The 288,358-nt window shown below is 39.7% G+C and overlaps 4 protein-coding genes across 6 annotated transcripts; 1 reads left to right on the top strand and 3 right to left on the bottom strand.

The window, feature by feature from the left end:
- Window positions 1-72,239: 72,239 nt before the first annotated feature.
- On the bottom strand, window positions 72,240-145,906 carry stim2b (stromal interaction molecule 2b). Of its 3 annotated transcripts, none has more exons than XM_041779316.1 (12): window positions 144,848-145,906; window positions 108,046-108,176; window positions 87,302-87,413; window positions 82,011-82,122; window positions 80,754-80,869; window positions 80,474-80,651; window positions 80,164-80,341; window positions 79,898-80,059; window positions 78,418-78,518; window positions 77,780-78,018; window positions 77,153-77,393; window positions 72,240-75,684 (listed from the first exon to the last, which is right to left on the bottom strand). In XM_041779316.1, the coding sequence occupies exons 1-12, from the start codon at window positions 144,978-144,980 to the stop codon at window positions 75,066-75,068; spliced, it is 2,322 nt and encodes a 773-aa protein (XP_041635250.1). In that variant the 5' UTR covers window positions 144,981-145,906; the 3' UTR covers window positions 72,240-75,065. The 3 variants fall into 3 exon arrangements, with proteins under 3 accessions (XP_041635250.1, XP_041635251.1, XP_041635252.1); XM_041779317.1 differs by having other exon boundaries at window positions 77,207-77,393; XM_041779318.1 differs by having other exon boundaries at window positions 145,566-145,906.
- Window positions 145,907-151,675: 5,769 nt separating this feature from the next.
- Window positions 151,676-174,044, bottom strand: tbc1d19 (TBC1 domain family, member 19). The gene is made up of 21 exons (XM_041778760.1): window positions 173,854-174,044; window positions 173,593-173,665; window positions 173,069-173,114; window positions 171,843-171,918; window positions 171,632-171,706; window positions 171,358-171,421; window positions 169,866-169,912; window positions 169,332-169,442; window positions 168,581-168,653; window positions 167,906-167,944; window positions 161,863-161,975; window positions 160,837-160,911; window positions 160,549-160,611; window positions 157,427-157,511; window positions 157,213-157,257; window positions 155,764-155,796; window positions 155,552-155,661; window positions 155,375-155,466; window positions 153,839-153,954; window positions 153,658-153,728; window positions 151,676-152,654 (listed from the first exon to the last, which is right to left on the bottom strand). The coding sequence occupies exons 1-21, from the start codon at window positions 173,947-173,949 to the stop codon at window positions 152,580-152,582; spliced, it is 1,578 nt and encodes a 525-aa protein (XP_041634694.1). The 5' UTR covers window positions 173,950-174,044; the 3' UTR covers window positions 151,676-152,579.
- Window positions 174,045-177,980: 3,936 nt separating this feature from the next.
- cckar (cholecystokinin A receptor) lies at window positions 177,981-189,849 on the top strand. The gene is made up of 6 exons (XM_041778761.1): window positions 177,981-178,040; window positions 178,187-178,316; window positions 178,831-179,082; window positions 185,611-185,872; window positions 186,219-186,346; window positions 187,391-189,849. Exons 2-6 carry the CDS (start codon window positions 178,193-178,195, stop codon window positions 187,981-187,983), a joined length of 1,359 nt encoding a protein of 452 aa, XP_041634695.1. The 5' UTR covers window positions 177,981-178,040; window positions 178,187-178,192; the 3' UTR covers window positions 187,984-189,849.
- A 3,387-nt stretch (window positions 189,850-193,236) lies between these two features.
- On the bottom strand, window positions 193,237-273,560 carry rbpjb (recombination signal binding protein for immunoglobulin kappa J region b). Its single transcript, XM_041779336.1, has 11 exons — window positions 273,404-273,560; window positions 223,155-223,193; window positions 209,087-209,182; window positions 200,458-200,623; window positions 200,071-200,245; window positions 199,558-199,695; window positions 199,232-199,344; window positions 198,890-199,030; window positions 198,478-198,633; window positions 198,286-198,389; window positions 193,237-197,356 (listed from the first exon to the last, which is right to left on the bottom strand). The coding sequence occupies exons 1-11, from the start codon at window positions 273,421-273,423 to the stop codon at window positions 197,029-197,031; spliced, it is 1,476 nt and encodes a 491-aa protein (XP_041635270.1). The 5' UTR covers window positions 273,424-273,560; the 3' UTR covers window positions 193,237-197,028.
- Window positions 273,561-288,358: the final 14,798 nt, after the last annotated feature.

The following is a 288,358-nucleotide window of genomic DNA, read 5'->3' as shown; positions in this document are numbered from 1 at the left end:
AAGACAACAAGGTGAATGTCCTGGAGTGGCCCACTTAAAGCCAAGACCTCAATTCAATAGAGAATTTCTGGCTGGACTTGAAAAAGGCTCAATTCCTTTGCAACCTGACAGAGCTTGAGCAGTTTTGCAAAGAAGAATGGAGTAAAATTGCAGTATCCAGGATGAGTCAACCTCATTAAGACCTGTCCAAACAGAGTCAGTTTTTAATGACATTACTTTGTAGAAACGTGTTTTCACTGTTGAAGAGTTTTTATCTGTATTTTTTGTCAAACAAGCCAAATTATACTGAACATGGTTGTTTCATAAAATCAATATAGGGGGTGGATACTTTTTATAGTGCAAGTGTATAATTGCCAGACAGGGAAAATACAGGATAGACATGAGGTTCAATGGCCTTGACCTTTGACCTCCAAAACTGAATCAGTTTGAGCCGGGGTGGACATTTGTGCAAAGTTTGAATACAATCCTTCAAAGTGCCCTTGAGATAATGTGCTCCCAAGAGAGGAACTTTCTTAGACAATCAGAGGAATGTTATTCAACCACAGAACAAACTTTTATCTCTAGGTGAGTCTGGCCCTTTAATTCGTCTCTTATTTTGTTAGATTCTTACCTCTACTCAGACACCCAAAAAGTGCATCCCAGCGACTAATTTTCTCTCTTTTTATTTCTACCACGCCTTGTTTCCCTGCTCTCTGACAGCAGCTATTGGAAGTAAACATCGGCGTGTCAGCTACCCCTCTATTTTGCCCTACGTTTCTGTGGTCTAATTATATGTATCAGTTTCTGGGCAGAGAAATAACTACACAGCACTCCTCAGAATATTGTGACAGTGCTACCTCCTTCCTGGACTGGAGGGTCTATGGGGGTTTGTGGATGTGAACATACAGAGAACTGCTGATTTATGTTGGGAGGGGACATGTGCTGCGTTAGTGACAGGCCTCTGAGGTGTCAGCAGTGCTTCAAGTGGACAGGAGCACTCTGTGTGCGTGTCAGGGATGAATCTATCCTTGTGGATACAACTATTTTTGTGACATTTAATCAATTTCCACCTTTTTTGTCTTGCCAGCACTACATTTTGCTTTTCTCCCATGTTTCTAAATAGATAACGTTACTACTGCCACTGCTGTAACATAAATACACCTTTCTTTACGTTTCATCTATATCTCACACTTCTTATCATCTCACTTGGTGTTTCTGCAGTTGTTAGGCTACAATGGCTACATGCCAAAGAGCCCCTGAGGTGGCAGGGGTGTGTCCATCAGCACAAGTAAGTAAAATCCAGACATTTTTTTTAGCTCCGACTTCCCAAATCTAATCATTTTATCCATGTGTCATGGCAGATGTTTGCACAAAGTTCAATGAAAATTCCTCAGAGCCATAAAATCTCACTTTAATAGGCAAGGGATGAACGTAAAGCTCAGTGACATGGACGTCGACTTCCAATGGCCTTAAACAACCTTAAAACAGAGAAGATACTGTGCCCTTGAAAAAGTGTTTAACCCCTGGGATGTTGAACCCTTTTATTAATTTTATAAATCAATAATTTGTGGGGCAGTTGACAAAAAATGGCAAAAAAAAAAAAAAACTTAAGTGAAAGTGAAAACAGATATCAACAAGGTAATGTCAAACAAAAGTATGTAAGGTGAAATCAGTGATTTCAGAAATATTCACCTCCTTCAAGTCATTATTTAGTAGATGAACCTTTGGCTCAATCAGGCTTACACATCTGATTACTGCAATTTTACTCCATTCTTCTTTGCAAAACTGCTCAGGCTCTGTCAGGTTGCACTGGGTAAGGGTGTGAACGTCCCTCTTCAAGTTCAGCCACAAACTCTCTATTAGATTGAGGTCTAAGCTTTGACTTGGCCACTCCAGAACAATCACCTCGTCTTTAAACCATTTCTGTGTAGCTTTCGCTGTATGCTTCGGGTCATTTCCTTGCTGGAAAATAAAGGGCCGGCTGTCGAGAAGCATCCCCACAGCATGATGCTGCCAACACCATGCTTTACAGTGGTGTTGATGTGTTTGCAGTGATGTGCAGTGTCTTGTCTAATGGCTAACAGGCACTATTTTGGTCTTACTGGACCAAAGAACTTTCTTTCACTTGACCATGGAGTCTCCCACATGCCTTTTGGCGAACTCTAGTCAAGATTTAATGAGTTTTCTTAAACGGTGGCTTTCTCTTTGCCACTCTCTCATAAAGCTTTGACTGTTGAAGAACCCGGCCAACAGCTGTTGTATGCAGAGTGTCTACACCTCACTTGTGGAGGCTTGTAACTCCTTATCTTACTAGTCTCCTTCATGCACTGTCTCAGTTTGTGAGGTTGGCCTGAGCTGGGCAGATTCACAAATGTGCCATATTCCTTCCATTTCTTGATGATGGATTTAACTGAACTCTGGGAGATGTTAAGTGCTTTGGAAAATGTTTGTATCCATCCCCTCACTTATACTGTTCAACAACCTTGTCTCTGAGTTGCTTGGAGTGTTCTGTTGTCCTTCATGGTGTCATGGTAGCCAGGAATACTGATCAGCCGGGGACTGGACCTTCCAGACACAGGTGTCTTTATACTACAGTCACTTGAGGCACATTTACTGCATTTTAGCTCCAATAAGCTGTTTTCACTTTGACATTAAAGGTTTTTTTTTTTCAGGCTAATGTTGAAGACAGTCCCTAAAAGCATTTTTGAGATTTTGTGTTCAAAGTTAATGGAAGAACATGAAGCCTGATGACACTGAACCTATGAAAATCTTATCAATTTATCCTTGAGCTGTGGCAGCAAATGTTTGAGTAAAATCCTTCAAAGCATCACTGATGTACCATGTTCACATACAAAGGATGAATGGGATGCCTCACCACCTTGACCTCTGGCCTATGGCCTTCAAAATCTAACCAAATTAACCTTGGGTCATAGTGGGTATTTGTGCAAAGTTTGAAGAAAATCCTCAAAAGTATTCCTGAGATATTACACTCACAAGAAGGGCCAGGATAGACTGGCAGAGAGCCAACCTGAAAACATAATGCCTCCAGCTTTGCTATCACCAACGTGGATGCATAATGAAATAAGTTTAAGTACTCTACGGGTTGCCCTTAATGAACCCAATTTTATGCTTACACTACATGAAAGACCATTTGTTCTGCAGAAGTTCTGATAAAGTTTAGGCTAGATATTTATTCCAAAGTGAATTCTTCTTTTTTCATACTTTGATTCAGATTTTTCAAAACAACCAGCAAATCAGGTTATCAAGAGAAAATGTCACTCAATGTGGAAAAACGTCCGAAAAATCCCTCTCCACATACTGTACATTGCGACAGGAACATTTTTCATTTTTCTCCTCTGTCAGTGAGCCTAAAATAACAGCTGCTCCAATGTGCAGCCTCTGATATGAAAACAATCAATTTGCCTACAATGAAATAAAAATAAAAGAGAAGTTTGAACAAAAGCAAACATACTGTGATAGATTACCCAGCTCAGGAATTTTCAGAGCTGTTGTAGTAGCTGCATGAAACAGCATCAAGCCGTTTCTTTTGAGGAAAAAAAAACAGATTTCTTTCAACTATGCTGACAGCACAAAGAAAGGCTAGAAATAAAAACGGCTCAATATTATCCTCGTTATCCTTTCGTGGCGTTACAATTGATTGACACAACCAAGCAGCAGAGCGACCTTCACGATGACGGACTGGGATGCTAAAACATGCCACTTTGTCTCATGTTGTTGCTAATATAAAGCCCATGAGAGTATATCAGGCGCTGTCGTCACCCAAAAAAGAAATACGTACAGTCGAACTATGTAGAGCACATTCGCACAATTCAGGCTCATTTCATGGCAGAGCTGAGGCCCATCTGTGTGGCACAGCCGGCTGCTGCCGAGGTGAACAGCGGCAGGATGGATGGCGGGGCCGTAACGGTCGCATTGTGCTCCATTGAAGGAGGAATTGATTATGTTCAGTTGGATGGTTTTTCGCTGGAGCAGTGGTAGACGTTTGATGGAGTCAGGCGATAGGGATGAGCTGGCACTGAAGAGATTTGTGCTGGGAGGATAGAGAGGGTGCTCCAGGGACAGATGGGTGCAGATTGATAGATAGATATGATTGATGAAGTCTAAATTATGTCTTTCTTATGCCTTGTAATGTTCCTCAGGGGCATTTTCTCTATAGATCTTTTTGTGTTACTTTCTTCCAAGAATACTGAAAAGATTTTATAATTCTATTGAAAGTCAAGGCCACGTCCCTTCCCTCCAGAGTGTTTGTTTAGAAAAATTCATTATCACTTCACTTTATTTCACCACAAAATTCCATGATAATTTGAATTCTGTAAATCATCGCAAACGTGTGACCTTAGTTCAACTTTGGTAAACTCTCCAGAAATTAGCATTTCTTTTCACACAGTCCTGGAGCCTGAAATAGAGGCCTTAGCATTTCTTGTTGTGGGAACATTGCAGAGTTTCTTCTATACTTTCTTTGTCCCCGGCCAAAATGGCCGACAGTCCTCAAGAATTCTGGCCATTTAGAACAACTACCAGACGTTTGCTTTAGATACTTGTATGTTACCGTTAACCTGCATTTAACAGCAATAACACATATAAAAACAGAATCACTGTGGTAAAGCTTCATGTCTGCTAGACTGTGGACACATTTTTCTTTCTCGAACCTGACCCAAGATTAAGACAGAAGAAACAGAGTTGACAGTTAACCCTATTAATTGTAGCCCTAGTATTAAAGTTTGCTCGTTTACACACGTTACACATGTAGAAGCACTTGGCCCAAATATAGTGGTATATAAGTGGCATTCATGACATGGCAGAACATATGAGGGCCAAGTCATAACCAAGTGTGTTTTGCCCCACCCTCAAAACTGAAGGGCAGCAACAGTTTAGGACAGTGATCATCAACTGGCTGCCAGGGGGCCACATCAGGCCCCCCATATCTTCCTATCCAGCCCCTAGGACAGGTGCAGAGAAAAAAAACATATGTTGATGTATTTATAACTACATAGCATGTTAGCGTCAAATTCAGTGCTAGAAAACATGACAGAAAATATTAAGCTGAAATATCTCAATCGTCTCCTTGTGGCTGACTGCAATAAAGGGACTAATATCACTGTTAGATCCTGAAAATTACATACAATTGAAATAACAATAATTAAACAAGAATATGTTAAGTAGACCTTTTCAAACATTTATTTAGTTTGTTTGAAAGTTTGGCCCCCAAAGTGCCGGTTTAGGAGGAAGCTGGCCCTTGTACAAATGATGACCCCTGGATTTGGATATGGTATGTGAAAGAGAAAAGACATTATGAGATATTTTCAGAACATACAAAACAAAACTTTTGGTTGTGTTTTGGCTGTCTGTCTACACGAGAACAGCATTTTGGGTGCCTAATAATGGAACGATTTGAAATCAGGCTCAAAAGTTTTCAAAACATCCCCGTCACCATGTAGATGCTCTAGGGTTGCAGACAAGGATTAAAAAACCAGAAACTACTAGAACACATTTTTAGTTTTAAATATTTTTTGGGAATTTACTGATAATACTTGACCATCATCCCATAATCTACAGTTTTCCCAGAATGCCTTTGGGCATTACACACTTTTGCACTACGACTGAAGTCACTGAGTCAGTTAGAGAAGCCCCCCTGTTGGGCGCAAGCACACTAGACAGAGGTTGGTGTGCTGTACATGATTGATGAGGAGTCACTGGGAGCACCATTGACCTCACAGTCTCAATTTGGCTGCTGTTGTTAAGTTTTTTTCTCAGTCTCTGGATTAAGTTCTTCTTTTGTACAGTTGAGCAACACATGCTTTACATTTTGACAGATATGACAGATTTTGAATGTGAAACGAAAACTAAATTACATTTTAGTGTAGTTTAAGTCATCTTGATAAAACTAAACTTAGTTTATGTCAGTTTATGTCATCAAAGTCCTATTTTTGGCTAGTCTTAATCTAGTTTTTGTCATGGAAAAAATACTCTGGATGAACAATTTTAGTCATACTATAGTCGACGAAATTTACACCGCTACCTAAAATGGCATCAATGATGAAGATTAAAGTGTGTGATAGAAATAAGGGGAAACTGCAGTAGATGAAAAACATGTAGCTTTATGAAAAGTACTTAAACATGTAGTTTTAAGTTGGATTTAAAGACAGTTTCCACAGTGACACGCATTAAATTTAAGTTGTTTAAAAAAACATTTTTATTTGAAGAAATCAAAGTAATGAAAACATTGAACTCATAGGAACTGTGTCCTTGTTTATTTGAGTTGGGGAAACTAATTCAGTTGTGTACCACTTGAAGCAATTTTTTGAAGTTTATCCAACAAGTCTCTTTTTTTCAGTGTAGCAAAGATGTGTACACCATTGTCATGAAGGGATGAACATGATCAGTTACAGTGCTATGGCTAAATGATGCTTAGTTGGAATTAAGGGGCCCAAGAAAATATCCCCTGCACTGTTGTACCAACGGAAATCTGAGACATTGATAGAAGCCAGATCGAGTCAGGTTTTCGTGGCGTTTACACAAAGCTCTGAACTTAACATTTGAAGTTGCAACGGAAATTTTGACTCATCGGACTAGGCGATGCCCCAATCTTCTTATTCAATTACAGTGAGCCTGTGTGCACTGTAGCTTCAGTTTCCTGTTCTTAGCTGGCAGTAGTGGTACCTGGTGTGTTCTTCTGAAGCATACCTCAGCTTTGACAAGTGCTTATTTGAGTTGCCTTTCTATCAGCTCCAACCGGTCTGGTAATTCTCTTCTTTCTTCTCCATTTTGAAGCTCTGTTTGAACCACAGAACATAGTTCTGACCTCTGCATGACTATAAGTAATAGTCACTGCCATATGATTGGCTGATTAAATATTCCAGCGTATCAGGGCACTTGTACAAGTGTACCTAATAAAGTGGCCAGTCTAAAACCAGATTTTTTTTAACTGTAAATTGCTGATTTTTATTTTTCAATTTATTCCAGAACAAAATATCATGTGATACTCTAATTAAGAGTATATATATATATTGTGCCTCAGTTGTCTAAGCTTCCCTCATGCATGGCAGGCAAACATTATTTGAGTGTAATGCTGTTTTTGTTCGACTATTTTCAACACATTCTTCTTCTTGAATAATATTCAGTGTTCTCTGTCACTTTACTTTTTGCTACTGCATCGACCCATTTTCCCGACAGGGATCATTAAAGTTTCATCTAATCTTAATAAATTGTTTCTCGTAATAGAAAGATGAGGATTGTGGATGGAAAAATGGAGCAACTACTCACAAAACGTCTGCAGAGAATCCTTGAACTGAAGTCAAGAAGCTCCCCTGTCTACAGGCTGTGCATAGTGAATGGAGAATGGATTTCCATCTCTGACTTTATCCTTTCTACTGTCTGCTTTTTGTGCCGTTTGATTGAAGGTAGCATAGTTTCAGGGCTGAAAGAAAGAGACGGCTGCCACTGTGTCACAGACGCCTCTACTCCCAGCGCGTTCGTGGAGCGAAAGAAGAGTTTTAATAAACATACAGGGAGAGATGAAGAAGGTTCAGCTCTCTTTTTTCTTTTCTCATTTTTACTTTAATCCATCTGTCAGCACCTCCCTTAACCTCAGCATGGGCGAGAGTCTGTACTAACAAGAAAAATAGGATTTCTTAGAAATAGCACACATGCTATACCAACCAAAGTTCCAAAGGTGTATCAGCTTTTCACGTTTTTAACAAAAAATTCAGACATTAATAAAATATTCTGTTAATTTTAGGTGTCATGAGCATCATAACTTCTTGATAGAGGATATTGTTCTTGGTTCCAGACCGTTTTTACATGTGTCTGGATGTCTGTCAGAAAAGAAAGGTTTGTGACAAAAATGCAGAAGCCTTTCAGGGCTGAGTGTCAGGCTTAGGGGGAGACAAAGAGGGTCATTGTGCGTGACAAAAAGCAATGGAGCACAGCCTGTCTGCTGAGAATGGAGAAGATAGCACACAGACACCTGTGGGATCATCACTTATCTTCATGGCATTTGTGTTATTGCCATTTCAAACATGTCTGATTACTTCTGCAGAGCGCTAAATGCAAATAAAGTCTTGCAAATTGCCTCTAAGTGATTCTATAAATGTCTGCATAGTTCTGGGAATGTTTTTAGGGAATTTGCAGGACAGAACTCGTAACGTTTGTATTTGCATGTACAATCTATCACATGAAAATAACAGCCTAAGAGCTCACTGTTATTCACACACATTAATGAAAAGAAATCTTTAAAATCATTATGCTAAAGAACCCAAAGAACTGCCTTTACATCAAAATTAATCTGCCAGTTTAAATGCCTTTCACAGTCTTTAAATCAAGCCTGAACATCCTGTGTTGAAAAATGGCATCAATGTGGAAGGACAAAATCCTGCAGTTCCTGAAGTGTCCACTTGAGGCTTGCTGTAAAAGCCCATGAAGCTCCATTAACACCCATGTTAAAATAACAATTTTAACAGCAGAAATAAACATGTTAACAGCCTCGTATGAAAAATAAATTAAATCTGAAAAGTTTATGTCTTTATCGACACACACTGTAAGGTGTGGGATTTTTTCTTATATCTCAAATATTTTGATTTTATGAAGGTCAAACATTTTTCATGATAAGGTGCATGGCTGATCTGACTGATGGGCCATTGTGTTTGAGCAGTTTGTCAGAAGAATCAAGGCTAGAGGGATTTCAATTTCTTTCAGATGGATCATCTTAGCTGATTAACTTGATGCTAACATACAGTATAATGGAAAATAGGCTACCTCAAATATTGCTGTAGTTGTGACTGAGGAAACAACTGTTTTCTATCTAACCAACTTTTCATCAGTGTTTAAAGATGTATGTGTATTTATATATTAAATAGATGTTTTAAATTTCATTCAGTGACCTAAAGGTCTGTCATTCTCCTTGTGAAGAGTGATGGATCAGTGCTGTGCTGCCCTCTATTGACCAGACATCACTGGTCTACGGTGTGGTCTACTTTGGAGATTTTCACAAATAATATACTGTACAAATCCAAGCAAACACAAAAACTAACCAAACAAAATAATACATTTTTTTCTGTTGGAAAAAAAACCCAGAAGGCACTGGCCACATAAAAGAGTTTGACTAATGTCACTGCGAGTCATGTCGCCCATCTTTCCCTGAAGCGTTATAAAAACTAGAGACAGTCGAGGTGTACAGACGCAGCTATTTGCTGATCCGGGGAGCAAATGTAATAAAGCTGCTAATTTACTGGAGACTCTGTGTTGCTCAGTGCTTGGAAATAGCAGAGAAACAACATGTTTGGCACGTGGATTTCTCAGTCTCAGCTTTATTTCTTCTTTGTCTTTGATCACAGTATAACAAATATACACTGTCTATGTGCTCAGTGTGTTTGTGATTTAATTTGAGGGTACCTTTATTTTGGGCATCCAAGTCAAACAAGATGAGAAAGTAATAAAGTCAGAGCACCTGAGAAACTTCAGCTGACTTCAGCTGCCTCCCTGTTGTAAGGATCTACAAAGATGTATGGCTTCATAAAGTTTCTGTGTCATTTAGTGAAGATTGCATTCACAATAGTCAGACTGCAGACATTTCCCATAGATTCCATGATAAAAGTTAAGAAAGTCAAGAGCTAATATGTTTTACTTTTATGTTCTGGGATCTGGGAACATACATTTATTGCTAGCTGACTCAACCAGCATACTATATAATAACTGCAGCAGTAATAGTAAATAATCCTGGCATAATGTAGTACAGTATGTGGTGTGAAATGAATTTATGCATTTTAGTTAATTAAGTTGAAAACACTAGTTCCTACAGTAACTCTGTCAAATTAAGTGTGTCAAAAAGGAAGAAAATTTGCAACACTGAAAGAGGCATTTCTCCAAATACACCGGCAGTATTTTTCAAACATGCAAAAGCCTTAATATCTATGTAGCTGTCCTTGAGAATACCTGTGACTAGCTTAAAATAGGCTCATCAGAGATGTAAGAAAACTACACAATGTAGTAGCACCAGCATCTCATTATGGTAAAAGTCACCAGTAAACAGGGTCACATAATTATTTAGTCCTTTATCGACCTCTGAGGGTCACTGGACTCCAATTTTATAAGTTTTTAAATGAACCTTAAAATAAACAATAAAATAAACCCCAGCTTGGAGTCTTATGATCATAAAATAAACACTTTAAATCCAAAACAGAGCCATGACTCACCAAGTTCACTTTTTCATGGATCTTTCTTCAGGTTTCATGGTGGACAAGTCCTGTTGGAAAAAGGAAATCAGTATCTCTATAAAGCTACTCTGCCGATGGAAGCGTGGAGGTCTCTAAAATCTCCTGGTGAACTGCTGACAGCGCTGACTCTGGACTTGATAAAGACCAATGGACAAAGACCAGCAGAAGACATGGCACAAGTGGTGTAAAGATAAACCAGTACGGATCCAATATGGATCCATAAACCGATATTGGATCGGTTAACCTTTCTTAATGTCAAAATCCGAGTGCAGCAGTCCGTAGAGCCCTGGATCGGGAAAAATGAAGCATGAATCGGTCTTTGGACCGGTTTAAATGTTAGGGATCCGTTCACTGAGCCTTTGCTGCTTGTTATCATAGCTCGACCTGCCACACTTTGGCTAGGGGGTCCGTTCACACGGAGATGAAAATGATATATTGCCATTTCATTTTGAAAAAGTTTTCTGTAAAGACAGAATTGTTTCAGGAACTATCCGCGTAAGCACGGAACCACTGAAAACGCTGTAGTGCATATGACCAGCCGGTACGTGGTGCTGTAACGCTGCCATGGAAATGCACCAAAAGAGAGAAGAAGAATAGTTGGATTTAAGAACATCTGGTGTATGCGTTTCACAGCGGTGGTAAAGGAGCATTAGATTTTGCTAGAAAAGCCATAACAAGCTCAGTAGTAGGCCCACACAGGTGTTTTAGGAGAGCTACGCTAAGTGTGATGTAATCGTTTCAAGAAAGATGCAATTGGCTATCCACAAGGAGGCAAAATGGTAGTCGTTTACGGGTTTGTGCACACTTGTGAAAAGTATCGTTTACAGTCACCCAAAACGCCGTTTCTGTGTGGATGAAATGCCGCTACGACAGAAAACTTGCTTATACTCCTGAGTTTGTCTCTGTGTGGATGGGGTCTTAATCTTGCCCGACCATGGTGACTTTTTACCTTGAAACGAGTTACCTGTAGCCGTAGGTGCTCTCTAGGTAGCTGGATATGTTTCACCAGTATTCACTGAAACATCACTCAGTTACAGTTCTGCACCTCAGAAATCAAGTCACATGGACTTAATAAGACAGATGGATAACTTTAGAAATGTTTGCCAGTCTGTACGCTTCAGAGCGATTACGGCAGCTCTTAAATCTCACATGTTAAGACGGTGAAGTGAAGGTTTAGCTACGATGCTAACATCTAATGTAGCACAGACCAGAAAACAAACATTTCTAAGTTAAAACTTGGGGGAGTCCCCAGTTATCACCATAACAACAGCCTGTTTGATTCACAGCAAAAAATTATTTTGATTCCATGATCAAATTGGACCGAACCAAATTGTGCTGTATTTTAATGAATCATCAGTGATTTGAATTGTAGCCTGTGAATCGAGATTCAAATCAAATCATCTTGAGAAGGAGGGATTCACACCCCTACATGGCACCTCAAACGACTGACTTTGGAGACTGAAAACTTCAAGCCCCTTGGATTCTGTACCTCTCTGATCTTCCTCCAGACTCTGGAAACTTTATTACCAATGAATTTCAAATTTACTTTAATCTGGAAACAGGACTTGGGACCACTGAGCAGTGGCCAGTTTTTTTTTTTCTTCTTAGCACAGGTGAGACGCTTATAATATGTTGTTCAGGAGGAGCTCAACACTAAGAACACGACACTTATAGTCCATCTGTCTGTGTGTGGTGGCTTTTGATGCACTGACTACAGACTCAGTCCACTCCTTGTGAAGCTCCCCTAAGTTCTTGAATCTGCTTTGTTTGAGTTTTCCACAATATTCTAAAATTCTGAGATAGTGGATATTAGATTTTTGTGAGCTTTAAGCCGTGATCATCAAGATTAAAACAAAAAAGGTTACCCTGTAAGAGATTAATCTGGAATTTATAAAAGTTTAACTTGTTGAAGTAAATCAGGAACAAAAGAACATTTTCTGACATTCTAGTTGTTTTAGATGCACTTAGCATTTATGTTTCTACACCTACAATGATTATTATCTGCTTAAAACAGTACGTATTGTTCTGCCCAGTATAAGTCTAAGCCATCTTCCTTGTGTCTTTGCATGCATCCACCTCGCTTGTTTATTATCGCCTCCTCCTTTGTTCTTTCTCCGTGTTCCCTAAAGTGAGTTTGAAAATGATTTCAGCACATTCAGCAAGAACACCAAGAGCAGAATGTAAATACATAAAGCAATATCAAGTTGTTCAGACAGCGTATGTGGTTAAAAATAAGCAGCTGTAAATAGTGTCATATCTACAGCAAATGTATAATCTGTTATCTGTCTACTGTATGTCTTTTTCCTTTCCCACACACACTATTTTTCTTCCACAGAGCCAGAGAGAGAAACTGAGCCCTCCTAAGTAAATTCTCGGTGTCAGGTGTACGCTGGCTGCAATAAATCCAGTTGGGCCGGGCATGGGTGGGAGGAAAAGGGGAGCCTGGAGGTAATTTGTGGCCAAAAAATGGGGCATTTTTCCCAGCCGCTCATAAACCAAGACGCCCAGCACCGGCACACTAATCCGTAGACCGCCAAACTCTCTCCTTACCCAGGCGACAGGCTGACATCGCCTTCGATCATGTGTAAACCATTGCGAAAGGAAGCGCTGTCGTTTATTTCCCATGATCCCGTGGGAGGCTGGAGGAAGGGAGGGCAAAGATACGAAGGCGGGATCACACCGAATATTACGACCTTCTTCTCACACCTCGTCTTTCTTCTGCTTTGAAAGGTGAGCCAGAGCACACGGGTTTATTTTGTGTTTGCTTGTGTGTGTGCGTGAGCTGCACACAGGAAGAAAAAGAGAAGAAGAAGAAGAAGAGCTTTGATTATGGGCAGTGTGTGTGAGAATGTGTGGGAGGGATGTTAGTTTGGAGGCAGTTTTTTTCATGAATCTTTAAGACATTCAAAAACAACCAAATATTTATTGTATATCTAGACAAATGAGACACCTCCCCTTCAAAGTAAAAGCCCCCTATCTTCCTGATGTTTGAAGAATGGAAAAATAAACCTAACAGAGGAAATTTACAGCAGGTCAAAAAGAAAACATTAGGAAAAAAATATTGATTGGACTTCCAAAATTCCTTAAATTAAATAGAATATGGCCCTTAATAGAGCATGAAGCTTGTGCTAGACTGTATTATTCTTCTTAGTCTCAGCACAAGGCAGTGCTACCATGCTAACATTGTAAACAAACATTTTGAGTCTTTATGCTGTTTTCTTTTTTCAGGACTAAACTGAGAAAACACTATATTAGTGTACACATTGGCAGCCTAAAATAATAAAGATATCTTCGTTTATAACACCCTAATGGATTACAGCAGCAAATAGCAGCACCAATGATGTTCCAGGGGCGGAGCCAGAGCCGATTGGGGCCCTGAAATCTGATTGGCCTGCCCAAAATCCGTAAAATGATTGGCCATTTTCCTTGTCAGCCATCAACTAGCCATTTGAGCATGCCCAATCACTGAGCAGATCTTAACCCACATTAGATTGGCTTCACTTTAATATCAAGGTGAAATAGATAGAAATTGGCCCCACCATCCTTAGATATTTCTGTATGTGGCCCCCAATGGAAAACGTTTGGGCACCTCTGTTATAGACTGTTAGAAAGCAAAGAATATAAAGATTATTCAGAAAGTAGCCCTTTAGTGTGAGGAAATCACGGGAAAAAAAATCAAGCTCACAGTGTGTCCTGCCTGCCTTCTTTGTCATATAGAAAATCTGGTATCAGATGAAGTTAAGGGTCCAACAAACAAAACCATCAACTTCATTAAGTCCCCAAAAACTGGCTAACTTGAACAATCATTTTAAAAAACACCACAAAAAATGCCCGACCATAGAGTGTGTTTGGCTTTCTGTTTGTCATGTTTGACAGGAGTGGTGCATTTAAGAAAGTTTCTCGGTGTCTCAGAGGCTCTAAGGTACAAAACAAGCGCATCCACATGATCCTGTGGCCTGTTTTTGCTGAGTAATGTTGGCAAATTTCTTAGAGGTTTTATTTGGTAACCAATGACCAAAAAGAAAATAAAATGTAAGTTGTCTTTTTTAGATGAAATAAACACACAAACTTTGTTTTCATAGTTCTGATGTCATTTGGTTACCAGATGTACATTTAGAGTCTCCAGATAGACATTTTGAAATCTGCCTGGATATTTCTAAAAAATAAAATATGGCTCAAAAGTAATTTTTGGTTCATGTTGCATCAGAATTTAAGCCCCCATGTGACAAAGCATGGCAATAGCCTGTTAAGTTTCTAAGCTAAAATATCACAGCCATGACAAATAACATTTTACAGAGTTAAAATTTAATACTATAGCATCGGAAGACTGCAAAAAAAAATTTAAAATGATCTATGTTAGACCAGTGGTTCTTACATGGTGTGCCTTAAGCCAAGTCTAGGTGTGCCTCGGGAATTTGTCTAACCATGCATCACTACTACAACTATACAGCAGCTAAATATTCTATAACCCTTGTCCTACCTGCATGCAAGTGTCAGACATCTCATTGGATCATGCAGCACTGCATGCTCACTGTCCATCTGTTATTTGTTAAATATGCAACTCTCTGCCCTGTATATTGACTGTTTTACTCCATGTAAGAATATACCATCTTGTGCTTTTACTTTGGAAGTAAAAATGGAGAATTGGAGGCATGGTGCCTTTTATTGACTGGACTCTTAACAGCTGTGAGCCACATATTTTTGTCTTCATGTTAGCAAAAGTCAGACCATAACATTCATGCATCACTCTCTCCAATTTGTAAAATAAGCAAACAGGTTTGGTGAGTGAGGAAAGTCGAACAAAATTAGGAATATCTTCTAGTAGGACACTCCTGGTTCCTTGTCATCCTCTGTGGTCTTTCCTTGTTATTTGTCCATGACAATACAAGCGACAGAGAGGAAAATAAGAAAAGGATGACGGGGGAAAAGTCTTTTGGCATTGAGCTGCATTGCTCATAGGCTGTCAGGATACCATAAAAGATATTTCAGCTTGATTCTCAGTGTGCCTAGAACGAACAAAGTTTGAAAACCACTATTAACCTAGCTAGCCACTCACAGACAGTGTTTGGGAGAGGGCAGAGCCTTTGAAAAAAAACTCGGAGAGTAATTGGATGAACGTTCTCTCTGTCACATCTTTACGGGCCAATCAGAGCAAAAAAAGACATGACGTACCGAGCTGCCCCCCTACCGAAGGAGTAAACTCCATATAGAACTACATAACACAAACCATGGCAACTATAGACATGTCAGTACACAACTTCTGTCATTTTTGAAAAGAAAACAATTCACTGCTGTTCTTTGTTCTTTTTTTAACGAATGTCGTCAAGTTCTGATAAAACTGGTGCTTTAGCAGCATCCACGCTAATCTCTTCCGCCATAATTGCACCAGCCTCTTGTTGCTGCTTGCTTACGTCATGACTCCGCCACGCCCAAAAGTACTGCCCCTTGATGCTGATTGGTCCTGTCACTTTCTAACCGAGCCCAAACGGTTCAGAGGGGAGCCTTGCAAGATGGATTCGCCAGTGAGAAACACGGAAATGGGATAATCCATCTGCTTTGCAAGGTTATCAGACTACAAGGTCAGGAGAAATACAGAAAGTTACATTTTTACAGTTTCTATCGAGACTCCATGTGTTTTACTGTTTTATGTTTGTTTTTTTATATACAGCCCCAGACATCCGTACATCATTGCTATATGAAGACTGATCAAAAAGCTTTAAGTCGCTCTTTCTTTGATAAGTATGAATTTAAAAAAAGGGTAGAACAAAGGATGTGGAGGGCGAACATGCCTGTGTTCACCTTAGGCCCCAAAATTCTTGAATATTCAATATCAGCTGAATCAGCAGATTATAATGAGTCTGTTGGCATCAAACATGTAACCTTAATACTGCTAAAAAGTGGCGTGTTTTACAATGAGGTAATATATGTAAGATAAAATGCCATGAGTTTGTACCTATGATGATGAGTTATTTATGATTACAATATTTTATGCGCAACATAATATCTGAATTCTTGGCAATCTAAATTGTTATTAATTCAAACAGTGTCAGCAGTGATTGCTTTTCTTTTTTAGAATAACTTTTAAAAACAGCATTTTTCTCTCAGGGTGCTTCTCTTTCTCTCTTTTCCCTTTTCTTTTTGATATTCTGATTTTTCTCTTCTTTGTTCTCAGACAGTTCAGGTACTCCTCACTCACTGTCAGAAACAAGCGCTTCCACACAACTAAACTATTTCATGGAAATAGGGTGGGGAGGCTTCAGCAATACAGAGAAAAAAAACTTTAAAAAAAATAATACTTTGCACAATGCAGTGTAAAGAAAGTCTCCTTTCTATCCTGATTAGACATGTCTTTATTTTTCAGGATCCCTGTCAGTCATTGGCCTGTATCGTCCTCCTAACTTTCCTCCCCCATGCGGCGTTCTTCATTGATGCAACCCCTTAGCTAGGCTTAAGTTGCCCTGAAATACTGAATTCTGGCTTCAGCCATTGTTAAATAAACTAGCATCTGTCCTTAGAGGCGTATTTTATTTATTAGACAGTAAGTTCCAGTCGCTTCTGAGTTGAGGTGTACATGATAGCAACGCTAAAACAACAAGAAGAGTCATCATACTCCTTTTTTAAGTAGGCGCACTAAGGTAGAGGTGATCACCAACCATTTTAATGGATACATGCATCCAGCTAGGTCAACCTCCACATCAGGAACTCCAGGACTCCCATCCTGGATAATTGCACTGTTTAGAGTCTACATGGATCTAGATTGTACGCTCCCTGATATATTAGTGCTGTATCTGTCATGTAGAGAGTGATGGATGATGGGAAGAGGGGATAAATGGCTTTACATTGTGATGCTGGTGTCACTGAGTCAAAGCGAAGGCAGGCAGTAATAGCAGCACATGTTTATGCATGCAGGTTGCACTTCCACCCGTGTTAAAGGCTACGAATACAAACATCCTGTGCTGAGGTTCTTTGTATGTAGACATATGCACCTCTTTGGTCACTGCTATTACCACCTAATAGCTGGCTGGCTGTGGATTTATAGTCATGTGCTCCTGTGTCTGTGCAGCCTGTCCCTTCATGGATCAATGCATCAAAGCCCGCTGCTTTGAATACCAAACAAGGCTTTGGCTTGCACCTCCAGCACCGCTGTGCAGAGCAGATTGCACATGGTCACTCTCACACAGAAATGCCTTCTCCCCCCACCTATGAGCAGCCCCAAGAAGCTCTGTGTTGCTGTTTAATAGCAGCCCCAGCCGTCCTCTCCTGGCGCAGCATGCAGCAGCATTCCCCGCGCTCCCACATGCAAAATTTATGACTGCAGCGAAAAAACACAAAAGAAGGAGAGCGGGGATCCAGTTCTGTCTCGCAGAGCAGATATAGGTTTTCAAATCCCACACTCCTATACCCCGAGACATTGTTCAGCTGTGTGACAGAGGCAGAAGGAGAGAGAGGAAAAAGATTAAAGTGAGCCTGTCTAGCACGTGTCTATTTTCATCCCGCTCTACAGAGTATAAGAGTTTCTTTCTTATTACAGTTAGAAGAGGGAGCACACTTCGAGCACAACTGGGCTGGCGGTGAAACCCCAGAGAAGGCTCCCTGATCGTCGCACCTGCGGGTACATGAGGAGGTGGCGCCCATGTTTCTGGAACTATGTGTTCTCTGCATGGAGAAGAAAATCTGAATATTACTCTCTGCATGTTTATTATCGCTGCATAAAGTTACAACACTGCACAGAAACCTGCTAATAGAGCACAAAAACAGACTTAACCCTTTATAAGGCACTCATTGAAATACTTGGAAAAATTTAAACCTAGGATATTAATGGAGGACATACCATGACTTTTTTTGCTTTTGTCACTTCCCATATTTTTAAAGATCATGCATTTGTGGGATGAGCAGCAGAGATGAGTATGTGGGTTGCACCCATGAAAAACTGACCCTATGATCCAACTACCATTGGCAGAATCTGAACTCACCAGTTCAGTCAGGCCTGATGGTGAGGGGCATTCATGACAGGCCTCCTGGCAGCCCTATAAGACCGTAGATTGGCTGCGTGCAGTCCGTTCCTCATTGCCTGGGCAAAGAGCCATAGGCCATATCGTCCTGCAAAACCTGACTGTGAATCTGTAGAAGACAGAGACAAGACAAAGTTCCGTAGGGCTGACAGGGTCAGGAAACTTCTTCTTGGGACTCCCACTTTGTGGCCTGTCTTTAATAACCCTCGTTACATGTACTTGGCCTTCAGTTTGGAGATGGTACTGGGGCTCACTCCAGGTAATGCACATATCAGTCAAATGTGGCATGCCCATTCTTGTAGCAGGGCCCATGCTCACTGGTGCTGACAATCAGGTGCCAGTCAGTTGGAAACTACCGACATTGTGTCCGGCAGACTAAAGAGGACAGGGACCATCCAGCTTTTTATCAGTGCACGGTGCAAAAGCCTGCTTCACTGATGGTATGAGGTTGCATTAGTGCCTATGGTATGGGCAGCTTACACGTCTGGAAAGGCACTATCAATGCTGAAAAGCATATTAAGGTTTTAGAGCAGCATATTCTCCCTTTAGGGAAGGCCTTGCATATGTCAGCAACGCAATGCTAAACCACATAATGCATCTATCTGGCTTCACAGTAGAAGAGTCTGGGTGCTGAACTGGCCTGCCTGCAGTCCAAATCTCCCACCAATGAAAAACATTTTTCAAATCATAAAATGAAAAATACAGCAAAGATTATCCACAAGTGTTGAGCAGCTAGAATCCTACATCGGACAAGAATGGGACAACATTCCTCTACCAAAACTGTTGTTAAAAGAAGAGGGGATGCTACACAATGGTGAACACGGCCCTATCCCTACTTCTTTTAGCTGCCATCAAATTCAAATTGAGCAAATGTTTTTCATGGGATAGTAAAATGTCTTAGTTACAACATCTGATCTTTTGTTTATGTTGTATTGTGAATAAAATATGGTTTTATGAGAATTGCAAATCGTTGCATTCGTTTTTTTTACATTTGACACAGCGTCCCAACTTTTTTGCATTTGGAATGTATGTTATCTACCTTGTTTTGAGAAAATCCTGGTTCATTTGCAATCTCTGGTAAAAAAAAAAAGAAAAAAAAAAAAAGAACTACACTACCCAGAATCCTTAAGTATCAGAGTGCCGTCTTGATTGACGGAGCTCACCATTACCTGTAAATTTGGGCTACTACTGAAGTGAACAGTTGAACAGTTGCAGTGTGCAGATTTAAACATGGATCTTCAGCTAAATGAGTGGTCAGAGAGTTTAGTTACTCTTTAAGATAAAAGCAATGTTAGTTATATAGTATTGGTAAATCATAAATGAAAATCTCTCCTGATGATAAACATCTGGTAGATGGTAAACAAAACTAAGGGTTTTTAAAGAAACAGTAGGCTGGAATCACCAACTCTCAAACACACAAACACTAATTTACCTCGGCTGTGTTTAAGGTCAGTCATTACATGCTTCATCTCAGCAAGCGTCTGCACTTCTTCCCACACTCTTGTGCTCATTAATCTCAAATGCCATTTGATATTTTCCCTATATTTGTACCTGCTGGATTTAGTGACAGTCCAGATAACATGGGTGGATGAAGAGGTAATAGCTCACCAGAGATTGTGGTGTGGTACCTTTGACACTTTTGATTGGCCTCAGTGCTATTTTCACTGGTAACGAGCTGAGATACAGCGAGTAAATCAAACACAGATACTGAGGCCAGAGTCCAGTTACATCTGTTATTTAAACATTTTGATGTGTGCATTTACCAGGTTTATACTGGTGGTATAATTACCTAATTTATTTCCTGCTCTTCCTTGCCTACCTCAGTAATGTCTGGTAGACTAATGTGTTAAATTATGCAGCTCGAACAGTCGATGAAGCCTATGAGTCAAGGCCTCTTCTCTCAGAGGAAAAAAGAGGTGCCACACTACAGGATTTGATCATAATTCTCCAGAATTGAAGGTACAAAATGTCACATATTTCCATTAAAACATCTACATTGATGGAGAAATGACTGCCCTTATAATGGGTTGAGGTTTTACATTTCCTCTGATGTTTCTCTAAGCTTTGACTGGTGAGTAACGCAGGCAGCAGTTGTATGCAGAGTCTCTCCCATCTCAGCTGTTGAAGCTTGTAACTCCTTCAGAGTAGGTGAACACTCTCACTAGTCTCCTTTTTGCAAGGTCACTGCGTTTGTGAGGACGGCCTATAGGCAGATTTACACACGTGCCATATTCCCTCCAGTTCTTAATTTCTTTTCAACAACCTTTTCTCTGAGCTACTTGGAGTGTTCTTTTGTCTTCATGGTGTGATTGTAGTCATGAATACTGATTAACCAAAGACTGGACCGTCCAGACACAGGTGTCTTTATACTTGAGACGTATTCACTGCACTCAGGTGACCTCTATTTCACTAATCGTGAGACTACTGCCACCAGTTGGCTGGACCTCTGTTGAATTAGGTCAGTCACTTTAAAGGGGGTGAATATTTATGCAGTCAATTATTTTACCCTTTGTATTTTTGGTTAATTGACAAGAAATCTGTTTTAACATTGCCATTAAAAAGATTGTTTTTTGTATGAAAAAGTGTCAAAAAAGCTAAATTATTTTGGCCATGGTTGATTTATAAAATTGAGAAAAGGGTCAAACATCCAAGGGGATGACTATTTTTATTATTTTCATTATTAATTGTGCCTTCACGTATAAGGAAGTCACCCATGCCATGGCCACTAATACACGCCCAGATCCTGGCTTTTAAACGTTGCATTGATAAAATCCAGATTTTTACTTTTCTTTTGCTCAGAGGACTCACTGGCCATTATTTACTAAACTATTTGAATGTGGACACCTCAGACTAGAGCACACTTTTCCACATTAGGTTGGTCCATCCCGGATGTGTTCAGGCCCAGATAAGTCAGTCTTGCTTCTGGTTCAGAGTAAATTTACCAGAGTAAATTTTAGTCAAATTGAATAAAATTTTACTCCAGAAAATATAACATTTGGCCTGCATCTATTTGGAGTGAAATTTTCATTGCTTGCAGAGTAATGTTTTCAGAGTACTTTTTACTCTAAATAGTGTTTTAATTTGATTCTAAATGATGATTATGTACTCCATGATGAATAAAATAAAATAAAAATGTAGTAATTAAACTTAAAAGAGAGTAATACAGAACACAGTTTAAATATTATTATTATTATTATTATTATTAACTGATATCATGGATGATAGATGGGGAAGTCTCTGCATTCCTACCTATTGCACATTGAGGAACACTGAAAATGTCTGACTATTTGCACTTCCGTTGCCTTAAATTTGAGCAAACACTGAACTTAAATTTATCAGGTGGAAGAAAATAAAGCTAACGTTTCTCTGCTTGATGTCTGAGTAACTGTTTAATAATAATTAATTAAATAATTAAAAAGTCATACATGGGTTTTTTTGGGGGGTCCCATGAATCAAACCAATCAGATTGTAAGCACCCATTCCCTTTAAGAGCCAGGTGCACCTACCAGCTCGCACATTGGTATTTACACTGCGTTTTTTTTCTTTTTCTCATTTGAAATGGGGGGACGGGCATTCAATAACTTTCCAAGTCTTTTCATGTTCTTGTCCAAACTTTTTTGGGAGATGTTTTTGGCACCAGATTCTGAATGTATGTGTATCTGAAAAGGAGTATGAACATTAAATTTATTGACTTTAAGCTAAATTATATAAACTAAAGGCATTGCAAGTCACAGTTGTTTGTATTTATTTATATTTATACAATGTCCCAATGTTTTAGAGAACTGGAGCTAGTATATAAAACAGAAAGTATATGGAGCTATGAGCATGACTCTAGATAATATTCTGAGGGGTTTTTATTTTATATGCTGCAAGCTGCATCCCTCCAGTATTACACGAATGAACACACAACAGAAAATGCAGAGAGCTTTGCCCTTTCTCCAAAGTTTTACCCAAAATCTATTAATTACCAGCATCTGTGACATTCTCTTTTCTATTTTAAATGCATTCCACCAAAAAAATCTTCATAGTTTCTGGCAGGCTCCCTAAAATGCCCATTAATCTTAATTCTGGAGTTATCCAAGTCTCGCTTTCTTTTCAGAGTGATAGTTCGCATTTCCACTGGCGGGGAAAATAGCTTTTTAAGATTGCCGTGATGTGGCAACAAATCACGTTGTGACATCACAGAAAAGAGGTCAAAATCAATCAGCTGCCCAGTGGCCTTTGACATTCAATAAACGTCAGCGGGTATTTATATGCGTCCCTTAACTGCTGGCTGAAATAACAGGCCACAGATGACAAAATATGATAACAATTAGACAGGGACCGGGTGTGGAGGCCCTTCACATCTGCATGGATCACTGGCTAAAGCACAGACATGGTGAGAAACAGAAAGAAAGGGAGTGCAGCAAGGGAGGAAGAGGAGGAGGAGAGAGAGGAATCATCACATTAATGTGGTCATTTACCAGAAAGCATCACTCGGCCCACACAAACCCAAATGCCACCATCTAAATCCAGCCTTAATTAGGCCCGGCGCTGAACGGAGCGGACAGCAGGCTGAGGGGACTAACAATATCGGTTGTTTACAATAACATCAAGCGTCTTGTTATGGCGAATGTGTGACAGGGTGATAAGGTCACACATGGGACTCCATTATAGCAAAATAGATTCAGCTTTATCTGGTAAAATTGATCCCACAAACCTTCAGTGTTCGGTGTTTTTTTCCACAGTGGAGAAGCGTGAAGGTATTTCATAAAGCCTCGTTTAAAATCCATTGTGAGTCAATGCTGTGTTGCTTATTGGTTCCATATGAGGAAGTAAATATGACAATAAATCTCATAAGCTTCGTCTAGCGTAGCATTCTGCATTGAGATATTGCTCATAATTCATGTCCCAGTAAGTGGAAACTGCATTGACATTAAAGACAACAGCTAGTACATTATGTCCCAGTTGGTAGCAGATAATGGCCAGTGTCCAGTATGTTTGACTGCATTCATATTCAGTTTTCCCACCCTCCTTTCCACAGGTTCAGAAATAACAACCCCAAGAATGTCTTAATGGGCAGTCTCAGCACACGCTGCCTGCTTTTTTCCCCCCTTGCTTTTGATTGATGGTTTTAATTTAAAAATAACCCCAGTTATCTGCTTATTTTTGTCGTGTTTATTGCACTGAAAGGGCTTCTGCCAGGTCGCGGGATTCCAATTTCCAGAGTTGCTCACCACCAAAATAATGTCGAATGAGTATAATAATGGCCTTTTGCTCTATCAGCCTCTTCCTTGCCTCCCATGACACCGTTTTTTAAATTCATTTTACCTTTTGCTCCTGCAGTCAGTCAGTCATTCTTCAGAGCGAGGAGATAGGTCAAATAGACAGACATTTGGCATTTCATGTGGAGAAATGTGCAGGAATCAAAAGATTAAGTTGGCCATTCAACTGTCTACATTCAGGTAGAGAAATGTATTCGATCGTGCAAATGCAGGCTATTAGATCAGTCGGGGCTTCCTCCAAGTTGGCTGGTTTTGTAAATGGGAGTGTATAATATGGTCAAAGCCAACATTTGACATTAAAGATGCTCTAATCAGGGAGTTCAGCTGGTTCTCCAATGTCATCAACTTTCAGTGCCCCATAAAGATGCACAACGTATCTTTCAATGTCTGCATGAGACCTGCTTTGATTTCAACAAGAAGACACTTCAAGGAACTGTGTTCAGTATTATAATAGTTACATTTAGGTCTGGATGGTGGTTGGGTAAGATGGGTGAACTAAACGTTGCATATTAAGATGGATATAGCAACAGCTGCCAGGGAGTGAGGCCAAAATAATTGATGTGTGGAACTTTTTTACATGCCTTCGCTTGTTTTCTAGCTTAGTGCTGGAGTTTGATTCAGTTCCATTGCTCTCAAAGCTTAACACCAAGTGCAATTACCATTTTCATTAAAAAAGAAAAGAAAAAAGAAAATGCTAACCCTGTGCCCAACAAGGTTAGCGGCTAAGTGGTAAGCATACAAAGAAGTTATCATCCTGTAAGTAAAGCAAAAGTAATACAGGCCCGGCGCTGAACATCCATTTATTTGGTGGGACAAAAATCCATGAAAATGGCCAAAAAATCCAAAGCAAATATTCTCCAATCTTCCAATAACTCTCTCCCAAAAACCACAAAAATATCCCCAAAATTTGCATTAAAATACTTGAAAATTTCAAAGCAAATTTCAGGAAAAATTTGCAAATGCATTTCCTAAAATTCTTTGAAAATTTCATTAAAATTCTTCTAACATTATTGAAATTTCAAAGGGCACCCCTACAAAACAGGCCTAATAAAAATCCCCAAAAATTAACATAGATTTCCCCAATTTCTATGAAAATACCTAAATATTTTAAAGCAAATGCTTCCCCCCAAAATAAAAAAAAAATACAATTAAATCACAATACATTTCCCAAATTTTAATGACCCAGAAATTTCCCAAAAATGTTCAAGTAATTTTCTCCAAACATCCAGACAATTTTCCATGAAAATGCCCAAAAAATCCAGAGCAAATTTCCCTCTTATCTTCCAAAAAAAACTCTCGAAAAACTAACAACATATCCCCAAAGTTACCATGTAAATATTTGAAATTTTAAATCAAGGGGAAGAAAAATTCAAGTTTTTAAATGCTCAGTGTAAAAATTAAAACTGAAATAGGTGGAAAATAGACAGACGCCTATACTGTTTACCCAAACCGTGTAGGATAGAAGCTTTAGTGTCCTCAGTGTAAATACTACTGATCTGTCAGTCCGGTTTGTATCACTCTTGCCACCTTCATAATGATTAAAAAGCAATAAGATAAGTTTTACAAGTTAACTTCTGATGGCCTGAAATCTCTTTTAATTGGTTTAACAATACACTGATTTTGAACTCAGTACATGACATTTGCATCAACTCCAAAGCACTTATTTCCATCCTGCACTTATTCCATGTATGTTGAATGTTGTAATTCCGACATTTTCTCGCCCTGCAATCATTACCAGCGGCCAGGTAAATAGTCTCAGGGACCTTAAGAAATGTAATTTCCAGTAGACGCCCCTGGAGTCAGGGCTAGCTTATGGGAATTGGTAAACACACAGAACAGGCTGAGTCCCCGAGGCCCTGCGGCACCTAAAAGAAAGGGTAAGTGAGTGTGGATAACACTGCTATCAAACACTGAGACAGCACGGTGGGCCAAAAAGGGACTTAAAGTCATTACAGGAAAGCTGGGCCCACATGTTGGGTTATAGTTATCTACTTATCGCTGAGAAAATTTCACATTCGGTGCTCTCAGTGTTAACTGTAATCCTGCAGTATATTAGGGGCATTGCTTTGAACCTTGTAGTGCTTGTATTAGATTGTGATGTTGTTTAGTGCAGCTGGCATTTCCAATGAAACAAGAATTAGTCTCAGAGTACACGGTGCATTTCCAGTTAAGCTGCGATACTTCATTTATTTTATCTATCAAATCCATTTATCTCTTTAATAACAGATGCAGATGAAGGGGAGAAGATTAAAGGACATTTCAATCTAAAAAGCAGGGGTGTTTAAGCCTTGAGCCAATAAAGGGTGCATTAAAGGGTCTGCAAGTCAATATCAGTGAGGTGATTTTACATTGTGTGGACTATACATTCTGTATGTTTCCGCTCACCAAAGGATTTTCAATTTCCCCAGGTTCAAAGATCACAAAATAAGATTTGAAACCAATTTACAGAGTTTCCACCTGTTCTTTAAAAATAGGTCAGGAGCACTGTGAGAGGCAAATGAAAGCAATCTAAAATCCTTTATTAAAGCAGAAATATATGCGCTAATTGGCAACTTTCAAAAGACTTCAGAGGTGCTTGCATTTTAATGAACGTACAGAATACTAATTTAATGCTAATGAGAGATGAAGAAAGTGAAATCTCATTCAGATCAGTGAGACGCTTTGTATCTCAGACATCACAGCTGCACGTTTTAGCATTACAAGGTCGACTGAAGCTTCATTTAGCAAATTGCTGGATATAAAAAAGCAAAGTTTTTAAAAACTAATCATTGTCAAAATAGCACACACAACCTCATATACAGAGGTGTATCAACATTTCAATTTACACTTAACAAATAATAGACGCAGGTGTTTTTAGGTGCATGTTTTATCATTTTCAGTTCAATTTACTTTTTCTGAATATTAAGCTAAAATTCCTGGCTGTATAATGTTAATATCTTGTTTTCTCTCTATTTGTTGGAGCCTAATTTCAGTGAATTTATTATTCTGTTGCTTTATTTGGTTGATAACTGACTGTCGTAGCCTTGGAATATCCCAGTCTGGGCTGGATTGATTGTTTAATAAAGCAAGTCCAAAATCCATCCATCCATCCATCCCTTTAGCCATCCAGTCTATCTGCCATTTTGTCCTCTATCCATCCATCCATCTAGCCAACCAGCCATTCAGCCACCCCTTCAGCTTCCCATTCATCCATTCTTCCATACATCCAGCTTTCCTTCAATCATCCAGTGAGCCAGCCATTCAACCAGCCATTCATCTCCTCAGCCTTCCATCCATTTTTCCATCCAACTAGCCATTTAGTCAGCTATTCAGCCATCCATTCATCATTCCATCCAGCCAGCCAGTTAAATAACCAGCCATCCATGCAGGCATCCAGCCATTCCTTTAGCCACCCAGTCATCCATCCATCTCTTCAGCTGGCCATCGATCCGTTCTTCGATCTCTCCATCCAGCTATCCTTCAATACATCATCCAGCCAGCAATCCTGCCATCCATCCATCATCCATCCATCCATCCATCCAACTAGCAAGACAGACAGTGATTTAGCTATCCTGCCAGTCATCCATCTATCCATCTCTTTAGCTTTCCATCCACCAGTTTATTTAACCAGTCACCCAATCAGTCATCCATCCATCCATCCATCCATTCATACATCCAGCTAGCCAGCCAGTCATTTAGCTATTCTGCCACCCATCCATCTATCTCCTTAGCTTTCCCTCCATCCACTCTCTTATCCAACCAGTCATTATATTTCAAGTTATTTGGAGGAAAACCAGTAAAACAGTAAAGTAATAGCAAATGGACTTGAGCTGTTCCCGCCCCAGTCACACGAGCACATTCGCACTGATGGCAAGTGCTGCTATATAGAGCGGCCATCAGATTTAACTAATCCCATCCATGCACATTCGTTGCCTCCACTCTTGAGGCAAATTTCCTTGAAAGATATTTTTTGCTATGAATGATAAATAAAGAATGAAATTAAATTAAATGATTCACTTTGGCTCTGATTTCATCACATCACTGCAATTTTCATCAAACTTACCTGAAATCAATCATATTACTAAATAATTTATCACTCAATTTTTCAATTAAAGTGCATTTTTATCACTCCATTGATTTTAAATCACATGAGCTCATCTTTTATCATTTAATTTCCTTTCTACTTTCAGGCTTAATGTATTATTGGTGCATGCTTTAATCACTGGGTTTTCTGCTTTAGGTGCATGGTAACAAAGACTTTAGCATGTGTCTAACTGAATTTTTATCAACTCCTCTACTTTGTTCCTGGCTTAAGCAGCTGAATAGTCAAAGGTTAGACTTCACAGAGTTTTAAGTAAGTGTAGAAAAATGTAACCTTAAAAGTCAGGTCTACAAAATACAGAACATTTCTCCCGCCACCATCCCCTGAGGAGATTTCCCCTCATGTTTGTATAGTACGCTAACACAGACACAGAACAAATGTAACCCAGGGCCCTTGGGTCTTAGCCCATGCATTTATTTCAACTGTGACCATTTCCTTTGAGTTTTAACTCAGAGGAAGCGCTGGTGCTCCTTAAATGAGCTCCCTGTGGCCATGTGTCAAAGTAAAGACAATGAGACCAGTGAACATAAAGGGAGAAAATAAAAATAACACATCTCAGCATTTCTCACTCATATTATGCCTCGGCATTTAATAAAAACCTTTTCTTACCACCAGAGGCCTTCAAGAGTATGAAAGGTCATGTGCATAAGCCTTCTTTTCTCCCCAGAAATATGATCCTTGTTACACTGTGAAGCGATCTCTGATTGAACTGTTTGGGTCTGGCGTTCTGTGCAATGGGCTCGAAATAAAACTTCAAAGTAGGTCACCAGAGCCAGGTTGGTTCCCTTCAGACACAACAGGAAGGACAGTCTGTTTTCTGGGGGTTTAAAATCAAAACATATTTGGGGAAATACTGATTTAAAATGTGCCATTCTGTATTCACACCATATTCAGTCTAACCTCAGAAAAATTATTACTTTTTAATGGCACACACTATTCAAGGATTTCATGATTAAGGCCCAAGAACCAGTGATGCAGAGGCCCTGTTGTTTTTTGTTTGGAAAAAGTTTTGGACAAATGAATTGCATTTTTAAGGGTCTAACCATGCTCAAAAACTCATGAATCTTGGCACAAGTATGGTGTTGCCAAACCCCCCATGGTGCCCCATGCATTATTTGCAGGGGCACCTAAGAATTTATTCATGAATTTGGTAACCATATGTAACCTGTCAAGAGCTACAAAACTGCCAATGTGCCCAAACTCTTAACCCAACAGCAAGTCCAACATTTTTGTTTGAAGTTTAAGTTTTGGATTTATTTTTGCCCATTTCACAAGGATCATACATCAACCGAATCAACCTAGAGGAAAGTCAGATCAATTTCAAAATGTTTGTACAGCTAAAGGAGAGCTGACCTATGAAGATTTATCAAAATCTTTGTTGTGGTTCAAATGGCATGGCCATGGCAAAATTGCATGTTTCGCCATGAAACAGGAAGTGGTTTAAAAGCCTGGGGTAGATGCTCCATTTTACCAAAACTACATGTATGTATTTTGAGGGCCCCAGCCTGAACATAATCATATAAAAATACTCTTTAATTATTATTAAACCACCCTCTAGCAATGAGAAATATCATAGCGTACTCTACAAGCTAATGCTTCAAGATGGTCAAACATACCATGCCAATAAAAAGTATTCAACCCCTTGGATGCTTTACCCTTTTGTTTATTTTTGAAAACAATCAACCATTACACCATGAAGTCAAAAGAACACTCCAAGCAACTCAGACAAAAAATATCATTAACAAGTAGAAGTCAGTGGATGGAAACAAACACTATGTTTGGAAGACAACAAACATACATAAATCAACATAAATCCCAACAAGATTTTGCCAAAAATCATGTGGGAGACTCCACTGTAAACTGGAAGAAGGTTCTTTGGTCTAATGAGACCAAAATGTTGCATTTTGGCCATAAGACAAGACGCTATCTATGGCAGACACCAAATACTGCGGAATCCACAAACACACCATCCCCACGGTGAAGCATGGTGGTGGCAGCATCATGCTGGGGGGATGCTTCTCAACAGCCAGCTCTGGATGGCAAAGGTAGAGGGTAAAATTAAGGTGGCAAAATATAGGATAACCCTGGAGGACAATCTTATTCAGTCTGCAAGAGAATTACAGCTTAGGAGAAGACTTATTTAACAGCAAAACAATGACCCGAAGCATATAGAGAAAGCTACACAGAACTGTTTTAAAGACAACAAAGTGATTGTTCTGGAGTGGCCGAGTCAAATAATATGCAGAAGTTAACAAACGCGCTACTCCAAGCGTTTTTCGAATTAAGAACACAAAGAAATACCTCAAAGGTGTTTCAAGGCGCCTCCTAAGTAGCAGACGCTGTAGGATCAGTCACTTACATCCTCAGGATTCCTTTCAGCAAGCTTCTTGATAAATGTCAACCACTCTTCATTTGAAAGCCACGCTGTACAAGGTTGAATGGTCCTCTATTCGTCTCTCTGTGTTTCATTTGCGCCTCAGAATGATATATGTATCTCTTGCACTTGCACACTTACAATCTCATCCCTCCTTTTCTCTCTCTAGTGGACAAACTTTGTTCTTTCACTTCTGCTGCAATCTTTCTTTGTCACCAGACCCCCCCCACCCCCACCGTACTCTCTTTATCTCTGCTTCTTCTTAATCTTTTCTTTGCTCTCCATCTACCACTAAGTCCATCTTTTTCTCATGCTGCTTGGTTCTTCCACTTATTCTATTCATTTTAACCCATTTAATTTCTCAGTGTCTCTTCAGTCTGGTTTGTCTTCTAGTTTTTTCAGCTGGTTGGTTTAGTTTCAGCTTGACTTACATAACATGCTAGATGCATTTTGCTGTCACGCCACGTCTTACATCTTACCAAGGCTAATTTTGCTATGCCTTAATGAAAACAGTGCTTGGCGTTTTAAAAACAGCTGATTTGAAGATATTGTCACTTTACTGAGTGCATCATGTTATCTGATTTAAAACATGAGAAATGCAAACTTTTGGTAAAGTTATCCGCAGCAGGTTCCTTTTTAATTACATAATGTGACCAATATCAGATGAAACTCAGCTGTGTTTTGTGTTATCTGCTAATTAGCAAATGTTAGCATGATTTCAGGGTTGGCTGCTGTAGTCAAAATGTCTTCCAGCCAAACATCTGCAGTTTCAACCATGTTTCTGTCCATTGTAAGACCGTGCAACAAGCATGGCTGTCTTCTAATCCATTCAAACTCATAATGGCCTAAACTGAGTATGTTAAGTAAGGAATCCCCCCCTTCCAACCCCAGTCAGCAAAGATCAGAATATCTAATGGTTGTAAATATGATCTCCCCTGATTTTCCTGTGTTGTTGGTGTGATAAGAGTTATTTTTTTATTCGATCTTCTCTGAAGATGCTAGAGCCACTCCGACTTGCAAATGTAAATACTAAGGAGCAGATCAACTAGGAATTTTTGCTCTGCCCTAATAGTGTCAACAATAGTGAGTGATTTGCGCCCTCTAATAGCTCCTCTGTTGCAACTAACCCACAAAAGACTTGCTGATTGTACATAGAAGAAAAAAAAACAAAGTTCAGACATGCAGAGGGAACTACAAGAAGAGCCGCTGCTCCTTCGCATCGAAAGGAGCCAGTTGAGGTAGTTCTGGCATCTGATCAAGATGCCTCCCTTTGGAGGTCCTCCGGGCATGTCCAGCTAAGAGGAGACCTCAAGGAAGACCCAGCATGTCCTGCAGTTCTGGGAATGCCACAGGATCCTCCATAAGGAGTTGGATGTGGTACATGTGGTCAAATAATGTACAAATAACTAGCAGCTATATAACTACTGAACACATGTAATTGGTGCTGTTTGTATAAGGTTTGGTGGTCATTTTGGCTTGGTGCTAGCTTATTCAACATACACTATATTTCCAAAAGTATTCGCTCACCTGCCCTGACTCATATATGAACTTAAGTGGCATCCTGTTCTTAATCCATGGGGTTTAATATGATATTGGTCCACCCTTTGCAGCTATAACAGCTTCAACTCTCCTGGGAAGGCTTTCCACAAGGTTTAGGAGTGTGTTTATGGGAACATTCTTCCAGAAGCGCATTTGTGAGGTAACACACTGATGTTGGATGAGAAGGCCTGGCTCTCAGTCTCCGCTCTAATTCCTCCCAAAGGTGTTCTCTCGGGTTGAGGTCAGGACTCTGTGCAGGCCAGTCAAGTTCATCCACACCAAACTCTCTCATCCATGTCTCTATGGACCTTGCTTTGTGAACTGGTGCACAGTCATGTTAGAACAGGAAGGGGCCATCCCCAAACTGTTCCCACAAAGTTGAGAGCATGGAATTGTCCAAAATCTCTTGGTATGCTGAAGCATTCAGAGTTCCTTTCACTGGAACTAAGGGGCCAAGCCCAGCTCCTGAAAAACAACCCCACACCATAATCCCCCCTCCACCAAACTTTACACTTGGCACAATGCAGACAGACAAGTACTGTTCTCCTGGCAACTGCCAAACCCAGACTCGTCCATCAGATTGCCAGATGGAGAAGCATGATTTGTCACTGCAGAGAACATATCTCTACTGCTCTAGAGTCCAGTGGCGGTGTGCTTTACACCACTGCATCCGACGCTTTGCATTGCACTTGGTGATGTGTGGCTTGGATGCAGCTGCTCGGCCATGGAAACCCATTCCATGCAGCTCTCTATGCACTGTTCTTGAGCTAATCTGAAGGTCTGAAGTTTGGAGGTCTGCAGCGATTGACTCTGGCGACCTCTGCGCACTGTGCTCCTCAGCATCCGTTGACCCCGCTCCATCATTTTACGTGGCCTACCACCTTGTGGCTGAGTTGCTGTCATTCCCAATCGCTTCCACTTTGTTATAATACCACTGACAGTTGACTGTGGAATATTTAGGAGTGAGGAAATTTCACCACTGGACTTGTTGCACAGGTGGCATCATATCACAGTACCACGCTGGAATTCACTGAGCTCCTGAGAGCGACCCATTCTTCCACAAATGTTTGTATAAACAGCCTGCATGCCTAGGTGCTTAATTTTATACACTTGTGGCCATGGAAGTGACTGGAACACATGATTTCAATTATTTGGATGGGTGAGTGAATACTTTTGGCAATATAGTGTAGCTCAGACAGTGACACATGATTTATGGAGTTTTGTAATGCTGACAGGAGAAGTAATGGTCTTAACAGCATACTAACTGTCAGGTTAGTGAAGTTAGCTGACATTCTCATCCAAGTATGTAAAAGGCTGTTTATAGCGTGGGTCAGCTTTGGTAGCTGATGGTTAACATGCAATGCTTTGTTAGCTAACATTAGAGCCTTCAACCCAGAACACACAAGGGATAAACTCTATTTTTATTAGAAGTAGAGTGGGAATAATCTCAACAATATTCTGGTTTTGGTTCTTCTTGTAAAGACAATATTTGATAGGGAACAAATAAGTTATTTTACTAGCATTGTTAACCTTGTGATTGCTAACATGCTAACCAATGTGAAAACTCGGCTCTGTCCCAAAAGTGCAAGCTAGTAGAGCTTCTAACTTGTGTAGTTTTTGTCTTCTTTTTTAAATAAATATAAATGGGAACTATGAATATTGTATGTCGTTTTGGGAGAGATTTGAAGTTAACTGCTTCTGCCAAAAATGTCTGATAGTCATTTTTGTAGGTGGCCCACTTTTGCCTCCATCATTCGTCTTTGCCGTTCTCTACAGGGTGAATTACTGACATTGATGAGCCATAATCTAAAACAGCCCTTTTCACATTTCTCCCACTCCTGAGCAGAACTCAGTGACAAATCTCTGTGTTTCTGAATAGACGACAGAAGTTTTTTAAGGTCATGCCTCCTGAAAAGCAGTGTTTGAGAGTTATGAGGGTGCAATGGATCATTTTGTGTCCTCCACACTGTAATTTGTCTTGGCCTGCCTTGTGCCATTGCACAGCTACTGTACCCTGCTGTGACCTGGGTTTTCTGTGTTTGCCATTTCTTAGTTTTGCATCTTTTTCTGCATAATGATTAAATACAAAACTGTTGAATCGCAGTGTGTAAAAATATGATATCAAAACATGAGATGCCTCCTAAGTAGTTCAATTTCTGTTCTGTTTTATTTCATATCATGACAGAAAAGCAGGAAAGAAGCAGGTTGAACAGGGTCAGAAGACAAATGTGGCTGGTACAGGACAAAGCCAGCAGGAACTAAACTATACTAACAACAAGAAATCAGCTTAATCCCCGGACTGGATCCACACTGATCATGTCAGCTCCAGAACATTAATGTCAAGGTCCAGATCATCACTATAATGGTCCAGTTCATCAGTGGTCCAGATCATCACTATAATGGTCCAGTTTATCAGTGGTCCAGATCATCAGTGTCCAGGTTCAGATCATCAGTTCCTGGTCCAGATCATCAGTGGTCCAGCTCATTAGTCTGCAGGTCCAGACCATCAGTCCCTGGTCCAGATCTTAGAGGTCCAGAACATTAGCCTACAGGTCCAGATCATCATTGTAGGGGTGCAGATCATCAGTCTACAGGTACAGATTGCAGTCCAGGTAATAAGTCAAGGGTCCACGTCATCAATAAACAGGTCTGAAAAATCAATCTGCAGGTCCAGATCTTAAGGGTTTGGGTCCAGATTATCAGTGCTGTTCCCATTCATCAGTCTAAAAGTTCTATAAGTGTCCTGTTACAGATCATTAGTTTTCAGGCTCAGATTATCAGTCCCTGGTCCAGATCATTAATATCAAGGTCCAGATCATCACTACAATAGTCCAGGTCATCAGTGGTCCAGATCATCAGTGTCCAGGTTCAGATCATCAGTCCCTGGTCCGGATCATTTGTCTGCAGATCCAGGTTTGAATCATCAGTGCTGGCATGGGACATGAGTCTTCAGTTCCAGATCACCAGTCAGTAGGTCTAAGTCTTCAGGGTTTGGGTCCATACCATCAGTGTACACATGCGGATCATCATTGTGGTCCAGACCATTTGAATGGTAGCAGTCATTGTCTTGAGCCCCTTTTTGCCCGACCCCCCCCCCCCAGGTCTGCACTAGTCATGTGACTGACAGCTAGAGTATGAATTGGGAGCCAGATGTTTGGGGTAAGGAGCCAAAAGGCATCCCTCAGAGCCACTCCAAAGCCATAGTGTTGGTATAGCCATTGTTTAATTTCAGTACCTTTATCTACACAACCTTTTATTGGATATCCTTTATAGTAAAGGCATTTATTTATTTGTAAAACATTTTTATGGTTGCTTTATATGGATGCTAAATGCCTCACCAGCTTTTTTCACCAGCTTTTCTTGCTTCATCTGTTTGTTGCTATGCTGTAAAAATATGGGCCATAAAACAGTGTCTGCTTGAGCAGTTTAAGGTTCTGCCAACCTCTGCTCTTTAAAACATTTTATTACATGGCTGCATGAGCTGAAATACTTCTGGGAGGGATATAAGCAAGCTTTGCTCTCTTGACCCCTTCCTTCTTATGTCTCTCCTTTTACATTTCCCTGCTGTTAACCTGCTTTTAATATGAAGACAGTCTGATCTTAGACCTTTTCTCTCTGCTATTCACCTTTTACACTTCACACTCCTTCAGTTTAATTCTGACAAAGGCTTTTTACTCAAAAGGGTAATTTGACTTTTACAATGGTTTCTCCAAAAGACCATTCTTCATCTTTGTCTCATCATTCATTCACCCTGTCTTTAACTCATAGTCGAGTTTTATAAGTTCTTTTCTCACTTTATTCATCAGCTTACTTTTAGAAACACCACTGCTCAACCTCATCGCCCCCTACATTTTCTCCTCCTGCTCAACTCCTCACCTTTTATGATTTTTTTTGTCCTCCTCCTTCTGTCTCTGTTGAAAGTAAAAGAATTAAAAGGCATACTTGGCAGAACTTAAGGTGTTTGTTTTACCCTGAACAAGCCTGGCTCTGCCTTATTCTTTGAAAAAAATCAACTGTTCGGTGGCAGAGCGCCTCTATTTACTTCCAAAAAAACAGCTGTAGAGGTGAATGTCAGTGTTAAATATTTAATGCACGGCAACATTTTTCTTCCCTTTTTCTGCTTTTCAACTTTTTATGTATAAACTGCAGCATGCTGCTGAGGAGATGTTGTGAAGGAGGTTAGAGGAAGGGGCAGGAAGATGCCAACAGGGAGGATGTTACGGTGGACAGAGGGAATGCAGAGACAAACAGTCCACAGGGAATGTGGGTACTTGGCATTGGAATTACAGACCATCTCTGGCAGTGGTTATAATGAAAGAACCCCATTTCAACTAGGACCCTGCTGTGTGTATTAGAAGAGGAGAGGTGTGTTTGTAATGCAAATTTTAAGATTATGGTTATCAATGCAGCAGTGTTTTGTACACTTATAGCCATCTTTGATTGAAGAGCTACTGGACGAGTGCACAACCTCCACCATAAATGCAGGTTATAAGGTGCAGTGAAGTCATACAGGTATGCCATTATCTTTTACTGTACTTCTGCTTTTTCCATTTTCTGTTTAATTGATTAATCAATTTTTGGTTTGCCATCACTGTTCTCTAATTAGTGCCCCGATCTCTTCATCTCTTCCGAGTTACACCCAAGCCGCCCTCTCTGGTGTCTTACAGCATTTCAAAGATCCCATGTCTGACCTACTTTTAAGAAAGTGATTGCAATTGCTTTAAAAAGTGACTTACTAACCTTGGCGTGGGTTTGCAAGAATTTATAAATGCATTATTTCACTCATATTTTTACTGTTTTGTCTTTTGTTGAACTGCTGCAGGGCTCGACTGAGTCTCCCTGCTAAACTAAAGGATAAATAGAAATGAATCTCTTTTTCTGTTTTTATTTCCTAATATTGTTTGCATAGTTGCATTTTAATCTTTATTGCTTTTACTTTGTACATCTTCATTCTAATACCTTAGCCTATTTTTATTCTTTTATCTCCTTAATTGTTTTCATGCCATCTTATTGATTTACTCTTTTTTTTATCCCTTTCTGTTGCCCTTCCCTAGCTGCGTTTCCATTATCCTTTTAAAATGTGCAAAACACCTGGAAACACCTGAATTTCTTAAAACCTCTCAAATAGTGCTCAAAAGTTTTACACCTTCATGAGGAGGTTTTTCAGATGTTTCAATATGTAAATATATTGCAAAAGTGCAATGGAAACACTTTTTCTGCATTTACACGTCACAGAACGTGACGTACAGTGTCACATGACCAGTTTACTCCAAGACAAAATGGTGCGGTACGTGTTGACAGAAGAGGATACAGAGACTTTCCTTAACATCATACTTAAACCCTAATATGTGGCTTTTGATGTACATACGAACTTTGCCTCTGAACTGTCATCCGTTGCCTTTGTCTTTTGTCCAAAATGATCAAGGCAACTGCTGTAGATGTAACCATAACCATAACAACACGCAACAGGTTTTGAGTGTCCGGCTTCTTTGCAGCGGGGTAACACGAGATGAGATTTCAGGTGAATTACGAGGCTCGTGCCCAAAACACCCTTCAATGGAAACACATTCAATGTGCTGGTGCGGTAGGAAACAGGAAGGGCTCAAACTTAAACCTTTCTATATTTTAAATTAGACTTTGTGAAAAAGAATGACATTTTTAAAAAAAAAAAACATCGTGGTTGTGGGGGAAAAAGAAACAAAACTGAAGAGAAAATTAATTAGTTAATTCTAAAAAAAGAAAAAAAATGAATTGCATCTGCATGGTTAGCATTCATGGAATTATGTTACGCATACTGGCATAGATCTGTGGGTATATACAGTGCCAAAAAATAATTTATCCCGTTGGATGTTATACCCTTTGTAGATTCTTGTAGATTCTTATTGTAAGTCATTCATGGTCAATAGCATTTTTTTTTTTTTTTTTTTTTTTTTTTTACAAAAAAACTCTTAAACAAAGTAACTGACCTAATTCACATTTAGTGAAATGAGGATCACCTGAGTGCAGTGAATGTGTCTCAAGTGATTCCTGTATAAAGACACCTGTGTCTGGAAGGTCCAGTCACAGGTAAACACTACTCCTGGCTACCATTACACCATGAAGACAAAAGAACACTTAAAGCAACTCAGAGAAAATGTTATTGAAAAGTGCAAGACAGAGGATGGATACAAAAAAATCAGAGGCACTGAACATCCCCCAGAGTTCAGTAAAATCCATCATCAAGAAACTGAAGGAAGGTGCAAGTAGGAGACCAGTGAGAGAAGCCACCAAGACTGACTACTCTGAGGGAGTAACACAGTATTAAATCACAACTAGAGTTCGTTAAAAGGCATGTCAGAAACTCCGCGGTCAAGTGGGAGAAAGTTATTATTAATATTATTATTATTATTATTATTATTATTATTATTATTACAGAGAACAATCGTATCAGTCATAGAGGACATGTGTGAAACAGAAAGCAACTGCTTGAACACTGTAAAGATGTGATTAGATATCAGTGAGTCATTTTGTACATGCACTCCTGCATACTTGATCATGTATATCAGTGTTATCTTTTCAGAAATATAGCCCTTTGAAGTCATTTCCCACCTGACCTAACATGGATTTTTGATCCCACTGGCAGAGCAATACAGCACTAATATAAAAAATAAATGTAAAAGTCGAGATGAAGCTCATGTCTTTGCATCAGTTAAATTTGAAAATCAAGACACAGGTAGGAATATCTACCAACTATTCATTTTGAATCTAATCTGTTTTGAAAGGTAATATAATTTATTTTCAACCTGCAATTGCAATTGATTTCATACACTCGAAACTATTAAAAATTAGCTGACAACCCTGGTGCAAAAAAACAAGCATTTTCAGGGATGATAGAAATTAACCAGATTGGGTGCATGGCATATGCTACAATCAAAAAAAACAAAACTGGTTAAATCCAGGAGATTCTCTACATAATTAACTGGTATCATTGGGTCTAACTGTTTCTTTTCACATCCTCAGCCTAGTCACTGTGGAGTGCAGAAAGAAGCAGGATGTTGAAAAATCCTGGGTGGGTCGATGCATGAGCCCCTAAATTACCTCAATAGAGCTCATTTTTGAAATTGAATGGGCTTCCTGAATGATTTAAGAGCAGGCTTTAAGGGAATAATGGTGCGTGAGTGCTGTAACACAGTGCGAACAGGGTAACAAGCTGAAAACAATAAACTCAGTCGGAGACAAACATAATAGCGGAACTTATAAATGGATGCCCACGCAAAGGCAAGTGAATAGAGACATGAGAGCTGAATGAACTGGGTATGCACACAGTAAATCACACGTAGAACATCTTATGAATGAATGTTCAGGCACTTTTAAACACTGATGTGCATTTCTATGTGAATTCACTTCAGGAGCATGGCATTGAAGAATCCTGTGACTTCTTCTACATTCACATCTGAAACCATCTCCTGTGTAGGCTTTTGTGGTGCAGAGACTGTAGGACAGGCTCTTCTTATGGAGGCAGAGACATTTTACCAGGGGTGCAGATAATTCAACAAGATGCCCACGTTAAAAGACTCTTCAAACTTTAATCTATCCATCACTTTGGAAAAGGTTTATCTTTGTCTCATCAGTCTGTAAAACTTTGTTTCAGAATTTTTAAGGCTGTCTCTGTACTTTCTGGCAAATTCCAGCCTTCCTTTTCTTCCAGCTAATGACTGGTTTGCATCTTCTGATGTAGCCTCTGTACCTCTGTTCATAAAGTCTTCTGTGCCCTCTGGAGGCTGTTGCTGATGCCATTAACAATAGATGGTGAGACCTTCACTCCTGTCCTCTGGATGTTGATCTACCCATTTGACATCTGTTACTTAGTACACCAGTAGTTTCTTTCTTCTTCAGGAAATTCCAAAGGGTTGTACAGGCACTGGCCAATGTTTGTTCAATGGTTGCTGATTGATTTCTCATCTTCTCTAAGCTTCACGACTGTTTGTTTTTCACCCAAAGACCTCTAACTATGCAGTCTGCACAGGCAAAACCTACATCTGAAGAGCGTAGATGTTTAGCACTTTATGTTTGAATATTAAGTTTAAAAGAGCACACCTGGGCAACAAAACACACCTGTTTGTCACATGTTCCAAACTTTTGTTCACATGAAAAATGGGTGGGTTCAAACAAAAGGGCTGTCTTCTAAGTTGTGTATCAGATCCAGATGTTAATCCCTGGAAATAAGAGCTGTAATGTTGATCTATTGTCTCATATTCGTCTTTTAATGTCAAACCTAAATGTTTCCAGTCTACAGCAAAAATAAGGGGACTGGCATCACTGTTCCAATACTTTTGAAAGGGGGGTATATATTTGAAATAACACAGCTGTGTACTGTTTTTAGGCTTTAATGTCACCATATCAGCCTACATCGCCCAACTGTGTTTTTTAAGTTTGTTGAGTTTAGTAAATCAGCATGATAGTTGCATTTTTTTCATTTAAAATAGATTGGAAATGAATATTTTGTTATGAACACCTGTCCCAACTATAATAAGAATTATGGTCCTGTAATAAGATCAACAATCATTCTGTATTTAGCTTAGTAATATCAGTAACTTTGTCTCTTTTTCAGAGTTTTACCTTTATGCAGATGACACCATTGTCTTTACTCCCGTCTTATGTTGAGATAGAAGCTGCTGTGAATGTTCCAAGAGGAGTCTTTGTACTTCATGATTCTTACTGAAAGCTGGCCAATTACTGAAAGTAACTCTGCATAGTTAACTGTCTGATTTATTCTGTTTTTACTCTTCCTCTAAACCTAAGAGAAAGTGTAGCACTTTAGCTGCCAATTACCTCTCTGTGTTCCCTAGTTAGCCGGTAATTTTACATGTCTGCTGTTTATTTTTATACAGGTAGCGTAGTGGCTTTAATGAGAGTTTTTTGGGGGTTTTTTCCACCAAAAACAGCTGCATTCTGTTCCTGGAAATAAAACTATGAGAGGCTGACAGAAAACCCAAAACACATATTTTGCAGGCCATAAAACAGTGCCAGCTAAAGTGGTTTAAAGTGGCGCCGACCGGTGCTTTCCCCTCTGCTCCTGGAAGCACTTCATCACAGAGGAGAGCGAACAAACATGGCTGCCTTTACTCGCACCGACACAACAGAGGAAGATATAAAGTATTGTCAGCTCTGTGTGTATGGAGATCCTTGAGGGAGCTATTCAAGCTCGCTCTGCTCTTTTGACTTCTTTCTAATTGTAAATTTTCATGCACTTAACCTGTTTTTAACATAATGACTGTCTGATCTTCTGCCACTTGTTCTCAGCTATTCATCCTCTTTAATTGAACTTAAATTCTGACATAGGCTCTTAGCTCAGACGAACGGGAATTTGACATTTGCAACAGTTTCTATTAAGGTCAGTCTTTCTCCAAAGAGCATTTTTTTGTCTTCTTTCACACCCTATACCAAAAAAATGTAGATCTAGGCTCAGTCCTACACTCCTTGTCTCTAACACTTCGGCTGGAGGTATTCTTTTTTGAAGTAATCCCTAAAGCCCATAATATTGGCAAAAACTGCAGAAAAAGTGGCAAAAACTGGTTCAAAAGGGACACGAAATAGGGAGAAAGTAGCAAAAATAGGTTACCAGAGGCAAAAATGAAAAAAATGACCGAAAAACTGGTGAATAAGGTGGAAAAATTATGTAAAAAGGGCCAAATTGGGTCAAAAAAATAAAAATAAAAAAAATAAATATGGTACAAATAAATATATTCAACATCATCAATAACAGCTTGAAACACCTTTTAGCTCCAAAATGAAGTAGCCAGGATAGCTAGTGACAGTGCTACTGATCAAACACACATGGATATCGTCAATAAATTACAGCTGGGGAGGGGCATAATCTGGGGGCCACCCAAATCTACGGGCGGGCCTTATTCCAGCTGTGAATTACATGGGATGGCAAATGAGGGCACAAGTGAAAAATTAGATTCTCCTGATCATGGAGCTGTTTGAACCACATTTCTACGAAGTAAAATGACAAAAATTTTAATAAAAACATAGCAAACATGCACCGACGAGTGCAATGACCTCAGAGCGTTAATACTTGCTGAGCTCCGAAAGGGATGAGTGATGTGGAAAATGGATGGACGGATGGACTGGCTGAGTTAGCAACATTACAAAACCCAGGACACTTGGGGGAATGAGTGAGGATGCACTGGACCTTATGGGTTAGAAAGGAACCCATCCAATCCAGGATTGGTCCAAGACAGTCTCAGGTATTTAACACTGATATCTTTGGGAACACTGTTAGAGAGATGGACTTTAGTGCCCTGATTAGGATTTTTACCACCTGGAAAGGTAAGAATCCACACAAACAGTACTCTTTTTTGTTGTTGTTGTTGTTGTGTGTTTGTTTGTTTGTTTTTGCAATATTCTTGTGGTTACTCAGTTTTGTGTGGTATCATTTTTGTTTTGGCCATTGATACACACAGAAATGTCTATTAACACTGTAAGACCCAAATATAGAAAAAAATGAGCAAAAACATTTTTGACCACTCAGATATTGTTTTAGGAGGCCTCTGATGTAAGAATTGAAGATTTTTCAATTTTTTTAAGTTTTAATAAGTTTTTACGGAAATGTGATATTGCAACATTGGGCCAAAGTGGGAGCAGAATTTCTGTGTTCGTACTCCCTTTGTCTGAACAGATACACAGAACATTTAAGCATTCATTTGCAGGGTTGATTGCTTACTTAGCCCCATAACAGTATATATCATGAATAATAACCACACAACAATCATAGTTTTATGAATATGGATTTATTAACAAAATATTGGAAAAAAATGTATTTACAAAATCTTTTTCTTTGATCACTTTCAAAGTGGTCTGTGGTTACAAGTTTACAAGTCTGTGTTTACTTGAAGTGATAGTCTCTAAGACAGTTCTTTTTCCATTTCACCTGCATCTTCCCTCTCTGAGTCACTTGTATCAGTGTCATCTGAGTCCATTTCGAAATCACTTTCTCCATTTTGGACTGCAGCAATCACATCCTGCACACTGAACAGATTACTTTTCTGAGTTGATGGCATTCTGTAACAGAAAAGGTAAAAAATAAAATTAAATATGTGAATAATACATATAGGTCTTGTATTGTAGTAGATGAACTGAAGCAATAGACAGGGTGGTAGACCATGTGTTGAGGGTAGAGATCTAAGTGTCATCCATCCAAGTATTATCATTTCAATGCAAATGCAAATTTCACAAATTCCACTACATTCAAACAATACTGTCTGTGTATGGAGCTATTATTGTTGCAAAAGTATTTGCAAATGCATACAAAGATCTGCACACAAATCCACAAATGCGTGTACAGATCTGCAGATCCATGTAAAGATCTGCAAATGTGTGCAAAGTTTTGCAAATTTGTACAAAGATCCACAAATGTGTGCACTAATCTGCAAATATGTAGACCAATTTGTAATTGTGGACTTAGTTCATTCTGGTTAAGAATCTGCCTCTCAGTTGGCTGTCATACAAACGTGACTTTTGCAACACTTGTACCGCGCACGATTTGTACTCAGATCCGTAAGCGTGTACTTAGATCTGTAAGCGTAATGGCTGGGTGTCTTGCCCTCAGCGCAGGCTCACAGGCCTGCCTTTCTCATCACACAGTAGGCAGCAGTTAACACTTAGTAACGGCTCTACATAAAGTCAATGTGAAAGGAGAAATGTTATTGTATTATACTGCTATTGTTATCATTCATATTTTCATTGAAAGACTGAATAAAATAATGACTTCCTTATCTCCAAATCGTATCGCAGGGGTGGTTGAATTGCCATCTCTACAAGACAGGGGTTCATTTTGTATTTAACAGAAATCTCCATTATGATGCTGTATGAGCCGAGTGATGTTAGCAGTAAGATCGATAAAGTGGTCTGTAACATTTATATCTATATAAATAACAGGGGAAGAGAAAGATTGTCGGTTTTGCACAGAGCTAAATGGCACAGACCACTGTTGACATTTAAATCATATTACTCCGCTAACAGTGGATGTGTGGATCAAGTGGCTGACTGGACTTTCAGTCACGTAGGCTGGGGTTCGATTCTTGCAAAGCTAGCAAATATCTAGCTGGATTTCTTTTTCCATTTCCTCTGAAAACTTGGGCTAAAGCATCCATTTTGCAGCTCACACTCGGTACCCAAAGCTAGACCTGGACCCACATCGTACTGCAATAATATAAAGACTAACCCTGAGAACTATGCAGTGTCATAATGTCATGATGCAAGGCACAGTTTGAGCTACAATACAATCTGGATATGCTAACATCATTGCTCTAGTGGAGGATTACTGTCGTTCCTGATTTAAAGGCTATTATTGATCCTATGAGCGAGCGAGAAAAGGCCCTCCTGCATTTCCTTTTTGCAATTTAAGCCCCGCCTCTGTTGATATGTACATTAGATGGCTAGACTGCATTAGATTGTTAGCGTACGTGTCGTAATGTGTGTTTTTGTATTCGTCCTGGCATATCTATGTCTGCGTGTGCAGGTACGTACTAATGCATGTGTGAGTGTGCTCGTCCATGTTTGTATGAGAGCGTGGCTGATTGTGAGAGAGATTAAAACCCGCCATGAGCCATTCTAGTTGATATCCAGCGCACATTCATGTCTGGGGCCAGAGGGACCACAAAGGCTTGTGTTTATATTCTGTCAGTGTGTAAAAGATGAACAATTTCAAATAAAAAGAGTCCTAATTTGTTAATGCTGTGTGGTTTGTGTAGTTCAGTGTGCTATCACATGTGGTCATGATGCTGCGTGCTGCTGAAAGCTTCAAGAAAACATCAAAGAGCATTTTTACACCTTTAAAATTACAGCAGGATGTGAAAGTTGATGTCAAAGGATGTTGCTTCTTCTACTTTTATCAATATTTAAAGCTTAAAAATACATACAATTCAAAATCAGAACACAGAAGCTGAACTTTCCATGTATATTGCTTGGGACATCCACAGCATGACTACGGGCTCATGGCAGCCCTGCTACCCACCGGCACAGAACCCTAGGTTTATGTCAATCCTCCATCCCACCCGATGGTAGGCCTGCCCATGGAGTTGGCTGGGCCCCTGAAAACCCCAGAGAATGGGCCCTCCCAGGTTGTTTTGTATTTACAATATCCATGCATGTGTGCGTTAGACTAGTAGCATTGCTGTTAGCATCCTGGCTAACAATTTCCTCATTTTAGAGCTTAAAAGCTATCGATCTTTTATTAGTTCTGATATTGAAATCATGCCACATTTTAGCATCTTTTCATCCCTTTCTCACCTGGTTCTGCCACTCATTCCCATTTTTGCCATTTTTCCCCACTTTTAACCCATTTTCAACACGTTTGCCACTATTATTGCCACTGATGATCCATTTGCAACTTTTAACCCTTTTCACCACATTCAACCCATTTTGCCACTCTCTGCCACATTAAATGTTTTTTATCACTTAAATGCATTTTACCTATTTTCACCTCTTTGTTTTGCCACTTTAACATGTCTCTGCTTTTTTTAAATCAACTTTAACCCATTTAAGCCACTTTATCACAATTTAAACCCATTTAACTACTTTTTTCCCCCTTTAAACCAAATTTTGCCTGATCTTACCACTTTTGACCCAAATCTGCCACTTTTTATGTAATGATCAGCCCGTTTTTGCACATGTTCACTCTTTCAACTCCTTTTTTCCACTTTTATCCTACTTTTACTACTTTTGCCACTTTTAACCTGATCTTGCAGCTTTTTTCTGCCAATACTCACCCATATTTTATCTATTTTGACAATTTTTAGCCATGTTAAACAATTAACACCACTTTTTGGCCTTTTAACCCAGTTTGCTGCTTTATTGCCAGTTTGAATGTGTTCTGACCAAGTTTTTTGCAACATTTTTATCCAGTTTCTGCACTTTTGCCACTAAGCCCATTGTTCTCCTTTTTAAGTGACTCCAGACGTCTTTTTGCCACTTTTCAATCTTCACCACTTTCTGCCATGTTTAGCCCATTTTAACCACTTTTTATAGCCTCTGATAAGCAGTTTCAGCCACTTTGTTGCTTTTGGCCATTTTCAACCAATTTTTGCCCCTTGCCAGTTTTTCCTTTATTCTTTCACTATTTATGTCAGTTTTATGCCACTTTTAACCACCTTTGCTCTTTTTTGCCATTTTCAACCCATTTTGCAGCTTTTCTGTCACTATTTTCAGCAAATTTGAATCAATTTCTGTCACTTTAAATCCATGTTCACCACTTTCTGCAACTTTTTTCCTTCCACTATTGGCGCATTTTCTCCCCTTTTCCTCTTTACACCTTATGGCTACTTTCTATCAACAGACCAAATTTTGAATTTTCCCCATAATTCCCATAATTAGCCCATTTTTGTCACTTTTTTACAACATTTTTGCTCTTTCAACCTCTTTTTATGTCACCTTTAACCAATTTTAGCAACTTTTTCTTCCACTTTTGGCATTTTTTGCCTCTTACAACACCTTTTACTACATTTTACAAACTTTAAACCCATTTTCACCTCTTTTATTTTAAGCAACTTTTAACACACTTTTTGACCCTTTAAACACATTTCACTACTTTTTTGCCACTTCAAACCAAGTTTTCCTCTTTTTTCCCACTTTAACTCATTACCACCACTTATCACTCACTCACTTTTGCATCATTTTGCAAATATTTGATTATTTTTCCACTAAAGATGTCAAAATGTCTTCCACTTTGTGTCTGGCATCCTGACGTCTGGCATTACTTTCCAAAAGGTTGAGCTCAATGTGCCCGCCCATGTTGTTATCATTATATATATATAAAAAAAAGTAATTCCAAATCAAGTAAAGAGGTTTACTTTTTGAAAATGGCTTCATACTACAGCACAAATAAATACTAATTTTGGTGCATTGAGTGATTATTATTTAGGTTAAAATAAAATAAGGTTATCACAGCTTGACTTTATAATGAATCATGATTTTCTGACCTTCATGAACCCCCGTTTAGCAGGGCCCTGGAAGCTCTCCCCTTTATTCCCCCTGATTTGCTGGCCTTGCCTGATGGTGCACTCAGGTGGGTTTACCTGCCACACCTATGACTTACTTCAGCCTCAGTTTTTGACACAAACACGCCCAAAAGTTCTGCACAGTACTACATTTTAAAATGGACCATTCTTAATAAAGCATGTCTGACATCTTTATCCAAACATTTCTGAAAACAGCACACGCTTCATAATAATTTTCATGCAAATTTAAACTCAGATTTATGTTTATGAGTCTTTATTGAGCAACTTAACATACTGCACAGACATCTGTGTGCACATACTGCATCAGTAACTTTCATTTAATATGTAAATGTTTTTATTCTCAAAATGATGTTTAAAGAATCATGCTTTTAAAGCTGATTTTGTTTTTTTATTTTTTATTTTTGTATCATATATAGTCACCTGTTAAGCTGCTGTCATGTTTTTAGTGTTTGGGAGGAAGCCAGAGCACCCGGAGAGAACCCACGCATGCACGATAGATGATGATAACTCCACAGAGAAAGGCTCCTGTCCAACAGGGAGTCGAACCAGAAACCTTCCTCTTATGAGGCGTTCACCACCGTCCCACCATGCAGCCCTTCTTTTGTTCTATTTTCATGACAGACAGTTAACAGGTGACAGGGAGGAGGGGGGAGTCAGGAGTCAGAGGTTGAGGCTCCTGAATGTCTTCTAAAACAGCTCAGAAACCCTCCCCTCTTCTTCTCCTTTTTCTTCTTCTGCTCCTCCAGCTGGAGCTCCAGTCGGTCCATCCTCTGCTGCAGACTTTCTGACGTCCTGGCTCTCTCGTCCTCGCTCTCCTTCAGAGTCTGCGTGAGGACAGCCACAGACTCCAGAAGAGAGGCTTTTTCCCTCAGCCAGTCCAGCTTCTCTGTCTCCATCTGTTGCAGAGAGTCTTTCAGGCCAGCACTTTCTCTGAGGAGTCCTGATCTTTCCTCCTCCCAGTCAGATTTCTGGTCGACCAGATCCTTCGTTGCTTTTGCCAGTTCCTCCTCCAGCTTTGTCGTTTTCTGACTTTGTTCACCGAGGAGCCTTGAGATTTCTTCCTCCCACTGGCCTTCCACTCTTGCCTGGTCCTCTCTGGCCTTACACAGAGCAGCCTTCATCCTTACAGAGTCCTCCTCATGTTCTGCCAGGAGACGGGATCGCTCCTCATCAAACTGGCTTCTAAGGTTTTCTAACCTGTCTCGGACCTGGTCTATCTCTGCTTTGGCTTTGGCCCTTTCATCCATCTGAGAGATAAGGAACTCAAATTGTTGTTTCTCCCATGAGCTCTTTCCATTTTTGAGCTCATTTTGGGCATCTATGAGTTCCCTCTCTAGCCTGCAGACAGCTTCCTGGTGGCTTGTGATGAGGCGAGATCGTTCCTCCTTCCACACCAGACGTTGCTTTTTCTGGTCTGCTTTCGCCTGCTCCATGGAGGCCTTAATCCTGGAGGTCTCCTCCTCCCATTGGCGGTTTTTCTTCGCCAGGTCTTCTTTGGCCTGGCTGAGGGCCGCCTTAAGGGTGGTGTTTTCTCTGGAGACCTCGTCCTTCCTCAGGTGTTCCTGATTTGGAGCAGCCGTGTCGATCTCTGCCAGGAGGTGCATTTTTTCCTTTTGTGCCAGGTCTTCTTTGGCCTGGCTGAGTTCCCCCTTCAGTTTGGAGTTTTCTGCACAGTTCTCCATCCGACGGGACCTCTCCTCCTCTAATTCCCTCCTCATCTTCTCCAGGTCTTCATGGGCCTGCTTGAGCTCACTCTTTAGAGCACAGTTCTCGTTGCCCAACCTCTCATTTTCTGCCAACTGTCTCCTCAGGTCCTCGTTCTCGACGTTTGCCTGGTGGTTTGCAGCAGTCAGTGCTTCTATTTTTCCCACCAGCCTCGTCTTATTTCGCTCCCACCTCTGGCGTTGGCTCTGCAGGGCCATGTTAGCCCGGGACAGCGAACCCTTCAGTCCAAGGTTCTCGTTTCTGATCTTGGCAAGGCAGTCCTCCGTCCCCTCCTTCACCCCTTCTGCCCCTGCTGTGGGCTGTTTTGTCAGGACCTCAGCATGGAGCAGACGCGGGTCTGAGGAAACTTTGGCTGCCTGCCCCTCTGGCTGCTGCTCACGCTCCTTGGTCCCAATTTTTACCACGTCTGCCCATGCTTTGGCCGTTTTTTTCGGGACCTCAGCATGGAGCTGATGCAGGTCTGAGGAGTCAGGGAGTTGAACCGGGGCCTGGTTGGACTCCTGATACTTGTTGTCTGCAGCCGCAGACTGAGTATCTTTAGGAGTCTCTCCAGAGGGTTTTTTCTCTCCGGGCTCTTCTCTACTAACCTGCTGAGCAGGGACAGACTCCCCAAGCTGCAGCATTACTGGACGTGTTCGTGAAAACCTGAATCCTGGATCCTGGGGGTCTTCACAGTCAAGTTCAGTTTCCAAACCTGAAGGAAACCCATAGCTGCACTGGATCTGTTTCATGGGGTCGTCTTCCTCCTCCTCCTCGTATTTGAGTGTCTTCTTCTTCTTCTTCTTCTTCTTTTTCGCTGGCTCTGGCTTCTTGACACTCAAAACAAATGACTCATTTTCGTCATTTGACCATGATTCCTCATGGGTTTCTTCAGATGTCTGCGACACCATTGTTTCAGGCATCATTTCGGCTGAAAATCTACCAAAACGCTCAGTCGTTGGTACACTTCTTGGCATTTCTGTTCGGTTGTTCAACCCAAAAACCATTGAAATGGTTAAATATCTCGCTGTGATAGCTCGATACAAACAAGTGCTGTCAGACTCGTGTTACTAACAGGACTAAGGAGGTCTGCTGGTTTGCAGCCTATTTAAGGGTTTCTGGGAATGTTCTGTGCTGTCATAAGGGATCAGTCCCATTGGATCAAAGGACACGGAATGCTCCCAACATTCCAAAAAAAAAAAAAAAGAGTGTGCCCAACATTCCGCCAGACAGGAAGTATCCATGTAGATTTTCAAATTAAAATGCAGTAAATAACGGAAATGTTCCAGTAGGTTGTTTTGCAACCCTGAATGTCCACTGGGGGTCAGGAAGTGACGGACAGCCTTAGGAATGAATGGGAACGTAGGAAAGTTAGCACTTTAAAGCTCTAAGTAGAGCTGTACTCTACAATTACCATCAGGAAATGTCTACAAGGTTAAAATAGTTTGGGGTTTTTTCATTAGTTTTTGTTTCTATTTTGTTTTTACCATTATAGTTTAAATTAGTTTTTCCTGCTGGATTGCTGGTTTAGTTTCCTTTTTATTTTGCAGAAATGCTTCATTTTAGTTCAGTTTTTATTAGTTTTAGTGTTAGTTTTAGTTTTTTGGCAATATCAGAAACCTGTCAGGGGCGACACCCTAGACAGGGTCCTAGACTTAAGACAAAAATGACCATTGTGTGAAGTCTCCAATCAAATCAGGGGATTTAACTCTCTCCAGGCTTGGATGTACATGTCAGTCAGTCTGCTGCTGTCAAGGAATTAAACTAAAGAGATCTGTCTTTAATCTTATTTCATTTAGTTAATTTCTTAGTACAGAATTTAGTTTGAGTAAGTTGTTGTTTGTTTTAAAAGCTTCATTTTTATTTAGTTTCAGTTAACTAAAATTATTTTTGTATTTTAGTTTTAGTTAGTTTTAGTTAACTATAATAATCTTGGTCTACATACACTGAATACGACCCCTGCTGTGATTTATTTTCAAAGCAAAACAGATTTACCTGGCGGTGAGGAAATCAATATCACAATTTACTCAGGCCTTCAGACCTCCTGGTTAGGGGTGTAACTATCCAGTTATCCAATCAGATCAACAGAAAGTCAAAAAATTGATTTAAACTGTCACCTTTATGCTTTTATTTTGAAATTCCACCTGTAGCATATCTGTAGACAGTTTCTGATCTGATGGCACGAGGAAATAAAAATGTTTGGTACTTAAATTGTTTGCTGTTATGAAATCAGCATTTTTTCCTACAAATATCCTACAATGAAAATATGCATAATAACAATAGCAGTATAATACCATAACATTTCTCCTTTCACACTGACGTTATTATTATGTTAGCTGTTACTAAGTGTTAACTGCTGCCTCCTGTGTGATGAGAAAGGCAGCCTTACCTGTGAGCCTGCACTGAGGGCAAGAGACCCAGCCTTTACGCTTACAGATCTAAGTACACGCTTACGGATCTGAGTACAAATCGTGCGCGGTACAAGTGTTGCAAAAGTCGCGTTTGTATGACAGCCAATTAAGAGGCAGATTCTGAACCAAAATAAACTTTTGGATCTTCGTACAAATTTGCAAAACTTTGCACACATTTGCAAATCTTTACATGGATTTGCAGATCTGTACACGCATTTGTGGATTTGTGCGCAGATCTTTGTGCACATTTGCAAATACTTTTGCAACAATAATAGCTCCACATCTGACTGGCCTATTATGATCTCTACTCATCATACTAAAAGGAGCACATACATCCCCGCAGAGCACTTACAGGTTCACATTCAATGATGTAGGTAACCAATCACACCTGTCCCTGAACAATGCAACAGCCCCCCCACTACTTGGGAAACTTTCATGAAAAATCTCAGGATCATTTAGAAGTTAAAAACAAACAAAAACTACAAAGTTACAGAGAGTTTCAGATACTCCTATAGATGATAACATACCATTTATTGCTGTGTTTAATTATGGTCTAAGCTAAAGTAAGTAAAAATGTAATAGAAAAGCACATTTAGAACTTAGTTACAATGAATCATCTAACACTTCAAGTTTCTATTACAGTTTTTTTCCAATTTGTGACCATTTGAGAAGTGTCCTTATGTAGTGTGTAAGGTAAAACAGGCTATTTTGACTACCACTCTGACCCAATGTTGTAAAATTACATTATAGACACAACAAGCTCTAAATCAAATGTGATGAATGTTTTCCAAAATAACTAAATATGTATGTGTTCTAGACATTGTAATAAACACCAAAAAAAATATTTGAGGAATTTTAGTTACTTGACTCTTGATGAATCCAGTCATTCAATGAAAGGAGACGAGCTTGACACAAAATTCTCAAATAGAGTCAGTTCATGGCCAGATAAGCGGACCTATAAACACTTCTTCTATCCAATACCATAGTGGGGACAGACAATAGGACCCATTAATTATGTAAATGTGGTTTAGAGGGAAAAAAACATTTGCAGGGATTTTATAGGAATTCTTAAAAGTGATGTTGTAATTCTGCAACAGTGGGCTTTTCAGGGTTAACACTGTTGCATCTTTTTACGTACGTAAACGCCGTTGACTAACGTGAAGGGTCATCCTGTTCAAGGGGAAGATTTCATCACAAACTCTGTTTGACTGGGAAAAGGAGGCACTTAAATACAAAAGGAAAGGGTAAATAAGAAATGGGACTGAGCCCTTGTCATTCCTTCTTTTTCAGAGCTTTTACTTTTCAGACACATTGCTGCTTCGCCATATCTTCTCCTCCACCGTCTTTAGTCTCTAGCACCTTACTCTTACATTCTGTGATTTTTTTTGTTGCCCTTCTTACTTTGTCTCCTCTGAAGGCTGAAAGACTGGACCACATTGCAACAGCACTTTTGACAGCTAATAGGGCTGATATTTCACCTTGAACAAGGACTAAAGCTGCATTACACCTACATTCATGTTCTGTTGCTGCATAAGTCGAGACATTGACATCAATCCTTGAAAGTCTCCCATGTTTTACTGCTGTTTCACTGGAGATTAGCATTTAATACTCATGCTATTTGCTGGCTGCTTTATCACTTTCTGGCGTGCATTCGGTTTTATCATGCTCGGCCACGAAAGGCATCAAAGCGCTAACCATGCTAGTGTTACTGTCACGCTTTACCAACCGAGCTGTACTGAAAGCTTCCTCCTCGTGTGAGATTATTCAAAAATATTCTGCAGCACCGGGCCCAATGCGAACATGAATCCCTCAACTGCCTTACTAGTTCATGAGTTCATGTAAAGCGGAGCACTTTCCCCATTTTTCACACAGCCTTCGAGTGAGCTGCAGTCTTTTGGTGCAAGCGGAGCCCAATCACAGCGCGGTCAAAAGGAATGTTAAACTAGATGACTGGTCTGGAGAGGGGCGTTTTCAGCAGGACAGCGTTTCACTTTGTGAGAGGTAAAGATTGACAGGTGTGTACCGTGAAAAATACGGGTGTGTACTGACATGAACAGGCACACAAGGAGGTGGTAAATGGACAAATATAGAGTTGAATAGTAAACACAGACCCTATGAAAGTCAGTGCTAGAGTTGGAGGTAAAAGTTATTCTAATGTTAGACTTTTAAAGGGAAATTCCACTAAAAATACAGCAGGAGTACAGCTCACCCAGCAGTGCCACTATCACTTTCAAATTGTACCATTACTGAACAAGATAATGTTTTAAACTGCTTTGCAAAAATCCGTTAGAGGCAAACTTGCTTCTAAATCTGATTAAAGTTGCTGGGATTTCCAATTACTGCCAATAATGGAGATTAAAATATCTCCAGGCAGATGAATGACGTTTTGAATGAGTGTTCTTTTAAACAAACTAGTGATTTTTGGTCAATAGTTGCTATGGAAAAATGCTAAGAAAATTAGTGGTGCAGGAGTTAAAAGAAACAACAAGGAATGGTTGTTGACAAGTTATTATAATATTAATGATCTTATAATCCTCCACATGGAATGGAAGCCAAGACTTAGTTTTACATAAGATGCTTAATGTGGCCCATATGTGACAGTAAAATATGTTTCAATGCATCTAGGGGTGTCAGGATTAATTGAGTTAACTGTGATTAATCAAGATCAACAATTAGTGCATTGATTTATTTCTAATTATAATTTATCTCATGCTTTCTTGTCCCTTTTAATGCACTTAGTTAAGGCATGTTAGCGTCTCCCTGCAGCCACAGTGATGTAAAATCAGTCCTCCACTGCTTCTTAATGTCTCATTTTACTTTCAAAATTTCACAGACAGCTCAGTGGACGAGTCAGAATCATCTGAACCTTTTTAATGTCCCCTGATTTATTTTCAATCCATAACAAGTTCCTTTTTTTTCGCTGTTAAGTTCATGTTAAAATCTTTGATCTACCATCTAAACAGGAAGTCAATTACCCCAGTTTAAAGCAGCAGAAACATTAAAAATGAAACAGAAACAGTTTTAAAAAGCAAAATAAAGGAATTTTGCTATGTGCTAAAAGGGTGTGATTTATCGGGATTAACTACAAAAATTTTGAGATTAATTGCAATTATATAGTTTAATCTTTGACAGACGAACGATGTCATAACTGCTCTGGACATGGATGCCATGATGAGTAGCATCTGCACATGGTTGGAGAACACGGTGACATTTGATAAATCTCATGCTGTTAATAACACCCTGCACATCGAGATCGTCCCAAAGTCTGACACTAAGGAGGAGGTGACTCATAAGCTTATTGTGGAGGGCTTTCTGCTTTACACCACAAACCTTTGATCAGCGTGCTGAGCCAAAGTTACTTTCTTTCCATCCCGTACCAAGAATGCAAAAAGAGGACGTGCACTAGGAACTACACAGTACCAGATCCACCAGGCCTGTTCTCTGGTCACATCTGGCCCATGTATTAGAAATACAAGAACATCAGATGTGTTGTAGCTAGACTGCACCATTCAGCTGGACTACTGTCCTCGTTGCAGAAGAAGAATCCATTACTGATTGCTTTACAGGAAGACAAGCTATGATTTTTGGCTATAGTTTACTCTTTTGAGCCCATTTGACCCATTTTCAACCCCTTATTGATCACCTATTAATCCCTCACTGACCTGTTATTGTGCCCTTTTTGACCCCTAATTGACCTAATTTTTCTTTATTGACCACTAAATAACCCCTCATTGACCCATCAACTTCTTATTCCCCACATGTTGACTTCTAATTAACCCCTAAAAACTCCTTTTTCCTCACATATAGACTCCTTATAGACCTCTAATTGACTGCCTATAAACCCTTATTGAACATTATTGACCACTTACTGTTCTGTTATTGAGCCCTTATTGACTCTTTCTTTACCAGATGTTAACTACTGATTGGTGCCTGATAAACACCTTATTGGTCCCTTATGGGCCACTTTTTGGCCGCCTTTTTATCACTTCTTTCAATCAGGAGAGACTTAATATGTGGCAATTAGGAGTCTAGACCCCCGTGGTGGTGTTGATGAGGGATGTAGGATCAAATCAGAAGTAGACTTCTAAGAAGCTGGCCCAGGAACCAATGAGATGTCTTGGAGTAGGAGACTGGTGTATGCAGTATGAGATGCTGATGAGATAATGTGTAACTGATTGGAAGTGGCTGGGGTGGAGGAGGGTTGTAGAGTCCACACTGTGACGACTGACTGGCTGACTGTGAGAGAGACAGATTTAAAATATGACAGGTGTATGATGATTGGTCAAACAAGGCTGTGGCAGAATCTGATTAGCTGAGTACTTAAGAGAGTGGGAAGAGAGAAAGAATGGAAGAAGGGAGAGATATGAACATGTGGTGACTAACGGATAAGTAAAAACAGTCTTATGGACGTCAGGAATTTTTTCAACCAGACTGATTTGACACCCTTTGTAGATTGATGTTGCCTCTTAGTAACTGTAGATGACTCTTCACTGACCCTAGACCAGGTCATTGGACACAGCCAAAAGCCCGTCACGCACTGATCACATCAGTAAAATGACTCCTGTCACCAGTCACAGCCCTGTGCACCAGTTACATACAGAATCAAAATCCTTGATATAAACTTCATCCACCAATGGTTTTGTTTGGTTGTGTAGCAGAGCACAAGCATGGATAAAACTATAAATAAACCAACCAAAGAAAGAAAAGGCTTTTCGCTCTAACAAGCAATAGGAAGCAAAGAAGACGTGGGTTAAGTCTGTCAGCGGGGACAGTATGAAAGCCCTCTGCACTTTGTACCCTCTGGAGTTTCCACTGAGTCACGGAGGTGAACACGACTGAACACAGAGTACTGCAACAGAGATTCACAAGAAAGACCATGCTTGTTAAAGGTGTAAGCACTAGCGAATCTTTAGACAAAAGCCTGTTTGAAGCTGTCAAGGGCAGTGGGAAATATGCATAAAAAGGGAAACTTTGTGAGTCATGCCTCTCTTTCAGATCTTAAATCCAATTTTTTAGCTATTGTTGTTGTAAGCCTCCAACCTTTGATTTTTCTTAACATTTACTCTAAACTTTATCAGAGTGATTCTCAAAGCGGAGTCCAGGGACTTTCAGAGGTTGATAATGGTGCTTTTTCATACCTATGCGACTCAGCTAGACTCCTCGCTTTCCATTATGGTATATACTTTGATAGTACCTCCTCAGTGTTGCTGGTGGAAAGTCAATAAAACAAAGTACAGTTGAGTAAAGCTGTTGCTTATAGTAGAAAAGCACGGTAACCAGTTTGCAAAGGGTCCTAAGTTGGGTTGAAATAATTCATTCTCAACATAAAGGTGTAATTATATCTTTAGGAAACACAATGACAGAATGAAAATAGACTTGAGCTTGTGAAGCACTTTTCCTGACACAACTTAAAGTGCTTAAGTTCACACTCACTCAACAATCCCTGATGGCAAAGGCTGCTATGTAGAGCAGCCAGCACTATTCTAGAGGACACAAGAGAGAGCTCAATCTGTAAACAATTACCTGATGTGTGGGATGTAAACTGAAGATATGAAGACCATTAGGTTACTATAGCATTGATTCTGAGATCAGAACTGACATTATATTGACATCAGTGATCAATAGTAACATCAGATCAGCTCTGACTGATGACTGGTGGTTAGAAAACAAAGTCTGGACATAACACTTCCAGCGTAACAGTTTAATTAGTGACTATGTTAGCTGGTGCCATCAGCTGACTGCATTTGTAGATAGAGCAGCTGATGAAAACAGAGAGTTTGAATTGTTTTGCCAAACTATCATTAGATATATTAAATAAAAAAAACTAACCTTAAACAGATTTAGCTCTAATGCACTCAGAAAAAAAGAGACCAGTTTGCACGGTCACCAGTTGAATTGAAACACCGATCTTTTTTTCATTATTTTAACACAGTTGCTGTTTCTCAAAGCCCAGGATCCTTCCCCTCTAGGAAAGATTCCTCTGGGTCGGGTCCTACGGAGGAGAGTCAAGAGTCCCCCTGGTAGCATAAATGAGGAACAAGCTAACAAGTCTGTGTGATTACGTCATTTGAATTGTCACACCCATTTACACAGCGGCGGCAGAATTCAGACTTGGGACGGTATGAACAACAGAGCTGTTCAACTTTTACCCCAGTACTGTCTAATTATATCATCGTATTATGTAGTATACATAATAATATAACCATTTTCATCATATAACATGATAAAATCATATTCAATGGCACTGTTTTTACCCGTCCAGCTTTTCTTTGATGCTGTAAAATTATGTACTTTTTATTTGAAAGTGTATTGAGTGGTTGAGATCCTGTGTTTTTTAAAGAAGGAAAAATAGTGCTCATTGGATTGTGGGTAATTCCTGTGAGCGGAGGACACATTTGCATCTCTTTTTGAAGAACTCAGTCCTTTGACAAATTCTGAAGATCCTCGACATTGAAGCAGCTCTCAGTCGATGACGTAGTATCCTTCAAAAAAGCGGTCATGCCACGATCCTTCCAATGCATTATCTCAAGACACTTTACAAAGAGGCCAATCTGTACTTTCTGTTGTGGCCCGTTATGATAGACCAGTGTTAATCATTCATGTTATAATGAAGACTATACCCTATTATAATAAAGACCAGCATTAATCACCATGAGCACAGCATTAGCAGTATTTAGCCCCGTTACAATGGCCACAGAAGCCTTCCCTTAAGGGAACCATCCACTGAAGCTGCACTGGAGTTGAAAAGGGAGAAGGGTTAGGGGTGGCAGAAAAGCAGGGGGAGGAGAGGGACAAGAGAAACAACAAAACAACAAATGAAAGACAAATTCATGGCAGTTGTGACCATAAAGTTATCCTCGATTTTGGAAATTGCTTTAACTTTACTGCTGACGGTAGGAGTAACAGCTTTGATTGATAGAAAACAGAATAAAAAAATCAGATGTGTTTGAAGGTTTGAACCGTTTAATGTGAAATCTTGAAGCATGTTTAGAATCTACTTAGTTTACTTTTTGACACATTTTTTGCTAGGCACCAGTGTTGGGGGTAACGCGTTACAAAGAAATCCCTTAGAGTACTCAGATTACTTTTTTGTTGTAACAAGTAATGTAACACATTAGTTTTACAAGTCAAGTAATCCCGTTATTAGTTACATTTTCATAAAAGTAATCTGTTACTAAAAGAAAAATCCCAAATTTCCTCTCTCTTCTGTGGCTTCAAAAAGACAGAAAGAAAAAAAGGAAGCTCCTTGAAGCATCTGCTCTGTTTGTCCTTCTCTCTTCCTGTAGTTACGTTGGCACATAGTGCCATGCCAGCAGAACGTAAACATTCTGTGCCATTACGTGTGCACTGTTAGCTTGTTGAACCAGTGAGGTGACTAAGAGGACAGCAGACCACTGTGGAATTATCCCCATTATGATACATTTTTGGATATGAGGGACAAGAACAGCATTTTGGTAAAACATAAGTTTAAAAGCTCTGTTTGCTTTCACTGAATTAGTTGTGCAGCTGTTCCAGTTAGGGATGGGTACCTTTCGCCTCTGAAATGGTACGGTACCGATTCCAGGTACCTGTGAACCGATACCGGTACACAACAGTACCCATTTTCAGTACTTTTGAGTGTGAATAATATGAAATAAGCCCTGCGATCGACTGGCAACCAGTCCAGGGTGTACCCCGCCTCTCGCCCAATGACAGCTGGGATAGGCTCCAGCCCCCCCCCCCACCCCACCCCCACCCTACCCGGAACGGAATAAGGGGTATAGAAAATGGATGGCTGGATGGATAATATGCAATAATCAATGCTATATAACCTCAAAACTTATGAATTTTCAATATCAATACACTATCAAATATCATTGTTTAAAAAAAGTGTTTTTAAAAAATGACTCCAACATGGAAAACCTCTTAGAAAAATGTGTGCTGGGATCCATGGAGGGAGAATAAGTTTAAAACAAATGAACAATAGAGTATAGAATCAAATAACAAAATTAATAAGAGGTTTAAAATTTTACTGATTAAAGTATTACAAATGAAAATAAACTAACTACTTCCTCTACCATGAACTACATGTACTGCACATCTTATTTCCTCATGCAGTTCTTTTTCCAACAAAACTAAGATGTCATCTTTACCTGGTAAGAGCAGAGTCTGCTCCTCACTCATCAATCAATCATGTGACCGTCCACGCAAAAGCATAAACATCACACACACAGGGTCCGTTACGTTATATTTGTATACTGCAAAAAGTTAACAGAAAGTGGCAAATTGATTCATTCTGCAAAGAATAAGCAGCGAGGACGAGCCTGTGGCTCTGTCACTCCTTCAAAATCACTCTGAATCCTTCCTGACACAGTGCTTTATATGGCAACAGCTGCACCAAGTTAGAGAGATGGAGGGCAACTTTTAGGATGCAGTCACACTAGGCCGTCCTCACCGTTCTGTCTCTGTGAGGGGACTGAGCGAACAAACGTATTCCTTTATCTTCTGTATTTCCGTGGTTGATAGCCACATGATAAACGGACAAATCATGGTGTTTAAAGTGAGGATTCGCTATGAGAGAGCGAGAGGAAGGGAGGCGAACAAGCAGGAAACAGTCGGAGCCGATCAGCTATGCTTGTTTTGTTGATTCCGTGCGCTGCTACCGATGTCATTACTCACGTGCGCGCAATGCTGCGTTCGCATCTGGTATGGAAAATTGACTACTCTTCCACTCTCTTGCAGTCACAAGGATGCGTTTAGGTACCGAAACATGGTACTGTTTGATTTTATGTGAATCGGTACTCTGTAGTACCGACGGAATTTGGTCGGTGCCTATAAAAGTACCAAATTAGGTACCCATCCCTAGTTCCAGTTACGCGCTATTACGCACAGCGTTCGAGTAATTCTGTCTGCCTCTGCTCAGCTTGTTGTCAGATTGTGAGTGTTAAAGAGCTGTGGATGTTTTCCTGTCTGTCAGGGGTGTTCTCAGGCTGCAGAGATGCAGATTATTATCTGTAAATTAGGCTGTACATTGGCATTAGAGTCCACACATTCAAATGCAGACATGCGGTCATTATCTGTCATTTTTACAAGTGGAACAAGTAACTAAAGGTTTTTTATATTTAGTAATGCAAAAGTACTCTAACGTGTTAGTTTTAGAAGTAAGTAATGCAGTAACGTAACAAATTACTTTTCTCAGTATGTAATGCAGTAATCTAACAAGTAAGTTTCCCAAGTAACACCACCCAACAATGATAGGCACACACTGACACTCACTTTTGGATCCTGATTCACCAGTTTAGGACAAATGTTCTAAACACCCACTTCTAAAACAGAAATCATCGTCACCAGCTAGTTCGACAGGCATGCTCTCTGTGCATTGACAATTAGATATGGACGATTGGAGGCTTGCTTGACCAGTTTGTCTTTAAGACTTTCAGACATTGTTTTTGCTGCTGTGTTGACTGTCACATCTCCTCTGCCTCATCCAACCATATACTAGTATATACTGAATCACTTCCATGCACATTCATTTCTAAGGATGGGTACAAACCAGCATAGTGCAGTCATGATGAATCTGTAGTTCACAGGAAGTATATCTCCAGCCATATGCATGCAGACTCTTTAATTGCCACTGATGCAGCAGTGGGAGCAATTTGAAGTAAGCTGTTTAACCCAAGGATGTATGTGACTGCAGCAACTGGGGATCAAACCCCCAGCCTTCTAGTTTAGAGAGGACTCTGCCTACTTAGCCACAGTCATCCCAAAATGACTCTTTTGGTCATGGTTTAATTCACTTCCTTTAATAACAGTATTGTTAAATATCCTCAAACTGTGCTATATGGTACAGTTTGTCAGCTTAAGGGTCCTTATGAAGGTGGAGGACAGCATGACTTAACACAATAACTTACATAATGATACTGTTTTTGTTCTGCATATCAAAGAGATGCTTCCTGCTTATATAAACTACAGTCACAAACCATTCTGCTATGGTGCAGAGCACCAAACAAAATATTTTATCACCTATTTGGTGCCAAGTTGGCCATCCTAGTTTTCTGTCCAAATATAAGAAACCCATCAGAACCCAGAGCTGACCTTTTCTGCCAATTAAAGTTTAAATCAAACTATTCCCCTGAGGAAAAACCAGGATGATTTCAAACTTGTAGGACCGTGTTCAGCATTAAACATGTTGTGTCTCCTCCACTCTCTGTAATAATCACAACGCTAAAATAATCCCCTCTTTCCTCATTCTTTCTCTGTTTTCTCTCCTGGATGCAGACCCACATGTATATGTGCTGTTCATGGTAGTCAGACAAAGCAGATCTGTGAATAATGTTGAGTGGAGTGGGTCAGAAAGCAGCACAGGACAAGCCTGCCATCTACTGGCAGAAGGAGGGTAGTTTCAGCAACATCTGTAAGGCATACAGGCCATGTGTTCATGCAGGGATTCATCTTTATCCTGTCTGGTGTGATTTAATGCAGCTGTTCTTCTACTAATGATTGCTAAGTAGATTTTTTTACAGGCAAACTGTTGATATAATCATTAGGCATCTCTTAGCAATGCTGTGTGAGTCTGTTTTGTGATTGTGTAAGCAAAAATGAAGGAATTTGTGATGGCTTTAAAAGGACACCAAAGAGACATTTTCTTTGCTGTTTTATGAAATACAATACCAACACAAAATAAAAGTTCTGAATGAAACATTGGTGATATTTGCAATTTTCATGGTGTACATCCTGATGGCATTTAACAATAGAGCACTAAACAGTGCTACAATAAACATTTACAAAGACTTTTTCACTAATAACATATTTTAATGGTTTTTGCTGAAACAGACACAAAAATGGGCTTTATAGCAGTAGTTCCAGCCTTTTTCCAATAGCCCCCTCTTGTTTCACTCAAAATCCGAGCCATCCCAAATCTAAAGCCTGATTTATGCTTCTGCGTCACGTTGACGGCGTAGCTAAGCGTAGCCCTCTGCGTCGACGCGGACCCTTACGCCGTAGCCTGACGTACACTTCCAAAAAATCCTAACTACGCGTCACGGCGACGCGGACTGCAAGGGTTGTGATTGGTCCGCTCAAAACGTCATTTCCCTCAGTGGGTGAACCAGTGTGGTAAATTCACCCGTTCTCAGCCTCGACTCGTTTAGTGGTTGTAAAGACCACCTCCGCAAAGGTCTTCCCTGTCGCCTGCGCTTCAACTTTTGCGACAAAAGAATTTGTTCGTCGATATTGATGAGCTCCAACTCCAAACACACCCGCTCCACCTCAGTCACCATTGTTTACTGTGACCGGCAGATATACAAGGGTTCAGATGCGACCCCTCTGAAACCACACACACACACACAGCCACACCCCTCTAGTGGCATGGTGGTGAATTGCAGAGCGATGCATTCCCTCGACGCAGAACTTCGAATGGTCAACAATGGCGTCGCTTTGACAGCATACGCAGAAGCATAAATCAGGCTTAAGACCAAGGCAAAAACAGTACCCCCTTTGCTGTCAAGAATTGAAATAAATCCTGAATATTGTTGATAATATCCCAGCAGAAACAAAAACCTTGAGTGAAACATCCAGTAAGTGTGTTACTACTGTTCTGGTATGCTAATAGGTCAGTGTATTTTACGGCCAACGGATTTTTGATTTGAGTTTTTAAAAAATCCATAATCAAGAAATAAGCTATTTCCCAATTACTGTTCAAAAGCAGGAAAACATAAACACAGAAAAAACTGCCCTCTAACCCAGGCAGTACATATTAAAGTGAGAATCAAAAACCCATCCATCCATTTTGTACATTGCCTGTCCTGCTGAGGGTCACAGGGAATCAAAAATGGAAACAAAAACTTAACCTGTTTTTTTTTTTTTTCTGTTTCTCTTTGTTCGTTTGTTTGCCTTAAAAAATGAATAACTGAAAATCATTAATCATTTTGGTGCTCTGCTCAAAAAAAGGAAGAATAAAGAAGAAAACACTGATGATGTAACATTATTTTTTTCATGTATGTGTGATCCACTGCATGTTTGGGGAAAAAAAATGAAGATCTAAAGACTAAGACAAAATTTTTAAAAAGCTGCCAAAGTTACACTGTCTAAGACTTTATGTTGAAAATACGAGGCAATCCGTGAAACATTTAGAGGGGCCTGACTCCAGACTGCTCATCTCTTTCAGAACAGAATTACACACTAAACATTCTAAATAAAACCAGATTAAACTTCTGTTTAAGGTTAGGGTACAGTTAGGATACCAGAGGTTAAAAACCTGCAAAACCTGTTTACAAATTGTTTTTTCAATAAAGCTGACTAAACTGCTTACAGGATATACGTTTTTCCTCCTTGAAAACACATTCTGGATAGCAACGTAAACACGTAGCTAATGGGTGCTAAAGCCAAGCTCACAAAATAGCTTTGTAATCTGAGTAGCTACAAACTGAGTTACATTGGCTTATGTAGTAATGTTAATTATTAAGCCAGCGAAGCTATGCCAATGTAGCTAAAGTGAGCCACCATACATGTAACTACTTCTACATCGTAGTTTTTCTTTTGCGAATGCTGACTAGAGGCTCTTTAGGCTCCCTTTACAATTAAAATAGATCTGTGCTTATTGAATTAAACACTGTCACTACCCATGTACTCGTGAATGTCTGTTACAGGTGGCCATTAAAAAAATCCACTAGGATTGCTGTCTCCTGTGGACCTCCACACCTCAAATTTCATAAATAAAACAAAACAAAAAAAAGGTTTCAGGTTCAATCTGAGATTAAATTATTTATAGACCTGTTTTAGAAGTAGTTAAACCCAAAGTGCTAACATTTGCCTATGTAGATACGCCAGCTTGTAATTTTTGGCAATGTGAGCTTTAGCTAATGCTTAGCATGTTTATGTAGCTATGTTTGCTATGTAGGAAATAAATCTAAGTAGCTATGTTAACTTTAGCAAATGTAGCAAGGGCTAACATCGCTAACATGGCTTTGTTAGCTTTTGCTTCATTAGCAATGTAGCTATTTTACCTGAATAAATTATGGGTTTTTGAGATTCACAAAAGTGTAAAAAGGTACAACGTTTTCAGCTACAATATCTACGTAGTTAACATAGCTTTGTTAGCTTTAGCCTTAGCTAGCTGTGTCAAGCCAGGCGTTATCGGTGCAAATTTTATCTTATTCAGCCACAAATTTTCAGTTGCACGACTTGGAAGTCAAGCAGACTTTCAGTCAGTTCGTGCATCGTTTGTCATGCTGTGCACAGGGGGGCACATCAGCCGACCACGACCCAACAAGCTGGTTAACTCCCGACTAATTGGATGAATTACTGACACATTTGATAATTGTGAACTGTCAGACAGCATCTTAAATCCCCATGACAACAGTAGGAATTACTTTATAATGCCCCCCACACTTTCGTTATAATAAGCAGGATTGTCAACCAGACTGTCTTGCAATATTCAGCAATATTTCCTCATGAACTTTAAGGAAAGTTCCACCATTTTCCAATTTTTCTTCTTTGTTGTGTTTTGCTGCTCTAGATTGAACTGTTGGCTACAATGATCAACACTGCCCCCATGGTTGGGGTTGGTGTTGCAACATTTCAATAGAATCTAAGATTTGAGAGAACGTGCAGAAATACATACAGACTGAGCAGAAGTAAAAGAAAGAAGGCTCTATTTGTATCTTTATAGATTTCTAGAGCATAAAAACGTCTTCAAAGTTACACAATATGGCAGTTTAGTCCCAGAAATTTGACTCTGGTGGGACAAAAAACAAAGGCATGTTAAGTTGCTGTGTTTTTTGTGCATTTCCTACTCCTTCATTTGAGTTGAACCACCTACATGTGCAGCAGGCATGTACAGAGAGTGAAAAAATGTTTGAATAAATCTTCGTGGGTGTGCTTTATGAATTTCTTGACCCAAAGCGGTTCTTTCCATCTTTGAGTGATTACTTTAAGGAAAAGTAAATCCCATTTCAGTAACTAATTTGACCCTCGGCAGCTTCCAGCGCACTAAAATATGTATAAAAGTCACACACAGTCACTAATCACAGCAATCCTGTGAGTAAAACTGTGGATTAAAGAAGAATATATGTATTGTACATCTCCCACACAGGATTCTTAATCCTTATATATCCAGTTTTTGCACATTTTCAGGGACTTTACAAGTTGAACATGGCAGAAGAGATGGAATCAGAGATCAGCTTTGTGGTTTGAGTGTTTTATTCATCAAAAACTGATCAGAAGTCGACCTCCATCTTGTCCGTGTGCTGCACATAGGCTACCTGTATATATCTGCGTCGGTGCGGTTATCTTTTTGGCTGAAGATATACAGCAGAACCTTCATCTTCTCTGTCTCATCCTGCACAGGGGTTCCTGCGCTGTGTCACCGCCGAGCTCAAAGGAGGGAGAATCTGAGACTCGATAAGTCCGGGTAACATCAAGGAGAGGCAATGTTTTATTCATCGGCACAAAGCTCCTGAATTCACTCAAATCAAATTCGCCCGCCTTTGTTTGAGAGATCAAGCCCGGGGTTTGACACATATCGAAATGATTGGATTTCTACGACTTTTAAAGGGCAAGAGAAAGTTACGAGTTCAGGAGAGGACAGAATGATGTTTTTAGGTTTAGTCTGATGAAAATAGAAACATTTTTCAATACATGAGAATTTATTCTCTGCTCACAAAAGTGTGATCTCGATTGCCAGAATCCTGCATTTTATTCTCTTTTTTCACTCCAGCATTGTCTCCTGACAAGTCAGCCGCTCGCACATTCGTGTGACCTTGGCACCCCGCTGATTCACTTGTTTTGTTGCGATTCTTTCATCCATTTTTATTTTCTCTGCTCTCAGATTTTCCCATCCCTCCTCCATCCAGCTCTGATCTCCTGCTGTCAAAGAAATTCAAATACTTTTTCAGTATCTAAAGTTCATTGTGACTTGCAAAAATTCGAGGAATTGCTCTGCTTTCAGATTGGACAGCCCAGTAATTGCCAGAAAGGTCTCTCCACTTGATAAGTGCTCAATAAACTCTGAGTTGAGCCTTGCACGAATTCCAAATGATTATGGGAATGAATTTTTATTAAGCACGTTTGGGTTTTTATCTCATTTGCTCATTTTTCTTTTTTTTTTTGTACTTTCTTTTGCCATCGTTTTATCTTCTGGCGTGTTTCGTTGTGTCTCATCAACTAAAGTAAATTGAACTAAACCCCAAGACTCATTCCTCATACCACGGCAGAGACTTTCAGCGTCAGCTCATAATGTGATCCAGGTCACTGCAGCAATGTCACAGAGTCACGGAGCTGCTGAGTTTTGAACTCAAGCTAAACCTTATAGAAGTTGAACTCCTGTGCCAACCAGGGATTGACTGAAACTGAAGCTACACTAACAAAAGTATTATGCTAAGACACCTTTTGAAATGTAAGACAGAATCCTTTGCTTTTTATGCCAGCTGCCAAATATAAAGATGGTTGGATTTCTTTTTCTTAATTTCTGCTCATCACACGGGTATGTAAGTTGTCAAAAAACATTTTCAACAGCAAAACTACTAACTTTGATAACTCTTTGAGAAATTACCAGGACTACTGCCAGGCGGTTACATGCCTTCATAGGGTAGACTATTGCCAACAGAAGGGGTTCAAGGAGAAGGGCTGGGGTTGTTTCTGTGCAACAAGCAAGGATAACTGTGAGGTCCTATGACACAGATGTTTGAACTCCAAAATGTAGTCAGATCATCCTTGAGTGGACATGTGTGCAAAGTTTCAAGAAAATCCCTCGAAGTATTCCAGAGATATTGCATTTACAGGCAAGAGATGAATATGAGGCCCAATATATCTAAACTTTGACCTATGAATTACTACTACCAGTAGATCATCAGTAAGTTAATGATTACCATTGTGCTAAATTCAAAGAAAATATCTGAAAGCATCATTATGTTGTGTCTAAAAAGCAAGGAATGAACATGAGGCCCCTTGACCCAAACTTTGTCTGTCTGCCTCTAAAATCTTGTAAGTCAATCAGTGAGTCAGAGTGGAATTTTTTTGTTTCGTTTGAAAAATATCCCTCAAAGCATTCTTGAGATATCACATTTACATGCAAGGGATGAACATGAGGCCCAGTAACTCTTCTGTGTTCATATTTCAAATCTTTGACATATGAATTGCATATCCAGTAGCTTATTGACATTTGTGCTAAATTCAAAGAAAATCTTTCAAAGTATTTGTGATATACTGTGTTCTAAATTTGAGGAAAATCCCTCAAGCATTCTGTAGTTATCACATTTAAAGGCAAGGGATGAAGATGAGGCCCAGTATGTCATCAAAAAATTAGAGTGGAAATCTGTGCTAAATTCAAAGAAAATCTCTCAATGAATGTTGATATATTGTGTTTTAAAGCAAGGGATGAACAAAAGGCCCAATGACCAAGACCTTTGACTGACTGCCTCCAAATCTAATCGTGTCATATTGGATCTTTGTTCTTAGTTTGACGAATATCACTCAAAGCATTCTTGAGATAGAGCATTTTCAGGTAGGGGATGAGCAAAGAATACTGATATTTTGTGTTTGAAAAGCAAGAGGAACATGAGGCCCATTGAACCAGACCTTTGACATTCTGCCTCCAAAATCTAGATCATCGAGGAAATCTATTGGGTTAGAGTGGATATTTGCTCCAAGTTTGAAGGAAATCCCTCAAAGCATTTGCAGTATATTCCATTTACAGGTAAGGGGTGAACATGAGGACCTATGACCCAGACCTTTGACTTATGAAATACAATATTCAATTGATCATTTTTGTGCTAAATTAAAAGAAAATCTCTCAAAGCATTGTTGATATGTTGTGTTTAAAAAGCAAGGTATGAACATGAGGCCCACCGACCCAGATCTTTGACTGTCTGCCTCCAGAATTGAGTAAGTTAGTCGGTGAGAAAACTTTAAGACAATCCCTTAAACATTCTTGAAATATGCGTTTACAGATGTGAGATGAACTTGAGGCCCAACGGCCCAGATCTTTTTCTGCCTCCAAATCTAATAAACTACCCCCAAGGGGCCTGCCACCAAGGAGCTTTTGACCACCTCAGCGACTTCAGTCCCATAAATTTGGAGAACCCACACCCAAGCACCCAGACTCTGCTTCCTCATCGGAAGACGTGTTGATAGGATTGAGGAGGTCTTCGAAGTATCCATTCCACCGACCCACAACATCCCGAGTCACGGTCAACAGCGCATCATCCCCACCATACAAGGTGTCGACAGTGCACTGCTTCCCCCTCCTGAGATGCCGAATGGTGGACCAGAATCTCCTTGAAGCTGTGCAGAAGTCGTTCCCCATGGCCTCTCCAAACTTCTCCCACGTCCAAGTTTTTGCCTTAGCAACCTCTGACGCTGCAAACTGTTTGGCCTGCCAGTACCTGTCAGCTGCCTCTGGAGTCCCACAGGCCAAATAGGCCCAATAAGACTGCTTCTTCAGCTTGACAGCATCCCTCATGTCCACCAGTGGTTTCGGGGGTTACCACCGCCACAGGCATCGACCACCTTATGGCCACAGCTCCTATCAGCTGCCTCAACAATAGAGGTACAGAACATGGCCCACTCAGACCAAGTGTCCCCCGCGTTCCCCTGAACATGGTTGAAGCTCTGTTGTTGAAGTGCCTTCTGACAGGGGCCTCCACCAGAGGTTCCCAGCAGACCCTTACAATATATTTGGGCCTGCCAGGTCTGATCGGCATCCTCCCCCACCAGCGGAGCCAACTCACCACCAGGTGGTGATCAGTTGACTGCTCCACCCCTCTCTTTGCCCGAGTGTCCAGGACATGTGGCTGCAAGTCCAATGATAAGAATACAAGTCAATCATTGAACTGCGACCCAGGGTGTCCTAGCACCCTTATGCCTGAACATGGTGTTTGTTATGGACAGTCCATGACTGTCATTGCCCATGTGAGTACTGAAGTCCCTCAGCAGAAGAGGGAGTCCCGAGAAGGAGTGCTCTCCAGCACCCCCTCCAATGACTCTAAAAAGGGTGGGTACTCTGAGCTACTGTTTGGTGCATAAGCACATTCAACAGTCAGGACCCGTCCCCCCACCCCAAGGCAGAGGGAGGCTACCCTCTCATCCACTGGGGTAAACCCCAATGTACAGGCTGTGAGGTGGGGGGCGATCAGCATACCCACACCTACTCGGCGCCTCTCACCAAGGGCAACTCCAGAGTGGAAGAGAGTCCAACTCCTCTCAAGAAGATCTAGCTGGTACCTCTCAACCTCCCGCAACAGCTCAGGCTCCTTCTCCACCAGAGAGGTAACGTTCCAGGTCCCTAGAGCCAGCTTCTGAAGCTGAGGATCGGACCCCCTAGGTCCCTGCCTTCGGCTGCCACCCAGCTCACAATGCACCTGACCTCTATGGCCCCTCCCACAGGTGGTGAGCCCATGGGAGGGGGGATCCACGTTGCCTCTTCGGGCTGTGTCCGGCCAGGCTCCACACTTTGTCTGGTCCCTCACCTAGAACCTGTTTGCCTTGGGAGACCTTACTAGGGGCATAAAGCCCACGACAACTTAGCTCCTTCCTAGGATCATCAAGACACAAAAACTCCTCCACTGCGATAAGGTGGCAGCTCAAGGAGGAAGCTCAAGGAGGGGCCAAACACTGTCTCTCAGGTGAAGTCTTCCCTCAGTAAACTTTATGCTGGGCTCCATTGTTACAGCTTGGTCCTGACTAAAATAGCTTCATCACTGAACCTCTGCCTCTGAGTCTCCCTGGCAGAGTTTTGGAGCAGAAACATTCATTTCCACACAGCACTTCTGGTGTAAAAGCTGACTTTTTTTTTTTTCCCCTTTTTTTTTTTTTTGTAATCCGTCCTAGTCTGGGGAAACACGGACTGTTTGGGAATCCAACTCTCTGCAGTGATTTGTTGCAATTGTCTCCATTTTCATCAGTCTGTCCTTTGTTATTCCTTTGTTTCTGCTATCTTTAGGTTTAATTCTGGTCCTAAAATGCTCCCTTTGTAATGCTGCCTTTTATAATTCATTCCTGCACTGCTTCCCTTTTGAAAACAGTCCACCTTCTCTTTTTTTATTGCACATGAAAAAGGTAGACGGCAGGCCCCAGTAGGTCACAGTGCATTAACCACACTAATAAAGCCATTACGCTGCACTGGAATGGGATCCAAACGAGAGAGGCAGCGGGTGCAGAGTGAACGGGATAAAGAAAGCATGGAGGCTGGTTTTTGGCAGAGAAGAAGAGGAAACTGAAGACTGAAGCACAGTGGCAGTCTTGGTAAAAGCCTCAGTGATGCAAACTCACTTTACATATATATGTCCCTCTACCTATTCATTATCTCACCGAGCAGCAGTCATTAAGGAGACGATCTGCTATCTTCTTGCATCACTTTCTGTTCTTCTTTCTGAGCATTAGCACCATTGTGGGGCCAATTACTACACTGCAGTGCCATTCCAGGGGCCATAAATACCCATGACGTGTCCCCAACCTGCAGCCTACCCCTGTGAGGAAAGAGAGATGGAAGAGAATGTGGGACAGAGGAGCAGCTGGATGCTGTCTTCAATGTGCTGCTTTTAGAAACACATCATATTAGTAGTGAGCAGTTCAACCTCAAAGCAGATTAATACTCAAAAATAGTTCTGCTACGCAAGTGAAGGAAAAATGTAAGTGTATGAACAAAGTTCACATGTACAAGGGGATTTACGCAGCCCAGTCCTAAAAAAGTTGGAACACTGAATTTGATGCCTGCAACATGCTCCAAAAGCTGTGATGGACTGAAGTAGAATAGTGTGCTGTGGTCTGATGAGTCCACATTTCAATATTTTTAGAAGAAATATCAGTGGACTTAGTTTGTGGTCTTTCTCGTGTAAATTTGGCCGTGTTAATCAGACCTCCTTGGACTGTAAGTACAGCTATGAAACATAATCAGTTGTCATGATATGCCTTGGCAACTTTGATATTTTTTTACCACATTGCTGATCTGCTGAAATTTAAGGTCTTAATTTCCTTTTAAGGTAAGACAAAGGGGAGGGAGGTGGAGTTTAGCTTGTTCATTCCTAACTGAATGCCTGTGGTAGCTAAAGCCCAGTTTCATCTTGTTTCTTGATTATTTCTATTAACATACTGATTCAACTGAGGATCTGTGATGATGGTGTTGAAAACACAACGATGTTCTTAGTTTCAGCTGAAATAAAGCCAATTTTCTTCTCACTCCCTACTGATTCCTGTCACCGGCTCGTGCTTTCTGCCACTCAGCGGCAGAGACTCACCACACCTGTGACGTTTCATACCATCTACAGTCCACCCTCAAAGTGAGGGTACGAGTGTCATACCAATACCAAACAGTACTCACTAACTGGACCACCTGATGGAAATGCAGATTTGGCATGCATGTAGGGTAAGCCTTCCTCTAACCCAGGGTTTGTAGAACTCATAGCACATCTTAACACTTTTCATTAGGGAAAACAGGACAGACTGAGTGTTAGCCACAGCCATGAATACGTTACCAACACTGCTTATGCTAAAAACACAGCTAATGAGCCTCACACCTGCATGTGTACACCAAGGTGGGGAGGATGCACAGAGGAAAATACCAACAGTAGGCTTGCTGTGCTCAGACTGGCTGCTGCTAAAAATTTATTTGAGATTAAATAATAGTGTTTGGAAAATATTTAGATTTTTAGAGATTTTGAATCAGTTCAGAATTGTAGAAATAAAAAGTTGTGATTCCAGCACCTCTATGAAACAGTCTATTATCTATCTTCTAACCACCGCTTGGATCACTGTGATTGCTGCTACAGAGGAGACTGCCATATGTAATATTGTTACATTTTTACAATGCAATGATAATAAACGACTATCTGCTGTGTGAGGTAACATGCACACGTCACAGACAAGAATAATCCATGTGCATGCTCACCATCAGTCTCCAATTAAAGCCAGGTGTATTATAAATGCACTTCTATAAACTTGTCATAGTCGGAGCAGTGGTTACATAACCTTTAAAAAGAGCCACATCTTAAACATTAGTGTGCACACATGGCACATGAATCATTGGTGAAATCTGGTTCTGATAAAAGTAGCTCTGCACCTTTGCTCTTTCTGAAGATAACCCTTGAAAAAGCATGAATAAACATAAACATTATTTTTTATACTGTACTTGGAAAACAAAGCGAGATCCACCAGAGATCCTCTGGCTCTGGAGGTTTCTCTGCGGCTGCTGTGCCTGTTTCCTCTGATGCTTTGCTGACACCATGTGGCTATGACAGAAACTGCAACTGTAAGATGGGCCCCCTATGAGAGACTGGGATTTGTTGCTGTGTACAGTAGAGCCCAAACAACACATTCATCACAGGCAGACGTCCTCGCTCCTCTCCCAGTGTGCCGAATTGATGAGCCATCAACAAAACTTTCATCACGTTCACTTTATATTGATAAAGCAATCATGCATGCTTTTCTTCTGTGCATCACGCTTTTCCCTGCTCTGAAGACAAATGGGGCGTCAGAATGATGCCTTTCTCCACACTTCTGTGCTCTGCAGTGAGACGGATGTGCTCCAAGCAGAAGGTCTGCACTGTTTCTGAAAGAGATGAGTCAGAGCTCAGCTGTATGTAAAGAACATTTTGATGAAATATCTATAAATGCAGTTCACAAACCAAAGAAAGCAGGAAACATTCCAGCAAATACGACTTCAAAACTTGTCCAATGCCTCAATTTTTTTTATTAATTCTTCTACAGTATACAAATATTCACGCACAAAATGTCTTCAAAAAACCCCTAATGTCTCGTAAACATTCATTTTCTCCTCGTCTTACAGTTCTGTCTTCTATTTCCTTCACTGTGTGCTGTATTGCCACAACCTCCTTAAATGTTTATATTCATATTAAAAATCGAGACTACTGGATTCTTTTTGTGATTTCTGTCATACATGACATTTTTGCGTTGCAGTGACAAATGATGGGGGTAGAAGGCAGATATCACAGTGTGAAGCAGGAGTCTTGACATCAGTGCGCTCGGTGCAAACCCAAAGGTGAGGAAGAGGAACAAGGGCCGTATTGCATGGGTCCACTCGAGCTTAATGTGGGAGTAAGGGAGGGTGAAGAATCTTCAGTCAGATCTGGATCAGAAAGCTCCTTCTCTTTAGCGTTTTCCGAAATTCTGGAAACTATAATGAAAGAGATCACATCATCGGCATAGAGGAGAGCTGCTAAAAAAATAAAGGTTCCTGCAACTTTTTCAGACTTTCTACACTTAAATCTGGCGTCAATATGGCACAAGAAGAATTTGCACAGTCAGTACATTTACATGCAGTAAAAAAAAGAGTCAAATTATTGTGTAGGTCTGACCACAACTGGACCTTCAAAATACATGTAAAAAACTGAGTCCAAAAGAGAAGATAAAATAAAGTCTCAAAGTCAGACAAACACACCAAGTAACGTAACTGGGGTCAGTTAAGTCTTAGCTAAGCGTTCCACGCATGCTCAACAGAGTATTTTCTTTCCTGAACATATTTAATTATTTGATAGAATATAGAGAATAGGTCCATGTTTTTAAGGCTGTTTGCTGTATTATAGCATACATGCTCATCTAAACAGATTTTTTCTGTTATTGAGTCAACATAGAGTGTAGTTTAACAGCAAACTTATATAAATGCCAGGCTTGAACTGAGCTTATTCTATAGATAAAGTTAATGGGACAGGATGGAAAATGCCAGTACTAGAGCATTTGTGCACAGGCTTAGGTAGGGTTTGTCTGGACTTTTTCAGGCCCAATCTAAGCTCTACTCTTCAGTGTCTACACTGAGCTTTGACCTGGATGGTAAACAGCATAAATGCTAAGCATAGCAAAAGTTGTACTGTTGTCTGCCCTTGGATATTACCATAAACTACATGGGCAGCTTGTATGGTAGTTGTACCAAATGTAAAGCATAGAGTATGTGCTATATTTACAGAACTGTAAAGTTGTTTGTGTGTTCTCAACTAACCGTAAAATCTGGTGTATGAGCTGCACTTTGAATACCTACTGCAGCTTATTTAGCACTTCCTTATATAGCAACTGCAACTGTAAGACAATGCATGATGCTCAACACAACTCCTCATCATAGATAACAAGACCGGACCACCAGTTTGTGGCACTTTTTAACCACTTTTCTCCCCCACTAGCTCATAAATAAGCATGTAAAGAAAACAGGGAGTATACCATTTAGTAAATTAACCTTGTGGAGCACCTGTTTGACTGATAACACTCTCAGTAAAGACAACAAGTGACAGGCAGAGAAGGGCAGAGCTGTGCAGGCCGAGAGCTTAACTACCGTATTGTAGCTAGTAGATGTGGATGCTTCATACAATGAAAACAGAGGGTACAAAAAGGGAAATACATCTGCATGTTGTGGACTTTTCTCCTTTGGGAAATTCTAATTAACAGACTTCAGGTTATGTACCAGGGAACTTGTAGTCCAGATTTTACGGTAACTGTGCATGTAAATGTACTGAGTGTGAACATAATGTGGTAGTGATAAAAAACACTCAGGTTGTTTAAGACGAAAAAGGAAATGGGATGTTTTTATGGCTACAGCTAACACACATTATCAAGTAATAAGGGACAGTACAGTGGGGTTAAATCTGCATATTCAATAAACTTTCTTCAGTAAATATCAGTTCATAGGAGCCCCCACCAATATAAATCTATTTCAAAACATCTATAATGTGAAAACAAAGTATACATATATATATATTTATATATATCGAGACATCTATAAGTAGTAACAGTGAAGATGCATCATCAGATCATTTTTGGCTCTAGTTTTCTGTGCTGCGTCTTCACTGCTGCTGCCCATGTATACCTCTCATCTCTATATCTTTATTTAATATGTACTCCGCCAGCAGCGGCTCTTTCCGGAAATACCAGGAAAGCAGTAGTGCAACAAACTTTTAGCAGGATTTTCTTTTTGTTTCAGAGGAAGTTCATCAAGTAGTTTTGACTTTGTGAGATGCAATCCACAATATGAGCAGGGAGAAGTAGTTTAGGAAGCAGTATTTGTTTTGCTGCTGTCACAACTGAAGATGTGATTGAATACCTTCAGTAGGAAGAGCAGACTTTCATCTGTGTGCTTCAGAATAAATATATGGACTGCACCTTTAGAACCTACACATAGTGGCTTTTTTTTCAAACCAAAACAGACAGAAGACAGTGAGGAGGTCATGTGTTCGTTTTTTTGCAGTCTGGATGACAACTATCATGACCTTTGACCTTTCATTGACATTTTCCTTGACCTTTTTGCAGGCTTCCCTGTGAGGCTATGAGTGAACTAAATAAAAAGGCATTATTGAAAAATAAGGCTACCAGTCTGAGGTGTTTTTTAAAAGGCACCCAAGACTGAGCTACATTCCATCTTTGACGACAAAAAAAAAAAAAATTAAGAGAGAAAATGAAGTGTTTTAGCTTACAATGATGTCCATTTTTTAGTATAAGGGCTAAAACAACTCTCCTTATTATATTTCTCTCAAATTATCTCACTCTGCAAGTTTTTATTTCTTCTTCTTAAATAAGCTTTTGATTTTGGATGAGGAGCGCTTGATTTTCTCTCCATTGTCGCTGGAGTCCTGGGAGGAGGTGCTCTGGAGCTTGTGCTCCCTTCCTAAGCTCCGGCCCTCCGAGTCCAGGGAGGTGAGGGACGGGTAGCGCCCCACGTTGGGGAGCATGCTGGCGGGAAGCTGGCCGAAGCTGTACGACTTCTCCAGGATGCCGTTGTACACGCCTTTGCCTGTTGGAGAGGTGGCGCTCCCCTGCGAGAAGGTGGCGCTCTGGGACTCGGGGATTATGCGGGTGAGGTCGGGAGAGCCTCTGTGTGCAAACGGGTGATGCTCCAGTGCTGGGGAAGGGGAGGTGGATGGTGGGCCGGAAGGCGTGGTGGCAGGGGTGGGAGGCAGAGGAGGAGGCGTGGAGTCCCTGAGACTGCTGCTGCTGCTGCTGCTGGTGTGGGTGGAGCTGGCAGGTGTGGAGGCGGGAGGCTCAGAGGTTTGGCTTAACAGCAGCAGCTCCTCACGGGAAATCTTACGGTACGGGGCATCCGTGTTGTGTAGCTGCTTTCGGCCCATGGAGGAGCTGAGGGAGTCAGTGTCAGAGCTGCCATCCTGAATTGAATCCCTGAGAAGAAAGGAGAAAAAGCAAAGTCACAACTCAAGCACAAACAAAGGAAATGAGCTTTCTTTATAAATAATGTGCTGAATTTTTTTTCCAAGAAAATACTTTTAGGATATTTATTTCACAACATAGGCCAGTGGCTGTTGTGTATCTTTTACACCTGACTATGTGGCTACTTGTAAGACATACTTCTAAATTCCAAAGTCAACATTACACACTAATGCAAGCATTTTAAAGACATAATCAAGAGGATTTGACTCTCATTAATGTCCCTGGGAAAGGAATTTAGAAGTATTATAGATGTATCTATATTTCTTAGTTGTGTTTAGATGCTGATTGCTCATGTTCCTATTGGCTTACTATTGTTTTCGATGTGAGACTAATTTGCAACTTGAGTGAAGTTAACCACTGAGTCACAGTTTGACTTTGTGTTAATGTTAATGCTGGGCAAGTAAGGCGAATTACAATTACATACACATCTTGTTTATCTCTTTTTACGAAGCAGTCACTTTGTTGATGCACCACAGGAGGGTAGCAAATGTTAGCTAACATCACCAGCATTAGACATTTGTTATAGTTTATATTGTTGTAACAAGTTTTAAGAGATTTGGAGTTATCCCTATACACTCTGCTTTATCTTTGTTATTTTTTCACTGAGGCTACATTTTAAAATGGGTTAAAACAATTTGATTATAATGAAAATAAGTACAATTGCAGAATATTTTCAGTTGTTTCAAATGGAAAGGAGCCAGTAGCAAAGGAAGGCAGAGCCTGAATCTTCTGAAACATGTTTGTTGTTTTAATATATAGCAAATTAATCTGATATAAATGGAGAATTCAAGAGCTTACTTGTGGTCTGTAGATAGTGCACGGGGGGCAGTGGGTATGTGGGTGGAGGCTGGTTGTCAACAAAGGGCCAAAACCAATCATGTAAATCAGCTAACTGACAAACAATGGTTTAACCCAAATCAGGAAACTGTTCAGATTGCACTGTGTAATATTAATGGCTTCAAGCAATGTTTTTAAATAGAAAACATTAACTACACCAAGCAGCTTGGGCTTTAATTTATAAGGGTTTTTTTTTCTCATTACAATGAAAACTTCCCTCAGTGGCCTCTGAGCTGCTTAATTCACCAAAATGACATACTCTGCACTGTAGACTACTTTTGGTTTTATTTGCCACCATTTGTCAAGCATTTCACTCGAAATTAACCACAGTTAATGAGCACATTTGGGGGAAATTGTGGTAATAAAGTGACTACCAAAGCCTGACAGTAATTATATTTTATGTTCGGTTTTTCTAGGTTATAATATCGAAGAATGCTTGGGATAATCTTGCTTGTTTATTAAGTCGTTTATTAACTAACACTCTCGCACCACATGAAGGTAAATACATGCATCTGTCACCCACCAGAAGGCACCACTTAACCCCCAAGGTGAAATCATCAGTGTGAATTTTTGGATAAAACACCTGTGAGTCCAAACTGTAAAACCATTCCGCGGCGTTCCGGCCACCGCTACATACCCCCTCCTATCCGAGCTGAACATGACATGTTCGTCGTCGGCCTCGGGGCGATAGGAGAGGGAAGAGCTGGCCATGGAGAGCAGGTCAGGGTCTGGGGACATGAGTGAAGACTGTGGGCTGAGCAGGCTCCGGCGAGAACGGCACAGGCTGCTGTTGCGGGTGAGCGGGGGCCGGATCAAGGTGGCTGCTGTGGGATAGAAGGAAATGAAAATGCATCAGTTATTTGCACCATTATCTGGATGCATATATTTCCCCTTTGTTTCAGTCTAAAAGATGTAAGGCTTTGCTTCCATGTTCATGTTTGTTGGTTTGGTAGTTCTGTATGCTAATTGAAGAAAACAATGTGTGAAAACTACCAAAAAAAAAACAATCTGAACCAACCATTACAAATACTTTTTCATTAACAAGGTCTGTTGTTGTATTATGAATGATTACAGTGTACGCAGATGATGCCATTTTAATCTCAAATAGAGGTTTTAAAACCGCCGCACTGAAGCAGATGTATCTAATATGAGTGTTTTTCTTCATATGTTTTCAATATTTGTATGTTCGACAAGAACTAACTTAACTCACTTGTAAACTGGGGAATGATGGGAGGCGTGTCCTCATCCAGATCATCCACTCCCCCCGCGATGGGGTATGGAGGTACCGAGACCCGTGGCATGACCACCCAGCTGTGGTCTGAATAAAGACTTGCAGTCAAGCTTGGCAACCCCGAGTTGTTGACTACAGGAAAGTTGCAAAGCTTCTCGATCTGCTGCCAGCGATGAAGCCGCTCCCTCAGGCATGCCGTCACTTCTGACAGAGCTTTTCTAAAATGAAAACATGAATTTATTCGCGGTGGTGATTCTACTCCTGATGCTAAAGTAAGACACTGAATTACAGAAGCGGTATAAAATAAGTTTTATTTCTAGGAAGTACAACAGCAAGTTCAGTATCTGTGAGACTGTTTTAACTGGACAAGTGCACAAACAGCAGTACTCACAGAGTTTGTATCTATATGAATATACATGAGAACAACAGCCTTTGAGCAAAACTTGAGCCGTATTTTTTCTAATAGAAGATTTCCATATTGGTTTCCAATGTGGCATGAGAACCTCTCTTGCTTTATATCCTATCATGAAACATCAAGGACAATGTCTAGGTGCACACATGCATATTTCTTATTGCTAAAGCACTGGACACATGTGTGGGTTTAGTTGTTTCCTTACTTTGCTTCTAGTATCTTGTGGTCCACCTCGTCCAGTGATGAACTGTGGGCTACATGAAGAGTTCCAAACACAGAACTTCTTTTCTTTTTTATTTTCTCCGCCTGAGATATAAAAAAAAACAGAGTTGACACTCATTCACTATCTTTAAAATTTGTCATTCCAACATTTAAAAGATGTTGTCACTGCTCTGAAAGTTCTTTAGTATGACCTATAAATTGTTAACAGCTTGGCTTGAATAATGTCTGGCAATTTATCAACAAAGAAGCAATGTTAGTAATTCAAGCTTGACAAGATTAAAGATACAAACTCAGCAATACGGTACTGTGCAGAACTTTTAAGGCAAGTCTGGGCCAAAAATTGATGCTAAATTAAGGCGTGTTATAGCGAGTAAGCATGCCTAAGGGCACCATTAGTCGGGAAGGAGGATTGACCCAACCCCAGTCATGCTCCGGATGTCCTTGCATATTACCAGCAGCATGGGAAAATAATCTGTTGGAAAACTAAAGTGCCTTTAAGGTGGCATGAGTGGTGGATATGGTGAGTAAGCATGGCCTATGGTTCTGCCTGGGCCGGTAGCATCACCAGGGGTGAAAAGACCCGGACAAAATAAATGTCATCAAGCTTGACCTTGGCTGCTGAATCGCACACATACATGTCTACATGAGTCATGTCTGGCCACCCTTCCTCCCCCCTCTCCAGCTCTGGGCCATGACAGATTGGGCCCTATGATGAATCCTTACTGCCATACATGCCCTTAACGTATGCACAAGACCGTGTTTCGGAAAGTTAGTACATATGTGTAAATAAATATTAACAATTTGGTAAGAAAGGTATTTCAATACATAGGACATGCTGACTAAAGTGACACAGAAAGTGTTGGAATATTAAAATTTGCTTCTACAACTAGGTGTGGGCACACCTCACTACATACTGAAGATGATTTGATATTTAATAGCTCTGCATGCGCTAGGAGCTTCATCCCAGGAATAGTTTGGCAGTGCAGATGCTAAAAGTACTGGCAAACATTAAAGACTGACCAGTCAACTAATGTAATCTGTGGTAGTCTGCCAGTAAGAATAAGGTGTGGTTTATTTATATCTGTCTAGCTTCGCCCATAGTGATGAGAATTCTGAGATTATTTTGGGGATTTTTTGCTTTGATTCTGATAGAACAGCTGAAGAGAGAGAAAATGCAGAGAGAGAGTGAGGGAAGACATGCACCAAACAGCTCCCACTGAAGAACCCCAACAACCTAAACATCTGCTCTAAAACCAATCCAGTGATGTATTTCCTGCAGAAACACGACCTTCAGAAAATTTGTGAACGTAGTTTTTGGTCAATGGTGACTTATTCCTGTTTAAAGACAAGACTGAGCTTTTAAACCTATCTGGTTTTACTGATCCCAAAATAGTGGAAGAAACTAGAAATGCAAACTAAAGTCCAAGGTCTGAGGAGGTTAAGTAAGTAAGTCATGATTTTACCTCCTCTTTGGCGACGCAGAGTTGAAACTCCGCGCTCTGTTTCTTAATGTTGTAGTACTGAACCTCCACCTCATGTGTGAGCTGGAGCCACTTCTGAAGAGCTTCAGGCACCGACCGCTCTGACTGCATCTCCTTCTCCGCTCGCTTCAGAGCCTTTCGTACCTACACAGTTTGGGTTTTTTAACAGGAGTTAAAATGTATTCACTGATGATCCATCCACTGATTATTAGCGTATCATAAAGTGGCAGGCCAATGGGGGAACATACCTGCACAAGCTCCTCCTCTGCATATTTAAGGCGGCTGAGTTCACATTCAGCTCCTTCTCGCAGTTCTCGGAGCCTGTGAGCCTCTGTTTTGGCCTCGTTGATCTCGTCCCTCATCTTTTCCTCCAGGTTTTGCTTTTCTACAGCCACTGTCCGGTTCTCCTCCTGAGCCTTCTCCAGCCTGGAAGGAGAGGAGAGAAAAGATAATGTGGAGAACTGAGTCTGGAATAGTCTTGATTTCTATACGCTGGGTAATCGTCATAAGATCAGAGCACAGGAAGTAAAAATCTAAGTTTCATCTCCTGAATCGTACCGGCTCTGCAGGTCTAGAAGGCTCTGCTCAGCATGTTGCAGGCTCTCCAGGTCCTTCATCATCTGAGAGATGTGCACCTTGCTGGACTTGTTCTGCACGTAGGCAAACCAGCAGCCCCCGACACCGATGACGATGGAGACCATCAGGACAAAGTCTTTCATCCAGTTATGCTGTGGACCTGCAGAGGGAGAAAAGCTTTAAGGTTCCTTAGTTTTCTGGCTATGGAAATAAAGGAATGTGCAAAAAGTGTGTTTCTGAGTAAAATGTCTGCATTACTTACGTAGTGGAGGTCCAAAAAGCACTGCGTCTAGTGCCTTTAGGTTTAATTTTTGTTTATGTCGCTGATCTAGTATCTTCAGCTGCATTGACATAAATGACGGTTCATTTGCTGCTATTCTGAAATATAAAAAAAAAAACAACATCATAGTCTACGTATATTGAAGGAGGTAGATTTAACGTCAAGTATGCATTGACTTTTCAGTGTTTACAGCAGAGTATTCATGCTTGTTTTTTTTTAGCATTTTTAAGCATATTTATCACATAGAAATAGGCATTTTTAATTGATGTAGACATTTTAGTGAAAATATTTTTTCTTTTGTACCCTCAAAATCGTCTTATGCCAATGTGGATAAAATCTGTGATTAAATTAGTTTAACATTAACATTTCTTAGAAACATTTTTAATACAGCAGCTTAAATCAATATACAGTATTATCTTCTCTGTGATCAAAATTAAGTTTATTTTCAAGCAAGTGTTGGTCAAATATGCAAAGAGAAACTGGTTTGGCTTCTTGTTTTTAAATTAACCTCCATCTTAAAGGGCTCAGACAACATGGCAGCCTGGGGAAACTATAACTGCCTTCGCTGTGACATCATTTCATGAGTCAGCGCTCATCAGACCTGAAGGGTAACATGAGACCCCTCAATAATCCCCCCGTTCAACCCCATCTCTATACACCCCGCCCCTCTGTCCACTCATGCCGTACATGCAGTTTGCAGCGCGTCACATTCCACAAGTGTCCCTCCTTCTGTAACGTTGTCACTCGTTCTGTTTTATTAACATCTTGTCTGCACTGTAGGAGGGAATTCAGGGAATATTTTGCGCTTGAAAAATAGTGATTAATTATACCACAGGGTACACTGCAGTAAATAAGGGGGGAATAAGGCTTTTGTATGATGCCAATGGAGACACATTAAGGCAATGAAGCTACCTGTTTCTGAAGCATGTTTTTCCACCTGTGTTACCTTTTATGGCCAGCAGTGGGCAGCATCAAACAGAGCAATGAAACCTAAAGCTGCCTTTGTGTATTGTAACACAGACCATAATAGTTTGACTGCTCATAAACACACTCCACTGCTCAGGAAAGACGATAAAAACCAGGAACGTCTTGATTAGAGGCCATTACATCTGCTGTGAAAGTGCAGAACAAAAATAATGAAGTGTTGTCGTATTAAACATTTATAAGACAAAGGGGATGCGCTATGTGAATGCACAGATGTGAAGAGAGGATGATAGTGTATAGGTGAGATGCACTAACCGAGGTAAAGTGTTTCCTGTGACCCTGAAGTCTCGGAAATTCTTCTCGTACTGCGGCAGCTCCACCGACTCCTTCAGCCACTGCACCGTGTGGTCCACTGTCCAGTTGTGGACTAGATGAGGAGAAAGAGGAGGAGAAGAGAACAAAAATGGTCATTATTACAGTAAAAAATAAATAAATAAATAAAAATGAAAGAGCATATATGTGGTAAAAAATATGAGAACAACTCTTTCTTGCTCACCACTTACAAGTCAATGCTACATGCAAAAAGGCCAAACTTAGTTGCAAATCTTCACACCCAAATGCTTTTTAAAGGAAAAAAGTTTCCAAGGTTTTAAAACAAAAGTACCCTTTAAACAGAGAACTGCTCATTAACACAAAAAATAGTATGGCAGCAATCAAAACATTTATGCATGCAGACCTGGTCAAGACAATCTGCTGAGGTTCAAACCGGATATCAGGATGGAGAAGAAAGGTGACTATTGGTGCCAGACAGGCACCAGAAAATATCTGTTGAGCAGTAGTTCTCCAGGCCAAAATGCCTTGTTGATTACCAAGGTCAGATAATGATCAGGCTAATATAACCTCTTGTTATAATTGAGACAGTTACAGAATAGCACAACTTTGAAGCAGATGAGCTCCAGCAGCAGAAGACCACACCACTCCTGTCTGTAAGAACAGGAAACTGAAGCTACAGTCCACTCAGGCTACCCAACATGGGACAATAAGAGATTGAAAAAAAGATGTCTAGTCTGATTAGTCTCAGTGACTGCTGCAACATTTAAATGATAGAGGCAGACTTTGGCGAAAACAACTTAAAAGCCTGCCAGACCACCAACAACCATGGCACGTTCAAAGTCACTTAAACCAGTAGTTTTCACTTTTTTTTATTTGCCAAAGGAACACCTAAGATGAGGCCAAGTTCTCAAGGCACACCATATTCCTTTCCATGCAAAATAGCCTCTTTAACACGTGTTACATAATCTTTAGTACACGCTTGTACAAATGACCCACCTAGACTTGGCTTGGTGTGAGCTTGCTGCCGTATAAATGGCTGATAAGATACTTGTGTTGATGTGCAGTTGAAAAGGTGTACCTAATAAAATGATCAGTGAGTGTATAGATTTGTATTAAACGACTGTTGAGTCGTTTATACTGTGGAAGCGGGGATATCATGATTTCAGAATTTTAAACTTTGATACAACACAAGTAAAAATCAAGCAACTTTATACATGTTTCCATATCACAGCAAAAATAAAGTCAGAGGAACCCAATGTGGGGTGCTTTTTTGTTTTGGATTATCAAAAACAGCAAATTGTCTAAACTGCACAAATATTTAGCCACCACATTTTTGTGCAGAAACACATTGGTGTCATTTAGACCAGGAGCTCCCAACCTTTTATGGGCCTCTCCTACTTAAGAAAAGCTAAGGTCCCCAGGACCTACATGGAAAAAGTACATTAATTAAATTATCATTAATTTACGGATTCTTTTTTCCTTAAGTCAATAAGTTGAGATAATCAGTTTAAAATTTCTAAATCCAACAGTTTGATTTCCTGTAATTTTTGTTTTTTTCCCCCAAATATTTTGCCTTTTTTGCTCAAAAATTAAGAGATTTTCTTATTTATCTTTCATATTGGCCCTGATATGCTGTCATACATTATCATACATTCATTACTTATAATAAAAAAAAACCTACATATTTCAGTTCTTCAGTTTAGAACCACTGATTAGGATGGTTTGCTTAAGATTTTTGCTGGGACTTATTCCTTTTTGAAGCACCTGACTGAATTTAACCTAATCATCAAAATAACATAGAAAGAATCCCTGACAACCACATATGGGGAAAATATAGTTTTAGGTAATTAAATCAAATCTCATTCAACCTAAATGCCTGGCTTTATATCTTAGCCATAAAATAATAAAAGATTAAGCTACACTGTTAAAACTTGCATTCGATTTTTTTCAGGATTCTTACATGTTGTGACCTTCCGAGGGACAACAGAAAAAAAAGAAGCTTTCATAATATTCAGTCAAGTGCATCAAAAGTTACATTTATGTTTATTATTGTCTTTTATTAATAGATGAGGCACTTGTATCTTTAACAACCTTGAACTACTCTTAAAAGAAATGTTCGACCTGTAACAAATCATGGTTTAAAAAGTGACCCCCCCAAAAAAGCATTTAAAAGCTTTTGTTTTGAAAATTTACAAAAATCAAGTTCCTCATTTGAAATGGGGCTAAATAAGTGTATTATTATGTGACTGGCAGGCATCCTGCAAAACCCCACTTCACTAAAACCAGCTCATAAGCATGTATGAGACTTGAATTTAAATGCTTAATGGATTCAATTCTCTAGTTAAAAAGCATTGTATGATTCCACGTGTCACATGTACTGCAAAAAAAAAAAAAACAGGAAAAAAAACCTTTTAAGTCCTAAAATATGTACTTGAAATGATGGCATGTCTTTTTTCAGCCTGTAAAAACACTGCAAACTTGTTCTGAAACCACTTAGCTCCACACATTTTCACAGTCATAAACAAACACATGTAAAGCTGACAGTGACAGATTAAGGTGTGTGTTTGAAGACTGATGTGTTTTTAAAGCAGAGGGGGTCAAAGCTTGTCCATATTTGAAATTCAAATCAGTGAGGAAACATGAAAAGGAAAAAGCTTTTTAATGATTTGCTAATTACAGTAAAAGGTTGAAACCAAACTGTGTAGTGTCATTTACAGGCAATAACTGTGTCAGTAATCATGAAAGAAGAGAACTTGCCTCCAGCAACTTCATAATTGAAATAGTTTCAGAAAATGATAGTCAAAGTTACATCCTTGAGTTTCTGTTTTATCTTTATGATATACATTTACATTTGTCATGGAAAATAGAAAACAGAACCTTTTTTGGGTGGGTATTCCCTCAGTGTACTTCCTTCTGTGTGTCTATAAGTGCCAAACACTTGCAGAAGTTCACTCCATTTGTCGGGAAGTTTTGAAGTCATTTGAGGCACCGACAAAGTTTGTCCAACAGGCTTGTCAGACTGGTACATCAGCCTGTCAAATGAATGTTTTACCACACCTGTGACATGTGATTTAGTGTATTTGTACCAGAAAGTGTGTCACCTGTGCTTTTAAAAGCAAAACAAACTGACATTATTTAGTTTTTAGCTCTGAGTATGGAAGCCCTTAGTGGACATGCATCGACATATCTGATATACTCAATTATGCCTTGACAACAAGTAATTACCTCCACCAAGGAGGTTATGTGATCAGATGGGTTTGTTCGTTTGTTTTTTTGTTCCCTCATTTGTTGGCAACATAACTCAAAAAGTCATGGACGGATTTTCATGAAATTTTCAGGAAATGTTAGAAATAGTACAAGGAAGAACTGATTAGATTTTGAGACTGATCTGGACCACCGTCTGGATCCAGGAATGTTTTAAAGGATTCTGTACTAGTGGGAGATAGGGCTAATGGGGGAGGTCTGCGCTGTTACCACTTTACACCAGGAGATGGCTGACATGAGTAACTTATTCAACATTTTGGAGTTTATAAAGTTTGAAAGACGCATGCCCAGTTGAGGAGACAAGTCGGAGCATAACAGAGAGAAAGACAGTGAATTGTAGCGAGAATACTCACAATACTGGGAGGAATAGAGAAATATTCACCCTCTGACATGACTTCCACATGTAGCGAAGCCAATGCTTTGCCTCACTGTGTCTCCACCCCACCGGGGAGGGAGTAATTGCCGAATTACATTTTGGGAGTGATCCGGATCACCGTCTGGATCCAGGAATGTTTTTAAAGGATTCTTCACTATTGGGAGATAGGGCTAATGGCGGTCTGCGCTCTCTGAGTGCTTTTCTAGTTTATGGTTGTTTTCTTGAGATTGTGATTTATCATCTCCAGATCTCACTTGTTTTCCAGTGAAGTAAGTTAGTTGCAGTCACTTTCTCTGAGTCTTGGATTATTTTCCCGTTATCTATGAAGGGGTGACAAAACTGGTTTTCCTGTCACAACAGATCATCCAGAGACAACAAAGTTTGATGAAGGGTGAAGAGTTGGGAGGGTCATTATCTATCACTACATGACTTAAGATAAGTTACTCCTTTAGTCTATTTGTGCTTTTGCACTTGACACTTGAGTGTGTGGTATGCAGAAGGACTTCAACACAATTTTTGAGATGCATGACTGATTTTGACATCAGGCCAAATTTCAGCATAATTCTGCTGATGATAACTTACATAACAGCCACTAGCAGCAGCGTTTGAATGGGTATGAGTGCTCTAACGTGTAGAAAGCACTTGTGGACCACAAGTTGGACCACAAAAAAAAAAAAAAAAAAAAAAAAAAAAAAACAGCATCCCCCTTCTATCATGGACTTGGTGAATGGTACATGGACTTGAGCTTGTGTGGGGCTTTTTTATTTGTCTGAATACTCTTAGTGCTTTTTATGGTTAAACGGTTAAACTAATCATTAACAATTTTCAGCAGTTGTAAACACTACAAACCTTCCGAGAATTTTTTGAAAAGTCCTGCCCTCCCCAGATGAATGTAAAATATATCCATGCTATGGATATATGAAAGTCTATGTGGTTTGTCAGGTTGTGAAGTTGATTTATAGAATGTATTTATTGACTTTAGACTACTTAGTCAATCACAGTTTTCTTTTTAATTTGAAATAGGAACATCCTTTTTGATTGTGGCAATCAATATAGTATTATGAGTGATCATAAATGATGAACACTATTTGTATGTCGTAAACAAATAAATCAACCTATTGCAAAACCTCAGCCTCCAATGCCATGAGCCAATCACATTTCTTCTTCTTACACAATGCACTCAGACATCTGATTTGAAGACTTCCATAGAAAAGCATTAGAAATGTTTGGGAGCCGAACTCTGCCTTGAAAAAACGTGCAGAAATTCTTTATTATCTTGTGATAATGAAGCAGATTTTCATAGTGCATTGTTCAGCACTCTACTGAAGCCATCATTGCACCTTGAACGATTCATATCAGTTCTGCAAAAGTGTGATCTGGGTGTTCCCATCTATTAGTTCACAATGCATTACAGCTTTGCAGAAGTGTGAGAAAGCATGACACTGTGGGAGCTCCACCGACACACACCTGCACTTCCCCGCTAGCTCTGCTAATCCTGTTCTTGCCTCTGTTATTACCTTTGAGGCACGATGAGGGGGTCACTTTCACCATTAGACCTCTGTGACGTTCATAGTGAAGCAGAAATGCACATATCAAGGCTTGAAACGTCACTATGGCACATTGTTTTGTTTACCTTCAGAGGTCTTCCAGCCCTTCCACAGCTCCTCCACTGTGATGTGCTGGTCTTCACGGTGCAGGTTGTTGTGTTTGTTGGTCTGCTGCTGCTTCATGTCTTCTATTATAAACTAGAAACACAGAGAGACACGTTTAAGAGACCAGAATGACCAGAGCATTGCAGGTTTGAAACATTTTACAAAGCGCCTCTGGGTGGTACAGAAGGTTGTGTCTGTGTATGTCCATGTGTGGTTGTGACAGAGCAGTGGAGAAGTTGGCTTTTCCTAAAAGTCTAGTTTTGGATCACACACACAAAGACACACACACACACACACACACACTTTCTTTTCTCTCTCCTTTCTTCCTTTTAGGGACTTTGAAAAGAGAAAGAGACCCATGGCGGAGGCACCACTTCCACCTGCATGTGCATGTTTGTGTGTGTTTTTAGTTTCCGGCTGTCCTCCTTTGGTAGCTCAGAATTAAATGCCCCTGCGGAGAAAGCTTCAGCAAAGGAACCCACCAAAGGATTGCCAGAAAACCAGCAGCATGAACAACAAAGAGCATGGCTGACAACCAGACACCTCAAAGCATTCATCTTGTAACAACGTGTGTGTGAGGCCTTGGCGGAGAGTTGAAGCATAATTCTTCCTGTCTGATCGCACACCCTACATGCTAATGACAAATCAGCTTTGATATGAATGCACTGCCACTTTGATTGATGATTACCTCTGCTCTATACCATCCTTACTACAAACATGCATAAAATGGCAGCATTGTTCAACGTTATTTTTCTTTTTCATGACAAGATGCTACTAATGAGACTAGTTTAGACTCTAGGTGGAGATTTAACTACATTTTAGTAGACGGTTACATTCTGCCATGCCTTGTTTCCACTTGCACACTGTAATGACTGGTGTCCTGTCAGTACATATAGAGATGATGCCTCCCAGTGTCAGACCTAAGGAAATGTATTTCATTGACGACCAAACTATCTCCGACCACGAGGGAGTGGCAAATTTGTCCAATTTCATCATAAATTAAATTATCATTAAAACAAAACTACAGTGATTTGCAAACCTACATTTAATCAAAAACATCACCAAGATATTGAATGTTAAAGCTGATAAACTAACATTCTCAAGGATCGGGTCAGGTCAGGCATGGGAGCATACACGGGTCAGCATATCCCTGCACAAACCTTGGACCTGTACTGCTCTGGCCTCCTGATGGCCAGCATCCAGGCCCATGCCCTGTCTCTCCATGCATCCTTCCAACTGCCCCCCTCCACGATGCATGCAGTCGCTCTCCAGCATCTGGACCAGCCCACAAGGTTCTTGGCATATGCACCGAGCTGGACTAGGCCCGGGAAAGTGTGCCAGGTTCCGGTAAAAGGGCAACTGCGGTTCCCATATCAGACAGCTGACCCTTCCCATCCCTGCTCTCCTGAGAATGTCGGTATTTAACACGATCTTGCCAATGATACCCAAAGCGAAGTTGTCACAAAGGGGTCCAGTCGGTGCCTTTGGCCATCAGTTAACATCCAGGCCTCACAAGAGTTGGGGTTGGGAGAAAAAATGGATACAGCACAGTATCGTGATATTTTGTCTGGTGATATATCGTATCGTATTGTACACCAAGTATTGATTTTTTAAAAATAATAGCTAATACGAACACAATTCTATGATAATGGGAAAAATAAAACCAATTGTTCGGACAACAGTTTGTCCAGTGAGGCCATAGAGCAGGAGAGAGTTAGTAAAACAAACATGGCAGCACCAGGGGAAGGACATTAGGAATGCAAGCAGGTCATGAATGAGATGGACATGACACATGAGGTTTGCAAGAAGTGCGACATGAAAATAAAACACCACGGAAATACAACAAACATGAGGGCAAGACCAATGCTAAATCGGCTAAACATTGAAAAAATAGTATAGATCGCAATATATCACAATGTATGGTATCGCAATACTCACTGTATTGTAAAATGTTTAAAATCGCAATAATATCGAATCCTAACCCAAGTATAATGACAATAATAATAATAATATCTTGAATTTATATAGTGCCTTTCAAGAAACCCAAGGAAGCTTCAAGAAACCCAAGGACGCTTATTGTATCATGGGGTCACTAAAGATTCCCAGCCCTCACTGTGAGGGCTGGGAATCTTTGGAAGGAACAAGGACTTCAAGACTTTTGTCTGCATGCTCAAGTCTGGGAAAGCCATCAGCAAACTCACTGCCCCATGCGAAAGTCCAAGTCCACAGTAGATCCCAGCCTTGCAGTCAGCATATCGATGGATTACGCTGCCAAGGTAGATGAACTGCTCGACAACTTCCATGCTCTGACCACTCAAAAACACAGATTCAATGTCAGCATCCAAGGCATCCCCAAATACCTGGATCTTTGTTTTGGCCCCGGAGACTTGCATTCCCAGTGCTACAGCCTCTTAACCCAGCGAGTTAAGAGCCCCCACAAGAATATTTATGGTCTACATAAGGATCCCAGCATCATCAACAAAGTCAAGATCAGTGATCTGGACATCGCTAAATGTCACTCCACAGTGCGCTGCCACAAATCCTGATCTGGGCACACACAGTATCCAGTGTCGACCCTCCGGCACAGTCCTCAACACTTGTCTATATCATACTTGTGCATTGTTTGGATAAAAGCATCTGTCTTAAAGGCATATTGGATAACAGAGAGGATATATCTCATAGGGATTAATGGACTCTCTGTTGGCTAGCCTTTGTGCAAACACACAAGTGAAGACATCAGAGTTAGCATTATTTTAACTTTGATTAAAGAGAAACTGTAATTCAAAACAAATATTAATGTGGTTTCATAATTACCTTATTTAACTGGCAAGGCTATCTTGCTAGACAGCTACTAAGCACATAAAAAAGCTACTTCAATAGATGTAGTTTAAGGTTAATGCTCAATAAACTCCTATTAAAATGCAGTTATAATACATAAATCAATGAAGAGAGTGTAATGGTGTACATTTATGCAAATACATTTGTTTTTTAAGATTTTCTCCAAGCATCTTCATGCGTATATCTCATATAGTGTGTAAGAGAAACTGTAAAGTCCGACAGCACATGTCCAATGCCCATATAACACATTCATATTTAACTTTTCAATCACAGGAGGGAAACCTTAACCAGAGTTAGTAACAGTTACGAACATTGACTGTACATTAACATGTCCCTGTCTCCTCCCCTTGTACAAAAGTGAAGCTAAAACACCCCTGTGACAGGCAAAGATGTAATGCTTTGGTGATGAAATATGAAGCTGGCACGTGCCAGCTGGAATAATTAATCCCCAGATTTGCGTCTGTGCCCCATCATCATGATGACAAGACAGAATCAGAGTTTGAGAAAATGTTATTTTACAGGTTATTTTACACTATAGAGTGTGTCCAATTTCCCATTTGTTCACATGGAGGAGGTGGGGTTTATGAGCCTTAAACTTCAGCCAGTCAGCAGGGAATATTTTGGCTTCACTCCCACGCAGCTGTTTATACGTCCATCTTAACATACAGTCTGGGGTTAGTATTAGTTTAACATCAACACCAGAAAAAGGGAACCTACAGCAACAACCTCCAAAGTAAAACTCCAACTTACCTTTCTTTTTAAATTCTTTATACATATGGATTAAACAAAAAAGATAAAATTAGTGAGTGTCCTTGAAATTATTATTGTTTTCATTAACCAGGTTCCTCCTGCCTCTAGTCTTTATGTAGAGCTAGGCTAACACTTCAAAGCTCCTTCTCATTAGCATAGCTGTTGTTTAAATAATTTTGTCTTTTCTTTAAACTAAATTTCATGTCTTTTTTCTGGGGCTCAATCTGATTTGTATGTTTAGCTAGATTAATATTTCCTGATACGGATGGTGTTACTTTTGGCTAAACAATTAAATGCTCACTTTAGTTTGGCACCACCAGAATAACTAGTCATAAAACACATGACAAATGTTACACTGCATCCTCACAGTATGGGGAAACCAGATGGTGTGGTGGATAGCACTTACATGCTCACTGTCCACACTGCCTTGTGAATTTCAGCTATTCCTTGTAAGAAATATGGCATCTAGCATTTTAATCTGAATGCAGAGATACAGAAGTGTGGTGCTTTGTACTGACAAACCTTTGGCAGCTGTAAGCCATATAGTTCTGCCTCTGTGTTAACACAAGTCAGAGCATAACATTTTAGGGATATTATAATTGCACAACTGTCTCCACTTTATAAAACAACCTGAAAAGCTCTGATGAGAGAGGAAAGTGAAAGAAAATCAGTCCTCCTGTCCAGCACTTCTAGTACCTTCTCATCTCCCTCTTCCCTTCTTCCTTGTCTGTGTCAATGCAAGGGAGAAGAAAATAGTATTGCAATGCATTACTAGCAGGCTTTCAGGACCGTGGGAATCAGTAAAATCAAGCTGACGCACTGCTATAATTGTTGACCCTGACTGCCCATCAAATATTATTCGTACAAGAAATAACAGAGTCACCTACCAGGAGACAGGCTGAAGTGCCTGTTCTGTACTTGCTCTACTACCTTGACTTAAACAAGAACAGTGAACAGATAGCAGTATAGGAGCAGGGCATCTTGTATTTTTGACAAGTTGTATGTAGGAGGAGTCCAGTTAAACCTGCCTAATAGAGCAATGGCACTCTCAGCAAGGCATGAGGACGTTAGCCTTCCATGCTAGCATTGCTAATGTTAGCCACACCTGGAAAAATAATCTGATATTGCTCCCAACAGATGCTGTGTGCCTTTAGACTTGTTGAATAAATGTAGCTGTTTACTGACTGTTTCCTGAGAGCTATCTTCACTTTAGTCCGGTTCCTCTTAATTCAATTTGCGATTTATCAGCTTTGAAATGAAAGGAATGGCTACTTCGTGCCACTTGCTACTAACCGTTACACAACAATGGAAATATTCCTGTCATTTTATTTGTGGTGCAAAAAGATGATGTCTAAAGCTAGTCAGTTGATTCTGAGAGACTCAGACCAGTCATACACACAATTTGGATCACAGTAGTTACAGATCAATGACTTTCACATGTGATCTGATAAAGACAGAATCCGACACAGCTTGACTCTGTCATGTGCCTGTGCTGACATCGGGGTTATTTGCAATGCTTGACAAGACAAAATCTTTTGAAAAAGCCCCAAAGTATTGAAAAACAGATCTGTAATTATAACAACAGACATGCATATAGCCAAAGCTGTCATTTTTTAACTACATGGCGTTTCTTATATTGGTCCTACTAATTGAGAATGAAGGATCGACGCTCTTCCTTTGTGATCAGAACATTTCTAAATTTGCTTCTTTGAGACATACACAGTATACTTAAGCATAGATTTATGAGTGAAGATGAGACATTGGACCAAAGTTTAAAATTAAGCGTCTCAAAAAATAATAATGGAGAACCATTGAGACTAAATTGTATGTCAGTGCGATTCATGCCTGGATTATGCTGGAAAAAACAGTCAACCGCCCATGTTTAGAGAAGGATTAATCACGCCAGCCTGTGACAGGAGGGTGTTCCCTCTGGTGATGTAAAGGGGTTGTATCAAAAGTCCACTTAAAGCCAAACACACAAACATTCACACATTCAACCTGCATGTGACTGCATCAGGTTGGTCATGAGGAAACACAGGAGTTAAGGCAACTTATGAACCGCCTAGGTCCTTGTTACCGTGGCAATCTCTTGCTGACTAGATTGCATAACCATATGTGGTTGAGCTTCAATGGCAGATAATAAAATCTGAGACTTCAGTTGAATTAGACTGGAAAATACAAATCCCTAGAAATATTTGCTTGTCTTTTGTCTTGATTTCAAAAATTACAAACAACTAAGACTTTAAACTTAAAGTCTGAAACTGAATGGCTCACATTAACAACATTCACTTACATTGTAGTGTTAATAAATTATATAGAGAATACAACCTTTTTGTTTCACCACTTAGCTTTAACATGTTAGCTTGCTTGGATCAGCCAACTAAGCTAAAAGAAAAGTAGGGTTGAGGCAGAAGGGAATGTCAGGATTAGCTGTATCTGAAGTTAAAAAGCCAGCAATGCAGTTACAGTTTATCCCAAGTACATCTGAATGTGTTTTAGGGCTGCAGTAACCAATTCCTTTTGTAATCGAGTACTCTATCGATTCTCCTGGCAATTAACCGAGTACTCTAATAAGAAATATTGCATTTTTTCAACAGAAGTAGTACTAGACAAATGAGAAAAGAAGCTGGGTCCCTTATATGAACTATTTCTATTCTTAAATTGGTATTAATAGGTTCTCTAAAGAAAATATATTTTACAAAGTGCAATGAATTTCTGATGGTGATTTACATTTATTAGAGTTAAAAGGAAAGGAAGTCAATAATTACATTAGATTATGCCATACTTGGGGTTTTAGGGATCCTCTCCCAGGAAATTTTTGGTGCCAACACTTTATTTCTTCTATTGAAGTTTATTTATATTTTCCAATTTGTCATAAAGTTAAGGGAGCAAGCTTACAGCATGGATGTATATGGATACATGACTGATTTAAGCAAAGCCTCGAGGCAATTAATTCGCCTCAAGGAATTTTTTGAATCGACTTACTCGAATAATTCGAGGAATCGTTTCAGCCCTAACGTGTTTGCTATAGTTCATCACATAGATCTAAAAATCACCACATTTCACCCAAACACAAATGTCAATTACTCGGTAGCACTCATCGAAATATTTGGAAACCAACCAACCAAACACTGTGGGGATACTCCTCAGCAGCCAGCCCTGGAAGGCTTGTAAAGGTATAGGGTAAAATGAATGCAGCAAAATATAGGAAAATCCTAGAGGACAATCGTATTCAGTCTGCAAGAGAACTAGGGCTTAAAAGATGATTTATTTTCCAGCAAGACCAAGACCAGAGTCAAAGCCTAGACCTCAATCCAATAGAGAATCTGTGGCTGGACTTGAAAAGGGATGTTCATACCAGATCCCTGTGCAACCTGACAGAGCTTGAGCAATTCTGCAAAGAATGGAGTATCATTACCTCCGCCAAGGAGGTTATGTGATAGGGTGGGTTTGTTTGTTAGCAACATAACTCAAAAAGTTGCGGATGGATTTTGATTAAATTTTCAGGAAATGTCAGAAATGACATAAAGAAGAACAGATTAAATTTTGGGACTGATCTGGATCACCTTCTGGATCCAGGAATTTTTTAAAGGATTCTGTACTATTGGGAGATAGGGCTAATGGGGTAGGTCTGTGCTGTTACCACTTTACACCAGGAGATGGCTGACATGAGTAACATCAATCCCAGCAGCATTTTGTGTGTGTTTCTATTCAACGTTTTGAAGTTTACAGAGTTTGAAAGACAAACGCCCGGTCAAGGAGACGAGTCGGAGCGTAACAGAGAGAAAGACAGGGAATTGTAGCGAGAATACTCACAATGCTGGGAGGAATAGAGGAATATTCACCCTCTGCAATGACTTCCAGTTGTCCAGTGAGACCATGAGTGAGAGTGTCAGTGCATCTGTTGGCACCAGCAGACAGTGCTTCCACCATGACAGTCCACCCTTAGCGAAGCCAATGCTTTGCCTCACCGTGTCTCCACCCCACTGGGGAGGGAGTAATTGACGAATGCTGTGGTGGGGGGCACATGGGGATGGATCCAGGAATTTTTTTAAAGGATTCTTCACTATTGGAAGATAGGGCTAATGGCGGAGGTCTGCGCTCTCCAAGCGCTTTTCTAGTTTCAGATATGCAAACCTGATTGAGACCCAGTTGCAGCCAAGGGTGCATCTACTAATTTATTAGACATTACTTTGTAGAAATCTGTTTTTACTTTAACATCAAAGATGTTTTTTTCATCAGAAAAAAAGCCAAATTATATTGACCATGATTTATTTTTTTAATCAATAAAAGGGCAAAAAATCCAAGGGGGTGATTATTTCCATAGGCACTGCAGTTTTATTTATGAAAAGAGCTTCATAACAACATAAGTAGTCTTCATAGTAACATAAATAATCCCTCAGAAACTCCTCCTTCGTCCCCATCCTGAAAAGTTACTGAAAAGCTCTTTCAGCACATTCGTAGTGCACAAAATACTCTGGGAAGTCTTTACGCTTTGGCCAGAGAGTTTTCTTCTTTCACCTTCTTTTAACACAATACAAATGCAAATGAGTTTTCTCTGTGACATAACCAACCAGGAACCAAGTAAAGAAACCGGCTGTCCGCTGAGTCACTGCAGAGACCACAATGTGTGTAAGACTAGTCCAAACAAATGCCACACAAAGCCTTTAATGCTTAGCGTGCTTTATGAGGAGATCTGCTGGCAAAGGCGAGAACTAAACACACAATGGACAAGGAAATACAAGTCCAGATGAATGAATAATTAGATTAAATTGCTCTGTGATTTCTCATGTTGAAGTGGGTAAAATGTGCTAGATGCATTTAACGTTATTTGACCTCAGTTTCCTGATTAAACGTATCTTACTATACTGGAAAATGCATTCAATATAAATGATCCAAGTTAAGTATTTATATGTCAGACAAATTAAAGCTTTCTTTCCAAAGCATGAAAGTTAATGTAGCAATTTGGTTTTGCTGACTTGTCCTTGTGGGTGCAGTTTTGCATGTGGTCAAAGACAGCTTTGTGATGTTTTTTTGGAGTCATAGAAAACATGTGGTGATCTGCTTACACAAAGGTAACTTTTGTGGTCTGCCTGTGCTTCTTGTGCTTTGGATTGTGTGACAGCCTTGATAATATAAATAAAAATACTATATTTACATCACGTTTACACCTAGATATGATATTAATATGTCAACTAAAGCACTCTTTTTAACATGTTAGTGAGATAGAGAGCCTGAATCCTGCAGTCAGCTCTAAGCAGATGATAATATGCCCACGTAGCATTACAGACGGAGTCTAGCACAGACAGGGTATGACACACAGCAGCACACAAAGACACTTTTGTTCCTGTTCGAGTCCAGATTAGGGGGGAGCTGGCTCAAGTTCGAGACACTACCCATGGGCCTCTGCTCTCTCCAGCAGTCGGCTGTGACTCCCTTCACCCCTACTGCTATCAGCAGTATTAGTCCATCTGTTCACAGCTGATCATCTCATCTACAGAGAGTTAGAACATGCAGCGCTTATCTTTCATCATGGAACCATAATGACTTTCCTTTTAATTAAAAAGCATCTAAAATGTAATCAAACCCTCCAGTAATGGGAAACTGTAGAAAGGGGGAGCTTAAAATTGATTAATTTTAATCAAGATTTAAAAAAAAACTTGGGTAAAAAGTATAGAAACACAGAATCTTCTGGGGTGATACTTTGTTGATTTTCCTGAGGCTTTTCTTCACTTTTAAGAAAGTCTTCATCATGACATGACTCACCTTACCCAACATCAACATCTTTTTTCCTTAATGCATCAAAACTGCTTTATTGTTGCAAATATGAACAACATTTTTTGGGACTTGGTGAAACTACCCCTCAATTTTATCACGTTAGACAGGAGATCTAGACATGATTACTTCATTCAGTTTTGAAAATTAATTATAGTAAATATTTTATAACCTTTTGAAGTTCTAATTTAGTGACATAACAAACCATTTATTCAGGATTCAAGGCTGGTTTTAAAAAAATTCAAGACAGTTGACCTGGAAAAACAGGGAAAAATGTATGAAAATCTAAAAATAAGCTATAGTATTTCTGAATTATTGACTAAACTTTGTTTTTCCCAAGGAAATTGATAAACCATGTGGTTATTTCTTTATTTTTTCTGTGAAATTATTTCTCTTAATTCTCCGTCAACTTTCTCATCAATCCAGAAAATGCAATGATGCACCATACATCCTGGAGGGTCTGCAGCTGTTGACATTATAAAAAATCGTATCTAACTTGTGTAAATACACCACACTATCATATAGTTCTACTGGTTCCACTGGCCAGGGGGTGCAAGGCTGTCTTCTTTGAGGTTGTTTAAATAAGATTTGAATATGTTGACTAAAATCATGAAGACACACTTCCTGGAAAGTTAATACATTTGTTTGGCAGTTAAAGGTGAATGTAGGCCTCTTTTGCTGTGATTTTTTTAATGAAAACAATCAACACAGACATCAATTTTAGACAAAAATGTGTCGCTTTTATTCCATGTGGGTCCTGGAGAGGACAACTTATTCTGAGATATAAGTAAGTGGGCTCTGAGGAAAAGAGGTCTGGAACCTCTGATATCCTCCTGAGACCCTACATGTGCATCTGAGGACATTGCATTTTGGCTTTCCTGCAACATAGGAATACATTCTGCTATAGTAGGAGAAAAGTCCACACGCACATCCAACTAAGGTGGGCAGGTGCTGAGCCGCAAATGAGACTAAAAATGAACAGAAAAGCGTCTCGCACGCTGCAGGGCTCCAAAAACACAATTATTTATTGCACTAATGTAGTGACGTTTGGTGAGAATTTTTTAGATAAATGTCTGGAATTTACATAGAAGTTTAGGTAAGTTGCTTGGTATGTTGGGAGAATTTGCTTAAAATTTCGGTAATTTTCATGAAATTTTGGGGGGATATGTTTTGATATTTTGGAGTGTTTGATTTGAAGTTTAGCATAAGTTTATTTGGATATCTTTTTAATTTGATTGGATTTTTTTGGGGGGGGGGCGCTAGCCTTTGAAATTCTCCCTGAATTTTCATGAAAATTTTAAGGAAATTTTTGGATGTTTTGGGGTATTTGTTTGGAAATTTTCCATAAATTTTCCATAACTTGCTATGAATTTTGGGGAAATTCATATGTGTTTTTTGTCAATTTTATTGGAAATTTTGGGTGGAATTTGCCTGAAATTTTTCAGGTATATTCATTGAATTTGGGGGGATTTTTAAAAGATTGAAATCTTTAGTATTTTTCTGGAAGTTTTCTTAAACATTTAGGGGATGTTTAAGGACTTTTAAAATCGGATTTTTAAAAAAGTTCAAAAATCTTGACAGACATTTTTGGTAATGCCCTGTAAGTTTTAGGGAATTTGAGAGGATGTCTTGTGTTTTGGAAATCTACAATAATTACAAAGGACCTCAAGAACTTCTAGAAAAAAAGACATATGTTTTGTCAAATGACTTCCTACAGGTAAAGACAATTTTATTTTGTATTGTGCATTGAGATACGTCTATTGTCCTCATATGCAGGCATTTTTTTTATGAAGGGGCTAAGGTTTTGTACTTATCATGTCCTGTTTATCTCAAATAAGTGGGGGAAACTTAGAAAAAAACATTCCAAACCAAAGCACGGATCTTAGGAGGTTAAATCTGATCATTCTTGATTATGTTTATTCAGCATCCCCACTCATTGTTACTGTACCATTAATGCACACAACTTACAAGTATATCAGTTAAATGTGTTATTAGGACTTAGATTTATCTAAGTCTAAATTTTGAATTATATTTTCAGCATTTTTAAAAAATATTTAATGGTTTATTACTGTACATTGAGAGCAATACTAACCAGAGCCAATGCCTAAAGGCATTGGTTTCTGCTATGTGGCTGACTGATTAGATATTCAAATAAAGAGCAGTTGAACAGGTGTACCTAATAAAGTGATCAGTGAGTGTGTATACTTTTGGTTTCTAAATGTCTGGTGTACAGATACAGTGTGTGTAATTCCAGGTATATTTAATGCTAGTTTCATACTTCTGATTTGAGGGGTTTGTTAGCTGCTTTTATTGATACAGCAAGGCTCATCTGACTCATAAGACATAGACTTTATGTATAAGACCTCTAAACCCTCGGCTATCTACATATTATCCTTTTCCTAATCCCCCATTGCTGCAACACGTCTACAATTTCCAAAGTCTCTGAAGAAACAGGTGAAGATTTAACTATTACAATTAGGTAGGTCTCACATCTTTACATCATATACAGTACATCTTTAGGGTAGGGCAGGGATCTGCAAGGACTTAGTGATTTTAAAGCAAGAGCTCCCCACCCAAAGAGCAAATCAAAAGGACTTCCTTTCCTTTCGAACATCTCTGTTCCTCAAGCTAAGCTAATGCTAAGCTAATGGCATTCCTGTCATAATGAATCCAGAGACAAAATAAGAGTTTTGTGAGTAAGTTGTAATAAATGTTGAATTCACAAGCTCCGTATCTCTATTCCAAGCAGTAGGTTGTAAATAAAAAGTCTCTCTTAAATGCTCCCTCCAGAACATTCCCAGACAAGTCAACAAACACCTTCTTGAACCTTCTGAGATTCCTTCATCTAAAGATACGACCGAGACACTCCTCACGCCTCCTCAGATTTCTTCCTTTCATACCCGCCGAAATATTTAAACCTTACAGTATGCTTTCACAGATGTACAACTCCCATGCTGGCCTAATATTTGCAGAAAGTACCCCCAGAAGCAGTGCAATCACCCCTGTCTGTGACGTAGATTTGCTTCTTGTGATTTCAAAGTGATGCAACACGATCTAGCCGAGCGTCTTCTTGGCAGGCAGGCAGTGTACAGCCCAGCACCCTCAGCAGAGGACGTGCACCTGCCATCCCCTGTGACTGTGCTCAGCAACAGACTCCCAGACGTCACTCAAACCCACCCCAGACGACGACACCCGGATTCACAGGGTAATAAGAGACAGGATTACGTTTCACATGATTACAGCTGGAGGTGATTACTAATAAAATTCTTCCATGGTTGTCAAATTACAGGGAGACTGTAAAAAGGTGATTACTTTTAATTTTAAGGCTATAAATATCATGACAAGGTTTGAGTTTGAATTTATTTAGGGCAGATGTAGTCTGAGGCCAACAACAACATCAACATGGAGTTGCTTTGATATTTTATGCAACTTAAAATGTGACCATTTACAATATTTATCCAGCCACTTTCTTCTTGATATCCTCACAGTTTCTAAAGCAGAATCATTATAATAATGTTTCGATGCTATACTTAAGGTTTTCCAATTTGTAAACCAAAAAGAATATGACCGATCGCTTTCATTTCACTGCTGTTCACATTAAAAGAAACTAAAACAAAGGAAAGGAAAATCTTGAGGAAAAGACTGTATTTCAAGCAAAACAACTTAATTACCATCTGTGGATAAGCTACATCACTGACAGCTAAGTCATCGCATTAGCATTGTACTACAATCACATTAGCTTGTTGTTAGCAAATACACTTCAAGCACAACGTTACTATAGACAAGAAAGCAAGCTAACAGTACAGTTAGCTAGAAGAACTGCTAGCTATGAATTTTACACCTTTAATCTATCTACATAAATAAAAGGTACGCAAATTTTAACAAAGGAAAGTAAAAATCTTGAGAACATTAGGCCATATTTCAAGTAACACAAGTGATTAGTTATCTTTGGAAAAGCTAACATCATTGACAGCCAAGTCATAGCATTAGCATTAAACTACCAACAGTCACATTAGCTTGTTGCTAGCCTAAACACCAAAGGAATACATATAGTCACGTGATGTAAAGACAGATTCTAAGTGTGGTGGAACATCAAACTAACCGTTAGCTTAGCATGTTTTAAAAGAAGTATGTGCAATGCATTTTTGGACACAGTGTGATATGTTACCATATATAAGTTAGAAAAGTAGCAGTACAGTTTGCAATGGATTTTACACAATTTAATATCTTAATAAAAGAAGAGTAAAATTCTTCGGGACATCAGACCATATTTAAAGTAAATCTAGTGATTAACTATCTTTGGGCAAGCTAACATCATTGACAGCTAAGTCATAAGCAATAGCATCAAAACTAGCTAGCTCTCTGTCAAGTGTTAGGTTTGCTAGCCAATATTTGCAAATATTGTAGTTGTGTCCAAAATCAAATTTATTCACACCGTTCATACCAAATGTAACATCACATTAAGTATGGAGTATTAGCTGAATCCCTAGTATGCAAAACTCCCCAAATGTTGACAAGGTTGGCGAGGATTTCTTTAGCATTAGCACACCGGTCATGACAGAGCTCCGCACAATGCCTCTTAGCGGAACTCACCTGCTAGCCAACAAGCAGCAATAAAAATTATGTTGAAACATTTTTCAAATGTTAAATAACATAGCTGGGTTGTGACAAAAATATGACTTTATAAATGCATTCAAGGATAACTTTTGTCCGGTTGCCTTTTTTGTCTAAAACAAAATGTAATTATTGTGAATGATCAGGGAACAGACCAAGTCTACACTGTAGCATTGATATAATAACTGAATTTGACAAATAGTTATTGATATGCTGTGTTCTTTAATACTGCTGTGCTCTTGAATATAGCTGAGTAGAACAGCTACTCCTAGCTAACTCACTCTTTCACTGTAATGTTTTGCTAGTCAGTGTTAGAAAATAATGTTACCTTCGTTGCACAAGTTAGCTTGGTAACATTTGATCTTAGCAGGCCCTAATTAAATTAAATTTATAGTAATTATCTAGTAATTTCTCAAGAATAAGATGGTAATTACCTTAATAACCTGGCATTTTATCAAGTAATAACTCAGGAATATGGTATTATTAAGGAAGTGTTTTTCAGGTGATAATGTATTAGTTATGAAGTAACTTATTAGGTGGTTCTTTGCTTATTAGGTGGTATTTTACCTTAACCATAACTCTACACTATCCCTTAAATTTCTTGAAAATTATTCAGAAATGGCACACTTCAATTTAGTGGACTAAAATAAAGAAATTACCAGGGAATTATCAAGTAACTTGTATAAAAAATAATCATCTTAATTCTAAGAAATTACCTGGTAAAAAACTACCTAATAACCTGATTGTTTCCACAATATTATGAGGTTTAGGGTTAGGGTAAGGGTTAGAGGGTTAGGGTAAAATACCGTGTAACTACCAGAGAATTTGCTACAACATTACGAGACATTGCACAGTAATTAATACATTTTAACGGGTAAATCCTAGGTCCTAATATTACTGAGTTATTACTTGTCAAAATGCCTTTGTATTCTTAAAAACATTACTAGATGATTACAAATTATTACTAAAAAATAACTAGGTAATAACTAGGTAATTGTATAAATAAAGTACTTCTGTTAGCTACTGTTGGCATAAACTATAAATTGTTATAAACCCTTTCTTGTGCTAACAAATGGTAAGCTTTAAGGTAACTAGCTAGTCCTGACGCAACCATCGGTGTTTCTCTTGTGTGATCTTAAATCTCATTTGAGTTTTGCTGTCCATTAATGTCAGCTTTAAATAAATCAAAAAGTCATCAGCAAATCTGTCAATCTTTTGCCCAAGACTGACTTCTAAATAGCAACCAAAAATTATATTTCAAGATCAAAACACATCTTAATGTTTCTAGCCAAAGAAAGACAACACTGAAACTTACATGTATTAGCCAGCCTACTTAAACTATGAATGTACACTTGTTGCACAATCTCTAATATTAACGTTGATAGCTGCTCTGTGTCGTGACTTGTCAGTGAAAGCTGAATAGAACTGAGTTACTCGTTGGCCTCGTCACTTCCTTGTTTGCTCTCTCACCTCACCACTTTACATAAAGTGTCAATATGTTTAATCACACATGTTAATGGGTGCTCTTGTTGAACTGAGGTGTTTCATTGCTCTGGATCGTTTTCTGTGGTGTATGGTAAAACTCATTAATGTCTATGTGAACTGTAAATCATCCGTGCGTGAGGATTCAGCTCCTTCTTTTCAATGGCATTTCAAAATACCATTAAAAAGTAGTAAACTTCTTTGTTTGCTGCCAAAATTCATAAGAATAGTCAAATGGTACGTCTCCACAACGTCATAGGTGTGGAAATGAAAACAGTGTCTACGCAAGCAACAAAAGTCCCCAGCTTGTTTTGTCACAAGCTTGTTCAAAACAATCACATATCACACCCTTTACTGTCAAACCTAAACAGGTAAGTCCCAGGTGTCACAGTAACCGTACAGTACATCACCACACATCATTTTAACTGTCAGCTAAAGAATCTCTGACATGAAAGTCACGACAAACTGAATATCCCAACAACCACTAGAATGTAACACATACTGCCATCACCATCTGGGTGGACTAAAGCTTTCTAGTTTGGGGGGAAGGTCAGAGATGGATGGGTGGTTTGGCAGAGACGATAAGTGTCTGTGAGATCTTTGTTGTGTGGGTTTAAGGTTTCAGCCAGGTGGCAAAGAGGGTGAGGGGGTGATGAGGTCTCGTTCTGACCCTGCACTCGTCACCTTTCCTCATAACGCCTTTTGACTCATCACTGCCAAAAGGAGAAGGATGATTTTGTGAAAGTGAAAGTACATGGAGTCTGGCTATGAGGAATAGCGTTAATCTTATATTCTTTTTATATTCTTTTTAAGATGTTTAAAAGTCTAAGAATTTAAATCATTCAGCTGTTTGTGTTTCTGTATCCTTTCATCTTATTTCTGAGTAAGAACCACTTTTCAAGCCTACAGAGGATTATGAATCAGATCCTATGTGACTTTTCTTTGAATGCTTTTGGGTTCAGACGGAAGAAGACAAAAGAATATTTCCCATCATATAATGTGTTTGCTAATGTTATTTTCTATTCCAAAGTCAGTTCTGGAACCGACATGTAGTGATAGCAGAAAAGGTCATTAAAGAGAGACTAAAGTCAGGAGGTGGATCTACCCTTGCATTCCAAAAAACGCCTTTAAAACATTAAAGGGATAAGACACGCCTACTCTCTGCTTCCTACTGTCCCACATCAGCCACAACATCATTCAGTCTGTACTGCATTTCAGATTTTATCAGTAGCTATAATGTCAGAATTATTCTGACTTACCCAAGCTACCTGAGTGCAAAACCATATATGGTCATCAAAGAAGGCACAAATTAATTTGTGAGGTTTGTGAGATTAATTAATTAATCTGAGGAATAATGCGAAACATGGACTATAAACATGTAAGTACTCAACCATTGTTTTTGAAAAGAAAACAACTCACTGCTGTTCTTTGTTCTTCTTTTAGCAAAGAAATGTTGTCAAGTTCTGATAAAACTGGCGCTTTAGCAGCATCCACACTAACCTCTTCCTCCATAACTGCACCAGCTCTTGCTGCTGCTTGTTTACATCACGACTCTGCTGCACCTGAAAGTACTGTCCCTTGTCGCTGATTGGTCCCGTCACTTTCTAACCGGGCCTAAATGGTTCAGATGGGAGCTTTGCAAGATGGATTCACCAGTGAAAAACAAGGAAATGGGCGTATCCATCTGCTTTAAAAGGTTATAACTTTAATACTTTGTGCTTAATTTCAAGATTTTGACCCTAACTGATCAGCAATAACAGTGAATACCCATACATAGGGGTGAGCAATATATCAAGTACACTGGATGTATTACAGCTTTTGCCACGAGATGTATAAAATGACTATCGCAACTACTGAGTATAAAAGACGTGGACGTTTTAAGCTGTCATACATTTTTTCTGGAGTTTTGCTTCTCCCGCTGTCTCCTGATGCCTCTCTTACAGCAGACAGCAAACACCCCCATCCATTTAAAAAACTCTCCTCCATGAAAGTGCGGAAGAGGGAGGGAGGCATGCAAAGAGCAAAAGTGTATTATCATGTTAAGAGACAGAAGTCTGAGATGAAGATGGATGTTTTGGTTCTGAAAAAAACAACACTAGATCTGTCATCTGGCAGTGGTTTAGATTGCAAAATAAAAAAAAAATCAAATGTATTATCTCAAAAATTCTATGTTTTGGTTCATGTACATTTATGACTTTTAAAGTAATTTTTTTTCTTGAAAATAAATAACTGTTAAACCTTGAAAATGTTCCATTTTTTTTCTTGAAAATGATCATATCCTCTTATTTTTGTTTTCTGGAGTGGCCCTGATGCCCCATTGTAATGATGGATAGTTTATACATAAAGCTTTAATCAAGAACAAGCATTTGTGTTGGAATTTTGTCATTGAAAACAATTAAAATTGATGTGTACTTTTCCAAGTGGGTTCTGAGAAGGGATTCGTTTTTCTTAGATACGAATAAGGGGGCCCTAAAGAAAACGGTTGGGAACCACTGTATTAGAGACACTAATGCTAATTTAACAACGTCAACATGTGTTAATATGCAGGCTTCCCTTTAAGTTACATTGGATTGGTAAAGCCCCTAGTTCGTCACTATAATGAAAAATTAGTGATCTTTCTTCTCCTCAACTACAAACTTCTGCTGTTATTGGAAAAAACGTATTTCGGATCCAAAGTATCCCAATTTGTTTTCTTTGAATAAACAATTTATAAGATTCAAGCCAATAGTATCGGAGTAACGTAGGATAACTGACAATAAAAATCCACTTGCTTTAGCAGTGTACATGAAACAAACTGACATACAGTCTCTAATTTGGTGAAAGCATTATGTTATGAAACTCTGCCTTGAGAAAAGCTCCTCAAAAATGAGCGTTGGCCAAAAACAACTGTAGCAGAGAAACAGACACGACTCTTTGCCCTTATAAAGACAAAGGATGAAAACAGTGCCCTGTAACACACACTGATACAGAACAGCACAACACATACAGGAATCAGTGATACATGCAGAGACACATCGCCTTAATCTGGGCTGGGGGCCACATCTAACACTGGAGGGATCTTAAGACAGGACTCATACATGTGAGGCCACCAAAGAGGGCTGCAGGGTATAACTGTTTCTTACACCAGCACTTCTCAGACGGTTAAAAATGACTCCCCACCAGCACACACGGGCAGAATGTGACCATGCTCGTTGATTACTGAGAGACGCAGAGGGCACAGCAGGTCAGGGCGCTCTCAGGTGTCACTTTCAACCCCTCCTTGTCACTCACAGAAACGAGTCCTATCTCTCTCTCCAGATGTGTTACAACGTTCCAAATTCTGACGCCACTGTGTCTCTGTCCCCTCAAAACTAGCTGCTGGTGTTGATCATTAAAATTTTCCCCACTTTACAAACGACAGGAAAACGTGAGCCTACCGCCATAAGGGGTTCCTCATTGTTGGTTTTGTAAACTAAATATTTGCTGGCATGTGGTGATCTGCTTTCAGAGCTGACAGGAAGCTATTCTTGTGGCAACAAGGAAAACATTTACAAGCAGGTTGGGTTTGGTTAACCTAATTACCGACAAAATGCCGGATTTTTGCCAAGATGATTATATAATTCAGCTATCTATTTAGATTTTCTGTCATTTCCTCTTTCAGATTAAGAGCCATGTTTTTTCACCTGCTAAAGTTTAAGCTCTCTGCTCCTCATTTTTTTGCTGGGACACCCTTAGAGATAATGGCAATTACTACTTTTAAAGCCTTAAAAATGGCTACCCTTATATTAAAAATAATTTTCCGTCAAGTGTTAATATTAATCCAAACACTTCCAATAGATTTCAATGCCATAGAAATCCTTTTCTGTAGTGTCAAAAGTTATTCTTGGCATTTTTAGTCTTTTTTGAGAGGGGTTTGGCTGCGGACCTTTCATCTCTGATTGCTACGGACAATCATCTGAAATACTGCATATCTCAGAACAAAAGTGTTGTTTGCTCGTACAATGTATTTCCAGTTATAGATTTTTTTTTAAATAATTAACTTAATTCATAAACAAAGTCTTGCAGTTCCAGTCATGAAATAACCACATTGCAAACATCACGGACTAAACATTCCAAAGAAAAGATGGAGATAAAGGTCAGAGGTCTAATCCAGGATTAAATTATGTATAGAACCGTTTGAGAATTAGTTGCACAAATGGTGGCTTTCTTTAGCTTATTTTATGTTTAGCTAAAGCAAAAATAGCTACACTAGCAACGTAATTAACATAAATACATAAGCCACTGTAGCTAAGTTAGCTTTAGCAATGTGAGCTTTTGTAAACATAGCTAAAGCTAATGTTGCTATGCAGATATCACAGATATCTTACATAGCCGATTTGTAAGCTTCGCTTTAGCAAGGTTAGCTATGTAGCTATGTTAGCAATGTACCTCCACTATCTATAGTTAAGTTAGCTTAAGCAACGTTTGTGTCAGAAAACATAGTTAAAGCTAACATTGCTATGCAAAAAACGGGTATCTTACATAGCTGCTCTGTAAGCTTAGCTTTAGATTGGTTAGCAAGACTGACAACGTAGCTACGTAGCTCCGCTCTCCATAGTTAAGTTAGCTTTAGCAATGTGAGCCTAAGCAAACATATCGAGAGTTAACTAAGATATGTAGATAACATAGACACGAAGCTTACGTAGCTACTTTGTTAGCTTAGCTTTAGTTACATTAGCTATGTAGCTTTGTAGTACGTTATCTACAGAGCCTACAAAGCTAACAAAGCTAGAGAAGCTACGTTTGCTGTGGTAGAATGCTTTCATGGAGAATGAACTTTATTCCTAGAGTGACTGTTTGTTTAACTTTATTAAATGCTTTGTAACCATTTTTAACTTTTACCTTTAGGTGTCCTCACCATTTCCTTAACCCTTACCCTTACTGTAAACTTAAGTTAAATCTTATTTTATTTCAAAAGTTTTAACGTGTATTTCCATTTTGCGATACGTGTCGGGTCTGTGAGAGTGGCCATCAGAGATGAACCGTCTGCAGCCAGACTGTCTTGTCTCTTTTAGTTCATTTTTCAAACACATTAAAGTTGAAAGCATTTGTTTGGCATGTTAAAGCCCTTCTCAAGCAAGGGTTTGTGTATGAAAACATCTTCAATCATCTTAAAAGTTATTTCAATTTCTTTCAGGACCCCTGCAGGAGATCCTGGGTGACCACAAGTTAGGATTTGCCTTCAGTGTTGTGCATCATTGTGTGAGTTATATAAGCAGCTTAATAACTTGTAATCAACAAAGCTCACCTCCACACTCTCGTTGACCTCTATTCCCCCATCATTGTCGTCGTCCAGCTGTTTGTGAATGTGCCGCAGCGCCTCTAGACTGAAGCGGTCAGCCTCACCCATGCATGGCGGCATCACATTAAGACAGGGGTCTGTGGGGGAAAAAAAAAAATCCAGGTCACAGATGAAAGGTCAGGAGAGGTTCATAAAGCACTCATGGGGGTTTACACAATGATCACATGTCCAGTTACTATGTGCTAGAAACAAACAGTGCAGATCTGCATTATTACTCATTGTCATTGTTAGCACACATTAGCTCCAGGGTGAACTACATGCTGTAGGATCAACAGCCAACTTCAGCTTTTACACAAACAGCTAAGATGAAAATTCAAAATACCACGACTTCCAAGAATTTTTGCTGTCTGATTCATCATTCATTGTGCCATCTTTAACAGCATACTTGGGTTCACATGTGCTGGAAGGTTTACATTCCAGACAACATACTCACAGAGTGCAAAAACAAAAACACTGAAGTGAAATGAGATGTTGTTTTGCAAAGCAAGTCTACTTCATGCAAATATTGTGCCATGAGCTCAGCAAATTACTTTATTTCTAGTAAGCAGGTAAGTTAAAATCTTTGACAAACGACCAATAATGGGGTTACTTTTTCCTTGTTTTTCTTTTTTTTTAATAGTGATTTTTTTTTCCAGCTAGAGGGCCAAACATGCAGTGATTCCAGGCTCTTACAGTGGCAGTAAAGACCATTTGAAATCAGATGGATTAGATGTCCTATAGCCCAGACTGCATATGGAATTGGTCTGAGATGCCTTCATAAGGACTGGATCTGGATCTGCACTGGTATGCATTAGAAACAGCCCTGTAATCTGATACAATCTGCGGTATTCTGCTTGTAAACAAAAGCCCGGCTCTATTCATGTCCATCCAGAAACCAGCTCTGAAGCAGGCTCCTAGGAGTTTTTAAAACCAGATCTCTGCAAACAACACATCACAACTCTTTTCTAGCTTCTTGTCTTGAACCGAGCAGTCATTTAAATTTTACCAGTACCCCACACTGGTTATTAGCCGAATACTACACCTCCATTTATGTTACTACTGGAATGTTCCTTTTGTCTTCATGGCGTAATGGTAGCAAGGAATACTGATTAGCCACACTGCTAACCCTGCACGTAGCAATACCAAGCCAAGGTAAAAGAACCATGGACACGGTGAATGTATGGGTTGTTGTTAGCATAAGAGGTTGTCAGTGAGACAGTTAGTGCATGGTGCAGATGCACTACTAAGGTGCAGTCACTGGGCATCAGAATGCCCACCACAGATGTTAATGCATTGTTTAAACAGGCTCAGGAATCTCAGGTGATACTAGCATTTACACTTTCATTTTGCCCAAACATCAAAACCCAAACACTCTCCTCACATGGCTATTGGGATTGGCTAGTGGTAGATAACCCTAATTAACCCTGACTGGTAATGCCATTTGATTGATTGAGGCCTTCCAAATTAAAATAATAATAATGAGAACAAAAAATAAAAACAAAAAAGTTTTTTCATGGGGCGCAAGTGGCTATGTTGTTGTGTCCATGTGCTCCATATCATCAGGGCAGTTGCGTGTCGACCCTGCTCTCTCTCTCTCTCGCTCCCTAGCTCTCCCTCCAGTTTCTAATTCTATCCACTGTCCTGTACCAATGGAGGTATAAAACCGTCCCCCACAAAAATGTAGTGCTTATTGAAAAAAAAATAAGTTGCTGCTTTCGGTGAACTGAATTTGAATAAAAACTGACAGTATTTGAATTCTAGGCTGGAGTCAGAAAAAGGAACTCTTAGTTGCACTGTCATAAATGTAGAGCAGCATTGTATTTCCCAATTTCCTCATGTTTCTTACTGATTAAAAAGGGGATGTTTCACTTTTGCTTGTTCACAGGAACAGTTATTCGATACACAGTATTCATCCATTATTTCTAGCACTTGTTCAGGGTTGCGAAGTGGAAGGAGAGGATCCCAGCTGCCATGGCATGAGAAGTGGGGTACATGTTGGACTGGTCGCCAGTAAATCAGGACTGACAAACATTTACCCTTACACTCACAACTATGAGCAGTGTCCAGTCTCCAATTATCCTAACCAGCCTGTCTTAGGACTTTGGGAGGAGCCTGGTGTACTTGGAGAAAACCCATGCATGCATGGGGAAAACATGCAAACTGCAGCAGCCAACTTCTTGCTGTAAGGCGAAAGCAAATAACCACTTAATCTCAAGTCCAGTCCACTCAACACACCAAAAATTTTCAGATTACACCTACTTTGATGTACTGCTTTTGGAGCTTGTGTGCAAAGACAAGTTCTATATCTATGGCAATGAAGAGGCAACAAAGCTCTTTTAGCTTAGCTTAGCTAAGAGACAGGAAACAGAGAGAACTAGTTAGCCTTGCTACATAGGAGGAAAAAAGAAAGTAGGAACACTCAAAACAATTTATATCATCTTTGTTCAACCCGCAGAGCTTTCAGTGATTTGCTGACAAGTAACAACATATAATAATTTGGATTGTATTTAATTGTAGTGAGCTAAGAGGTATTAATATTAAGATGCTGATTCCTTGCAAGTTATGCATTTTTCCAACAACCGGAGAACACTCAAGGCCTCGTTTTAATCACACACAAGCCCCTTATGGCCAAAATGTTGCTCCAAATGCCACAAGGGAAGTGACCACACCTGCCCTTCAGGCATTTATTAAAAAATGTGCCATTTCCTTGTGTAATTTGGAGTAGGGACAAGTTATTAAATGAGCTTGAAGCTCTCCGTGTTTATACTGGACTCTCTAGTGTGCTTTTGTCATTTCCCGGAGCGTCCCCAGGCATCCCCACTCTTGTTTTTATTCAGTCCCCCTCCCGTCCCACCAGGGAATCGAGCCCATTACTTCTAGCCCTCCAAGCCATGGACAGTTTGAGCTGGACAGGTGCCAAACTGTCTCAGCGGAGCCACAAAACACACAACACAACGCCTGAAACAGACCCACATACACACATAAGACATCAAAATGTCATTTGAAGAGGACAGAAGGCCCAAACATAAATAAAAGACTCAATAAAATGGATATAAAATCACAGAAATTATTTTTTAACCAATAAACGCGTGTTTCATGTCAATCCAAGTACAGCCAAGGCCGTGTCCAAGACCCACAAATAATGATGTTCCCTGTTTGGCAAGAGTTCCAGAGCAAATACTAAGCCAAGGGAGACACAACAACACAACCCAAACAAGTTGGACAGCAACGCACCCAAACACATGCTTCAGGGTTTTAATTGCTGCTTGCAGTGAGCTATCAGAGTGCCTATCAGAAAGAATATCTGGATGACAGGAAAGCACCAGGGAACTACAAAAATACTTACAGGAGACAGATAACTGTTATTTCAGGAACTATTTGTGGATGTGATAAATATTTATAAAAGCATTTTTTGTTATTTTGGTTAGAGGACACAAATTGCCACAAATTCAACATAACTAGAGTTTTGTTCCCTACCAGTAATCAAACTAGAAGTCTCTCTGTTCAACAAATGCTTAGAAACAATAGCTAACGTACATTTCCCAAGTCAATGTGTAACAGTTTTTGTGGAAAAGGCAAATTTCATCTTCTTATCTAGAGTTAGATGAGAAGATCGATACCACTACCATGCTGGTACAGTAAATACAAAGCTGGAGTTGACTAGCTTAGATGAGAATAGCTTAGCTTGGTTTAGCTTAGCACAAAGACTGAAGACAAGGGGGAGCATCTGGCTAAAAAAAAGTCCAGCATTACTTTAAATAGTCAAACATTATATCAGGTTTCTCTAACTTGTAAAATGTATACGTTTTTTTGTACCTTCTAGCCCATTATCTCTATCTTCTTTATGCTAGTATCTATTGACCATTTTCACCAGACTGTTTTTATCATGTTGCCGACTACAACTCTCCTAATGAGCAAGGTTGTATTTGAACAGTCAATCATTAACTAATGAAATCTGAGAAATAGGCTGTTATCTCACAATTGAAGTAAAAATCTAAAAGGACATCAGGCCTTATTGAAAGATAAACAACTTATATGGTAACGTATATCAACTGAATACAAACTTTTGCTAGTTTTTAGCCACTTCTTAGCAGGCATTATTATATAATGATAATATGGAAAAACACAGAATCAAATATTCTAACGCCAAATATCCACACAGAGTCAAATACCTTGCTAACACCAAATACCTAGCTTACAACAAATATCCAGCTAACATGGATGCCATGAGGTCAGGTGGAGAGTGGCTAAATGCTAACATTAGCTCTTTCTTTTTGTTAGTTTGTTTAAGGGACCTTTGGACAGTGCCAGTGTGGCCTGTTATCTGTTTCCTTGGTCTTTGTGGACTAAGCTAATCTGCTTTTGGTTCTAGGTCTTTCCTTAACATACTGATTGAAATTTGATTGAATTTCTTAAAATAACAGTGGCACCTGATAAAAATGATATGAAGATATCTACTTCTCTTTAACACTATTAGGTTGACTGAATTAGCATTCTGGGACCAATGCTGATTATTAGTTGCTCATGAAACCGATAACTGATATTTTAAACCAATATTTATTTATAGCAAAGATGAAAATCTTTCAGTGAAAATTCTGAATTTGAATTGATATAAATAAGTAAAACAGTAAAAACGTTGAGTTTTATGATGACTGTACACTTTGTACAATTCATGTATGTATTAACCAACAAGTGCTCCCAACTCAAGTAAAAGCAGGGAAAACCACTGTGTAAAATGCCCAAATTCAAGTATTAGTAAAAATTTTACGTCTCTGTATTACTGTCAGACAAAATATAATCAATGTGATAAAAGCAAAACAGTACCTTAAAATAATACATTGTACTACTGGATAATAACTTCTGATGCATTAACGTTTTAATCACTTAACCATCATCTTGTTAAAAGATGAACCAGCAAAAGACGTTTCTTAACCCATTCAACATATTATATGAGAAATGTGACGTTAGATAACATTAAAAAACATGATCTCAAACAGATAAGTAATGACACTAACAACATCAGCTGTTGCTCAGTACATCGTTTCAGACCTTATTGATTCACAGTGGAGGCTAACGTTAGCCCTTAACAAAGTTCCCTGTTAGGGTATCTTCTTTGGTGTAACTGTAAAATTGGACAGACTTGTCATCATAGAGACTGTGTGCAGGACTTCGGTGTTTTTAAAATTTCAGTGTGGAGGATCATCATGTTTTTAACTTCAGAAATAACTGCTGTATATTTCCTCGTCAGTGGGGCATGATGGAGACTCTGCTTAGCTCTCAGGCCGTGATGACTGGCTAGAACTCATGGAGGTCTTAGCCATTTAGATAGTGTTGGGGCGGGACATTAGGTGAGGCTGTGAGGGAGAAGATTAATTAATTAATCATATCAGTGATCAGTAGAATATAATACTGATAATCGACAAAATGCCAAATATGGTTGTTTACATCAGAGCAGCAGCCAATTACTAGAGCTACAGATAGAGCATTTGATTGGGATTATGGGCATCAACTGATAAAAATATAAAGGATTAATTTATCCAATTAGGAATTCTGGGGCCTCATACCAAAGGGATCCAATGTGTAATCATCTAGCCAGCCAGTTGTGTGCATGTCTAATTTTGTTAGACTCACTACTGCATTAATGGAGAGATGTCAGGGACTGGCCCCTTTAAGCAGTTAGGAGTTTGGTGCCTTGCCTAAGGGGACATTGGCAATGGTCGAGAAGCGAACTGGCACTTCTCAAACTTCCAAACCCAATCTCCAACTCAAGTCCAGAACCCTGAACTGGCAACCCTGGCTCCCAATCCAGGGTCAGACATATCAACTAAGATACATAACAGGTTATCATTAAGCCTTCACAGTAAATCCTACAGGCAACCATGCAACCCTTTTCCGCGGACTTCTGGTGTTTACTGAAACAAGACTTGACACGTTAGTGATAAAGTTACCATTTGGCAGTCCACAGAAGCAGCAAAAGAAGACATGTGACTGGAGACAGGCCCACTGCTAAGTTTGGCTGAGAGGACACTGGGGAGGATGTCCACATCAAATGAAGATACCAATGCTGGCAAAGGGCTTCACCCTGATACAGTACCAGAGGTTGGATAACAGAGTGGGTGGGTAGAAGTGAGTGAAACCAGAGCGGCCTCTTCAGAATCTCTGTTTGTTATCCCTCTATCACAACTGAGCTGCTTTAACTAAAAAAAAACACATCTTTCTTGTATGACAATATCAATCTTGTATAATAATATCAAAAGGCTACTGACAGTTTTCACAGCTAAAATTCTCAGAACAATGTTGTAATGTGCAAATCAGAGCTTACCTTGACTTAAAATGGGTAGTAAAAATCCAAAGGACAACAGGCCCCATTTATTGGGGAAATTGATACCCTGTCTGAAAGCAACCAGAGCTAGCATTTACCTGCTGTAACTAGCATTACAAAATGATAATGAAAAACAAACCTTAGCATAAAAAAGTTCTAGCTAATTTCATTGACCCACCCAAAATCAAATACCTAGTTAACTTCAAACACCAAGCTAATGTCAAATACCTCGCTAGCATCATATTCCTGAAAAAATGCTAACAGTGATACTTTACCAATGGCTAGAAAGTGAAACTTATTGCAACACTTTCCACGAGGTTAGCTAGTTAGTCGTTTCATGATAATATTTACAGTTCGATAAGAGTAGTCTATGGGTAATCAAATATGTTGATTAGCTTGATATATTACCTGATGTTGCTTATTATTCAAGTTACGAAACAGCAGATTATATAATATCCAATTTCTGCGCATTAGCATCCAAGGGATACCAGGCCCCATCTAATGTTATATATTTGCTAACCCATTAGCTACTGTTTGACACCTGCTACTGTTAACATTCAGCAGCTTCCCAACCAAAAAAACATTTTGATTATATAACCGCAGTATGGAAAGACAATTCTTCTTACTAACGTCAAATACAATAGCTTTATGTACATGGCTGTAGGCAAACTCCTATAAAACACTGATTTCCTTCTACAGTTGCTTAGAATTTTGTTTGTGCTCTAACACTGTACCCTGGGTTAAGCTAGGGAATGCTATCATATGCTGCTATTTTAGCATAGATTATGTGTTAGCAAATATTTGTTCATTAGCTTAATATGTAAGGAAATGTCCCTCAAGATATTAACCCTGAGCCACTTCCTAACTAACATTACAACTGTATGGATAATAGTATGGAAAAGCAGTATTACAGGCAGACCAAGCAATGTTTTCCATACTACCATGGCTAGGAATTAAAACCTTTCAGTAATTCTGTGTTACAACATGTAGCCTGGCTGCTGGTTTAGTAGTCACTACATGCTAACACTGGCTGCTCTAAGAGTAGTTAATTAATTATTGAATATGTTGCTCCAGTTGGATTTCACCCGATTTCACTGGAGATATTCCCTGCTCTACTGGTGACTGAACTGGCCTCTTATCATTCAAGTGCTGCAGAATTGATAACACTTCAACTGATAGCCAGAGGAATAACAGCAATGACAATATTTAGGCTTCTTAGCCTGTTGGTGAGGTAAAAGAAAAAGTGCTGCCAAAAGCAAAGAAAGGTGATACAGTATATTCTCCCAGGATGTATCAAAACAAAAGAGTATCCTAAAATCTTTTCTTACACTCCTACAAGTTTCAGTACCTTTAACAATTAGCCAGTTTAATCAATAGAGATACAGCAACTGTGAAAATAAGGGTCGATACTGATTTTTAAGATGACATTGAAGGCGACTGCTGATACTGATGTTTTTTATTACTTCTATTGGTGTAAGACAGGGGTGTCAAACTCAATCACAGCAGGGGCAGACTTCTGAATTTTGGCCTAACCCTGAGGGCCAAACAGGGTCAACATTCAACCATAAACGGTCCACCTCATTTTCACCAGCAATGAAATATTGGGGGGAACCTTAGCACTGATGATAAATACTTCTGAGATTTGATGAAGTTAAAATAAGAAGTTTAACAGCTCAAAATCTGAGATGAAAAGTCAAACTTATTAGCTCAAAAGGTGAAAACATGGCATATAAAGTCAAAATCATGTTTTTCAATGAAAAAATATATGAGACAGAAGTGGAAATCATTATTTTTAATGGTCAGATCTTGAGATAAAAATTAAAAATCACAGGTTTAAAACATCAAAGTGTATAAAATTTTAAATTTTGAGTTTAAGAGGTCAAAATATGCTTACATTCTAAAATTGAGGATTAAAAAGGTAAAATTCTAAATTAAAAGTCAAAGTAAGGAGCTAACAAGGTCAAAATGGGAGATTAAATTCAAAATCATGAGTTTTTAAGGTCAAAATATTACTTAAAATTTAAAATTGTGAATCTAAAAGGTCAAAAATAAGATGAATATTCAAACTTACGAATTGATAAGGTCAAAATATGGCATAAAAATTCAAAAACATAAATTTGTATCATAACTGCAGAATTGAAAATATGAATAAAAACGTAACTTAAGATCTTCTCCCACATTCCTGACTTTCAATCAAATTATTATAACGTTTTACTTTTTCTAATTTTCATGACTTAACAATGATCATCAGGGTTAAGTTTACATTTTTAAATTGGAGGAAAACTGCAGACCTCAATCAAGAGGGACAGTCATAATAAAAATATGATGTCATGCAGTGGGCCAGGTATAACTGTACCACGGGCCGGATTTGGCCCCCGGGCCTTGAGTTTGACACCCCTGGTGTAAGACATCAAAATTTCTGACATTTGACCACAAAAACAGAACAGAGTTTGTTCAACAGGTCACTTGGTCCGCCTGATAAAGAGCCTCTTCTCTAAATCAGCAGTGAGGTGTACTGGAATCCAGCATGAAACTGAACACATCAGATAAAAATCTGCTCCTGACATCTGTTAATGCCACATGATTTACCGATGTACCAAGGCCTGAAAAACTCTTAGTTATATAAAGTACATACCATACTCTCCTACAGACTGTGTACTAGAAAACTGAAACCTTGTCGACATTTCAATTTTCATAATCTCACTTCACGATAACCACTTAGAAGGAAGCGCATACCCCTCACTGACAGAAAGATTATCACAACAAGGCTCTTTTATAACAGCACTGTGTCCACTCCTAAAACATCTGATGCTGGAGGACTGGTTGCATAATTCATTTGCTTAGCTTCCCAGTGCAGTTTACATAGCCTTTTGTTTGCATAGCACGCATATCTATTTGGCTGTTTGGTAACTTAAACAGGCAAAACTCAAGTACTTTACTTGTGTTTTACATACACATAAACACACAAAGGCCTCATGTCTGTGAATCCCAGTTCCACTGCTTCAGAGAGGCATCAGGATTAATAGCAAACTTTCACAAACAACTTACCTATGATGCTTAACTTCTTTATTTAATTTTTTCTATACTGGTGGCCTAATTCTGTTCTGCATGCCTGCAAAAGCCTTCATGAACCAACTTTTCTTCTTTAGATCACAGAGAAGAAGAAAATTTGAAGATAAAACGTGAGAAATAAATGCTGTCATTCACTGACAGCATTTACGCTGGGCCACCCAGTGTGCAATTCAAAACTATGACAAGCCTTTCCCTCCCTGGTGGCCTATTTTTGAGGATGTTTGAGTATGTTTAGGGACAGTCAAGAGCCTTACAATGAGGGACTATGTGACAGGAACTGGCTATCGTGACCTCGAGCGTTCCAGGGGGACGCGCGCAAAATCAAAACAGCCGGGAGACGCGGTTCCAAAAGATGACAAAATTGGAAAGCGCTGGGTTATTTTTAACCTCATCAGGCTCCCGGTTGTCAGGATGTAAAAGCCCAACAATGGCAGAGGTCTCCCTTGCTTATAAAACACACATGAGCAGATGTTGAGCGCGCACACACACACACACACACCCCCCCACACACACACACTCACACACACACAGCAGGCAAACACAACCAGGGAAAGCAGTTTCACTATAATTCAATTTGCCATAACTCACGAGCTGTCACAGAGGGCGACAAGTTTGGATCAAAAGACTCTGATAACAAAAGCGTTCAGCTGTCAGCTGCCGCCTTTAAAGTGAATCCCAATGCTTCTTTTTGTTTTAGTGCGATATATGCATGTGATTAAGATGTTTCTATCTTAAGTTCCACACAAAGCTGTTCAGAAGGTGACAGCAGACGCAGACAGCCAGGAGTTTGCGTCTGATGTACTCACGGCGACTTTTTGGGGACTTCCTTGAACCTGGTCCCTCGAGACATGCAGATGTCTTCAAGTTTATGAAAATGAAATCAGTTTGGCGGACCCAGCATCCTAGCCCCAGTGCATTCTGGGGGTGATCAAATGTAAGACAGCGCATCTTCACTAAGTGTCAGATAAACATTTTCTCAAGCATGTTTGATGTGTTAATTTGACAGAGGTGACAGCTCAGGAGTAAAATTGGTTTCTCTGCTTGCTTTTTTCTCGTATGAGCTTTTTAAGATCAGAAATATGGCACAAATGTACTTTCCAGGAGAAACTTTAAAGTAAAGATCTGATTGTAATCTAAAGGAAACGGTACCATACAATATATTACCATAGAAAACAGTACATTATAGCCATATGAAGCAACATATGATTTTTTCCTTCCCGATAGGATTCTGATATTAAGGTGTTGGGTATCGGCCGATACCGAGGACTGATCTGATACCAGTGTGAACTTTCAGGACTGACTGTACAGACTAGAAAAATATTTTAGACCCATATTTGACTCAGAACATGGCTCAGCAAATAGAATCATAATGTACAGCATCTCTGTGACCCTAAAGTTGTTTTCCTGCTGATTATTTTTAACTCCTAAATATTAAAATAACAATAATACAGGGGGCTGCATCACAGGCTCTCTCTATCTCTCTCTCCATTATGCTCTATTCTGCCAGCATCACCTGATTTTGGAACAGCCCAACAGTGACGGACAGACCCTCACAAAGGGTAAATGATGTGGCAGTTAGCATTTGAGTTAGCATTCCAGCTAGCAGTAATAAATAATCGTAATTCCATTAAAATGGATAAAAAAGATGTTCAATATCAGATTTAGTTTCAGGCTCGCTGAAAATGCTGCCCTCAGGATTCAAAGGCATCAATAGCGTCAATGGGACGACACAACGGCAAGAGGAAAAACAAGTAAGAGGCAACGATTTATGGTTCAAAAGTTATTTAACTTTTAGTAAACTGTGTCACTTCTTCTTGTGTATGACAGCACCGGTCTGGAAAGCATTTTAACGATCACATTCAGAGAAAAACTGTCCAGCAGCCACCATTCTTTGCTGCTGCAGTGGGTCCTTTGGTTCTTCTTCGCTGCTCTAAAAACAGTAGCCTGTGCATGCAGTGCTTTCCGGCAGTAAAGAAGAATTGATTTCTGGTTTATAGCGCTAAGAGCAAAATATAAAGCTAAACCAAATGGTTTCAGACTGGTGTACTCGCCAATACTGTATCAGAATCGGAACAACTCTACACAATATCATACAATACAATACCATACAACACAATACTGTGCAACATGATAATGTACAACACAATACCATAAAATATGATACAATAGGATAGAATACGATAGGGTCAAATACAATTGAATACAATATGATGTGTTACACATAGGATACAATACGACATGGTACAAGACAGATTTGATTTTGTGCATGTACAGTCCACAATCCCAAATTCAGAGCACTTCTCATCAGCTTTTACTGTTAAAAACTTTCAAAGTTGAATATAAGGTCTCTTTTACATAGTTTTTCATGCTTAATATTTCCCCTTTTCAAAGATATGTCACCAAGAAAATACAAAATCTATGTAAATGAATCCCTTCCTGTCATTTGCAGAAGCTGCAGACCTGGAAATTAAACGCTCCAAAAGATAAGCCAGACCAGTTTCTGCACCATCATTGTTATTGACAAAACCAGTATTTGAAGTCCTGCACCTTCTTGATTTTGATTTGGAAGTACAAGTGATGAGCACAGGGCTGCTCCAAAAGTTAAACTGCTTTTAACTGAGAGTGCTACGTGGGGAGCAACAAGAAACATCTGGTTGCATTTTTGCAACCACGATGCTAAGCTCCAAACACTAGACTACACTGACGTTGTGTTGAAAATGAGCATTTCCAGCACAAAAAATGACAGCTGTGGACACAAGCCCAGTGCCCAACTTCCTTGTGCTTGACAATTAAAAATACTACATACATGACAAATTTTAAAAGTCTGACTTTTTTTTTTTTTTTTTTTTGTTTAAGATCAGGCTTTTGAGTGAAGAACAAACAATTCATCGTTTTTACAATTAAAAGATTAAATAGAAAAAATAAGTAATCCAGGTAGGTAGTAGTGGAGTATCTTTAGTCCATAAGGAATGCTTTGACAGCAATAAGACATATCAGAGTCTGATATATCCTCAAGGTTTCTCTTATCACAAGAGAATTCTGGACATATTTTCACAAAGAAAGATAGTGACTCTTTCTTCCAGCTTCAAAGGTTTGGGTATAACTTTTTGCAGCACTCAGTAAGAAAGACAACGACTCCTTCTCTCAGTATGGTGGCAGCCTGCAAACACAAAGCAATGAGCTGTTTGTTCCCACGGATAAATCCGTCTCAAAGCTCCAGCAGCAGAGGCTCCTTGTCAGCACCTTAAACCCACAGATTGAGCCCTCCACCAGGGACGACTAAGATTCACATCCTCTCTACCCCCACCACGCTCCAAACCTGATCTTGGATGATGTGCCAGATTCAGTGTAAGAGTATCTGCACAGAGGGAGGGGAGCAGATGGGTGTGGGCACAGGCGACACTGAATTAAGATAGCAGGATGTGATGGGTTTGACATGCAACTCAAGGGAGCCGAGTGGCCTCTTCTTACCCACAAAACTGCTTGAGATTTCTCTGTGTCCTTGGCTATTACCTGCTCTTGCGTTGCCTTTATCTCCCTCTTGAGTGGAGACACAAAAGTAGACATATCAAAGACACCGAGGCAGATGTACAGAACCTATTCAAACACCGACAACATGATCACCGGCAGACTGGAGGAGCAGACCAGGACAAAGGCGTGCCAAAGCAGATTAGAAAACATGTCAGCAAACAGGCTGCACCCTAAAGAAGTTTCACCTCGTTACATTTCAGCCTCCTGACAGTGAACACATCTCAGAAACTCCCTGGAAAGCTGCAAGTTGATTTAATTAGGTCAGGTTTAGCACTGGAAATCAACTTAATACAAGACTATTGAAGGAAAATGCTTTTAAAAAGACATGAGTGAGAAGTCGCTTTCTTCTAAATTGGACTTTGCTGGGAGTAATTCCCTAATTTACATTTAATGTCACCTGTTTTCAATGAGTGTTTGAATTCAATGCAAGAAATTGCATTTTCAGAAACAGTCTAGAGATACTGGGTTCGCAAGCAAGTGATGAACATAGAGGCCAAAAACCTTAACCTATGACCCAAGACCTCCAAAACATAATCAGTTCATCCTTGGGTCAGAGTGGACCAAAAAAAAAAAAAAAACTCAAAGCATTCTTGACATGTTGGGTTCCCAAACAAGAGAAGAACATCGGCCTTGATCATTGATCTTTAATTGCAAAATGTAATCATTTTAACTTGTTTCAAAGTGGACATTTGTCCAGAGCCTGAAGAAAATCCCTCAAAGCATTTTTGAGACAATGTCTCCAGTTCTTGTTTAACAGATTTACCTAGCGCAGAGACAAGTAATATCGCAAACTGGCCTGCAGGCCTCCTAGCGTTGTAGTAAGATGAAGGGAGATAAAGGTCTTGAGGAGTCTTGCACTAAGCTCACAGGCCGTTCAGGAACGTGTCTTTGCAACGGAATGGCTTTTTTACGTTCGCCATGTCAGCTCGCTCAAACGGGTTTGAGTGCCAGTTTTCTTTCCTCCCTCCTTTACCGTGGTTAAGCCACATTAAAAAGCCGAACTGGTACCAAATGAAGAGTGTTTAGGAGCCAGATAACCAGCTCTACTAAGCAAGGGGTCATTCTGACAGCTTGTTAAAAATTTACACTTTAGATTAAATGCCTTTTAGTCTTAGTCACATTTTAGTCATTTCTACCCGTCATAGTTTTAGTCTAGTTTGGATGGATGAAAACTTCAAAAACATTTCAGTTCAATTTTATTCAATTAAATGTCCTAACTTTTTAGTTTTCTCTTTGCCTGAATATGGCACCAAACCCTGTGAGTGGATTCTATGCACCCTACCAAACTTGGGATCCCTGCTGTGTTCATTTTGGCAGCTATTTTTAATTTTAGTCTTAGTCTTTAGATTAAATGCATTTAAGATTGAGTCATATTTTAGTCATTTCTATCCTTTTTAATTTTAGTCTAGTTTTAGTCAACAAAAATTCAAAAAAAATTTAGTCTAGTTTCAGTCCATAAAAAGTCCTCATATTTTAGTCTCTACTTTTAGTCAAAGCATTTATTTTCTTGACTAAATCTTGTACCAAATCATGTTAGTGTGCTCTATGCACTCTGCTAAACCTGGGGTCCCTGCTTTCTACAGCTGAGAGGCAGAATAACTACAGCTGCATTGTTTTTTGACAAATTTACCCACATAAGGAGAAATGTCGAAGATTCTGACTGTCCAAAAACTACATTATATTTTAGTCGTTTTAGTCATCTTGACGAAAATTAAATTTACTTTTTGTCAGTTATAGTCATCACAGATCTATTTTTGTTAGTCTTAGTTTAGTTTTTGTCTTGGAAAAAAGGCTGTTCATGAATATTTTAGTCATAGTTTTAGTCAATGAAATTAACACTTGATCCCTGAAAGGCAGAATAGCACCAGATACTTAATTTAACAGATTTACCCACAGTGGAGAAATATCATGGATTCTGAATGTTCGACAAACACTAAATTACATTGTAGTCTTATTTGAGTAATCTTCACAAACATTAAACTTACTTTTCATCAGATTAAGTCATCATTTTCAGCTAGTCTCCAGGCCTTTGCATACTAAGTCTGTTTATGTTGTCCCAATTTTTCGTGTTAAAAAAAAAAAAAGGTTGATTTTCCGGTTACAACAATCGAGGCTGGAGGTTTGCGAGACAAACTTCAGCTGAAAAAACACGGGTAAGATCAGAGTTTAATGTGCTAAACTGTATCCTTTCAATTTTTGTCCGAGTATTTCCCTACTTTCAAGACATAAAAGTAGCTTAGTAATAAAGAACATTTATATTTTCACAGTATGAACACTTGGCACAGTTGTAAAATGCTCAAAACATGGCCTTTTTAGTAGCTTTTCTCTATGCAGAAATTCCTACTTGCCCCCCAAGGGTTGTTCTCTTCTGCTGTGTGACGTCATCTTCAAAGAACCTATAATTATGCTCTTTATCAAGTTACTGACACATTGAATTCAAACTAACGTGTGGAATACCAGTCAAAGACAAACTGCACTTTTTTAGCTTTAAACTAACATGGCTTAATTGTAAGAGGTTTTCTACATGCTAAATGTGTACAAATTAATATCAACATGATATACATTTGTCAATGCTGGTGTCAACACTGACATTTCTCACCAAATATTATCCCCCCAAAATTTGAATTATGTTTTGAAAACTGATGAAAACACAGCCTGTTGTTTTGAATAAGCCCTGAAACTCGAAAGGCTCCTGGTGACAAAAAGTCGAAGGGCTGAAATGTATCCGTGTCATGAAATGTAAAGAATGTAAAAGGCTGCTAATCACTGCCACTGAGAAAGTCCTGCCTCACAAATCCACGCCCAACTTAGACTGAGCATCTTCTTTAAAGCTGTCGTCTATCTCCAGGACTCCTCAGCCTTGCACTTAGCATTGAACCTTTTTTTTTTTCCCTCTTGTGTCATTATTCACTCTTAACAGTGACAACAAGTCGCCGGTATGTCACTCAGCTCTGCAGGTGCACCCACAGGGGAAGCTTTCTCCAAACATGTCAGCAGTTGATTAGACATACAGGCACCTGACCAAACCCTTATCAGCTTTCACACATTTATGATGTATGCACTTACCATATGGATGATGGGTAATATGGTGAGTATGCGCTTTAAAATTCTTGCATTTACAGCAGTCACATGTTGGTAACCTTTTTCTCCTGTCTCATATTTGATTATGCCTTGTAAAAAACTGAAGTTACATGTAAAGCTTGTGAGAAAAATCTTGCCTTTCCTGCATTTAATATGGAAATTAGAGACTGAAAATTGCATAAAAATGAGTGGAGCGGTGGAGGAATGTGATGTCAATGCGTACCAGACTCGTCCCCAGTAACCAGCGCCCATATGGCAGTGTCATAAGTCAAGCTGACGGGTCAGTATTAAAGGCGAGTAAATAAAGCTTGTGGAGAGTCTTCCATTTCAGCTCATCAGCAGCCATTAATAAGACACAAATATCATTAGCCGCCTACGAATGCCACCAGCTAGCGTGGAGAGGGAGAGAGGGAGAACGAGTGTGAGATGCAGAAAGTGCTCAAAAGTAAACCAGTCAAGTTTGGAATAAGAAAGAAACCAGAGTAGCTTTTATGAAGTTGGCCAGCAGGAGGGAAACAATCTGACAGCTAATGTCTAAATTTGAAAATCAAACCAGTGTTTTTGAGGTACTTGCTTAAAAGGAGCATTATTTATTTGGTTAGTTTCTTGTGTGGGAGCTGCTTTGCTGACAGGAGTGCCAAGGGCACTGCAGAAAGAACACATCATCAACAAGCAAATGAAAAACACTATCCTTCCAACTTTTCTAAACCACCTGCATTGGCAAACTTGATTCAGATTTCCTAAGAGCCACCTACGCGAAGACAGAGCCTCATTTCCAGCCAAAACAAAGTCCTTTAGCCACGTGTGTCCCGGCTCCAGACATGTCCAAACGAAACCTGATCCATCCTGAAGTGTATTTGTTTGTCATAATGTGCAGACTGTAGAATAAGAAGTAAAAGGTTATGCAAACAAAGCAGGTGGAGGTGGATCTGCTCTGGCAACTGTTGTAGAATAAAGCTTTTAGTGAGGCTTTACGGACTAGGATAAAGGCTCCCTTTGAAGCTCAGAGCGAGGTTTCAAAAGTGGGTTTGTTTGAAAGAAACACTACATGTAAACAAAACGTTTGCTAGTTCGAAAAAAATACCCTGAGAGGTTCATTTAAAACTAAATAACAACTGATAAAAGCCCTCTTTGATTCTTTGACTCTGACCTTATGAACCCAATCGAGACAGTGAATCCTCAACTCATCTAAACCACCTTAATGGGCATCAGTAATCCTCTGCTTAGGCCACAGCTTAAAGAAGAAGGGGACAACTGGAGCAAAACGCGTGGAGGCCCACCAAATCTGGTCTCAAAACTTCCAGAAAAGGAGACACTGCTTGAGCCCGGGAGTCCCAGGAATGCTTTAATAACAGCACCAAACACGAGATGTGTGATATATGCAGCTGGCTGGAAGGAGGAAAGAGGGGAGAAAGATAAGGAGAGACTGAACAGTTGTTTAATTAGCTCGCTTGGCCTCCCACATGCCCTTCTGGATAGAAGGTTAATGGATTGTGTGTCTATAGAAAGTGAGACGAGAGCAAGAGGCTGAACTGAGGAGTATATCACACCAGGCTTTAGAAGTTCAGCATGAACAATGACAAGAACAGTTGGCTTAATTGGCTTGTACAGTGGACAAATTACAGTGCCTATGAAATGTATTCACCCCATGGATGTTTTAGCCTTTCATTAATTTTATAAATCAATCATGGTCAATATAATTTGGCATTTTTTTTACAAGAAAAATGACAAGAAACCTCTTTAATGTCAAAGAAATGCAGAAATATTCACCCCTCTTTAAAGTGACTGACCAAACTCAACAGAGTTCCAGCCAATTGGTGTAAGTAGTCACACAATTGATAAAATAGGATCACCTGAGTGCGGTGAATTTGTCTCAAGTGATTGTAGTACAAAGACACTTGTGTCTGGAAGGTCTGGCCACTGGTTAATTAGTATTCCTGGCTACCATTACACCATAAAGACTAAAGCACACATAAGAATTTGGCACATGTGTAAGTCTGCCTAGATCAGTGAGTGACCATGCAAGAAGACTAAAGAGTGACACCACCAAGACACCTATTGGGACTTTTCCATTACGTGGCGAGGCGCGGCTTAACTTGGTTTGACTCGGCACGGCCACTCAGCGCAGCAGGGGGTTTGCTTGTCCACCACAGCCGAGCTACCCGTTTGAGGGCGCGTCTAGAGCTGATGACGCAGTGTTTTGAGCCCTCCTCAATCTCTCTGCACTGTCTGATCTGAATTACTTTACATCGTGTTAAAGCAAAAGTCAAACTACACCAACAGCGCTGCAAGCTTCTCTTTTTTCTTTCTCTTCCTCCCTCTCTCTCCCCGTCCCCCTCTCACTCTCTTTCTGCGGTCAGTAAACAAACAATAGTTCATGCTCATCATCAAAATGAGAGAATTTTCCTGCATATTAGTTAAAGAACACTATCCTTATTATTGATTTGTGGGTCTCTAGAGAGCAGAAAATGAACATATTTTTCATATTTTCATGATTATATTTTTGGATTGGGCAGTGAGAACGGCATGATTTACTAGCACCAGGGTAAATTAGAGACAGACTCAGTCATGGGCAAAATGATTCGAACATCTCCAGCATTTTATTTTTTAAAAGTCTAGTATCGTATATAAGAGGGGAACGGGTTGAACTTTGGTTATTAGTAGGTGCAGAAAAAGGTGTATTCCTGGATCTGCGCATGGTCCTTCCTGATCTCTCTCATAATGAGAAGCCGTGCGCAACTATATCGGACCGTAGTTTGCACAAAAATCTCAAGTTTTGGTTAAGTCATACTGTGAATGCTGATATCACTGTAACAGAGTTATGGACAGCTGGAGCAGAGGCAGGGATAAAACGTTTCTCCCCCGTCTTCCCGTGGGGTGAAAATTGATCATGGAGGGGTTATCAGTAGCAGAGGGGGAAATCCCCCCAGTAAATCAGATCCCGCGAAGCGCCTCAACATCAGCACAGCGTGCTTGAAGGTGGGGCTAGCCTGCTTTGGCTCTGCTCATGAGCACGGCCATTTGAGCGTGGCTCGGCACGTTAAAATGGTGATGGAAATGCAAATCGGCATGGCTTGGTTTGGCTCGGGGCGGCCAAAAGGCGTAGTGGAAGGGCCCCATATGACTACTCGGAGGGAGTTACAAGCTCCAGCAGCTGAGATGTGCTCCACATACAACAACTCTTGCCTGTGTTCTTCGCCAGTCAAAGCTTTATGGGAGAATGGCAAAGAGAAAGCCATTGTTTAAACAACTCATTAAATCTCCACTAGAGTTCACCAAAAGGCATGTTTTTTGGCCAGCAGATAAGACCCTATGTGTGGCGGACATCACCACAAACACACCACCACTACTGTGAAGCATGGTGGTGGCAGCATCATGCTGTGGGGATGCTCCTGGGCCAGCCTTGGAAGGCTTGTGAAGGTAGAGGGTAAAATGAAAATATAGGAAAATCCTCTCCATCCAGCCTCACTCAAACTGATTAGCATTCTCATTCCTGTTACAGGCCTGAACAATTTCTTTCAACTTAGTGATAAGATGCAGATCCTGAACACTTTTTTCAATGTCTTCAACACCAAAAATTGAATATGGGAAACTGTCATTTACCTAAAGGCTTGTTTGTAAACGACATCATTTCTCAATTTCAACTGAGTTGTCATTTCAATACGATCAGAAACCCCGCAAAGTTTGCGTATGAAAAAGTGAATCAGAGTTTGCTTTTAAAACATATTTAGGACAAAAATAGGGAGAAAAGCTGTTAAAGAGGTGTCACTAGCTTTTTCGCTCATGACAAAAAATGTCTAGATTTGTCTATTATTATTGTTGTACTTCAACAGATGAGTGCAACAAACAGTAAGTAGGAACAGTATATTTTTTGGTACCATTCCCAGATTTTGACATGATAAATGCAAATACTTTCATACCATATCCAATTCAGACCTTTTGTTGGGCACGCCATGACACATTTGGCCCAGATACTAAAAAAAGTCTTTTTCAAACCTTTTTTGGTTATTTGAGGTTCAGTATCAAAGTGACAAAATTGGTTCTTGGTATTTTTGCTTAATGGGCAGCCAAAACTGTGAAAAGAGTCTACATGGTATTTTTTTTTTAACTGTTTCTGGTCCAAAGGCTGCCTTTCTTAAGCTCTCTTCCTTTTCAAATTAGCCAAAGTAACACTGTGGCTCTCTCTGCTCCTCACTCAAATCAAAATGAGAGCTGTTTTGGTGGGAGGGTCAGAGAACCTGCAGAGCTGTAAAGGAAAGGAGGGAGGTAAGCTGCATTTACCACACATGATTAAACAAATAGACAAAACAAGCAGGGCATGCACCGCAGCCATCTTTTAATTCTGATTATTATTATTTTTTGAATATAAAACCACAATAGAAACTGAAACTCAATTAACTGCCTGACACTGTTACTTGGATCTGACTACTTTTTCTGGATGAACTCTAAATCTATTGGCTGAAGTTGGTTATCTTTATATTGACACTTTTCTTCAAAGTCTGTATCTGATGAAAAAAGGTTTTAAAAAGCCTTTGAAATCTGTAAACTTCAGACTAAGAATTCAGCATTGATTTAAATGTACAAGTATGACGTCATCTGCGTAAAAAAGCATCTTATCATTTTATTACTGTATTACTTATGGGAACTAACCGCTGCATTAACTGCATTGCTCCTTTTATTTCTCCTTCAAACATGAAGCATCACATTACAAGTACATTGTTGTAAAAGTAGAAGCCTGATCTCATAAACGGCATGACAACCTTGAAGGAAATATATTTGCGCCATGAAAACAAGGTGAAGAGCAGTTAAAGATTTATTGTTACCAACGTTTATATCTTGTAGGATCTTACATCACTGCAGCATCGTTCAAGATGTGTGCAAATTGTAAAATATCCAGACTGTCAAAATCCACAGCTCAGACCTCTCCATGGCCTTGAAATGGAAAGATTTAAAAGGACATTTATGTGCAGGAGAGGAACATCGAGAACAGCCTGTTCTTGCTTTACTGCTACCTTTAAACCGTCAAGATTTGTCAAAACAGGTCTGTAAGCTCAGGGAGAGGATACACGTATTTAGTTTCACTTTGAAATGTGGCACTGAAAGATGAACATAATGGTTTTGGACATTTCCGTCAAAAGCGTTTGCATGGGAATGTCTCAGTCTGAGGATTTGAAGCTGACAGCAGACAGCAGGTTTGGCTCTCAGCCAGCTTCCTGTGTGTGTCTTTTACCTTCCTGTTTGACAGGATTCTGGGTTTTTTTATAACTCGGTGTTCCTAAATATGGACGTCAGCGTTGAGGCAAAAAATAAGCGACACTCTCCAGACAATAGAAAAGTAAGTTTGTGGAGTGGAATTCAAATAAAGACAGCCAGGAAATCTGAACAAAAGAAGGCAGCTGAGTTACGCAAGTGATGCAATTCAGAGGATTAAGTGTGTCAGCGCAAAGCTAAATGTCAACATGCTACATAATTATGAGTTATTAAATACTTAAAAGGTGATCAAGCGCTGGCATGTTTCAACAAAACATGAACAGCCATCTTTGAAGTGAAACTTGGCAAAAACAGATCTAAATCAGACCTCTGATGGACCTTGCTTTAGGGAAAAGAAGCAAATGAAAGTCAGTGTGTTGTACTGAGCTCCTTTGAAGTGTAACAGAAACTGGGCCTTACTTGGAACAGATCAAGGGAAGGCCAAGTGGCTCCTGAGAAGCCACCTGTTTGTCCGGACATGCTACTGTTAGCAGCACTAAGACAGATTAGCAACTCATCACAGCCTTACAGCGTCCAACTAAGACACTGAGGACAAGCAGATGAAGCATGTGCTTGTTAGTGAATCTCATTTTCTTTTTAGTACCATTTATTATTAAACTGGGAGATTGTCACGCCAGACATCTGGCTCTTAAAATGCTTAATGCTCTACCATGGCCATGAGCTTGTGTATAACTTTGCCTTCTTTTCTGCTGTTTGAGAAGTGGACTGAGGTCTGTTTAAGAGCTCTTTTGCAAGAAAACAGGCCAACTTCATTTGGAGCAACAATAAAGAAAGTAGAGTGAAATAGAAAAGTTGGGTTGCTGGAGATAAAAAACAAAGGAATATTCACTACAGCTACACTGAAAGCTTTGTGATGATCTCATCCAGTGAAATGTGGATTTGCATATAAGTTAACTTAAAAACTATTCAATATTCTAAATACAACATTAAACTATAACTACCACCAGGCCAGTTATTTGCCTCTGTGACCTTGCTAACTATTGTGGGTGTTCTGTTCATGTCTCTTTATGTTTACATCAGTCTAGAGCAGGGGTGCCCTAACGTTTTCCACTGAGGGCCACATAGAGAAATTTTAAGGATGGTGGGGCTACTTTCATTTACCTCACCTTTATGATATCAAAGTTGGTCAATCCAATCAAGTTTAGGTAAAGCTACACTTGGTGTCTTGATGTGCTTACATGGCTTGTTAATGGCTGACAAGGCAAATAGCCATTTATTTCAAGAATTTTAAGGAGGCCAGTCCCATTTCAGGGGAGCCCTTGTCAGCCCTGGCTACCACTGGCTCCACTCTGGTCAGAATGAAAATAGCGCTCCGTGAGAATTATAGAGAATTTATAATGTTGTCTCAGTTTAAGTCACAAGAAAAGCACATCAATGATTTGTCCTGGCAAAATGTTTGTTTACAGAATTAGCATGGCAGCTCTGCCTAGTGCTGAAACTATAAAGTCCACAAATTTAAATTAAAGCATGCCATCTTCACAAACTATATTTCTTACAGTGTTTCTTATTGATAGATGGGTATGTGTTTTTTACCTTCCCAGGCGAGCCCCAAGGTAACACAAAAATATTCTCGTCTGTCAATAAGAAAACACAGATAAAATTTACACTACAGGCAAGCATTAGCGTCATATTCTAATGTCGGCCATTTTTCGTTTATGTTTTGGAATTTGCTGAAGGCCATTTAAAAAAGGACCCACGGACCACAGTTTGGAAAACCCTGGTCTAGAGCAATAAAAAAACGACAAAAAACTTCTTGTATGTGCTCACACGCATAAAGAAGGATATAAATATTATGTTCAGCTAAACACACACTACCTTTAGGATATTCACAAGAATAGCGTGGATGAACAGACAAGCCAAAAACTTGCCTTTGGCCCTTGCTATTGCCAGCGTGGAGGCATGAATACTGTGTAAGCAGCTCAATACAGTTGCAGACTGATACATAAAAATGTGATATTCCTAGACGAGAATTATATATCCATTGAACACAAATTTCAACTGTGTTTGATGGACTAGTCTAAAGTTAAGAAAACAGTTAACTGAAAAAATTGAAGAGTTTTTATTTGAGACAGCATCACGGTGGCACTAAACCTAGTGGAGATGGTTAACAGAATGTGACCAAGGTTAGCGGTGCTAGCACCGCTGACCCTCTGTTCTCTTTGAAGGTTAACTTTCACATTCCTGTGCTGAATGCTGTCACTCAACATTTGCTTGTATAGAAGTATAACCAAACACAACCCTACCTACAATTTTATCCCCATTTTCTAGATCATAATAGGTGTTTCAATCAGACCCGTTGCTACGGATGTATAAAGTCAAGCACACAGTCAAGCCTTCCCATTTAACATCTGTGATACAAAATGAGCTCTGAAGAGCTCAGTGACATGGTACTGTGATTGATGCCACCTTTGCAATAAGACAGTTTGTGAAATTTCATCCCTCCTGAATATTCCACAGTGAACTGTAAGTGATAGTATTAGAAAGTGGAAGTGTTTAGGAACAACAGCAACTCAGCCACGAAGCAGAAAACCTGTAAAATCACGGAGCTGGATCAACAGCTGCCAAGGTGCGTGGTGCTTCAAAGTCGCCAACACTCTGCTGATTCCAAAGCTGAAGAATTTTGAACTTCTCCTGGCATTAATGTGCAACAAAAAATGTGCAGCAGGAGCTTCCTGGAATGGGCCGAGGCTGAGCAGCTGCATCCAGGCCTCAAATCAAGTCCAATGCCAAGCATTGGATGGAGTGGTGTAAAGCATGAATGGGAACACATTCTTAACAAAACACCACAATTTGTGAAAACCCTTCCAAGAAGGTTGGTGGCTGTTATGGCTGCAAAAGGGGGGGCCAACTTAAATTTAAAGTAGATGTATTCAAATATGATGTCATTACAGTTCCTGTCAGTGTAATGGTAAGGCGGTTAAATACTTTTGTTCATATAGTGCATAAGTAAATATTGTTTTATTAGCCCTAAAATTCAGTTGAGAAATCTTGATGAACCTTGCTTTTTAGACCTTAATGACGACTTTTATCACAATGACCCAGGCCTTTGATATAACATTTTTTGGTGGTGGTTAATGGTTACTAAGATAAATGATATTGTTGCTTTAAGCTGAGTAAGTTAATATATCAAAACAGACTGAAAATCTCCTTTAATCTTATACTTTTGAATATGATCAAATTTCATGTTTGGTCTCTTCTTATACATTAGTATGTTGTGAGGGTAGGTTGGAGCATAAATATTTGTAGATGCAGAGTTGAGAGGGGACAGCATACCAAAGAAATCAACACCACCTTTTGCCTCTCTAACCCAGGCCTCCACATCACATGCCATCTGCCAGGGGAAAGTCCCTGAAATCAGAGGGGACCCCTCCTCACCTACAATATCTAACTTTAATGCCACTCAGTCATTTATATAGATCCTTCTTCCTGTCTTGTTTCCAAAAAGTCAAACATTTAATTTTATTGGAAAGTACCTGCAGTCTCAGTTTCCAAATCCAGTCTCTTATGGGCAACATATAGATCTGACTCATTTTGTAGGTTAAATCTTAAAATGATCTGAGGAAACTATAGCTTCAGAAAATGCAAGTGATTAGCCAGGAAGTGACATGCAAAACACGACAGCCACGGTGGCAATTTTAGGCTCCAGTGAAGGGCATGGCTTTGGCTTCTTCCTGTGTTAAGGTGATGAGTATTATCACAGCAGGATGGCACTCTCATAACAGGACAAGGCTGTGACCCCTATCAGGCTTTTATTCTGCAAATGTGTAGAGCAGCAACTGATGAGTTTTAGGGATGCAAACAATGTTGCAAAACATGCATTTAATTTTTAATGAAATATTTTGGATCTTTATGTTTTTATATGGCATCTTGACTGTGACTGTATGTATTAAAAACTATTTAAACAGTTGATAGAGTAACTATCCATCTTATCATGCAGCCAGCCAGCCACAAAACCATCCATCCAGCTTAGGAGCCACCCATCCAACCCTTTAGCCGCCACCAACACATCCATCCACCCATATAGCATCCTTCCAGCTACCCATCTGTTCACTGACTTTTTAAATCAATCTGTTCATCCATCCCACACAATGGCCATCCATCCACCCAACTATTCATCCAACCAGCCATCCATCCATCCATCTATCAGTTATTCCATCCATCCATTCACTGACTCATTAAATCAATTTTTACTTCCATTAATCATCCACCCATCCATCTAGCCATCCATTCACTGATTTATTAAATCAATCTGTTCATCCATCCACCACAGTAGCAATCCATGCATTTATCCATTCCCCCATCTATCCAGCTAGCCAGTCATTTTCCCAACCATCTATAAATCACTCCATCCATCCACACATCAGCCAGTCTATCCATCCATCCATCTGCTGATTTATTGAATCCAGTTGTGTATCTGTTTATCCAGCAAACAACCCATCTAAAATCTGTCCATGCTGCCAGCCACCTTTCCATTTATTGATTAATCAAATCAACCAATCCATTCATCAACCCACTCATCATCCATCCATTTATTGTAAATTTTATCCATTTAATCCTCCATACAATAATCCATCCATGTAGAAAATCCATCCTTCTGTCAAATCATCTATCCATCCATCCATCCATCCATCCATCCATCCATCCATCTATTCACCCAGCTACCCACTGAGTGCATCACTGACATTTCAAACAGCTTTTCTTTTTTCTTTGACAAACCCTTTTTGAATCTCATGAAATAATGTTCAGCATTTTCTCCAAAGCTAATCTACACAGTAAGTGACAACTGAATTAGTTTTCTGTCATCTAAATCCTAAATTAACCAACTGCTTCAGCTCTTCATTTGTATCACACAAATTCAGAGAGCCAAACAGGGAACTGAGAAAAAAGGGAACTTAGATAATTATTTCAACAAATGTGTTTCCATAAACGCATCACTGTAGGTTCATGTTCTTTTCACTTATTGGCATGTCGTGAGATGCCGGCTTGTTTGTATCCATCATGTAGAGCTCAACCCAGCCAAGTATGTACGTTGCCAGCTTGGGGGATCAACACCTTGAAGTGTGGCCGAGTGGGACAACAATAGCCCCCCTTCGGACTGGACGAAGGCAGACAGTTCTGCTACTGTCGGCTAAATGCAACAGGAAACAGTGTACAGCTGAGCACAGTGACCTACATCTGTAACTGTGGTACTTTCTGCACGAGTGAATCAGCTTACTGTCTGCTTGTGAATGAATTATCTCCATACACTGCTGTGCATTAGACACTCATGAAAGTGAAACAAGGATTCATCTCGTCCTCATAAACATGAGAAACTCTGAGTAAGGCTTAAAATAGGAGGAATCTCAACACAATTTCTACAATGGAAATAGAAATATAATAGCCCCTCTATAGTAATTAGCATTTAAGAACGACTGCATGCCAGCCATTCATCTGCCACAGTTGGTAACCATGACACAGCAGGGTAAACCATTAAATAAAGCCCATTATTTCCCCCCATGGGCCAGGTTCAAAGTGAACGTGGCCCAGAGAGCTAGTCACTGATCTAAAATAATAAGGATCACCCTGAACACACCACGTCAAAGTCATGACTGGGTCAGCAGCGGTGGAAAATACACATGGAAAACTTCACCAGTGGCTTTATAAATACCCCAAGAGGGTTTCTGCTGTGATTGGTGACCGGCCTCATTAGGTAGGATCCCAACCCTAAAGCCTCTAATTGAGATGGGAAGCAGCTGTCCGGCTTTTTTAGAGACAGTCTACGGGGCAAATGAGGCGTCAGTGTGGCGATGCAAAGCCGGCTCTTTGTATGGGCTAATTGACCAGACAAATGCTCTATTTTGACTGTTGGACTCTGCAGTGAGGCGGTTTTGGCCTTTCGCCACTGGAGTTGCCATAAAAAAACAAGCTGTGAAATAGACACAATTGCTGACCTAACCATCCAGAAGAAAAACAGGTCACATTATCATCAATTTAATTTTATGTTTCTGACATCCTGATGATATTAACTTCACAATTTACTCAGCTTTTAGCTCTACTTTAGTCTCAACCTACTGCTGAGGAAATATTTAGTTTACCAGTTGCTGATTGCTCCCCTATGTAAGCTAGCCAGTCACTAATTTTGCAGTAGTAACCAGATCAATGTAAACTAGTAAACTGCTGACACAAACTAAAAAAAAAAGCTAAAAAGGCTACATCAACTCAGCATGTTAGCATTATTGAGCTACAAAGTATTGCAATAGTAGTTCTCAGTTCTTTACCAAAATACTGATATGGCTTTGAATCTGTAGTATGCAAGTATTTTTTTACTTGAATTGTAATCCCAAATGTATGTAACAATGACAAATTTTAGAAAAATTCCTACTGAATTAAGGTAACAGGGGCGAAGCCAGACATAACTATATAATGTGAGTTAGAGTGCACTCACACTAGGCACAGTTGCCATGTACTGTGCCTAAGCATGACTGTCCCCCCTTCCTAAGTCCCCAGCTGGCCTGAACTCACATTGCCCCAGGCCTACAGAGGCCTAAGTTAATGGTTATGGTTAGGTTTAGGAAAAGGCAGGTAGCATTTCAGGTAACATCTAAAATAAGTTAAGCTGTAGTGAAAAAAATCAAGTCATTTAGAGTGGGAGTGCTTCATGATAACTTGCAGATGTCTAGCCAGGTACTTTTCACGCTTCATTTTCCCAAGGCACAGCTAAGATCAAGACACAATCTGGAAGCCCACCATGTCAACATCTATGCAAAATATCCTCTTTAACATGTGGTAAAGTATCTTTAGTTCTTGTTCAGTTGTGGTAATAACATAATTGTACAAATTCCCACAGCACAGCTACACTTACCTCAGAACCACTGGTCTACAAGTCAAATAACAGCAGGGATCACTAGCTCTATCATCAGAAACAGCTCAGACTTAAAGTAGTAGTGTTGAGAAAAAGAAAGTGCTGCAATATGCTGACTGTGCATGTGGCGCCCAGGCTTCAGAGTTGATTGTCTGTTTCTTGTATGGCATCTAGCGTAGTGTTGAGGCAGGCCAGGCCAATAACTGGCCGACCCCTACAATAAGAATTTATCGAAAACATGAATGCAACTTTACTCACTGTGGCTTAACTTTGAGTAATCTTAGTCAGAGACAGCCCTCTGACACTCGTAGGATTTCACTATTATGCAAACTGCTGTATTGGTTTGTTTCAATAATATGTCGTGTGTGACGAGTTCCTTTACTCATTCATGGGTAAAAGCCCACCTTTCACCGTTTTTACCATGCTTGAGTATGGTATAAAGGGCTCTCATCACTCTTAACAAACTGGGCTTTCAGAGTCAAACATGCACAGGCATGATACAGATGCCAAGTTTGAGTGCGCCCAACGATGATGGGCCAACCATTCATGCTATCCAAATTTACTAGCAGCTCCTAAAGCAGGTAAATGTGGATAAATGTTGATTTCAGGCTGTTTGTATAATAAAGCATAATAAAGCAATCCTTATATGCAGATTAATGTGCGTGACTCGCCCTGATTTTGATCAGACATGCATTAAGTAACATTTACATGAGTTCCCCACAATTGAAGCCTAGAGCAAAGTGGCGAACGAAAAGCCTAATGTGTGAGGAAAAATGCGTGATTCGCCATTATTTTTGATCCAGACATGTATTTATATCAACTTTGCATGGAGTTTGTCACAATCTAACTCTAGAACAAAGTGGCAAAGAAAAAGATTAATAAAGCAGTCTAATTACATGCTGAAAAATCAAAGCGATTCACCATTATTTTGATCCAAAGGCATGCATCTATATCAACTTTACATGGAGTTTGCCACAATCGAAGTCCAGAGCAAAGTGGCAAACAGAAAGCATAATAAAGCATTTTCATTACATGCAGAAAAATCTCCATTATTCACAATTATTTTGACCCAAAGAGCTGAAAGCAGCACATGTCATAAACTAGAATTAAGGGAACAAAAGAAGCAAATATTTCTAGATGATATATTTTGTAAAATAATTTAGCTCACTCTAATATATCCAACCACAGGACAAAGTCAAATTTTGAATCGACTGGTGAAGAACCCTTCAGAATGATCTATTCTTGTCAAGAAAAAGAAATTACTTCATCTGCTGAGCTTCACACCCCAGAACCAGGACCTTATGACTCGCTCCTTGTTCACTGTCAATCTGTCACTGTTAGCTCCTGAAATTAACTCTAAACTCTCAAACATCGAAGTAGGAAAGCCTGGGTTTCCTCGAGAGTGTGTTAGTTTGATGGAACAGGGGCCTGCCTGCAGCGGCAGAAGTAAAACAAAATGCAAATCTCTCTGCTTCCTGCAGTACTTAAAGCAAGCCCTGTGAAGATGGGTTAATGTTGACCCTCCATTCTAAACAAATCCCTTAAATAAGGCAGCCGCTCTGCTCAAAGATAGCCACTGTAACCTCTAACAAACACAGCAGTATTCAACAAATCCTCTCCAAACTTGGTCAAGCTTTGGATGAAATCCAAGAGATGGAATTATATATCATGTGGGAATACAGTACGTGACATGCAGGGTGTGAGAAAGATCTACTCATGTTTGCTTTGCTACATTTGAGACTGTGTAATGTAACCTACAGCAGCCAGTTTCAACATCTGTAAGGTTATGTAAAGCTTATGCTAAATGGGGGCTGTGTATCTCAGACAACTATCATGCAGCAGGCCCATTATTTGAGGACTGGATGTTCCTTGCAGACAGGGGGAAGGGCTTTGTTTGTTGAAATGCCAAACAAGCTAAATACACAACACTATTAAAACAGGCGAAGACCACGTTCGCGTCGCCACTCAAGAATCCGACCCCCAAAACAAGTGTTTCATTTTTATCCTCCTTCTCTTCGTGTTTAACATTCCCTTCCTCTCCTGTTAGGATGATTTATAGATCCTTTTGTTTAAATCTGCTCTGGACTTTGGCCCATGTTTAAAAAAGAAGATTCCAATTCAATGCATACTGCAGTGAAACAAAACCAAAAAAACATAAAATCTGAAAAAAAAAAAAGGCCCACAATGTCAACCAACCAGTGATGACACAAGGCAAAAATGTATTATTTCACTTCTTAAAGACTGTGAAATGAGTTTTAACACAACCACAAAAAAAAAACCCATCTCTGCGCCGGGTCATTTGAGTTCAACATCATTGTCATGTGTGATACAATGAAAATCTTGTGCTCAGGCTCAGCAAAATCATGTGCAACTGGTTTTCTGTAACACAAACTTCAATGACTACTTCAGTGCCTGATGTTTTGTCCTACAAGATAAAGGAAGTTCCATTAAGATAAAAATCTGCTATTTGAAGATAACATTCTTTTCTAGTTTTGATAAAGATGTTCCAGGCAATAAAAAATGTGAAGACAACACCCTGTGGCTGCAAAGAACTGGCAGCATTAAAAAAAAACACAGGGAAAATTCTGCTTTTACACATGCAGCTCACCTTGCAATGTTCATGAATTTTCAGGAGATGTTTGTACATGTGTGAAAAGTCTATTCGATGCAGAAAGGAGCTCAAAACAATCGGTTCCTTTCAAAACAATTGAAGCAATCCAACAAATTGCCACACTTATGTAATCATCCTCAGTCATCCCCTGCTTTTATTCTGAAACTAAATCCCAGCCTCTCAAACTTGCTGGCCCGGTCCTTTGAAGATCCTAAATCACAAGGGAGCTGCCTGACTGACCAAATGTTAAACCCAGCCCCCTAAGTCTTGCCCCCTGACCACTCACAGCATGTTAAATGGCAGCTTTGAACCCCTCACTGCTTCAATAACAAACAGCCTCATCCCTTCCTGTACCTCAATTACTAAAACTAGAAATCCATGCATTGCAACTTAATGTCCGTTACAGATACTCTCTAACTAAAATGTGTGTTTATACAAACTAACCTTGGGGCTAAAAAGTCACTCTCAAAGGCAAGCATTTCTCAAACATAACCAATTTTTGACTGTGCAAACATCCTGAATAAATGGAGTAGTTGAAATGAGATGCATCTTTGAGCAGCACTTTCTTACTTCCACTCTGGCAGCTACATGCTAATATTCACTAATTACCTGAAAAGCTTGGTTTTAGTGAAAGGAACACTGTTCAAGAGAAGTTATACACTCGCTAAAAAAATAATTATTACAGCAATGTGTGCCAAAAATGATGCATCTTACTTGCTACTCACATTTTTACTAGTGGAACAACATAATACCTTTAATTCCACATTTTACTTCACCAAAGCATGTAGCAACAATGCTAAGCTAGCAATAAAGTAGCATTATAATGGGAGAGAAGTTGTTCAATAAGTCAGCTCACAGTAATAAAACATTACAGAAATAGTTACTCGATTTAGCAGACATTAGCAGCCCTGCTACCAGTCAGGCCAGGCTAGGACAGGTTTTAAAAACAGAAGCCTAAAAACTAGCGTTTAGCTACAATGCTAAGCTAGTTCTCGAGTTGCATAATGAGAAAAATATAAGATAAGACTGACTGTTCTCATGTATGACAGCAACAATTACCTTTAGTAAGATAACTTTAGCCAGCATATCACTGGTGTGGGGTTAAAACCTCATATCTAAAAAAAATACCCCCCCAAAAAATCACAGTACTTTTCAACTGATTTTAATGTAGAATCTTTTTGACACTTTCTATTGGTTTAAAGTTTGTAAACCCACACACAGATGTAAAGGGTGACCAACAGCACTGTTTTCTGAAAAAAAGGAGACATGTGGTTTGGCCTAAATGCCCCAAGCTACAATGCTAGCATTAAAGTAGCATAACAAGAGAGATTAAGAAATAAGTAGGCTGACTAAGAATGTATACTAGTAACATTTGCTTATGGCTATCAAACATTTTGCAAACAGTCATACCAAGTCAATACCAAGTCAATAGTAACAGCAACCAAAAAGAGGATCAGCTACAATGATACGGGCAGGTCAGTCATGGGTCAAGCATGGGAGCATATGCTAGTTCAGCACTTCACCGCGTAAACCTCTGTCCTATACTGCTCTGGCCTCCTTAATGGCCAGCATCCAGGCCTGCGCCAGGCCCATACCCCACCTCTCTAGGTATCATACCAGCTTCCCCCCTCCACAACGCTTGCTGGTGACCCAGGCACCTGGGTACCCAGTATGCAGTGAGGTGGGTCAGGCCCGGGAAAGCACACCAGGTGCCCATAAAAGTGCAGCTGCCATTCCTGTCCCTGCTTTCCTGAGCACATCAGCATTAGACACAGTCTTGCCAACGATACCCAAAGATGCGCTAATGAGAAGTCGTCACAAAGCAGTCCCGATTGCGCCTCTGGACATCAGTCAACATCCAGGCCTCACAAGAGTACAGTAAGACCGGAAGGACTCTGACTTTTATCCGCATGCTCACATACCGGGAACGCCACACTGTCTTGCTCAGCGAACCCATCGCTCCATGTGCAAGTTCAAGTCTGCGGTTAATCTCAGTCTTGCAGTCAAAGGTAGGTAGAACTGCTCAACAACTTTCAGGCTCTCACCATTCACAGACACAGATTCGATAGCAGCATCCAAGGCTACCCAAAATGCCAGGAATCTTCATTTTGGCACAGGAGACTTGCATTCCTAACACTTTAGCCTCCTCACTCAGCAAGTTGAGGGCCCCCACAAGGACATCTATAGTTTCCACAAGGATCACAGCATCACGAGCAAAATACAGATATGGACATCGCCAAATGACACAGTGCAGTGATGATGGAATTTTGTAGGCAAAACCTGTGACTTAGCATTGCATGGGTTCCCTCAGTGACAGGCCTATGGTATTTTCCAGTGTTTTTGGATCATAGCAGAAAATAAGATCTGTGTCCCATAAAAGTTCATGAAACTTGTTCATAGAGAAAATCTTCATAATCGAACTATATACGCATCACATTTGGTTTACATATGTCATGCTATATAAAACAAGTATCAAACATCCTATATTGCTTTGGCTGTAGTTTCAATGAAAACTTTTTAAATACAACAAAAGAGCTCAAAAATCCAAGATTCAGGACATTTTAACAGCAGCAAAACACCACAGCTGCTTCATCTAGGATGGTGGCTGTGCATATACAGTAGCTACAGTATATAAAGACAGAAACAGACACACAGTCCTGTGTTTTCCTCTACTGACACAAGAGCGGCTAAAAGGCAGCTGACCTTTCTCCGCAGCCAGCTGAGAAACGGGTAACGCTGCAGTCATGTTTACTGACACAATATTGAGTCACCACAATTTCTGCATCCACCACACTTCACTCCACAGCAGTGTGAGTGGGCTGTCTCTTAGCTGCTTTTTACACTGAGCTGTTGCTTCAGGCCTTAATAATCAATACATCTGAAAGTCATGGTTTCCTTTCAGTAGCTGATTAACACTTTAAACAGACAATCATGAACGCTTCACAGCTGTCGTTCTCCAGCAGCTGTAACAGGATACATAAGATGAGCATTAATATATAGATGAGTCTTCACACCTTCATTCACAAGGTTTTTGGTGTGTCTTAACGTGAGGCGCCTGTCTTTGCTGTGTCAATGTTAGAGGTACAACACAGAGCTCATTTAGTATGTGCTCAAATAGCCCAAAGTGAAACGGTCAAAAATAAACACTTGAAATTAACATTTTAAATTTACCTACATGGGATCCCCCTTTGAAGCCGTTAAAAATGAATGCTAAAGTTTGCGTTAGTGACACTCTATTTGACTCAGCTGTAAGGGTCGGGAGCTGGAGAAAGAGAAGGATATCCGCTGGAAGTAAATATTACAATGAGGTGCGAGTTTTAAGGGCAACAAGTTAAAAAAAATACTGGAAATTCAGTGGAAAAGTGTTTAGTTTTCAGAACTGCATAAAACATCAAATGGACTGTATATCTATCTGCTGCCTGTTAGCCAAAACAATCACTGATCACTTCATTAGGCACACCAGTTCAAACACTCATTTAAGCATTTATCTTATCAGCTAATCCCATGGCAACAACCAATGTCAACGCTACCCAAACAGATTATCTTGACTATGTCTACTACATGCATTGGTTGCTGTCATGTCATTTGCCAGTTAGACATTATTATGTCAGTTAGACATTATTATATCTACTCAAGCACTGAAGAAGAGCAGCAGTTTAATGATGCTACCTCAGGTTCAACAATGCAGTTGCATTTCAAGTCCAAGACATTGTCCGCATTTTGGATTAGAGTGGGGAAGGAGAACCCACTGCCAGCCAGGAGAGCGGTCACACTCTTCCCTTTTGTAACATCTTTCCAGTATGAAAAAGGTTTATTTCTGCTGTTGTCTCAATCAAGATGAAATACAGATCAAAACTTGGCACCGAAAATGAGCTGAGAGTGGCAGTCTCACAACACCGGGACCCGAGATCTATAACAGAAAACAATCCCACGGTAGTCACTGACATTATGCAGGGAAGAAAGTATTCTTTTTCAATTGTTTACCAAATTTCTATTTTCAGGTAACTGTTCATCTACGGAGGAGTTAACATTTTTTTGCATGTTGACATGTACAGTGAGGGGTGGGCTGAAAATAGTTTTAAAGGGGGGCCTGGCAGAAAAAGTTTGGGAACCACCGGTCTGGACTGTACTCTCTGATGTAGCCTATTATTATAAAGAGCAGATCTAAACACCGTGACCTCAGCACAAGCAGTATTTAGCCTCCAACAGTGGTGAGAAAAACCTTCCCTTTAAGGGTCAGGAATCTCAAGAAGAACCAGACTCAAGTACCAAAACAAAACAATTTCATTAGCGATTGTGTAGGAGACGAATGAATCCATCAAAATCTACAAGAAACCTTATGCACACTGTCTGACTTGCACAAATTCATTGGGGCTGACAAGTTTTGTGCAAATTGAGGCCTGATCAGACTACATGAATTAACCAGTTTGACCTTAATTTTTTGTTGCAGCCCATCGTCCAATTTCAGGAACTTTCTTCTAGTGTGGGAATTTTTACATTATACAATTCCCCACACCCAGTACTTATTTCCCCTGAGGATCTTCTGTTTACATACTGCGATGCATGAAAAGCTGGCTAACTCGGCTAATGTCTCTTGACATGATATTACATTTGTACCTCAAGATCTGTCTGAAGGATAGCCAGTCCATATTGTCTGTTCATGCCACAAAGTCCACAGTTGTTTCTTTTTTGTTGTTTTCTTTTCAGCATCACACCCAGCACTTCTGTTGTAGCTACAGTTGCTACTCCTTGACCTGCCTCCCCTACAAACTGTGAACTCGAGCAAGGTCATGAAAGGTCATAATGACAGCATACGAGAATTGGCTGGGATCCCAATTGTTCTGACAATCTTTTGGTTAAGACAAAATAAGATTTTGTTGCATAGTCTGACATGGTGCTATAGAAAAAGACAAAAAATGTGTCGTCTGAAATAGACCAGTGCTAGATCAGTGTTTCCCAACCACTTTTCCTTGGAGCCTCCCCTTCATGGACCAAAAAAAAGCGGAGCCCCCTAAGGACCCAAGAGAGAAGAAGAAGTGACATACTGCCATCAAAAATCAATATAAATTCTAATTGTTTCACAGATAAAACCCTAAAAAGGCATATGCATGCTTTTCTTATCAAATGACCTTTTTAGAAACTACGTAATAACTGCTTTATCATGGTTTTAGTCAATATTTGCAAATCTAGATTTCAGACAAAGCCTGAAATCTAGATTTGCATGATACTTTAAATAAAGGAATTCGATAATAATTAGCACCTTTGCTTGATTTGTTACCACGGTATCAACACAGATCTTGATGTCATTTATTTTAACTAGAATTCTAGCTAAGTTAAACATCTGGTATCCTTACAACACTATAATATAATAGCATTTATCTAAATATATACATGGGATGAGAGAACAGCCCTTTCTCAGCATGGGCCTTTAGTCGATTAAGGTCATGTACAAAAGCCTGTTAAATGAACAGCCAATCAATATTGTCGGGCTAAAAGATGGAAATCCTGCGCTCATTAGGTGATGTCAATAGCTGAATTTCAGAGGGGGTTTAACTTGTGGCCTTCTGGCAACAATCAACATGACTCAATACACATACTAATGTAAACAGAGCGTTTAGGTGGGCTTCCTTCAGAAGACAGGACCTATGGTGTAGATTGTCCTGATGCTAGTTCTGAGTGTAACCTTGAGACTCTCATAAAGTTGAATTGAAATGTATTGTATGGATGTAGTTTCATGTGTCCCTCTCATTAAGAATGGTGTCAGGCTAAAAGATGTGTTCCAGTAAATAGTCGTGTCCTCTGTGAGGATGTATCCTGCATTCCTGTCATGTCATGCATTCCTCAGCAATGTACAGAGGTGGGTGAGGAGGGGGGAGAAAGGTGACTGTCGACACGAAATGCATCACTTTCCATTAAGCTCCCTGCGCAGGGCTTTCCCCAAGAAAGCCACTGGGGGAAAAAAAGAGGATGTGAGTGAAGAGGGGGTAACACTGAACATGCGTAAACACATTGGAGACACTTGTACCCGACATGCGCTTACCTGTGGTGGCTACATTTGCAGCATCAGACGAGTCGCTGGCTAGATCATTCGAGTAAGTGCACTCCAAGCCCAGTACCGCATAGATGACGAGTCCACGTAGCAATATATTCAATACCTTGTGCATGTTACTCATGGTGGAAAAATAAGGTGAAATAGAGCAATTCGTATCCGTGGGACTGGGAGTCAGGATGGAGGGGGTGGAAACCCCAAAAAATGTCAGGTTCACGAGGAGGGAAATGAAAAAATAATCAGTCTTTATAGTACAAATATGTGGTGTCACTTGGAAAAAATGCACCAATTTACTACAAAAAAATCCCGCAGTGAAGTAATTTCAAACCTACCGGCTAGCTGCTGTCGCAAAACCTAACAGGAGCGTGAAAAATGCCGATAAAATAATTGTTCATGGTGGGTCAACGACAAGTTAAACTACTCTGAAAGAAGACCCCCTTCAAGATAAAACTAATAGCCTCTAATGTGTTTACAGGCTGTGCCAGAGCTGCTTGGAGCTAGTACAAGCGAGCCCCCCATCTTATTTTTAACATTAAATATAAATACGATAACAAAAAAGACCGTGTAGTGAATACAGGCAGCCAACGCACATGCAGCCTATCTGAAGGAATTCCCTATCCAAAACAAAAACAAGCCAAAAAATAATGGCAGCAGCTGTGAAAGCGTGGATATCCCGAAAATATAAATAATATATGTTATATATCCTTACGTATGCCTGTGAGTTGGAAGAAAATAGTCCCTGTACTTCCACGTACAGTACACAAACACCGGGTACAGCTTCAGCATATTGAACTCGCAGCGTCTCGTAGGTCCGCCTCTTCACACGAAAGTAGCAAATCCCATTGCATCAAAAAATACAGCCGCTTCTTCGTCCCCCGTTTCCCATAATCCTTCTCCGACCTATATCGACCGCACACGACATCCGCCTACTTTCCAAATGAAGTTTTTAAGTCAGCTTCTCATGGCTCGGTGTGATACTGTATCCTCCCGCCTGTCATATTAGCTTCTCGCCGGCTGATGCAGACCGACCGAGGGAGAGGGAGGGAGGGAGAGAGGGAGAGCCAAGCGAGGCGGAAGACGGTATGCAAAAATGGTTTGACATCAGGAGGTGGAGGTGATGGTGGAGGTGGCGGGGGCAGGACTTCAATTTGGCTATTAGTATGCAGCCACTGGAGGGGTTTGTTTTTGTTTTAGGGCGATTTAGTGGGGCTTGTAAAGCAGCGGGGCATCACTTCCACAAAACCGTCACGGGGTTTCACACAGGGGTTTTACGGGTGAACGTACGCGTTGCTGCCAGGTATTCAAGGGCATGTTTGAACCGCGTCCAGAGAAGTAGAAAATCCTACCTCTGAACTCTTCGTTTGTTTTCTCCCCACGTCATTATGTGACGCGTAGGAAGATACCCACTTCATTGTTCTCCACTTCCCCTCTTCGCCGGCCCATGCAAGTTTTCCTCCGAGGCTGAACGCTGTCATTGGCTGGAGTGTCCCAACATGGCAGAGCCTGATTGGCTGGTTCAGCAGCACGTTATTTTCACATTTTGAACGAGCCATCAGCGGCAAAATAGAAAATAATATATAAGTCATACCCAACGCATTAGTTTGAGTTGTTATTCTACTGATTTGGCCATTTTTTACTTTGCAATCATTGTTTGGCCATAAGAGGCATATAATTGGTGATTAAGAACCATTACTGCTGCAGCAAAGTCAGATTCATAATACTCCATGTCCTACTGGTAATTGTGGCAGTCACACCCAAGGCAACCTACATGAGGGGAAGTAAGAAGATTTATCACCACTTGGATGGCCCATGGAGATCATCAAAAACTAAGGCTGCTGGACGCAGATGACCGAGAGGCTTGGGGCAGGCAGCCCAGATTCAACTAGGCAGGGGTGTCCAAACTTTTTCAACTGAGGGCCAAATATAGAAATTTCTAAGAATGGTGGAGCCACTTTCATATACTGCACCATGAGGGTGCTAAAGTTAGAAACCAATATAATGTAGTTTAATATATTCTTAGTGACTGAGTGTGTTAGTTAGTGGTTGATAGGGCAAACTGTCGATTAATTTAAAGATTTTGGGGAGCAAAGGAAGATTTTCAGGGAGCCGTGGTTGGCCCTGGCTACCACTGGTGGCGCACCTGCAACATTACTGGTGCTGCAATTTGCTGCAGTGATTAAATAGGGTATTATAAATCTCTCTCATCCCTATTTCCTATTCTAGCCACTGTCCCCCCTCTACCAATAAAGGCATAAACACCCAACAATATATATTTAAAAAAATAAACTTAGGCTGCAATGACAATATCTTAATTTCACCCTAAATACTAACCATTCTTAAAAATACAAAAACCTGGGCTGTCAAACTTTTTTTTTTTATTCTTTAGTTCAGCTCCCCTTTTTTGCGTATTGATATTCCACCATTTTTAATTAAACTGATTTTGACTAAAATGACTGACTAAAACTGATTTTGTTTCATTTTTGATTCATGCATTGTCTTACATTATAGATATTTGATTTCCTGTTTGGATAGAGATCTGCTTTTATTTTTAAAGAAAATAACAAACTTTGAAAATTATGACAAAAACTGAACCATAGAGAAAGGACCTTGTCGTGGACTGAAAAGGAAATAAGGGAACCGTAAAAAGAGAAGTGTTTGATAATACAACCTGCAGATGACTTTTGACTTTACCTCTGAGCTTCCACTTTTTAAAATGAAATGAGATGTTAAGGAGCAGTTGTGGACTTCTTTTGCATCACTATGGTTGCACTAAAGTGTGCTGAGAGGGATGCTAAAGCATGCAATTAATCACAATTAAAAAAATTTAATTTACTACTGATGGACCTTAGTTAATGCAATTAATGCACTAAAGCTGGTGGGTTTAATATATTCAATTTTTTTATTTATTTATTGCAAAATTTGCATGCTACAAAATGTAAACCCCTTTTTCTTAGAACGGTATGAGCTTTTTTATGGAAGCATTAACGATGCGGGTTTGCCTAGTAAACTAAACCATTCGGCTAGTAAAGTCAGATGTCCTCACCGCGTGATGCCCACAAAAAAAAACAAAAAACAAAAAAAACAAGATGTAACTGAGGCAGCTTCCAGATCAATGTTTCGCAAGGCATTCCTATAGTGGCTGCCTGGTAACTGTTAACATCTCATCCTGTGTGGTTCATTGAAACAGCAGATTTAATCTTAATGAAAAGATTGAGATTCTGCCTTAATTATTCCCATGAGGGGACAGTAAACTGGTATATTACTCTAGAAGAGACTTTAGATGTGCAGTGCCTATAAAAAATATTCACCCCCTTGGATGTGTTACCCTTTTATCGGTTTTATAAATTAATCATGGTCAATACAATTAGTCTTTTTTTGACAAAAACTCTTTCATTTCAAAGTGAAAACCTATTTCTACAAAAGTAATGTAAATTAAATGAAGGTATGTCATGTAAAATAAGTGCATAAATATTCACCCCCTTCAAGTCAGTATTTAGTGCATTTGGCCGAAAAACAGCAGCGTCTGTGCAGATAGATCTCAATCAGGCTTGCACATCTGGACTCTGCAATTTTAATCCATTCTTTGTAAAACTACTCAAGCTCTGTCAGGTTTCACGGGGATCGGGTATGAACAGCCTTTTCAACCCAATTCCACTTGCAAGTCCAGCCACAAATTCTCTTTTGGAATGAGATCTGGGTTTGACTCAGACACTCCAGAACATTCACCTCGTTCTCTTTGAACCATTTGTCTAGCTTTCGCTGGACGCTTTGGGTCATTTCTTGCTGGAAAATAAATCTTTTCCCAAGCCATAGTTCTCTTGCAGACTGAATAAGATTGTCCTCCAGGATTTTCCTTTATTTCGCCACATTCATTTGATCCCTTACCTTTACGAGCCTTCCAAGAATGGCTGTCGAGAAGCATCCCCACAGCATGATGCTGCCACCACCATGCTTGACAGTGGGGATGGTGTGCTCGTGTTGATGTGTAGTGTTTGGTGTCCGCCAAATCTAGCGTCTTGTCTGATGGCCAAAAAGCACCATTTTGGTAACATCAGACTAGGGTGTCTCCCACATGACTTTTGACAAACTCTAATCTAGATTTAGTACCAGTTTTCTTCAACAGTGGCTTTCCCTTGTGACTCTTCCACAAAGCTTTGACGGGTAAAGAACCCAGGCAACAGTAGAGAATGCAGAGTCGCTTCCATCTCAGCTGCTGAAGCTTGTGATGTGTGTCTGGAAATTTTCATTGTATCATCCCCTGACTTGTACTTTTAAATAACCTTTTCACTGATTTGTAAAACCAATAAAAGGCAAAACATTCAACTGGGTGAATACTTTTTTCAAAGGCACTGTATTTTTTTAATTTTTGCAAAATGTTCAATGTTTTCATGCATTGGCAATAGAATGCAGGTAGAATAGCATGGTTTTTACCTTTCCCATAAGCATGAAGTTAAAATCTTTAAATTTAGGGTGGCAGGTCATCCTTGGTATCACGGGTCTTTACAGGAAATATTTAACATGTTTCAATTATATTGTGGTTTGACAAGTAGAAACCATAAACCTGCCCTCCAAGGCCACATCCACACAACAGCTTTTGTTATACTGCACACCTGTTTCCTCTGTTCCTATAGTGTTAAATCTGATATTGTTGAAGGTGTAATCTTAGTTGTGTCCTTTTACATCATTTTGCAAAGCATGGACTGTTCCAACACTGAAGTTCATCATACATCTTTCATTACCAAACCTTTTAGAGATTACCATCCTTTTGAGTGTTGACAGATAGGTGACACATCTCCCTTCAATGCAATATAATGTCTGAGCCAGCAGGAGTTACATGTCTGTGTAAGTTTACTACACTGTGGGCAAGTGTTGTCTCAAGAGGAACATACTCCTGGGAGGCCAGAGGAGGTGCATGATAAAGGCCATGGGAGTCTCAGTAAACAGGTGGCAGAAGAAGCAGGAACCGGCAGCGAGGGAGAGACGAAAAAGAAGAGCAGCATAATTCGATACGAGCCCGCAGAGGGGGCAGCGGGGAGGAAGGCAGCCAACAACCTCGGAGGAACAGAGCAGATGCTACATGTGGGAGGAGGGTGAGGGGGGGCGGTCAAGTCCCCCAGTGCTGCTACCTGTCAATTACCCTGTGTGCCTATGCAAAGAGAGTCCACTTCTCCTTGTCCCAATATTGACCTTCTCCTGTAAATGAAGGGACATATTTAATCACAGAGGAGGCAAGAGTATTGTAGTCGAGCCAAGTCGAAGCGGAGTCCCAAGACCACAATATTTGAGACTGAGTCCGATTTGGATTGGGTCCCCAGCATTCAAGGCCAACTCAAAAACAGTTAGTATTCATTGACTCCACATTACCTAAGTCAAAGTTGAGTCATCAAACCTTTAGTTGTACCCAGTCTTGAGTGCCCAGTGTATGAGTCTGGGCCGTCAAAGAAGAATCTCAGTAGTCCAAATTGAGTATAATCATCAGAGTTACAACATGAAACCCTGTAAAGTACCTGTTCAGAAGCATTCTAGATACCAAAAAAATAAGCAGGGAAAGTCAGAGTCAACTCAGCATTACTTGAGTCCTGGTTCAGTTACAAAGTCTCAGTTTGATGTTTTCAAGTCCCCAGTGATTGAGTCACCAAAGAAGAATCTCAGTAAAATCCAAGTCAAGGCCTTAGTCTGAGTCGAGACACTGAACTTTGAGTCCAAGTTGAGTCTTAGGTCAGCAGCATTCAGGTTGAGTCAAGGCTATGCAGAGTCCAAGTCAAGTCAAGTCACCAGTACCAGAGTCTGAGTTGAGTCACCAAGCCTAGTGTTCAAGTTGTTTTCAAATCCCCAGTGATTGAGTCCAAGTCCCCAAGGAAAAAATTCCTGTAGTTTGAGAAATGTCCCCATTACCTGGGTCCATGTTGAATCACCATGTCTCAAATCCAAGCTAAGGGTCCCAGTTTTTCACTCAGAGCAACAAAGAGTCTAGTCAAGGCCCAATTCCTAGAGTCCAAGTTAATGTACCAAATCTAGAGTCAAGTCTGAAGTTCCAACTGAGTCAGAGTCTCGAAAGAAGAATCTGAGAAGAGACTAAGCCGAGGTCCCCTTACCTATATGAGTCAAGACCAGAGTCCAAGACAAAAAAGTCAAACCTATCTTCCAAGTCACGTGATGACACTGGTGAATCTGAGTCACCAAAGAAAAATATCCTAATCCAAGTTCTGGCCCCATTACCTGAGTCCATGCTGATTCAAATCAAATCTAAAAAAACCCAATTTGAGGTCCAAGTTTTCAAGTTAGTCACAAAAGAATAAAAGTTGGGGTCATGTGAAGATTTCCTAAGTCATTTTTTTACCAAACCTTGAGCACAAGTCAAGTCTTGTGTCCCAACTGTTTGAGTCAAAGTCACTGAAAAAGAATCCAAGTGAAGTCCTCAACATTCGAGTCCAAGTCAACAAAGAAAAATCTGAGTAGAGTCAGAGCCAATTTCATTGTGTAAATCCAAGTTAAGATGCATATTTCTGAGCCTGAACTGAGTACCCATTGTCTAAGTCCAAGTCAGGTCACCATCTGATGAATTACTATGGAGTCCTTACTTGCAGAGTCCCAGTCCAGTCTCTAATACTCTAGTCAGGGTCCAGTCTCCAAAGCCAAAGTCTAGGTTCAGTGTCCAATACCTGAATCTAAGTCCAGTCAACAATACCCCAGTCTAAGTCCAATCTCCATTACCTGAGTCAATGATGAGTCACCATAACCTCAGTCAAAAATCAGTTTCCAGTATGTCAGTCTGAGTCACAGTTTTACATAACAAACCAAAGGAAACAGGTCAACAGGTTTATTTTATTTTATATAACAAAGGGATATTCTTGGTTGCAATAAACATAAAAATTTGCTGGATGAAACCCTTGGCGTTGTCCTATGAACAACAGTATTAATGGAAAGAATGATTTGACTGCATTACAGTCAAAAGCAACATACACGGTCTTCTTTAAAAAAGCAGTACAAAGTAAGTTATTACATTCAGGAATCAAATGCATAATTTCAAATAAAATAAAATAAAATGTAAAAAAATCACTGGCACTGGAGGTGCTAAATGTCCTTAAGATGCAGTTATAACATATTTCTTAATAAATATCATAAAACGTGTATACGCAGCAGCTTCTAGTCATACAAGTAACATATCAAGCATTTCATTCAACACGCTAGTGCTCCCAATCTCCTCACTCATCAGAGACAGCATTATCTAATAGTGTAACAACAAGCAGGATCTGCACAGCTAATTAACACTTCATTAGCCGAGCTCAGAGCTGTTGCTGTTGTTCTCTCATCACAGTACAATCACCACTTCATGTGATTCCTAATGAGCTTCTCAGCTGATCCCAGAGCTGCTGAGCATATCGTCTTTCCTGCGCAGCATATGGCTTAAGGAGGAGGCTAGTTTAACCTTTCTGGTGTGGAAGCTATACTTACATACTGTATAATATAACATGATACAGGGCATTCGCTATTTATGGTGCATACATGCTAAAGAGGGGTTTGGCTTTTTTGTGTAAAGTAGTGCAAGACAGAGGGTGTAATGCTTGCGTAGGTTTCTCTATATGATTTCTCCATATTGCACGCTCCAGCTTTGTGTTGACTGGTTATTATTAACGGTTGTGGTTCTAATGGCATTGCAAAGTAGCTTTCTTCTAACATCCTTCATCCTCCCATGGACACAACTCCCATGTTTCCATGCTCTTCAGATGGCAGTGGCGAACAGAAAGATCTGGATGAGCGGTATGACCTTCAAAGTTGAAAGGTCAGCAAGGACAGCCTGCAAGTGTGCATTCAGAACAAAAATTAGACAGAAATTGTCATCAAAACCTACACTCTTCCTGACTGAAGGGGCCTCACCTTAGCCCAGGAGTGAGGACATAAAGCAAAGCAGTCTCTCTCCCCTCCTCATAGGAGACATATTTGAGGATTTAAAAAAAAGCCCCACACATGCATAATGATGATGCAGGATCCTTGGGAAGTGACAATCCTTGCTTAAGAGTCCACTGCTCCCCCTGCTCTGTCCTTTTGGGATCGGTGGGAGATTAAATTTAGGGGCCCTATCGTGTTTAGAGGAGCGGGTTTAATATTTCAGTTCTAAATATAAAGATAAGGAGCAGTATGTTATGATATCTCCTCTCTGCTGGGGGGCAGGTGGTAAATGAGCAAGCAAATGGTGCTGGTTAGCATCTTAGAGCAGCGAGATCAGGCTGTCGCCCCGTGCGTCATATCGTAGTTTAACCCCCTCACCCTCTGGGGAAGAGGGGAGAGGATGAGACAAGTCATGGTATTGTTTACACTTGGTTATATGATAGGAGCACAGTATGGGTGTGGTATAGGGTGCAAGCATGCTCAAGAATTACATTACTGGTTACTGTAATAATGCAACATGAGAGTGAGTGAAGCTAACCCAGGATACATTCTTTAAGCCACAGTTTCACACCTCAATTCAACACTATTAACATAAATCTGAACAGACAGTGAGCATGCATTATGGATCAAGCAACAGGCAAAAAAAAGTGCTAAATAAAATGTTTGTTTCATTTTAAATGGATGTTGTGTTGTGTTGAGATGGTATCAGAGGACTTAGCGCCATTAAGAGGGTGACAGAACAAAATTGTCAAGGCAGCCATTTTTTCTAGACGTGTGCAGGCAGGAGACTGGGTTACTGGTACTGGCTGCTCATCAACTGCTATTTAAAGCTCTCACGGGGTATGTGGGGGGACAGGGAGAGGATTGGAGGGTTAAGACACGTACAGGAGTTTCATACGAGACAGACTTACCTCAGCCGAGGCTAATGATGTCACTTCCATCAAATTCTCAGCGCGGAAGGCGAACACAGCAGCTGCAAGGACTGGAAGAAGCACAGAAGAAGAAACAGAGGGAAAAGCATGAGGGGAAAGATGGAGAGTTGTGAAGTAAAAGAAACCATGATAAAAATGTCACTGAAGAGAAACAACTTACCTGCCACTACCTCCAGTGAGTCATAGCCCAGGATTCTGTCCCAGAGAAGAAGCAGCTGGTCAGTGGACAGATAGCCAGAAAATGCCCGAACCATCCACTTAAAGGCAATACGCAACCTGGAGGACAAAAATATGAGAACTTTATCAGAAGCTGAAAAATTATAGATGAGAATGCAATGAGGAAAAAAAAACCTGATTTGATACCATGAATACATGGTCTGAACTTCTACTTTAGCTGCCTGAAAGTAAAATAAAATTAAACTCTTGTGTGATTAAAATAAAACTAAAAAAAAAAACTAGCCTCCTTTCATGGATATAAAAATGTAAAAAAAACTATAAAGTTTTAGACATTTTTGTCTGGCATTTAAGACTTTTAAAATCCTTTACTTTTACTCAACTGATTTACCAAATTTCAATACTTTTAAGACCCTGCAGACAACCTGCACCTTTTTTGTAATGGAATCATCAAACTTGCTTGAACAAATAAAAAAAGGTAACCCAAGCCAACATTACACAAGCAATATATTTTAAAAAAAAAAAGAAGATATAATGTTTCTACTCACACAAAAATAATTTTAAAAATCGACAAATATTGTCAGTTTCAGGCAGAATGCCAGTTCAAAACTTGCTCAGAAAATATAATTTTTTTTGCTAATGGAATACCAGATGATTAAAGGTACTGTATTTTGGTTTGGTAACAAAAAATATTGTAACAAAAAAGACTGATATATGTGCAAGACGCTGTTCATGGATTGTAAAAAATAGTTTTAAAAAGGGAAGGATGATGTTATTGTCTTATGAATCCTTGAACATTAATGGATTTTTTACAATGTGACGGTTATTTCAACCCAAGTAAGTACAACTATTTGGTTTTTTTTTTTCATTCATGCTAAATAAAAGTAAAAGCCAACAAATTCACAAAAAGGAAATAAGAAAAGAAAATACTCCTTCACTTTCAGTTTACCTCATTTCAAATAGGTGTTAAGTCAGCAACCCTGTCACACAAGTAAGTCTATGATTAGAGAGACCCATTGTGCTAGATCTCTCTTAGATCTCTTTGGGAAACAGTTTTCTTCAACGGCCTCACATCTAAACAATTTAAGATTTTTTTTAAACATCCTTTTAAGGCTGCACATGTAGCAAAGTGGGTGTAAAGCATGTTAAAATACTTGATTATTTAATCTCTCCCACAGGCTCAATTTATCTGCTTTTTTCTGTGATTCCACTCATTTAACTCTAGGTGGCAGTAGCTTACAACTAAAGGAATGCAACACTTCAAGGACATTTCCGTGTGATTGGGTGTACAACACGTATGTTGAGTTCTACACCGTACAGAGAACAGCTTCACACAGAGATATGATATCTCGGACTTGGATAGAAAAATAATCATAATACCATCTTCATCTTTGAATGTTTTTTCTATCACTTTGAATGCAATTTTGAGTAGATGCACAGTTAACCTCTGTGGTTAATAAGCCTTGTAAGTCTCCTCAGAGGACCACAAAAACAGGGATGTAGCAGTGTGAAGTCTACTCACGGCTGAGCCCCGATCTGTCTCAGGTGGTAAAAGAGCTGAGGCAGGTGGGTCTGCAGCAGCCGCTCAAACTGCAGGCACAAAGACACGATACCCTGCAGGAGCACATGTGTACATTTTTAGTGCATGTTTGACAGAACACACTTGACATAGTTTGGACACAAAGTTGCGCAGGCTCACCGAGGGAGAGGAGGAGATGGAGTGCAACCTGAAGAAGTAGCGGATGTACATTTCCCTGAACACGCTGTACAGCTTTGATGGCTCGTTGTACAGGAAACACAAAGGTGCCACTATAAATCCACACACAAGCACAAACTCCATGTTATCGTATATGTTAAAGGGATCCTCCAGCATGTTAAGCGTGAGAACTGAAGGGTGAAAAGTATACTCACCATACATTGAAAAACCATGGAAAGGGATCACACCTGTAAGAAAGGAAGTTTAAAGTCAGTGTGATGCAGATAGAAAGTCACAGTGAAGAATTCTAGATGGGGGGCAGGAAGTCATTTCTGCAAGTAGAGCTCAACAATTCCAGCCACTTTTTTGGCATTTCTGGAAGTAAAATTCGCCATTATAATACCCATAGATATTTCACAAAATCCTTAATTTTGCCTGAGATTGCAGATAAACCATATTTTCCTCAAAAAGAGGTTGATATCTTACACACGCATGTCTTCTACAGGTGTTTGTCCCATTGTTTCAAACTCAGGTAGCTTGTGGTAGGTCTGACTTGGATACTTTTGACAATATTGCTAATAATCAAATCTGCTATGGAGAAAATGAATGGGAATTTTGAACGATGCCAAGGTTTTATGTTGTTAATGCTTCTGCCAACCTTTCAGATTAAAAAAATACATATATATTGAGCTATTTTTGAGTCCTGGAAGTAGAGGCATATTCAGTACAATTCATTTTCATAAGGTCGTCTGATTTAGTTCAGTAAAATCTGGCACAGTTTGACATAAACCCTGATCTTGCTTGTATTTCCACAGCTGATCTCCACCTAGCCTTGCTCTTTACTCAGGGAAATCTGTCTTGCTTTACAGATCTGGATCATTTAGCTCAGTCCAGCAATAAGAGACAGTCCTTTTAGCCCCCAAATGGCTCTTCTTTGGTACCATTTTGCCTTTTAAAATGAGTATTGATAAAAAAAAAATAATGGGAAAAGGAAACTGTCTCTCAAACAGAAGCCAGCTCCTGTCTTTCTAATAAGGATCTGAGTAGAATCACTGGCTGACACCCACAGAAATATCAGTATCAGTACAAGCATAGGTCACAGCAGTGGTTCTCATCTTGCCTAGCCTCAGGACCCACCAGCAAATCGTGACGAAAGTTTCTACAATTTTCTACCCATCAGATTTATTTAAGGGAAACGATATGCAGTTTGAACCTTAGAAGTTACAAAATGTGATAAAACAAAGAAATTTCTAAACAAAACATGCTTAGAAAGTGCTTTACAAACTGGGTTACAAGCTGATACTTATATATCGGTACTGGTATCAGTTTTGCATCTGTAAGTGGTAAAAGTAAAGCATCATCATCAGAAACACTAATGGTATCACAATCTTTGGATGATACTGATTCCAATATCAGTTTCAGTATTAATGGCTGATATTGGTGTGTGCATTCAAACTAGCTTCTACCATATTTCAAAACAACACTCTTACATAAGGGGAGAAATTAAATAAATGTTTTAAAAGGAAACTAATCTCCCTAGTCTTATGAAATTCATCCAAAAAACAGATTTTATGCAGCTTTATCTACATTTTGTGATAAATAGCTTGATTCTTTTGTTGTTACATTTAAAAAAGACTGATGCAATTATAAAGCTTTCAGCTCACCATTGGGAGGATACACAACAGCACACTCCTCATCTCCAGCCTTTCCTGTAAAATACACACACACATCAATAACTATGTGTGCTTCCTTATTATCCCAGCATTTTCATGCTGACCAGTGTGCAGATGTCGTTTCAGTTCAAATGAGTGAAGTGGCACTCCTGTGGGAGTGGATTTGTGTATGTGTCCTTAGTGGGGGACACATTAATCAGCTCACCCTGGATGTAGGATTTGGGTGGAGTGGCACTGTTGTATTTGAAGTGATCCAAGACGGCGGTGTCTCGGGAGAAACACAGTAAAACCTGGAAAGAAAAAGCATGGATAGTAGCTGAAGCTAAAACATGAGATTAAAAGCCTAAACTAGCGTATCTAACTCATGCTCAACATGTAAAAGTATCCTCACCTGATAGCAGGGTTAAGACAGGCAGTATTTAATTTACTTTTAATATATTCAGGAGATAGTGATGGCCTTGGGTAGTTGTTTTGAGGCTGCACACCTCGTGCAAATGTTCCAAAATGTACTAAAGCAGACTGTAATAGAGCCTCCAGAGGCTGCTCTTTTTATAATATGACAGTTCAAGTGGGTGCTCTTTCCATTACGGTCCTGATTCCGGGTCATTTCCGAACTGATTTCATTTCCATCAGCCTCTTCAAATAAATTACCCTGAGGGGAAAAATAACCTATCAGGATAGAAATGAGGCTGCGGTTAAGGAGTGCACAAGGGGTCTTATCTGCCTCCTGTCTGACCTTTAGGTGTTTAGTGGAGTTTGAGGACAGTTTGGTCTTCCTTCATATCTGACGCATGTTTGTGAGAGACTGTATACAAGGGGATGTTTTATCAGGGTAGAGTTTAACCAATGCTGCTCATCCTGAAAATGTAAACAAAGTAGTGTAAATAAGCTACAATCCTTTGGCTTTGTATTTTAATTGACTTTATGTGGTTTGAAAGACAGCAGAGGTATTGGAAAAATTCAAACATAAAGGGTAAATCCACTTAATTTCAAGTCTTTTGTATTTTGCCTCATGTTTAGCTTCTTATTACCATCTGTAAGGTTCTTTGACCCACACAGTGAATACTGAAAGTGATATTGCAGTGTTGTTATTAATTCACCTGTGTACCTATTAGATAGCACGAAGTGCTAACTGTCCCTGAATAAACTTGATGCTGAAAACATATTTACCCTTCTTTATCAGACGAGAGCCCAATGCAAACAGAGTAGATACAACAGACGCTAATGATTACAATTTGAAAACATGTCTGGGCTAAATGTATAACTGTCTGTAAAGAAGGATGCACCAAACTAACTGTCCTTAAATGACAGTCGATTAAATCTAACAGGTAAATATTAGGGTGATAAAACAGTACTTGCATGATGTTTTAGTTCTGATCTTGTGGAGTAAAGAAACTGGGGGTATTATGCTTATTTGGAACAGTCTTTCACTGTATTCTTTGCTTGTTGAAGGCATGCAACTATGTTAAAAAGATAATTTCTTAACAAAGAACAAATGATAATTACAAATACAATTTTTACCATTAATTACTATGAAAATGTCTAAGTCAGCATTTTTAATATTGCTTATTTGGTTTCTTTTATTAACAATGTTTCCCCCAGCCCGGCAATTTAAGAAATATTCTACCTGCATATCTGTAGCCTTTTCAATTTTGCTTTACTGAAGTTGCACTATAATCCAGCAGTGTAAAGTGGAGTATAGTAAGATCTAAAAAGCTTTCTTTTTTGTACATTGTCTGTACATGTTTGAAATTTGCATGCTAGCATATTAGCTTGTGCATACAACTTGCAGCACTAACGCTGAATATCATCATCATGATCATCATCATCATCTATCAAATCATTCCCGATAATGTGCCCCAGATATTTGACTTTTGTCACCACGCTGAGGGCCCTTTATCTGAGACCAAGAAGGATGGAAAGTGCTGCTTTTGATCAAAAGATGTAAGATGACAGGATGGCCAAGTCATCAGCAAACATCAGATGGTCAACAAGTCTATCACCCACCATACAATGAGTGTTACAATTTTTAATGTTTATTTTGGGGCTTTTATGCTTTCATTTTAGAGACAGAATAGTGGATAGAGTCAGAAATTGGAGAGAGACAGTGGAATGACATGTGGAAAGAAGCCATGAGTCAGATTTGAACCAAGACCATGAGCTTTAAGGACAATAGTTGCAGACATAGGACAATTGTTCAGACATAATCACGAGTCTATTAGCTTTCTCAACTTCTGCTACTTTAAGCCATTTGGTTATCATTTCCTAAACTTTTACAGGTGCTGTCTTTTTGTTGTGTTTTGTTGCTGTCTGTAAATTTTTGTTCATCAGCTCATCTGACCAAAGAACTACAATTTAAAAAACTGCTGTGGCAGAGGAACAGATGTTTGTTGTTGTTTATTAAATTAAAAATCCACTACATCGTAATAATTTGAAATTCAACCCTGAAAACTTCCTAGTTTGTCTGTCAAGCCCTTTTTGCACTTTCACAAAACTCTTGAATATTTCCTGAATTTACCAGGGTGACCTGCATGTGTAAACCCAAACAGCACCCTGATAAATTACCACTTCCCCCCTTGTATTTTCCTCCCACCTCTGCTGTATGACAGGCACACCGCAGGAAAACTGCCTGCTGTGAGGAATAAGACCGAACAAGCAAGTCAGGACTCTTTCAGGGTAGATTACCTTGAAGTTAACTAGAAAATTTCAGGGTTGCTTGTGTGAGAATGGCTTACAATACTGACGTGTGTCACTATAGCCCCATTCACACATGCTTAAAACTCCTGATAATTTCCCAAATTTACCCCTGGGTGAGCTGCATGTGTAAACACAAACAGAACATTTTTTTACCCTGACTTTACCCTGAAATTTTCTTGCTAGATCCACTAGCATTCTTCCTCACCCACACCTCCATTGACCAAAGCCCTTCTGTAGATTGTCAACAGAGACATGGGGAAAAATACTAGAGAAGCTGAAGTCAGGGGGAAAAACTCTGCTGTTAGTGTTCAACTGGGTAAATTCAAGAGATTTTCAGCAGTTTTGTGAAACTGTGAATAGGGCTTGACAGGAAAACTGCAGGTTTTTTTTCTTCTGTCAAGAAAAGTAAAGGAAGCAAGTCAGGAAATTTTCAGGGTAGGTGACCCTGAAAATTTCAGGGTTGCGTTGAGAAAAATGCTTAAAAAGCTTCTCACTATGTCATTGACACCAGGTTGAGTGAGATTGGTATCCCTACAATATTTGAAACCAGATTTTCTGATAACTGCAAGGCTACAAGTATGAAAAATAAGGGTAAATTAGGAACTGGAGTGAAAGAGAACTGACACTTACCTGATAGAGAAAATCTTCAAACACAAAATAGTAGTCGTCATTACTGGCAGTGAGCTTAACGTCCTGTCAGGAAAAGAATTTAGAGAAACATTTTATCTCAAAAATGATAACAATAATTCAGAAGCCCTATAAATGTATAAGTTATCAGACCAGTAATTTAGCATATAGTTGATATTATGCTCTACAATTCTTAAAAACAATATCTGACAGTATTTGCTTTAAAATCTTGGCTATACAAGTGTCATAGCAGAGCAGCACCATAAACATGAACAGTGTCAAGTGTTTCACCTTATAGATAAGGTTATCCACCAGGAGGTCATGTTGTATAACTCCAGCTGTAAGCTGTTCATAATGCATCACATCCTGAAACAGCAGAGATCAAGCAGATGAAGGAATTAAGGCAGATCCAGGCAAATTAAGCTGAGAAATGTTGGTGTTGCTTCTAATGTGTAAATTCATCAGTAAGGTAAAAATTGTCTTGTTGAGTAAAAGATCATCTCTGTAGGGACACTAATAGATCAATATCATATATTTTCTGATGGTAATGACAGAATTTAACTGAGCTAAGAATCTTGTTTCCGGCCCCATGCTTAAACTCAAACGTGTCCCCGGTTTGAGACAGGTTCTCATGAATTATCTACACACCAAGAGACTGAGAGCACCGACTGAAGCAATAAAAACGTCTGCTGTGACAGCTGTGAAGCAGCACTGCGGATGTTAGGAGAAAGGTTAAAGAGATGGCTACTTTGACAGCTGAGGAGGAACACTGTGGTGACATGGACAATGTCAAAGTTTGGAATATGATGGCGTTTTTTAAAGTGACAATGGGTAAACTCATGTACTGCAGGTTATGCAACATTTTTATGTTTGTCTTTGTGACACCTAGAGCTATGCTAACACTGTCCAGCTCCCAGTTTGCTCCTGTAACTCTCCCCTAGAAATCCAACTGCGTGTTACAAGTGTCTCATTCACTTGGCAGCACTCTGCCACATAGGCGGGCAAGCAACTGCTCTGTTTATGCAAACTCTGCCACATCGATAGCTTTTGATTATCTAAGCATTTGTAAACACAGTGAGCTAACATAAACAGGACAGGGGCTAATACACAAATTATATAGATGACAGGTCTGCTATTAGTACTTACTCAATGTTAATCCCGTATAATTGAAGCTATTTCAGCTGAAGCAAAAGACCCAAGAGTTTTTGGTAAATATGCAGGTAGGGAATTGCTGCAGCTGTGTGTGCTCATCTGCTTCATGACAACAGAGGCCACCAGGGTGCATCTCAGCTGTGTTTGTGTGTGTGCATGTAGTACCTGAGGCTGGTTAGTAGCATTAAGAATGAGAGCCCACAGGTCTGCACGGAGCCCAGTGGGGCAGCCCTGCCGGCTGTACTGCTGCGCCGCTGCACTGTCCTGCTCTGAGAGTACTGAAACACAAAAGAGGACAACAGAAGGAGAGTGCATTAGGTGAAAAGTGTACTAAGATTACTGCAGCTCAGGTGTGGAGGTGATTCATATACAGTTGTGTTCAAAATAATAGCAGTCCCACATCACTAGCAAGATAGATTTCAACTTCTACACTGCAAGTAAGTTTCTAGAAGGTTTAGTAAAGGTATAGAAAACCAACAGACCCAACAGGCATGACGTGCATGCTGCTGATTCTGTAAAACTGAATCATTTACTGAAAGGGGCATGCTAAAAAAAATAGCAGTGCCGAGTTCAAATAGTGAGGTCACTGATTATGTGAAAAAAATAGGTGTTAAACAGGTGGCCCTTATTTAAGGATCAAGGCAACTGACGCTGCATATGCTGGATGTGCATTTGTCCTTGAAAAACAGAGTAAAATGGGTCGTTCAAGACACTGTTCAGAAGAAGAGCGTTCTTTGATTAAGAAATTAATAAAAGAGGGGAAAACCTATAAAGAAATGCAGAAAATGATAGGCTGTTCAGCTAAAATGATACCAAACGCTTTAAAATGGCAGCCAAAACCAGAAAGGCGAGGAAGAAAAAGAAAAACGACTATTCGAATGGATCGGAGAATAACCAAAATGGCAAAGGCTCAGCCAATGATCAGCTCCAGGAGGATCAAAGAAGATCTAAGATTGCCTGTGAGTACTGTAACAATCAGACGACGTCTATGTGAAGCCAAGCTACCAGCAAGAAGCCCACGCAAAGTCCCATTGTTAAAAAAAATACATGTGCTGAAGCGGTTACAATTTGCCAAAGAACACAATGACTGGCCTAAAAAGAAATGGCGTAATATTTTGTGGACTGATGAGAGTAAGATTGTTCTTTTTGGGTCTAAGGGCCACAGACAGTTTGTCAGACGTCCTGCAAACACTGAATGCAAGCCACAGTACACAGTGAAGACGGTGAAGCATGGTGGTGCAACCATCATGATATGGGGATGTTTCTCATACTATGGTGTTGGTCCTATTTATCGCATACCAGGGATCATGGATCAGTTTGAGTACATCAGAATACTGGAAGAAGTCATGTTGCCGTATGCTGAAGAGGAAATGCCCTTGAAATGGGTGTTTCAACAAGACAATGACCCCAAACACACCAGCAAGCGAGCAAAATCATGGTTCCAGACAAACAGAATTCAAGTAATGGAGTGGCCAGCACAATCCCCGGACCTTAATCCCATAGAAAATTTGTGGGCTGACATAAAAAATGCTGTTCATGAGGCAAAACCAAGAAATACAGAGGAATTGTGGAACATAATACAATTGTCCTGGGCTGCAATACCTGTTGACCGGTGCCAGAAGTTGGTCGACTCCATGTACCACAGATGTGAAGCAGTTATCAGAAACCGTGGTTATGCAACTAAATATTAGTTTATGATTCTCAGGAAAGTTGAATCTTCAAGCATTTCTTAGTTTATACAGTACATTTTTGAGTTTGTAAAGAAAGATGTCAACACTGCTATTTTTTTTAACATTATATTTCTTGACTTTCTGTCAAATATTATCAAATTCAATTACTTTTTCCAATTTTCTTGCTTTGAAATAGAATGTGCAGTGTCCCCAATGCATTTGTGTTCATTAAAATACAATTTATTTGAAGAATTTTGAGGTTTACTCACCTTTTTAAACACATTGCTATTATTATGAACATAACTGTAGCTTAACAAAACAACAAAATAAAGTTAATACATTAGAGTTTTTAACTGTTTCCAGGCTCCACTCTCTCACAGAGCAAGGTTAGCTGTTAAGCGAGCTTAACCAAATCTTTTTCCAGTCTTACTGCTTAGCTAAGGTGACCCTCTAGTAGCAGAACAACAATGCCAGCGAAGCTAGGCTAGTTATTTCACCCTTTTTCCACTCCTTAAGCTAAGCTAGGAAAATGGTCTTCTAACGGTAATGACAAAGCTAGACAACAAGATGTAAATCTATGCTGAGTCAATAGGCTAACTGTCTAGTGGCTATAATGAAAAAATAGAAGGTCAGTTCTACCCACTTTTCCAATCTTTGTACTGAGCTAGGCTAACTCTCATTGTACTGTAATAACAAAGCCAGGTTAGCTGTCCCTTTTTTTCCTGTAAGTCTGTGTAGATATGCTAACTAACTTCCAGCAGAGAACAGAGTCAAGGTAAGTTGGTCTCCTCCTTTGTCACAACAGTTTGCTATGTGCTAACCCATTGTAGCTGTAGCAGATTTTGTGTACTGTCCTTGTGCTAAGCTAGGCTAGCTGTCTTCCAACTTTAAATGCAAAACAGGCTAGCTGAACCAAAACTTTGTGGAGTCATTATGCTAAGCTAACCTAACCATTTTTCAAGAGCTACTGTACCAACAAAGCAAGGCTAGTATAACCTTTTTCCACTCTTCATGCTACGCCAGGCTAATTGGTGTTTCCTAACCGTGACAACAAAACCAGGCTGGTTCTTCCCTGCATCTTCCACTTGTCATGCTAAGCTATGCTAACTGTCTTTTAAGTATAATGAAAAAGTCAGCCAAGTTCCACCTAATTTTTCTGCTGTTTATGCTGTCTTTTTAAGGTAATGGCAAAGCCAGGCAAACTGTTTAGAAGTTATAACAACATTGCCAGTCTAGTTCTTCTCTTTATCCTGTCTTTATTCTAAGCCAGAAAAAACAACTTCTGGCTGTAAACCAGGCTGGCTAAGTCTTAATTATGTCCAGTCATCATGCTAAGCCAGGTTAACCTTTTAGTACATTTAAAAGCAGAGCCAGTCAAGCCCACTTTCCACTCTTTAAGTTGAGCAATCATAATTGTAATGACAAAACCAGGCTACCAGATTTAAAAGCCATGCTGAGGCATTATGCTTGGCTAGGCTAACTGTTAAAGGCTTCAATATAAATAAAAGGCAGGTTCTACCGTCTTTTCCATTCTTTTAACTAAGCTAGGCTAACTTTCATTGTACTGTGACAACATAGCCGAGCTAAACATCTTCTAAGTATAATAACAAAGCAATGCTAGCTGTTCCCTTTTTTCATGTTAATGTGTTAAGCTAGGCTAGATAACTTTAAGATGTTAAGAGAACAAGGTAAGTTGATCCCCTTCTTTGCCACATCAGTATGCTAAGATGTTCTCACCTCTTAGCCAATGAGCTTTTCCAGTCTTTGTGCAAAGCTAGGCTAGCTGTCATCTCACTTTAAGAACAAAACTAGGCAGGTTGAACCAAAACTTTGGTGCTTAGCTAGGCTCATTTTTAAGTAGCTGTAACAACAATGCTGGGCTAGTTTAGCCCTTATTCACTATCATGCTAAGTACGGTTAAATGGCATCTTTTAACTGTAACAACAAAGTAAGGCTAGTTCTTTCATGTAACTGCCTGGAAGGCATAATGGCATGCCACACCTCCGTTACAGTCTTAATACTAAGCTAGATTAACCATCTTCTGGCTGCAACTCCATACTTTAACTATTCTTGTATCAACCCTCTGGCAAGAATGCTAATACACACAATTTCAACAATATTTGGATATTTGTTTGAGTTTGTAATCTGACTTCTTTTGCTGTTTCTTCTATTTTTGGAAGATTTAACACATTCTCCTGCAAACTTTAAAAGTTGGAAGGACAGATGAAAGAGAAAAACACACCTAACCCTGACGTAATCCTGTTTTTTGGGAAGAATTACATAATTTGAACAAACAGCAAAGTCATGTGAAAAGTTGCACAGCCAACTATCAGCTGGGAAAATGCCCACCTGCACAACAAGAAGGCAGGTCAACTCTTGAACTGCTAACAGGTTTGTTTTCAATGAAAATCTAGAAAGGATGATCTTGATTTAAATTTAATTAAGGACAACAAAAGCACCATAAATAAGTTGTGTTGGTTTATCTAAAAGAGTTCAAGGGTAACATCCACATGCGTATGCTTCTGTATTATGATTTCTTTCTGTTTGTGTGAAAATGTATAAACATGAGAAAACCCTAACACAGACATTCCCATAATTGTGGTTATTAAACAATTTCAGGAGAACTCTTAAGACTCATGCTGGGAATGATCCATCCCACATCTCTGTTCTGCCATAAATCTGCTGCGTAAGAAGCCAAAAACAAAGGCTTTGAATTTAGGTGCAGGGTAGTCACAACATAAACTACTACAATTCTCACCTCTTAAATTTCATATTAGAACAAACTTAACACTCTTGCTTTGACCTGCAGTGCACTTCATTGGAGGGTAAAATATACAAAATACAGCTTGTTCTTTTAAGAACTGTGTTGATTTATGTCTGATTGTTGTTCATAATAATACTGATGTTTATGCTTTTCATAGCAGAGCAATGACATTATGGGTTTAAAACTGCCTTTTGGGCAGACTGAGTAGGGATAAGTGAGTCAAACAGCATATATAATGCATAAACTCCAATAACAAAATTATGAATTTGATGCCTGTAACAGGTTCCAAAAAAGTTGGGATGGAACAAGTTGTTTACCAGTTTTTATCACCTTTTCTTCTAACAACACTCTGTGTCTCAGGACTGAAGACAGAAGTATTGAAAATGGAATTCTATCCCATTCAAGCTTGATGTACATCTTAAGTTGCCAAACCGGGCAAGGTTTCTGTTGTTGTATTTAGCGCTTAATAATTTTCAGTGGGATACAGGTCTGTACTGCATGCTGAATACCCTCACACCTTTACTGTGAAGCCATGATGTTGTGACTCATGCTGAATTTGGCTTTGCATTGTCTTGAAATAAGTAGGGACGTCCCTGAAAAAGACATGGTCTGGATGATAGCATACGCTGCACCAAAACTTCTATGTACCTCTCAGTATTAATGGTGGCTTCACAGATGTGCAGGTGACCCATGCCATGTACACTAATACACTCCCACACCATCACTGAGGCTGGCTTTCAAGCTCTGCCTTGATTAACAATCTGGATGTTTCTATTCTTCTTCAGCTCAGAGGATGGCCATGATTCCCAAAAACAATCTGGAATGTGAACTCATCATACCACAGCACACTTTTCCACTTCAGGTCAGATGAGCTTGAGCCAAGAAAAGTCAGCGGTCTTTCTGGATTTTACTTTGTATGGTGGAATCTTAACTTACATTTGTAGACACAGTGACAAACTGTCAACTGATAGTGGTTTTCTAAAGTGTTTTTGAGTGGTGTAATACCCATCACAGAATAATGCCAGTTTTTGAGGATTCCACAACTTTAATGAGTCTTTTCTTACCTATGCCCCAATCTTTTTGGAACTTGTTGCAGGCATCAAATTCAGAATGTATTAATTGCCAGAAAACTGATAAAAATGTATCAGTATGAAATTAAATATCTAATCTTTGTGCTGAATTCAACTGAATATAGATGAAAAATAATTTGCAAATATCTGAATTCTTTTTTTTTACATTTTATTTTCATCACATCTTGCACAATGTCCCAACTTTTTTTGGAATTAGGGTTTGCACCTGTACCTTTACTGAATATTTTACTTTTTTGTTTTACTTTTTATTATAGTGGCTAAAATAAATCTCCAGCCACTTCTTCAGGTTTATTCCCCAAGAATGGCTCAAAGTCGTTATTTTTAGATACTTTTTTAACTGATCTCCAGAAAAAGACTCTTTCATGTAAAAATAAAACCAGATTTCTCATGCTTTAAATAGGGCTTGAACCAAAACTACTAAGCACATAATGGTGTAGAGGCTGGAGCTACAGCCCCAGGTTCTTCATGTTTATAAAGAGGGTAAAAATGTAAAAATTAGTACTAATGATGACTATTTTGCTAGTAAAAACACAACAGTAAGTCTCAGTTTTTATTCTTTACTGTTTATGTTTGAAGAAACTATCCCACATTTATGTATTACCCTATGTATTTTACCCTAACCAAATTAATGGTTAGGGTAAAAGAAAAGAACTCAAAAACAATTAAAAAAACCAAGCACTGACCTTTTTTCCCAAGTTGCACGTACTCACTTTCAAACAAGTCTTAAAAGGAAAATGAAAGAGAGAATAAAAATACATCAATTATCATCAGGTAGTGAGTCGGTGTATTTCCAACCACTGTTATCTCTTTGATTTTCAAAAACAGACACAGTGGATGTGAAACTATTTTAAGCCCAAACACCAGACAGTAGCAATGTCAATATGTGGATGTAACAAAGATATAATCTGAGAAAACCCAGACTACAATGTGGCACGGGAAAAGGACACAGGCTGATATCAGGCTACAATGTTATTATACACCATTAAACAGCAGTGCTCAATAGGTAAACACATTTATTTTAGAGTATGTCTGTTATCATAGTTGCAAGAATTAAACTTGGGTTGGAACATTGAAGAAAAGCTATCACAGATGTTAAACATTTCAGATTTGTACAAACCAAAAAAAGTAAATACATGTTTCCACACATGGGATTCAGAAGTGCTAGTAAGTTGAGGCCAGTGCCATTACCCTCCATTTTCAGCTAATATGCTAAGCTAAGCTAACACCAGCTTCTTCCAGCAACACATTTGCGAAAAAGACAACAGAAATTGTATAATGTCATCCTCCTTTTTTTAACACTGAACCAGTTCTTTGAATATTACACGGCATAAAAGTGTGAGTGCTCTTTTTGTGCTCACCTGGATGGATATGTGCATGGTCGTCAATCCCAAGTTGGCCTGTGGTCAGGTTCAGCTCCGAGTAGGCCTTTCGCTGTGAGTTTAACACATAAAATATCAAAACAACACACAGTAAATCCCTTGTGTTTTTTCTTTGATGTTTATGTTTTACTTATTAAGTCACATGTATTAAAATAGGTAATTAAGAAACTATGGCCCGTGGGTCAACTGTGGCCCATCTCAAACACTTAAAATAAAGGCAGTATGGCCCAGATGAGAACATGAAGCTTGTGCTTGCCATATTGTTATTGACTGTTTTGACCTAAGGCAGTGTTGCTGTGTTAATTTTTTAAACAAACATTTTCACAAGAAGATTTTATTAACGTGCACCAGCACCCATGCATTGTGCTGTTTGCTCTTGTTTTGTGTCTGAATGTGGAGATGATCTGTCTCTGCTGAATGGAGCATTGTTCTTTTTCTGAAAAGAGACTGATCTAGTGGTAGTTAGGACCCACATAGGCTTTCTTGAAATCTGATGGCCACCACATGATAATTTCTTTTGTCAGCCATTAATGGAAAGGAGACTGATTTTCTTGAAGTATATTTAATTACTCAGCATATCATAACCTAAATTGTTTTGACTAATTTTGATACACTAAATGTGAGGTCAACCCAAGAGGCCCAGTCATCCTTATATTTTTATATGTGGCCCTCAGGGAAAACGCTTGAACACCCCTTAACAACAAACAAATTTTACAATGTGGGTCCCTACCAGTTGTGGGATGTCCCTGACATTGAGAGGAACCTGGATGAGACCCCAGTGGCTCCTGGCACTGATGTCTTCACTGCTATCATGGTTTGGGTTGCGCAGGCTGATTAACACCTGTAATAAACAATAACAATGACGAACAATAAAAAGGAGACCTTTGTGACTCCATACCTGGGTAAGGGACGCCTGAATGCTGATGTAATTATTTTACACATGACGGTAGGAGGGATTATAGTAGAAATGCCAGTGGAGAGAATCAGACTGAAATACTGAGCTGCATTTTTGATATTTCTGTTTGTTAATGAATCTTACAACAGGAGTGAAATTCCCTGTGACATCTAGTTTAATTAAAGATGTTTAATCAATGTCTACAAATAGTCCATGAAAAACTTAAACTCTTGAACCAGTATTGAAAATTTTTCCAGGGGAAAAAACCTTTTCAAACACCTTTTCTACAAAAATACTTGCTGGGATGACTCTCCTGATTTTACTCAGATATATTTCACTGAATATTGCAAGCTTAAAATTTCTGCTTACCTCCAGAAAGTCTTTGGGGGCATAGACAGGTCTGAAGCGACTTAAATCTATAAAGACACAAAGACATTAAAGTTGTTTTAATAGTGCAGTAAGTTCTCACTTCCAGCTGCAACATGTACACTAAGTTTATCTATGATTTTTACACAAATTTAAAACTCATGTACCACCACACATAAATAATCACTTGAAATGAACCTCAACTTCATGATCCAAAAAGCACTAGTTACTTAAAGAAGATTTCCCATCCTCTTTCTTTGCAGCCAAGTAGTAAATTCAAGTTCTGTGTGTGTCAACGCCAAAAGGAGGGCACATAAAGGTTTGAAAGGAAGGAGGGCTGCTAATTGTTACCACAGCTCCATCCAAGGAGTCTAGACAGCTTCCATATTCACAGCCCAAAGTGTTTATAGCTGGAGAACGGCACATTCTAAATGTTATTGTATGACTGTGGCTGTACTAGTACCCAAGGTTACCAGGGCCTTTAGAAATAAATGTGAAAATTATATAACAATGCAGTGTATGGAATTTTTCTAAGATGTACTTTTAACATGACATTAATATGATGGGAAGGATCACTATTAAAATTACGTTTGTTTTGTAGCTGAATGTAAATCCTGCCTTCCTGTGCTGTGATTGGCTACTACTCACTTCCTTAATTAGAACTTCCTTATTAGAACATTAAGCTAACTAAAATATTTTCTTGCCCATTTGATGTTTTCTACCCTTCTTACAAACATTTTTGTGGGAGAAAAGCTGTTAAAGGTGGCCTTCCTTGTTTGTGCTGTAAGTCCCAGAATGCTCTGTGAGTAGGTGTGAACCAGAAATGCTACTTTTAACTGCTTTTCTCCCTAATCATGGGAAATTCATCCAGGAAAAGAAATGATGATTCCCTGTCAAAATAGCACACCTTGTGAAGTGTTAGTTTTGTATCTTAAATATGAAGAGAGCAGCTGAGGTGGTCAGTGCTCAGCAGTGTGTCTCTTCTCATCATATTTTGATTGACAGCTCCATAGTGGCAGAATAGTGTGTCTGAGCATTTTTTGCAATAAAATATAAAGTAAATGCTGACATTTGGTTTTTAAAAAGGGGTTTAAAAGCAGACTCCTTGATAAAGTGTATGACCTATTTGTTTTCTGAAGCATTCACAGATCAGGAGGGCAGGACTTAGCAGCTCTACTGGAAAAGAAATTAAGCCAGGGAAGCTTCAGCTGTCACTTTGTCCATGCAGTGTAAGCCACAATATTTCTAAGCCTCTCTGTAAAGACTAATCCAGAATATACATTTAGAAACAATACTTTGCATATGTAAAAGAGTCAATCCCAGTACCTAGGACGTTATTGAAACAAATAAAAGGTAAAAAAGCAAACATAAGAGTAGTAAATCTTGCTCTGAGAAGTGTTCAGATGACATTGGATATACCAGTGCCTGAGTCAACATTAATCTCTTATAAAAGGCAGACAGCTCAGGGACAAAGCCCTCGATAATGTCTAAAGACCTGGTTCATCTGTGCCCATCTCGTTCCATTTGTTGGCAAGCTCCTTCTGCTCCACAGCCGGCCTCTGGGGGTGGCAAGAAGGGATTTATATCAACATATACAGTTATAATAGAACCTAACATCATCTGTCAATAGGTGCAGAATTATTCTACCTAAAAGAGACAAACTAGCACTTTGATATTTGTCAAAATTACTCACAGCTCTGTTAGCTTTGGGTTCAGATGATAAAAAACAATGAATATACAACATGCTAGCTGTTACTGTCAGTATTTACCATGCGAGCCAGAGGCACTTCAAGCTCTGTGCTCATGCTGTTCAAGCTTTTGAGGACACGCTTTTCCCAGCTGGCCTGTGTAGGAGAACACACGTGGAAACATTTGGCTTCAGATATGAATTACCTAGGTGATAAATAATAAACACAGACTACTATGGGGAAAAAAGAAGGAGAATGGAGGAATGACAGAGATCAGAGCAGATACACTGACCTGTGCCTTGCGCATGTAGGCCAGCGGCTCTTTGAGATGCTCAGGAGGAATCGTGGGATGACTCGGAGGCAGCTGGCTGGAATAAGCAAACACAAGAGTAAGGGGGTTTGGGGACACATAGTACATACTGAATAAAAACAACATTTTTAAGAAAGTGCAGCATAGATGAGCTTGGCAGAGGCAATCAAACAAAGAGGCAAATAAATGGCACAATTTTCCTAAAAAAAAAGACAAGTAGTAAGTCACCATTAAGTCAGAGCAGAATTGTCTCTCGTCTTTTCCCCACTGAGCATGCTCAGGGCATCTGATATGACTCAAGGTCTCAGTGCGTCAAACAACATTTCAGCCTAACCTAAACACCGATAAGTGGATATAGAGCTGAATAATGGGAAAGAAGGTATTAGTCAGGGTTATATGTCATCTTTTAAAAGCAAAGCCTAAGCATCCTGTCTTTCAGAGTAAGCCTCAAGAGAGGGAGGTGGAAGTACTCTCAATGGTACAAGGGGAAAGAGGGACACTTTTCTAAGCTGTTTATTTAAGCTCAAACAATTTTCCAGCTATTACGTTTAATAATTCTACTTAAAATGAAAATGATGTCAAACAAAGTCTTGATGCCCCAAAGGATGGCAGAACAGTTGAAGTTATTTACTCGAGCTAAGAAGAACTTGTTTTGATATTTGTGTTTTGCTTCTTTTATCCCCATCATTCCTTAATTGTACACACCTGTGTACATGTCAGGTTTCCCTTGTATTGCCTCCTGAAGGAAACTATAAATGTTAGGAATGCACAATACTGAATTTCAACCAATATCTGATATGCCAATATTTACAAATTGATAGCTAAAACTTAGGTCCACAAAAGAGAAAATTTTGACGTTTGAGGATGAACAAATTAACAGTTTTCAGTCATTCAAACACACCTTTAATTGTAAGGAACAATGATTAAATAAAAAGGCTAAACCTGACATAGGTCTGTTGGTCCAGCCTAGAACTCCACTTACATATTTGTTTGAACGGTCAAAATAAAAAGCTGATTACAGGTTGTGAATGTTGGCTGAAATTTTCACATTTGACAATTCTGATTATTCACTTTTAAAGCTAATATCTGCCAATATTAATATCTGCATCCATAGTAAATACCTATTGCACACCTTATTAATTGTCTGGTTGTGCGTGTCAGATTTTGAACCAGTGTGCTAACATATCTAAAAACAGAATATTACTTACACATGAAGCTCCCGGTATACTGCATTCTGAAGCTTTCTTTCCCAACCTGTAAGACATTAAAACAAGCTTTGAATTCAATACAGTATTGTTCAAAATACAACATTGGCTGGCTTTATGACATTCACATGGACAAAGGTGTCAAAATTAGCTGATACTTTTTTGAAACTGTATATTAAAAATGGCACTTTATCTGTTGTTTCAAAAGTGAAATATGAAAAGGTACTGTAAGATGCATCTCTATTATAATAAAGGTGCACAGGGGAGAAATAAAGCTATCAAACATTGCAGGGAAACTCCTGCACATTGTCCAAACACAATATAAAGGGGTTTGCAAATAGTGTTTGATAATAATAATAATCAAGAAACACTCTAAACTGGTTGCTAAGACTTTGATTTATGTTAGTGTAGTATATAGGCAGGTGTCAGTACAGTTTAATTTGTGCTACAATGATATCCCAGAGTAGAACCATGTTTTGGATGAGTGTATCTTTACAGGAGCTAAAATCAGACATTTATGTGCCTACCTGATGTTTTGAGAAAGCTCCGTACGTCATCTTTGAGGGACTCCAATTTTATTTCTGGTTGATGTAAACAGTCCTGGAAAAAAAACAAGTGAGAGAGAAAACGATAACATTTGACATGTTTTTTCATTCTGTAGCTTGTGTGTTGCATTCTAACATTGATATAAACAAAATAAAAGTCAACACTTTACGACATTTATTTAATACTGGCAGCAGACCTGCTCGGTTGCGCATCGTTAGCCACATGCTAACCACCTTACTCACTTTGGCTTGCCTCTCTATCTGAGAGTGTAAATGGCTTCCTTTCAGCCGCTGGACGATGTGAGCGATGGTGAGAGATAACTCGGTGCCTTCGTCCATCCTCCTCACTAACGCTTGTTAAGTTTTGGGTGTGAAACGGCTCCGTTTGATTTATTGAACGCTAGTAGCATCTGGTGATGCGGCAGCCGCCCCCTGCAGAGGTTACTTAGCAACTGAGAGGACGGTTAGTGCGCGTGCGGGGGAAACAAGGACCGGGTGCTTTAGTTCCGAGGTAGTAATTACTTTTTCGACGGTATCCCGGTGAAAAGTAATCCTTAATGACAAATAGTAATAGTTTTATTCGTTATCTCTCATTTCCTGTGGTATAGATGCGCATTTAATGACGCACCTGCAGTATGGCCTGTGTTTGTCCTTGATAACACGTTTGTTTAACCATAATACATAATTGAAACTGGGGCTTGGCAATTATTCGAAATTTAGATGAATAAATACGGTCCACGGAAATTTTCAAATCGCAGAAGATACAACATTATTTAAAATGTGAGTCAAAATACCAGTTTAATACATTTTAAAGGCAGAAATGTTATGCCACACACATCATTCAAAAATTCAAGTGTCAATTTATTCAAGAATAGTTTTCAAAAAATTGGGAATTTGGGGGGCCTACCATGCTTAAAAACTCATCAAAACATTGGCAACAAAAAGTGAAACAATGGGTCGTTTCTATATTTCTGTTACTGTGCTGAACCTATTAAACTTAAATTTTGAGGCTGTAATATCTATGCACAACACTGAAGTGTTTTGTCAAAGGATGCCTTAGTGGGATTTTGATATATCAGCACTTAACAGGAAGTTGCCATAACTCTGATATTAAACATCCGATTTGCTTAAAATTTCACAGGTATGATCAGTCTGCCTCCCTACACATTCAAATATTAATTTTATGGTTTTGCTGTAGCGCCACCCACTGTACAAGGCCAGTAACACCTCTAACAGTAAAGTCTCATCTGCTTTTAAAAATACATCATAATTTTCAATTCTGCCCTGAATACTTCTTATTGGCTTCTTGTTTTGTCATTCTGCCACCTAGTGTTGACAGCCAGTAGTACCTCATATACAAAGTGCAGTATGCTCATTAATTTAAATTCAATGGCAGTCCTGGGAGGATCAACATGGTCTCTCTGTTGTGGTCAGCACACTGCAGAGGTTGCTACACAGCAGCAGTTGCAACACACCCTGACATGCACTAGGGTGTGAGGGACATTCAGTGTAGTTTTGTTTCTTATATCTTGTGTCTGATTGCCCTTTAGTCAATAAAGGTCACAACAAGTTAAGATTATAACCCATTGAATCTCCAATGTTCTCTTTATGGGGTTAATCAAACAATCATCATATCTTCTCCACCCACACAATATTCACTTCAGCTCAACATGTGGCTGAGTACAAAATATAGAAGTTGACATTGTTATAGGCCGTAAACACAGCCCATCTCTCCACCCATCAGAACAATTACAACAGAGTCAATGAGACTCTAAATTCCTGCTGACATACTGACATGAGACGCCACAGCAAACAATATGATGCTCTGAAGTGGGTCAGATGGAATGTGGACATGGGTGAATTCAGCCTACGGTAGATGCAGAAGAGTAAACCGCTGCCACCAGACATCTAAAATCTAATGTCAGTTATGCACCTTGAAGTTGGATGTGCATTCGGATGTTATCAATGCTATACAAGAATGAATAACATCTTTTTACCCAGTATGGGTCAGTTATTCACCTTAATCTAGATTATGCACCTTGTTATCAGTTATGCTCCTAAAATTTGAATATGCAGCTCAGTGCCTATCATGTACCCTCTCATCTGTTGTGCATTTTAAAGTCAGCCATAAAGTAAAAATCCACCATAAAGTTACTTATGCACAAAGTGATGTTTTATATGCACTTACATGTCTGTCATGTACCTTAATGTCTGAAATGCATTTTTATGTCAGTTATGCATCTTATCATCTGCTGAGCACCCTTATAATGGTCAAGGCCAAACATAAGGAGTGAAAAAAGGGAAGCTGTCTTGTAATTCAGTCTCATTTGGGTCCATGGAGGTTAAGAAAAATGGTCAATGTTAAATTCATGATAAACAAATAAGAATCAGCTTTACTGGCAAGATATGCTTACGCTACTATGAATTTAAATCTGGTCTGCGTAGCTCTACAGGAATAGAGGAATTAAACATTAAATACTAAAAAAAATGAAGCTCAAATATATATATATATATATATATATATATATATATATATATATATACAGTGCTTAACAAATTTATTAGACCACCCTAACCCTAACCAAAGTAAGGTTTATGCAACAGCTGCCCTAAATTAACAGCATTGGTAATTACCAAAATCAGTTATGTTTCTGCAATGGTTACACCAATATGTAGAAGCTCTTTAACCCAAATTATATTTTTAATGCTACAATGTAATTATTATTGTTATCTTTGAATTTTCAAATTGACTAATTTACAAAAAAACTAAAAAAATAATAAAGTACATTAATTGTTCTTGATTAATATGTCAAATTACAGTTATTTACTTGCATTCCTGAACAGAAAAATGAGTTTTAGCAGTTGAATGTTATGCTTGATTAATTTCTGACTTCTCAGAGAAGCCCAGAGAGCCAGCTCAAATTTGGGTGAATTCAGTTTATAATTCCTCATTCCTGTTCAAAATGGTAAAACACCGAGAGCTCACTGAAAATGAAAGAGTCCGCATTAAAGCACTTAATGATGCTGGATGGTCTTTGAGACAAATATGACAAGGGGTCTAATAAATTTGTTAAGCGCTGTATATATGTATATATATATTAGTCTTCAGAGGAACTCAGTGACTGTTGAGTGGTCTTCAGAGTGACTCTGTGACTGTTGAGTGGTCTTCAGAGTGACTGTGACTGTTGAGTGGTCTTCAGGGTAACTCTGTGACTGTTGAGTGGTCTTCAGGGTAACTCTGTGACTGTTGAGTGGTCTTCAGAGTAACTCAGTGACTGTTGAGTGGTCTTCAGAGTAACTCTGTGACTGTTGAGTGGTCATCAGAGTGACTCTGTGACTGTTGAGTGGTCTTCAGAGTGACTCTGTGACTGTTGAGTGGTCTTCAGAGTAACTCAGTGACTGTTGAGTGGTCTTCAGAGTAACTCTGTGACTGTTGAGTGGTCTTCAGAGTGACTCTGTGACTGTTGAGTGGTCTTCAGAGTAACTCTGTGACTGTTGAGTGGTCTTCAGAGTGACTCTGTGACTGTTGAGTGGTCTTCAGGGTAACTCTGTGACTGTTGAGTGGTCTTCAGAGTAACTCAGTGACTGTTGAGTGGTCTTCAGAGTAACTCGGTGACTGTTGAGTGGTCTTCAGAGTGACTCTGTGACTGTTGAGTGCTCATCAGAGTTACTATACATTTCTACTCTTGACCTTAATATTCACCTTATCTATCAAAAGTACTAAAATTCATATTTCGTTAATGATTGCTTCAGCTAAATGATGCCTGCTTTAAAATGTAAATCCTGTTTTCTTAAGCTGCAAGAGCTTTTTTTTTATGTTCCACTGTGCAGAGACCAGAGACTGTGTGTAGCCACTTTAGAACCAGCACAAAAGCAAATATGGCAGAAATGCCAAAGAGGGAGCAAGTCTGGGCAACAATAACCTATTACCAAACTTTTATATCTGATCAAAGTCAGTCCAAGGAAGGCAGGCACTTGTGCTACCTCTCCAGTGTGCATAAAGATATATTATTAAATCACGTCTAGGACAGGGTCCCCAGGTCTTTCTGGGACTCAGCCGTATCTGCTGGCGGGTCTTATGTTAGTTAAGCACCCTAATCTTAGTAATTCATTTTTATGTAGATGCACTTTTATATCACTGTGCACCTTAAGGCTGGTTTCGCGCCTCTTCTGCAGATCAGTAGTATTTGAAATATGAAAAACATTTAAGAGGATTACTTGATATGATGCATACTGAGAAGGATTAAAGACTGGGTGTTTGATATTAAAAACAGGAGGAGCAGGAGGAGGGGGGACTTGCACTGACTTGACTCATGCTCTCTCTAAAGGCGGGCTGAGCACTCAAGAATGCGACCAGTCCACATGTCAGAGGAAATGCAGCGCTCTTCAGCAGCGCACCGCACAGACGCACGGAGAGCGCACGGAAACTTGTAGGGAATAATCATCATTTGTCTTATATAAATCAGCGAAAGAGACATCTTCATCCATTACTTCGTTTGAGTATTTTCTCTCTTGTAAGAGTATGATGCGGATTTCTTCTCGCATCCCTGATTTAACTTGAGGCTTTTGCTGACAGATCGAGATGGAGACCTTTACACCATCTGACATCTTCAATTCGACTGACCTGAACAAGATTTTGTGTAATTTGGGGATCAAGAATATTTCAGAGTGCGAGGGCGAGCGGGATCCTTCACCAGAGCCGAAAGGTACGTAAAAAACGCCCCTTTTAACCCCTAATTAAACCATAAAAAGCACAATTTCAACACTGAAATATTTTACTCATAAGTGGGGTGTGTTCCAAATTCGACCATTTGTCTCCAGTTTGTGCAAGACGAGCGACTGCTTTAGGCTGTCTTTGTGCGTCAGTGCGCATTACGCACATGGCTCAAGTCCTCCAGAAAGCTAATGCAGTGTGTTCTGTCAGTGGTGACACATATGTTGTCAGTGCACACTGGCTCTGCCAATGTCAGGTGAAGCAAAGTGGCATTACGCAATGTATGGCCACAGGATAGAGAATTCAGAGGCATATTTTTGCGCATTTGTACTGTCAAGATCTGAAGGAATGAACATAAGATAATCCAAGGCTTAAATTAAAGGTAATTACCTTATTTTGTAAGCAAACTGCGTAAGTTTCAAGTATGTTTGGGGTAAAGAGTTCATAATAGGAAAAAATCTGAGAGTAACATACCCTATTTGTACCTCCCTCTTCTCTCCTGTTAGATATCAACCAGACGGTGCGGATCGTCCTCTACAGCCTCATCTTCCTCCTCAGTGTCCTGGGTAACAGCCTCATCATTGCTGTCCTGGTGAGGAACAGGCGCATGAGGACAGTCACCAACCTGTTCCTACTGTCCCTGTCTGTCAGCGACCTCATGGTGTCTCTGGTCTGCATCCCCTTCACCCTAATCCCCAACCTCATGAGAGACTTCATCTTCGGCACAGGGATCTGCAAGCTGGTCATGTACTTCATGGGTGAGAAACATGTATATGTGAGCTATAATTTGGGCATTCATGTGTCTTTAAATTAAGGTATATTGGTCCCAAATCTGCCTTGACATAAAAAAAGACATCAAAAAATGCCTTTATCAGATGTCTGAATTCATCATTATCCCTCAGAAAATGAAAGCAGCTGCAAAAAGGCCAAGCTTGCTCAAATTCTACATCAAAGTTTGATGTAAATACATAAAAATGCTGCACAGATGTTCAAATTCAAACCCATTTCTGCCTCTCCTGTGACTCAACAGAAGCCTTATGTTTTTTAATGTGCTGGTAATTGTATTATGAGTCGGAGAGACAATAACTGAAGTCATCTTAGGCCATGTTGTGCTTAAGAGTCATTTCCCTGCATGTTCGGATGCTCCCATGGTTTAATGAGCCTGGGCTAAAAATAAACTGCTCTGGTCAGATGAAACGTGTGTTGTCAGAACGTGTAGTTGTACCTGAGGCCCAATTTAATGCAACAGTTTGGATTTTCTTGGTTCACTTTATTTCCTATTTCGGTGAAAACCACAAGCTGCTGTTACCAACACATTTACAAATCATTTACAGGTGAATGTGACATGGCAAACAAAGCAAGAACAGGCCTGTCCAGTTTGGTTCAGTAACACAATCACTGAGGTTGACAGATGTTTTTATTTGATAGTAGACCAAAATAACCCAAGTAAATACAAAATGCACATGGTGTTTGCACCACTGGCGGCAACAACTGCAAGCAAGCATTTTTGATAACTAGCAATGAGTCTTTCGCATCACTGTGGAGGAATTTTTACCCACTCTTCCTTGCAGAATTGTTGGATGGTTTTCAGGCATGAACATCCTGTTTAAGGTCATGCCACAGCATCTCAATCAGAAGTCCAGACTCCAGAACCTTCATTTTTAAAAATGCAATTGCTGCAAATGCTGGTGTGTTTCAGATCATTATCCTTCTGCATAACCCAAGTGCTCTTGAGCTTAGGCTCACGAATTGATGGTCAGACATTGTCCTTCAGGATTTTCTGGTCAAGAGCAGAATTCATGGTTCCATCAATTACAGCAAGGGGTCCAGATCCAGAAGCAAGATAGCAACCCTAGACCATCACACTACCACCACCATGTTTGACTGTTGGTATGATGTCCTTTTGCAGAGTTAGTTTTAGGGCAGATGTAACATTTCCCCAAAAGTCTTGGGGATCATCAGGATGTTTTGTGGCAAATGTGAGACGAGCCTTTGAGTTCTGCTGATCAGCAGTGGTTTTTGCCTTGGCACTCTCTCATGGATGCCATTTTTGCCCAGTCTCTTTCTTATTGTTGAATCATGAACACTGACTAAACCTGAGTCAAATGAGGCCTGCTGGTCTTTAGATGTTGTTCTGGGTTCTTTTGAGACCTCTTTGATGAGTCGTCGATGCGCTCTTGGAGTTATTTTAGTGGGCTGGGCACTCCTGGAAAGGTTCAACACTGTTCCGAGTATTCTCCATTTGTGGATAATGGCTCTCATCATGGTTCACTGGAGTCCCAAAGCCTTAGAAAGGACTTTGTAACCGTTTGCAGACTGATAGATGTCACTGACTTTGTTTCTCATCTGATCATGAATTTCTTTAGATGGTGGCACGAGGTGTTGCATTTTTAGGTCTTTTGGCCTACTTCACCTTGTCAGACAGGTTTTATTTGTGGTTTCTTGATTCAGTAGGTCAGTAGGTAGTCACCAGGCATGGGTGTGGCTAGTGAAGTCAACTCAGCTTTCCAAAAATGTGGTTAGTCACATTTGATTCATGAATTAACAAGTTGTGCACAATGAACCTTTTATACGTGGCCAGGTAGGTTTGGATGACTTTTTCCCTACAAAAAAAAAAAGAAGAAAGAAAGAAACTAGGAAGGGGGCAAATACCTTTTCACAGCACTGTAGCAAGCAGCTGCTCATTCATACATCAGGTGTAATTAATAAGAGCAGTATCCCTTAAAGGGAGGCACGCTTCTGGAAAGCAAAGAACTCCTCTCTTTTTTTATATTTATTTTGGGGGTTTTATGCCTTCATTTCAGGAATAAGACAGGAGACAGTGTGGGACACTGGGAAGAGAGAGAGTGGGGAAAGACATTCTGAAAGGAGTCACAAAAAGAGCCACCTGCATCAGGCAAATTCAGCCTCTGTACGTTGGATGCATGGGCATAACCACTAGACTACCAGTTCCATTAGTATTCTCTTTTTGCTTTCTTTTTGTTCTCCACCAGCACAAAAAAAAAACAGCTGAAGTCATTCCTAATTTTTAAGAGGGAATGCGGCCAGGCCAACTTGTTAAAGTTGCCACACTGAGTTTAAAGTATGGGTTAAAATTAGAACAGAGTAAATGATTAAAAGGGCTGGTTTAAAAAGGCCAACTGGGATTAAAACACGAGCCAAGGGCTCTTTTAAAAATGTACAGGAGCCGAGTTAATAACATTAACGGGAACTGGGATCCACGATCAAAGATGGAATCATTGTCACTAACTTATGATAAAATTTCCTTTAAAGAAGGAAATGTCCAACAAATTCCTTCAAACACTCAACAAAAACGTCACAAAATGCTTGCAGCAGGGTTTAAAGATTCTGAGACCAACTCAGTCCAAGACCAGCTTCCAGCTCCTGATGTCTTGCTCTGATGCTGCTCCACCTTTGCAGGGAGATCTAAGGATGATGGAGAAAAAAACTTGTGACTTAAATCTCATAAGAGCCTGTACTTGCTACAATATACATTGGTTTCAACCCTCTAGCGCGCCCCCATGCTGGGCCAGAGTCTTCCAACTGCTGACCACTTCCCTCCTCCTCCCCGGCTGCTGTCCTCTGCTGTCACCCATGGCTCACACTGGCCTGTCACCTTCTTGTTCACCTGCTGCTTCTGTCGCTGCAAGCTGCATCTCCTCTTCCACTCCTGCTGGAAATCCAGCCTTCGTGATTGCCCTGCTCTCACCTGCAGCTCATTCCACAGCTTAATATAAGCGTAATCAGAGGGGCTGCATGGTGATGCAGCGGTTAGTGCTGTCACCTTACAGTAAGAAGGGCACTAGTTTGAATCCCAGTCATTGTAGCAGATACATGCATTAATCTACAGGGATCTCTTAAGAAAAATGCTTAACTTAAGTTAACTTAGTAAAAGTAAGAAGCAATACCTGCTTTACAGTAAATAATAGCTTTCTTAGTTGTACATTTTCATTCCCATTTTGATTTTTCCCAAGTTGTAGAGAAAAAAAGGCCTAAAAAGTCTTCAGGTTTCTTTGAGCTGGGAGCTTTTCATATGCACTCAAACAGATGATACACCTTTAACAATGTTTCATTTCCATCCAATTACAACTCTGCCAGGAAACCTGGTTCTCATTGTCTCCCGCTCTTCCACCTCAGTGGGATCAGAGCGCCGTTATCAGAGATTATTACCTTGTTTGTTCTCATTTTTATCTGTTTATGTGTCTCTCCTCTCAGACTGTGTGACGTGGTCATTTGTAGTTGTATTTTTAGCTTCTCTGTTATTGTTGCTGTGTGTTAAGGCTGATTGGGTAAGAGGCGGCTCAGGATGTGTCTGTCATTGCTCAGCAGTTAAATTCAATGTGACCCAACATTAATGTGCCGTAGCATCACAGGCACTGAAGTAAACACAGTGAAACACAGTGACGTGTTCTCAGTGTGACAAGGGGAGAGGCAGAAAAATAGAGGGGAAGAAGAACTAACCTGGTTATATAGTCCACAATATAGTTTAACCAGGGGTGAAAAGTAACTAATCATATTTACTCAAACTACTGTCATTGAGTAGCTTATCTGTGTACTTTTACTTTTTATAATTCTTTTTAAAACCCGTAATTTAACTTTTACTTGAGTATAATTTGGGAAAGTATTGTGCTTCACTACACAACTCCTTATTAGCAGCTCAGTGCTCGGTACTTTAAATAAACTTAAAATGAAATACTTTTTACTTTCTTTGATGAGATTAATTAGCCAGTAATTTTACTTCTACTTAGGTTAATTTGGGCCAAAGTAATTGTATTTTAGTTTAATAGTCTTTTCTATTTCCTCCTCTGGTTTTAACCTGATGCCTTTATATCAAATATGAAGCTAGCAAGGAGCTAGCCATGAGACGTAAAATTGTGGAGACAACAGGTAAAACTCTTGAACAGTTAAAAAAATACCCTTCAAGCCTATTTGACTTGTACATTGTAACATTAACTTCATCTCTGAAAAATTAAAACAACAAAACTCAGAATATTATTGTTACGTGTGTGTTGTTAGCTAGGCTAACTTCAGCTGCTGTCATATTGTCTTGGAATATGATAGCAATTCATCTAGCTGTTACCAAGTGTACCTTTTGAATTCTGGACGAAAAAGGGCTTGTTTTTCTTCCATTGTAGTCTCAACGCTAAACTAAGCTAACTGCTAATAGTTTCTTTAGCAACTAGCTGTTTACCATAGTTGACACTCTTTATGCTAGATGAAGCTAACTGTTAATTTTCTGAAGTTGTGTATATATATTTCACAGATAAAGCTAAACATTGCTTGTCTGCTTTTATGGTGAGCAAATTTAAAGTATTAAATAACAGTATGGTTTTAAAATCACCAATGAATTGTTCACAATCTAGCAACAAAAATGTGCCTCTGTCGTGTTTGTTTTGGGAAAATTGCTAGCTAACAGCCTGTAAGCTTAGCTTTTTACCACATTTTCATTCTTTTATGTGTTTTTATGGAATAAAATATTGTGTTTTTGTCTGTTTTAATATTTTGGCTACTTTTTAACATTTGAATGGAGCTAATATCAGTCTATGTTAAGCTATCTCCTAGCTTAATTTTCAAACCCTGGTGTTTTATTCACTGATCTCCTAAAACACTCACCTCAAGAAACTGGTTTTACAAACATGTCCACAAATCTCCAGAATAAGAAAAAAAATGATTTTTTAATTGATATATAGTAAATTTATTTCAGGTTTTACATTAACAGTCAGCTGAATCAAGTTATCTGTCTTTATGTTAGCACGTCATAATCAGATTACATAGTCATATTACAGTACAAATAGAGAATAGTTATAATCTTCTTGTGTGACTCCCTGAAGCTGGAGTTTGTCTTTACCTCAGTCTATGAGAGTCACTATGACAGGGTTGCCAACTCTCACACACCTTGCGTGCGACACACTGCCAGTTTCAGCTCTCACTCTGTCAAGACAAATCTCATGCCTAAGTAACTCCCTACTCATGTTAAACCCTAATGATTTCATCCAATGAGCTCACGTGATTAAGAGCAAGTACATACGATTAAGCCCCTGTCATGAAAATCTCACTCCAGCCCAGCTGCCTCTGGCCAAAGTGAGGCCCTTAGTAGACTCTGGTATGAGGACCCCCACAACCACCATTTCTGCCAATATACTCACTTAACATTACACATACAAAATGATCTTAAAATGACTTAAAAAATCTACTATTACAAAGATAATAACTACAATTTGTATTAAACTCAAGGTGGTTGCAGATCAAAGACGCAGTTCTTAGTAATAATTAAGTCATCATCAAATAAAATCCCAAAAACCACCACAGACCTGCATCTTTCAGCAAAACTAACTTTTATCTGAAAAAAGTCTCAAAAACAGCTCATTGCTTTAACATTGCTTCAATGATCATATACTTTGTTGCAAAAATAAGATAATATTTTTAATTTCCATTTGTATTTTATTTAAAAAAACTGGCCAACTGGGTTTATTATTTTCATCATAACATTAACCCAGATTTATCAGCTATCTGCTTAATTGTTTTTTCTTTTTTTTTTCTTAAAAATAAATTAAATAAATGAAACATAGGTATGCTAGCTCTGTAATTATCGTTACTGCACAAGCTAGCCTAAGCAACATGCTTTAGCAAATGTAGTTAAAGTTAACATAGTGACATAGAGAACAAGGTTTAAGCTAACATAGCTATGCTAACTGTGTAATTAACTAAATAAGTTAGCTTAAGCAGTGTGAGCTAAAGCAAATGTAGCTAAAGCTAACATAGCTAGAGACTGTAGCAACATAGCATAAGTAGCTGCTTTGTGAAGTTAAACCATTAACCTTCTGCTTATGTGATAGTTCACATATAAGCAAGAAAAAATCAGTATCTTTGTCATGCTTGTTGGTGTGGCGCTAACAGCCTGTTAAATCAGCTTTTCATCAACTTGTAGCATCTTTTTTTACTTCCTCTTTTTTTGTCTGTTTTTGTTCTGGTTGAGGGTTTTTTTCTGGCAACTTTTTCACATTTGAGTGGAGCTCATTTCACTGTTTTCCTAATTTCCAGTGTTTATGCTAAGCTACTTCTTCAACTTCATATTTGAAGACAAACACTGGTGTTGTGTTCATTGGTCTTCAAAAATACTCACCTTAAGAAGTTGTACAAAAATGGTGAATTTCTTCGTTTATGTTTTAAATTAACAGTAACCAAGTAAACTGGAATTGCCTCAAAGAATTACTAACCCGCCTCAGCCAATCGGAGCTCCATACTGACATATTAACTGGGATTTATTTTTGGATTTCCATCTTCAGGTGTCTCCGTCAGTGTTTCCACATTTAACCTGGTGGCCATCTCTCTGGAGCGCTACAGCGCCATTTGCAACCCACTGACCTCCAGAACGTGGCAGACCAAATCCCACGCCGCCAAAGTCATCACCGCTACCTGGGTGGCGTCCTTCATCCTGATGCTGCCTTACCCCATTTCTAGCACCCTTAAGCCCTTCACTCGTCTCAACAACAGCACGGGACACATGTGCCGCCTGGTCTGGCCCAATGATGTCATCCAGCAGTCCTGGTAAGCTGAAAATAAGTGCAATAGGAAGTGTCATACCTTTTCTCTTCCAGTCTTTGCACTCAGTTGGCCTCTTTATTGACTTTCACAGTCTGGTTCTGTCGGTGAGAGACGTCCACTCGGGAAAAATATCTGGCATGACATGCCTGGCCTTTCAAAATAAAGGCACAGCATTTGAATCGTGTTTTCAAATCATTGTCGTAACTAAACAAAAAAAAAAAAAGAAATGTCATGTAGAAATGCTTCTGAATTCAAGGGCAGAGTTTCTAATCTTAGCAGTGCAGTTTGGCTCTGGGGTCGATTTTAATTAGATGCATCAGCTTACATCTCCCAAATTCACCCCTTGCAGGTACGTGTCCCTGTTATTGCTGCTCTTCCTAATCCCCGGGATCGTCATGATGACTGCCTATGGTCTCATTTCCCTGGAGCTCTACCGGGGCATCAAGTCGGAGTTATTCAACAGGAAATCCTGCAGAGGTATGAAGCACAACACTCCTTTAAGGATAAAGTTGACATTTTCAATTTTTCCCAACAAGTTGTTTGAACCATGGACTTATCTTTTTAACCTTTCTTTGGTCTACAATAAAATTCCTCTTATTAGGAAATCTGCCTTCATTTTCCGAACTAAACAAATTTTTCTTTAACAATAATTATCAGTCCTGTTTCAGATAGAAAAACACAGCACAAACACAACCTGTTTGAAAGTGGTCAGCAATATTACTGGTTCATTGGACTGCAAGGAAAACTGCTGTATTGTCTATCTGAACTATTTGTTGGTTTGAAAATTACTATCAAAAAGATCAGTTGCAGGCTGAAGATTTTACCTCTTAATATCTTAAGGTTAAACATGACTTACCACAGGGATCAGTAAAAGCGATCACCGTTATATATACTTTAAGTTAACAGCATCAATCATAATTTCCTAAATCAAGATTTTATTTCTATGCAGATGACACTGTCATTTTCCAAGAGAGCTTTGACGCTGATGGTTTGCGTGAGTTAAAATTAAACTTGAATTCTGAAAAACGAGGCTTATGCTGTTTAATACATCTCAGGGTGATGTGACGGAGTCTCAGTCTGGTCGTATAAATCACTTTGATTTCTGATTGGTGATAGTCTTTGAAGCTTCATATTAAACAGTTTGTAATGACATTACAGTTGCAGTTTTTTTGGGGAGGTTCAGTTTTCATCAATGACCATTTTTTGTTTTTGGGACTATTTTCAGTTGTGGATTGATACACATTTGGTGCTCAAGTGAGTTTGCAGCAACTGGCTTCAAATGAACAAAGGCGTCATTCACCGTTCTAAATAGGCTCTCAGTTGACATCCATAACAGCATTGGTTCTTATTGATCTATTTTTCACTTCAATAAGAAGTGAAGAGGCAAAAAAAAAAAAAAAAAAAACTTTTTTAGGCCTTGAGCTACAGCCTTTGCTTAAAGAATGCCTGTGATTGTGTTTCATCTCACTGCTGATAGAAATGCACCCTTTCACTCTATTCTCACATCCTCTCCCCTGACAGACAGACAGTCCAGCGCTGGCAGCATCAAAACCGGTGACAGTGACGGCTGCTATCTTCAGGCGACTAAAAAAAAGAGCATCACAGGCAACTTCCCCAGCTCCAGCAGCCAGCCCATGATAGGCCGAGTGTACGGCAGCAGCTCTACGGCAAACCTGATGGCCAAGAAGCGTGTGATCCGTATGCTCCTGGTCATCGTCTTCCTCTTCTTCCTGTGCTGGACTCCCGTCTTTGTGGTCAACGCCTGGCAGGCCTTCGACCGGCGCTCAGCCTACCGCCTCACCGGTGCACCAATCTCCTTCATCCACCTGCTCTCGTACACCTCTGCCTGCGTCAACCCCATCATCTACTGCTTCATGAACAAGCGCTTCCGTCAGGGCATGCTGGCTACGTTCACCTGTTGCAGCTGTCTGAGGAGGAGAGGAGAAGGAAGCAGCGGTTTAGGGAGGTCAACTGGAACTGGAACAGCTAAAGGGGAAAGAATGAGAACAGGAGGAAAGACCAATGAGCAGAATGGCCATACGCCGCCAAGCGGAGCCAGCACACGCTTCACCTACACGGGGATTCGAGCGTCAGCCTGGAGTGAGCTGACTTAAACTGGATTTAGAGTGTTTGTGTTTGTGAGAGCTCTAGTGTGAGTGCAAACAAGGCAAAGCCCATTGCTTTAAATGAAATAAACAAGCAGATACTTAGCTAAAGCTTGGAGACTGACAGGACACGAGCACATTTTTTCAAGTGGAGTAGGAGTGCTGTACTTACAGCTGTATTTACAGTTCCCTCACTACAGTTAACAGATTTTTCCTCTATAGCTTGTAACATCTTGGGTTAATGCTGGGTCAAATGAAGCCTGGAAGGGAAGCAGAAAACTCAGTAGTATAACACACCTTGGTAACTATACATATAGCTAGGCAAGGTCCAAACAATATTTGAAATCAGTGAATTGCTCGTGGAAATGCATGCTAGAAATACAAAAAATATAATAATAATAATAGGGGAGACTGGGGTTGGTTGTAACACTCTAAGTACTGGCATTAATTACGCATCATAGCAAAAACTTTCAAGAATGTTTCCTAAGAAGTTTGCAAGGCTCAATGCTACTGGTGAAATACCACCATCAAAGAAAACAAACCCGACTTCACTTTGTTTGTCGAAGGTTTTATGCTAGCTGTCATATCTGTTATGCCAGCTACAAAAAAGGACCCAAAATTTGAAGCTGTTAGCTTTTTCTGTGTTTCATTTATATAAAAACAAACACACTACAAATGGCTACCATGAGAAATTAACTTCTTGTTGGTAAAAAATGTTTTTCTGCTCACCTCAGTGTTCTTAATCCAAGAGAAAACAGCTGGTAGCAAATATTATCCATTTTTTATGCCAGCGTAATAAAATAAAGCCTCCATCTTAGGCTGTAATTGGCACAATGGCAACCAACCCTTGTTTCCCCAACTTCAAAAGAAACCAGATCCTGAAGTTCTAGCAGCGGTGCGTCCACCTTTGAATTTAAAAATTTGTCTTTGGAACATCATGGAAGGTGCTGGGAAGAAGGGGGGATAAGCCACGCCCACTCCTTCCTTCCTCCAGTCCCTTATCAGCCACAACATCATTCAGTCCCTGCTGTTTTTCAGATTCGATTATTACCCAAATTAGGTTTTAAAAAAACATGGTTTATTCAGGATCTTGGTCAACAGCATACATTACCCACAATCCTATCAATGTCTCTGATTGGTTTCTTCTGTGAAACTTCTGTGTTCTGTCTGGTTCTACCACTACCAGTGAATTTAACGGATGTTTTTCAACAAAAGAAAACAATGACCTATAATAATATGGCACTACATTACCCATAATCCTAGAGTGTCATCACTGTTGTGAATTTCAGCTGTTGGCTGCTGCTAGCGAAGCTAACGGTGGGCAATAACAATAACAGTAGAGCTCTGTGGTGGCTGTCCCTACTTGATCCGTCCCGGAAACTCGATTTGTACTGCACATGTGCAAACGCGTCTACATCCGTGTCTACATAAATTAATTCTAACCCTAACCAGTGGAATATAAATGCTAAACCTAACCCAAGAAAGGTAATTAGTTAAAATATAATACCCAAAGAGCTACCCCTAAATCTAGCCAGTGGAAATAAAAATGCTAAACCTAACCTAAAGCTAATTAAGGCCTATCTAAACTAATCTAAGTTAACCTTCAACTAAGCAAATAGCACAAGTGGGCTGCTGAGCAGATGTAGACGCATGTTTGCACGTGTGCAGTACAAATCAGGTTTGTGGGACAGAGAGTTCTGTTGTCTGATTTTCTTTTTTCTGACACTCTGACTGTTGGGTAGTCATCAGAGCAACTCACGCACACAGATGATCAAAAACAACTAAAACATGCTGTTCATACAGCACTTAACAAATGTATTAGACCACCTGTCATATTTGTCTCAAAGACCATCCAGCATCATGAAGTGCTTTAATGCGGACTCTTTCATTTTCAGTGAGCTCTCCACGTTTTACCATTTGGAACAGGAATGAGGAATTTCAAACTGAATTCACCTTTTTATACCCAAATTTGAGCCTGGCTCACTGGGCTTCTCTGAGAAGTCAGAAATTAATCAAGCATAACGTTCAACCACTAAAACTCATTTTTCTATTCAGGAATGCAAGTAAATAACTATAATTTGACATATTAATCAAGAAATATTAATGTGCTTTACTATTTTCTCTGTTTTTTTGTAAATCAGTAAATTTGAAAATTCATGGATAACAATAATGATTATATTTTAGCATTAAAAATATAATTTGGGTTAAAGAGCTTCTACATATTGGTGTATTAACCATTGCAGAAACATAAAAACTGATTTTGGTAATTACCAATGCTGTTAATTAAGGGCAGCTGTGGCATAAACCTTACTTTGGGTGGTGGTCTAATAAATTTGTTAAGCACTGTACATGTCAGGCAAGATGCTAGCAATGTGACTGTAATGTAACTAGACACGCATTCTCTTATGTACCTTATTCCAAGAGACCGTGAGGTGTGAACATACAGTAATGGATAACCCATGAACATTTGAGGGACAGACATTGAGGTGGAGTTGTGACTCCAATTGGCCCTAAACTACAAATGAATAAATTGTCTTCTGTAAGTGAACAGCATACACAGATGTTATTATAGCTATTGACTGGCAGTTTTGGCTACACAATGAAGTAAACCCAGCATGGTCCTTAAATTTCTTTGACTTTCCATCAGGTATTTGTTTGCCTATGTTTAAGCGCTGTCTGCCTGTGACACTGAACTTATCTGTACTCAGCAGCTTCACAACAGACCTGAACTGCACAAATAATCCTGCTCCTATCCTTGACCTGTGGAGTGTGTGTGTGTGAGGGTGTGATTACAATGGTAAAGAGAGAGGCCTTATCGGTCAGTGGGACTTTACCCACCTGTATCCTCTCTCTTCAAAGACTAAATTCCTGGCACTGCCACCTGATTTCCACTGATTCAAGCCATTAAAGATAGCAGCATTTATGTAGCATTTTGTTTTTGTTTCCATATTGTTGTAGAAGTGGACTATTATTTTAAAGATTTTTGTTTTTTAATTGCATGATGTGCCTATTTTGATGGAACTCCAACTGAACACATGATTGAATGTAATCCAGAGTTTTTTCACATTTGAATGTATATTTGGAAAAGATGTGAATTTCTTTTTGTTATGTTCAGAGAAACAGCTTTAGATTGAATTATATGGGATGGTTCTGGATGTATAGAGACTTGGAGTGTGCACTTTTTATCCGGGCTGTAAAGTGCTCATGGTGGGATAAGACAGAGCTTTAAACAGCTTTAAAAAAGAGTGAATCAAGAAGGACTGAGGGCTTTGGGGGGGAGGGTCATCACCATACTAGAATTTAGAATTTCAGTAAGACACATACATGTTTCTATACCATGGCAACAAGCAGTTATCTCCTACGAACCCCAAACTAGTCTGATTTTTGATTCATAACCTGCAAAAGTATAAATGGTTGCTGAACACATACTGAAGTTTGACATACTGTTAATAGTAATGAAAAGCAAAATAAATTAACGTAACCTATTTCCTTTGAATTGTCATTGATATAGAAAAAAAGTGTCTGCAGTGATTCATCTTTCTGTGTCTTTACTTCTTTCCTTATTATGAATATTTTAGAAGCATTTTTTCTAAGGTTGAGGCTGTTTAAAATCCACAGGCCAGGACTTTGGATATAAAGAAAACCTTTAAGGGACCAGGAGACATTGCAGTCTCTCTCCTCTGATCTCTGCAACAAACACTCATGTTAACCATCTCTATTAGACACTAAAAAGACTTAATAAAACTTACTTGCCAGCTGGTAAATAAAAAAGATAGTGAAGAACAGAAAAGCAAAGTCTATAATATGCTCAAATTATAGATATTTGTGAAGGAAAACTTAAGGGTGATGCATGGCTACAGCAATGAAAAAGCACAGTAATTTTTATTTCCAAAAAGTCTCATAGAAAATGCAACACCATGCACATTGCATTCTGCCGGTGGTCTTATAAGTACTGTTAACCAGAGTTTCTTCCCCTCACTTTATAAATACTCATCATTTTTTAAAACTGTAGCAAGCTGACCATGACTAATAAACTAGTGAAGTATCCCCTCCAACTCTCCCATTACGCATCCAGGTCACATAATTTACCAGTGCGTATCTGCACCTGACCAGACAGTCGAGCATCCCTGTTAATGTACGAGAAAGGGAAATGCCTCTTGTGAAATGTTAACTCTTACTACTTCTCACAGTTTTTATGCATCTGATGTTAGTCTGCACTCTATAAATTTGGAATTCCTATGCATCCGCAACAACCCTCCTCATGCAGATTAACTGTTGCAGCCAAACCCCTGAAGTGCCTGTTGGGATGGCACAGATTAGCCCGGTGAGCCTAGCTGTTGTCGGTAATTTCTTACTTGCCTGTCTGTCGTGTCGGTGAAGATTGGTGTTTCCGCAGTGTTTTACCTTGTTTATTGCACAGCTTGCATGACTCATACCCTCCTCTTTTTTGAAGAAAGCTTTTAGTCCTGCTGGCGTTAGCAAACACTATGATCCATGTTGCCACTATGAGTACCAACTTGTTTTGGTGTGAGGAGTGAGGTGTGCATGGCATCACGCAGATTGATGAGTGCAGCCGTCTGCTGGCTTTTTTATTAACTGCACCATGGGGGATGTATATTTTAAAGCTGCCATGGCAGCATTTACGGCCTCATCGATTCTGACATCTGTATTAATAGACATATCCGCAAGGGGCACATGGCGATTTACAGCCATATGTACTTTTTGAGCACAGGCCTAGCTTAAACATATTTTTGATCCACCTATTAACAAGACAAAGAGGGGAGCTGAGGAGGCTCTAAAGCCTCCTGACAACTGATACACATTATTTAAAAATGCCACCCCTGTACAGTGTGCGCCCAAAAAGGCATTTACTTCTCCTTCAAAAATATATATATTTCTTAACCAGGCTGTAAACATGATTTCTAATTCTATAAAGATTAGCATTTTAACATGGGGGTGTATTGGACTTCCGGTGCTACTGCAGCCAGCCTCTAGTGGACATTTGAGGAACTGCAGTTTCTTTGCACTGGCTTCACTTTACTGGCATGGAGGCTGTCACTAGATTCGGGACATCTTTTCCAGTTACACGAACTCCATTTTGAAATACTTCTACTCCTCTTTGTTTGGGAGCTATTTTGGGATGCTTTTCAGACATCAGAGGGAAGAAGAATGCTAAACTAGCTTAGAAAATTAAAAGAAAGAATAATTTTTGTTCATAAAAAAAATAAGATTCTGCTGACAATAAAAAAACATACACAGTGAGATTTTATATCACTTTTTATTTCTCATTTTTATGCCAATATTGCAAGTTTTTTTCTCATTTTTTTCTTTTAATGACATACAGATTTTTGAGCATGATCTGGAGCTGCAATATGTACAAAAAACAAAACTAACGTTATGTTATAAAAAAGTCCCCTTTGTTTTTTTTATTGCTAAATGTTACAAACGGCACAGGTTTCTACCATCAGCAACCCTTTGAGCACTGAGTATAACTACCACAATGACACCTCTGCTTACCATTTACTAGAATAATACACAGATACAGTGAGAGTGAAAGAGAGTAAACAGACGTGGAGGGGAAGGAGAGGAGGAGGAACAACAAAAAGTGATCCGACTGTAGCAAAGCTAGCATAACAGGCTGCGTGTTAACAACAAAAAGAGAGAGGGAGAAGGGGGAAACTCCAAATGTACAAACATAAACATGAGCGATAAAAGAGTGAGGATGAAATGTGTGAGAGAAAAAAAGAGAAAGGTTAGCGCTCTGTAGTGCAAACAGCCAGTTTGTCTTAAGGAGAAGTAAGGCTGAGTGCGACAGAGAAGGGCTCCACACTCCTTTTTTTATTTGTTTAAAGCTGCCTCTCACTCTGCCCTGTTTTTGTTTAGCAGTGCATGAAAACTACATTATAAAAAAGACATTTGGCATATTAGAGGATACATACATACATTGTTCAGAGCTCATTATAAAAAAAAAAAAAACACAAAAGAACAGCTGCTTTTGGAAGAGCAAAATATGACCAGACACACGAGAAGAGTTAGCATCGCTAATGTGATAGCTTTCCTTGTTGCTAGGTTAATGTAGCGTGTTTTTAAGAAGTCGTGTAACAATTTTTGACCACTTTTGATGCTTTCTGTATCCTCCCCATCTCTTAAAAGCATTATTTTAAGAGAAGAATAAACTGTAAACCAGCTCAGATTGTCAAGGCGACACATTTCTTTTTTTTCTTTTTTTTTTTTTTTACAGCATGCATCACCCCCCTTGTTAGCTTGAGCGAATGTGACGAAGCTGCTCTGGAAGAGATGATGAAGAGGCGGAGGGGGGAATGAGGAAGGAAGGGGATGGCCTAAAGAGGCATTTGGACTTGTAAACAGAAACCCAAAATTATCCCAGCTCTAGGGAGAAAGGGTGGAGGGGGTTGTTTGTGATGCTAATGCAGAGGCTATGTTAAAAACTTAATTTAGAGCTAGTAAACACAGAAAAAGAGTTAGAAATCTACAGTTAGGTTTTGTGACCTCCATCCTGCAGAGTAAAGGGTTCAGGAAGAAGCGCAACATTTTTTTGGGATGCTACACATGTCGCTGCAGCACCGACGACATCCTCCACGGTTTCCAGGATAGACAGGAAGTGGCCTCTTTTTTAAAAAAATACACTCCCAGGCCAACCTAGGCAGCACGGGCAATAATGCACTTTTCTTTTTTTTTCTTTTGACATAAGACAAGGGGAGACTTTGTACCAATAATTTAAAAAATATCAATATTACAATATAAAACATTTAACATTAATGACTGACAGGTGGGCGAGGCTTGTGTACGAGGGGCATAACTTAACTTATCTTTTACATTGAAAGGGTGCAAGCGAATCCTTTTTGTTCCTATTTCAAGGGTTTGTTTGTAAGAAGAAAATACTTCATTATTAAGCAGACATTCAAGTTACAGTATGGTTGTTCTTTATGTTACAGTCCTACTGTAATACTTTCCATTCACAGGTATTGCCTTTGAATGTTTATCAAAAATTATCAGGCATTTGGATCGTGGTGGAAGACAGAAAAGCCTACACGAGTCTCAAGGCTTTTCTTTGTTTTTTTGGAGAGCACACTTTAAAAAATGGAGCGAGTCTGACTCTTTATTCCATTACAGCAACTAGATCTGACACTCACTCACTACCACACTTACACACACTCGCACAGACGTACAGATTTGCTGGCTGGTGAACTCGTGCTCAGGCGGACAAAGACGATGAAATGACCTGTACAATATTGCTGTTATGTTCCAAAAATGCACATCTTCGATAATACACATTTAGAAGGCATTTATGCTCCTACAGGAGACGCAGCGGCCGCCATGAATACGGATGAGTGCAACTAACTTGGACAGTGAGTTAAACAATGTACACACGCTTTGTTTTTTATGCAAAGATAATAAAACCACAGGAGTTTTCTTTTTTTTGTTTGTTTTCTAAAAAAAAGAAGGCTGAAAAGAGCTTCTACAGCGCTCGTGAGACGTTGTACCAAAAGTGAAAAGGTGCTGGGCACCGCATGAGAATAAAAAACAGGCGTTAAAAAGAAGAAGGCGTAGATGTCCTTCAGAAGGCTGCTTCGAGTGGAGCTGCAGCGGTGAGCTCGGACACGGCAGAGCTCCTGTGATAAGAAGCGAGGCGTTGCTTGCTTTTGTGCTAAGCACAGGTTCTTCTGCGGTGAGTAAACAGCAGATATAAACGTGAAATATGGGTTTTTGTGTTGAAATTGAAGTCATCAGTAAGGCCACATCAAATTTAAGAGTCTTTTTGGAGTTAAATGCCAGCAGAAGTTTAGCACACACTGGAAGACACCTTGCTATGTAATCTGATACGTGAACAGTGACCAATAGAGCGACGGATATCACTGTAGATATGTGACCGGTCCGACTGTGTGCACAGGAAGAATACAGTACTAAGGCTATATCTGAAGTACATTTAAATGTTTTTGTAACCGTGGAAGTCTATTTCTGTCGTATTCTGCAAACGTAGCTATGGCTCCATGTGAGATGTACTGATGTGTGTAAGGAGACGTAGCGCACATGTTGAGTATTGCAGGCAAGGCAGAGGCGTTGCTTAAAGCTTTTCTTTTTAAAGACTTCATAAAAAAACCAATGACAAAACATAGGCCCTCTGAGGTTATTCCCCATTCAAAATAAAAAACACAAACAACTTTGCTTATGTAAATAAACAACCCAGACTTCAGATTTTTTTTTCCCAACAGAAGAAGCAAAAAGTATCAGAACAAAACAAAAACAAGGTTCAATCCAAAGACTGAAAAAGCAGGCGTTTTGTAAGGTCGTAATAACATACAGGCCGGGGTTTGGACCTCAAAAAAGGGGGGAACAAAGCCCAAGCTCAGAGGAAGAATAGAAACTATTTGGTAACAAAAGTGTACTATATGTTTAATACAAAAAAGGTATGGAGAAAAATGTACCTTTACTAAAGCTTATACAAGATTCTTGGTCCATAAAAACTATGTTATCGTCACGTTTCAGTGTCCCTCTGTATCCTCGCACTCCCTCCAACAACAATACATCCAGCCACCCTGTAGGGAACCACAAATGAAGGCAAAATAACAGGAAACAAAAGGAATATTTATAAACAAAAAGTGGGAGGGGCTTTGGGCGGTGCAAAAAATAGACTTTCCTTTCGAGAAAATTTTTTTGTACACGTTGGATGTATTGTTGCCGTGGTTTTCCGTAGAAAGGTGCTGGTGCTCTGAGCCTGCAGGAACTTCTCTTATTCCAAACACCAGAACTGGATACGCAGGTCTCTAAAGTAACCACAAGAGAGGGGGGCATGGCAAGGAGCACTTTTTCGCTTATTCCCATTGGCTGACGATGCTGTGATGTTGCTCCTCTTTCAGATACTCCCCTGTTTTCGCGCCGTTCTCCATGCCAATTTCAGCTTCTTTGTATCCAAAATCCAAACGCAGCACTTTAGAGTGAGTCAGTTTTTGTTTATTTCCCATAGTCTTCATACGCCTTGTGGTACTTTTACTTTCAAGGCATATTGTGTTGTGGCCCCTCCCCCGGTGTGCGTTAGGAGACCACAGCAGCTGCGGCGGTGGAGGACGAGGACGTGACTCCTGCGTTGGAGGTGCTGTTGGGGCCATAGACGCCAGGGCCGGCCTCCTGGCTGCTGTTGCTAAGCAGGCTGGAGTTCCCGGCCCGCAGGATGGCGCCCGCGGCGCTGCAGTGCGGCCGTGGCCCCGGCTCTGGTGTGTAGGTGAAGGTCAGTGTGGTGGAATAGATGATGCCGTCGTTCCTAACCAGCGTGACGGGCACCTGGACGGGCTGCCGCACCCAGCGCCAGCCCTCGCGGAAGGCAGAGATGTCGGGCACCACGCACAGCATGCTCTCTGCACACCTGAAGAAAGAACACAGCAAAGAGGATTCTGATTCAAATATTATTAACAACACGTTAGGGAACAAAATCAAGGTGACATACACTGTAACACCGCCACATTATTAAGATGATTACAGATGCTGATATTTGTTTATAGAGGAGAAGAAATCATCATACGAACACCACAGATAGGAGCTGGTTTATAAGTGCAGACATGTTCCACCTGTTTACACAGAACATCTTATCTGTTTACACTAAATCCTGTTGATTGGTCCACACAGCTGGGACGATAAATGTATAACAAACCTGAAGACTACACATGCTGAAAACCACAACCCTTGTAATACAGATCTCTATGTAGAATCTGTACACAGAGATTACCGTTCTGTCACCCTTTTATAAAACACAGAAAAGCTTGCTTTAAAACAAGTCAGAGGTCTGCAGTCGTACAGACAGGGAGGTCTGACTGCCTCAAAGCTTGGTGGGTGGTTCTGATAAACACGTTAAATCTAATCACTCCATAAAACTAAAACTGACAGAGGGAAAGAAAAAATCTAGTAGTACGTAAGCTCTTTGCCAAATAAGCAGTGCAGAAGATTCAGAAAAGTACGGATTACTATTGGTCAAGACACTAGAGTGAAGACGTGACTCTATTCCTCATATTAGGCTCTGCAGTTTAAGCCTGAAAGCTTTTCATAATTCAAACTTATTCAGACTTCCAATGTATTCATTAAGCTTCAAAACCCCCATTTCTTGTGACTGTGCCCTCCAGAATAAATGAGTTGAAAATGGTCTATTTGTATGCTAATAAAGCATGAAATCAGGCCAGTCTGGAGCAGATCATAGATCTCATTTGGGCTAAGAAATGGAAAGAGGCCTTCATGTTCCCTTGTAAATTCCAGTGTGTATGGGAGTGATGTAGGGAGTAAAAAAAAAAAAAAAAGGCCCACCTGTACATAGTCTCTGCCTCTACGTCTCCGAACCAGACCCGCAGATTTGGAGTGAAGTTCTGTCCTGTAAGCTCCAGCATGGCGACGTCTCCACCGCCGTTCAGCTATGGATAGAGGAGTACATTAAATAACTCCAACACTGAAAATGTTACGTCTAGTCGGGGAGGGAAATAAAACTGCTCCATTGTCTACCTGTAAGCTCTCTACCACAGGCACAGGGGTGACAGGCGAGTGGACGGGGCCCATGCCCTCGTAGAAAGTGTATTCCGCCTTGTCTGTGCTGATGATTGTCCAGGAGGCGCCATCGTTGATCATCTCCTTGTTTGGTTCCTTTGGGCATGGAGTGGCCTAGAAGAACGGGAAAAAAGAAGAAGAAAGCAGCTGAGGATTACACATTATATTGATGAATCCTCTCAAGACAGAAATCAAAGTCCATTTTCTGGCTTAATAACTTTCTTTGATAAGAAAAATTGATTAAAACAATCTGTAACAGGATAAAAAGACCAGGAAAAGATGCAGGATTGATCTTAAATTAATTAGATCCAAAGGATAAAAGGCCTTAGAGCTGAATACATTGATATGAACAAAGAAGCATTTTGCTCACTTGAAACTGGATGATCCTTTCTTGGGAAAGGCACAGGTACATGCGTTCTGTGTCCTTCAGGTAGAAGGCACACTTGTGGAGCTGGGAGACAGGGTCGTCGGCGTCCAGCAGCGCCGTTTGTTTGTCCACTTTACGGATGATCTGAAAGCAGACAGAGATAGATTAATAAATAAAGGAGGAACAGAAAAAGTGAAAGTTGTTTATTTTGAGAAGAAAGGAAATACTGAGCTAAAAGCTAGGAAGTTTAGCATAAATAGTGAAAAGGGGAAGTATGTCTTCAATCTTCTGTTTTATCCCCCCAGTTCTTATAAGTTTGTGATTTCATATGGTGTGTTTCTTTACCAGTCTGGGCAGCGCCATGCCGGTGACCGAGCACACCAGCTTGACCGTCTGACCGTAGTGGATGTAACCATCTCTCACAGTGAACTCTTCTCCCTCTGACTCCTCATCATCCACTGAATAAGACACAAAAACACAGAAGAAAGCAAAGTCAGGAACACTTTCTTCAAACACAGCCCTATTCTCAGTAGGTCGATCACTTCTCTTGTGTGTGATGAGTCAGGTGTATAATTTCGTTAAAAGAGCATGAGCTCAAATCATAACACACAACAAAAACAAGCTGTTTTATTATCTGCTTTTTGAAGTATTTTACATGTTAACATTCTTACACAGATGGATGTAGAAGGCGCCCCACTGCTGGGAGCTGGCATGAAAGTTGCCACCCTCCACGTGGAGGTAACGAGTGCTGACCGTTTGGGACCGAAGCCGGTTGAAGAGCGCCACCTTGGTCCCTGACGCGATGCACACTGTAGACAAAGACAGGTTACACAGAGATCCAAACTTTATACAAGGCTTGCAGGTCTTGCTGCTGTGCTACATGTGTCAGGGGTTTGTTACTGGGCACTAAAGTTAAGCCACAACGCCCTCTAGTGGCTGAAAGCATTGAGAGCACTCATAACACTTCAACAGAACCTTTTAAAATAGAGTTAAACTGAGGGAAATTATCTATTTTACAGATATAACTGCCAGATTTAAAAAATAAAGACAATAATATACAAAAACCCATAAAACTCCAAAAATAAACCTGAAAAACAACATCAGCAATCATATTCTTAACGTGGAGTTGATGAAAGTGATATTTCACCCAAACTGGCCCCAAATGTGTTTGAGCACAGACTTACAGTCTGCGTTTTTGAGGGACTGCTTCTTTTTGGAAGGCTTGGAGATGACTTTGATCCTCTTGCTGAGGAAGACGCCGATGTCAGCGCTGTTGCCGTAGAACATCTTGACGGACAGCATGAAGTGCTTTCTCTTGTCAGAGTCGGATATGTACAAGGTTTTGGCTGTGCAATAATTCTGGAAGGCAGGAAGGAAGAGGAAAAATCAGGAAAAACATTTTTAAAAAGAGGCTGAACATCTTTTTAACTCTTACAGATTTATAAACTGTTTCCATCAAAAACCTGCACTTTAAATGAATAAGTGATTTCCAGTTTTTAACTGTAGAGGTGAGTAGCAGGTTAACAGAACGGTGTGTCAAAGGGTTAAAGGGCTTGGTGGGGTTGTCGTACCTTTCCCTCTAAGTTAAGCTGCTGCATTTCTTGGTCACTGTTTCCGATGCCGATGAAGGCGCAGGGCTGCGACTCCTGCTCAGAGCAGCCGTCTCGCTCCATCTGCTCCTTCTTTTTCTTCCAGCCGCTGCCCATCAGGTAAACACAGGGGGGAGGGCAGAAAAATCTGCACAGGGAGACAAATACAAGACAATGAAGCAGCAATCTTCAATAGCGATCTCATAGGATACAAATTTAATACTTTTTAAAATACACAAAGTTAGTCAAACACAGTTCAAGTGACAAATGAAGTCTTAAATCTTTTAAGTCTTATTAATCAAAATTTAGTGTCAAAGATCCCTGATTCCACATAAATCTGAGTTTCTGTAGTTAAACCACCTACACCTGATAGATACCTAAACAGCTCTTGTGGCTAACATTCACACCTGCTGATCTTTAAGTACAGCAGAAAACTGTATAGAGTGCGCTGACCTTGAAAATGTGTTTAGTGTCTTAAATTCAGAGCCATGGCTTTAAAATGAAGCTCATTGTTTAAGAACAACATTTTGAGGCATTTAAAGTGTTCAGTGGCATTGATTTAAAGTTTTCTGGCTCAAAAAGTGTACAATGGCCTGAAAAAAGATTGGTAATAAGAGGACAAAGGTGATGAGGATTAGAGGAAGTCTGTTTGCTAGGGAAAGTTTAGTGGCAAAAAAGAACATTCAGCAACTTAAGAGAAAGTTTGATGACTTTGAGAGAAAACTGAGAGACCACAGAAAGCTTGGTGGGTTTAAGACAAAAGTTTGGTGGCTCTAAGAGACAATTTGGTGGCTTTGAGAGAAAGTTTGGTGGCTTTGAGAGAAAGCTTGGTGGCTTTAAGAGAAAGTTTGGTGGCTGTGAACGAAAGTTTGGTGGCTTTGAGAGAAAGTTTGGTGGCTTTGAGAGAAAGTTTGGTGGCTTTGAATGAAAGTTTGGTGGCTTTGAGAGAAAGTTTGGTGGCTTTGAACAAAAGTTTGGTGGCTTTGAGAGAAAGTTTGGTGGCTTTGAACGAAAGTTTGGTGGCTTTGAGAGAAAGATTGGTGGTATGAGAGTATTATGTGGCATTAACAGTGATTTTGGACCAAAGTCCAGTTCGTTTGGACATATGTGAACACAGCAATCACACTTAGATGTGGGACAAAACAAGCGGGTAGAGATCGCCAAAATAGGGTGGTCTCAGCTTGCTTCCATTCGAGCCCTGTAGCGGTTCCTTTGCAGTGAGAACACAATCACCTCAGAAACCAGCACAACTGACTCATAACTGTAGTACACACTGTAGTCGTGGGGGCAGTGATGCGCCCGGTTGCCAACCGTTCAGTTAAAACAATAGAAGAAGAAGGAGTAGACGAATCAGCAACAGCAGAAGAAGAAGAGAAGGCAGAAGAACAACAGATCTATCTGAACGAAATGAGTTGCGGGCTCCGTGAGGCGACACGTCTTCGTTATAACAAGCGCATCAGCACATTATTTTCCAGATGCAGTCTTGACTGTCGAAAAAATGCATGTTTTGTTGATTTAGCAAACACTAGTACATTAGCCAGATGAACGCTACAAAAAAAACTAGCCACACATGCTGCTGATGCTCCATGGCTGTTGTTTTTCCCTGTGAAAAGCAGTTAAGAACCTGAATGAATGAATAAAGATAAGGAAACTCCCCCGCCTTCCGGGTAAGATTTCTGACCAATGAGAGACGTATTGGATCGCACGTGGCATTTGTTTACAACTTTGGACTGCAAGAGACTTTTGCCGTGTGCACACAAACGAACCAAGTGACAACTGAAACCAATGTATCGTTTTTGCCCCTGAATCGGAACAAAGCAAACAAGCCACAGGTGTGAATACACCCTAAGAGAAAGTTCAACCAATCAAGGGAACAAATGAGTGACCAAGAGAAAGTTTGGTGGCTTTAAGAGAAAGTTTGGTGATGAAAAGAATGTTCAATGACTTTAGGGGAAAATTTGATAACCTTAGTAAGAACTAGGTGAACAAGAGAAAGCTTAGTAAGTTTAACAGAAAGTTTGGTGGCCTTGCAGTTGAAGTTTCAGTGGCTTCAACAGAAGGTTAGGCAGCTTCAACAAAGTTTGGTTTGCTTCAGAGACAACTATTTTCCTAAAGACAAAGTTTAATATCTGAATTAAAAGGTTCGTGACTTCAAGAGAAAGTGTGGATTTTTGATAAAAAATTATCTGGCTTTAAGAAAACACTGGGTTACTTTAAAGTCTGGTGGCTTCAGGATAAAGTTTCAGGGCTTTGAGAAAAGATGGTGCCTCAAAAGAAAAATGTTGACTCAGAGAGAACATTTTGTTGCTTTAGAGGACAATGGTTGTTGGAAGAGAAATAAAATGGCTGTAAGAAAAAGCTGAATGGCATTAAGGGAAAATTCTCTGACTTTAAGACATTTAGAGGTGAAAAGAACATTCTTTGCGATAAGAGAGAAAAGATGTTGCTTTAAGAGAAAATTCAAAGTAGCATTACGTAGTTTGTTTCTCTAAGAGAAAGTTTGGTGACTTCTAGAGGTCTGTGGCTGTTGGCTCTAATAGAAGGATCATAGTCTTAAAGGGGAACTTTCCAAAAAGCCTCAGAGGTTTCGGGAAAAGTGGGGTAGTTGCCATCCAGCTTCAGGACCAACTAAAACAACTGCATTCATGAGAAATTTCAGTTCGGTTTCTGCTCTGTTCACAGCCCAGAAACAGCCTTGGAAACAGCAATGCTGACGACGACAGCTCTCCATCTCTTCTCATCCTCCTCATCATGACTGCTGTATTTGACACAACATCCTCTTACATCGCCTACATTATTAGAGTCTGGCTGTGTCCTGAAATGGTTCCAGTCTCTCTGGAGGCTCAGAGTGTTTTTTGCTTTGGGGGATGCAAATTCACAGACACCCCTCATCACCTGTGGGGCTCCACAAGGATCAGTCCTCGGCCCGATACTCTTCACCCTCTCTCCCTGCATGCCACGTCATCAGCAAGCAAGAAGTGTTATTTCATTGCAATGCTGATGACACCCAAGTCTTCTTCAAACCTGACCCCACTTCCTCTGCAGTCACACCATCATCCCCACTCACCACCTGTCTGAAGAAGACAAAGGAGTGGATGAATCACAACTTCCTGCCACTTAACAGCTCTAAAACTGAAGCTATTGCAGTTCATCCCACAATATCGGTTTGTCTCCCTCTGACTTCAACATCCCACTCTCTTCATCATTCACCAACCTGGGAGTTAAATTTGACCCTCATTTGACATGAAATACGTTTATCAGAGGAACCCAAACATCCTCTGCAGTCACACCAATCACCATTACAACACTGTATAACTCCACCATTACTCAGTCTCCTAGATACACAAGTATTCATGTGTGTTTTTGTCTTCTCCAAGCTGCGTAACTGCAATTCAATCCACATCAGCAGTCCTGTCAAAGCTCCAAGATGTTAAAAAAACAACGCTGCCAAGATCCTGATGAGGGTGCAGAAGGACTAACACATCACACCCATCCCTTACATTTCACTGGCTTCACATAAACCTCAGAATTCAGAACAAAATAACACTTCTCAATCCCCAATGCATGGTAAAGCCCCTGCCCACCTGATGGCACATGATTTAAACTTCTGTGTTGAATCCACGTTGCGAGTCTCTGCATTGCTCTGAAACACTCTGTCCCAGTGCTATTCAGCAGTGTGATTTTTATGCAGTTCTTGAACCTTCTGCAACATTTCCTGCTTGTTTATGCACAGGAAAGCATGGTAACTGAAACAGATCATATCGTGTTGGATTTGGAGCTGATAACTTGAGCAGCAGTTGATTGCAACTATTGCAAAGAAGAAAAATAGAGCAGGCACAGGAGGAGATGGAAAGAGGAAGGTCATATTTGCACTAGTTTGGCCAATGAGAGAGATGTGGGTGACAAAATGCACATTTTTGGATGCCAAAGAGTAGTTTTGATTTATTATATCAGTTTCTACAGCTATCTAATTTACACCCAAGAACAGCCATTATGCCTGTAGACCAGTGGTCACCCAACTAAAAATCCACTATGAGGTTAACAAAGAAAACGTCTACCTGTCAAAATACACTGAGAAAAAATGACTAATATTAAATGTTACATTGATATAATTTAATTTAACCCACATTTAAGCTTGCAGATATGGTCATCAGTCTATCAAATGGAAAAAAAGGTTAGGAGTTAACCCAAAATCTTACGATTTTTGAATACACTGTTGCATTAGATGACTTTGCAGCCTATTACAGTGTATTTTTCAAATGAGGTCCAACCTCTCCTTGAGGGCTGCTACCTTATGCCTAAAACAGCTGCATAACTTTGGCAGCTATTTTTCTAATTTATCTTAGTCATTTGCTAGAAGAGTAAAGAGATTTACAAATCAAAGACATACATAAATGTAGAAAGTGATTGATTTGCCACTTTAAAAGAAAGTCAGATGACTTTAAGGTGGTGTTACTCAACCCACGGCTCTAGAGCCACAAGCAGCTCTTTTGTGATGATTTGAAATATCACTCTGCCAGAAAACCTTAAAAATGGAAATTTCAGAAATGATCCACTGAAAGTCACATTAATCAGTTTGTTTCCTACACTTATACAGTAGACTTTAATTTTATTCTTTGTCCATGTATTTCCATTGCCCTCATTTGCAATTTTTGCCCCTTTTGTCCATTTTTTGACACTTTTAATCAATTTCTGCTACTTTTTTCCCATTTTTGCCACGTATATTCTACTTTTTGCTATTTTTTCCCCTTTTTACCACTTTTTTGCCAATACAAGCTGCCCTTTGCCTATTTATGCCACCTTTTTGCTGCTTTTTGCCAATTTTAGTCACTTTTCACTCATTCATTCTACATATTTGCTGCTTTTTGACCAATTTGCCACCTGTTACTAATGTTTTCGTCACATCTCACCCATTTTTGCCACCTCTACCTTTTATTTATTGCCCCTTTTCACCACTCAGATTGCAGCTCTTGCATAGATTTTTTTTAACAGTTTGGCTCTTTGGTTGAGCAGGGTTGAGTAACACTGTTTTAAGGGAATCTCTAAAGCCTTAAAATAAAGCTTGAGTTAAATGGCTTAAAGATTAAAGGTGCAGTGTGTAATATTTAGCCTAGTAGCATTTAGCAAAACAAGCTTGTTTAAAATGAAACACAACATTTATAAATAGATTGATCTAAATTAGTGTTGACATCTGATAACACATTTTTTAAATTTATGTTTTAAATTAACTCAGAATAAGCCTTTTATTCATACATAGGGAGGGTCCCCTCCAAGGATGCTGCCATCTTGGATTTTTGCATTTTGCCTGTTTCTATGGCACCATAGAAGGAACCAAATAACAGTTAAGCATGTATTGATTTTTAAACTTCACTGGTTCCCACAGTTATCACCAGAGAAATGATCATCACACTCCAGAATTGACTGTTAGATGTTGATAGTCCCAATTTTACACACTGCACCTTTAACTTCTGCTTGGTTTTCAAAGAGAACAAGAAAAAAAAAGCTTCAAATCTCAAACTCCAGACCATAATCTCCAATTTATAATCTAAATTTTTAGAGAGTATAATTTTAAAAAGCATTAAACCTGTGCAGACACTTCTAGATATCAAATATAAGTGCACTGCCTTGTTTCCACCAGTAGAGGGCAGGCCTGTACTGATATAAACAAAGACAGCAGGGACACTTTCTATCAACATCAGAGTTTATACACAACTAAACACTCTTTCCTCAGACTGTCAGGCCTCATTTATCAGATGTTAACATGAACCGTACAGCGTGAAAGTGATCTGTTCAAATAAGCACAAATTCAAACAAAAAAATACTTTCCCCCCCATTTAAGACTTCAGACTTTCCTTCTCTTTTCCTTTGTTATACTTAAAATGTCAAGAAAAAACCTCCTTTAAGAAAAATGACAACTTTAGCCTCTTCAAACAGACTCATCTCTGAATCACTTCAGATAAACTCTAGTGCGTCAGTGTGGAACTGGAAAGCGACCTCTTTCGCAACACCGCTGTCTGTCTCTGTGGGTGTTTGTCTACTTTCACCTCCTATAAAAAGCGCAGACAGACAAGAGGCGGCATGAAAGAAGGAGGAGGAAGGGGGCACATTTACATTCTCCATGCGCCCACTTTCTTTTTGTGACGATGCAGACAGAAGCGATCGGGGGTGCGAGACTGACGCAAACATTGTGAGCATGCCTGGTTTTACAGGTCAAGGTATCATGAAACTCTTGAGTCTGTATATTTGATAAGTTTATCAGAGGAATTCATCTCAGACTCAACCTCTTCTTTCTCTCCAACTCTCTGAGGATTCTGGGAGTTGAGAAAACAGTTGGAGGATGGAGAGCCGAGCAGAGTTGCATAATGAGAAAGAGGAGAAGAGAGGGGAGGAGGGAAAGGGGAAGGAGAAAGCCATAAACAGTGAGAGAGTGAAAGGTAGAAAGGTGAGAGCAGAGTGACAGGAAGGATTCGAGGAAGAGAAGATGAGTTCAACAGAGCAGAAGAAGAAAAAAAAAAGTAGAAGTAGAGGTTGTGACAGGCTCTATCACCTGAATGTGACCTCAGGCAGGAGGTCAGAGCTCACTTCCTCCTCTGACCTTGTGTGATACAGAAGGTCAGAGGGGTCAAGATGCTGCACAGAAGTGAGCTGGAGTGTTTTATTCATTCACTCCTAGGGCCTGCAACCCTCAGCTTATTTTAAAAAACCCTCAGAAAATAGGGTGAGACATGGACATGGTTTTACAAACAGGGCCAGATTTGTGTCTGCATGATATTAATGACTCTTTTATACATAATCAGTAATCAATGGGAATAAAGGTCTCTACTGCTTTTTGGACTTGAAAGTATTGCAAAGACTGTGTTGCATTGTAAAGGATCTTTATACTTAGTTGTAACTGAAATCACCTTGCATTCGTATAACCATGTAAACCCCTGCTATTGACACTACTCACTACTGGAGTGTGGTGAGACAACCATTCTCACTGCAAACGACGCACTTCAAGGTTAAATTAAAAGCCAGGAGAGACCACTTCTCACAAGGGATCTTGGCTCTGTAATTATGAGTTATACTGTCATGTTCACATATATCAAAAACAAACCAGGCCAAGGAGGGAACACCCGCTTGTTTTGGAACAACCTCTCCAAATGATCCTGGTGTGAATGCACTCTTTAACCCAAGTCCATACACTATGTCTGCAGCAATCCGCTTGCAAAGCAGAGAAAATCTATGGAGTCATTATTGTTGCAAAATTCAAGAGCGCATTTTAACATTTTGAGATCATGAGCTATTGATTTTGGGCTCTGCTTTTTCTTCACTCTTTCCATTACAACTTGCATTTGTGCTCAAAACTGCCTCCTTGTACTTCTATGCTCAAAATGTCTGCTCGCTCTCAAATCTTTAGTTGCTCACTGAAAATTCCTGCGCTTTTGCTCAAACCACTCTTCAATTTAAGGTTGCTTTTGCTTGACCGTGAAACGGCCTCACTTTGGTTTTTCTCTGCCTGCGCTCAAAACTTTCTCTAGTCACACACAACTTCCTCTGCCCGTGCTCAAAACTTTTATCTGCTCGTACTCAAAACTTTTTCTGCCTGTACTCAAAGCTCTCTCTGCCCCAGCTCAAAACTTTCTTGGCGCCGTGGTTAAAACCCTCTCCACATGCACTCAAAACTTTCTCTGCCCATGTCAATTTTTTTTTTTGTGCCCAGAACATCCTCTGATGTGCTCAAAGCTTCACAACCTTGCTTAAAACTTCTCTGCCCACATTCAAAACTGTCTGTGGCCGCATCCAAAAACATTTTCTGCATGTGCGAAACTTTGTCTATGTGCTCAAAATGTATTTCTGCTCTTGGATTTTTTGAAGAAGCAGCCAATAGGTAACAGGTAAGGATTAACCAATCATCTTTGCTCTGTCATTGCTGTGCTGTGAAGTAGAAATGAGCAGTATGGTAAGCACTATGTCACTGGATTGATGAAGTGTCTGCAGAGGTGTTCTCTCCTCTCTAGGTTAAATGTGTATAACAACAACATCTAGCGTGTGCACTCACTTTGCACAGTGTCTCTGTCTGCCTGTCTGAGGCTTTAACACAAGCTGTGAGCTGCAACGGATCAACTCAGTTTAACTGAGCCCAGCCTGGCAGTGATTCATCCTAGATGTGCTTAAACAACTGCCTAAAGGTGTGTTTTAAGTTAATGACGATCAAAGAAGTGGGCTGTGGCTCTAAACAGTGTTAGAGAAGCAGCTAGATAGACGGTTGCCTATACACTCACTGGCATCTCTGCTATAGCTAAATTAAGCAATGATTAACATACTATTCCTGACAAATTCCCCAACAATGAGTGCTTTTGTTGTGAACACCCACATTAGGAAAAAAGTATTAGCAGCAGCAGCTTGACACACCTCATCAGGAGTGAAATGAAACTGTAAAGTACAGCTTTATTAACAGACGTGAACACAGAGACACTTAAAGTATTCTTCTGTTATCTTATACTCAGACATGAGTACAGCATCACAGGATGGTTTTAGGGGAAGAAGGGGGGTTGTAACACCTGAATATGTGTTTTGTAAAACCACTAATGAAACAGTTACTGACGAGGCCTGTCGTCATTTCACTCACCTTTTCTCATTGCCGTAGGATTTCTGTGCAACTTTTGCGTGCAGGATCATGACAGTTTGGTCACCTCGCTCCTTCAGGTAATTCCTCATCGCTTCTCTGCAGGACAGAGAAAGAGAGAGGAGAATCATTAATGAGGTGACGTGCTACAGCGTGCGTGTAAACTCTATTCAAGGGATCGCGTGCGTGTCTCTGCAGATACAAACTAAAGTGTGATGTATGAAATGAGAACATACAGAGACACACATACAGTGCACTCGCAGTGACCTCTGGAAAGCGTTGCACAATCTGTTAGCCAAAAAAGCTACGCTCTTCTCTCTCTCCCCCAGCTGGGTCCATTTGAGACGGGGAGAGGGAGGAGGGGGATGAACCGTTAATGACCGGCTCAGAGGGACAGTGAGGAGAGAGAGAGAGAAAGACAGAAGAGAAGGCAGAAGAAGAGTGAAAAAAGAAGAGCTGAAATAACAGAGCTGAGATCACCAGCAAAGATTCCTCTCATGTCAAAAATGTTGCAAGGTCCGCGCTCCAATTACATCTGTCAACTCTGCTAAAACCTCCCGTCTCCTCCGCCCGCACACGAGCACACATTTACTTCTCTGCAAAACCAGGATTTTTGTCAAAAATTCTTTTAATATTTGGGGAAAGAAGCATGCACAATGATGCATCACACACTGAGACATTAAACCATCATGACCTGATGAACACACGCACAGATGTCAGTGACACCTGACACGCTGGGGTGCTCAGAGGGCTTCCCACTCAGAGCCACAGATCTTCCACACTCTGGTATACGCAGTAGTGGGCTGCACGCTCGGGTTGGACAGGGCTTTTGTTATGAAAAGCAAGGGGCCCCCTGTGTGAATGTGGGGGGCGTTTAGGAAGGAGGGGGGGTACAAAAGAGGAGGAAGGCAGTGTGAGGGATTTGTGGTTTATGCATTTCATGATGAAGAGGGAAAGGCTTTATTTCTTACTTTTTTTATGTGAGCTGTACAGCTGTTTGTTTACTCTGAAGAGTCATGAAGCTCCACTGTGTTAAATATATAGCGTCCCCCCATAGAATAAGAATAAGTAGGATTATTTATCTCCATGCTGATTTTGTCCTGTACATATGAGGGATGAGTCCTCAAGTCATCGATATGACTGTCATTATTCTAGCACACGCTCTTCTAGGCTACGATGCTTCAACTCATTTAGCTTTACACTGTTATATGCTGTTGTTTCCTACATAGTGCATATAATTGGCAGTTAACAGGATTTTTCATTCCTCTGTAACCATATTGTAATCTGGATTTTATTTGACAAAATTACCAATGATGACAATGGCATTTTCGCAAAATACTTGTGCCACATGAAGTACATTTTGTCATAACAAATGCATATTGCTCTAAATATTGGTTATCTGTCACATGCACTACTAATAATCAGTGCAAGTATTAGCCCTGAAAAACCAATATCTGTTGACTCTTAATTAACAGCTTTGGGGTTTGGTCCTCTGATAACTTCCCGCAGTTTTCAAATGCCAGCTGAATCGGCACTCTGCCAGCATTGGCCTCCCGCTTGGTGCTAATGCTAGCTGCTTCATACTCCATCATTAGTCCTTCATTGGGATGATGACTCTAATGTGACTTAGAAGACCAGCTGTGTTAAAACTAAAGGACTTCTCACCCTTCAGAATGTTTACAAGCAGAAATGTTACCAATATGTAATTTTTTAAGCTAATATCCGCTGATATCATGCTGATAATATAGTGCATCTTTACGAGAGAAGCCCGCTGATATATAACCACTGTAAATGTACCGCCCAAGCCGGGAGGTCTTATATTAAGGGTCTGTGTCCACAACCAGCTTTTGTAGCACTGGTAGCACCAATATCCTCGTGTTCAGAGCGCTGCACAGCAGCATCGTTGTTGTGTTACAAAAAATGAATGCTGCTTTTCCCTGTAGAATCTGTAATATTGTTTTAAAATAGCCATGTGCTTAATGTTTCTGAATTTCAAGGAATGGTCACACAGAAAACATGAAGACAATGTAAAGGAATCCTGTCCTGACAGGTAGCAGCCAAAAACAACCTGAAACTAAAGATAAAAGTCAGATCGCTTTCTCTTCGGCCAATGTTAGAAGTCCCAGCCCTTCTTGATTCTGACTGGTAAGTGAGAGAGCAGTGACTCTTCATTATGCCTCCACATATGTAGATCAGCTGTTATTATAACAGAATATCAAATAAAACTACTCAGGACTTATGTTATTTGAGTGTCTTCAAAGCAAATGATAATGGAAAAAAGCAAAAATACATCAAAACAAAGCTAAGTATTAGATTACGACTAGATAAACCGCTGAGAGGAGAGGTGAAGGTGTGTGTTTGTTCATGAAAGCAAGACAATGAAGAGATGGGAGGAAGCCAGGAGAGAAGAAGAATAAACATAATAAAGAAAAAACAGTATTATTATAATCAGATCAAAAATTCTCAATGAATAGGGCATGAAATCTCCTACCCCTACCAACATATGCCAAGGTACGGCATCAATCTGTGGGATCTCAGAGCTTAAAAAAACAAACGAACAAAAAAAGAGATCTATAGTGTGCGAGGCTTTTCTTCTTGATTTATTTGATAATGTTATGTTTTTACCATTATAACCAAGTTTAAAATTCTGGTAGTATATCAACCTTACTTTGATTTTAATCTGTGCTTTCTTTTAAATACATTTGAAGACGCTTCCTTTTGGAGCTAAAAGAGCAATACGATCAGAATCACACACACAACTAGTAGTCCTGTGGAGGCTGTAGAGCTGTGATGGATTATATAGAGTTAACAAACAAACAAGCCACTTTGACATCAGTGGCATCTGGTGACATCAGGATAAAACACACATTTTGTACAATGTATGCATGATAGAGCTGGCATCATTATTAGAGCTGTGACTCAGGCCACATGGAGCCAAGACATAACAAATCAAACTGCAAACATTATTGTATCTGCTAGTATTTTTAACCCACAGTTGTCTTATAATCAAGTAAGAATATGGCTGATATAGACATCCAGGTGTCCAACTGCAATGCCTTGATTTTTTTCTTTAGATAATGTGACCAAAGAATTGAATATATTTGGTTTTGAGAGATGCCAGTAAACCAACAAGTCATATAGAAGAAGTATCAGGCCTATTTTCTGGCAAGGCCCCTTATCTCCTGTGAAGGCGAATCTTAATGTTTCAGCATACCAAGACATTTTGGACAATGCTGTGCTTCCAGCTTCTTGGCAACAGTTTGGGGAAGGCTCTTTTCTATTCCAACATGACTGTGCCCAAGAGCACAAAGCAAGGACTATAAAGACATGGTTTGATGAATTCAGTGTGGAGAACTTGCCTGGAACCCTGACCTCAACCCCATCGAGCACCTTTGGGATGAACTGGAACAGCGATTGTGAGCCAGGACTTCTCATCCAACATCACTGCCTGACCTCATAAATGCTCCACAGAATGAATGGGCACAAATTCCCACGGGAACTCTCCAAGATCTTGTGGAAAGTGCCCAAGAAGAGTGGAGGCTGGGTCAACCTCGCATTAAAGTGTATTTGAAAACAATACCATTTCAGTCCTTGGCAGCCAGATACTTTATTTCCATATAGTTTACCATTAATGGGGACTGAGCAGCATTTTAAAATGAAAAACAGCACTGCAGGGCTAGCAGATAACACTGCAGAGCTAAACTGAACAAAGCAGGCTGATATATTAAAAATGGTTTTGTCAAAACAGCATGTCACATCTGGTAGCAGACAACCCCCCCTTTAAAATCAAGGGACTAGTACTGTGGCTTTGTTTGGGCTGCAGGTATCAGCATCCAGTGAAGGAATGACTGAAGCCTGAACATCTTTTATCAACTGCTGATTTCCTAAAGAAAAGAGATTAAAAAAACTTTTTTTTACCTTGATGATTCACCCAAAACTCTGCATCAACCCAAACCTCTGGCTCTGAAATCAATGCCTTTTTTATTTTCAGGCTGAGGCTGTGAGTAAATATCCAAAAGCATTGCTTCATAGCTGTGTTATGACAGCAGAATTTCACAGTAGTGCTGGGATGGTTTCGTGCGACAGCCCTGGCTTGCGGTTAACACTGTTTCCCTGCTCGACAAACCGTTCCAGACCACTGTGGCTAACATGGGGAGAGACCATTCCCCCCTCCATGCAGACATGCTTCTACACCCTAAGATTAGGCTTTCACTCAGTGTCCCTCTAAATCTATTGTAATCTGCTCCATCCTCATAATCATTACTTTCCACATAACTTCTGAACAGATAACAAAGATGCGTCACATGTGGTAACAATCAAATGAAATGGAAGATCCCGGAATCAAATGCAGAACAAAAACCCTGTGGTGGGTCCGTCTTTATAATCTGATGTTGTGCTGCCAAGCATTGTTCGATTCTGCAGTTTTATGTTCAAATCTAGAGGGGTACTCAGAGTTTACAAAGACACCAAAGATGTCAGGATTAGTTTGGAAAAAATGTGCAAAAAATGATCGAAAATGTTCTCATCTGATGCACCACTGCAGCCACACAAATCAACACACAGATAGCCTGTAACTTTTGTCCGAGTAGCATTTACATGGTAAAAAATAAGGAACAGTTGACACTCTTCATATAAAGGTAAGACATGAGCTGATATCAGTACTGGAGTATTACAGCCTATATATCATCCATACATATCAGCACATTGTACATGTAAATTTATAGAGTTTTAAGCAGAACCAACAGACTTTAACATGTGGTCCAACAACTGAAGCCCTGACAGGATGCAGACCACTACTGCAGAAGAGAAACCTTCAAGCCAGACTGAAGTGTGCTAAGGACAACCTCAGGAAAGACTATGCATACTGGAAGCATGTCCTTTGGTCAGTTGAGACCAAACTAGAGCTTTTTAGCCATAAAGACGTTGCTTATGTTTGAGGAAGGGAGAGGTGCATAACCCAAAGAGCACCATCTCCACAGTGAAACACAGCAGTGGGAGTATTATGCTGTGGGGATGCTTTAGTGCATCTGGAACCAGGAGTCAAGGTAAAGTTGGAAGAAATCATGAAGAAAGAAGGATATGTGGAGATTTTGAAAGAAAACCTCAAGCAGTCAGCAGTAAAACAGGGTTTGGGTCATCGCTTCGTCTTCCAACATGACAACGACCCAAAACATACATGGCTCCTGATGAAGAACTAAGTCCAGAAGACCAAAGGCAATGTGATTGACGACTTGAATCCCATTGAAATTTTTTTGGGACTCAAGACCGAGGTCAATGCCAGAAGACCATCAAACCTAAAAAATACTTTGAAAACAGTCAAAGTCCTCACAAGGTTGTTGAGTCAGTGGGCATGATGTGAGCCTGATATACTGTGTACAGCGTAGCTAACATCAGCAGCTAGCTCTGCCAGCCTTCCTCTTTGCTTTGATATGTGCCTCTTTTCACTTCAGTTGAGTAGTTACACGTAAGTTCAACCCTTGACAGCCTACATACCACTTTATTTCCATTTTTTGCTTAAAAACTGTCCTGCGGCGCTGTTCCTAATACATGCTAACTGCTAAGCTTATTCACATCCAATGAAGTGCCAGGGGAGAGCTCAGAAAGGGCGGCAGCGGCCACTTACTGGAGTTACAGCGCTGTCTAGTGGCGGGAGGATCACTGCAGTTTAAAAGAGCATTATAGACCAGCATTTCAAGCCAGTGTTTATAAATTTCACACCGCCTGATTTGATAGATGAATTTAACTGTTTAATGCAATTACGGACCAAAAACCAGCATGAACACCCGTTTAACATCCGCCTTCCACTGAAGGGATTGACGTGTGCAAAAGGTCTTTAGTACACCTTTTGATGAAACCTGTTGGACTAACAGATCTTTTTTCATAGTTTTGACTTTTGCTTCAGTTTTTGCAAGTTCCTACAGTTGGGTGTTGAAGGGTCATCAAAACAAGCATTTATTATGTTTGTCTTTTTTCTAATATGATTTAAACCTCTGTTGTCATGGCAGCCTTAAGGCAAAGTTATGTGAAGAGAAAGCAAGAAAAAAATGTTCCCCCAATTATTTCCTTCAAATTATTGACTTAACATGTGGAAACACTGCAATGAAGCACACTCTAGTAAATAAAGAGCAGAATGGAGGTAATGTGGGGACTAAAATGTATAAAAATTGCAGGGATCAATGATGCTAAAGAGGATAAAAACGGATTTGAAAAAGGATGTCTGGGTAACCACTCATCTATTCCACATACTGACACACACACAGAAAGAGATTAGGTCTCTTCCTGAGCGCTGAAAGGAAGCAGAAGTGAGAGAGACAGTGACCAGCACACAGCTCCTCTTTCTTTGCAAGAGTAGCGTGCAGACACACATAAAAATGACAAAAACTGAGACACGAGCGTGCAAACAAGGTTCACAAGTATGCATTTCAACACAGAAGGGCAGAAAAGGACAAGAAAAGACAAGAGGGAAAAATCAATCATCTATTTCATCAGATTTCATCAGACAGAAGGTGGAGGCAATGGACAAATCAATCACACATTTTACACAAAGCCACATCCTTTAGTAAATAACCAAAGTAGAACACGACAAGGGTGTAAAACTGCAACTGTGCATTTTAACAAAAAAAAGTTGTGACTCAGACCATATTTGGAGCGAAAAGCCGCAACAGGTTAACATGAAGTCGTGCAGATGACACCTCAGTGGCAGTTTGGTGTTATTTTTGCTCGATTCATTCAGGTCATAAAGAGTAAAGATAGGAAGAAGAGGCAGCAGAGATGTCAAGAAAGGCAGGTAAGAAAAATAAGAGCGAGATAGCGGAGAAAATGAAGAGAGGAAATGCGTGACAAGAGAGACAAAAATGTGCCAGACAGATTTACAAAAAGGACACATATTCAACAGCAGGCACTACGGGGGATGAGTGTGTCGGAGCAGTGGGGGTGGGTTAAGCCAGGCTACAGATGCAGCAGAGCAGACAGGCATCTGTCCAGTACATCTGCCACAGCGTCTACAGCCGCCACTAGACCCCCCGTGATCGCACAAACACACACGCTGGAGGAGCATGCTAATACACCGATGCACAGTGAAATAGCTCAATTAAGATGATCAGGCTTCAATTAGCGCGCACCCGTATGAATCACAAAAGGTAGATTACACACATGAAGACGTTAATCAGCTGTTCAGGATGTGGCTTTCCTTCCTTTTTAAAGCGATTCTTTGTGAATGCAGAGGTGGTTCTGACAAAAAAGCACATGTTCAGTGTTTAATGTGTAACCTCCAGACGGCCGCTGTGAGATTTAAAAACTTGTCCTAAAACAAGCAGGAGCATACAGTGTGTCATTAAAGATCTCTACTTTGAAATTCTGCTATCTCAAACAGAGCACTCTGTTGTCATGATGCTTGTATCACAATAATAATCCTGATTAATTATTGACAGAATAAAATAACCAAAAACTAGAACAAGAGGAGCTTGTTTACAGTCTAACATCAGCAGCCAAGTAGGCCCACCCACAGAAACCACTGGGCCCCAAATAGGTACAATTGCAGGGCGCTGTGACACCTGCAAATGTAAGAACTGTCCATATCTGCACCTTTTAATGTCATAATCCCACTAAAAACGAACCATGTTTATGCTTATTTTATGCTAACATTCATTGGCCCCAGTCCCATTTAACAGCTCTTTCGGGCAGCCTTGAGCCCAAGAGGAAATGAAGTGTTAATATGTGTATAAGAAAATTTAATGCTGATTTTAGATGTCAGTAGTAGGGTTTAGTGGTGTAAAGATGTAAATAAGCTAAATCGATAACCGATCTTTAGATCTACCAAGAGTTCTTGATCAGTAAAAAAGTAGCAATAATCAGTCAACGCACCAGCTTTCATAATTAATCAGTTTAATGAGGCTCTGCTGCATGTTAGCATGGTCTGGGTTTCTGCTCACTGTCTTCAGTTTTCAATCGTGTCTTTTTGGACTCACGTTGACCTTTCACCTTTCCATGAGAATTCAGTCAGTGTCAGCTCAGTGTGTTGCAAGAAGCATCACAGTTTCAGCTCTCTGCCTCAGAAACCAAATCAGGTGGTCAAAACATCAAAGAAGGAAACATATAAAGGATATTTCACAGGCAAATCCAAAGAAACTGGAGTCACTTTTTGCAATTCAATCAGGTGCAGAAGACTAACGTTTTCATGCACACTGCATCTTCACCAGAGTTAAACTGTGTTTGACTAAACATTCACAATCTCAGAATTTATGAAAGAAGAAAAATCAGTGCCTACATTTTTTTGGTTCTGCTATTTCCATAGTAATTTTTATTTCTCTTGTACAAGCAGACTCACAAAGCTCCGTCACTGTGTTGTTGATTTATGTACCAATATAACAAATTCCAACATTTGTCCCTCAAACTGTCAAAGAAAGACGCTTGGGCTTGTGTGTGTGATGAAAACTTACAACCATAGACAAAATGTCAGACTGTGCAATCACATAATCCTATAAAAGGCGGCAGTTATTTTTGTGTTAAGTAGAACTTTAGAGGTTTACAAAAATGTGCAGAAAGGCCTTTAAGTTCAGTTTTTTTTATCAACTAAGAACTAAAAGAAAGGAAATTTGAGTTTGGTAGATTATTTCTTGGCAATAAATCTTGCACTGTTGGAAAATCTGTTCATTTCCCTATTATTGGTGCCACATTTGTAAGGAGCATGCATTTGCAGGATGAGCAGCAGAGCTGACTATGTGGGTTGCGCCCATTTAAAGTTGCCAAATCTTCTCTTTCATTGTCAAACGGCTCACTTTGCTGTTACTATATACTCCTTAAGAAGACCTTTTCCTCATGCTGTCAGCACTTAAAACTGTAGGCTGTCTTCTTTAGATTTGCAGTGAAGGTTTGCAAGACAATATGACTCTGCCCAGACAATCTGGAAAAGACTGCACACAGCCAATCTCCAGTCTCATAGGGCCGCGAAGGAGGCCTGACATGACTGCCCTTCACCATCAGATCCGTTTGTGCTGGAGCCTGCAACACGTGCACTGGAACCTGAAGATGTGGAGGATCGTTATGTTCAGTGCTGACTGCTGCACCGATAGAGTAACATCATTTGGTGGAGGCACTGTGATGGTGTGGGGTGGCATCTCCCTCACTGGAAAAACAAGGCTTGGTAATTATTGAAGGCAATCTCAATGCTGAGAGATATCAAGATAGATAGACAGTTGTTTATTGTCATTGCATTGTAAAAACGCAGCAAACACAGTCGTCCAAGCGGTGGTTAGAAAAAACCTCATGTCATCCTTCCTGCTGGTGAGAGAGCGAGCACCTGGGAGAAAGATGCTCAGTACGACAGGTTTGTGTGGGGCCGCTCTTAGCCTAGCCTACAGCCCGGCTTGTTTGCCCTTCTTTTGCCCTCTTGCACCCCCTTGCTGCCTAATCCCCACTGACTGTAGGTGTTGTGCTGCTCCATGTCCTCCTTCTGTCAGTATCTGGGCGCCCCATTCTCCAGATAATCTCCATTAGGAAAGACATAAACTCCGTGGGCACGCTGTTAGTTCCAATGTAAATGTAGGGCTTGCTGCTTGTGATGGAGCGCCGGGCCGCTGCATTCATACGCGCCGCCCCATGCTATCTCAAAAATCTCATCAAGACATTCTGCAACCAGTGGCAATCCCCTACCTCCACAGTCTGGAACCAATGTCTAGCCTCGATAATTTCAATGCTCGCCCTCACAGAGCAGGGTTTATCAGACTACCTACAGAATTTGGGAGTGGACAGGATGGAATGGCCTGCCAGCAGTCCTGACCTCAACCCCACTGAACCCTTATGTTATCAGTTAGGCGTTCTTTTTCCATTCCAGAGTGACCAACACAACCACATTGGCTGACCTGCAACAAATGATGAGTAAAGAATGGAATGCCATCCCACAAGTGTGTGACAAGCATGAGGGGGAGGTGCCAGGCTGTTGTGGCTGTGTATGGTTCTTCCATATGCTACTGAGCCTCCTGTTAGTTTAATGGATAAATTGTCAAATTGCCAATATATCTTGTTTCTTCTGACTTCAATCAACCAATCCACCAAACAACACCAGACAAGAGTGAATGGCAGATAAAGCTGTTTTGCATTGGAAGAAAAGATTTGGCAAATTTTTCATGGGCACAACGCACATACTCAGCTCTGCTGTTCATCCCACAAATGCATGTTCTTTGCAAATGAGGCACCATTTAAGGGAAATACACAGGCTTTCCAACAATATAAGATTTATTGCCAAGAAGCATTGTTACAAATAGAAATAACCTACCTAAATTTCCTTACTTTTTGTGCTATGTTTGTTTGTATTTCTTATTGAGAAATAAACTCTTCAAAACTATCATTTTCCCAAACAAGAAGATTCATGATACCATTTATATATTCTATGGGATTGCAAATTGCAATATTGTCCAGTAAAACTGCAATCCCACATGACTACCAAATTTCTTTGCTGGATAACAACCTCAAAGACAGCCTTGAAATAACTTGACTCATGTTATATCAGTTTAAAAAGCAAACAAGGTCATTGGAATTCTTTTATCAGTCAAATAGACACTCAGTGATGTAAACTGAAAGTAATTTCTAGTAATTTATGTGTTGAATGTTTTTAACAGTAAAACCAAGCATCATCTGCCTTTATAAGAGCTACAAACAGCATTGCACAACCTGCTGACAGACAGTGAGCTCACTAGTGCACTAAATATAGATGTGCCCCTTTTTATAGAGCTTATCCCTTCAAAATAAAATTAATAGTCCCAATTAAATAACAAATTTGAAAGCAGGGCGGTTCCCTTGGACAGTCCTGACAAAATGCATGAAATATCACAAAAACAAACTTTTCTCAAGTGCAAAAACACCTTTACTTACTCCTTAAAACACACTCAAAGTTTAAGGAATGAAGTTGGAAAAGGAGAAAACTTCAGCTTTGTTAGGTTTTTGTTTCAGCGTAAAACAAACTGTACATTCTGCCAGTATGTAAGGTTGATATATCTGTGAATAATTCTAGATATGATAACTAACTGTTTAAGCTTTCATCTGCAGATGCCAATGTTATGCCAGTAATAATGTGCATCCCTTATTAAAAGTCAAGGTTGCATCTTTAATCCTGGAATATTCGATGAAGACATAGATGCTTATTTCTATGAGAGGGGATGGATTCTTCTCCTGTTGTTTGGGGAATAAGCTCTTAAAGGGGCGGCTCCCCTGACAGAGGAGGCAGCTAATCCAGCCTGCGAGTTCATGTGTTGTGTCTGTTTGTGTGTCTGTCTGAGCCTAAGGTGTGTGTGTGGGTGCATTCCCAGTGTATGTGTGTCATGTATTGTATTTCCAGTCGAGTAGCCTTCCTGACAGGGCGGCCCTGCAGGACCCAGAGCTTTAGCTGCCCTAAAAAGCCCCTTTAGCTGTCTGTGTTTGTTGCCTGACAGAATATCATGAGGCTCTTTTTAAAGAATAAAGGGGAACAAGTGAGGATACAGAGTCATAAAATGAAGCGAATAACATAAAATGATAAAGATGTTTCCTGAGCCTGCTGGGTAAAGACTGTTGTGTATGTCATATTTCTGGCCATCGAAACCATCAGTCAAACACAGAGGCCAGCATGAGCCTGCGGACTGGCAGCACATGAATGAAGAGGGGGACACATCAAAAGGTGCAGGGGCCCTTCTTTTTTCTTTTTTTACAAAAACCATGCTTGGCTGTTCCAGGCAGTACACAACCCCTCATTTTCCCTGCTGAGGCAACACACGCAAAAGACAAGCACACGCACACATGAAGAAAACACATGAGGGAAAACCAAAGTCCAGTTCACAGAACGAAACAGAAACAATAAGCAAACAAGTCAACACGCATACACTCACAAAACCTCCAGAAGCCACAACATCCATCAACATTATGTGTTAACCCGAATCATTGCACCAAATGAGTTGGGACGCACATAAGAGGAGCGGGATAATGAGAAACGTGCAGTGCTGCGGTGCATGCAGAGGGCAACTTCAGACAGCAAGTCCTCAGAAAAAGGTGAATCATCGCCTTTCTGTTGTTTTTCCTCTTCAAATAACTGCAAGGCATGTTTCTGATTTCGACACAGGCACATTGAAGCACGTGTAACGCAACTAGTGAAAGATTACGGATCTCATCAACTGAATAAACACTAGCAGAACAAGATGATGTAATACAGCAGGGGTCAAAAGATAAAAGCGGTCCAATGAAGGAAGTGGGCACAAACATGCTGTTGTTAATTGTTGTTTTGCAAGCAAAAAGGGAATCATGTTCAAGTTCTCCTCTGGTCATTACAAAATGCATGCATTGATATCAGCAGACATTGTTGGGTTGATATGGACTCATTAATACAGATAATAGACCAAGAGTTGTTTAAATTACTTTATGAGAACTAAGTGAATTCAATTTATCTAAAAATGTCCCATCTCATTCAGAGTTATAAGGTTTCATGTGCTGAATACTTGAATGCCCTGTTCTCCTTTCTTCCAGTTGTGCATCTTCTTTGTCTTGCTCCCTATTGTCCCTCTTCTGCGTTCCCTCATCTCTTCCTGCATCTGCTGTTCTCCATTTCTGCATCTTCTTTTTGGCTCTATCTGCATCTACTCTTCTCTTTTCCTGTATTCCATCGTCCTTTTGCATCCACTCTTGTCAATTCTGCATCCTTCTCTCTTATTGCATCTCTCTCTTCTCTCTCTCTGCATTCCATCTTCTTTTGTTTCCACACCCCTCCTTCTCTCTATCAGCACGCCCATCTCTGCATCTGCCTCCGCTCTTTCTGTATCCCACTGTTTCTGCATCTCCCTCTTCTCTCTTCTGCATCTCTTTGTGCATCTTCTCTCCCTCTTCCTGAATTTTCTCCCCACTCCTTATGCATCTTACTCTCACTTGATCCATCTTGTTTTCCTCTGCTCCTGCACTTTGGTTTTGAGTCCATTCTTTCTTTCTGCATTTCTTCTCTTCTTCTCTATCACATTTCCTCCATTTGTGCATCTCCCTCCTCTCTTTCTGCATCTTCTCTCGTTTTTCTGCATCCCCTCTTTTCCATTTATGCATTACTCATCTCTCTTTGTGCATTTCCTCTTCACTGTTTCTGCATCTGCTCTTCTCTTTTTTGCATCCAATCCTCTCTTATACATCTTCTCTCATCTCTGTTGCATCTCTTTCTTCTGTCTTCCTGCATCTCCTGTTCACTGCTTCTGCTTCTGCATCTCCCTCTTTCTCTTAATTCATCTCTTTCTGCGCCTTCTTGTTCTCTCTTTCTAGATTTACACTTCCCTTCTTCTGCATTTCCTTCTGCTCTTTTTGCATCTCTTCTTTTGTTGCAACCCCCTCTTCTTGTTCTCAGTGTGTTCTTCTCTGCATCCCTCTCCTCTCTTTCTGCATTTTCCTTCCTTTCTTGATTTTTTCTCCTCTCTTTTTGCATCTTACTCTTCACATTTGATGCATCTCCTTTTTCTCTCTTTCTGCACTTCCATCCCTGTTTTTAATCCATTTTTTCTTTCCGCATATCCCTCTCCAGTGTTTTCCCTCTTTTCTCTTGTACATCTTTCTTTTCACTATTTCTGCATGTCTCTCTTCTCTTTTTCTTCATCCTGCCTTTCTTTTCTACATCTCTTTCTCTCTTTCTGCACCTATGTCCTTTTTGCTGCATTTCCCTCTCCTCTCTTTCTCCTCTCTTGTCTCTTTGGCATCTACTTGTCTTTATCTGTATCTACCTTTTATTTATTTATTTCAGCATCTCCGTCTACAACACCAACAATGTAGCTTCAGGAGATGGCTGAATCTAGTTCTGCTCAAGGTTTCTGCCTCTTAAAAGAAAGTTTGTCCTTGCCCTCCAATATCAGTAATGCCATCATTATTGCTCCAACATCTGAATTTGTCATCCCTTTTTGCTTAGACACCTTTTAAAATGTGTTTTAAACTCAAAATAATGCCAATAGTTAATTCAGATTGACTACATTAGTCAAGGATTTGTTGATCGGTAGTCGCTGTATCCACAACATGTCTGGCCTACACAACAAAACAATATGCTGATGGAGAAATATGCTGAGTGTAGTGATTGCTCACTCACCTTGTTAGGCGCTGTGGCTGAGGGCGCTCCCCGAACTTCCTGCAAAGACAGAGTGAGAAGAAAAACATGAGTGGGCTGGTAACCAACCACAAACACACACAGAGTAAACAGTGCTGCACTCGGCGGTGCACCTAAACACAAATAAACATGAGCTTCACACTTTGGTTTCGATAGTATGAAGCAGAGAAAGGTGACAAAGTTGACTTTTGTGTGGACCCTCTCATCTCAGGCCAAACCAGGTCATCAGGAAAAAAGCCCCTCTTGTTGCAGATTTCATAAACATTTAATGGACAACGTGAGATTCCTGTGGTTAGACAGAGTGTTCTGAGGATAACCAAACAATTTTCTCGGTTATTGAATGTTTTACAACCTGCAGCATTTAAAGGCAAAAAAGTTGGTGATTTTGCAGCGATGCGGACGTCACTGCTTCACAAAAGCGCATAAATCGATTAAGTGAAAAATAAAGGGACAGCTTTCCAACATCATGTGTGCTGATGTGGATAATTAAAAAGAAGGGGTATGAAACCTTCAAGGCTACTAAAAGATGAGGCAAATTTTACTGAGATAAAGGTCACAAATTACCATTTGAGGAAATTTAAGTGTTGCAATAAGCTCAGGTTCATGTGTAGCAATGGGGGGAAGAGTATTTAGTTTCTGTATTAAATAAATATAACAGCTGTTTAAATGCTGCTCACAAACATTTTTCACTACATTACTTCAGCTAGTTCGCTCGCAGCAGCTAGCCGAGCTAACAGGGAGAATATCAGCCAAAAGGAACCAAAGACCTCCAAACTACAAACTGAGGAGAAAGGACTGTTAATTTTCAAGAATTACTTCCTTTTTGTTATTACTGTTGTTGCAAAATCCAAGGTTTGGATAGAATCATTTAAAATCTAACCCAAATATACAAAATAAAGAAAAACATTAAAATAACCTTATTAAATGCACATCCATATCCCAATTTGTAAATGACACCTTCCAAATAATGGACATACACACAAAAAGAGATATATTTTCATTATTTAATTCAACAAAAGTGAATTATTTCACAACAACTGAAAATTTAACATGTGAAAAGTATGTCTAAGTTGTTTTACATTGATGTAATTAAGTGAGTAGCTGGCTGTTTGGCCGACAGCTTGTGGAAGGCCCTAGGCCACCCTATGTCCAAACAGAAAAACATATTGAAACAATCCAGGAGTTTAAATATCCAAAGATACTCAGACAACAAAAGCCAAACTTGAACTGAAAAGTACATTTTTTTCCTAAGCTGAAATTTGGTCTGGGACTTAAAAATGTTTCATCCTTCTTGTCCAGGGTGTAGAGCCATTCTGCAAGACACACAGGAAATGAAGAACAACTTTCCAAGATGTAGGCCTAATCACCCTATTCAGCTGTTTTTTCAATGTTCAAGGTGCTCCAGAATCACAGGTTATGAGAGCATTTGAGATGTCGATGCATGGAAAAATTCATTTTTCCCTTCTTTATAGAATTGTCTATTAGCCAAATATTTTAACCATTCCAGCAGTTTTGTATACCTCAATTTGTCCCTGATAGTAGTATGAAGACTTAAACTAAAATTCAGCTGGCTGATGGATCAGAAAACTTGGATCGAGTCATAACTGAAACTCTTAATCATACACTACATAAAGTGAGAAACCACCCGGACAGAAAGTGTGTCTCCTAGAATGACTATTTTCTGGTTAGCCTTTAGTTATGATGGTAAAGCAGTGACGTATAAGGCATCTAACATGCAATAATTCTTCAGTTTGATCTTTTTTTCTGAGCTTAACAAAGCAAACTAAATCACAAGACAATGAAAAAAATAAACAGTGTAAGCAGGGTAGTCCTCTTCAAACATGGAGGCATTTGCTGCATATTATAAAGTATTTGAATGATTTTGAAAAGATTTTTTTTCCACCTTTCACAGCTCAGAGCGAGTCCTACCATCTGCATGTTTCGCACTAAAACTTCAGAGCAGAGTCAGACGGATGAACACGCTCACTGAGCAAACGTCCAGGATTACTGAAAGAAGCGTGTGGCTGTTGTTTGTGGTCACGGGAGTTGCCGTTGACACTTTAACTTCCTACTCAAGGCTAAAGCTAACTTAACTTAATGATAGAGGCATTTATTTGAAGCTAACTCATCATTATGTAAATTCACCCTTTATTATGTTAATGAAATGAATTTATTATGAAACAGCTATGCTAGGAAATGTGTTTAAAAGCAGCAGCTTAACACAACTTTACTGCAGAGAAGGTAAACTTTAAACCACAGAGATTCTGTCATAAGCTACAACTTAACGAAAGACAAAGTGACTTTTAAAAAATATGTATTTCTTTGGTTTTATGCATAGATGTGAGTTTGATCATACTTATTAGGCAGACATCCCCTACATGGCCTGTACATTGTAACTGTTCAGTTTTACAAAATATACTTGAAATAAAAAGTTGCTTTGACACTTATTTCTTTTTTTAAATGTAACTATTTTCAATTATGTTTGATTCTGCAGTTACCTGCATGACTTTTAAACTCTGACTAAAATAGCACCAATAGCACCAGAAACTTTTCTGTGGTGTGAATCAGCAACTCAGGTCATTTTCATTGTTTTTTTTTTAATTCATCTGCTGTTTGTTTTTGCCCCAAAATTTCTGCTTCTCTTAGACTACAATTACTGTTCTAGAAATCACTGCATTGGGGCAGGAAAATGCTTCCAGATATCATTGTCTATCCACACAGTTTGCTGTCCCATCCACAGATACAAGTGAGCTCATTTAAAATGGACTGGGGGAAAAATGGAAAACTGGTCTGTCGTCAGATGAATCAAAATTTGAAATTCTTTTTTGAAACTATGCACAGTGCGCTCTGGGGGACTTGAGAAGAGAAGGACCATCTAGCTTGTTATCAGCGCTTAGAGGGCTGCATCTCCTGTGATGCAGGGTTTCTTACATAACTGTGAATACACCATCAATGCTGAAAATTCAAAATAAGATAATATTTTTCACAAAATGATAAAATGGCTTAGTGTCAGCATCTGATGTGTTGTTCATGTTCTATTGAGAATAAAAAATGGGTTCATGAGATTTGCAAATCATTGCATTCTATTTTTAAATTTACATTTTACAAGGTGTCTCAATTTTTTTGAAATATGGGTTGACATTAGTGCAGATTTAAGATCAGATATACTCATACTAAAGCAACACTACATGCTCTTTCAGCACATAAAATATAGCTCTTAAACACTAAAAATTCCCTTTTATTTCATACAGACAAAAGTTTCTTTATTCCTGATCTAAATTCTTTAATAGGGCAGAAAATGATGGTTTAAATGTCGCTGCACATGGCAGCATTTAGGGATATGCCTGATGTGTAGCACGTGTGGGTGACTCAGAAAGCTGTGTTTTCCTTTGTTTACATGTTGAAACAGAAATGCAGTGTGAGTGATTCAGGTTTTCTCCTCCTGCAGGAAGTGGCATCTTTGCCAGCTAATGATCATTGAGTAAGTGCATCTTCCATGCCATCAGTACACTCTGATAATGTGTCAGTCTGTTGGTATGGGTTTTAGCGCATGGGTAAGGTGTGAAACTGAAAAAAATAAGCACACAAACACATAAGCAGGGGATAAAAATAGCAAAAAAGAGGCAGAAAGAGGATGAAGGGCAGAGGAACTGAAAGCATGATGGGTGCAGGAGGCAGAAAGGAGGGAGCGGAGGTGGAATGATTAGAAAGGAGGGCGATCAATAAGGTTCCCACAGAGAAACACTGATGCCTCAACTGACTAATGGATTCTAGACGCCTCTCCTCTCCCCCCTTTTCTTCCTCCTCTGATGCATTTGGGGAGGGATAGAGGAAAAGGAAAGGATACTGCAGGGAGAGGGGTGAGATTAAAGGCGAGAAGAAGAGGATGGTGAGATGGGAGGGGATGAAGAGTGAGGATTTAGAGGATCCCCCTCTAAAGGGGGAGAAAAAGAGATGAAATATGGGGACGAAAGGGTCTGCACACATGAGAAGAATATGTGACTGCCATTTTCAACATTAAAAACTACCATTATAAAAAAAAACTAGACATAGAAGGAGCATGCATAAAAAATCTCATTCTAATCTCCACCATGTTTTTATTGAATTACTGCGGACAGAGCAGCTGGTTTTACTGTGAAAGGGTGGGGTGTTAAAAGAGGCACAAAGGTGGTCAGAGGTGTCAAAGGATCGGGTTTGCAAGTCTTGCACAAAAACAGAATTTTTCCATCACCTTGCAAGCTCAAACAAGCTAAAGACACAAACATGAAAACAGAAGACCAAACACACAGGAAACCACAAAAAGGCAGAGCTGCAAAGACACAAGAGAGGCAAGCCGACTGATGCATCTGCAAGATTTTATGACAGATCTGGTGCTCTGAAATGGCATGCATGGTGACAATTCAGGAATGTTCTATGTGGGACAATGATTCTCATTATGATTATTTATTTTTTTAGACGCTAAATAAAAGTCTTAGACTTTCATTCCGCACGAAATAATGAAATGCCTTAAACCAAACCTTAAAAATCCAGATATACCTCATTTCAAGCCCAAATCTGCTATTCTTTTAATGTTTTTGTGACATTTGATCACACCTTTAGAAGGGCTGTAAAAAGATCTTACGCTAAAACCTTTTGGGACATGACAAGATTTATCATTGTGGTGAAAATGGTTTCATATCAGCACATAGACGCAAGCAGCAACCATTTGAGAAAGTCTGACGTTGAAATTACCACAGAGGAATGCCCCCAACAGCCCACTGATTTGTCGATTTATCAAATCACGGTCTCATCTTGTCTCGTGAGTGTCCATCACACTCACTCACAAGACAAGATGAGACCTGACCTTCTTGTGGGATTTTTGCCATCCTTATATGTCAGTAGTTCCAAAGTAACTCATGCCTGTACTGATATTAATACCAATGGTTCTGACTAAAACTCCAGAAACATAACCCTCACCTTATAAGGTGAAGCAATGGATGAGTAGTGTCTTCTTAATGCTCAGTTACATGAAATGTCCTAACAATTCAACCCAGAAATATTTTTACATTATTTTCCTGGCACCTGGTTTCAATGTGTACTATCACTAGATAGGGGCTGTTGTATGGCTGAAAGCTATTTACTAACCACCGTTAAATTTAAAAAAAAAAAAAAAAAAAAAAAATTAAAAAAGAACAAAATGGCCAGAGACTTAACTGAAGTCAGAAACTCCGTTCACTTGTACAGAATGCTTTTATTTTGAATAGTTCCCGACACACTTCCACTGAACACTGAATGAAGTCTCCTTTAGGGGGGTTTATTGAGGTAAAACTTATGAAGAAGGACAGGGCTTTGAGAGCAGGGAGATGCGGCTGACCTGCAGAAAACTCGTGCCCTGTGTGAAAGCCGCACCAGCAGGAACTGGAGCTGACACGCGCAGCACACGCAAGGCAACACTGAGTGGGGGAGAGCTGCTGCACTCACTTGTGTCGTGGACCAGGCACTCGGGCTGAGTTCAGCAGGGACACACAGACAAAATCTCCGTGCAGCAAAAAAGTTAATATATCGGCTATGTATTGGCCGATGTTGATAAATCTGTGATACGCTATAATTGGCCCGCCGATCAATCGGTCGGGCTCTAGTTGTCATTGTGTCAGTATGTAGGCTAACTGCCAAGCTTCTCGTGTTAACGTCCGGTGCAGAGTCAGGGTAAAGCTCACCCCAATTATCCTGTTTTGGCTTGTAAAATCTTGTGCTGGCTCTGAAATCTGTGAGCCTGTAAATGGCAATATCTTTTATGTTCGTACATCCTGGTCCATCTCTTGTAATCTTTTAATTTTCTAGCAAGTGAAAATTAATTTTTCTTGAAATTCACATCCCTTACTGCTGATTTGGCAGATTTATTGGCTGTAAAGATTTGCAGAAATTTTCAGATCTTCCAGTATTGATTATTTACTCATTTAGCTATAATCTGACAATTCCTAGATTAGGCTGGTAAAATTGTTCATTCCTACCTTTTTAATTGCAAGTCTTGCATTTCAGTGTCTTATGACTTTATTTAAGTCTAACTTTTCTTCTAAAAGCCTCACTTTTTTAGCTGCTGTGCAAAACTGCAGAAAATAAAGTCACTAAATAATCTGCTTCATCCTGTCCTTTGTAAATGATGCCCTATAATATGTGCTGCAGCAGCAGGAGGCAACTGTGAGTAAGGGATTTTTTGTTGTCTCTAACATTCAAAGAAACTTGAAAATGAGGCTAGGGTGCTGGTAGGAAAATGAAGCTCTGTTTGAAGAACAGTTATGTCTCCCCTCCTCCTCCTCCTCGTGCTGATAAGCTTTGATTTTTCTGAGTAGAGTGACGACAAACACTGTGGGCAAATAACAGAAGTGGGAAATCAAACAGCAGGAAGGATTCACTGTGATGAGATAGAGAGGGGGGATTCCAAGTGGGAAATGTTAACACAGATACGCGCATTAAGCAAAGAAATGAGCTAAGTCATTAAAAGGGATCCGCCTAAAGATAAAAAGCACAATGATAAGATCTGAGTAATGAGTAAGAAAAAAGCAGAACAACTCAGTTTAAGTGCAATTTCAAGCTGATATTAAAGTATTAACTCCCTTCCTTCTCAATCCAGGTTATTTCAACTCCTCAGCGTCTAACTAGAGTGCAACATAAATAAAACCACACAGAGTGGCATTAATGTGATGTAGTTGTGAGTTATCGGACTAATTTCCCACACCTCTCCTCTCCATCTCAGGTGTGTTTGGGAACCTTCTAATAGGTCCTTTTTACTCAGACTATATCCTATTAGGAACCTGAGAGGTGAATTAAACAGCTCAGCCCGCTCTCTGCTAGCTTAGCCTGGCATGGGTACCACTGGGTAAGTGTGCCAAGGCCGGAGCAGCGAGTGGGATCACACAAACGGCGTTTCATTTACAGTGAATGTGAGCGGCGGAGGAAGAGGAAGTCCTGACTCGGAGCTTTCACTGGGAACTGAGAGTGACGTCATCCCTGGCTCACAGACCAGACTGTTACTCCAGATCAGAAATAAAAGAACTTGGATTGTACAATGACAAACTTTTATGGCAGCTCTGTTAGTTAAAAGTTTCTGATCCCTCACTGACAGTCAATGGACCAAAATAAGAAGGAAAAAGTAGACATCAGGAGCAGTTAACTTTGCAACTACAATAAATTCTCTAGTGCTTAGAGGCGTTAATCACCAGTTTTATCTCAGTCAAATATGATCATGAATCTTAAGACAAACATCACAGTCTGCCACAATAGTATTTGATTCAAATCAGGTTCCTGAGATTAATATCTGATTAGATTTTGAATCCATTTAACATGATCAGTGACATTCAACCTACAGGGAAAGAAAGCCATTTATGACCAAAAGACCAAAATGAAAAACAATCGTCTCTTTGAGAGAAGAACAAAGTCTCATGTTTTAATGTAATTTGCCTCCTTTTTATGTTTAAATGCAAAAGTTTCTAAATCATTTATCAAAGATGGCCCCGGCGCCCCGTATTACCTGAAATTATGTACAAAACTGCATTTTTGTTAACTGTGTTTAACTTTTAGCCCCAAACTATTTTGTTCTCAGCAGGAAACCTTTTTATCTGCATTACGATCGATTTTAAAGGACACATTCGAGCCTTTCAGCACCGTTTCAGAATCATGAGACAGTCTTGTGGCCTATTTGGTTACTTCTGAATTTCTAATTGAAAAAATGCAAACACATCCTAAAAGACTTTGTGTTTCTACCATATTAGATCTCCATTCTTTATACTTTTCTTTTCTGGCTAAATTATTATTTGCACAGGACAAGTTTTATCCGTGGACCTCTGGTAGTTGGTAAACTCCTCCTGATGTCAGGGTTTGGTGCAGTTCACTGGCACGGTATGAGTGTGAGTAAGTCTAAAATATACTCAGATTTATAGACTTTTCTGAAGGAAAACATGAGGGTGGCTCTTGGCTGCAGGGATGAAAACGCAGAGTCAATTTTAATTGCTGAAATTCAAAGAAAAAAAATGCAATGTTGTGCCCATCCCATTCTAACTTGATAAACATGAACCTCTCTTGATACTTAAAAACAGTTTTTATGCAGTTGATGCTGTTCATGTTAGTGTGTGCTCTAGAAATTTGTGACCGTTACGCATCCACAGCAACCCACCCTGCACAGATCAGCTGTTGCAGCCTAACCACTGAATGTTGACACATTCCTAATGGTAAATTGTGTTATGTATGAAACGTACAGATAAATTATACTGATTTAAGATCAGAGACTTGCAAAGAGAAACCGTAGGAAGATGCGCTGGGCGTATGAAGAGAGCAGCAGTGCAAACTTACATTTGGACAGTAGAGTTTGAATGATTAAGTTTAGAAAAATAAAGCTGTTTTTACACATAAGATAAGATTTACTAAAGATAAGCCCTATTTTTAACCTTCATGAGTGAAAACTTTGTTTAAATGTCCTACGCTGACTCGATTGTTTTCACATAATTTCCACTCTTACTTTCAGAGATGCCGATTCACACTGGATTAGAATTACCTGTTGTCCTCTGTGTTTGCTGAAATATGGTCGGTGAAAACCCCAGAATTTAACTTTTCTTATTCCAGACATGGTTGACTCGCACAGGATTACAAACACAGACATCCTGTGCAATTATTACAGACTACCAGAGGTCTCGAGGTTATACTAATCCAGTGTGAAAAGGGTGTAAGAAAATGGAAATAGATGAAGCTGTAACACACAGATGCAGAAGAAGAACTGACCTTATTTTTGCTTTTTCTGGAATCTTGGTTTTTAAACGTGGCTGGGAGAAAGTTTAAACAGACAAAGAGGGGCATCATGGTAAGAAGGATTCTGATTACTATTTGTTTGATCCTTAAAAAAAAGCACATGTCACAGCTGGTGTGTTTGTGTTAATCTCCCTACAAGACATTCTGTATAAACAAGGCAAGTTTCTCCAAAGTGTGGAAGCACAAAGCTTCACCGATAGTTTAAGTTTAGAGAACGACTTAGACCGTTGCCTTTCGGTTTGTGGCCTTCACCGGGGTCATCAAGAAACACAATGCAAACATAAAGTGAACAATAGATCTGTTTGAACAAGGTAAATACAGCTCTTTTTTGATCATTTTCCTCTATTTTGACTAAGAGATGCTAATGGTCGACAGTAAAAATAGTCAAGCCTCTTCTCTCTAGATTTTCTCAAGCATGTCGCAAGCACCCAGTCTGGATTAAGGTGTGTTATTACTCAAGTAATGATAATATCAGCTGCAAAAAGCTGCTCAACACATAGAAACATTTGTAATTAGACGAAACTAATGTAAAAGAGCAGTCGACTCCACCCCCTCTGTTTACCTGCAGAACCTACATCAGATGCAACTTACACTGCCTTTGCATTGGATGTAGCAAAGTGAGAACATTTTTATCCATATAAACATGATTGAGAGAAAAAGCAGGAATTTTCAAAATAAAGGCACAACTAAGATGGCAAAACAGATCGTTGCTATTTAAATGTGATCCTTATTTGTTGTTACAGTAAAAATGTTGTTTTTCCCAGGGTCCACACAAAGAAAAATAGAGCTCTGCCTAAGCTACAGGATTAATGTCACTTTAATATTTCCTGCTGTTGATTTAAAACCAGTTAAAAAAACATTTAAATATCAAACTCTTCACTTGTCGTTGTCAGTCGGCTGTCTTGACTGCTGACTGTCAGAAAGAGGAAATCTTTAGACCCGATATAATCAGTGAAGTTTAACATGTAGTTGACACCCTCACACTCATGGTGTTTGTTTGCCTGAACACACACGGATAATTCAGAGACAGTGAAGGCAGAATCGTTCATGTCGTAAAGGTTTGCAGCCAGAGAGTTCAACTCTGATGCAACTTTCCCAACAGAGATTGTCAGCTTCGCTTTCACAGTGATGGATTACTCTGGTGCTGTTTGGAGCTCAACTTTATCCAGAGAGTCATGGGAAAATAGATAAAAGCTTCTCAATCCTGCCAGCAACAATAGTCTGAGAAGAAAATAAAATGTGTGTAATAACATTTGACATACTAGCATTAGTCGCTAAAAAGTATGAGATGGTTTCTTTGACATAGTGCTGTGAATTCGGCATCAAATTCCAAAGATATGTCCAGATTTAAGAGATTTTGTTTAACGCTATTCTAAGACTAATTTCTCAGAATTGAAACACAGCAGCAGCCAGAGGATGACCGTATTTCTGTGGTAGCAGAGCAGAAGTAAAGCAAACCTCGCCTCAGCCTTCTTTCACAGACGCACCACACAGAAAACCACAAACACTTACATCATAGAGAGCATCTCTTTGCAAGAAATTAAAAAATTCAAGTCAAATGTAAACCAGAGCCGTGTGACAGTAAGACGCAGATCTCCAGTCATCTGGTAATCAGACGAGAAGTTCTCGCCTTTCCTTCAACTCTCAGATCTGTCTGTCTGTCTCTATTCATTCTGAAGATTCTGGCCGGTGGTTTAACATGTAAGTAGAGGCCAGCAATATGACAACCACAATCACTGTGATGATCGAGATTTCACCTTGTGATAAAGTTCATGCATGCAGCTTTAAAATATTTCCATATTCTTGGGCCTGACACGCACCCTGTTAGACTGTCAAATATTAACTTAAAGCAAACAGAAAAAAATAATAATCTAAGAGAAGACAGCAGCTTGTAATGACTGGATCAGTGAATAAAAACAACAAATGAATGTCAACTTAAGTTTAGAGTACTGTTGCTGAAGTACTACCGAAAAAAACTGGAGCCTGACAAAGAGCTGCACTCTGCAGATCTGAGGTCATAAAAGGCATGCCCCTGATTATGCAGAACTCATATCCTTATTGAAACCAAAACAGACGAGTGTTTGTCTTCATGCATTAACTATTCCAACAAAAAAAATTTTTTGTACCAGGCTGTAAACATGTTTATTTCTGCTGCAAAAATCAGCAGTTTAACATGGGTGTATATGGGATTTCTAAAGCCAGCCTCAAGTGGACACTCGAGGAACTGCAGTTTTTTGCACTTCGGGCGTGGAGGTTGCTGCTTGACCTGTTATTGTTTCATCAAACACACAATTATTAAAATTAAAGTCATTCCTAGCACAAACAAATGACTGAACTCAAGAAAAAATGTCTTGGCTATGTTTTTTAAAGATGTAGTGCAGGAACCAGACACTCAAATCACAGTAGTCAGTTAATACCGAAAGCTACTGAAGTCACAGAATGATACACTTTATTTAGTAAATATGTTTATCGCATCATGGAAAGGAATCAGTGTGTCTAGTGAGAAAAAATAATGTTTAATGACAAAAACTGTCAATCTAAATTTACACAAATCAGATCTGCTTATCAATATTGTCTTGAGAGCTCTGTGACATATGCGTCTCAGTATAACTCTTGCAAAAACATGCATCAGTTCTTGCAAGGGGTAACATAATCTGAAAGCACTTAGACCGTCAGCTTGAAAAAAGTCTGCTGCACTGGAAGTATGCACTCATAATACTGACTTTAGCTGCTTCAGGACTGTTACCCTGCTCATCTGCTCAGATAGACTATGAAAAGTAAGGATGCACAATATTGGATTTTTGTGGATATCCGATATGCCGATATTTACAGATTTTTTTTTAGCTGATACTAATATTTAAATATGCTTTTCGGACAAGAAATTTCAGTCCTTTTGGACACACTTTAAGGTCTGACCAAGAAAACAAACTTCAATACTTAAAAAAAAACTTTAAAATTTAAAGAATGAGGACAAATAAAGAAAAAGACCTCAACTGACACAGGTCTGTTGGTTCAGTCTAAAACTCCACTGATTATTAGTATATATGGACAAAATGTACAGTCAATATATGCTGAAATACACAGGCAAAATATCAGATGTACAAATTGGCAAAAATTTTTATATAGCGATACCGATGCCAGACCGATAGTCTCGTGCATCTATCAAATCCTTTTAAAAATGCAATCTGATGTTATAATCTGTGTTAAATAAGACTTCATCAGCTCACTTACTGAGCCGACAGTGGTAAGGATTCGCACGAACAAATTCTAAAAATTGATGTTTAGATATGACGGTTAAATATCACTTTTCTGAGTGTCCTTACGGAGAATTGCAAAGAAACAGGAAGGCTAAATCTCCCTACATGAATAAAGAACAGCCAGATGTTACTCTTAAGGTGAATGTTTCTGAGAAATCTGGTAAGTTTTGATAGATTCATGCTCATCTAGACACCATGAATCCACCAGAATCAAGATATCTTAAGCCAGGGGTGTCCGAACTATGGCCCATTTTTAATTGGCCTGTAGCAAACTCTAATCATAAAGGAAAAATGTCCCACATTAGAACATGAAGCTCGTGCTTGACTATATATTTTATCTGTTTTCTTACTGACAGACGAGAATATTTTTGCATCATCAGGGAAGGTAGCACAAAAACGATAATCATCTGTCAATAAGAAAACATAGAAAAACTAGAAAAGCACTCAGAGAGCGCAGACCCCCGCCATTAGCCCTATCTCCCAATAGTACAGAATCCTTCAAAAAATTCCCCAATCCAGATGCTGATCTGGATCACTCCCAAAATCAAATCAGTTCCTCCTTATGCCATTTCTGACATTTTCTAAAAATTTCATCAAAATCCGTCCAAAATTTTTTTAGTTATGTTGCCAACAAACTAACAAATCCTGCCCATCACATAACCTCCTTGGTGGAGGTAATTATAGTTTGTGAAGATGGTATCAATTACCTACTGTGCTAATTCTGTAAACAAACATTTTGACACGACAATTCATTAACCTGCATCTTTTTGTGACTTAAATCTTTACCTAAATTGGACTGGACTGACTAACTTTGACATCATAAAGAGAGGTATATGAAAGGTCTTAAGCATTTTCCTGTATCAGGCTATCCCTGAAAGAGATTCAATGCAGAAACACATAAACCTATATTGTGAATCCAACATTTTAGAGGTCAGAGACAGTACATTTATCGTCATATCCAGGGCTCAAACTTTAAAGGCCTCATCAAAATTATTATTCAATCCACTTGAAAAACTCTTAATCACACCCAAAGTGAGCCAACAGTATTAGAATAGAATCAGCATCAGAGTGGAACATGGAGGAAAAGCCCCGTGCTTCTTTCCTCATTCTTTGACAGGTACTATGACATATGAGGTATTAGTGACAGAGAGGGATGGCAGTTGCTATGAATAGAACATCGACCACCCACATCCACATGCTAACACACAAACACACATCAACGCATGAACACGCAACCGGGGGGCTGATTGAGAGACTGAACTGGGGCCTGCCGCTCAAATGGGGATGTGTTTGACAGCTGTGACTGACAGTCCAAACAGAGCGCAGGAAAAAACACCCATCAACACCCAAAGGCTTAGAAACTCACACCCTGGCATGTCCTCAGCAGTGTGTGCAAAAACCTCTGATAAATACACATGCACTTATTCAGAAAGTGCAAAAATGAGCACAGGTTTTGCTCTGCTACTCAGGCATGTGTGTGATGCATGTCTAATGTGTCAACAGATGCAAAGTTTAGTTTTTGTGCCAACTTTCCTTGTGCTGTGTAAAGTCAGAAGACCATGGCTGCTTCAAAAAGCTTTCTACTGCAAGATGGGTTAGCTGCATTACAAATATGACAGGGATGTATATTGATGAAGACCACGAGAGCTTTGTGACTTTATTCATCCAAATACATAATGAATATTTGTATTGATATCAGCAGCAATTTGTTTGTAATGTTTTTAACATTAGCTGTAATATTTGTAAATGGCTTCTCCTTTTAAAAATCTAATTGTTACAAATATTAAGTATTAAACAGGAAGAATTTCTTTCAAATGGATACAGGATGTTACAGAGAGAAGGCTGCTAGCTGAGCTGCCATAAATGTCTACATATTTCAGGTCCCATTAAACATTTTGTTAACAATTTTTGTGTCTTTAGAGTAGTGGTTCTCAACCTTTTCAGCCCATGACCTCCAAAATAAAGGTGCCAGTGACCGGGGACCCCCACTGTACCTGAAGGTGGTTGAACAGCCAGGAACATACAAGAATACTCGTGTGCAGACAAGGCTGTCCACAAGGAGGGATAAAGAGGGAGGTTTCGGGACTCAGCCAAACTGGGGGCCCATGGAGGTAAGCAAAACCATGGTCCATTGTGAAGTTAAGCTGTGAAAACCATATTTAAAATTTGACCTGAATAACAACCACTTGTATTAAAGAAACAAATATCTTTATTCATTTAGCCTTCTTTAGATGAAAGAACTTTTGTTGAAAACATAATTCAAATGGGTTTAAAATTGCTAAAATTGGTTAATAATGGCAAAAAAATGGTGAAAAGGTGGTGAAATTGTTTTTTAAAAGAACATAAATGGGTAAAAGGGGGAAAAAAATAACCAAAAAATGGGTTAAAATGGCAAAAATGGCCACAAAAAGTGGTAAAAGTGGATAAAAAGGTGGCTGAAATGGCTTTACAGTGCAAAAAAAATTGGTGGAAATGAGGTGGAATGAGATGAAAAATTTATATAAACAGGCAAAATTGGGTTAACTGTGTTTAAAATGGGCAAAAAGAGGTGTAAAAGGGGGTTGATAGAGGCAATAATTGTTCAACAGAGGCAACGATAGGCAGAAAGTGGCAAAAGCTGTATTAAAATGGCAACAACAGGCAGAAAAAAAGTTATAGAAAGGGTTTGAAATGGACAAAAATGGGTTTTAAGTGACAAAAATATGCTTATATTGGCAAAATTGGTGTTAAAAAGGGATGAAAAGGGCTAAAATTTGGCAAAATTGGTAAAAAGTGGCAACAATGTAATATAAAAAATACACAGTTGTTTCAAGGATCTGGTGACCCCCTCTCAGTGTCTCGCGACCCCAAAGGGGGTCCTGACCCCAAGATTGAGAACCACTGCTTTAGACGATATCTTGATATCTTCATACGTCATCCTTACTTTCTAGTCATGCAGTCTCACTTCATTTCTTAAAGTTTATTTGTGGGAAAGACATGCACCAAAAAGCACAGAAACCGGGAATCGATCCTGCGACCAGTGATCGAGGACTACAGCCTCTGAGTATGGGTACCTGGTCTACTTTCACTTCAATACTGAAGCCCAGCGTTTGGCGCTGAAGAAGCTGGCAACAAGGGAGAGAGAACAGAGAAGACGGTTGCAACATGCAACTAATACTGCAGCCTGAACGGCTATTGCCGTCCTGCTCTCTGCCCTGCAGTTTTCAAAGGTTTCGTTTCCACAGTTTTGCTCAGGCTTGTGCTAACCCACTGGACTGGTTTCCATAACCCAGAGCAGCTGGATCACAAGATCATGTAAGAAAAATAAGCAAAGACCATTATTTTTCCCAAGACTGATACAGTGTGCACTCTATTCCGGATCTGAGGTAATTTTGATTGTGTGATGATAAACCATGAGCCTTTTACTAACTGACTTGATGCTCTATGCATACCGACTTCCTGTTTGGATGAGTCTGCTCTGTTCAGAACGATGCACCCTGGCAATGGCCCAGCTGAAAACAGACTATGCACTTCTAAAGCAGCAGAGCGAAGTGGTGCTATCTGGCATACAATGGAGAAAGACTGTGGCATGAGCCGTGGATTTACAAAGACTGACTAGAGACACCCTGATTTGCTCCCACACAGACAATTTGTATGGATTGCCATTTGCAAGTGCTAAAGAGACATCCACGAGTAAATCCAGCACCAGACATGCCACATCTCACGCTAAAAATGAAGCATTGTATACTGCTGTTTCAGTGTTTTTCATCTCTGTCCCCTTGCACTGTAAAACAATGACTGCTGTCAAAATTACACAGCTGACCAACAATGATGAAAGATGATCAAGTGAAACATCTCAAAAGGAAAGTGATATTATCTGAGCATCCATAGACAACATACTGCTGATAAAAACTATCAAAAGAGAAGAAACACTAAAAATTCAATGTACAGAATAAGGCTGAGTGTGATGGTTTTCCCTAACACCAAAGCGAGAGTGTGATTCTGTAGGAAATACTGGATAAACACTGTGGTAATTCAACAAAAGTTTATCCTTGTTATTCTGTTGACATTTGTTTTATCACTATGGAGATGTGTCCATTTTTCCTATCAGAAAACAACAAAAAAACAATATCAATAATGTCTTTCAAGTATGGATGCACTGACCAATTATGGTCAATATAATTTTTGAAGTCCTTTAACCCTCAGGCCCTCCTTTAAAAAAAATCACACTCTCCCACTTAAAGCATTTTTAGGACGCTGGATGTATTTTAAAGTAATAAAAATAAATGAAAGAACTTTTTTTTAATTTTTGGTCCTCAACTCCAGTCCTCATCATGTAGAGCAGATATGAATTATTTTTCATAATTTTAACCCTATAAAGGCCACTTTATCTATATAATGCCACATTTTCTGACACAAAAATTGAATTATTTTCTATTTGAAAAAATGCAAAGCAGACTTTTTTGTGCAGGCATTATCAGTGTTGGATATGTCAATCATTAGCTGCAACACTGATTCTGGCGTACAATTAAGTTTTGTGTAATAACAAAAATTTGAAAAAAAAAAAAAATAACACTCTCCCTCTTAAAGCCCTTTTAGGACATTGGATATATTTAGAAATATTAAACATGAAAGAAAATGCTGCTTTTTTTGTCTTTAACTGCAGTCCTCATCATGTATAGCAAATGTGAATTCATTTTCATAATTTTAATTTTTCACCAGACTCTGACATCCATAGAAAACACCCAAAGTAGTTTTATTTGAAATAATTAATTCCACTGGCCGACAGTCACTGATATATCCTATCAGTTCAAACATGGTCATTATCTCCCACAACACCTCTCTGCAAACAGTGAAAAATGGCCATAGATGGTGGCATTTTTTTGGTGTGCAAATATTTTTACCTCTGAATGACTGAATTACAGAGGAATTAACAGGATTTCTTATTTCTGTATTGCAGTGGCAGTAGAATGAAAATAAGTGTTTTTTATGGTAGTCAGTGAGGCCTAAAAGGGCTTTAGGAGGGAGAGTGTGAGTTTTTTGTCTACACAGTGGAAAATTCTGTCAACACAGTGTGGATAATGAAATCTCAAAAATTCATTAAAAAATGAACATCTTTGTCAAATATCAACATCTTAGCATGATATCTGTCAAAGTTAGGGTAAAAAAAATCCAATCAAAAAGCCCTTAAAGGGCTCTAGGAGGGCCTGAGGGTTAAAGTCACTGATATATTTCAACTGAGGTCCAGCCAGTTGGTGCTATTGTATTCATTGTAGTGAATGTGTCTTAAGTGTAGTATAAAGACACCTGTGTCTGGAGGGTGAGTCACAGGTTAATCAGTATTCCTGGCTACCATTACACCATGAAGACAAATGAACATTCTAAGCAACTCAGGAAAAGGTTATTGAAGAATTAAATTCAGGGGATGGAAAGAAATATCCAAGGCACCAACAATCCCCCAGAGGTCAGTTGAACCCATCATCAGGAAATGGAGGGAATATGGAAGGGAATATGTAGGTGTTCAAAAAATGACAGGCTGGCATCATGCTGTAAAATGATATTGAGTACAGTATCTGCAGTGTTTGATGAGTGAAATTATGAGCACTTGGACTTGGTGTAAATACCATTGCTGACACACCCTGACACAAAGAAAATACTCTTAACTCACATCTCCAAAAATACATCAACCACTTCACTAAACTCCTCATTTCCTGGAAATTTTGCAACACTTAAGAGGAAACAAAAACAGTGTAAGGCAGAAAACTTGAGCCAGAGGACACCATGTTGCCATTTTCAAATGCAAAAAGTATTTAAAAAAATAGGAGAAGAGATACTTCTCCTTCAATTGATGTTGTGTTAGTGCTGCATCAAATCCAATATGAGTGCTATGACCGTTGAACAAGTAAAAATTAGGATATTACTCTTTAAAAAAGCAAGGTTATCACATAAATAAAAAACATATTCTGTTGTAACCTTAACTTGAACTGATGTGCAGTGACTGGCTTTTTTTCTGTGTTGCTCAAGGGTGTGACTTCAAGATAACCCCAGGTTGGTAGAAATGATGTTAAACTGTTTGAAAAATGTTTCGTCTTTGTGTCTGATTACAAAACACATGACTGAGATGATAGTTTATGGAGAGAAAAGAACCAAAAACTTATCCCTTTCCTTAAAAAGAGGAAAAGCTAAGACCTATTTCTAAGCTATTATAACCTGTGTGTTTATCATTGAGGCTTTGACACTGTAGAACTGACTGTTTTCGACACATCTGGCCATGCAGTTTCATGGTTTGTCCACATTTCACATTATTGCAGCTAGGAATGGGCGATATCCTACCGTTTGAGATATACTGCGAAAAAAAACTTTCCTCGATGAGAAAACAGCATTCAACGTTAATAACGATAAACTATAGTTGATGGTGTATGTGTCTGCGACCGTTGCATGCACATACATCATCAACTGTGACACACTCGTAACTCAAGTGCAGAAACATAATAAACATGGCCGAAGGCGGAGTTGAAACAGAGGATGAGTTTGTTGCTGAACGAGGAGCTATCTGGAAATGGATGGCTGGATGAAATCAGACGGGGAGCAGATGACGGTAATTTGCATTGTGTTCTTTATTTTAAGATCCCCTATTCCTCCGTTTTACAGCCGCGGACATTACGCGTGGCCCCACCGTTTATACGAGGAAATAACGGAGCGCTTAGTCTAATATTTAGAAAGACGTGTAATAAACTCACATCTAATGTAGATTTTCTATAAGGTTAGCATAATTTAACATCTACAACAACAATGGACATAATATTATAGATAACATGATGTAGTTTATTTTTATCAACACTGTGGCTTCTGTCTTTTAGGTGCACAGGTGTCTTCAGTACACACCTCACAGACAGCAGACAGAAGTGTATGATGGAGGGACAGATAAACATTAAAACACCACACTGTATGCACTATATCTGAAAATGTGACCACTACTACTACCACATTATAAGCTCCAGTGTTATTATACATCATGGACTTAATCAAACTTAGTTAAAAAATAATGTATCAAATGTACTTATTTTTTATTAATTTAACAACCAGAGTTTTCACTTGAACTTGCAGTAAGTGACTTATCTCTGTAAAAACAAACATAGTGGAGCCTGGCAGCTCTACTCTACTGAAGGAACCTCCAGACTTAAAAGAGAATATCAGACTGAATTTTGGATTTAAACACTATAAAAACAGAGGCAAACTGGGCATATCCAGGATGGGCCACATGAAGGTAGAACAGTGATGTAAATATTTATAGTCTAGGGTCAATTTTTAATGCTAATACTAAAAATTTTAATAATGTGCCAAGTTGGAACATTCTTTGTACTATTTCCAACTAAATTTCTCTTTGAATCTCTTAAATGTAGAAGCAACATATTATTTTTTTTTTTTACTAAAATATCCATACATGAATAGATATCTATTTATATAAATATAGATATATTTATATATCTTTATTTATATGTAGCTGGTGTAGTTAAGAAGCCAATTTGATACATTTTACCTAGCCAAAAGGTATTGTTGAATGGTGCTATTTTTTATTGTGATTTATTTCGTTATTGCAATAAATACAGCAAAATATCGTGATAAATTTTTTAGTCTATATCGCCCATCTCTAATTGCAGCAACAGAACAGCAGCTCCCACTTAGATCTATCTTCTGTAGATGCAGCATTTCCCAGGAGACTAAGACACAAACAGTGGACGCCAGACGCCATCATTCATCTGCTCTGTGACCTCAGAGGTCAACCTGCAGCCAGCATGTTCATGCACCACTTCAGTTTACATGTAACCTGGGAAAGCTTCAATAGGAAAAGTTTGAGAATAGGCAGAGGCTTTGAAAGAAACTCGGGAGTGTGATTGGGTGAACGTTGTGTCTGTCACATCTCTACAGGCCAATCAGAGCAACAAAACACATGACGTAGCCGCTATCAAGCTGCGTGTGCGCAGCTACTGAGGAATAACGCAAAACATGGCGTCTATAGACATATAAGTACTCGACTTTTGTCATTTTTGAAATGTAAACAACCCACTGCTGTTCTTTGTTCTTCTTTTAACAAAGAAATGTTGTCAGGTTCTGATCAAACTGACACTTTAGCAGCATCCACGCTAATCTCTTCCTCCATAACTGCACCAGCTCCTGCTGCTGCTTGTTTACGTCACGACTCTGCTGCACCTGAAAGTATCGCCCCTCGTTGCTGATTGGTCCTGTCACTTTCTAACCAGGCCCAAACAGTTCAGATGGGTGCTTTGCAAGATGAATGTGCCAGTGAAAAACAAGAAACAGGGCGTATCCATCTGCTTTGCAAGGTTAGTTTACATATGAATTTGGTCTAAACACATTTTTTAAAATAACTTTCTTAATGTTTTACTCCAAGAAAATAACAACAGGACCATTTAGAGCTGAAATAAAAGAAAATATGGTAGAGAAAGAGTGGGCCTCTCAATTTTACTGCTATGTTTTTAATTAGGAAAAACTTTTCTTGGCTTAAACTGCGATTTAATAACTGTAAAATAACACAGTGATATAAAACACACTGGATTTGTTGAGTATAAGCTTCAATCTGCACCTAATTAAAGCATATTCACACATTTTACACGCTAGCACAGCTCCCCTGCTCTCTGACACAAACCCTGTGTGTATATGAAACCACATAACGGGGTGTGTGTGTGTGTGTGGTTTTTACATCTACGCATACACACACAGATCCAGGACAGAGCACACAAACAGCAGCATGTGTGTGTGAGGGAGGAGAAGAGGGATTAGGGCCTATAAAAAGGTGTCTGGTTTCCCAGCCTGAGGGCTGATAGCAGATATCACAACTCCTGCGAGTGGCTGTACACCTCATTATCAACACGGCACTCAGCTTCACCCTCACAGCTTCACCCACGGGTAGTCTCAGTGACACCGGACTTATGAAGCCTGCTCTGACCAGGGCTTAAAGCCACTATAAGTAGAACTTTCACTGTGAAATGTGTACAAAAATTAAGAAAGGACTTCTCCCTATTTAAGTATATATTTTTCAGTCTACAAAAATAGGGAAATTCTTCATTTTTAAAGTTAGAATCTGATGTCTCTCATGCAACAGACTGCTCCATAAGGAAACCAAAGCTGCTGCTCTGTTGCTGTAACTCATTCATGTTCTTGTGCTTCTTTGTTATGATCAACCACCATTATTCTCTGCCATCAGCTGTTTATTCTGCTGCAGAAGCTCCCACTGTAACACCCAACTTCATCTCCACGACACCTCCAAATCAAAACAACACAGCTGCCAAGCCCCGCCCACCTCCACAACTTCCTTGTTATTTTGAATTGAGGACTTAATTAAATAAAATCTGCCCTCTATCAGGTGCATTTACTAAGCCACCTTTGTCGTTTCATGGATGAGTTTCACGTAACCGAGAAAACCTGTTAAAAGTGGCCTGGTTTGTGCTGTAAGTGAACCAAGCATGCTTTGCAAGAAGTTTGCGTGTCATTCCAGGAAGTAGGGGAAAGGTATGACCATTTAAGTACTCAATGTGGCTGCCATTACTCTGGTAATGTTTCATTACTGGCACACAGTGCACACGCTATGCTAAGCTGCAATATTTTGACTGATTTAGTGTGATGTATTAATTTCAGTTTTCCACATTTGATTCCATAGTGGTTGTTTCAATATCACAGCAGAAATATAAGTCTTAGGCACCCACTACTGGATAATCTTTATATTGCTTAGAGAGAACTCCTACGTACCGTCTTAAGAACACGAAAAAGCTACAAAACAGAGGGTCTAAAAAGAAAGCTTTCCTTGTGTTTAATAGTGATTTTACCGTGCAGTAACATGAAAAACCACCCCATCAGAAGATCTGAGTCTAGCTTTTATATCTGGGGCAATGAGCAAGCGTCTTCCTCTTTTTTTCTCATCTTTTGGTGGAAAAACAGCACAGGAAACCAGAATCAGCAACAGTTTTATATTTAGATACACGTCAGTATATCCGTCCATGCTTTAGATTTCTCAACACTATCCATTTTTTAAACACAAGATTTTAAGTATTTGTTCCTCAAAAATTAACAGTTTAAAACTGCACTTTGAATTCAAACAAAACAATCCTTTTCGAGTAGCTACAAGAGAAACGTAATCACTTTAAGCTGGGATGCACCGTGTTAATCCAGAACAACATATTTGTATATCAAGATCCAAACAAGATCCAGACTGGAAGCCCTTCCCCACAGAAAGACATCTGGACCAGTCCTTTGACCTTTAAGGTCAAACACTTGAACCCATCTGTCTAATATCGAGCTAATGCCTTAGCGATACTAGCATAACATCTTCATTTTCAACTCCTACAGAAGCAAAAAGGGACAGACAGGTTGGCAGGAGTAGAAAAGCACATTTAAAAGGTAACTTGATATCACAGACATTCTTGTACACTTTTTCTACTTTTTGCCTTGCAGCTTTTGGAGATTGCAATATCATCATCTTCAAGATTAACCGCATTAATTGCAATCAACTACAAGTTATAATTAGTGCACTAAAATGTTTTAAACATGATTGATCACATCATTTATTGTCTCTTTTAGCACTTCTTAGTTAAGCTACTGCAGCCACAGTGATGTAAAATAAGTTCACCACTGCTCCTTAATGCCTCATTTCACTTAAAAACTCACAGAAAGCTAAATGAACAATTCAGAAGGATTTGAACCAAATGATATCGGTATTAACCTTTTCATTGTCCCCTTATTTTCTTTTTAATCCACAAAAAGTTCTTTCTTCAGTGGTTGGGTTTAAGTCAAATCTTCAATATTTCTATAAAAGTAGGGCTGTAACCTAAAAGGAAGTCAACTAACCTTCTTTAAAGACAGTAGATAAATTAAAAATGGCACTACAAATTAAAATGCAAAATAAGGGAATTTTCAAATGTGATGAATATTGTGATTAATCATGATTAACTAAAGAAATCCTGAGATTAATCGCGATTAAAATTTGTAATGTTTTGACAGCCCTGATCAGATGGAATCATGTTATTCTATTACATTTCATATCATATTGTATCATATCCCATTGTATCCTATCATGTATTGTATCTTATCATACCATAACACAGGGGTTCTCAACCTTTTCAGCCCACGACCCCAAAAATAAAGGTACCAGATACCGGGGAACCCCACTGTACCTGAAGGTGGTTGAACACAGTCATGAACAATTAAAAATAGTCATGTGCAGACAAGGCCATCCATGGCCTTCAATCTTCATAAAAATGTAAATCCCTTTTGTCAAAAAAATAAAATAAAACAAAAAAAAAAAGAATTGAAATGGTTTTGAAAAAAGTGGCAGAAAAAAGTGGTGAAGTGGTAAAAGAGTTTAAACCTGACAAAAATAGATGTTAAATGGTAAAAATGTGTTAAAATTGGTGGAAAAATGATGAAAAGGGGTAAAAAATTGACAAAATTGGTGTGAAGTGGCAACAGTGTAATTTTAAAAATATACTTAGTTTTTTTCAGGCATCTGGAGACCCCCTCTCAGTGTCTTGCAACCCCCAAGGGGTCCCAACCCCAAGGTTGAGAACCACTGCCATAATGTGCAAATCATACTCTATCCTATCAGATTGTATGACACCATATTGAATCAATCTTTATATCCAATTGTTTCATCATACCGTGTGTACACTCCATTGTGTCATACGGTATCGTATGGTATGATGCTGTCTAGTTCTGAAAAAATCTGCCGCTACAGCTACATCCAAGCTTATCACATCACAGGTGGCTACCATTGTTTATCAGCTTGCAGTGCAATGAAACCACACCTATAACTACCACCTCGTTCTCCTCAAACAACACTGGTTAGTTTTTAGACCAGGACTGACTTTGCTAGGTTAATGTTAGGTGCAAATGTAGCTCAAATGTAACAGCATGACTACTGTACAGTGGAATTCCTTCGTGGACTTCAAATCGAACATTTCAGACTTGTATTAAACAATGTTTCAAATCAAGCATTGGTGGGGCGTGGCTGGCTTGATGGTCAGGGTCTTCCAGGCAGCCTGTGGTTCCTTCCTTGCATGTCATTCTCCACTCTTTCTATCTGATTTCCTGTCCTTTCCAAATAAAACCAAAAGTCAGAAAATAAATCTTACAAAGGTTAATTTGTGACCTGCACTTTATTTCATAAACAAAAGCATGTCATAGTTCAGCAAGTGCTGCATTCATGACATAGGTGTTGGAGATGTGAACAGTTATGTAGAGAAGAAGGAAGCATAAAACTAGGTGTTGCAGAGTTGCATAAACCAACACCTGTCAACAATTTTATTGATACTCCACCAGACTCAAGAGATAAATGTGACTTTTTATGGTTGGAGAATGTGTCAGGTAAGCCTCGTACCTCCCCTTTGAGGAGTAGACTTATTTATGCTGGCCTCACGGCTATAGTCAGGTCTCTTTATAAGACGCAGCATGCTCCTAGTTTCGGTTACCTGTGTGTAACATACTCTTTAAACTTTCAAGACCAGACAGAGAAAAATGGCTGGAAATAACAAGTCTCACCAAGCACGCGAGAAAAAGTGAGCCACATTCAGAAATTCAAACCTTCTGGCTACATCAGCCTTGGCAGCCTTATGAGAAAAATACTTGTGTACTGATGTCACAGCAAAAACACACACAGCTCTACAGCTCTACTGTTAAAACACACAGCGAGCACAAACATTGCTCTTTTCCTTTAACACACACACACATTTCCTCTGCAGCAGCGTGCCGTGCTGTGTGTGGCCCTCAGCGAGGGTATTGCACACGCATCTTTCAGGCACGTATTTAATCATTGAGAAAAAACTGTCACTGTGGAGGCGGCCAAGTTTGGGCACCGAGCTCGTGTCCTAAGTCAACCCCAGACAAAGAGGGGGTGGAGGCAGGAGGACAATGAGACAGAGGTAAAAAAGAGGAAGAGGAGGGGGTTATTACAGCAACTAAGATGTGGTTTAAGCTGGAGGCTCGCTCTCTGCTTGGCACTGCTGTCAGCCATGTGCCACCGTGCATGCAAACAACTGTAGCAGTGGAGGAGAGGGGCGGCAAGAAATATTCTCTCAATCTGGTCTGTTAGTACGGCCACTGGTTAACAACAAGAATGATAACCCTTATGTGCAGTTATTTAAAGAATAAAAACCTTTCCATGTGAATTGGCCTAATAAAAATAAGCATCTAATGATGAGGAGGACAGTAACAGAGCAATAAAGATTAGCCTTCTGTCAACAAGAGCAGATGGAAGTATGCAGCAGTTTATATGACGCCCAAACTTTCCAGAGATCAGAAAACAATTTCACCTCTGTATGACTTTAAAATAAATATGGTTGGGAAATACTACTTTCACATTGCTATTCTAACTAGGCGTGAAATCTATGGGTCTCAGCTGTTGTTTTATCTATGTGTGGCGTTGTTACACATGACAAAGATGTGAGTGTTGTGGTTGTTTTCTTCACGTTTCTTTTATTAGAGAGGAAACTAAATCAGGGTGATGCTTAGGTGAACATATCACACATACATATTAAAGGCACTGTCTGTTATTCTGAATATTTAACAGGGATGGTCAGAGTCCGTGCTGGATGCAGGCAGCCTCTTCCTTTGCATTTCCAAAAGCTTAAGTGAAGCCATTGTTGATGAACTCTTCTTAATTCTCACTTTGACATTATGGACAGCACTAGGGGTGGGACATTGTCGTTCTTCCTGCATGCAATAAGAGAATCAATATACTTGAGCCAAATATGTTCATTCATAAAATATGACGACCTAAACAGATTTCCCTGCTGCTTTGTCAACCAGCATCGCTACATTATGGCTCCTCCTAGGGATGCTCAACACTCAAATGAGTGAAACTTGGACTAAAATCCATTGGTAGAAGCTCTGAAATTAGTATTGACGTGTGAATTTTTGGAGTTTTTTCTTATTTTATACTTAACCTACAGAGTGAAAAACTGCTACAGAACTGTAAGGTTTGAACCAGTGCTTTCTTCCGCTGAGAGGCAGAATAGCTACAGATGCATTTTGACAGATTTACCCAGAGTAAGGAAATATCAGGGATTTTGAATGTCTGACAAAAACTCAAATACATTTTAGTTTAGTTTTAGTCATCTTGACAAAAACTTAACTTACTTTTAGTCAGCTTTTGTCATCAAAGATATCGCTTTGTGTAATCTTTCTGAAGGATGCGCGTAGTTAATCACTAAAATGGGATTTACGAGTCTATTAAACAGATGACCCATCATTTTTCTAAACAGACTTGAAATCCCAGTCTACAATGCTCTTTTAAACTGTAATGAAACTCCTGCCACTAGAAGCCGCTAGCGGTTAGCGTGTGGTAGAAACAGTGCGGTCTAACAGTTTTTTTAAGTAGTAAATTGAAATAAAGTGGTATGTAGGCTGTCGAGGGTTGAACTCACGTATAACTTCCACCCAAAGTATAAAGAGGCCACACGTAAAAGCACGATAGGCTAGCTTGTAATGTTAGCCTTGCTGTAAAGAATATATATCAGGCAAACGTCACACCTGCTAACACTATGACCCTGTGAGGAGTTTGACTGTTTTCTAAGGATTTTCTCCCACTAGACTAGTCGGTTAAACCAAAATTAAATGAGCGGTTAGCTGGAAATAGACGCTTAGGAAAATCCTTAGTCTTTCTAGGGATGGGCGATATGGTTAAAAATTGTATTCACTGATTTTTTTTCACTCCAAACTTGATTTTATATTTTGATTGATTTTTTGTTTTCAAATGAAAAAGAAACTACTCCAATAGGTTAATTTTATTTTCATCAACAATATGTAACAAAATTGGACCGAATGTTCCTTTAAAGGTCAAAGTGGGAGCTGTAAAAGTGTCTTTCAAAATGCACTATGGACGGTTATTTACATTTACACTTTGAAAGTTTTTTAAGAAACAGTGAAAGTAATGCCAAAGTCTCTCCATGATCTACGCAAGGAAACAAAACGAGCAATATGTAGGAAAAAATGCATGATTTTGTTAACAGCGTTGCCAGAACTGACATCAAATTAAAGCTTCTTACGGTAACTTTACTTTCAGTATTACTGCAGTAAATTTTGACAGAAAATCTTGATTTTCAAATTTCAAAGTCTTGATTTTCTGAATACCTGATTTAGCGATTTAATCGATTTATTGCCCAACCCCAAGTCTTTCTCATGGGGGACAAAAGGCTGTCGTCGAAAATTTTTAGTTGTGTTAGTCAACTGGTTTAGACTAATGCCAGTTTACATAATGGCATGTGCGAACTGACCAGTTACAGACAGTTTTTAGTTCTCTAAACTTTCTGCACTTTTTGTTCAGTGAATTATCTTATTTGTGCCAAATTTTGTGAAACAGAAACAAAGTTGCAGTGAATCAATGGATAAAGACTGAACTTCACATTGTTTTCGTCTTTTTCTATTCTTCACTCAGATATTGTGATGTATTATTAAATGATTTTTCTTGCAGTAAATCCATTAGTGCAGAATCACTGTATTGTGATATCAGTATCATGGACCATGAACTGCACATCATATCGAATCATATCCTGATTTCCACCCCTAGACAGCACAATTTTAAGTGTCATTTTGAGTCAGGTACCTCTCTCTCCCTCGCATATGGTAAAACCACAAGGCACATGGTTGTCCTTTTTGCAGAGCAACAAGAACAACACTTTTACCTGTATTGAAATGAGGAAAATTACTGCAATCAAATTTTAGGCAATATATTCTGGCAGGTGGTGACCCAATAAAAACTGCTCCATGACCCATTTTTGATCCCGACTCTCAGTTTGGGAAAGACTGCTCCACAGTCGAGGAGTTTAAATAGGGCTTAAAATACACAAATACTGTAAAGTGAGTTTGGTGAAAGTGCAATTTAGTTTGCAGAAAATGTGCAAAAAAAATGCAAGAATTCACATTGCCTGAATAAAATCAGGCTCAGGTTACATGCACATTGCATCTTCACTTTTTCCAAAATCAAACGAAACCTCAGCTAACTGCTAGCTAACCTAAGATTAATCTGGAGGGTGACTGGGATTAGGACTGTGTGGGCAACTTTGACACCATGTGAGGAGAAGAGGCAAGCGTGAAAAATGTGGTTGATAAAGATCTCATGAAGGGATAAAACACTTCTGCTATTAAATTAGTTTTGATTTGGGAGGGGTATAGTGTTAAATAAGATTACTTTGTCAAAGAGAAAGACATGGAGGATATTCAACCATCAAACAGAATAATATCCATTTAAACATTAGTATTTTATAGCAAGTCACACCAAATGACAGAACATGCATCCAACATTGCAGCCAAAGGGGAAGTATTGGTTACTTTAACAAGTAATGTCTGTCTTTACACAATAAATAAAAAATAAATACAGTACATGCTTATTCTAAGCTTGTTTGATCCACAAGCTGATCAGCTAATAAACACTATAGTAACACTGAATCAGCTGTGTATAAAATATATTCCTGTAAATTACCAGCCAACTCTTTTGAGCTCCTTAAAGATTTATTTTCTGTGTTTAGAATGCTTGCGCTCTTAAGTAGGGCACAAAAAAGTGATGTTGAAAATAAGCAGCTTTTTATATTAGAGTGCTGCACTGAGACTGATCTGAGTTCCCGTAAGAGAGATCAACAGTGACCGCCCACTTTTTCTACAGCTCTGGTTCTAGAGGTAAATGTCCCCATTCACATCCCTCCACTGATGTTTTACAAAATCCTCATATCAACATTTTCAATCTAGGAACCAAGCCAACTTGCTATTGCAATACTCATGACAATAAAACATTTGTTTCTGTGTAAAAACGGCATTCAAAAACAGAGAAAAGGGTAAAGGTACAAGACAGTGTGTGTATTTCTTTCTCAAAGCTGAAGGAATTGGATCTCAACATTCATTACTAAAGACAGCATTTCAAACTTTCATAATGTGGGCAGGCCTTCTCCCTACACCTTCATTGGAGTGTTTAATGTTAACAATGAAATTACATTGTGTTGTTTGTTTTTATCATATTACAGTGGCATGTACGAAATATGGAGCATATACTCTTGTTTCATACTCAGGTAGCTCAAGGTAATTCTGCCTACAAATTTATGGCTAATAATCAAATCCACTGCAGAGAAACTGCATGTGAATTGATACTTGAGTTGTTACTGTGGTTACCACACTGCTGATCTCCACTAGGGAAATATGCCAGGGGTCGATCAGTGTTGTTTTTTCAAGACTGATACTTCTACTGATTGGAACTGATTTGGATTTGGCAGAAGAAAAATTGCATGATCAAAAAATGAAGGAAAATCAACAATTTAGCCCTAGCTCTGTCAGCATGAGAAGTGGCAAAGAGCTAAACAGTAGCAGCAAGAAAACAGGAAGTGATGCCACACGCTTACTGCATCAGTGGCACCCAGGCTGACGGGCTAATACTCATGTGACATCTAGCCAATCAGACTGTGTTGTAAAAAGGACACAAACAAGGAGTGGAGCCAAAGAGCACACTTTCTGATAATTTGCCAAATATTGGCCTCAATAATTGGTCAGACCAATAACCAGTCGACCCCTACAATATGCACGGATGTATCTGAATTGTTGTGTGGTTAAGAGCCAGCATGGCGATTAATGCTAGCCTAGGGGTGGGTTCCTAAGACTCGTTCCTTTCCTTTTTGGTGCTTCTTTGCATGCTGCACATTTTCACCTTGCAAAGTTGTCTGACTCCATGTCTGTCATCTTGGAAAGCTCCAATCTGAAATGATTATGTCCAATCTCAGAATGAATGGACCAATCAGAGACTGAGGCAGCAGCTATGGGCGGGGTTTAGTTGTACTGCAAACCAGTAAACAATGGCATCTGGTGTAACAATTAGCTTGGATGTTGCTTAGCGGGACTGGGCAGCATTTTCTTGATTAAAAGAAGAGCAAAGAAGCGCACTAAAGCTTTTCTTGGTGGAAAAGGCAGGAGTTTAATTCACCAACTGACTTCACCACTAGTTAAGCTCATATGAGGCTAAGTTACCTGGGCTGCACGTGCCCACTATGGGATATGTTTTGTTGCTCTGATTGGCCCATAATGAAATATATCCCATGCAATGTATAAATGAGAAGGTGTATCTGGCGTGTCAGATTAAACATACTCTCTAGATTTCAGGAATTTGTCCAAATTTAAAGGCGGGGTGTAAACTTTAGAAGTGCCCACGCCCTTTTTGCAACACTTATGAGACACAAATTTCAAATAGATCTGATGAAATTGCACATTATGAGTTTGGGGGATGTGATCTTTGAAACCTTAATCTATGTTTAGTAAGTAAATCCATTCTCTTTTGTTCACAGTTTTTGCTTTTAAGGGCTTAACCTGTTTAAAGAGAGACAAATAGAGTGCCTTAAAGACTATTTTAACATTATTTTAGTATGGTTTTAAACCTGAAGCATTACAACTACATTCAATCCTTCCATATACTTCTAAAACTGCATGACCTAGCCTGACCTCTCTTCCTTTTGTGAAATAACAATTCAGATTTCCTGGTTTTGAGACGGACGTGCCAAACCACTGAACGAAAAGGAGTCAAATGTATGTGTAAGTGTTAAAAAAGGATCTATTCCTTCTCTGATAAAATCCCCTGTTCAACCAAAAAACGGCTCTGAGAGGAGAACAAGATGAAACAAAAGGGAAAAAAAGAAGATGTGATCAGAATCACAAACAGTCCGAAAATGATCCTTTATGAGAAGTTTAATGTTGCATGAGCAGAAGGAGAGAAACTTTATTTGACGTCGCTACGTGACTGCAGATGAGCTGTCCGACCCTGAAAGGCTGACTGGCTGCAGATGGCAGAGGTCTAGTAGCTGCCCTGAGATGCCCCGCTGGAGGCAGAATCAAGGGCGTGTGTGGAGCTGGGTGGGTCACATCAGTCTGCACTTGCCTTCACACACACACAGAAACACACACACACACACACACACACACACAGGGCACCAGCTCCATCTGTCTTTGACATGGGAGAGCTTAATGACAGAGGCAGAAAAGCCAAAGAAAAAAACCTCCTTGCTTTTTCCTCCTCTCCTTTTCTCTCTCCACTGCACGCACCAACATCAACCCTCCATATGTTCAGACTTTTTCAAACTTGGCCTGGCACACAATCAATAAGACATCTAGACGTACACAGACCCACACGCCGTCTGTACACGGTGTAACCTGGCGTAGAGGCTGGAACAGAGTGAACAAGTACAGCATATACAATACGTCTGGAGTAATGAAATTTCCAGTGTGAGCTGCAGAGCCAAGCCAGACCTGCAAACACACTTGAAAACACACACTCCATGCTTGTTGTATCTTTAATGAAGTCTCCTTTGTGATGCTCCGTGCTGCCTGCCACCTGGCTCCATTCAGTCCTCGGATAACGCCGATGCTACGATAGCCAGACACTTCTGACCGCTCGCACAAGGAGCTCCTAGCTGAACTGATTTTTCATGAATCTTCCAACATTGGTTTGATAATCAACTCAAAATTTTAAAGAAAGGACTTCACTGATGGAATACAGCACAAGCACTGTGTTAAAATCCGTTATCATTTTAGCCAGGGGGGAAATTTCAAGCTACAATTCATGAAGGGGCTTGATGTTTTATTTGCAGTATTTCAATTTTACAGCTCAAACAGCAGAGAAACCTCTTAATTAGAACTGCTGAACAAATGCATGTGATGGAGAAATTTCAGCTTAAATTTGAGGAAAATTCAGCAGTATGCAGCTCTTTTGGTGTCTTGTTGTAGAAGTGGTGGCCCCTGTGTTAAAAACAGCCCTGCACAGAACTTAGCACAAGGCTAAGGAATAAATGAGAGAAAACTGTTTTATTTAGCATTTTTAGAAGTGAAAATGTCAAAATAAAATGAAAAGAAGGGTCTGGGTTCACAGCTGCTGTTTTTTTTAACCTTGCAGCTCATATTTTCAATGCAAATCAAATGCATCCAAGTGTTTTTTAACCCTAAAAATGCCCTCAGCATCAGCTGTTATTAGTCACCACACTCTAAATTCAGAAGAAGTTCAACTTCTGGAACAGCACCTTACTTGTAAATGTCACTCCTCCCTTGTTAACCAAATAATTTATCACAGATATCTGATATCAGCTTAGTCAACAGAAATAGCTGCCAGTGCCAATCTGACATCCTCCTTCATAATATCAAGGGTTAAATTTCCAGGTCTGCATTTGCCATGGCATTAAATCCAGTTTCCTGGCTATTTGTCCTTGGTTTAACGCAGGTGTGTCCAAACTATGGCCCAGGGGCCAAATGCGGCGAATTCTAGGAATAAAATGAAAAATAAAGGCCCACATTAAAACATGAAGCTTGTACGTAACTTGATTGTACTTTTTACTTTCAGCACAAGGCTTTGTCCACGCAGAGACGAAAACGATATATTGCCGTTTCTTTTTGGAAAAGTTTTCCGTAAATACGGGATCTTTTCAGGAAATGTCCGCATAAGCACGGGACCACTGAAAATGACTAAAAAAGCTGTAGTATATATGCCAAGCCTGTATGCGGCACTGTAATGCTGCCACGAAAATGCACCAAAAGAGAGAAGAAGATTACAGAAAACTGCTACGAACTTTTCCTTGTTGCCCCTCTGGTTGTGGATGTAAGAACATCTGGTGTATGCTGCTCTCGGTTGTTGTAAAGGAGCATCAGATTTTGCTGTAAAAGCTAAAATAGCTCAGTAGCTTCTGCAGCACAAATACAGCCCTGTAATCTGCCATTGCTGTTTTGGTTCTACAGCGCATGCAGCGAAGGTGGGTTACGTGATGTGTGACGTAATCATTTCAACAAAGATGCGGTTGGCTGTCCACATGGACACGAAACGGTCAACGTTTACAGATTTGTTCACTCTGGGACCCGGGTTCAAAAGTAGCATTTACAGTCACCCAAAACACCGTTTCTGTGTGAATTAAATGCTGATATGACAAAAAAACATTTGCGCATACTCCTGAATTTGTCTCTGTGTGGACAGGACCCAAGGCAGTGCTACCATGTTTATGCTGTAAACAAACATTTTGACAAGAAGATATTTTGATTAATAAGGTCTGGATGGATTATCACAGCAAATAGCAGCACCAGTAGCATTTCATGGACCGAGCCAGTGGTAGCCAGGGCCAAACGAGGCCCTTTGAAATCTGATTGGCTCCCCGATATTCTGAAAATTACTGTCCATTTGCCCTGTCAGCCACACATGCCATTTAGGCGTACTCAATCACCAAACATGTATTAACTTACATTGGTTTAGTCTTACTAACTTTAAAAATGAATATGAAAGTGGCCCACCTACCCGGATATATTTCTGTGTTTGGCCCTCTGTGGAAAAAGGTCTGGACACCCCTGGTTTAACAGAAATGCTAAGTGCACAGAGCTATCTATGAACATTACAAATACTACAGAGAGAAGCTAAAGTTAATTGTGGTAATCGAGTAAAAGGTGCACTGAAACAGGAGTGGGGGGGGGGTAATACTGTTTCCTGGGGTATTAAAAAATGGCCACAGTATTGCTTTAATTGCCATCATGAAGACTGGTGCTGTGTAACAAGCGCACATTCATAATAACTGTCGTAAAGGTATATGTTCATTTCCACCAGCAGTACACCGCCTGTGTGTGTGATGACAGATGTCCTGATAATAATGCCAGGCCAATTTGGCAAACAACAAATACACACAAATATACCAGTTTATAGAAACTCGTGCGCCAGGGCCTGGCACAGCGCTGGCACCAGTGTTGATTTTGTCGACTAAAACTATTGCTAAAATTTTCAGCATTTTATTATATAACAGCATTTTTTCCATGACAAAAACTAGATTAAAACCAACAAAAATAGATCATTGAAGACTAAAACTGACAAAAACTAAGTTTAGTTTTCATCAAAATGACTAGAACTAGACTAAAATGTAATTTAGTTTTTGTCAGATGTTCAAAATTCGTGATATTTCTCCACTGTGGGTAAATCTGTCAAAAATCAGTGCAGCAGTAGTTATTCTGCCTCTCAGCTGCAAAAAGCAGGGACCCCAAGTTTAGCAGAGTACATAGAACACACTAACATAATTTGGTACCAATTTCAGGCTGTGTCCTGCTGCAGCAACATCGGGTACAGTTAAAAGCATTAAATACAGTAAGTTTTGGATTGATGTTACATGCAGCCAACAGCTGATAGATGTGTGACGGACTCAGTGAGATAAAATGGAGAAAACTCAAAGCAGAACTTTAATCGAAGTTCCAGAGTAACAAATATGAACACTTGGTGAGCCGTCTCTTTGCAAGAGTCTGCAAGTATACAGTGCATGCACTAATCCAACACTGTATTCTTCTCACTGAGGCACAGCTATAAAGAGTGTTTAACCAAACAGGACAAGGATCAGCAGTGCCCTGTTTCTCCACTAGCAGCCACACTAGTGATTTTGAGTGTCATAGGTGTGTTCATCAGCAACTTCCAGTTTAAAATTGGGTTGTGTCATAATAGCTAAAGCCCTGATCTCAAGAGGAAGTTTTCACCTTGATCAGATATCGCATGACTTTTTTTTAATCTTGTGAGATCTCAGTTAAAGTCACATGTGATTGATGGAAAAAACATCAACATGATCTACAATGAAACATACTGCAGTTAAATTCCTTTCTAGAGACTCTGATCTGGACTGATCAGGAAAATTATGTCAGGGATAATGCCAGATGAGGTGAATTGATATTGATATGAATTTTGTAATATACTCTCATTATTTGAGGTCAGTTCTGAAGATGCATACTAAAACGTTGTCTCTTCTTTGAACAGGCCTGAATGGGTGGGAATCAAAAGGTAATCTGTGATATGATTCACAGCCAGTAATCATGATATTACAACACAATGACTCTGTGATAACTGATTGCCTGAAGGGCTTTTATTTCATAACAGATCGCTTTATCTGATAAGTTAGTAAAAGTCTTGAAATAATAAAGTCCAGGATTGTTTCGTCCAGTCCCTCCTAGCCCATTAGAACAAGTCTGAACATAAGTATGAAAGCAAGAGTTTGTATTGTTATTCAGTGCTTCTTGATTTACAGTCTGCTCACTTACATCAGAAATGTAAAAACAAAAGAAGAGCACAAAGTCATGAGTGCTGTTTAAAGTAAACACAGCCACAGGAGACGCAGAACAGAAATGTTTCAGGCCAAGTGCAGACACACGCAGCGATGTGATCTCATAAAATTAGACATTGAGAGTCAAAAAGCTGCACTGAAGTGACAAGTGTGAGCGTATCCGAAGACTGGCACAGAACGGCCGAGGTTCTGGGTTTAGGTGGGTCATGTGCTCGGGGGGTAAACTGTCAGAAGAGACAGAGGAGCGAGGGGATGAAGCTAGGGAGCCTTGAACCCTGAATGAACCACCCTTTCCCGCTCCCTTTTCTCCCCCTCTTTTCGCTCGCCGCAGAGCCGATGACTCACCGCTGGAACAAGAGGGAACCCAGAGGTGGTGGTGGGGGGGTTGTGTGTCGTTGAGATCGACCATACCGCAGAACCACTGCTGCGGCTCTTATTCTTGTGCCGAAGAGTCGTCAGTGAGGGAGCAGGTGGTGTGATGACCACACTGGCTAATGTGATGATCAAACTCGGGGCCTTTAGCTGTGTGCAGAAATTTGCTGCTGATTCACAAGTCCAGATGACAAAAGCAACATTGACTCTCTAAAGCAACTGATGCAATCCTTACTCAGATAGTTTGGGACTGATTCAGACTGATTAAATTTAAGATTCTCCAACATGAGGATTTCCCTTCAGGTGTTCCACTCCACCATCTTTACACCTTAAAACAAATATACTCTTACGTCAGCCGAGTGATGTCCCCATTTGTCAATTAACAGTGCGTTTCAGTGTAGCAGGAGGGTGACAGCTTTATTTTCCATGGGCTGACTTTATTTACAGTTTGACAATGAAATTGAGAGGGTTTTTAAGAAGGAATATAATTACAGGCAAATAGGTTGGGCATCATAGCTGTTACAGCTTGCATCCTGCAGAAACTTCAGTCCTTGCAATCGCCCGCTTCTGAGTCCGTCAACATTTGGGCACAACACATGAACAATTTTCCTGTAAACAGCCAAAGTTTGCTGAAACACTGGTGGATGATTCTGTTTAGAACTACACTGGGACTCCAGGACACTTCTGATGCCAATATCCTGGCCTGCAGTGTTTCCCACAAATCAGTGACACCACCTGGGCCACCCAAGTATATTTACTGACCTTTTGTTTTTGTTTTTTTTTTTCAATTTTCACTAGAGGTGCTGACATCAGCGCTGTAACATTAACTTCAATGTTTCTGAATCTATTCAAAATGTCAAAAAAATCAATCATTTTAAACTAAACTTTATTACATCTTAAGACAATTTTCATCAGCAGACAGTTTGAGCACAGCAAACCCACTGCTGGTATTTTCCTCTGTGTGCCCACTCCATCTTCCCTTATAAACAGATGCAGCGGGAGGTGTGAGGCTCATTAGCTGCACTGTTAGCATTAGCAGCACTAGCTCTCATTGTCGGTATTGTTTACATTTCTATGACAGTCACAGCTCCATAGCAAGTGAAGGGAGCACGTCAGTCACTCAGCTTGTCTTGTTTTTTTTACGAAAGAAAAATGATAAGACTCACTGTGGATTCTACGACCCATGCATATGTGAAAGTCTAGCCTGATGTGTATGCCAAGTGTGCAAAGCAAAAATAAATGCAGCCTAGTTAAGAGTTTACATCATAAACACACATTCACCTGGGGTAAAAATAAGTAGGGCATCAGCCAACAACATTGACTGACACAGACAATAAAAATAACAGGATCTATCATCAGTTTTACGTCAAAGGCCAGTGTCATAACAAGTGACCGTGTTAGCGGGTGACTGCTGGGGCTTTTTCACTATGACACCAATCCAAAGCCATGCTAATGTACTTTGCCATCCCCACGTTGGCTCCACTGGGCTACGCCGAGCCGCACCCAGAATGGCCCTGCTCTGGAGTACACCCGCCCTGCCTCCAAACACGCTGCAGTGATGTCTTAGCTGTTCATCATCATTCAGGGATGCCTCGCTAACGTGTTTAAGTAGCAAATGCTGCTTCAAACTTTTAAATACCTGTTTTATTACCAACAGAAGAACAAGAAGACACTTTGAAGTAGAAACTATAGTCAACTCTTGAATAGAATGATACTTACTGAAGCAGATATTTAACTAAACGACTCAGAGTGCTGCGTTATCATCTGTACCTGTAGATGGGGAGCTCAGTTGTAGTGGACAACCAAGTCAAACCAAAAAGAGCTGAGCTGCTCAATGTAATAGAAAATCCCCATTCATGTCTTAATGACAAATATTAGAACTAGAAGAGCCCAATAAGTCAGTGTTCATTAATGGCATATCTGGTGTCACAATGTTGTTACTGCGACAACCACTGACACTTCAGGCTGAGAAGTCACCAATTAATGCGGTCACTCGTTAAAACATAACACAGCAGTAACAGTGAACACTGTAGATTTATGATTTTTTCTGACAAGTTTCTTTTAAATAGTTTCTTGTTTAAGATGTAATTTGCAATTTAAGCCTTAAATTAACGTTATCTTCAGTTAAGGTTTTCCTCTGTGCATTTATATAATTTAACTCAACTGATAAAAATGCTAAAAATAGGCTAAAAAATGCAATTTCTTCAACACATTTTGCTCACTTTTTAAATGCCAATTAGTGACTTACAGCTCCTCAGTGCACAGCAGACTGGAGTAAATGCTGAAATAATCAAGTCTTTATAAAATCAGGAAATGTGTTGTTTCCTAACATTTTCTTTGATTTAGCCTCATAATTCTTAAGTTCCGAGTGCACGTGATCAGAATGGTACCGACTCTGCCTCTATTAGACGCAGGAAAATCACAGACGTAGCTCACAAGTTGTGATAACGACATATTGAGTGGAACACTTTAAGTGGCAAATGATCATCTTTATACGACACACTGCTGATGAACACTGTAAAAACAGCAGAAACACACAAGAAGTAACCCTACAAAATGTTAAGATGACACCCTCTGTCACCCTTAGCACCCACGCAGTCTCATTCTGTCGGTAACACTGTAATTGTTGAACTGACATCTTAAAGCTTCAAAAGTTCAACTTTATTGTCCCCTAAAGAAAAGTAGCCTGGCAAACAAATATGAAACGGGAAGACACAATCACACAAACTCAGACACAACACTGAAATGCATCAATACAAAAATACATTAAAGCAGGGGTATCAAACTCAAGGCCCGGGGGCCAAATCCAGCCCATGGTACAGTTACAGCCGGCCCACAAGATCATATCACATTCTTATCATAACTGGCCCTAAAATATGAGATCTGCAGATTTCCTCAAGTATAAAAATGTTAACTTAACCTTGATGATATGAAATATCCTTAAGTCATAAAAATGTGAAAAAATAAATAGTAAAAATAACTAGATAAAAAAAAATGTGGGAAAACAAATTCCCTTGTGTTTTAATCTCATATTTTCAATTCTGCATTGCACAATTATGACTCCAAGCTATTATTTGGACATTTATTTCATATTTTGACCATTTTGAATTTATTATTTTGACTTTACCTCCTATTTTGACATTTTCAATTAATAATTTGGACTTTTTATCTCCTATTTTGACTTTGTCAATTTATCATTTTTCACTTTTTATTTCATATTTTGACCTTTTCAATATATTATTTCGACCTTAGGTTGATATAAAGGCTTATATCATATTTTGACTTTTCAGGTGCACCATTTTCAATTTAAAGTTGTATTTTTGCCTTAAAAACATGATTGTGACTTTCTTTTTATATATATATTCGTTTTTTAAAAGCATCGCTTTAACATCTAATTTCATGTTTTGACCTTTTGAATAAGTAAGTTTGACTTTTTATCTAAGATTTTGAGGCTTAACTTATCATTTTGACTTTTTAAATCTCAAAATCTTTTATCATAACTGCTCATTTTTCCCTATAAATTATTACTGGGGAAAAATGAGGTTGACAGTTTGGATAAATGTGGACCCTGTTAGGCCCTCAGGTTGGACCTTCATTCAGAATCCGGCCCCTTCTGTGGCTGAGTCCGACACCCCTGCATTAAAGCATCACTTCAATTACTATGAAGGGCTTGATTAAAAAAAGGGTATAAGATTTGATATGCTGTCTTTACAGTTGTCGAGTAAATCTATTTCAGTCATCATGATTTCATTATCAATGTTGATCATTTATGATGGTAAACAAGTCAGTGATTGTGTAAAGTATAATCACATTTTTGCCAAAAGCCCAAACTACAGAAATAACTTCTTCAAAGGAATCAGAGAAAATCCGCTCTTCTGAACAAGTAGAGAATAATTGGGATCACTAAATTAACTAAACTTATTGATTAAAACCTCTCAAGCATTAGAGTTAATCTGGACTGTCCTTCCAACAGCACAATCTCTCTGCAGACCTTGTTGAGCTCAGGCAAACTAACCACCATCCTGCCCTGCCCTCGGCTCCAAAAACCACCCGGAGGACGTGCTGCTCCGCACTGAGAGAGAAAAATAGAATTCCTGGCAGAAACAGAGAGCGAGACGGAGAGAGAGTGAAACATGACCTTTAACCCACATGCTGTGAGATGATCCTTGAAAAAAATGAACGCAGAGACCACAGCACGCTTGTGTGTGTTTAGCAATGACTTTGTCTGCGCAGGAGTGCTGTCTGGTTTCAGTTGTTCTTGCTAATTGTTCCTCTTCTAAACATGCCATCTTTCCAAAATAGTCTGTCATTTACAAGGCATGACACAAACAAGGGGTTTGCTCAATCCTAGCCACGCACAGGCTTATTCAACAAGAACAGTATCAGATTTAGATGAAAGGAGCTAAATCATGGCTAATTTGTCTGACAGGCACTTCTGTAGGAGCCATCTCTACCAAAACCAGCAGGGTGATAAACTGGGAAACTTTCCTGGTGTCTTTTTAGGAGAGAAAGGAATCGAGTCAGTTTCCTTCCATGAGCTCATGTAAAACCTCGCAGACCATCTCCAGCAACTTTTGGAGAACATCAAACTGCAGCCACAAGTGCAAGATGATCAACCACAACATGAACAACCCTCTCTCCGGGACAAAAAAACAGGCATTGTTTCCTTAACCACAATCGATAGACTTGTTCCACAAAATGACACACATGTCTGTTACTTCATTGTGATTCTAAAGCAGAGGCCAAAACCTCCTGACGTCAATAGCCACAGGAATGCCACCAGGCGGATTCTTCAGTAAAACTCTCCGGCAGCAGTAGTTAAACAAGCAGACAATGCAAAGAAACATTTGGAGATAACAGCGTGCCTTTCCTGGAATCCAAACCCCTCTCTCTCTTTCTTTGTTCCTCACCCTGAATATTCTCCAAGACATTTGATAACTCCCATTTGTGCCCTTCTTGCTCTCTCTTGACACCTCTCGCTCTCTCTCTCTCTTGCAGAGGTAAGGATGCAGGCTGCTCGTCTTCCCCAAGGGTGCCATCACTTGCCTAGGCAAGTGCCAGCAGCAGAGGTGTCCCTGGAGGCTGCAGGCTTGTAGGAATGAGTGGCTGTCTGGGCTGAAAATCTACAGTTGTTCTGATAGTGACAAAAGGACGGGACAAGCCTTGGACAGGATCAAACAGATCTGACACCATAATTCATTAGTCCAGGAAAATAATGCAACTCCCTCGACTCTTCTTCACTCCCAAACAGCTGCAAACACAGCATGTTTGTGTTGTGATGGAGGTTTAGATGTTGGCTACCATTATGGATGTGTCATGGTTTCAGCTATCAGACAGGAATGCAACAATCATAGTTGTAATATAGCATCCACACTGGTTGAGTAGAGCACAGCTGTTACTTCACTGGACTATTGCATTGATATTGGATTAGTATAATAATGGCACATTTGAAATCCAGGTAGCAGAATGGGAAGTAAGATGGCATTTCAATTTAAAAGCAGGACACGCAAGAAGTTTCTGAGCAAGCAAGATTTCAAGCAGTGGTCCTCAAGTGCACCAACAACCACCTTCTCATTGATAATTCACCATCTAAATTTGAGAAAAACTTCAACCAGTCACATTGACTTTGATAAACAGTAATGTAGGCTGAACCTTGGGACACAACCAAGTGTGACAGAATAAATACACGCACTTCCTTGATATTTTGCTAGAACTATTTTCCCAGGTACAAATGCACCACCCACTGAGCTGCATCACCCACATTTTGGCCCCTGCACAGCACTTGCAAACCATGAGTTTAGAGCTTAACGGTAAAATTTTGCTTCAAATGACTGAAGAAAACAAAGAAGAAAATCTAAGTTGTTATACAGAATGATATCTATATTTTAAAACCTGTCAATCTGCACACATAATGCCCTTAAACTCCTTTTTTAGCAGAGCAGCAGCTTACATAGCCTTTTTTTGCAGGTGTAGAGCTTTTGTTGTTTATTCGACTATACAGAATTAATCTGACCTGAGAGAACAACAATAGGATGATATAGATGCACTGATTTGTTCTAGCAAAATCAATAGGACCGCTCTGCAAAACGGTCAGTTCCAAAGGCTTGAATGGATCAATCAGAAGAGTTGTTGCACAAATACAAATGGCTTTTCTCTGCTTTATACGATGACACTATCAATCCCAAGGCCACAACAGCCTTTTATGTACTACATGTGGTCGCACTTCTCGCCACTCCCTTCTTATCTAATACAGTGATAGTGGCGGTTTGCTTACAGGCATGGGAGGCGGCTTCGTTAGGGGCTTTCCCAACACGGGAGATCCTGTGTATGTTTGTAACCTTCCTCTGAATGGATGAGCCGTCCCTGTGTGCTCGTCGGGGAACAGACAGAACGTTCTGACAACAGCGAGACACTCGAACAATGCTTCTGAGCCCTCACTGCCACGGCTGAGAATAACAAGGCGACTATCTGTGCCGACAGAGGAACAGAATAAAGCTTTTCTCTCTAATATCTGCTCTCTGGGGAATTCTTCAACAAGCTTTCAGCAGCACATTTAAGATTTTAACAGCATACCACAGGTCTGACTTATTAAGAGACTTTTCAGTTGCTGCATGAGACAAAAATAAGGAAAAACAAAAGAAAAGAAGTGCAATTGGTGTGAATATTTTTCCCTCTCAATTTCAGTCGCCCCAACAAAGGCAGTAGGTGAGAGCGTCCTCACTGATGCTGAATGAAAGCAAACAGAAGTCAGACAGAGGGAATCAGTTCATATTTTCTGAATGAAACATCCTGAATAAGGAGGGACAGCGAGGGCAAAAGCTGCTGACATGTTGAAAACCACCGCTCCCCTGGCGAAGCTGCAATCGCAACAAACAGCAAAGGAATGAAGGGCAGGAGAAAGGCTAAAGACAGAGCTGAGGAAACTCTTGGAGATGGGAGTGATAAAGACGACGAGTTGCTCCAAAACAAGAGTCAGCGGGTAGGTACGTGCTCCCAGCGCCTGACATGTTTGCCTCGTGTTCGCTTTCTGCCTCTCCTGTCTTAGCTCAGCAAAAGAGAGGATGCCAACATCAACATGGAGAGGACTTGGGCCCTCTATCAAACATGACGCCAGGGCTGTTTTCAAAACCACTCTGGCTTCAGATTTACATGAAAATGTTCCCTTCGACCCTTGCTGAGGAGCACAGCAGCAAGACATTTTGAAGCGCCAGGTTATAAAAAAGGGTTGAACATGGACAAATCCATTCAAAGTCTTTTGTAAATGATCAAATGTCCTACTTGTCAAGGCAGAATTCTCTTAGCAGAGCAGTTTTGTTTCAAAATTTATTCATGATTTGACCAAAGGGAAGCTTGTAAATGAAGAAAATTATGAATATGAATCAGAGAAGTCAACAATAAGAGCAGATAATTAAGAGAAAAAAATCAAGACACTGAGAGAGAATGAAGTCTGCCGTGTCAAAGGATGACACTGGGTGCTTTAACAATTCAACTATAAATGTTTTCTGAAGCTCTCATACATTCATTCCTATCCTACAAAAGTTCAGGAAGGTCTAGATGAAGGATTCCTGACTCGATTGTCCTTAACAAGTATGTCATACACCCTAACTTCATGCAAAAATATAACAAAGATTCTAGAGGGAAAAGAGTCTTGGATGAAGTCTGGGTGAAAAATGTTAGCCACAATCTGCGAACCAGCTACATATTGTTACGGTGTGATGTTGTTTTACCAATGCCTTATGAAGCTGGTTAACAGAATCTATTTACTTGACTATACTAGTCGGCTAAATACAATCATATTGTGTATTTTTAATCTGATGAGAAATTGTACACCTGGGAACTAGAGCTGAACAATCTGCAAAAATAATCTAATTGCGATTTTTTTCCCCAATATTTCAATTTTAAGATGTGATTATTAAAAAGCTTTAAGCTATAAAGGAGGAGGCTGGGATGGAGGAGGTAAAGCTTTGCCAGCAGCAGTGCGATACATCAGCTTTGATGCAAACAGGGATTAGTGAGAAGTACGTCATATTTAAATGGACAGCTGTGTTGAGAGAAAGAGCTGTGATTGGTTATGGGAGCTGGGAGGCAACAATTAGTGTCAGCTGGCTATCAGCCAATCACAGCTAAGGGTATGACTTACGTGAACTAATGCTTCATTAATATTAAATAGCATGAACTAGGGCAGAATGATTAAAAATATATCTAATTGCAATTGTTGTTGCTCATATTGCAAATTTGATACAATTGCTTTATTGGGTGGGGATTTTTTTATGAGACTTCTTTTAATTTTAAAAAAAGTAGATAAAACACAAAAAGGACAATTTTTGTAAACCATTTTTAAAAATTACAATTGAATGTTGGTAAAATGTCCATAAAATCTGTGCTGCAAAAAAAAGATTGTTTTTAACTGGTATTTTGACATATTTCAAGTTAAAACAATATTGCAATGTCTGCAATTTGTAATGCAGCATGCCATATTGCAATTTAATCTCATTTGCGATTAACTGCAATCACCAAAAAGGACAAAAATAAAACCTTGAGGCTACATCTTCTGCATTTTTGTGCTTTAAAGAAAATAAATTAACCCTAGACATACCCTTTTTTGGATGATGAGACGGCAAAAGGGAGGCATACATATTGAAAAAAAGTGGTGGGCTAAGGATTGATCCTTGAAGAACACCCAAAGTGGAAGTGGATTTGATAGAAGGAGAATTTCCACTTACCATAGAAAAGATTCTGTAAGAAGGAATGACAGTAAGTTCAACACAGACCCCTTTAGATTAACCCAAGAACCTAAGAAAGATGTGGATCCAATAATTAAGTCAGTGAAGTTATCTATTCATCAATGTAGAGAAAAACTGCTTGTTTCAATAAAAAAGAGAGGATATAAACGCAAAAGGTCATGCTATAATGCTATATTTGGTTTGCACACATAAGCACATGGCTGAGGACCAAGAATAAGGAGTGCCAAGCTGGCAGTGAACCAAGCCAAATTACACAAAAATGTGCATTTCTATCCCCTTGGGTGTCTACTGTGGTTGTTCCCTTGAGACAGACAGACAGACTTGCAGCCTGAACACAGACACAAGAGAATGAAGCCACTGAGTCAAGCAGGGCGTGTGTGGTGCTTTAAGAGGCCCATCGTCACTCGAGCAAACAAGTTGAATCTGAACCCTGAATGCAACTATAGGCTCCAGGGGATATTTCAATCATGTGAAGTAATGGATATGCATGAACTTCCAAAACAATAGGCTACTGTACGCAGGAGCATAAATCCCCCGAAAGATGTCTGGCGGTGGCGCATTCGCTTTGGTGCCTTGCCTGTGACTTCGGAGCCCCCCACCCACCCCCACATGCCACACACTTTGAAGCTTTTCACAGCTCTGGGTGGATAGAGGAAAGCTTTAGGAGCTGCAGGATACTGAGGTGACACACAGATCAGGTGGCTTGTATCATGTCAGTCGTTAACCTATCCATCCAGCAAGGTAGCAGTGAGTGTGTTTGTGTGTGTGGGTGGACACTGAGCTGCCGCTTTGAGGGCCAGGGGGGAGGTGGGGGTAACTCGGCGTGTCTTTTAACTCCAACCCGAGCCTTTGCCACCATAAAGGTCAGCGCTTCGACATCTGCTGCTCCCTCTGAACCTCTCCTTTCATAAAGGAAAGCGGGGAAGAGGAGACGGCCCAAGGGAGATGATGCACGTGCACGCACACACATTTAAGCACACACAGATAAACTTTAAGGTCCAGGTACACTCACAAACACGCTCGCTTGATCACCTTCCACTCAGCCGCAGAGCTAAAACCGCACGCCTATGCTTACAAATGAAGAACACAATGTTTGCAAAGAAAAAAAGTCTGCTGGTATCATTACACCAGCACAGAGACGTTTGGCTTTTGGCCTGAAAGACTCAATCCTTCTTTTTTTTTTTCTTTTTTTTTTTTTTTTGGCTGAGGGATGGAGAGAGGAGAGCTAAATGGAAACCCATCCCCCAGGGGCATAGCAAAGGCAGAGCGGTGTTGAAATAAGTGATTCATGCTTCTATCATCCCAGGTGAACAGGGCTGCTCTTTCAGCTATCAGTTCATCAGTTTCTCTGGCAGAGAAGGAAAAACACAAAAAGTAACGCTGACTTTTTTTGGCACTCGTTTTGTTTATATGCTCATTACCTTCATGAAGGGTGGCAAACTTGAGGTTTATTCCAAACACAGCGGGGCCGTGCTATACCAAAATGTGCTTTATTCAGCAAACAGAAGAAGATGTGCACAACAAACCAGATTTCAACTTCAGTTTACACTTTATCCAGACCTCAAATGATCAATGAGGAAACGCACGACTGATGAATATTCTAGCTGTTAAAAGATCCATCAAGATACTTTAGACTCTTGCTTGGAAAATACACCTTTGAATGGGTGACCTTGTGTAGTGAAATTCGAATTACCGTTAAGGACTGAAAAGAGCTACATCAAAAAATGAAAAGGGCTACGTCCATCTAAATGTGTTCAGAATTTCAGTGTTGTTTTAAAACAATTCATCAATGTGATGTTTATGCTTGAATAAAGACACAAAAACAGAACTGTGCAGCTTTGTGCTGCACTGACGCGTGCACTTAGAAATCTGAGGGGAGTATTTAACACTTCAGATGTGTAATCTACAGTTCAGGGCACGTTTTAGGACAAATCTAAGCTTTTAGTTGCATTCATATTGCACAAATACACTGAATATGTGAGTCAAACTTAAAAATGCACCAATTGTTATTCATCATTTTACTTAGGGATGGGTTTTCTGTAAAGAAAAATAAACGCCTGTCACAATTAGGGCTGAGCATTTAATTAAAATATAAATTAAATGGCAATATGTCCGACTGCAATTTTCAAATCACAGACGGGGCAGTATTTCTTTAAAATGTGTCAAATTACCAGTTTAATACATTTTTACAGCAGAGATCTTATACTACATCATGCAAATATTCAAGCGTCAACTTTTGTATAGCTTGCAAAAAGTCCAAGACAGAGCAGTTCATGTTCACTCTAATATTCTGTTAGCTGTAATAGAGGACATTTTAGTACTTGTGTTTGTTGAAGATATATAAGATGACTAACTTAAGAGAAACTGCATATTATATTACAATCACAATACCAGAAAAAAATCGCAATTAGACTATTTTCTCAAATCGTCCAGATAAAGTAACAATTTAAAATGTCCTAAACATCTAATATTGGGCAATCAAAAATAGCAGACATGCTTTTACATCTCAAATGCACAATCTTTTACCATCTGCATATAATAAGAAGGTCAGCATTTTTTGTTTTTACTTTTAAATATGATGTGTTTCAGGGAGAAAAAAGTCTCCATTGTTGTAGTGATCAGTGGTATCAACAAGTCAATAATCTTACTGCAGTAATTCCCACAGAAGGAAGGATTACTTGCCTTAGCTCCTTGCCAGTTCAGCCAACTTTTTTGAATATTGCCAATATATTTGTCCAACTTTCACCCAATACTGACTGCCTAGAACCTGCGATTGTGTTGTCATGGGCGTAAACAGGTGTCATTTCATAAATATGCTCAAAAATACGATAAAATAAATAAAATATATACATATAATTTAATTATAATTGTAATAAATAATTGTATCTTAGAATTAAATCTTTGAATTAATCTTAAATTTTATACTTTGAGCATTTCAATTCAACTCATAATTTTGATTTCTAATATAATATTTTGAGCTTTAAGATTCATAATTCTAATTTTTAAGTGATATTTGGACCCTTTTAACCAATTATTTTTTATTTTACCTCATATTTTCAACTCCAAACTTTGATTTCATAATCCCATAATTTGATCTTTTAGACTCACAATTAAAAATTTTGAATCAAATTTTGACTTTAAATTTCCTGATTACAAATTTTATGTCATATTTTGACCTCTTAAACTCATGATTTTGACTTCTTCCTTAATATATTTGCCATTAAAAAACATTAGTTTTTGATTTCAGTTTTATGTTTTGACCTTTTTGAACTAATACATCACTTTTCTCAGATTGTGAGCCTTTAAACTGATCTTTTTAACTTTATAAATGTCAGAATCGTTTATCATCAGTGCTAAGTTTTTTTTTGTCATATTTTATTGCCGGTAAAACAAGATTGACAGTTTATAGTTAAAAGGTTACCCTGTTAGGCCCTCAGGTTAGTCCTGAATCCAGAATCTGGCCCCTGCTGTGACTGAGTTTGACACCCCTGCTCTATATAATCACATCTGTAAATATACTGATATACCTTAAAGTCCTGATATATTTCCATGCCCCGCTATCAGTTATTTTTAAAGTTAAAAAAATCCCAAACGTTAACGTTACTTAGTTAGTTACTGAATACTCCACTTTGGAAATTGTTATGTACTATTTTTTATGTATAATTTTTTTTTTAAAGTTAAAATAACCAGTAAAGTAATGGAAAATGTCAGTAAGAATTGTATGTCTAGTGTAAGCATGAAAAATATTTAATATTACAGCTATTCTATGAGAAGCTTTAGAAAATATATTTACAGCTGTTTAACATAGCTTGCTGGTTCGAGTTGTTTTTAAAATGACATCAAACAAATTGATCTATTCAATGAATCATGGCTCATTACAAGAGTTTCTTAACAGTCAGTTGTGCATATTAATTGTTTAACGCCACAATAGGAAGAGCATTCAGACACGAAGACTACAAAGAGCTCTAAAAATTATGAACTTAACTGAGGTTAAATTAAAACTTGAAATTTGAATTCAAAGACAGAAAAACACAACCACAGGCTTTCTGTAATACTTATACCAGAGAGTCAGGATGCCACAAACACGCCCCTGGTTGTGGAGCCCCTCCCTGTTTAAAGCCATTCAAACAGTGCTTGGAGGCTGTGGTCAGGCTCTGTGATGCCTCCAACCGTTACTGTGAATACAGCCTGCCACCAGCTAAAAAGACCCCTTATGGCACTTTAATTTTCAGTACACACCCCATCTTCCTCCTCTCCCCGCTGCTTCCCCCACCCACAGAAAAAAAAAAAACACATGAATTCGGAGATATCATCTGGACAGGTGGCCAGCCACCCAGACCTGACCCGCCTGCCCTCTAGCCTGCTCCCTCCCTCCCTCCAGCTACTCCCCCTCCATCATCCCCCCTCAACTGAAATCAGTTCAGGTCTGCTGGAAAGCCCCAAATGAACACGCACGTCCACCCCCCACCCCCCTTTTCCTACTGACATACACACACCTCCAACAAGCCCAGCAAATGTCTGTCACCCACTGAGCTGTCTGCGGGGATTAAAGCCTCAAGAGTTAAAAAAAAAAAAAAAATAGGTCTGTCTCTAGCTGGTGTGCAGGCCAGTATTTTCAATCAGGGTTCAATGCCGAAGCAGTAATACAAACAGCGTGCTTGAAGGCAGCATCATTTCAACACGACAGTGTATTAATATTGAATAATACAGCCACTTCACTGGTGATGCAAAGGCCAAAACACTGCTGGGAAATATGTCCTTGACATTTTCTGCCCATCAATTCAACGGGCAGTTGGAAAATGTTAACAAAGCCCATTTTCCCATTAGAAGCCTGAGATGACACACTTATCACAGATGTATTATCTAGTAGCAATTACAGAATGTGCACTAAGCCTAATTAGCTCTTTTAAAGTTGGAAAAAGTAACCATCTTGGAAATATAAACTTAAAATTTGATTTAGGAGGAAAAGTACTTTGAGACCTTGTGACCTCAGCTGGCTATTGTGTAATATTTAGAGCTAATTTGTGAGATATCAAGGTTTTTCAATGAAGATAAGGTCACTTCTACTATCAACAGACAGCAAATGGGGCACTTATTTAAATGGGGACTTTTTATCGGTCAAAATAGGGTTAAGCACACACTGCTAAGAGTGTTACTGGTGATTCTGATCCAAAAATGCATTACAATTATGTACACTGCCAGTGTTTGAATCGGGTTTTCATTAGCGATCAGCTACAGAGTTGCCATGCAGCAGATGTAACTAGTAAACAGTATTACAGTACCACAGTCTCCTACTTAGAGTAACCTGAAGGCGAATAAGTACACGCTTATCGTTGCTTGGTCTTTATCTAAGCTTAAACATAAGCAGCAAAGGGAAACGAAACAACAATTTAAGTCATTATTATCAAAATAGTGGAAAAGGGATGCCTCGCTCACAAAGCCGCAACGTGTTTCACTAACATATCGCTAGCTTGCGCCCATTATCGGACAGCTAGCTGTGTTTAGTCGTGAATTCATTCGTAAACGTGCTGGCCGGCTAAGAGGTAAGCACGTTTCGAAAAAAAAAAATTCAGCACCAGGAATAATACCGCTGATTACAGCTTTATCCAGCTTGGGGTAAAAATGCACTTTTTATGCAGACTAAATTGTTTTGAACCATGCCTCACTGGTTGTGTTTAGCTCACTGGCTAGCCTGCTAGCTAACAGCTCGCCGTTGTCTGGGAAAAAAAGACCACCGAGGGTGAAGTATCTGTTAGCAGGGGCTAGCTCACAAAACACTGCAGCAACAGTCAGCCCAGGCAAGTAACGTTCACTAGTCAAAGAAAAAACACTCGCACGCAAACACATTGAGACAAAGAAATGACTTCTAGGGAGTAAACCTGTAGTCAAAACACTGCAGTGTCCACAGGTTTCAGGGCACAGACAGAAATTAAGCAGTTTCATGGCAATAACTTATATTCTCTTCAACTCCGCTCCCCACCACCAGCCCCGAATCTCAGACTCACCCTGTCACAACAGGCGCCATCTTCCACAAACTCTCACCAAAACTCCAATACTCGCGATATCCTTTCTCTCCCACAGCCCAACAATCCGCCGAGACAACAGAAGCAGACTGAAGGTGTAGGGACGAGGGAGACGGAGAGAAAGGGGGTGGGTGAGGAAGACGGAGAAAAAGGGGAGGCGGCGGGTGGAGGCAGAGAGGCAGGCAGAGGGAGAGAGAGAGTGAGCGAAAAGGGCAGACGCCACAACAACAGGCGTGGGAAACTTCGAAGATCACGCGAGGGTTGGAAAACTCTCACAATAGGCGAGCACTGAGGGAGCGTCCCCTATCGCGAGACTTGGTTGAAGTGGAGTAGTTGTTTATCTTGTGGCGCTGAAATACTATTCCCACGTGTTTACCGGGTAATAAATTACAGCACCGACTGGTTTGGGGAAATACAGACTCGGTTTCCCAGGCTCATACAGTTTTCCCGAACAAATCTTGCCTCTTTATACTTTCTCTTTGGTATTCTGCATTAACAACTGTATGTATGTAAGTACAGCAAAAGAAGAATCTATCGTATACTATCGTGGCCTACAAGGGGAGACAGTACAACAATTATTTCTTCACGCAGAGACTTGCTCAAGAGATAAAACTCACACTGTATGGTGGTAAATCTTCATTCCAGCATTTAAAAAGGTCACGGCATAAATTGTTTTAGTTAAAACTTAAGATCAGTTTTTCGGGTGTATTTTTATCTTTCTGAGCTAAACCCTTGTATTGATTTACATAAACGACCTTTGATTGGATCTCTGTTGTGCTGTTTTATATGTTAGTTTATAATGGGTCAAAGTGTGTGTTTCTGGTGCCTATGTATTTATTGCATGTACTATGCAAATGGGTAAGTAATTCAAATTGCAAATTGGTGAAGTATTTTCTTCCCATTTTACACTGAGATATTAAATTATAAAGCCATATCTGTTACAATGTAAGTTGACTTTAAGTAGATTTTAATTTTATGCAAAAAAAAATCATGCAGATATTTCTTAAATGTTGCAAAAATGTACGATTAGTATATCATTCAATATGCTGATCGTGACGCTTTAAATATTCTCAGAATACTTTGCTCATAGGACAAAAAAAGACACACTGATAATAAGAATTTGATGGATTTGAATAACGTTTCAGACACTCCTGCGGAGCATTTATCTTCTTTTGCTTTTAATCAACTCAGTACCCATGTAGTAAGCGTGTAATGCCATCCCAGTCTTACAGAGACACTTAATCAACATAATAAAATGGGTTATAAGCAGACAGATCCATTAAAAATTCAACTATAGTCAAAATGTTCTCTGAGTTACTATGAAAAGTGTTGTTAAAGCCCCCAGTCTCCCCTATCGACAACAAGCACAAGAAGTGATAAAACTGCAAGGACACGCTGACTTTAAACAAGAGCAGGAATTAATGGAGGGTTTCTGCACACCGAATTTATAATTCCCCTGGGTAACATAGCAGTTCCTGTTTAGAATGTGGAAACAATGGTGTGAACACATGTGAATGGGCCATACAGGGCAGATTAGTGCACCGCCATCACATTGGGGAGCCCCATGACCACCCTCCCTCAGCCCAAACCTCAGTCTAAGCACAAGGGAGGCTATTATTTAGAATGATCATGCTTGGAAATGTGGCATGGGATTTATAAGCCCTTCTATTAGTGTCTGCCTCAGTTTCTCCCCCCCAGCCAGAGAGCATTTTCTAAAGTTTTCGTGTGCCATACCGGCCCCTCTGCAAACGAGTCAGGTCATTCTTGTTTATCTGGGAGGGGTCAGAAAGCCGTAAACCTTCATGTAGGTCTGTGTGTTGTTGTCTCTGCAGCCTTCATTTAAATATGTTTGGCATCTTTGTTCACCTTTCAAGTGACTTCGAGTGGGAGTTTTTCTGACTTCAAAGAAAAAAAGTGAAGGCTTCTGAGACCACACTAGTGGCGAGTCAATGCTCTCATTTGTTAGATGTTGTGAGTGTGATCAGCCTGCGGCTGTTTTGTATGGGAAAAAGTGGCTAAATGAAAAGACCAAAAAAAGGCAAACAGAAAGAAAATAGTCACCACAATGTTTGAATGCAGTGAATATTTTGAACCTGATTGGTTGAATGTACTAAACTGCACTCTTGTCAAGAGCTGCAGACGATAAGAAGCAAATATCTTTTTCTTTAGTCTTTTAATTGAACAATGTTTTCTTTGAGTACTTGACAGAGACATATGTCTCATTTTGATTGTAGACTGAAAATGTGAGGTAGTCACTGTGAAGTCATTACTTTTCTCTTTAACTTTTAAAAACCTTGAGTTTCTAATTTTGACTTTTTCCATCTTGGTCCTCCAGCCATTAGTGACAATGTTTGGATGAGCTAGAGGAGTATTTCTTAACTGGTGGGTCGGGATCCCAAAGTGGGTCATGGAGGCTTCTCAGTGGGTTGTGAATGTGCACCTGGAAGGAAAAATGTGGGAAAAGTCTACAGAAATCTTAATAATATGCTTGTTTTGCCCTGTGACTTTGTTTTGTCCCATGTTTAGTTATAGTCTGAAGTCCAGTTGAAGTTGAAAAATATCACAGATTTTAGTAGCTATTTCCCGCTGAGGAGTTGGTGGTGAGTCTTAGCCTTGATTAGCTGAGGAACAGTAAGCTAGAGACAAGCCAAAACTCAATCAAAATTATGTAGTTCACACTATTTTGGCCATAATTACATTGTTAGCAAGCTGTACGGATAGTCAGTAGATTGGCCAATGAGTGAGATGAATTATGGGTCGGCCAGAAGTGCGGACTCAAATCACAGATTGTTAAATCCGGACTTGACTTCACAATATTATAAAGGACTCACAGTTCAACATGAACACTAATGTTAACGCCAATGACTGATTTCCTGAGCCTTATGAAATTGAAATACTTGAGATTTAAGGGTGTTTATATCGTTTAAGTCTGTTGTTCTAAACTGGTGGGTCGGGAACCAAAAGTGGGCGCGAAGCCCTTTTCAGTGGGTCGAGGATGTGTGCCTGGGAAAACAAATTGCACCAAATGAGACTTTGAAAAGAATGCGTGTTTTGTCCTGTTTCATTGTTTTGTTACACCTTTTGTACTGTCTTAGGCCCAAGCTCTACTATTTTTTATTGAAAATATCAGATTGACCAAAAAAATCTAAAACATTTGGGTCGCAATTCTCCTTGAGGAGTTGATGGTGGGCCCCGTAACTCAACCAGCTGAGAACAACTGATTTAAGCGGTGCCATGGGTTAATTCATATGAATCAGTCAGTTCACTATGAAGCTTTTCAAAGAACACTAAGTTGATTTGTTGCTTGGTAGCACTATAGATGCATTAGCTCAACAACTTGCTTTCTAATTTCGTTGTACTGACCATACAATGACAGTAAAGGTGTGCTATTCTATTCTATTTAATCTTACATGCTAGCTAGATAGATCAGCGAGGTTGAAAAGTATAACTTCAAACTAAGTCTCCCTTTTTTCCTCTGTTGTCCTCCCTTAAGTCCACTTTGGCTCAAACAGTGACGGATGGTGTGTTCTGACACTGATGTACGTTGACCTTGGACAACTGTCTCCACAGCTTTTTGTGGTCCATGTTCAGTGTGGTGCACACCATGATACCAAACAGCACAGAGACTATTTTTCACCCTTTAAATAGGCAGATTACAAGTTTGAAGACACCTGTGATGCAAATTACCGGACACACCTTAGTTGAGCATAGCCTAGCACGCCAGATGGATTTGTTTCACACATCCATCTGGTAAACCACTCATAGACAGCTTTTGGGAAAGAGCAGAGCCTTTGAAAAAAAAAAAAGTTGGAGGGTGATTGGCTGAACATTTTATCACATCTTTACGAGCCAATCAGAGCAACAAAACGTGACAAAGCCGCTACTGAGGAGTAAACTAACTATTTGTCCTGTCACTTTCTAACCGGGCCCAAACAGTTCAGACGGGAGCTTTGCAAGATGGATTCACCAGTGAGAAACACGGAAACGGGCGTATCCATCTGCTTTGCAAGGTTAGGTTTAACATGTCCCTACAGGCAAATAATTTTCAGTCTTTCAAGGGTACCATCAGTATTGTCCAGACTACTTTTATTAGTTTTTTTTTTTGTTTGTTTTTCAAATAGTTCTGTTGAACTGCAATTCAAAAGTAATGTCTGATTTTCATCGGTTAGTTTTCAGTAATTTTTCATTTATCTTTAATTTTGTCAGTTTCAGGTTATTTCAGTGACTATTGTGGGTTTTTCATTTTTAATGGAAGGGTACCAACATTTTTGTCCAAGTGTGTAGAACATCACCAAGAAAAAAGCTGTAGCACAGATCTCTCAGACATTGTGTAGGTATGCTTCAGTAATACACTATTTGTTAGATATTTGTATGAAAAATCAACAATGAAAACACAGTCAATAGGTTACATTAAGTACCATAACATTTGGTGTGTAAGCTGCTCTTGTTATACCTACTGATTCATCAAAAAATTTGGCTGCAGCTTATGTACCACTGAACAAATATACCAGTATGAAGTGCTCAGACACAAGAGATCATTACCCCAGGTGCCACTTTCATACACTGCATAAGATTTAACACAATTGAAAATTCACCACATGGATAATGTATTTAAAGACGTTCAGACCAGTCTGGTAGGGTATGGTGCCACTTTTTAACCGCTTTTCTCCATCATTAGGTCATAACTGTGAATTTTAAGGAAAAAGGAGTACACTGATGAGTAAACACACCCAGTGGAGAGCTGGTTTGAATGAAACACACTGAAACGACAGATGATAGCAAAAAAGCGACACAACTGCACAGAACCATGTTGTGGACTTTATTGAACCAAATGGAAATCATTACACAGGAGGACAATTTAAACCTTTAGTAGACTCCAAAATACTGAATGCTGTTTATATAGCATAGCGACTAATGTTACAGATTTGATGGTAACTAGTTACTAGTCTACATATAGCAGACAGCTCACAGCGCCACCTGTTTGATAAAGCTATCATGCTCTCATTTACACACTATTTTAAAGGATGAAAATCTAAATCCAGTACCAACATGAGACCAATATACCAACACATCCATATGTACTGGGTCGAGTTACAACAAAGATGTTGATACTTCATTTCAACACCCGCCAGTGTTCATTTCATCAACTAAAACTATTTGTCGACAGCATTTTTTTCTGTGACAAAAACTAGACTTAGACTTACAGAAATAGATCTGTGATGACTAAAACTGACAAAAACTAAGTTTAGAGTTTGTAAGGATGACTAAAACTAGACTAAAATGTAATTTAGTTTTCATCTGACCATCAAAATTCTTGATATTTCTCCACTGTGGGTAAATCTGTCAAAAAACAATGCTGCTATATCTATTCTGCCTCTCAGCTGTAAAAAGCAGTGACCCCAGGTTTGGCAGGGTGCAGAGAACACACTACCATGATTTGGTACCAGATTTAGGCAAGGAAATAAATGCTTGGACTAAAAGTTAAGACTAAAATGTGAAAACTAAACTAAAATGTTTTGAGTTTTTGTCGACTAAAACTAGACTAAAACTAAAAAGGATAGAAATGACTAAAATGTGACAAGAACTAAAACGCATTTCATTTAAAGACTGAAACTAAGACTTAAATTATAAATAGCTGCCAAAATTAACACTGATACCCACCACCCCAAATGTAAGGCAAGACAATTGATATAGCATGTGTGATTTATGGGTTAAGTTACAAGTTCCCTTTTCTTATCCCATATTCAATTGGCATCTTATAAAGATATTTCTGTGGACTCATTTATGATCCCTGGACAGCTTTTAGTCTGTTGCTAACTTTCAACACACTCTCAAAGGTATCTATCCGGACACTGTTTAGTACTGTTTAATTTTTTTTTAAATTTGGGTTATGATTTCTCTTAAGGAGGTGGTTGGTCCTGATGCCCGACCAGTTGAGAGCCCCTTAGTAAAAAATATTTACTAATTTTTAGAAATTTTACAGATCCCATGCATGAGGGCAAATAATGACAGATACAATGTTTTTTTTTTCTTAGAGTGTGTGGAGTACAACAAAATGTCCAACAATCTGAGTCTCCATTCTCAAAACTCAACATAATTTTAAAGTAAACATGCTAAATGTGGCTAACTATTAGCTACCTGCTGCATCCATAAGGGCTTCAATTTTGGTCCAGCTCCTCTATTTGTCAATTAGATTTTGTGATATTTCATTGGACACATTGTTCAAACGTGTTGCAGCCGCAAATCACGTAGTCTGTCCTCATTTTAACTCTTTGCTTCACCCTTACTACTGTCACCATGGCTGTGTTTCTTGTGTTTTCCTCTTAACTCGGCGTGCTTCCTGATTGGCTGTCAATCTATTTCATCCACAGAGTGGGGGCTTAGCTTTCCTTGGTGTGTCCCCCCCACAACAGGATTTCTGATCATAAATACTAAACACGTCTAATATACAGTTTCAATTCAAGGTGGTCCTAATCGTTTTAGGAGGAGATTGGAGAGGGTAAAATCACTCTTATCACACCTTGCAGTGAAGGAAAATCTGCCAAGATAATCTTTAGCACCATCAGATAATTGAGTCTTTGCTAATTATCTTGTAGTGTTTACCCCAGAAAAGCTGAGCTAACTGGCTGCTGACTCCAGCCTGAAATTAAAGGTATGGGTAAGAGAGAGATAGACTTGAATCTGCCACTCCATAACATTCACCTTGTTGTCTTTAAACCTTTTCTGTGTAGCTTTGGCTGTTTGCTTCAGGCCATAGTCTTGCTTGAGTACAACTCTTCTCCTAAACTGTAGTTCTCTTGCAGACTGAATAAGGTTGTCCTCCGGAATTTTCCCATATTTTGCTGTTTTCATTTTACCCTCTACCTTTAGAAGCCTTCCAGGGCCAGCTGATGAGAAGCATCCCCACAGCATGATGCTGCCACTGCTGTGCTCCATAGGAGGGATATTGTGTTTGTGATGTGCAGTGTTTGGTGTCCTCCAAACAAAGCATCTTGTTTGATGGCCAAAAATCACCATTTTGGTCTCATCAGACCAAAGAACTTTCTTCCACTTGACCATGAGGTCTCCCATATGCCTTTTGGTGAACTCTAGTTGAGATTTGAAATAAAAAAAAAAAAACATAAATTTGCTCAACAGTGGCTTTCTCTTTGCCACTCTCTGAACTGGTGAAGAACACGGGCAAAGGTTAATGTATGCAGAGTCTCTCCAATCTGAGCTGCTGAAGCTTGTCACTCCCTCATTGTCATGGGTGTCTTGGTGGTCTCTCTCACATGTCTCCTTTTTGCACGGTCACTCAGTTTGTGAGGAAGGCTTAATCTAGGCAGATTTACACATGTGCCATAGTCCTTCCATTTCTTGATGATGGATTTAACTGACCTCCAGGGGATGTTCAGTGCCTTGGAGGTTTCATTCCATCCCCTGACTTTTCATTAACCTTTTCTCTGAGTTGCTTGGAGTGTTCTTTTGTCTTCATGGTGTAATGGTAGCCAGGAATACTGATTAACCAGTGACTAGACCTTCCAGACACAGGTGTCTTTTTGCTACAATCACTTGAGACACATCCACTGAACCCAGGTGATCCCACTTTCACTAATTGTGGGACTACTAGCACAGATTAACTAGACCTTAAAGCTATACTTTTGAACATGTATCCACTCACAAGACTTTTGTATAGGCAACAGAGCCTCCTGAATACTCTGCAATAATCTATTTACTCAAGTTTTTCAGATGTATAATTCATTTCCATGGAGTTTCACTGTTCTGCCTTAAAGAATAAAAGGGGAAGGGAAAAAAAGAGTTTAAGGCATGTGGTTTTGCATGAGAGTGTGCCTGGCTCGCGGCCCGCGCTATGAAGACACAGAGACGAGGACCTCATCCTGCCCTCAACCATTTTTCCTTTCCCTCTCGTTTTTATAGCCGTCGGAGAACCTCCAGTTACACTCTGGGCTGAATGGGGAAGCATAAAGTTTCCTCAAATGTTTTACAGCTGAACACAGTAAAGAAAAAAAGGAGAGATGACACAAGTGTGGGAGCTTTTGAGAGGAAAGAAGAAGCTCTTTCTGTTAACTTTCAATTAAAGCTGTTTAGGATTGACCCTCTCTGGCTGCTGTAAAATATCTAATAGAAATTTAAGACCACTCAAACACGACTCAAGGCTGTCTTGAGGTGCTACTCGTCCTTTTTAATTTGCCTTTTGTCTTTGCTATTCCTCTGGTTTTTTTTTTTTTGTCAGCTGCATAAAGAGCCATTTTTCTTAGCTTTTATTCAAATCAATGAGCATGTAGTGAGCCTGTAACACTGTCTCGGTCATCCCCCCATGTGGCGTTCCCTCATTAGGAGTTAAAACCATTTATTTTAATTGAGACGGAGCCAATTCAAGCAATCGTGTCTAAGCCATAAGCCTCAGGTCTATAAATCCACTCACTTGACTGCTTAAGCTTGTGGCTCAGACGAAACGAGAGATTGAGATGGAGCGATTCTTTGCTCCCATGTGGACAGCCCAACATTAGATCATAAGTTCACTTCCTATCAGAAAGATTTGGCCTTCAAAATATGCGTGCAGACAATGTACTGTTTGCCATTAAAAGTCTTGAGAAAAGCTTAAAGGGTCACAAATGAAAGAAAGCTTTTGATCAGTGGTAAAATTGTATTTCTCTTTTCTTTGAAATTGTGGAATTAACAACTTTTGTTCTGTTAATTTTCACTTCCAGCTTATCCTGCTGAGGCAAAGCCCTGCTATTGTCACGCTTGTCATGAATGAAAGGGGCAATTTTTCTTTTTATCTGCTGATTTGAGGAGTCGAAACAAAGAAGAAGTGGGGAGAAAGTGAGTAAATGAAGGAAGTGCAGTGTGAGTTTCCTGGTTAGCAGCCTGTAGACTCACAGTCATTTGATTCAGTGGTGAAACTTCCTGAATCAAGACAGACAGAGAAAGGTGGGTCGAGAGACACTGGGTCAGATGTCAGACAAGCTGATAACGCCAACTTAAAGGACTGGATGGTTGCCAGACAGGAACAGGAAATAAGAATGTGAAACACAACGCGTAAGCTAACTTCTCAAAAGAGGAGGAGAATAGTTTATATCATAATCCCTCTGTGAATATTAAAGTCAGGGATTAATCAAGTCTGGCTCGTGTTAGTCTGGGTTCACAGCCGAGGGAAGGGCGTCCCTGCCCGTCCATCCGTCCGTTATGTCCATCTGTCCGCCACGAGGGGAAACCCAGGGGTGGACGAGGCCAGACAGCTTGACAAATGGAAAGGACGAGAGGAGGCACGCCTTTACTCCCCCCTTTCCCCTTCATCAAAGCCTCCCACTTTTATCACATGACTGTCATTTCAATTAGGTCCCAAAGACATCACAGGGCCTGAGAGGGGGAGAGAAAAATGACAGGGTGATAAGTTTGCAGACTGTCCAGGGAGCTGCAGCGCCTGTTTTGCAAGCGTTCTCCTCTGACAGAGAGGCGAATGGGAGTCATGAGGAAAGAGACGTTTCCCCTTTCCTGTACCGGAGAGGTTCACGGTGAGTTCAAGCTGCCAAATGTATACATGCCGAGAGCTGCTCTGACACGCTATTTGGCAGCTCTGACACAGCTTGTGTATGACATTAGAAAATAAGCAATATGATATGACTGACTGGAGTCGAACTTCAGTAACAGAATCTTGCAGTTTATGAAAGCATTTACAAGCCATGACAATTGAGAACTTCTCCATTAAATTTATAATCAGCGGCAATCAATCCACAGTAAAGGCTTTTACTGTAAGGAAAAAGCAAAATTATAGGCCAGACACTATCACAAAGGCCCAATAATCCATTAGAACGATTGTTATCAGTAGTAACAACATGACTGGAAAAACCTAAACAGAGAGACTGGAATCTTTTAGTGAAAAGTTTGATAATCGCCAGTCTAAGCTGAGTGGTTTGGTTCTGTATCTTATTCTCTTTTCAATCGGATTTTGCCTCGGGGTATTTTACCTTGATTAAGAAAGCAGATTTGATCATGAGCCATGAAAATATGTTAAATGCATTACATTTGGGGGAAAGGCAGCATGCTTTTTTCCACTCTGACTTCAAAATTTGGCTTGTTGGAAGGAGTTCAAGCGTGGTGGTGCCCTTAAATGAAGTGAAATTCTATATTTGTCGTCTCTAAACCATTCGCTAACTGAACTTAGCACAAAAAGTGCGGAAATTTGTGTTTGGTAGATTATTCCTGTGTTGTAACAATGCAGCTTGCCAATAAATCTTATAACATTTGAAAACCTGTTTATTTCCCTTTCCTGGGTTGGTCCATGACAAATTTGGCAAATCCTCTCTACAATGCCCAACAGCTTATTCTACCATTGACTCTTGTTTGGTGGATTGGATGATTGAAGTCTGAAGAAACAAGAAATATTGGAAATGTAACTATTTATTTATTTAACAAAGAGGTGCCCCAGTGGTGTGTGGAAGAACCAAACACAGCCACAACAGCCTGGCACCTTCTCCTCATGCTGGTCACCAGCCTGGTCACACACTGCTGTGGGATGGCATCCCATTCTTCAACTAAGCATTTGTCGCAAGTCAGCCAATGTGGTTGTGTTGGTCACTCTGGCACAGACAGCATGCCCAAGCTGATCCCACAGGTGATCACTGAGATTGCCTCCAGTGATGACAAGTCTCATTTTTCCAGTGAGGGAGATGCTGCCCCACACCATCACCTTGCCTCCACCAAATGATGTCACTCTATCAGTGCGGCAATCAGCATAGCGTTCTCCACACTTTGACCCTATGATTCAACCGCCGTGGGCAGGATCTGGACTCATCACTGAACATAACGTTCTTCCACACATTCAGGTTCCAGTGCACATGCAGTGCAAATGGGCCTGGTGAAGGACAGTCATTAGAGGCCTCCTGGCAGCCCTCTGAGATTGAGATTGGCTGCGTCCAGCTTGTCTGGGTCAAGAGCCATTGGCAATATCGTCCTGCAAACCTTGACTGCAAATCTGTGGAAGACAGCCTACGGTGCCTAAGTGCTGACAGGTTGAGAAAACAGTCATCTTGGGGTGACGTCTTCTTGGGGCTCCTGCTTAATGGCCTGTCTCTGGCATTCCCTCTTATATGGAACCTGGCCTACAGATCGGATTTGGCAGTAGGGCTCACTCCAAATAATGCCGCAACTTGGTCTTTGCAGAACACCAGCTTGACGTTGTCCTATCGCAGACACCTTGTGCTCAGCACCCGGAGGTACCAGAAGCTCAAAAAAGGAGTCAGTAGAATATATGCCGCATGTGAACACACAAGATCCGCAGTATGCTAAAAACACCAAGTTGTCAGAATGATACAGAAGAAAACACAGTTTGTACCAAAGCAGTCTATCTTGCTTAGTTTCCCATAGTGCAAAGCACCATCTGGTCAGCAGTTGAAAAGTCGAGCTGCAGCAGTGTATATCTACACCAGCAGCATGGCATATTAGCATTAGCTTCAGCATTTTAACTCCTTTACATCTACAATACGGTAATGAAGAGAGTCTCTTGTGCTTCAGCCCCTCCACGAGTGGAGCTTGGTGCTCACAGAAAGGACCAGCAACATAAAAGGGTGTTTCAATGGATCTACCAGGTAAATCAAATGAAGAAACTGGAGTGAATCACTTGATGCCGTTCAAACAGGTGCAGAGGACTGATGTCTCGACTCGCACTGCGTCTTCATCAGAGTCCAACAATCATTTTGACTTTGATCTTCCTGGTAAACATGAAGCTACAGCAAGCACTTGGTTAGCTTAACCTAACACAAGACCCTTAGAATATGTACCTTGTTTTGTGAAATGGTCATCACAAACTGCCCAGAAATAGCATAGTGACCTTTGGCTGTACAGGGATCGCCCATGAACAGCCCTTTTCCAAGTCCAGCCACAAATTCTCTGATGGATTGAGGTCTGGGCTTTGACTCGGCTACTCCAGAACGTTCACCTTGTTGTCGTTAAACCATTTCTGTGTAGCTTTTGCCAGGTCATTGTCTTCCTGAAAATAAATCTTCTCCCAAGCCGTAGTTCGAAGATTTTCCTCCAGGATTTTCCTAAATTTGACGCATTCGTTTTACCACCTACCTTTAAAAGCCTTCCAGGGCCGGCTGCTGAGAAGCATCCCCACATCATGATGCTGCCACCGTGCTTCAAAGTGGGGGTGATGTGTTTGTTGTCTGATGGCCAAACAGCCTTATTTTAGTCTCATCAGACCAAAGAACGTTCTTCTGGACTTTTAATAAACATTAAAGAGATTATTTCTAACTTTAAACTTTATACTCTGCATGTTACTTCAGTACAAATACAATGCATGCTATTCCTCATGCTTATGGTGTTATCCAAAAGCAGGCGGTCAGATCTGGACACCATGCAGCATGCACAGAATACCTAGTCCAATCAAGACTACCTTGTGAACAAATTTAAAATTCCAGTTTAAGTTGGACTTAGTATTTTGATTTCCTCCTACTATAGACTATTATGAGTATAAGAACAACCAATCAGTTCTGATGAGTTAGTTTTAGACCAAATCAAATTCATTATGCTAGCCAATTCTCTAATTACCACTGAGACCCTCTTTAGAGGTGTATTGGGCATAAATAACTGTTTCTTAAGATTAGCTGTTGAGAAAAGAAGGCAAGTCAAGAATTAAGAAACATTCATTTTTTCCTCTCATGATGTTGTAATACATGCAGACTCAAACCCTCTGAACCCTCTCTTGATAAATCAGGATTTAGGAGAATAGGGAGTTGCAGGCTGTTCTAAATTCATCTCTAAACTTGTCTTAGTTAGTGACTCAGCTGTTAAAATGCTGCCACTCTCACTGCTGGAGTGCTCCATCTGATGTGCTTTGCTGTGAGTGGCATCTGTGTATCATCGGAAAATTTGAGTCAATGCATACAGCCTCAAGAAAGCCTTTTCTTGACCCCCTTCAGATCCAACTCTTATAAATGGCAGCTATAAGGAAGAGGCCTGCTGGCTTCATAAATCCTTGAGGTATTTTGTTTGTTATCAGGATGTGGTTGAAACATCATCTCATGGACCTAATGGTTTATCACTGCTGTCAGTTCGGCAAAAAAAATAAGCTCAAATTTAGACCCATAACCAGGAATAAGGGTCAAAATGTAAAAACAATGCAACCTTTCAACAAAGATAAAGCTCCACTTTAAAAAATAAATCCTCTGTGGTTTTCTTTTCTACATCTAGCACACCAAAAGCATTACTCGTTTAGCTTGGCCTGCCGCCTCTGTCAGTCACAGTGCCAAAGCTTGGTGAAGGCTCAGAGCAGGAGCAGCCAGATAATGTTACAATGCTGAAAGTTAATGCTTTTTTAACAAGCCGAGCTGACAGGCTGTATTTTATCACAAGAAAAAATGATGGACAGTTAATAGTTGGTGCAAAACACTTTGGTCAGCTCAACTGAACTGGAAGAAACACTTTTCTGCTCTTTGCGGACATCGGACCAGTGAAGTTAGATTGCTCCAAAACTGATATCCAATACAGTTTTCTCTGATTTTTACCACACCCAATGCACCCAAGAACTTTTTAAACATGACATATTAAACATTTATGTGATTTTGTCTTAATTCCAGGCTGCAATTTGACAATATTTTAAGTTTACACAGTATGTATGTTGTTGCCTGACAACCAGAGCAGTTGGCAGCAAGAAAGATGTACTCTTGAGTTATATCTTGGAATTGTAGTGTTATTTCACAATTAAGTTGACAACATATGTTGAAACCTATGACGACAAAGAAGATGGATAGTCCGAGCATCTTTCTCGTCGGTGCCTGTTCCCTCACCAACAAAATGGACAGCATAAGGCTGCTGGTTTCTAACCACAACTTGGACGACTGTGTCTTGATAATAACAGAGACCTGGCTGCACAAAAACATTCTGGACCTAGCCGTGGAGCTAGTAGGCCACACCATATACAGAGCGGACCAGACACCCAACTTTGGTAAGGCTAGGGGGTTGTTGGCTCTACCCTCCCTCCCTTTAAAGACCCAGAGTTGTCTCTTCAAGCAGACCTCCAGGATCCTGATGGGCCCCTTGCGCCCTGGACACTGTCTGTTCAGCATCACTCACACAAACTTGCCGTACCGAGCATCTTTCTCATGGGTGCCAGCTCCCTCGCCAGCAGGATGGACGCCGTTGGGCTGTGGATTTCTAACCACTGCTTGGACAACTGTGTTTGCTGCTACAAAGGAGACTGCCAAACGAAATTTAGTTGTATTTTACAATGCAATGACAATAAACTATCTATCTGTCTGTCTGTCTGTCCGTCCATCTGTCCGTCCATATATGTAAATTCCACCACCAGGGGGCTCTTAATCAAAATAGTAACAAACTAGAAAAGTGTAGACCTCTGCCATTAGCCCTATCTCCCAATAGTAAAGAATCCTTTAAAAAATTCCTGGATCCAGACGGTGATCCAGATCAGTCCCAAAATCGTATCAGTTCTTCCTTATGCCATTTCTGACATTTCCTGAAAATTTCATCAAAATCCCTCCATAACTTTTTGAGTTATGTTGCTAACAAACAAACAAACAAACAAACAAACCCTGCCGATCACATAACCTCCTTGGCGGAGGTAAAGATGAAGAGTAAGGATGCCATGCTCAACTGCGCCCACCTCCCCTGCTTACTTCTTGTTTTGTATGTTTGTTTTGTCTTTCTGTTTATACAGCAAACTCCCGTTTTCATTTCATGAATGAATATCACATAATGAGGGAGAAAAGCTGTTAAAAGTGGCGTTTAAACTTGCACTACTCGCAAAGCATTTTAGTACTGCTCACAGTGCGATGTTCATTTTTGTTCTGGGAGTGTTCAATGAATTATCTATTGCACATACTCCCTTGGATGTTTTACCCTTTAATGATGTATTTATTTTACATTACATATTTTTGTAATTGACTTTATTTTGGAGAAATCTGTTTTCACTTT

Source organism: Cheilinus undulatus, linkage group 22, assembly GCF_018320785.1.
Source record: "Cheilinus undulatus linkage group 22, ASM1832078v1, whole genome shotgun sequence".
Lineage (NCBI taxonomy): Eukaryota > Metazoa > Chordata > Actinopteri > Labriformes > Labridae > Cheilinus > Cheilinus undulatus.
The sequence above is the reverse complement of the archived record's forward strand: the minus strand, read 5'-3'. Positions and strand labels throughout refer to the sequence as shown.

Excerpts from the sequence above, each read along its gene's own strand:
- stim2b (XM_041779316.1), bottom strand. The coding sequence starts at position 144,980 with ATGAGTAACATGCACAAGGTATTGAATATATTGCTACGTGGACTCGTC. Across the intron at positions 108,177-144,847 it reads TGCAAATGTAGCCACCACAG|ACCCCTGTCTTAATGTGATG; the intron begins GTAAGCGCATGT and ends TTTCCCCCACAG. Across the intron at positions 78,019-78,417 it reads CACAAGATACTAGAAGCAAA|AAAAGCTCTGTCAGAAGTGA; the intron begins GTAAGGAAACAA and ends TTTTCATTTTAG.
- tbc1d19 (XM_041778760.1), bottom strand. The coding sequence starts at position 173,949 with ATGGACGAAGGCACCGAGTTATCTCTCACCATCGCTCACATCGTCCAG. Across the intron at positions 155,467-155,551 it reads CCATCTCCTCCTCTCCCTCG|GGTATCGTGTCTTTGTGCCT; the intron begins GTGAGCCTGCGC and ends GTGCTCCTGCAG. Across the intron at positions 153,955-155,374 it reads AGACAGATCGGGGCTCAGCC|GTTGCGTATTGCCTTTAAGT; the intron begins GTGAGTAGACTT and ends TTTGTCCTCCAG.
- cckar (XM_041778761.1), top strand. The coding sequence starts at position 178,193 with ATGGAGACCTTTACACCATCTGACATCTTCAATTCGACTGACCTGAAC. Across the intron at positions 178,317-178,830 it reads TCCTTCACCAGAGCCGAAAG|ATATCAACCAGACGGTGCGG; the intron begins GTACGTAAAAAA and ends CTCTCCTGTTAG. Across the intron at positions 179,083-185,610 it reads GCTGGTCATGTACTTCATGG|GTGTCTCCGTCAGTGTTTCC; the intron begins GTGAGAAACATG and ends TTCCATCTTCAG.
- rbpjb (XM_041779336.1), bottom strand. The coding sequence starts at position 273,423 with ATGGCGCCTGTTGTGACAGG. Across the intron at positions 209,183-223,154 it reads CAGCCACAGCGCCTAACAAG|AGAAGCGATGAGGAATTACC; the intron begins GTGAGTGAGCAA and ends TCTGTCCTGCAG. Across the intron at positions 199,696-200,070 it reads GTCCCTCAAAAACGCAGACT|TGTGCATCGCGTCAGGGACC; the intron begins GTAAGTCTGTGC and ends CTTTGTCTACAG.